Source organism: Schistocerca piceifrons, chromosome 10 (genome assembly GCF_021461385.2).
Source record: "Schistocerca piceifrons isolate TAMUIC-IGC-003096 chromosome 10, iqSchPice1.1, whole genome shotgun sequence".
Classification (NCBI taxonomy): domain Eukaryota; kingdom Metazoa; phylum Arthropoda; class Insecta; order Orthoptera; family Acrididae; genus Schistocerca; species Schistocerca piceifrons.
In genome coordinates this window covers 46,187,485-46,475,842 of record NC_060147.1, presented here as the reverse complement: position 1 = coordinate 46,475,842, position 288,358 = coordinate 46,187,485, and the positions used below count along the sequence as shown (strand labels likewise).

General features: G+C 43.9%; 1 protein-coding gene across 2 annotated transcripts; it reads left to right on the top strand.

Moving 5' to 3' along the window:
* Positions 1–50,273: 50,273 nt before the first annotated feature.
* On the top strand, positions 50,274–269,708 carry LOC124719124 (nascent polypeptide-associated complex subunit alpha, muscle-specific form-like). Of its 2 annotated transcripts, XM_047244819.1 has the most exons (8): positions 50,274–53,768; positions 56,169–56,801; positions 60,214–60,257; positions 80,592–80,757; positions 83,782–83,990; positions 102,546–102,731; positions 238,405–238,575; positions 268,470–269,708. In XM_047244819.1, the coding sequence occupies exons 1-8, from the start codon at positions 50,279–50,281 to the stop codon at positions 268,524–268,526; spliced, it is 4,956 nt and encodes a 1,651-aa protein (XP_047100775.1). In that variant the 5' UTR covers positions 50,274–50,278; the 3' UTR covers positions 268,527–269,708. The 2 variants fall into 2 exon arrangements, with proteins under 2 accessions (XP_047100775.1, XP_047100776.1); XM_047244820.1 differs by lacking the exons at positions 238,405–238,575; positions 268,470–269,708 and adding an exon at positions 146,850–151,225.
* The last annotated feature ends 18,650 nt before the right edge of the window (positions 269,709–288,358 follow it).

The window sequence follows — 288,358 nt, the reverse complement described above, 5'->3', positions numbered from 1 at the left end:
GCATGATACATGAATTGGAATGGCAACCATTAAAACAAAGGCGTTTTTCGTTGCGACGGGATCTTCTCATGAAATTTCAATCACCAGTTTTCTCCTCCGATTGCGAAAACATTCTGTTGGAACCCACCTACATAGGGAGAAATGATCATCACGACAAAATAAGAAAAACCAGGGCTCGCACAGAAAAATTTGAGTGCTTGTTTTTCCCGCGAGTCGTTCGAGAGTGGAACGGTAGAGAGACAGCATGAATGTGGTTCATTGAACCCTCTGCCAGGCACTTTATTGTGAAAAGCAGAGTAAGCACGTAGATGTAGATGTAAATGAAATTCATAGAGTTTTCCCAGCATGTGGAAAATCGTTTAAAGTGTGAACTTTTCGTGAATCCGCTGTAATTTCGTAACATAACTTCAACTCTGAGGAAGATATCAATGACATAATTCTCAGATGACATTGGTATCCTGACTGAAAGTGAAGAAGAACTACATGATCTGCTGAATGGAATGAACAGGCCAATGAGTATAGAATATGGACTGAGAGTAAGAGAAAGTAATGTGGGGTAGCAGAAATGAGAACAGCGAGAAACTTAACCTCACGATTGATGGCCACAGAGTACATGAAGTTAAGGAATTCTGCTACTCAGCTAGCGAAATAAAGAGAGATGGACGGAGCAAAGAGGACATCAAAAGCAGACTAGAACTGGCAATAAGAGCATTCCTGGCCAAGGGAAGTCTACTAGTATCAAATATAGGCCATAAGTTCAGGAACACATTTCTGAGAATGTACGTTTGGAGCACAACATAGTACGGTAGTGAAAGACGGACTGTGGGAAAACCGGAACAGAATAGAATCGAACCATTTCAGAGGACATCAAAAGCAGACTAGAACTGGCAATAAGAGCATTCCTGGCCAAGGGAAGTCTACTAGTATCAAATATAGGCCATAAGTTCAGGAACACATTTCTGAGAATGTACGTTTGGAGCACAACATAGTACGGTAGTGAAAGACGGACTGTGGGAAAACCGGAACAGAATAGAATCGAACCATTTCAGATGTGGTGCTGCAGACGACTGTGGAAAATTAGGTGCAGTGATTAGGTGAGGAACGAGGGGGTTCTGTGGAGAATGTGAGAGGAAAGAAATATGTGGAAACAGTGACATGGAGAAGGGACAGCATGATAGGACATCTGTTAACAGATGAGGGAATCACTTCCATGGTACTAGATGGAGCTGTAGAGGGCAGAAACTGTAGAGGAAGACAGAGATTGGAATACATCCAGCAAATGATTGAGGACGTAAGTTGCAAGTACTACTTGTGTATAACATCGGAAGTTCACTGAGGCTTTTTTCGGATGATGCTGTAGTGTATCGAGAGGTTGTAACAATGGAAAATTGTATTTAAATGCAGGAGGATCTGCAACGAATTGACGCATGGTACAGGGAATTGCAATTGAATCTCAATGTAGACAAGTGTAATGTGCTGCGAATACATAGAAAGAAAGGTCCTTTATCATTTATCTACAATATAGCAGGTCAGCGACTGGAAGCAGTTAATTCCATAAATTATCAGGGTGTAGGCATTAGGAGTGATCTAAAATGGAATGACCACGTAAAATTAATCGTCGGTAGAGCAGATGCCAGACTGACATTCATTGGAAGAATCCTAAGGAAATGCAGTCCGAAAACAAAGGAAGTAGGTTACAGTACACTTGTTCGCCCACTGCTTGAATACTGCCCACTGGTGTGGGATCCGTACCAGATGGGGTTGATAGAGGAAATAGAGAAGATCCAACGGAGAGCAGCGCGCTTCGTTACAGGATCATTTAGCAATCGCGAAAGCGTTACGGAGATGATAGACAAACTCCAGTTGAAGACTCTGCAGGAGAGGCGCTCAGTAGCTCGGTACGGGCTTTTGTTGAGGTTTCGAGAACATACCTTCACCGAAGAGTCAAGCAGTATATTGCTCCCTCCTACGTATATCTCGCGAAGAGACCATGAGGATAAAATCTGAGAGATTAGAGCCCACACAGAGGCATACCGACAATCTTTCTTTCCACGGACAAATACGAGACTGGAATAGAAGGGAGAACCGATACAGGTACTCAAGGTACCCTCCGCCACACATCGTCAGGTGGCTTGCGGAGTATGGATGTAGATGTAGATGTAGAACTCTACCATCTAGTGAGCAAGTGCTACTCTTGCTACTCTGAGATGAAGAGGTTTTCACAGGAGGGGAACTCGTGGCGGGCCGCGTCAAAGTAATCAGAAGACTGATGACAGAAAAAAATCTTTACTTCTGTCAAATTCGGTGTTAGAGTGTTATTTGTTTTTGTAACTGCTGCCAAGTTGCCCATTTTCTTTTCTTATCATTTGTTATGTATGTGTTTATGTAAAGAGCTAAAGAGCTTCTCTCTGTGTGTGTGTGTGTGTGTGTGTGTATAAGTCATCTTGTAAAGTTTGGGAAAAGAATGAAAATTTCAGAAAGAAGAAACAGAAAGCTCGGGCTTTCCCATTGTCACTTTAATTCTGTCAGAGACAAAAAAGGCAGTTGAATGGAGTTTATAATGTCTAAAAAAGTAAAATTAGAGTAATGGTCGAATTAAATGAGATGATGGTGACTGAATTGGATTAGGTTCAAAATGGTTCAAATGGCTCTGAGCAATATGGGACTGAACATCTGAGGTCATCAGTCCCCTAGAACTGATGACCTCAGAACTCGCGCGGCTCCGGACTGAAGCGCCTAGAACCGCCCGGCCACACCGGCCAGCTAATTGGATTAGGTATCGGAGAGTTTTGCTGTCTGGACAAGAAGATAACTATCGATTGACAAAGTGGAGCGAATATAAAATTGGTGCTAGTAGTAAAAAAAAGGATTGCTGGAAAAGGCGGATTTGCTAAACGCGGATATGGGTTAGAGCGTCGTGGCTCACCGTGGAGGGACAGCTCAAATACTTTTTTAACACATTTTGCGAAAATCATTTATCCGTAGCTGTGAATGAAATAAATGGCTGATGTTTCATTTAAAATAATGAAACTTGGTTTATCTTCTCCTAAATATCTCACCTAAACGCTCGTGTGTACAGCGAAGTATCCGAAAGTTTTTCACAGATTGCTTAGAAACTTAGACACAGCCATGCATTCGAATAGACACGTGTATATACAGGGTGTTCCAGAAGTGATAGTCGATATTCAGTGATGTGACAGGAATGATCATTCGACTCAAAAAAGTCTAGTAAATATGAGTTCTAAAACGCATACCTCGACAGCTATGAGCACTTGTTAATATTTTATAGTGGGAAAACAAATCTCTTCTGCTGCAAGCTGTTTGCTTTCCGTATTTTGGTGAGTGGTAGTATGGACTGAAACAAGAAAAAATTGTCCAGTAAACATACGCTCTAAAATATATACCTTAAAAGTTATGAGCACAGCAAAGATGAACAAGTGCTCATACCTTTGAAGGTATACATTTTTAGAGCACATGTTTGCGGGACATTTTTAATTGCTTTGGTGCGTACTAGCACTTACCAAAATACGGAAAACAAAGAGCTTGCGGTAGGTAAGATATGTTTCACAGTATCGAAGATAAGGAATTGGTCGTAGCTCTTAAGATACGCGTTTTGGAGCCCATTTTTGCATGACTTGTTTCGAATGATCATTCCTATCACATCTCTGAATATTTACCATCACTTCTGAAACGCGCTATATATGGCTCTGAGCACTACGGGACTTAACATCTGAGGTCATCAGTCTCCTAGAACTTAGAACTACTTAAACCTAACCAACCAAAGGACATCACACACATCCATGCCCGAGGCAGGATTCGAACCTGCGACCGTAGCGGTCACGCGGTTCCAGACTGAAGCGCCTAGAACCACGCTATATATGAACAGTCGAGTAACATATATAGTCAAGCGCGAAAAAAACTGCTATAGGCATGCGTATTCCAGTACAGACATATGTAAACAGAATATGGCGCTGCTGTCGGCAACTCCTATGTAAGACAACAAGTGTCTGGCGCAGTTGTTAGATCGGTTGCTGCTGCTACAATGGCAGGTTATCAAGATTTAAGTGAGTTGAACGTGGTGTTACAGTCGGTGCACGAGCGATGGGTCACAGCATCTCCGAGGGAGCGATGAAGTGGGGATTTTCCCTACTACCATTTCACGAGTGTACCGTGAATATCAGGAATCAGGTAAAAAATCAGATCTCCAACATCGCTGCGGCCGGAAAAAGATCCTGCAAGAACGGGACCAACGGCGACTGAGGAGAATCGTTCAGCTGTGACAGATGTGCAAACCTTGCGCAAATTGCTGAAGATGTTAATGCTGGGCCATCAACAAGTGTCAGCGTGCGAACTGTTCTACAAAACATCATCGATATGGGATTTCGGAGGCGAAGGCCCACTCGTGTAACCTTGATGACAGCACAACACAAAGCTTTACGCCTTCCCTGGACGGTCAAGACCTACAGTGGACTGTAGATGGCTGGAAAACATGTTGCCTGGTCGGACGAGTCTCGTTTCAAATTGTACCGACCGGATGGACATGTATGGGTATGGAGACAACCTCATGAATTCATGGACCCTGCATGTCAGCGGGGACTGTTCGAGTTGGTGGAGGCTCTGTAACAGTGTGAGGCGTGTGCAGTTGAAGTGATGGGGATCCCTGATAGCCAGCCGGAGTGGCCGAGCGGTTCTAGATGCTTCAGTCTGGAACCGCGCGACTGCTACGCTCGCAGGTTCGAATACTGCCTCGGGCATGGATGTGTGTGATGTCCTTAGGTTAGTTAGGTTTAAGTAGTTCTAAGTCTAGAGGACTGATTACCTCAGATGTTAAGTCACATAGTGCTCAGAGCCATTTTTTTTTATCCCTCATAGTCCAGATTGACAGGTGAAACTTACGCAAGCATCCTGTCTGATCAACTGCGTCCATTCGTGTCCATTGTGCATTCCGACGGATTTGGGCACTTTCAGCAGGACAATGCAACACCCCACAGGTCCAGAATGTCTCTAGGACCACCCTTCTGAGTTTAAACACTTTCGCTGGCCACCAAACTCCCTAGATATCAACGTTATTGAGCGTATCTGGAATGTCTTGTAACGTGTTGTTCAGAAGTGATCTCCACCCCGTTGTATGGACAGCCTTGCTGCATTCATGCTGTCAATTCGCTCCAGCACTCCTTCAGACATTAGTCGGGACCATGCCACGTCGTGCACCGGCACTTCTGCCTGCTCCTGGGGACCGTACACGATATTAGGCAGGTTCTTCAGTGTACGTCTGGTTTTTGTAACTTGCTGACCCTGATAACCCTCCCCAGGGTCGCGCGACCAGTTTATGGCAAGTCGCAGGCGGACCGAGTCTACGCAAAGCCTTCTAGATACAAGGCCTACGCGCAGCAGCCATATTGGCACGTGACGTCACAAACTGTTGGCCATCTTATCTTCAGTCGGCAGTCCTGTTGGCGTGTATGTTGTGTTGAAAGTGTGTGACACGTGAAAGTGACATACATTTCATACTGTATTCGCCTACAGTTCTTCGAAGTATGGGATACCAGTGCTGCGTTCCCTTTTTGCCAGGGAAATTATAAATCCCAAAAAGGCATTAAAGTGCACATGTTTCCCTTTACCCAACGTGTGAAGTTCAGAAATCGCTGGACTGCAGCTATTCCCAAACAGGAATTTGTGTCTATGCATCATCCAAGGGTATGTAAATTGCAAAAAATTTGTAGCGTGTTATTTGTTTCCAATGCACCACATTTACCAATTGTTTTTGAAAGCAGTTATGTATCATGTACCAGTATCATTTGTTTCTAAATTCTGAGCCGGCCGAAGTGGCCGTGCGGTTAAAGGCGCTGCAGTCTGGAACCGCAAGACCGCTACGGTCGCAGGTTCGAATCCTGCCTCGGGCATGGATGTTTGTGATGTCCTTAGGTTAGTTAGGTTTAACTAGTTCTAAGTTCTAGGGGGCTAATAACCTCAGCAGTTGAGTCCCATAGTGCTCAGAGCCATTTGAACCATTTTTTCTAAATTCTGGACCATTACTGCGAGGTTAATACGAAGCTGGCTGTGAAATGTCTCTCATATTTGCAACTAGTGTCACACAGAGTAGTCATATTAATTAGTGTGACTCGAAAATGTTTAGTATTCCTTATCATTCCTACCAGATTATTGAGTTTCCAGTACATTTATTTGGAAGAGCTAAAGAATGATTTTGTTCAGTTTTGCATATACAGCTATTCGGAAATAATTTCAATTTGAGTAAACTACCTTATAAAATTGCTTTAATGAATTCAGCGTTCGACAGATTAAGCAGTATAGAAAGCATAATTTCGAGGTAAGTGCATTATGATTAAATTAACAGCACTACGTGACACAAATTTGAATCAAGGATATAGGAGAAACAATCTTTCCATGTTTAAGGTTCTAAAGTTCTGGAGAAACAGGTAAATAAAATATGTTTACGGTTTTTTGATTTATTAAACATTATGTCAGGAGGTGCTCCACTTCTTCGAATGATTTGAGTTTCGTGTGAGATGAGCAAATTTTGAAGTGGAGAGGAAAATTTAAGAAAATAACCAGGGAAAGAAATTCTTAAATTCTGTAGGAGCTCCAGCTGTTTTATTTAAAAGCGATAACGTCTGCTTGATGTTGCGTATTGCCGATTTTTTTTACTGCAAGAAAGCGTAGCTCCTGAGGTAACAGACATAATTTAAAATTACAATTTGTATTCAAGCCTAGGAACGCGATTTAAGGCAAATCGTCAAAATAATTTTACATAGAGGAGCTTTATTCAGTTACTTTACGCAATGATGTGAATTTCCATACTTCTATTACAAGGACATGTGGGAGAGGAAAGAAGCACGAGTATCTCTATGCGGTCTCAGCTCTGAAACTTGTAAAGTTCGTATAGCTGCAGAGTGCTTAACAGGAGCGTTCCGATACAGACCCGGCCATCAGTATGTGACGTCACAAGTGTGCACGCAGGCCTGTAGTCTAGGTGGTGATGGTCTACGTCGCTGCGCCGGTCGACCTGTGCTGTATCGACGTGTTTACACAGTAGTTCCGGCGCTGGCTGCCCAAGGCCGCGTGCCGCGGTACGGTACGTGTGTGGCGCGCCGCCCGCTGGTTTATTCGCGTCTTATTGCGCTCCGTCCCTCCGGCCATATCTCGGCGTCCCACGGTGCCGGGCTACGCGGCGACGGCGCGACTGCGATGCCATCTCAGGCAGAGGAAAGCGAGGGCGTGCCCACGTGATGGCCCCCTGCTGATAGTCCGGAGATTCCGCGTGCCACCCGCATAGGACTTCAGCACGCCCACGGCCGCGTCCTTATCACTGCAGCGGCAGCGACGATATCCGCTCCCCTTATGTACCGTGCATCGTTTAGCCCATCGACGAGACCCAGAAAATACTAGATACAGGCTCCCCGGTAGATACCATTTTCCTTGAATTCCGGAAGGCGTTCGATACAGTTCCGCACTGTTGCCTGATAAACAAAGTAAGAGCCTACGGAATATCAGACCAGCTGTGTGGTTGGATTTAGGAGTTTTTAGCAAACAGAACACAGCGTGTTGTTCTCAATTGAGAGACGTCTACAGACGTTAAAGTAACCTCTGGCGTGCCACAGGGGAGTGTTATGGGACCATTGCTTTTCTCAAAATACATAAATGAGCTAGTAGATAGTGTCGGAAGTTCCATGCGGCTTTTCGCGGATGATGCTGTAGTATACAGAGAAGTTGCAGCATTAGAAAGTTGCAGCGAAATGCAGGAATATCTGCAGCGGATAGGCACTTGGTGCAGGCAGTGGCAACTGACCCTTAACATGGACAAATGTAATGTATTGCGAATACATAGAGAGAAGGATCCTTTATTGTATGATTATATGATAGCGGAACAAACATTGGATGCAGTCACTTCTGTAAAATATCAGGGAGTATGCGTACGGAACGATTTGAAGTGGAATGATCATATAAAATTAATTGTTGGTAAAGCGCGTCCCAGGTTGAGATTCATTGCGAGAGTCCTTAGAAAATGTAGTCCATCAACAAAGGAGGTCCCTTACAAAACCTTCGTTCGACCTATACTTGAGTATTGCTCATCAGTGTGGGATCCGTACCAGGTAGGGTTGACAGAGGAATTAGAGAAGATCCAAAGAAGAGTGGCACCTTTCGTCACAGGGTTATTTGGTAAGCGTTACGGAGATGTTTAGCAAACTCAAGTGGCAGACTCTGCAAGACAGGCGCTCTGCATCGCGGTGTAGCTTGCTCGCCAGGTTTCGAGAGGGTCCGTTTCTGGATGATGTATCGAATATATTGCTTTGCCCTACTTATACCTCCCGAGGAGATCACGAATGTAAAATTAGAGAGATTCGAGCGTGCATGGAGGCTTTCCGGCAGTGGTTCACGCCGCGGACCATTCGCGACTGGAACAGGAAAGGGAGGTAATGACAGTGGCACGTAAAGTGCCCTCCGCCACACACCGTTGGGTGGCTTGCGGAGTATAAAATTGTAGATGTAGACGTACACGTGACAGATTCAGTAGTAATGGTTGTCACTGGTCGCTTATATCGACCAAATCGTGGCCTACTTTTGAGCACGCTTTTTCAGTAACCCACGACCTCTGAGGGACCGACTAACTACAGGCTTGGGGGGAAGGGGGGGTATATCGAGGTGTGCTACACAGTGGTGCGGCAGCTGACGTCATACTGGGTGACAATTGTTGAAGAGCCAAAGAAACTGGTGTTGTTGTTGTTGCCTTCAGTACAGAGACTGGTTTGATGCAGCTCTCCATGTTAATCTATCCTGTGGAAGCTCCTTCATCTCCCAGTACCTACTGGGACCTACATCCTTATGAATCTGCGTAGTGTATTCATCTCTTGGTCTCCCTCTACGATTTTTACCCTCCACGCTGCCCTCCAACACTAAATTTGTGATCCCTTGATGCCTCAGAACATGTCCTACCAACCGATCCCTTCTTCTAGTCAAGTTGTGTCACAAACTTCTCTTCTCCCCAATCCTATTCAATACCTCCTCATTAGTTACGTGATCTACCCGCCTAATCTTCAACATTCTTCTGTAGCACCACAATTCGAAAGCTTCTATTCTCTTCTTGTCCAAACTCTTTATTGTCCATGTTTCACTTCCATACATGGCTACACTCCATACAAATATTTTCAGAAATGACTTCCTGACACTTAAACCTATACACGATTTTAACAAATTTCAAAGCTTTCCTTGCCATTGCCAATCTACATTTTATATCCTCTCTACTTCGACCATCATCAGTTATGTTGCTCCCCAAATAGCAAAACTCCTTTACTACTTTAAGTGCCTCATTTCCTTTCCCTGAGCATCACCCGACTTAATTCGACTAGATTCCATTATCCTCGTTTTGCTTTTGTTGATGTTCATCTTATATCTTCCTTTCAAGACACTGTCCATTCCGTTCAACTGCTCTTCCAAGTCCTCTGCTGTCTCTGACAGAATTACAATGTCATCAGCGTACCTCAAAATTATTATTTCTTCTCTCTGGATTTTAATACCTACTCCTAATTTTTCTATTGTTTCCTTTACAGCTTGCTCAATATACAGATTGAATAACATCGGGGAGAGGCTACAACCCTGTCTCACTCCCTTCCCAACCACTGCTTCCCTTTCATGCCCCTCGACTCTTATAACTGCCATCTGGTTTCTGTACAAATTGTAAATAGCCTTTCGCTCCCTGTATTTTACCTCTGCCACCTTTGAAAGAGAGTATTCCAGTCAACCTTGGCAAAAGCTTTCTCTAAGTCTACAAATGCTAGAAACGTAGGTTTGCCTTTCCTTAATCTTTCTTCTAAGATAAGTCGTAATGTCAGTATTGCCTCACGTGTTCCAGTATTTCTACGGAATCCAAACTGATCTTCCCCGAGGTCGGCTTCTACCAGATTTTCCATTCGTCTGTAAATAATTCGTGTTAGTATTTTGCAGCTGTGGCTTATTAAACTGATAGTTCGGTAATTTTCACATCTGTCAACACCTGCTTTCTTTGGGATTGGAATTATTACATTCTTCTTGAAGTCTGAGGGTATTTCGCCTGTTTCATACATCTTGCTCACCAGATGGTAGAGTTTTGTCAGGACTGGCTCTCCCAAGGCCGTCAGTAGTTCCAATGGAATGTTGTCTACTCCCGGGGCCTTGTTTCGACTCAGGTCTTTCAGTGCTCTGTCAAACTTTTCAGGCAGTATCGTATCTCCCATTTCATCTTCATCTACATCCTCTTCCATTTCCATAATATTGTCCTCAAGTACATCACCCTTGTATAGACCCTCTATATATTCTTTCCACCTTTCTGCTTTCCCCTCTTTGCTTAGAACTGGGTTTCCATCTGAGCTCTTAATATTCATACAAATTGCTCTCTTTTCTCCAAAGGTTTCTTTAATTTTCCTGTAGGCTGTATCTAACTTACCCCTAGTGAGATAAGCCTCTACATCGTTACATTTGTCCTCTAGCCATCCCTGCTTAGCCATTTTGCACTTCCTGTCAATCTCGTTTTTGAGACGTTTGTATTCCTTTTTGCCTGCTTCATTTACTGCATTTTTATATTTTCTCATTTCATCAATTAAATTCAATATATCTTCTGTTACCGAAGGATTTCTACTATCCCTCGTCTTTTTACCTACTTGATCCTCTGCTGCCTTCACTACTTTATCCCTCAGAGCTACACATTCGTCTTCTACTGTATTTCTTTCCCCCATTCCTGTCAATTGTTCCCTTATGTTGTCCCTGAAACTCTGTACAACCTCTGGTTTAGTCAGTTTATCCAGATCCCATCTCCTTAAATTCCCACCTTTTTGCAATTTCTTCAGTTTTAATGTACAGTTCATAACCAATAGATTGTGGTCAGAGTCCACATCTGCCCCTGGAAATGTCCTACAATATAAAACCCGGTTCCTAAATCTCTGTCTTACCATTATATAATCTATCTGATACCTTTTAGTGTCACCTGGATTCTTCCATGTATATAACCTTCTTTTATGATTCTTGAACCAAGTGCTAGCTATGGTTAAGTTATGCTCTGTGCAAAATTCTACCACGGCTTCCTCTTTCATTTCTTAGCCCCAATCCATATTCACCTACTATGTTTCCTTCTCTCCCTTTGCCTACTGTCGAATTACAGTCACCCATGAATATTAAATTTTCGTCTCCCTTCACTACCTGAATAATTTCTTTTATCTCATCATACATTTCTTCAATTTCTTCGTCATCTGCAGAGCTAGTTGGTATATAAACTTGTGCTACTGTAGTAGGCATGAGCTTCGTGTCTATCTTGGCCACTATAATACGTTCACTATGCTGTTTGTAGTAGCTTACCCGCACTCCTATTTTTATATTCATTATTAAACCTACTCCTGCAATACCCCTATTTGATTTTGTATTTATAATCCTGTATTCACCTGACCAGAAGTCCAGTTCCTCCTGCCACCGAACTTCACTAATTCCCACTATATCTAACTTTAACCTATCCATTTCCCTTTTTAAATTTTCTAACCTACCTGTCCGATTAAGGAATCTGACATTCCACGCTCCGATCCGTAGAACGCCAGTTTTCTCTCTCCTGATAACGACATCCTCCTGAGTAGTCCCCGCCCGGAGATCCGAATGGGGGTCTATTTTACCTCCGGAATATTTTACCCAAGAGGACGCCATCATCATTTAACCATACAGTAAAGTTGCATGCCCTCGGGAAAAATTACGGCTGTAGTTTCCCCTTGCTTTCAGCCGTTCGCAGTACCACAACAGCAAGGCCGTTTTGGTTAGTGTTACAAGGCCAGATCAGTCAATCGTCAAGACTGTTGCCCCTGCAACTACTGAAAAGGCTGCTGCCCCTCTTCAGGAACCACATGTTTGTCTGGCCTCTCAACAGATACCCCTCCGTTGTGGTTGCACCTACGGTACGGCTATCTGTATCGTTGAGGCACGCAAGCCTCCCCACCAACGGCAAGGTGCATGGTTCATGGGGGGAGGAAAAGAAGAAACTGGTACACCTCCGTAATATCGGTTAGCGCCCCTGACAGCACGCCGAAGAACCACAATATGACACGGCATGGACTCGACTAATGTCTGAAGTAGTGCTGGAGGGAATTGGCACCATGAATCCTACAGCGCTGTCCATAAATACGTAAGAGTAAGAGCTGGTGGAGCCCGCCCGGTTAGCCGAGTGGTCTAACGCAGAGCTTTCCGGAGCAGGAAGGAACGCCTGGCCCCCGGCACGAATCCGCCCAGCCCACTTGTGTCGAGGTCCAGTGTGCTGGCCAGTCTGTGGATGGTTTTTAGGCGGTTTTCCATCTGCCTCGGCGAATGCGGGCTGGTTCCCCTTATTCCGCTTCAGCTATACTACGTCAGCGAGTGCTGCTCAAACAAGTTCTCCACGTACGCGTACACCATCGTTACTCTACCACGCAAACATAGGGGTTACACTCGTCTGGTGTGAGACGTTCGCTTGGGGGGGGGGGGGCTTCCACCGGGGGTCGAACTGCACAATAATCCTCGGTTCGATGTGGGGCGGCGGAGGGGTGAAGTGGACTGCGGTAGTCGTCATGGGGTTGTGGACCACTGCGGCTGCGGCGGGAACGGAGCCTCTCCGTCATTTCTATGTCCCCGGTTAACAAAATCTTCAATATTGTGACCGTTACATAGCTTTGGTTACTGATAATAACTTGACACCAGTGCCTATGAGTTTAATTTGTACACCACAGCACTGAAGATAATCAGCATGTGATTAAAAATCGATTTTGCTGTCAATAAACCACCAAAATTACGGCCAACGTTGACCTTCCTTCTAAAATATTCGGAAGAGAAAGATGGTGATTGAAATTTAGTAAATAGATCTCGCCTATAAAATTTCCCTGCAGAACGCCAGAAGTCACTTCTGGTTTACTCGATGACTTCCCGTCAATTACTACCAAGTGTCATCTCTCTGACAGGAAATCACGAATCCAGTCACATGACTGAGACGATATTCCACAAGGACGCAATTTCACTACCAACCGCTTGCGTGGTACAGTGTCAAAAGCCTTCTGCACGCCTAGATATACGGAATCAATTTGAAATCCCTTGTCAATATCAGTCAACACTTCGTGTAAGTAAAGAGTTAGTTGTGTTTCACAAGAACGATAAGCTCAGTTGTACTCTGCATTACTTCCAGAGTCGCGGTTTAATAGAAGCATGCAGTTTGTGTTTCCAGATATGCGGCCTTATCCGAAAAATGCAACTTTCTACGGTGGTGTGTGGCTGTTCCTGAATGTCTGCCTTTTGTTGGGCTTTCTAGCGATGAAGTACAGAACTCACAACAGAGACCTGTTCAAAGCTACCGACGTAAGCGCGAGGAATATGTATAACGAGGAATAAGAAGATACATACCCTAAGGGGATACAGGTATACCAACGAATACGATTTTTATGTCTGTGTCCTATGTATTTCTTCGCAGTAAATTCTTTCATCGCTAGCAAAACGGCACGAAATTAATGGTACAGAAAAAACTGACTGTGTCTTTAAAAACCTTGTGGCAAATGTAAAGAGGACAGCTCATTTCAAATCACAGCATAACGACGAATTCTATTAGAAATTACGAAATTGTCACATCATTACTTTCAAATTTCGAGCCGTAATACCAACGTCGAAAGAATGTTCACTTTCATAAATGTCCGCAGAACAAAGACACCAATAAAGATTTCGAATTCAAGTAACAATAAAGTTCTTTTTAAAGTGGGTCCAAATGAGAAATACTAATACCTAAATACAGATTATTGGTGTTTCTTTATAAGTCTTATTGAGATAATGCAGTCATTCAGTGTCTCTTGGTTTTCTGCCACAGAAAAACAGATGATTGTTCATTTTATTTGACGAAAAACTTTTACTTTATTTTGGCCGAAAATACGCAGGTGACCCTATTTCTGTTTAAATTAGGTAGTGCGGATTTTAGGGCAAAATTTCCATCAAAATATGACGCCGAGTCCTGCTTTGCTATTTTTGGACCTGAAAACCGCAACCGCAATACATTTGACGTCACCGATTGGGAGCGCTACCAATGACTGACTTGTTTAGCGCAAACCGCTAGGCTACTCGGTGATTCGGCGTCAAGCCAATGACACACGAACTATTTCGGCTGCTTCTAGATATTCAAATGTTACCTAAAATTTTGACAAAATGATGTTTCTACATCTACATCTACATCCATACTCCGCAAGCCACCTGACGGTGTGTGGTGGAGGGTACCTTGAGTACCTCTATCGGTTCTCCCTTCTATTCCAGTCTCGTATTGTTCGTGGAGAGAAGGATTGTCGGTATGCTTATGTGTGGGCTCTAATCTCTCTCATTTTATGCTCATGGTCTCTTCGCGAGACATACGTAGGAGAGAGCAATATACTGCTTGACTCTTCGGTGAAGGTATGTTCTCGAAACTTTAACAAAAGCCCGTACCGAGCTACTGAGCGTCTCTCTTGCAGAGTCTTCCACTGGAGTATATCTATCGTCGTAAATCTTTCGCAATTACTAAATGATCCTGTAACGGAAGCGTGCTGCTCTCCGTTGGATCTTCCCTATCTCTTCTATCAATCCTGTCTGGTAAGGATCCCACACTGCTGAGCAGTATTCAAGCAGTGGGCGAACAAGCATACTGTAACCTACTTCCTTTGTTTTCGGATTGCATTTCCTTAGGATTCTTCCAATGAATCTCAGTCTGGCATCTGCTTTACCGACGATCAACTTTATATGATCATTCCATTTTAAATCACTCCTAATGCGTACTCCCAGATAGTTTATGGAATTAACTGCTCCCAGTTGCTGACCTGCTATTTTGTAGCTAAATGATAAGGGATCTATCTTTCTATGTATTCGCAGCACAATACACTTGTCTACATTGAGATTCAATTGCCATTCCCTGCACCATTAGTCAATTCGTTGCAGATCCTCCTGCATTTCAGTACAATTTTCCATTGTTACAACCTCTCGATACACCACTGCATCATCTGCAAAAAGCCTCAGTGAACTTCCGATGTCATCCACAAGGTCATTTATGTATATTGTGAATAGCAACGGTCCTATGACGCTCCTCTGCGGCACACCTGAAATCACTCTTACTTCGGAAGACTTCTCTCCATTGAGAATGACATGCTGCGTTCTGTTATCTAGGAACTCTTCAATCTAATCACACAATTGGTCTGATAGTCCATATGCTCTTACTTTGTTCGTTAAACGACTGTGGGGGACTGTATCGAACGCCTTGCGGAAGTCAAGAAACACGGCATCTACCTGGGAACCCGTTTCTATGGCCCTCTGAGTCTCGTGGACGAATAGCGCGAGCTGGGTTTGACACGATCGTCTTTTTCGAAACCCATGCTGATTCCTACAGAGTAGATTTCTAGTCTCCAGAAAAGTCATTATACTCGAACATAATACGTGTTCCAAAATTCTACAACTGATCGACGTTAGAGATATAGGTTTATAGTTCTGCACATCTGTTCGACGTCCCTTCTTGAAAACGGGGATGACCTGTGCCCTTTTCCAATCCTTTGGAACGCTACGCTCTTCTAGAGACCTAAGGTACACCGCTGCAAGAAGGGGGGCAAGTTCCTTCGCGTACTCTGTATAAAATCGAACTGGTATCCCGTCAGGTCCAGCGGCCTTCCCTCTTTTGAGCGATTTTAATTGCTTCTCTATCCCTCTGTCGTCTATTTCGATGTCTACCATTTTGTCATCTGTGCGACAATCTAGAGAAGGAACTAAAGTGCAGTCTTCCTCTGTGAAACAGCTTTGGAAAAAGACATTTAGTATCTCGGCCTTTAGTTTGTCATCCTCTGTTTCAGTACCATTTTGGTCACAGAGTGTCTGGACATTTTGTTTTGATCCACCTACCGCTTTGACATAAGACCAAAATTTCTTAGGATTTTCTGCCAAGTCAGTACATAGAACTTTACTTTCGAATTCATTGAACGCCTCTCGCATAGCCCTCCTCACACTACATTTCGCTTCGCGTAATTTTTGTTTGTCTGCAAGGCTTTGGCTATGTTTATGTTTGCTGTGAAGTTCCCTTTGCTTCCGCAGCAGTTTTCTAACTCGGTTGTTGTACCACGGTGGCTCTTTTCCATCTCTTACGATCTTCCTTGGCACATACTCATCTAACGCATATTTTACGATGGTTTTGAACTTTGTCCACTGATCCTCAACACTATCTGTACTTGAGACAAAACTTTCGTGTTGAGCCGTCAGGTACTCTGTAATCTGCTTTTTGTAGCTTTTGCTAAACAGAAAAATCTTCCTACCTTTTTTAATATTTCCATTTACGGCTGAAATCATCGATGCAGTGACCGCTTTATGATCGCTGATTCCCTGTTCTGCGTTAACTGTCTGAAATAGTTCGGGTCTGTTTGTCACCAGAAGGTCTAATGTATTATCGCCACGAGTCGGTTCTGTGTTTAACTGCTCAAGGCAGTTTTCAGATAAACCACTTAAAAAAATTTCACTGGATTCTTTGTCCCTGCCACCCGTTATGAACGTTTGAGTCTCCCAGTCTATATCCGGCAAATTAAAATCTCCACCCAGAACTATAACATGGTGGGGAAATCTACTCGAAATATTTTCCAAATTATCATTTAAGTGCTCAGCCACAACAGCTGCTGAGCCAGGGGGCCCATAGAGACATCCAATTACCACGTCTGAGCCTGCTTTAACCGTGACCTTCACCCAAATTACACTCCTGGAAATTGAAATAAGAACACCATGAATTCATTGTCCCAGGAAGGGGAAACTTTATTGACACATTCCTGGGGTCAGATACATCACATGATCACACTGACAGAACCACAGGCACATAGACACAGGCAACAGAGCATGCACAATGTCGGCACTAGTACAGTATATATCCACCTTTCGCAGCAATGCAGGCTGCTATTCTCCCATGGAGACGATCGTATAGATGCTGGATGTAGTCCTGTGGAACGGCTTGCCATGCCATTTCCACCTGGCGCCTCAGTTGGACCAGCGTTCGTGCTGCACGTGCAGACCGCGTGAGACGACGCTTCATCCAGTCCCAAACATGCTCAATGGGGGACAGATCCGGAGATCTTGCTGGCCAGGGTAGTTGACTTACACCTTCTAGAGCACGTTGGGTGGCACGGGATACATGCGGACGTGCATTGTCCTGTTGGAACAGCAAGTTCCCTTGCCGGTCTTGGAATGGTAGAACGATGGGTTCGATGACGGTTTGGATGTACCGTGCACTATTCAGTGTCCCCTCGACGATCACCAGTGGTGTACGGCCAGTGTAGGAGATCGCTCCCCACACCATGATGCCGGGTGTTGGCACTGTGTGCTTCGGTCGTATGCAGTCCTGATTGTGGCGCTCACCTGCACGGCGCCAAACACGCATACGACCATCATTGGCACCAAGGCAGAAGCGACTCTCATCGCTGAAGACGACACGTCTCCATTCGTCCCTCCATTCACGCCTGTCGCGACACCACCGGAGGCGGGCTGCACGATGTTGGGGCGTGAGCGGAAGACGGCCTAACGGTGTGCGGGACCGTAGCCCAGCTTCATGGAGACGGTTGCGAATGGTCCTCACCGATACCCCAGGAGCAACAGTGTCCCTAATTTGCTGGGAAGTGGCGGTGCGGTCCCCTACGGCACTGTGTAGGATCCTACGGTCTTGGCGTGCATCCGTGCGTCGCTGCGGTCCGGTCCCAGGTCGACAGGCACGTGCACCTTCCGCCGACTACTGGCGACAACATCGATGTACTGTGGAGACCTCACGCCCCACGTGTTGAGCAATTCGGCGGTACGTCCACCCGGCCTCCCGCATGCCCACTATACGCCCTCGCTCAATGTCCGTCAACTGCACATACGGTTCACGTCCACGCTGTCGCGGCATGCTACCAGTGTTAAAGACTGCGATGGAGCTCCGTATGCCACGGCAAACTGGCTGACACTGACGGCGGCGGTGCACAAATGCTGCGCAGCTAGCGCCATTCGACGGCCAACACCGCGGTTCCTGGTGTGTCCGCTGTGCCGTGCGTGTGATCATTGCTTGTACAGCCCTCTCGCAGTGTCCGGAGCAAGTATGGTGGGTCTGACACACCGGTGTCAATGTGTTCTTTTTTCCATTTCCAGGAGTGTATTTCACATTTCGGATCTCCGTCAATTTCCTTCGATACTATTGCACTTCTTATCGCTATAAACACGCCTCCCCCTTCACTGTCCAGCCTGTCTCCGCGGTATACATTCCAATCTGAGTTTAGGATTTCATTCATGTTTCGTTTGTATAACACATTAGTGCTTTGTTTCACGAAACTTTATTGCTACATTTTGTAAATACAGCTTTCGGGTTTTAAGCCCTTTTTCAATCCATGCTGATTCCAGAGATGGCAACCGAACATAGTTCTCGGCTAGAATCACATTTTGAAGTAACAGTCGCCATATTTCGTCTCGTGTTTGTTACCCACGGCGATAGCAGTGCACCAAGCGGCCAGCAAGCTAGACTTCTGAACACATCGGATGAGTGCTAATACTAACGTTTATATTGATTTGTAAAATAGTTCTTACAATAGGGAGTCTATGTAGTGCCATAAAAATCGGAATAACTGAAAAATGACATCGCGTTTGTCGTTCTTTCGTTTCCCTGGGACCTTGGAAAGTACGAAAGGGTATATTACAGGACAGTTTATTTACGATTCTCTTGTAACATTCAAATTTTTACTGAATAATGCCATTTTCCTTTAATAATAATAAAAATTTGCCAGTAAAAACCAGAAAACCTGACCATTTGCAGAAAGATGTCGTACATCTACACAACACAGCAGAGTTTTGTCCGCTACACTTTCCGTCAGCCAAATCAGTGAATGTGGAACGTGGCAAACCTATAGGGAATGTAAGACGTACATTATTTGACGTACCAAATACGCCGCCACAACTGTAGCTCAAGAAAAAAAACTAAACAGACGTGATAATTAATCGTCTATAGCAAGAAAACTAGTTCCAAACACAGAAGAAAGCAATTCTACAATTATTGCTAAATCTGAGCCACAAACGGCAACTATTTTGAAAATATCCGCTTTTGAAGCAAACATAATTACGTTTTCAAAAAACACCGTGCATTAGAAAGTTGAGTGAAGTTTAAGAATGGTTGAATCGTTAGACTCTATAAAAAAATTTTAAGTGTTAAGGAAAGTGCCTGTGATAATAACAACTGACAAAAATATAAATATATGCTTCTCATGCGTGAAATATGTGTTCATATTCTCTTGCTTTCAGCACAATAAACTGGAAATATACACATACTCGAAAGTATTTCTTCATGAACAAGTTGTAGCTTATATCCCTGAATCAGTGCGATTCGGCACTTTTTAAATGTATTTCACGATAATTTACTAACGCGTGGAACGCAAAAATATCACAACAATTTTGTGAATGAGGTAGAAAATAGTGAATAACAAACGTCTTTACGACGCTTGTGACTGTCGGCTTTCTCACCGCTTGGAGCGCTAGTTTCGTTCCATCTGTCAAACGGTAACAACTTTCGCACTGTGAGTTGAACTATGAAATTTACCTAAGTTATCTGTCGACTATTTTGTCACAAGTAGACTTGTATTTTACGATCTTATGATATTCATTAGGACAGTGTTTACTCTAATTACAGAGCGTTCGTAAAGTCGCCGTAACCTGGACTACGGACAAATGATGCAGCTTATGTTGGAAACTTGAAATAAAGTTGGCAGAACACAAGTTGGCAGAACTGTTCTTTCGTATATACTCGATTGTTTTTTTAATCCGTTCTACTGTTGTTCAACATTTAACAATTTCCCACAGTTGATTCAAATTACTGAATGCGATGCGTAGTGTTTAGACATGCAGTTTGTTAAAGTTAAGGTGCTTCTAACTGAAAAGCTTATTTTCTCTAGTTGAAAATGTGTTTTCGGTAACGCGGTTCGTTGACTTATTGAGAAATTTCGAGAGACTGGCTCAGTGTTCGATACCGAACGAACTGGAAGACCGCCTAAACTAAACAAACAGAAGTTTGTGGGAATTTGTTGCTCTCTACAACAGAGGCCACTAGAACCATTTCGTAAGTTAGCACAAGAGAAAAATACCGGGTTTGCAACCGCGTATAAAGCGATTCGACGAACATTGAAATTGATTCCCATTTAAAGCGACGGCGAAGTAAGAACTGAATGGCGCGGATCGTGAAAGACGAATCCGTTCTGCAAATTGTTTACGTCTTTTATTGATCGTTCTTTGTTGTTTCCTTTTCTTCCAGTATTCTTTCATCTGTCTTCTGTTTTTCTTCTTTCTAACCTCAGACCATTTTGAACCAATCTTTTTAGCTAACCTGCCTTGGTGGAATCCTTCTAATTTCAATACTTTTTTTTCGAAAGGCTTCTCGGTTGTTTATACTTTCAGTTTTCAGTTTTTATATTGTTTCTTTCTAAATCGTTTTTTACTTCGTTGATCCAACTTGTTGTGGACTACTTACCCCACAAATATTTGAAAATCTTATTAGTTAATTTGCTGTCCTGCATTCTAAATATGTTTCCAAAAACATGAGTCTTCTTTTTCTCATTACGTTTAAAATATTTTCTGTATTTTGGTATATTTCAGTATTACTGCGTAATTACCTTGTGTTGTGTTTTGCGGCCCTAATATTTTCCTTATAATTCGTCTTTCTAGTACTTCTACTTCATATAAATTACAGTTTAATGCCAGGAATTCGATTTCATATAGGCATTCTGGCTTCATATTGTGTTGTAATGCCTTATTTTTGCGTTTTCGGACAGGCACTTTTTATTGTAGAGCTCTTTGGTTTTACCATACGCTCTCCTCATTTTATACAACCTTTCCTCTATTGCATATTTTTCCAAAGCATTTTCTTGTATTGTCTCCCTTAGATATTTGAATTTTTTACCCTCTCTATTTGGTTAATATCTGCTTTCAGAAATTTTTGGAGCATCCTTAACGTTTGTCACAAATTTTGTTTTTTCTGTAGAAATTCTTAAGCCATATCTGCTGGCTATTTCATCCAGCAGATTTACTTGTGTTATGAGACATTTATTTTCTGGAGAATCTGTGAACAGTGAACATTTTTCTTCAGTGCTCCACGATTTCATTGGCCAGCCGAGGCAAGGCGAAACAAACTACTCACGCCTTCGAGAAGACGGCAACTTATGTACACACAGGTGACAACACTGTGCGTGTACTGGAAGAGTTTTCTGGGGAACGTGTCGTCTCGGATACCTTTGGCTTCTCGCTCACCTGACCCTACACCACGAAACTTTTTTTTCTTTGGGGAGCAGCAAAATCTATGATGATGTAATACAGTTGCCCAAGAAGCACCCTTTGTGACTTGAAAACTGAAACTGCCTATTAATATACATAGACAAACGTCCTCGTTGGTGCTTCACCTTTGATGTTTGTTCTGATGGCTGGGAAGTTTCGAACCGTTCTGGCAGATGGCAGAGCCGTAGTACAGCTCAAAATGTCGTCTACATACGACTCACGTTTCAAGCAGCATGCTGTTATTGAATTCTTTTGTGCAGGAAAAGAATCCGTGGTGAACATCCACAAACGTTTGTGTGCAGTGTATGGCAATGCTACAGTTGAGAGGAGTACAGTTGAGTGATGGGTAAAGAAAGTTACAGCCTCAGGAAATGCAAAAACATAGCTCCATGATCAGCCACGCTCGGGACGTCCTGTCACAGCCACTGCTCCAGACGCACTGAATCGTTCGGATGCCATTATTCGTGCCGACCGACGTATCACAATTCGACATTTGGCTCTGCAGTTATCGGTCAGCATTGGAAGTGCGTCTGCAATGATCGATACTCTCGGATATTCAAAGAGGTGCTCACGGTGGGTTCCGCGAATGCTCACAGCGGACCACAAGATCCAAATAAAGGCCATTTTATCTGAATTGTTGTAGCTTTTCGAGATCGACAGAGAGGCCTTTCTGTTACGTATCGTTACGGGTGACGAAAGATTGGTGCACCACTTTGCGCCGGAAACTAAAACGCAGTCCGTGGAGTGGCATCATCCTCATTCACCGCAAAAGAAGGAATTCGAGACAACCCCCTCTGCCAGAAAAGCCACGGTGACGGTCTTCTGGGGTAGTGATTGCGTCATTCTCGTGGATGTCATGCCAAAAGGGTCAACCATCGATTCGGAGGCGTACGTGAAGACTGAATAAACTCAAGAACCTTTTCCTACATGGTCGATCGGATAAGAATCCAGCAGAAATCTTGTTCCAGCACGATAATGCACGCCCACACACAAGTCTGAGAACCCGGGAACACATCGTCAAATTGGATTGGACATCACTGCCTCATCCATCCTAAAGTCCAGACTTGGCACCCTCAAACTTCCATCTCTTTGGGCTGTTTAAAGATTTTATATGGGAACACACTTTGAAGATGGCGAGAGAGTCAGTGATGCAGTGAAAACCTGTCTAGCCCTATAGGACAAGAACTTTTACCAGCAGGCAATATATACTGTTCCACACTGTACAGCCATATAATGTGATGGAGGCTACGTAGAAAAATAGCACATGGACAAGACACGTTGATGTATATAGTCACCAAATGCTGACTCTTAACAATAAACATGTTCTGAGGAAAAATATGTGCTTTACTTTTTGAACTGCCCTCGTATATGCAAAACTAAGAACTGAAATAAATTTGTAGCAGCAGTAGTATGGTATTGTGCCTTATGGCAGGTCTTGTCATGGGTTAAGCCTCTTCCACTTTTCTCTGTCCATAGACAGTCTTTTCACTACTGAATATTTGTCCCCTTTGACATTGTCCAGCATTTGATATCTTCTTTTTCCTTTCCCCTTTCTACCCCCACCATTCCTACTATTCCTTCCTTCAATAAACAGTCCGTCCTCAAACAATGTCCAATCCAGTTCCGTTTTCTCTTCCTGATGACTTTCAGCATGTTTCTTTCTTCTCCAACTCTTCTTAAAACTTCTTCATTCCTTACTCGGCCTTCCCATTTCACTTTTTCCATTCTTCTCCATATCCACATCTCTAGTGCCTCCAGTCTTCTTTCATCTTCCTTCCTCAATGTCCAGGTCTCCGCACCATATAAAGCAACGCTCCAGATGTAACATTTGGCAAGTCTTTTCCTCAGATCTTTGTTTAGTGCTCCACAAAGTAATTTCTGTTTCCTCTTGAATCCTTCTTTTGCCATTGCAATTATTTTCCTAATTTCTGTTGAGCAATAGATATAATTCATTATTACACTTCCCAAGTAATTGAAGTTATTCACTTGCTCTGGTTCCTCTCGCCCTATTTTCATACGGCATTTTGTCCCCTTTCCTCCAGTTACCATGCTTTTCGTTTTCTTCTTGTTAATCTTCATTCCATATACTTCTAATTTTGTGTTTAGAGCATCTAACATTTGCTCCATGTCTGTTGCTCTCTCAGTCATCATAACCATGTCGTCTGCAAATCTTAAACACTCCACTCTCCGACCCCATATACAAACTCCTCTCCTTCCATCAAAACTTTCACTAATAATTTCCTCCAGATATATATTGAACAGTGTTGATGATAAACAACAACCTTGTCTTACACCTCTTCCCAGTTCAATTTCTTCAGTCATCACACCTCCTATTCTTACTCTTGCTCTCTGGCTCAAATATAAATTTCTAATTAGCAGTCTATCCCTCCTTAGGATTCCCATTAGTTTGTCCCATCTGACACAGTCAAAAGCCTTCTCAAGATCAATGAACACAACATATACCTTCCTTTTCTTCTCCATGTGCCTCTCCCCTGTCACTCTCAGTAGCCCAATGGCATATCTCTAGTTCCCACTCCTCGCCTGAAACCAAATTCTTCATCTCCTATTATGCAATTCAGCTGTTCATATAGCCTTCTGTTGAGCATCCTCAGCAAGACTTTGGCTGCATGCGATATCAGGCTCACTGTTCTATGTTCCTCACACTTTTTGCTGTTCTTTTTCTTTTCTATGGGTATTAAGATACTTTCTGTAGAGTCCTTTGGCCATTTTCCTGTCATGTATATTTGATTAGACAATTCAATCAACTCCCTTTTCCCTTCTTTCTCCAGTGACTTTAGCAGTTCACAGGAATCTCATCACTTCCCATTACCTTTCCATTTTTCATCTCCTTCATAGGTTCTTCAATCTCACTAGTTAGTATTGCATTTCCTTTGTCATCATCTGCAACTTTATCTTCTTCTTCTATCCCAAGGTCTTCGCATGTACTATTAAAAAAACACGTTGTAACCAAAAAAACGTCCGCAGCTCGTGGTCTCGCGGTAGCGTTCTCGCTTCCTCAGCACAGGGTCCCGGGTTCGATTCCCGGCGGTGTCAGGGGTTTTTCCTGCCTCGACTGGGTGTTGTTGTGTCGTCTTCATCATCATTCTTCCCCATTACGGTCGGAGTAAGGCAATGGCAAACCACCTCCACTAGGACCTTGCCTAGTAAGCTGGCATGGGACTCCCGCGTCGCTCCCCTACGCTCTGTAAGGAAGTATGGGACTTCATCATCAACAAAAGAACAAGCAAAGATAGTCTTTGTCATAGCCTTCTAGACCCATCTGCAGTTCGTTTCGTTTACCTGAACGAAAAATTAACGCACAAAAAAGTTCCAGCTTAGAGAAGGCGTGGATCACAGGATAGAAGGAGAGGGTGTGGCAGGCGCAGACGACCAAACAGAGTTCTTTAAGACATATTTCTGGCCAGAATTCGATTATGAAACTTAGCGACGTTATTCTTAAGGAATCGATCTAATAAATTACACAATAAAAAGAATAGAATTTTTTCGCGCTTTTGCGCTACATCTGCCCTTAGTGTAAAGACGGGACGAGCTACGCCCCTACGGCGGCCACAGAAGGTGTTTCGTACAACGGTGGGTCGACGTGAAACGCCGGCAGCTGCAACCGTCCGACTCGGGCCTCATACTTTCCCGCCTCGGGGAATCCCCGCATAAATCACGGCGCTCCTTCCAGCGCGCAGTCGATAGGAGAGGGCAGGCCAGGGGGATTAAGAGCTCTCATTTGCGGGCTGCGCTTTCCGTGCCGCGAGCAATTTGCCTCGTCTTCCGTCCACCCCGGCTCCCATCTCCCACCCATCTCCTCTCCCTGATGCTCGCATTCCACCAGAATTAGAAATTAAGTGCCGGTTCGATGGCGCAGCGGGAAGCAGGCACGGCTGCTGGCCCTGAGGGCGGAGCTATGGCAACACTGCGCCAATACGTCTGTGTGTGAAAAAGTCGCTGGCATTGTCCCAGGTAGGTCTTATCTACAATCTTTCTTTCTTTCACTTACGCCATAGTCCCGCAGCGACCGCAGGGTCGGCGTGGTTACAACGGATTTGGCAATGTTAGTGTTAGGGATGGCCGGACGCCGTTGCTGCCGCCACCCCATACCCCCAGGATCGAATCAGTGTACCCCAACTGTCTGCGTCGAGTGTAAATCGTGAAATAGTGCAGACGTGGTTCAAATGTCTGCGACGCGTGTAACTGAGGCGGAACATGGGGACCAGCCCGGTATTTACCTAGCGGGATGTGGAAAACCGCCTAAAAACCACATCCAGGCTGGCCGGCACTCCAGTCCTCGTCGATAATCCGCCGGGCGGATTCGATCTGGGGCCAGGAAACAGTGCATTAGTGCGCTCGGCTACCCTGGCGGGTATAGCTCCTCTCTACAATGTACCTCATAAAATATCTACTGGATCTGGAATTGCCCTTATAAAACAAAAATTGCGTGTAAACGGAAATATAGGATCGAGAAGTGTACAGAGTGCTCTCCATAAGCAATGCGACCAATATTTTTCTGACGCAACAGTTGCATGGGGGCTTAATTATTAAATGCAATAATTTTTAGTAGCTGTATGTCCGGTTACAAAGTCTCATAACCGGTTGGCCCTGAGTAGTATTAGTACGCAATCTGACTGCATAGAATAACAATGAAGAATGAAAGGAAATTTGCGTTAACACAATTGATTATTTAAGTCCCAAGCAACTATAAAAGCTACGAAACAACAAAGCACAAGTGTAACTGTTCTGTGTGTGGAAGTGTGACTCAACGTACACATCTGGCACGGTTCTTCACAATACGACAAGATATTTTAAACACCATTTACAATGAAGTAATTAAAAAAAACAGAAATACTATAACTGCATATAGAAACCAGAATTCCAGTCTAATACATGAACACAAGCCAGATGCTTTGTTGACTGAACCTGTGACCAAGAGGCATTGTTATTTACGAAATTTGAAATAAAAAAAAATTTTTGTTACCTTCATATATATTGACGAAAAATGCACTGTGATCATTGCAACATCCCCAATCAAACAGCATCTGCTGTCTCGTCCAACAGAACAACTGCATACGACATGCCCTCAACTAATACTGCTATCGACATCCTCTCAAAAAGCACTGCCCACGGCAACGTCTGAACTACTACTCCCAAGTGGAGGCGGCAGAATGATACTCTTTGGCGCAATCTCTGGCGCTGTGACTCAGTGTAGCCACCTTTCACCGTACACCATAGTGTGTTGTAGCTGGCTGGGCTAAGTGGAGGGGGGGGGGGTATTAGCTTCAAAACGCTCTTTGTCTCATTCGGCTGCGAGCTGCCGCAGAGTCAGGACGTGCGTTTCCGTCAATCCCGTTTCGAGTTTACGTAACACAGCACAATGGATCATTCTGTAGAGCAACGGTACGCTGTCAAATTTTGCGTTAAACTTGGGAAGTCCGCCACCGAAACGTTTCCATTACTTCGGCATGCCTTTGGGACTGATTGATTGTCCAAATCACAAGTTTCCCGATGGCACGAGTCGTTCACGGAGGGCCGAGAGGAGATCACCGACGAACCTCGCAGTGGACGGCCGTCAACCGCACGAGTCGACGAAAATGTGACGCGTGTGCGCGACTGAACTCTGACAGACGGCTGAGTCTTCAATTGATAGCACAAACTCTAAACATGTCAAAAACAACCGTTTCCGCAATGTGACCAAAGATTTGAACATAAGAGAAAGGTGTGTGCCAGACTCGTCCCAAAAGTGTTGACAGACGAACGCAAGCACACGCGAGTGCTTTGGTGCCGAGAAATGTTGGAAATGTGTGAAAATGATCCTCATTTCTTAAACTCAGTGATCACTGGTGATGAGTCGTGGATTTTTGAGTACAGCCCTGAGACAAAAAGGCAGAGTTCAGAGTGGCGCACCCCACCATCGCCCTATCCCAAGAAGACACGCATGAGCAAGTCCAGGATCAAAAACACGCTCATTGTCTTCTTTGACGTCAGAGGCGTTGTCCACCACGAATTCGTACCTACCAGGACTACAGTGAACTCAGCTTTCTACTTGGAAGTGCTCAAAAGACTGAAAAGGAGGGTCTCGCGCTGCCGAAGGGACATCGACGACACGTGGGAAGTTCACCACGACAATGCGCCGCGTCACAGCGCCTACATTTTCAACGACTTCCTGGCCATGACCAAGACCCCATTGGTTCCCCAGCCTCCCTACAGTCCTGACCTGGCTCCCACTGACGTTTTTTTTTATTTCCTCGTTTAAAAGGAGTCGTGAAAGGAAAACATTGGGACACGATAGAAAGTATCCAGGTGCATGTTACATCTGCTCTAAAGGACATTCGGGAAAAGGCATTCCAGAATGCCTTCCAGGCATGGAAACACCGCCTCCAGAAGTGTATCGACGCAAGAGGGTGCTATTTTGAAAATTTTTGACTATTGTACGAATATATTCAATAAATGATTTTTTATGAATTTGGTTGCATTACTTATGGAACGCACCTTGTATGTCCATGAATTAGCGTGGTTTTAGAAAGCATCGCTGGTTCGGATGTCAGCTTGCCCTTTTCTCACATGATGTACTGAGAACTGTGGATGAAGAGAAACAGGCAGATTTCATATTTCCAGATTTCCGGAAAGCATTCGACATGGTGCCCCATTGCAATGTATTAACGAAGGTACGAGCATATGGAATAAGTTCACAGATACGTGAGTGGCTAGCACTCCATCTTCAGGCCACGAGTGGCCTACCAGGACCATCCTACCGCCGTGTCATCCTTGGTGGAGGTTGCAGATGGGAGGGGCGTGGGGTCAGCACACCGCTCTCCCAGTCGTAAAACGGTATTCTTGACCGAAGCCGCTACAATTCGGTGGAGTAGCTCCTCAATTGGCATCACGAGGCTGAGTGTACCCAGAAAAATGGCACCAGCGCATGGCGGCCAGGATGGTCACCCATCCAAGTACCGACCACGCCCGACAGCGCTTAACTTCGGTGATCTCACAGGAACCGATGTATCCAATGCGGCAAGACCGTTGCCATGAATGGTTAGGAGACTTCTTAAGTTATAGAACGCAGTACGTTGTCTTCAACGGCGAGTTTTCATCAGAGACAAGGGTATAGTCAGGAGTGCCCCAGGGAAGTGTGATAGCACAGCTGTTGTTCTCTGTATACATAAATGATAAGCCGGACGGGGTGGGGAGTAATCTGCAGTTGTTAGCTGTTGACGCCATGGTGTACGGTAAGCTGAGTGATTGCAGGAAAAGATAAGAGGACTTGGACAAAATTTCCAGTTGCTGTGATGAATGGCAGCTAGCCCTAAATGTGGACAAATGTAAGTTAATGCGGATGAGTAGGAAGAGCAAACCTGCAATGTTCTGATACAGTATTACTAGTATCTTGCTTGACACAGTCGAGTCATTTGAATATCTGGGGGTAACTATGCAAAGAAATATCAATTGGAACAAGCATGTGAGAACTGTGGTAGGGAAGGGGAATGGTCGACTTTGGATTATTGGAAGAATTTTGGGAAAGAGTGGTTGACTTGTAAAGGAGACTGCATATAGGACACTGATGCGATCTATTCTTGAGTACTGCTTGAGTGTTTGGGATCCGAAATCAGGTCGGATCGAAGGAAGACATCAAAGCAATTCAGAGGCAGGCTGCTATAGATTTGTTACCGATAGGACCCGACAACACATGGGTTACGGAGTTGCTTTGGGAACTCAAATGAGAATCCCTGTATGGAACGCGACGTTCTCTTCGAGAAACTGTATTGAGAAAATTTAGAGAACCGACATTTGAAGCTGACTGCAGAACGATTCTACAGTCACCAATTTACATTGCGCATAAGGAGCACGAACAGAAGGAGAAATTGGGGCTCTTACGAAGGCATATAGACATTCCTTTTTTCCCTCGCTCTGTTTCCGAGTGAAACAGGATAGAAAATGACAAGTAGTTTTGCAGTGTACCCTCCGCCACGCACTGTATGGTGGCTCATGGGGCACCTATGTAGATGCAGTTGTAGATACTACGAGATGCATTCTGTGGTAGCCTGTTTCTAAGTCTTTCCATTAAACGTCCAGGACTGACAGATGAGCAATAACTTTTGCTGAGACCAGACGTTCACTGATGCTTTTAGCGAACGCTATGCGTCCTTAAGCATCTACCGGCCCTGGGACGAAGTGATTTTACCCAACTAGTAGGGTCTGCTGAGCAGCGATGCTTCATACCACCCAAGCAAGTAAACTGATAGACTGGACTGCTCTTCGACAAGAAAGCGTAATATCGAGGGTCTGTAAGCGAAGAAAGATATTTTAGAAGCACATCAGAAATTTTTGGGGCAGACCCTTTTTTACACGCAGCATATGAGTGGATTATAGGCAACGCAAAAGGCGCGCGCGCGGACACACACACACACTTCATGGCCTGCTGAATGTCGCCGAGAAGCAGCAGCGACGGTTAAGTCTCTAACAAAAGTTGTTCCTGCCATCACGTGATCTACCAACCCTACACATTCAGGGGAAAGACATATACATACTTCCGTGCGATATAATGACACAATAAAGAGTCCATACAATGTAGGCTTCTCAGTAGCCGGGCGACCTCTGAAGATGTCTCCCGCAGCTGGAGACGAAACGTTAGGTGGAAATTTTATACATAGACCACGGCCTCTCAGCCCGGAAATTTCAACTGAAGACGATACAGGGTGTTTCAAAACGGACTTTACAACTTAAAAAATTCATATGAATTTATTGAAAGAAGATATAGAGCTGGGTTTAGTGTTATTCTGTAGGGAAACACATCAAGTTTTTTTACCTTAATCTAAAGACGTTGTACGTGGATTCCTTTTGTTATCCTTTGCACATCCCATCGGAAGTCAATTTCTTCCCAAACTCTCTGTAGCATTGCAGGTGCAACTCAGTCAGTGGCGGCATAAATTCTTGCTGTAAGTTCAGATAGAGAAGCCGGCGCAGGAGGTACAAACACGATAGCCTCGATGAATCCCCATTTTAAAAAAAAGTCGTGTAGTGTCAGGTCTGGGGAACCTGGGGGCCATGCAATTGACGCATCACGTTCAATCCAATGACCTGGAAAGCGGTCACTGAGAAAATCCCAGACGTTACCCAGGTAGTGGGGTGGTGCACCATCTTGAATGAAGTAAATATTTCGTTGTTGGTCATCCTCATCGACATGTGGTACCAAAAATTGTTGTTACGTATCCAGGTAAACTATCCCATTGATGGTTCCCTCACGAAAAAGAGAGACTCTACAATTTTTCTTTCTCAGTGCACGAAAAACGTTCAGTTTAGGGCTATCACGAACATGTTGCAATGTTTAATGTGGGTGCTCATTGCCACAAATCCTACAGTCATGTATGTTATCCTTGCCCCTTAAGTAAAGAGTCGGCTCGTCAGAAAAGATGGATTTGTCCAAAAAATGTTCATCCTCATGTAATCGATTTAACATATTCGCACAGAAGTTCTTGCGAGCAATTTTATCAGTTTCTTGTATTGCTTGTAGGGTCGTCAATATGTATGGTTTGAAATGCAAACGGTTTCTCAACACACGCCAGAGAGTCATATGCGGTATTTGCAGTTCGCGAGATGCGCGCCTGCTCGGTTTCGTAGGGCTGTTGACAAAACGTTGTCGCACTCGCTCAACGACGTCGTCAGATGTGGTTGGACGACCTGAAGATTTCCCATGTCTTACCGAGCAACCTGTTTCTACACAATATTTATACCACTCATAAATTGTAGGTTCTTGGTACGGAAATTACGACGAACTGTTGTCGCCGACTTTCGCTTCTTCAAACCAAAACACACAGCTAGCATGCTCGGGTCCAGTGAAGGCAGCCATCTTTAACACAACTGCCACTAGCGCTCCTTACGGTGCGATTAGGCACTGCTGATGTACGCGAGACAAAACTTGATATATTTCCCTACAAACTGACACTAGAATCACCTCTGTAGGTACTATAAATTAACGTATATGAATTTTCAAAGTTATAAAGTCTTTTTTTAAACACCCTGTACTATTCTTCAAACCAATACACACACAATAGCACACTCGGGTCCAGTGAAGGCAGCAATCTTTAACACAACTGCCACTAGCGCTCCTTACGGTGCGATTAGGCACTAGCGATCTACGCGACACAAAATGTGACGTATTTCCCTAAAAATTGACACTACAACCACTGCAGTAGGTACTAAGAATTAATTTATATGAAATTTCAAAGTTGTAAAGTCCTTTTTGAAACACCCTGTACTATTGCGCAACAACGAATAGTCGTTGCGCAATAGTACAGGGTGTTTCAAAAAGGAGCATATGAGCGCCTCCCCCCCCCCCCCCTCCGAGGCCTAATCCCTGAGTGGTATTTGCATTTCGACGTTTTCAGAATGTGGCATATGGGAGATCCATCTTTTCAGAGGTGACTCGTTACTTTTGGCGTAGGTCAGTGGGACTGGACGGTAGTTTTGTGGGTCAGTCGTATTACGCTTGTCGTAAATAGGTCTGCTGACAGATGGCGGCGGTGGCAGGTTTTCCACTAGCTATCCGAAGACGTCGCAGCGCTGAGGCTGTCTAGCGTACTCCGATTGTGATGTAAATGGGAGCTGCGCCTGTTTTGTCATGCTAATCACTAGTCGGCGAAGCACGCCTCCCCCCCCCCCCTTCCCCCCCCCCGTCCCCCACCCCCGCAGCTGATCTCCAACCGTGGAGTGTCGCTGGGAGTTGGTATGCATATGAGCCATGTAAATGCAGAAGCCGAGATTTCTGCTCGCAGCAGACGATGAGGTTGCTATGCTAATAGGACGTGTGATGTGCTGTGCTGTTTGTCGAAACATAACAGTCTGGAAGCGACGCTGGAGTATCTTGTAACATCCCTGGCCCCTCGCAGTAACAAGCTTTGTACGGTATGAATCAGTTAAAGCTGTCGTGAGAAATTGCGCCAAGTCAATCGTCTTCCGACCTGATTGATTTCAGTAGCAAAAGATGGACGGAATATGCGCAGATATGCTGAAGCGCCAAAGAAACTGCTGTTGGCATGAGTGTCAAGTACGGAGATGTGTAAACAGGCACAATACGGCGCTGCGGTCGGCAACGCCTATATAAGACAACAAGTGTCTGGCGCAGATGTTAGTTGGTTTACTGCTGCTACAGTGGCAGGTTATCAAGATGTGAGTGAGTTTGAACTTCATGTTATAGTCAGTGCACGAGCGATGGGATACAGCATATCCGAGGTACCAATGAAGTGGGGATTTCCCCGTACGACAATTTCACGAGTGTACAGTGAGGACAATATTATGGAAATGGAAGAGGATGTAGATGAAGATGAAATGGGAGATATAATACTGCGTGGTTTGACAGAGCACTGAAAGACCTGAGTCGAAACAAGTCCCTGGGAGTAGACAACATTGCATTAGATCTACTGACGGCCTTGGGAGAGCCAGTCCTGACAAAACTCTACCATCTGGTGAGCAAGATGTATGAGACAGGCGAAATACCCTCAGACTTCAAGAAGAATATAGTAATTCCAATGCCAAAGAAAGCAGGTGTTGACAGATGTGAAAATTACCGAACTATCAGTTTAATAAGTCACGGCTGCAAAATACTAACGGGAATTCTTTACAGAGGAATGGAAAGACTTGTAGAAGCCGACCTCGGGGAAGATCAGTTTAGATTCAGTAGAAATGTTGGAACACGTGAGGCAATACTGACCCTACGACTTATCTTAGAAGTTAGATTAAGGAAAAGCAAACCTACGTTTCTAGCATTTGTGGACTTAGAGAAAGCTTTTGACAATGTTGACTGGAATAATATCATTCAAATTCTGAAGGTGGCAGGGGTAAAATACAGGGAGCGAAAGGCTATTTACAATTTGTACAGAAACCAGATGGCAGTTATAAGAGTCGAGGGACATGAAAGGGAAGCAGTGGTTGGGAAGGGAGTGAGACAGGGTTGTAGCCTCTCCCCGATGTTATTCAATCTGTATATTGAGCAAGCAGTAAAGGAAACGAAAGAGAAATTCGGAGTAGGTATTAAAATCCATGCAGAAGAAATAAAAACTTTAAGGTTCGAGGATGACATTGTAATTCTGTCAGAGACAGCAAAGGACATGGAAGAGCAGTTGAACGGAATGGACAGTGTCTTGAAAGGAGGATATAAGATGAACATCAACAAAAGCAACTCGAAGTAGGGAGTATTTAAAATGTAGACTGGCAATGGAAAGAAAGGTGTTTCTGAAGAAGAGAAATTTGTTAACATCGAGTGTAGATTTACGTCAGGAAGTCCTTTCTGAAAGTATTTTTATGGAGTGTAGCTACGTATGGAAGTGAAACGGATGATAAATAGTTTAGACAAGAAGAGAATAGAAGCTTTCGACAAGTGGTGCTACAGAAGAATGCTGAAGTTTAGATGGGTAGATCACATAACTAATGAGGAGGTATTGAATAGGATTGGGGAGAAGAGAAGTTTGTGGCACAAATTGACTAGAAGATGGGATCGGTTGGTAGGACATGTTCTGAGGCATCAAGGGATCACCAATTTAGTATTGGAGGGCAGCGTGGAGGGTAAAAATCGTAGAGGGAGACCAAGAGACGAAAACACTAAACAGATTCAGAAGGATGTTGGTTGCAGTAAGTACTGGAAGATGAAGAAGCTTGCTCAGGATAGAGTAGCACAGAGAGCTGCATCAAACCAATCTCAGGGCTGAAGACCACAACAACAAGATCACCGTGAATATCAGGAACCCGATAAAACATCAAGTCTCAGACATCGCTGCTTCCGGAAAAAGATCCTGCAAGAACTGGAACGACGACGACTGAAGAGAATCGTTCCGCGCGAAAGAAGTGCAATCCTTCCGCAAATTGGTGCAGATTTCAGTGCTGGGCTATCAACAAGTGTCAGTGTGCGAATCACTCGACCAAACATTATCGATATAGGCTTTCGGAGTTGATGGCCGACTCGTGTATACTTGATGAATGCACGATACAAAGCTTTACGCCTCGTCTCGGCCCGTCATCTCCGACATTGGACTGTTGATGACTGGAAACAGTCTCTTCTCAAATTGTATAGAGCGGATAGACGTGTACGCATGCGGAGCCAACTTCATGAAGCCACGGATCCGCAAGTCAGCAGGGGACTGTTCAAGCTGGTGGAGGCTCTGTAATGGTGTGGGACGGGCGTAGTCGGAGTGATATGAGACCCCTGATACGTCTAGATACGACTCTGCCAGATGGTAACACGTACGAAAGCATACTGTCTGATCACCTGCATCCATTCTTGTCCATCGCCCATTCTGACGGACTTCGGCAGTTCCAGCAGGACAATGCGACACCCCACACGTCCAGAATTGCTACAGAGTGGCTTCAGAAGCACTCTTCTGAGTTTAAATCCGTCCCATGGCCAGCAGACTCCCCAGACACGAGCATTGTCCAGCATATCTGGGATGCCTTGCAACGTGCTGATCAGAAGAGATCTCCAGCCTGTCGTACTCTTACGGATTTATGGACAGCCCTACAGGATTCGCGGCATCAATTCCTTCCAGAACTACACTACACGATATTAGGCAAGTGTACGAGTTTCTTCGACCCTTCAGTGTAGCTTCACTCCAGTGTACGTTTAATTATTTGAGGTGTTCAGAAAGTTGCTGTGCAGTTAGAACGTATGCTGGAAACGATGTCCACGTGCAGCTTTGTAAGTTTGAACCCGCTTAACTGTACTGGAAAACTCTCTCCGCACCTAGGACTGTGATATGTGTTTCACGTACTTTGCCGTCTCCTGGCGTATTTTTGCCTGTGAATATACTTAAAGAAAAGGACTTAATAATTTTCTATAATGTGTGAAAAACATTGACTTATTTCATGGGAAGTGAATCGAGTGAAAGGGACGAAGACAATAAGCATCATTTATTATCTATGTATACAACGACTAAGAAGACAATACATACTGCGTTAATTTTCATTTGTCTAACAGAAGACGTTGTACCTTTTCGAGTTGTGCCGCTGACCTACGGTAGGAAGACGCACTCTTCCTACATTTCATATTAAGAGGCCTGTAATAAGTGTAATAATTGTTAATTTATCTAAATCAGAATACAAAACTTTATTTGTTACTATTGAAACCATCTTTTATTTATAGAATAATTCTGTCCTTTTGTGCAGTTAACAGAAGTTTTATTAGTTATGATCTTATGCTATTGTTGTCTACCATTACGGTCGGTACATCTATTTTTGGCAATCACGGTTCTTCCAGTCCAGATATTATTACGATAACTTATTCAGTTTATGCATTTATGATCGTATTAAAGCATATCCGCCATTAGTATCATTTTCTGGCGCAAATTTTGCCGTACTGGGCCACAAATATCGAATATGTTATTTTTCACATAGGCGCCATTGCAAAGAAAGCGGTAACCAAATACGCTTCATGCAGTTAAAATTAACAAACCAGTGTGCTTCTGATAAATTTACGTACAAACGAAGCATAGGTTTCAACCCCTGAGACGAAAAGAGGTTATGTTCATATATTCTTTTTGCTCCGGTGTGCAATAACTTTATCTGCACGATATCGTAACTTCAATAAAAAGAAATAATTATAATCAATTACTTATCACACGGAAGTGTTGGGTGTAATCAGTCTGTGTTCACATTTTTACAGTTTAAAAGATTATAAAAAGATCTGTGTTAAAAATAATTAACCATTTTTTTAAAAGACAGTTTCATCCAACAAGTTACAATTACGCTGCTCGCAGATCATTCATTCATTCAGATGTACACACACACATAGACGATATACACTCCTGGAAATTGAAATAAGAACACCGTGAATTCATTGTCCCAGGAAGGGGAAACTTTATTGACACATTCCTGGGGTCAGATACATCACATGATCACACTGACAGAACCACAGGCACATAGACACAGGCAACAGAGCATGCACAATGTCGGCACTAGTACAGTGTATATCCACCTTTCGCAGCAATGCAGGCTGCTATTCTCCCATGGAGACGATCGTAGAGATGCTGGATGTAGTCCTGTGGAACGGCTTGCCATGCCATTTCCACCTGGCGCCTCAGTTGGACCAGCGTTCGTGCTGGACGTGCAGACCGCGTGAGACGACGCTTCATCCAGTCCCAAACATGCTCAATGGGGGACAGATCCGGAGATCTTGCTGGCCAGGGTAGTTGACTTACACCTTCTAGAGCACGTTGGGTGGCACGGGATACATGCGGACGTGCATTGTCCTGTTGGAACAGCAAGTTCCCTTGCCGGTCTAGGAATGGTAGAACGATGGGTTCGATGACGGTTTGGATGTACCGTGCACTATTCAGTGTCCCCTCGACGATCACCAGTGGTGTACGGCCAGTGTAGGAGATTGCTCCCCACACCATGATGCCGGGTGTTGGCCCTGTGTGCCTCGGTCGTATGCAGTCCTGATTGTGGCGCTCACCTGCACGGCGCCAAACACGCATACGACCATCATTGGCACCAAGGCAGAAGCGACTCTCATCGCTGAAGACGACACGTCTCCATTCGTCCCTCCATTCACGCCTGTCGCGACACCACTGGAGGCGGGCTGCACGATGTTGGGGCGTGAGCGGAAGACGGCCTAACGGTGTGCGGGACCGTAGCCCAGCTTCATGGAGACGGTTGCGAATGGTCCTCGCCGATACCCCAGGAGCAACAGTGTCCCTAATTTGCTGGGAAGTGGCGATGCGGTCCCCTACGGCACTGCGTAGGGTCCTACGGTCTTGGCGTGCATCCGTGCGTCGCTGCGGTCCGGTCCCAGGTCGACGGGCACGTGCACCTTCCGCCGACCACTGGCGACAACATCGATGTACTGTGGAGATCTCACGCCCCACGTGTTGAGCAATTCGGCGATACGTCCACCCGGCCTCCCGCATGCCCACTATACGCCCTCGCTCAAAGTCTGTCAACTGCACATACGGTTCACGTCCACGCTGTCGCGGCATGCTACCAGTGTTAAAGACTGCGATGGAGCTCCGTATGCCACGGCAAACTGGCTGACACTGACGGCGGCGGTGCACAAATGCTGCGGAGCTAGCGCCATTTGACGGCCAACACCGCGGTTCCTGGTGTGTCAGCTGTGCCGTGCGTGTGATCATTGCTTGTACAGCCCTCTCGCAGTGTCCGGAGCAAGTATGGTGGGTCTGACACACCGGTGTCAATGTGTTCTTTTTTCCATTTCCAGGAGTGTATACACAAGGGTCGTTCAATAAGTAATGACCCACTTTCTTTTTCATAGATCATATTTATTGTTAAGAGTAAGAATTCGGTGACAATATACATCAACATGTCTTGTCCTTTCCAATTTTTCTACGTAGAATCACGTTCCATGGGCGTATGCCAACGTTGTGGAAGAGCATGTATTCCCTGCTGGTAGAAGCTCTTGTCCTGTAGGCGTGGCCATGTTTTCACGGCATGACTGAGTCTCTCGTCATCTTCAAAGTGTGTTCCCCGTAGAGAACCTTTAAGCGGCCCAAAGAGATGGAAGTCCGAAGGTGCATCTTTGAACTGTAGGGTGGATGAGTCAATGATTTACAACACAATTTTCCCAGGACGTCCAAGTGGCGACGTACTTACAATTTCTTCAAGAAGAAATGCTCCGCTTGCTCGAAGATGTTCCAGTTGCTACCCTATTGTAAATGTGTTTTCAACACGACGGCGCACCTCCACTGTTGTGGCGTAGCAAGACAGCCACGCCACTCGGAAGTAGCCGAAAGGCACGCGTTTAACTCACGCAGGCTGGCGTGAGGTCTGAAACAGGATGCGTAATGAATGCTATAAAGAAAAGTACGTAGCTTCTGGAATACTTAACTTTAATCCATCCTTGTGGTACATCGCTCTTGACGAGACAAGTGAGACTCTTTAGATACAAGCTATGTAAGGCTAATGGCGCCTTGCTAGGTCGTAGCCATGGACTTAGCTGATGGCTATTCTATCTGCTCTGCAAATGAGCGAGGCTTCGACAGTGTGCATCGCTAGCTACGTCGTCCGTACAACTGGGGCGAGTGCTAGTCCGTCTCCCGAGACCTGCCGTGTGGTGGCGCTCGGTCTGCGATCACTGACAGTGGCGACACGCGGGTCCGACATGTACTAATGGACCGCGGCCGATTTAAAGCTACCACCTAGCAAGTGAGGTGTCTGGCGGTGACACCACATCCACATTTCACCAACGTTGTTACTACGCATTTGAATGAACATTTTCCTCGGATTGGTGGTGGTGCTACGCCTTTTCCTAATATCAATTTCGATGTCCGAAAACTATCTGTTGGTTTAATTGAGTATAGCCTATAACCGTCTTGGGTATGTCTTCCTCCTAGACTTTTTCCTGATGATCTTTCTCTCTTCTGTTTGGATATCTTCAAGTTGTTTTCTGTTACGGGTTAGTGTATCACTTGCGTAGAGGATTTCTGGTTTTATTACAGTATTGTACTGTCCACTTTTTGCCCACCTGGACACTGATATTTTGTTGTAGAGGTGTTACGTTAATCCTAAACTTTTTTTTAATTTCTTGGAGGCGGTGTTGCTGTGAGATGTTTTCAATATCCGTCGGTTCGATTAGTTCTACAAGGTATTTAAAGTATGGGACTCCGTTAATTTTACCATATTTTGCTTTCAAGCTTGCAGTTTCTGTTTTTGAACAAAAGAATTAAGTTTTCTCAAACGAAATTTGTAAACCTACTTTTTCTGTCCACTCTTTGAGTATTTCCACTATTTATTACTACTATTGTAGTGGACTGACCAGACAGCCAGTCCACTATGACGGGTAGCCGAAAGGCACGCGTTTAAGCTCACGCAGACTGGCGTGAGGTCTGGAACAGGTCAGAGGAATAAGACTAGCAAAACAGAAGGTAACTGGTAGAATACCTAACTTTAATCCATAAGTGGTGTACATCGGTCTGACGGTACAGGCATCACAAGTTAAATATCTATTGATAATGGCGCTTGCTAGGTCGTAGCAATTGACGTAGCTGAAGGCTATGCTAACTATCGTCTCGGCAAATGAGAGCGTAGTTTGTCAGTATAGCATCACTAGCAAAGTCGTCTGTACAATGGGGGCGAGTGCTAGGACGTTTCTCTAGACCTGCCGTGTGGCGGCGCTCGGTCTGCAATCACTGACAGTGGCGACACGCGGGTCCGACGTATACTAATGGACCGCGGCCGATTTAAAGGCTACCACGTAGCAAGTGTGGTGTCTGGCGGTAACACCACAACTATTGTTATTATTATTACTGTGGTGTCACCGCCAGACACCACACTTGCTAGGTGGTAGCCTTTAAATCGGCCGCGGTCCGGTAGTATACTCGCCCCAGTTGTACAGCCGACTTTGCTAGCGATGGTTCACTTTCTACATACTCTCTCATTCGCAGAGACGACAGTTTAGCATAGCCTTCAGCTACGTCATTTGCTACGACCTAGCAAGGCGCCATTATCAATTGGTATTTATCTTGTGATGCATGTACCATCAGACCAATGTTCACCAATTATGGATTAAAGTTAAGTATTCCAACAGCTACGTACTTTATTTGCTAGACTCAACTCCTTTAACTGTTCCAGACCTCACGCCAGCCTGCGTGAGCTTAAACGCGTGCCTTTCGTCTTCACCTCCTAGTGGCTTGGCTGTCTTTCCAAGTCACAACAATTACTATTAGTGGCTGCGACTGTAGTCGTTAACAGCCCGAAGTGGTCCAATTTCTGCCAGTTCAGAAGCAAGGAGTGCAGTAATGAAGCGATTTACGAACTAGCCCGCCTGACAGAAAGGATATTGCGTAGACATGGCTAAGCCACAGCCTGGGGGATGTTTCCAGAATGTGAGCTGTGAGGACGGGGCGTGAGTCGTGCTTGGGTAGCTCAGATGGTAGAGCACCTGCCCGTCAAAGGCAAAGGTCCTGAGTTCGAGTCTCGGTCTGGGACACAGTTTTAATCTGCCAGGAAGTTTCACATCAGCGCAAACTCCGCTGCAGAGTGAAAATCTCATTCTGGAAACATTCCCCAGGCTGTGGCTAAGCCATGTCTCCGCAATATCCTTTCTTTCAGGAGTGATAGTTCTGCAGGGTTCGCAGGAGAGCTTTTGTAAAGTTTGGAAGGTAGGAGACCAGATACTGGCAGAAGTAAAGCTGTGAGGACGGGGCGTCAGTCGTGTTTGGGTAGCTCAGATGGTACAGCACTTGCCCGTGAAAGGCAAAGGTCCCGGGTTCGAGTCTCGGTCCGGCACACAGTTTTAATCTGCCAGGGAGTTCCATATTCCACGATGTCCCACAACAAATACCGCGCTTTTTCAACCGAAATTGGCCGAGAAGAAAAAATGTGTTGCATTAGTTATTGAAAGCTCCTCGCATTTTTGTCCGCAGATTTGAGGGCGGTGCAGGTGAAACGGAACTGATATACTTAATAGGAGGTATTAAAGCGGTCTAGTCGGACAACAGAATCTGCTGAGTGCAAGCAGCATATAATAGGGTGGTGCTGTTACCGCGACACGGCACGAGGCGAGCGTGCGATGTGGCGTGATTGATGGTGCCGCCGTGTAGCTGGCTGGCCGTGTTGCGTGCGAGTAGACAACAGATTCAGTTTCCGACACGTTGTGGGACACGCACTAGGCTGAGAAAGCGCCAACACCAGACGCACATGTCTGCGTAGCCGCGTTACAGGCACGCACACACGTTCTCATACCACCCACAATACCACTCAAATGGCTCAAACGGCTGTAAGCACTATGGGACTTAACATCTCAGGTCATCAGTTCCCTAGACTTAGAACTACCTAAACCTAACTAACGTAAGGACATCACACACATCCAAACCCGAGGCAGGATTCGAACCTGCGACCGTAGCAGCAACGCGGCTCCGGACTGAAGCGCCTAGAACCGCTCGCCCACAGCGGCCGGTCACGATACTACTCTGGAGCGCCAGAGAAACTGGTATCGGAATGCGTATTCAAATACAGAGATATGTAAACAGGAGCGGCCATCGGCAGCGCCTATATAGGATGGTCCGTTGATAGACAGTTTTTTAGTTAGATGTGGTTTGACTTTTAGAATGACTCTATACAGGGTGGTCCATTGATAGTGACCGGGCCAAGTATCTCACAAAGTAAGCGTCAAACGAAAAAACTACAAAGAACGAAACTTGTCTAGCTTGAAGGGGGAAACCAGATGGCGCTATGGTTGGCCCGCTAGATGGCGCTGCCATAGGTCAAACGGATATCAGCTGCGATTTTATAAAATAGGAACCCACATTTTCTATTACATATTCGTGTAGTACGTAAAGAAATATGGGTGCTTTAGTTGGACCACTTGTTTCGCTGTAATAGTCACACACATATGGCTCACAATTTTAGACGAACAGTTGGTAACAGGTAGGTTTTTTAAATTAAAATACAGAACGTAGGTACGTTTGAACATTTAATTTCGGTTGCTCCAATATGATACATGTACGTTTCTGAACTTATCATTTCTGAGAACGGATGTTGTTATAGCGTGATTAACTGTAAATACCACATTAATGCAATAAATTCTCAAAATGATGTCCGTCAACCTCAATGCATTTGTCAATACGTGTAACGACATTCCTCTCAACAGCGAGTAGTTCGCCTTCCGTAATATTCGCACATGCATTGACAATGCGCTAACGCATGCTGTCAGGCGTTGTCGGTGGATCACGATAGCAATTATCCTTCAACCTTCCCTACAGAAAGAAATCCGGGGACGTCAGAACCGGTCAACGTTCGGGCCACGGTATGGTGCTTCGACGACCAATCCACCTGTCATGGAATATGCTATTCAATACCGCTTCAACCGCACGCGACCTATGTGCTGGACATCCATCATGTTGGAAGTACATCGTCATTCTGTCATGCAGTGATACATCTTGTAGTAACATCGGTAGAACATAACGTAGGAAATCAGCATACGTTGCACCATTTAGATTGCCATCAATAACATGGAGGCCAATTATCCTTCCTCCCATATTGCCGCGCCATACATTAACCCGCCAAGGTCGCTGATGTTCCACTTGTCGCAGACGTCGTGGATTTTCCGTTTCCCAATAGTTCATATTACGCCGGTTTACGTTACCACTGTTGGTGAATTATGCTTCATCGCGCCGGCCTCGGTGGTCTTGCGGTTCTAGGCGCGCAGTCCGGAACCGCGCGGCTGCTACGGTCGCAGGTTCGAATCCTGCCTCGGGCACGGATGCGTGTGATGTCCTTAGGTTAGTTAGGTTTAAGTAGTTCTAAGTTCTAGGGGACTGATGATCTCAGCAGTTAAGTCCCATAGTGCTCAGAGCCATTTGAACCATTTTTTTGCTTCATCGCTAAATAGAACGCGTGCAGAAAATCTGTCATGGTCCCGTAATTTCTCTTGTGCCCAGTGGCAGAACTGTACACTACGTTCAAAGTCGTCGCCATGCAGTCCCTGGTGCATAGAAACATGGTACGGCTGCAATCGATGTTGATGTAGCATTCTCAACACCGACGCTTTTGAGATTCCCGATTCTCGCTGCAGGTCGTGGTTGGCGTTTCACATGTGGCTGAACACTTCCTGTTTCCTTAAATAACGTAACTATCCGGCGATCGGTCCGGACACTTGGATGATGTCGTCAGGATACAGAGCAGCATACATAGCACACGCCCCTTGGGCATTTTGATCACAATAACCATACATCAACACGATACCGACCATTTCCGCAAGGCCGGCCCGTGTGGCCGTGCGGTTCTAGGCGCTCCAGTCTGGAACCGCGTGACCGCTACGGTCGCAGGTTCGAATCCTGCCTCGGGCATGGATGTGTGTGATGTCCTTGGGTTAGTTAGGTATAAGAAGCTCTAAGTTCTAGGGGACTGATGACCATAGATGTTAAGTCCCATAGTGCTCAGAGCCAAACCAAACCTTTTCCGCAATTGGTAAGCGGTCCATTTTAACACGGGTAATGTATCACGAAACAAATACCTTCCGCACTGGCGGAATGTTACGTGATACCACGTACTTAAACGTGTGTGACTATTACAGCGCCATCTATCACAAAGCGAAAAAAGTGGTTCAACTAAAAAATTCATATTTCTTTACGAACTACACGAATATGTAATAAAAATTGGGGTTCATATTTTTAAAAAACGCAGTTGATATCCGTTTGACTTATGGCAGCGCCATGTAGCAGGCCAACCAAAGCGCCATCTCGTTTCTCCCTTCAAGCTAGACAAGTTTCGTCCTTTGTCGTTTTTTCGTTTGACGCTTATTTCGTGAGATATTTGGCCCGGTCACTAACAATGGACCACCCCTTTATAAGACCACAAGCGCCTGGCGCGGTTGTTAGATCAGTTACTAATGCTACAATGGCAGGTTATCAAGATTTAAGGTAGTTTGAATGTGGTGTTATAATGGGCGCACGAGCGATGGAACAGAGCAACTCCGAGGTAGCGATGAAGTGCGGATTTTCCCGTACGACCATTTCACGAGGGTACCGAGAATATCAGGAATCCGGTAAAATATCAAATCTCCGACATCGCCGCGGCCAGAAAAAGATCCTGCAAGAACTGGATGAACGACGACTGAAGATAATCGTTCAACAAGACAGAAGTCCAACCCTTCCGCAAACTGCTGCAGATTTCAATGCTGGACCACCAACATGTGTCAGCGTGCGAACCCTCAGCGAAACATCATCGATTTGAGTTTCGGAGCCGAAGGCCCACTTGTTTACCCTTGATGACTGCGCGACACAAAGCTTTATGCCTAGCTTAGGCCTGTCAACACCAACAATGGACTGTTGATGACTGGAAACATATTGCCTGGTTGGACGAGTCTCGTTTCAAATTGTATCGAGCGGATGCACCTTTGTGGGTGTGGAGACAACCTCATAAACCCATGGATCCTGCATGTCAGCAGGTGACTGTTTAAGGTCGTGGAGGCTCTTAAATGGTGTGTGGCGTGTGCAGTTGCAGTGATATGGGACCTCTGATACGTCTAGATACTTGATAGGTGACACGTACGTAAGCATCCTGTCTGGTCATTTGTATCCATTCGTATCCATTGTGCATTGCGACGGACTTGGGGAATTCCAGCAGGACAATGCGACACCCTAGATGCACAGAATCGCTACACAGTAGCTCCAGGAAGACTCTTCTGAGATTAAACACTTCCGCTAGTCACCGAAGTCCCCAGACGTAAACATTATTGAGAATATCTGGGATGCCTTGGGAAGTGCTGTTCGGAAGAGACCTCCACATCATCGTACTCTTTCGGATTTATGGACAGGTTCAAAAATGGTATGGTATGATTATGAATCCTGAATCCTTCCTTGTCATGCCTGAAAACTTTTATGAATTTAAGCCGCCCGGTGTAGCCGAGCGGTTCTAAAAAATTGTTCAAATGGCTCTGAGCACTATGGGACTTACATCTGTGGTCATCAGTCCCCTAGACCTTAGAACTACTTAAACCCAACTAACCTAATGACATCACACACATCCATGCCAGAGGCAGGATTCGAACATGCGACCGTGGTGGTCGAGCGGTTCGAGACTGAAGCCCCTAGAACCGCTCGGCCACAGCGACCGGCTTATGGACAGGCCTGCAGAAATAACGGTGTCAGTTCTCTCCAGCACTACTTCAGACATTAGTCGAGTCTATTCCACGTCGTGTTGTGGCGCTCACGTGCTCGCGGGGGGCCTACACGATATTAGTCTCTTCGGCACTTCAGTGTACGTAAATTTATGAGGAATGAAGGCATGAGCATGAAATACTGTAATCAATAATTTACTCATGACGAGTACTTGAAAACACTCAAAACAACCTAGTATGTGGGGAATTTGCGGGGAAACGGGAATTTTACCTAGATTTTTGGGTGGCCGAGCGGTTCTAGGCGCATCGGTCTGGTACCGCGCTGTTGCTGCGGTCGCAGGTTCGAATCCTGTCTCGGGCATGGACGTGTCTGATGTCCTTAGGTTAGCTAGGTTTAAGTAGTTCTACGTCTACGGGACTGATGACCTCAGATGTTAAGTCCCATAGTACTCAGAGCCATTTGAACCATTTTTGTAGATTTTTGGGGAATTTGGTTCAAATGGTTCAAATGGCTCTGAGCACTATGGGACTTAACTTCTAAGGTCATCAGTCCCCTAGAACTTAGAACTACTGAAACCTAACTAGCCTAAGGACATCACACACATCCATGCCCGAGGCAGGATTCGAACCTGCGACCGTAGTGGTCGCGCGGTTCCATACTGAAGCGCCTAGAACCGGTCGGTCACACCGTCCGGCGGGGAATATGGAATACTGGCGTTGGCAACGTTGAGTGTAACACACGCAGACAAGGTGCCGTAGACAGCCCAATATGTAGAGAATCATTTACCCCTGGCTCAATCTGCGACTGGAATAGGATGGAAATTCGAACGAGGAACCTACCGCCTCGCGTTATTGATGTGTATGTATGTCGATGTACGACAGGAGATTTGACTATATCGGCGTTGGCGGTTTGCAGCTGTAGCACTCGTGCGGCCGTCAAAACATGTCGTTTTCAGTGCTGCGGGTCACGCCAGTGTTTTATGGCGGTGCTTCCAGAGCCACGAGCAAGTTGGTGCTTTTACAGGAGGCGGCGGACCGGCGCTTAAGCCGGGAACTGCGACAATAACTCGACGACTGGGAGACAGGCCATTGTCTTCCATCATTTTCGTCGTCTGTCGCCTGAAGGAGCGCAGAAATCGACTCTAGGCCACGAGCGGGCGACACGCCACACGAAGTGGCTATACAGTACGACGCCATTTCCACATCGACATCTGTATGTATGAGCCAGTGTCGTGATCGGCGCACGTACTTCTTACTAATATCAGCCACTTGCCGTCTTGCTCCACTGGGCTGTGACAACTCACTTACGATTCCTTCACTGTTATTTTGTCGCCTTCAGTGCGAGGACCAGTTTTGATGTGGCTGTCCACGCAACGCTATTCCGCCGTGTACGAGCCTCTTAATTTCTGGCTAACTACTGTAGATTGGAATACAGCTGTTGACAAAATATCGATATGTCGTACTACGTCAAAAAATACCGGGTGATCAAAAAGTCAGTATAAATTTGAAAACTGAATAAATCACGGAATAATGTAGATAGAGAGGTAAAAATTGACACACATGCTTGGAATGACATGGCGTTATATTAGAACAAAAAAAAAAAAAAACACCTCATATTGCCAGACTTGTGAAACATCTCTTGCGCTCGTTCACCTTGCTGCACGGACTAGCAAAGTGCTATGCCCTCCTCAACAGAAACTTCAACCCACATCTGCAGCTTATTTCCCCTCCTTGGATCGTCACTAATGCCGAGGCTATACATCATTGGATTAGCACCCCAGCGTTGGACATTATAAGATCTATAGATCACCTGCATCTGAGGTACAGGGTTGGTGGTGATCAGTTCCTCCTAAGGTCATCGGTCCCTAGACTTACACACTGCTTAATCTAACTTAAACTAACGACAACACACGCACCTATGCCCCAAGGAGGACTCGAACCTTCGACGGGGGAGCCACGCGAACCGTGGCAAGGCGTTTGAGATCAAGCGGCTACCACGCGCGGCGTATAGGATTTCCCCATTATGCTGTGGTGGTGTAATCGCTAGCATTTCTATCTGGTAAGCAAGGAGACCTGGACTGAAGCCCTGGCTGTAGCACAAATTTTAATTTACCAGGTGATCAAAAAGTCAGTACAAATTTGAAAACTGAATAAAACACAGAATAATGTAGGTAGAGAGGTACAAATTGACACACATGCTTGGAATGACATGGGGTTTTATTAGAAAAAAAAAAAAAAAGTTCAAAAAATTTCCGACAGATGGCGCTTCATCTCATCAGAATAGCAATAATTAGCATAACAAAGTAAGACAAAGCTAATATGATGTTCTTTATAGGAAATGCTCGATATGTCCACCATCATTCCTCAACAGTAGCTGTAGTCGAGGAATAATGTTGTGAACAGCACTGTAAAGCATGTCAGGAGTCATGGTGAGGCATTGGCGTCGGATGTTGTCTTCCAGCATCCTTAGAGATGTCGGTCGATCACGATACACTTGCGACTTCAGGTAAACCCAAAGCCAATAATCGCACAGAATGAGGTCCGGGGACCTGGGAGGCCAAGCATGACGAAAGTGGCGGCTGAGCACACGATCATCGCCAAACGACGCGCGCAAGAGATCTTTCACGCGTCTAGCAATATGGGGTGGAGCGCCATCCTGCATAAACATCGTACGTTCCAGCAGGTGTTTATCAGCCAGGCTGGGGATGATGCGATTCTGTAACATATCGGCGTACCTCTCACCCGTCACGGTAGCAGTTACTGACGTTTTGCTGTCCAGCGCCATCTGTCAGACATTTTGTGAACTTTGTTTTTTTTTGTTCTAATAAAACCACATGTAATTCCAAGCAGGTGTGTCAGTTTTTATCTCTCTATCTACATTATTCCGTGGTTTATTAAGTTTTCAAATTTATACTGACTTTTTGATCACTCGGTATGTCGATATGTGTCAACGCAATGTTTCTATCGGCATATCACAATTTGATGTGACGATATTTTTATATTATATTTTTTTCACAATTTACGGTAAAAATAGGAAGCTGTTCTTTTAAAATTGTAGTTGTTTGCAGATGACGCTGTCGTTTATCGACTAATAAAGTCATCAGAAGACCAAAACAAACTGCAAGACGATTTAGAAAAGATATCTGAATGGTGCGAATAGTGGCAGTTGACCCTAAATAAGGAAAAGTGTGAGGTCATCCACATGAGTGGTAAAAGGAACTCGTTAAACTTCGGTTACACGATAAATCAGTCTAATGTAAAAGCCGTAAATTCAACTAATTGCCTAGATATTACAATAAAGAACAACTTAAATTGGAAGTTTCAGGAAGGGTTCAAATGGCTCTGAGCACTATGGGCCTTAACATCTGAGGTCAACAGTCCCCTAGAACTTAGAACTATTTAAACCTAACTAACCGAAGCACATCACACACATCCATGCCCGAAGCAGGATTAGAACCTGCTACTGTAGCGGTCGCGAGGTTCCAGACTGAAGCGCCTAGAACCGCTCGGCCACCCCTTCCGGCAAATTGGAAGGAACACATATATAATGTTGTGGGGAAGGCTAACCAAAGGCTGCGTTTTATTGGCAGGACAGAAAATGTAACAGATCTACTAAGGACACTGCCTACACTACGCTTGTCCGTCCTCTTTCAGAATACTGCTGCGGGGTGTGGAATCCTTACCAGATGGTACTGAGGGAGTACATCGAAAAAGTTCAAAGAAAGGCAGGACGTTTTGTATTATCGCGACCGCTACGGTCGCAGATTCGAATCCTGCCTCGGGCGTGGATGTGTGTGATGTCCTTAGGTTAGTTAGGTTTAAGTAGTTCTAAGTTCTAGGGGACTGACGACCTCAGAAGTTAAGTCCCATAGTGCTCAGAGCCATTTTTTGAACCAAGCATTCAGAGATAGAACTTTGATGGACCTTGACTCTTCTATTCAATCTCCTGATGTACGCTTTAACATTACACCTGCTCTAAAAGCTAGCTCCACTCCAATGGCTACCAGTGTTCTCATTTCAATTGGCTTCATGACTATTTGGCAGGTTCGAGCAGCACCCACCAGAGAGCAGCCGCAGCAGCAACGACAGCAGCCGGCCACTGCCCCAGCCCCGGGGCCACCACATCACTACCAACAGCAGCAGCAACAACACCAACAACAGCCGCAGCAGCCAGTTGCAGTCGCAGCGCCCGCCAGCAGCAGTGCGCCTGGTGGCGGGCCGGCGTACTACGGCGTCCAGCAGGTGCGGCGCATCGTCGTCTCCCAGCAGCAGCAGCAGCAGGGCCAGGGCTACCAGTCAGCGCGGCCCCAGCAGTACCAGGGACAACAACAGTACCAGAGTCAGGCAGCGCCGGGGCAGGCGCCCCGATACGTAGCCCCACCCCAGCAACAACCGGCAAGCCCCAGGCCGCAGCAGCAGCCGCTGCTCAGGAGAATCGACAGCAGGCCACTGCTTCTGCCCCAGCAGCAGCAACAACAACAACAACAACCACAGTACCAGCAACAACAACCACAACAGCAGTACCACTACCCTCAACAACAGCAAGTTTCACATCAGCAACAACAACAACCAACACAACAGTATCAGCAGCAACAACCACAACAAAAATACCAGCAATTGGTGCAACCACCACAACAAAACAAACAGCCACATCAGCAGGGTCAGTTACAACAGCAACAGTACCAACCACAACAGTACCATCAGCCTCAGTTGCACCAGTCACAAACACCACAAGTTCAGCAGCAGCAACAACTACAACAGAATCTTGCCCACCCTCCATCAAACTATCAGACACGACCATTAGGTTTACAACCACAGCAGCAGCAACTGCAACAACAGATTCGGTACATTCCACCACCACCACAACAACAACAACAACAACAGCAGCAGCAGCAGCAGCCACAACAGAGGCTAACAGTCACTACTCCCACACAACCACGTCCTCTCCAGAGACTTCAACAGGTCGTTTATCGACAAGTGATTCAGCAACAGCCTGGAAAACTACAGTTTGCCCAGCAGCAGCAGGTGTACCATCAACAGCCACAAGCAACCCAGCAACAACAGCAGATCACCAGTCCCCAACAACCGGCCCTACAGCCTGCGAGGGATGTTCCTGCGCCGCAGAATGCTGCGCCACCCCTGGTGAATGGTGTAATGGGCGGAGAGCACTCCAGACTCCAGCACAACCAGAGTGGTCTCGGCAAACACAGGAGCTTCAGCGTCAGTGGCACCGCGCCACCTCCCTCTGCAGCTGGCTCCCAGCCTGAGGAGGACAGGAGGAGGTCCATAGCAGTCGTCAGTGGTACCCAGGCTCAGCAGCAGAACCCAGGGTCTGCGAGCCAGGGACCGGGGCTCAAGCGGCAGTCGTCAGTCTTTGGTTTCATCAAACGAGCGAGGGAGCACTCTCAGAGCCGAGCAATGGACCAGCAGCAGCAGCAGCAGCAGCAGCAGCAACAGCAGCAACAGTCGCAGGCACAACATCCCCAGCCTCCAGAACGGGAAGCGACACCCAGTGGTACTGGGGCCGGAATGGCACCGTCGTCATCTCCAGTGCCCCCGAGGGTAGCCAGCCAGCCAGAGGGCGATGGTCAACAACAGTCCAGCTCTCCAGCCAAGACTGTCCAAAATGGACAAGCTACATTAGTGAAAGATGATCAGAAAAAGCCAGACCAGCAGCCAGTAGTATCTCAAGCCAATAATGGAGCCACAACACAGCAGCAGCAAGCGCAAGCAGCAGTTCTGCAAACGTCTGGTGGCTCTAGTGAGAAGGAAAGTTCTGTATCATCAGGAGTAAAAGCTGAAGCGGAGCAGTCTAGCAAGGATATTGCTGCTAAACCAGCTGCCAGTCAGAAACTTCCTGCAGATGAGTCTTTCAAATCTAAAGATGTACTGGTCAATGGTGAAATTGCTGAGTCTCTTTTTCAGCGTCCTGCATCCAGTCTCGAACACGATGACGACAAAGATGTAGTGGTCATGCAGGCTCCACACAACCATGTGAATGGTCAATATGATGGGGCTGGAGAGGCATCTGAAGATGATGATGATAAGGATGTTATCGTTGCTGGAAACAAAAAGGCGGAGGATCGTCCAGCTAGCGCTATGGGAAAGGAGTCTCCAGCAGGTCAAAGTAAGAAGGGGACTCCAGGTGGCCTGGGTGGAAAAGAATCTCCAATATCTCAAGTGCCGAAGGAGTCTGCAGTGGCAACAGTAGGCAAGGAATCAGTGGTATCTTCAGAGGACAAAGAATCACATCTTCCCCCAGTAAGTACGCAGACGCCTCCTCCAGATTCTGGCAAAGACTCACCAGTGCTCGCAGTTGTCAAGGACTCGCCAACACCTCCGGTGCGCAAAGATTCGCCTGAAGGTAAAGTAGGAAAGGAGTCACCTGTACCTCCCGTGGGGAAGGCCTCTCCTGTTCCACCAATGAGCAAGGAGTTGACTGCATCTACAGTGGGAAAAGAGTCGCCTGTGCCTCCTGTAGGAAAAGAATCCCCTGAACCCCCACTGGGTAAGGAATCGCCTGTACCTCCAGTGGGCAAGCAATCACCCTTACCTCCAGCAGTGGGTAAGGAATCACCATTACCTCCAGCAGGCAAGGAATCCCCTTTACCTCCAGCAGGCAAGGAATCACCTTTACCTCTAGCAGGCAAGGATTCACCCTTACCTCCAGCGGGCAAGGATTCACCCTTATCTGCATTGGACAAGGAATCGTCCTTACCTCTGGTGGGTAAGGAGTCGCCCTTACCTCCATCAGGCAAAGAATCGCCTTTACCGCTACCAGGCAAGGAATCCCCTGTTCCCCTGTCAGGCAAGAAATCGCCCTTACTTCCAGCAACCAAGGATTCGCCCTTACCTCCGTCAGGCAAGGATTCGCCCTTACCTTCATCAGGCAATGGTTCACCCTTACCTCCAGCAGGAAAGGATTCACCCTTACCTCCAGCAGGAAAGGATTCACCCTTACCTCCAGCAGGAAAGGATTCACCCTTACCTCCAGCAGGAAAGGATTCGCCCTTACCTCAACCAGGCAAGGATTCGCCCTTACCTCCACCAGGTAAGGAATCCCCTATACCTCCACCAGACAAGGACTCGCCCCTACCTTCGGTAGGAAAGGTTTCACCTTCACCTTCAGCAGGCAAGCAGACACCACAACCCCCAGCAGACAAGGAATCACCAGTGCCTCCATCACACAGAGATTCACCTGATCCTACAGGAGCTACACGAGTCTCAGCAAGTGAAAACTTATCAAGAGGGAATGGCACTGGGCCGGGGGACATCGAGACCTCGGCGGCGCTTGGTGGCAAGATGTCCCCCACTCCTCCAAGTGGGAGCAGGGAGGAGCAAAGAGCTTCACCAGGGCCGCTCTCGATGAGGTCAGGAAGCAGTTCTGGGAAGGTATCTCCAGTCAGCAAGGACACAGAGAAACCAGGAGTTCCAGTACCCACTGCAACAGATCAGAAGATGGAGCCCCATTCTCCGGAAACGAAGAAAGAGGAAGCTCCTCAGACGGCGGCGGCAACGGGGAAAATGGACGAGATCCCGGAGAGACAGATTTCGAATGGAGCTCCTCCAACGCGAGGCATGGGCAGTTTGCAGCGAGAGCCTCCAGAACGAGACGCCGCTCGTTCACCCGAAGAAGCCAAGAGACGACCAGAAGAAGCGGACATTCCTGCATCACCGACTCCACGACCACTGTCAGCCAAATCAGCTGCACTTCCAGCTACCACAGCAGTTTCAACACCTGCTGGTACAGCACCGACACGGGAGGACGACACGGCAGCAGAAGCGACGGAGGAAGAGCGGCAGGAGGTGCTGCAGGACGGTCGTATCGATGCGAAGCTGAAGGACAGGAAGTCCCCGACGACTCCACCTCCTTCGCCAGCGACCACAGTAGACGTCAAGGCCACTCGGGAAGAGGAAGGGGGCGAGAAGAAGGTGCACGAGGACGGCCCGAAGGAGCAACTTTTTTCAAGTCCCACAGCAGGAGTTGCAGCCAGCGGGTCTCCAGAACCAGTCGCCGCCAGACCACCATCTCGACCAGCACCAACTGCGGCGACGGACAGCCCAGAGACGACTCCAGCGTCCCGGGTTTCTCTGGCAACTTGCCCGGCAAAGAGTGAATCTGCCACTAACGTTACTGCAACTAAGCCTCCGTTACTGACAGACGAGACACCTCAGAAAGATGACACGACAAAGGCAAAATCGAAGAGTCCGTCTCCGGACCTGCAAGAGACCTCCCCTCCTCCAGCCTCTTCTTCTCCAGATGTTGGAAAGCCACCTGTCTCCCCAGACATCAGGAAGCTCACCTCGCCAGTGGCGGCGTCCAGCATAGAGGACCTCCCAGAGCGCGAACGCGAGCTCCTGCAGTCGATTGACTCGGTGAACGGGGCCGTGGACTCGCGACCACAGTCGGCTGCCCTTTTGAAGGAGCCCACACCGTCGCCGACAGTCCTGGACGGTAAGTCGAAGTCTCCGTCGCCGACGTCGCCCAAGTCACCGACGCCCACGGCTGCCAAATCCCCACTGCCACCCCCGGGCAAGTCTCCGACGATGAAGACACCGAGCCCGAAATCTGCGTCTCCAAAGCCTTCTTCGCCCGAAGCCAAAGAGGTTGGAGAGAAAGAGCTGCAAGCAGAGACTGAAAAACTCGATAAGGCTGGAACTTCTCCAACGGAGATGAAACAGTCGAGCCCTGTAGACACTAAGAAGCCCCCCACACCACTGGCAGAGGCCAGATCTGCCACACCCAAGAAGGGTAAGGTGTCGCCAGACACAGCCAAATCGCCACCACCAGTGGACAAAAAGATGCCGTCACCGCCTCCTACAGATGGGACAAAGAAGTCTCCATCACCTCCGATCACAACTCAGATGGTCTCACCAGTTCCGGCAACTGCTTCACCAACATCCAGAGGTAACGTAATTATCTTTTTATATTTCTGTTTACAACATGCTATCAACCAGAACTATCATTTACTGATACTGCTCCCACCTAAGATCTTTCTATCTATATGTTATGATAGTTCCACTATTATATTAAACTTTTCATGGTTAACATTTATTTTGCGTGTGTTTAAAAAAAAAAGGTCAAAAACTGTCTCTTTTCTTTGTGCTTTTTGTGTGTACATTTTATCAACTTAATTTCTGTCAAGATATCTATATATGGGGAGTGCCTTTTATGCTTTGACTTCATTTCATGTGACATGACAATTTTATAACGAGTTTTATAACCAACATGATAGTTCGAATATTTTGTATAATCAGCGATATGAATTGTAGCCTCCCCCCCCCCTTATTATGGTTTCCCCTTAGATCTGATGATGGCAGCATGAGATTGTTCAAACTGGTCATGCTGGAACTGTGAAAAGTGTCTACTGTGCGAGTGTGTAAGAAAGTGTGTTCGCCATAACGGATCTCCTCACAGCACTGCATGTGTACCTTACACAATAAATAATACACTTTCACTACCAAGAAAATTTAAGGTGACCGATTTAGGAAATCGGTGAAGAGGGATATGTATCCCATGAAATTAAATGGATCCATGTTTTCACTGAATCTAGGATTTTCAGAGTTAAATTTTTAATTTTAGAATGATTTTCTCAGGTTAAGAAATATGGAGAAAATTGTAACAAATCAGTTCCAAAACACATCATTCTCCTGACAATCTAAAACATGAAGTATTGGACACAAATTTGCAACACTTGAAGATGTCTTTGACATACCATATACCGTTGTTTTCTATATTCCAAGAAGTTTTCTGGAGAGTGTACATAGAAACAACATAGACATTATGTACAAACCAGCAGAAGTACTGAGGTGTGCAGTTATGTTTCAAAACAATGCCTATGGTTTACGAGAAAGCACAATTAGTTATTTCACACGTTCTTGGAATGGAGAAGATGGTGATTTGATCTGATTTTCGTGAAACAGAGGCACTATAAACACAAGACGACCCATTTGATCCCTCACAGTCTTCTTTATATCCATCCCATGGGCCGTAGCATTTTTCTCCAAGTTCCGAAAGCTTCTCGCTACACGCTAGCTCCAGTCAGGTATGAGATGTACACGACCCAACGCCCAAAAGTGGGTACTGCTTCAGTGGGACGTATGTGTCCCATGTACCACAAAAAGGTTAGCAGTTTTGCTAGGTTCATTTCCTAATTCCGCATTAGAGAATGTGGTACACAGACAGCTAAAATAAGATGACATACAGAACAGAGTTTACAAAGTTCGCAGTTGGTCAGTGCTCGCACGTTCCCCCCTTAGGTTACCAGGAAGATTGTAGCCTGAGGAAGGGCATCCATCCACAAAGCTAATTTATGAAAGCAGACTCCGTACTGGACTGGGTAAACGCCAGGGAAAAGAAAGATTTACCATTTATGTACCTATCCTTCATTAACCACGTACCAGCTCATTATTTAGAACGTCTAGCATACTGTCTGATTTTTTCCGTCTTAAAAAGTTTTTGTAGAGTCAGTGATTTTGCAATGCCATGGCTTCACTTCAGCATGTGTTCATTATTTGCAGACACAAACCTCGGTATTCCAGCAAATGATAGGTAGATATGAATGTTCCAAAAGGAAAAATGAACGTTATAAAGTATTAAAAATTCTGCTCAAGGTTCCATGAGGAGTCTCCCATTTGAAAACCTCAACAACAATATTAACAAAAAAATACATTTTATTTATTTTAAATATAGCCTATCACCTAAATGGGCCATTGGTCTTACATTTCTTCCTGAAAGCAATTGTACCTGTAGCATAGCCATTCCCGTCATTAATTCTTGGAGTACTTACTACATATTACAGACACTGTTACTAGAACAGCCCAGCAGACTACGGCTTCCGCAGTGTGCAGTCTCTACACTCGTTTCTTCTTCTAATTAATTATGAGCTGTATTACTAATTTATCCTTTGAAACTATCCTTACAATTACAATAAGAGCAATAAAAACCTGATAATATTAATAAATTAACAAATACAACATCCAGCATGAAATTGGGGGGGGGGGGGGGGGAGGGAAGATGTGATTAAGGATTTGCTCCTTCATTGTGGCCTGTATCCCGTATTACTGTTATATTCTGCATTTCACGATATTCTTCTTCCTCCACCCAAAACACCGCCACTTCATTCCATATCTAGAGATCAAGTGGAGATATCCCAAGTGTTATCTACAATACTTCAACTAACACAGTACCAAAATTCCTGTCAACTGAAGAATTGCTCTGCATTGCATCCTATTAACTCTAAATGCTATTGTTGTTACTTCAAAGTGAGAACTGCATTCGTTCACACACAGCTCATTGCCATTGCAGAGTCGCCGGTACCTGAGAAACGAGCCGAGACGCCAGGCCCCACTGCAGCTCCTGAGGGGGGCCCCACACCGGAGGAAGTGGCCAAAGTGTCCCCGGGAGCCAAATCGCCCTCGCCGACTGGCAAGGCCAGTCCTGCACTGGCCGGCAAAGTCAGCCCCGCACCATCAGACAAAGTCAGCTCTGCATCAGCTGACAAAGCCAGCCCCACACCAGATGATGCTGCCAGTCCCGCACCAGGTGATGCAGTCAGCCCCGCACTGGCTGACAAAGCCAGCCCCACACCAGCTGACAAAGCCAGCCCCACACCCGCTGACAAGGCCAGCCCCACGACGGCCGACAGGGCCGAGTCACCTCCGCCGGCAGAGCCGGACAAGGGCCCCGAGGAGGGCACGGTCCGGCAGGTGCAGGTCGAGATCGAGGACGCGCAGGCACTGGCCAACGGGAAGCTCTCGTCGCCAGAGGAGGAGGACGCGGGGTCCAAGAAGCCCGGGCTGGTGAACGGCGTGGTGAAGCCTACCAAGCTGCAGGTGACCTCCGCCACCTCTGCGGCGACAAAGCCCGCGGCCGGCGACACCAGGCGGCGGCCCCTGCGCCGACGTGCCAAGGACCCCACAAGCGCCAGCGCGAGGAAAGGTGCGCGCACGCACCCCCCGCCACCCGCCTCCGCCAGTTGCTTGAGCCGACCCTCCCAGCACCTGCACCACCACCACCACCAGCGTCCCGCTGCCGCTACCCGCCACAGGCCGCCCAGAGCTGCTTCTCTCTCACGTTTGCTTTGTCTGTTGACAGGTCAGTCCAGTCCCCCAGCCGAACAGTCGGAATGCCCAAATTAAGCCACGCCGCCTGCTCTCTGTGTGCTCCTGCTGGCCGCCTGCGCTCTGCGTGTGTCGTCACTCTGGCGAATAACGCTGGTCTAGGGCAGGGTCTTCCCCAAGACTGCACATGTAACTGAGGCGAATACACAAATGACGATCCCACGGGGAAATGCCGAATGTGGTAGTGGTCTAGTGGAATATACAGCTAAGCTTATATTTATCCTAATCAAAATATCCACGGGTGTACTGCCGGTCTACAGTGTCCAGTGCCCGTTGGACACTGTACACCGGCAGTACACCCGTGGATATTTTGACCATCAAATACGCCGGGAGAAACTCGAGAATCATATATTTATCCTTGCTGTACGGAACTGTCCGCCACAGTTTTATACATTTACAAAATATTTATTAAGACAATGCGTTTGAGAGTAGTAAAGTCAGATGTGCATTAATCTGAAGTAACTGAACGCAGTACGTTGTCCTCGATGGTGAGTGTTCATCGGAGGTGAGGGTATCATCTGGAGTGCCCCAGGGAAGTGTGGTAGGTATGCTGTTGTTTTCTATCTACATAAATGATCTTTTGGATAGGGTGGATAGCAATGTGCGGCTGTTTGCTGATGATGCTGTGGTGTATGGGAAGGTAAATGGAAATGTCGTGTGGCTAGGGCCTCCCGTCGGGTAGACCGTTCGCCTGGTGCAGGTCTTTCGATTTGACGCCACTTCGGCGACCTGCGCGTCGATGGGGATGAAATGATGATGATTAGGACAACACAACACCCAGTCCCTGAGCGGAGAAAATCTCCGACCCAGCCGGGAATCGAACCCGGGCCCTTAGGATTGACAGTCTGTCACGCTGACCACTTACCTACCGGGGCGGACTATGGGAAGGTGTCGTCGTTGAGTGACTCTAGGAGGATACAAGATGACTTGGACAGGATTTGTGATCGGTGTAAAGAATGGCAGCTAACTCTAAATATAGATGTATGTGAATTAATGCAGATGAATAGGAAAAAGAATCCCGTAATGTTTGAATACTCCATTAGTAGTGTAGGGCTTGGCACAGTCACGTTGATTAAATATTTGGGCGTAACATTGCAGAGCGATATCAAGTGGGACAAGCATGTAATGGCAGTTGTGGGGAAGGCAGATAACCGTCTTCGGTTCATTGGTAGAATTTTGGGAAGATGTGGTTCATATGTAAAGGAGACCGCTTATAAAACACTAATACGACCTATTCTTGAGTACTGCTCGAGCGTTTGTGATCCGTATCAGGTCAGATTAAGGCAGGACATAGAAGCAATTCAGAGGCAGGCTGCTAGATTTGTTACTGGTTGGTTTGATCATCACGCGAGTGTTGCGGAAATGCTTCACGAACTCGGGTCGGAGTCTCTAGAGGAAAGGAGTCGTTCTTTTCGTGAATCGCTACTCAGGAAATTTAGAGAACCACCATTTGAGTCTGACTGCAGTACAATTTTACTGCCGCCAACTTACATTTCGCGGAAAGTCCACAAAGAAAAGATAAGAGAGATTAGGGCTCGTACAGAGGCATATAGGCAGTCATTTTTCCCTCGTTCTGTTTGGGAGTGCAACAGGGAGAGAAGATGCTAGTTGTGGTACGAGGTACCCTCCGCCACGCACCGTATGGTGGATTGCGGAGTAGGTATGTAGATGTAGATGTAGAAGTGTGGTGAAAATTATTTTTTGGGTGTGCCATTGAGATTATTTACCGAAATTTAACCATTTTTGCTGCAAATTTATCTGCATCGCACAAAGCTAAACATCAGTCACGATTATTTTCTGCGTGAGCCATTGAGGTTATGTATCGAAATTTAACCATTTTCGCTGCAAATTTATCTGCGTGACACTGAGATAAATATACTTTCACACTGAGACGTTTACATTACATTACATAGGATGGTGCTACAGAAGAAGGCTGAAGATTAGACAGATAGATCACATAGCCAATGAGGAGGAACTAAATAGAATTGGGAGGAAAAGAAGTTTGTGGAACAACTTGAATATAAGAAGGGATCGGTTGATAGGACACTTCCTAAGAGATGAAGAGATCATTAGTTTAGTACTGGAGGAACGTATTGGGGGGGGGGGGGGGGGGAGGGGGGGGGGGGGGTAAACATTGTAGAGGAAGACTGAGAGAGAGTAAAATAAGCAGGTTCAATGGGGTGTAGGTTGTAGTGGTTCAAATGGTTCAAATAGCTCTAAGCACTATGAGACTTAACATCTGAGATCAACAGTCCCCTAGAACTTAGAACTACTTAAACGTAACTAACCTAAGGACATCACACACATCCATGCCCGAGGCAGGATTCGAAGCTGCGACCATAGCAGCAGCGCGGATCGGGACTGAAGTGCCTAGAACCGCTCGGCCACAGCGGCCGGCTTGTAGTGGTTATTCAGTGATGAGACTTGGACAGGACAGAGTAGCATGGTGAACTCTTTCAGACCAGTCTTCAGCCTGAAGGCAACAACAACAATAGTGAATATTGTCTTCCAAGAGGTACGAGCTTTTCAACACTACACCACAGTTTTACAGTCGCTGTGGGGTCATTCCGGACGCATTCGCCTCAGTTGCAAGTGGCCAGCGAGAGGAGATCATTGTCCCTACCTCTGTTATTCCTCTGTGCTATTCACGTTTTTATCTTCCTATGCTGCGTATACATTTTTTCTTACTGTCTCCTACTTCTCGTTTTAATTTTTTATACCTTTGCTCTATTTTTGGTGTGCTACTTTACTATATCTCCTTATATTTGATTTATTCATTTATTTATTTTTGTTTTCAGCTCCTCCAAAAACCCTGTGTGTTGTGCCTGCAACCCTACACCTTCAGCGAACGCTTGACGTCCGAGGCGTAAACAAAGATTGCTATAGCATCCTCCGCCATTCGCTTCAAGCTCCTGCCACCACCGTTCTGCTCTCTCTCTGTGTTCCCCTCGTCCCGTTTCCGTTATTTTGTTGCGATCTTTTGTTTCTGACAGTGTCGCCACAAGCTTCAGCGTCCCTCCTGCGACGTCCACAGTAAGTCTGTACAAAATACTCCGTACGAAAGAGATTTGTTAAAGGTCATGAAAAGGCTTCTTGTACATGTGTAGACTACTCCATGTAAAACTGTAGTTAAGAAGATATTCGGAAATTTCACTTAAGCCGTAGATATGTGTCATTTTCCTCACGCCATTTCCCATACTAATCGGCAATTCTGCTTCCTTCTCTTCCAGAGGGTGATCATGACAGCGGCGTGGACGAGACCACACAGGGAACAGTAAGTACAGCTCACACACGTTTCTCTGACAGTCGAAGACATGTAGAGATTTTTAGTTGGCCAGAAATCACCAATGGCGTTCCATGTAGGGAGATTTTTAGTTGGGCAGAAATCACCAGTGGAGTTCCATGAGGTTCAGTACTGGGTCCACTACCATCAGTGGGTGCACAGCACTGAGTAAAATTGTAAATTACAGAAGCATGCATTTTTTAAAATTTTTGTCAGATGATTTCACAAAAATACGAGGGTGAGTCAAATGAAAACCTAAAAATTTTTTAAAGTATTATTTATTGTGCAGAAGTGGTACAAAACTGTATCACGTTTCAACATAATCTCCCCCGCGCTCAATGCAAGTTCTCCAGCGCTTACAAAGTGCATAAATTCCTTTAGAAAAAGCTATTTTGGTAGTCCGCGCAACCACTCATGCACCGCATGGCGTACCTCTTTATCAGAACGAAACGCCTTTCCTCCCATTGCGTCTTTGAGTGGTCCAAACATATGGAAATCACTTGGGGCAAAGTATGGTGGATGAGGCAGACATTCAAAATGCAGGTCTGTGATTGCTGCAACTGTTGTACGGGCTGTGTGGGGCCTTGCATTGTCATGTTGCAAAAGGACACCTGCTGACAGCAATCCACGTCGCTTTGATTTGATTGCAGGCCGCAGATGATTTTTTAGGAGATCTGTGTATGATGCACTGGTGACAGTGGTCCCTCTAGGCATGTAATGCTCTTCGTTTCCGGTTGGTGGAAGTGAACCCAGGTTTCGTCCCCAGTAACGATTCTTGCAGGGAAGCCATCACTTTCTCGTTGAAAGGGCCGAAGAAGTTCTTCACAAGCATCAACACGTCGTTCTCTCATTTCAGCTGCCGTGGCACCCATCTTGCAGACACTTTGTGAAACTGGAGCACATCGTGCACAATGTGGTGTGCTGAACCATGACTAAACATGCTGCAATGTCATTCAGTGGTTTTCCTTCACTATGGCTTCAACTGCTGCAATGTTCTGTGGAGTCACAACTCATTGTGCCTGACCTGGACGAGGAGCATCTTCCACTGAAGTCACACCATTTGCGAACTTCCTAATCCATTCGTAGACTTGCTGCTGTGGCAAACATGCATCACCGTACTGAACCTTCATTCGTCGATGAATTTCAATAGGATTCACACCTTCACTACGCAAAAACCGAATAACAGAACGCAGATCTTCCCTAGTGCAAGTCGCAAGTGGGGCGGCCATCTTTATACTGATACTGCGACGGTATTTGTGCATCTGCACTATGCTGCCACCTACAGGCCATTCTGCACTCTATTTTCAGCACGCTTGCCAACGTACAGGATAACGGCACGAAATTTCGATGTGTTATTGCAAATTCAAGGTTTTCATTTCACTCACCCTCGTTGATACTCCATCAGAGCTTAGAGTAGCATGTTATAATTTAATTTTCGAACTTTCTCTCTTTTTTTTAATTTGCTCCTAAGATCCTCATTCTTACTGTCCCTCTTCAACACCCAGTAGTTGTCGCCAGGTACTTTCATATATAGGGCGTTCCTGTAAGTGCGTGCAAAAATATGACGTAGAGGGTGCACCACTGAACAATTTGAGGTAGGGAAGCTGGGCTTAGAGAAGCCAGCTGAAGGAGATGTGGAAGTAAACTTGTCTACCAGCTTATTTGCAATTAACATGCGTACAAGTTCACATGTACTGTAATGGTTATTTACAGGGTGATCAAAAAGTCAGTATAGATTTGAAAACTGAATAAATCACGGAATAATGTAGATAGAGAGGTACAAATTGACACACATGCTTGGAATGACATGGGGTTTTATTAGAACAAAAAAAAAAAAAAAATACAAAAGTTCAAAAAATTTCCGACAGATGGCGCTTCATCTGATCAGAATAGCAATAATTAGCATAACAAAGTAAGACAAAGCTAATATGATGTTCTTTACAGGTAATGCTCAATATGTCCACCATCATTCCTCAACAATAGCTGTAGTCGAGGAATAATGTGAACAGCACTGTAAAGCATGTCCGGAGTTATGGTGAGGCAGTGGCGTCGGATGTTGTCTTTCAACATCCCTAGAGATGTCGGTCGATCACGATACACTTGCAACTACAGGTAATCCCAAAGCCAATAATCGCACGGACTGAGGTCTGGGGTCCCGGGAGGCCAAGCATGACGAAAGTGGCGGCTGAGCACACGATCATCACCAAACGACGCGCGCAAGAGATCTTTCACGCGTCTAGCAATATGGGGTGGAGCGCCATCCTGCATAAACATAGTCCGTTCCAGCAGGTCTTTATCAGCCAGGCTGAGGATGATGCGATTCTGTAACATATCGGCGTACCTCTCACTCGTCAAGGTAGCAGTTTCGCTGTCCAGCGCCCTCTGTCGGACATTTTGTGGACGTTGTTTTTTTTGTTCTAATAAAACCCCAGGTTTTTTGAAGAATGTATGTCAATCTTTACCTCTCTATCTACATTATTCAGTGTATTATTAAGTTTTCAAATTTATGCTGACTTTTTGATCACCCGGTATATGCACTACCTTATTTCCTGAGAGGAAGCAAGGAGGACCAGGCTGATTACTAGGAAGTTTACTGACGAGGCCTCATTTGATCATGATGGTATTGCGAACAGCAGGAATATCCATGTGTGGGACGAGTAAAACCCTCGCGCTGTAGCAGAGTCACACTATCAAGTACGTTTTGCTGTGAATATCTGGGCCTGCATTGTAGGCGCAATCTCATTGGACCATACTTCTACCTGGCCTGAATTACCACCTATACTTGAGGCTCGTGTAAGGATTTCTACCTGAGTTGTTGCAAACGTACCTTTGGCTGTTCGTAGGAGGATGTGGATACGACATTGCGGTGCACCGCATCGCTTCATTGTGGAAGTCTGCAACCAGCTCAATGCTGCATTTCCTGGTCGCTGGTTTGGAAGAGGAGGTCCTGTTTCCTGGCCGGCTGAGGTCACTCGATGTGAATCCCCTTGATTATTTCCTATGGGGATGTCTAAAGTGCCGGCCGCTGTGGCCGAGAGGTTCTAGCCGCTTCAGTCCGGAACCGCGCTGCTGCTACGGTCGCAGGTTCGAATCCTGCCTAGGGCATGGATGTGTGTAATGTCCTTAGGTTAGTTAGGTTTAAGTAGTTCTAAGTTCTAGGGCACTGATGACCTCAGATGTTAAGTCCCATAGTGCCCAGAGCCATTTGAACCTGTATCTAAAGTCACTTGTGTATGAGACCCCAGTGGATAGGGCGATGGAATTAGTTGCCAGAATTGTAGCTGCTTGTGATGTTATTCGAAACACCAAAATGGTTCAAATGGCTCTGAGCACTATGAGACTTAACTTCTGAGGTCATCAGTCCCCTAGAACTTAGAACTACTTAAACCTGACTAACCTAAGGACTTCACACACATCCATGCCCGAGGCAGGATTCGAACCTGCTACCGTAGCGGTCGCGCGGTTCCAGACTGTAGCGCCGGCTATTCGAAACACACCAGGGGTATTTGTCAGGGTGCGTCAGAATCTTCATCCTTGCATTGAGTTTGATGGCCGTCAGTTTCGGCACGTTTTGTAAGATACAGTAGAAATGGTACAATCATTGCGTCAATGACGGCATTGTAGTTAACTGTAGCTAATGTAAATAAAAAAAGTACACAGTAATGTGATTTTATTCCTATTCTCTCCTTAAGCTGGCTTCTCCGAACCCGGGTTCCCTACCTCAAATTGTTTAGTGGAGTATCCTCTATGCCCTGGTAAATTTTTGCACGCTTTTACGAAAACACCCTGCATTTTTATAATTATTGCTTTATTTTTAGGCATTGCTGAAACCGCTACAAGCAGTTCTCTTATCAACGTCATGAGGAAGATGTTATATTTAATTTTCAACCATTCTCTTTTTTGATTGCCTGTCAGAAACTTCAACTTTACTGCCCCTCATTAATGTCGAACAGTTTTATTACATTAATATCGTTTCATCTTCTCTGGTACCTTAACGCCCTAGTGGAAGCGTTCTCTCAGATTTTCGAGGAAGTAGTCAATAAGTGAGTGTAGGGGGTGCTACAACCCAGATTCATGAAATTTTCCAATGTACAATTGAAAGAAAAACAGCCCTCGGTCAATATTTTTAACAAATTAACCTGGTTTCAGTACTGCTAGGAGTGTCTTCCCCAGAATTTAAATCAAAGAATGGTCTATATTCTATAACATGGTCACAGAGATTTAAGATAAAGAGTCCGTTTTGCAACCTGCACCACGCAAGTAACGAGCAGCCCTTAGTGGTTCGCCATCCCAGTTTTCTTTATCTTAAATATCTTTGTGACTAATGCCCTTTTGCCATATTTATTATTTTATAAATGAGATATAAGTACTGCCATTCTTTTACGATGATTCCGTACTTGTATCCTATCATACGTTTTTAGTCATAATTCTGTGACCGTATTACAGAATATAGAGCTTTCTTTGATTTAAATTCTGAGGAAGACATTCCTAGCAGTGTTTAAACCAGATTAATTTGTTAAAAATAGTAACCGAGGGCTGTTTTTCTTTCAGTCGTAACTATTCACGGTCTCTAAACGTGCAGCCATGTACAAAATTTTCCAATGTAGTTTTTACAATGTTTTGTTATTTTAATGTTATTCCATAAAACGCTTTATGTTACGGATGTGAAGGTAATCCGTGCATCTTTTTCCCTAGCTACGATAATGAGGGAAGCTAAAGAAATAAATTAAAATTTGTGCCACAGCCAGGGCTTCGGTCCAGGTCTCCTTGCATACTGGGTAGAAATGCTAGCGATTACACCACCACAGCATAATGGGGAAATCCTATACGCCGCGCGAGGTAGCCGCGCGGTCTCAGGCGCCTTGCCACGGTTCGCGCGGCTCCCCCGTCGGAGGTTCGAGTCCTGCTTCGGACTTGGGTGTGTGTGTTGTGCTTAGCGTAAGTTAGTTTAAGATAGGGTAAGTTGTGTCTATGTCTAGGGATTGATGACCTCAGAAGTTTGGTCCCACAGGAACTTATCACCACCAAATCCAGTACCTCACGTGCAGGTGATCCATAGATCTTATAATTATTATGTCCAACATTGGGGTGCTATTCCAGTGCTGGAGAACCTCGGCAGTAGTGACGATCCAAGGAGGGGAAATAAGCTGCAGATGTGAGTTGAAGTTTCTGTTGAGGAGGGCATAGGACTTTGCTAGTCCGTGCAGCAAGGTGAACTATAGCGCTCTTGTGGTATAATGGCTAGCATTTCTGCCTGGTTAGTAAGAAGACCTTTGTTCAAGTCCCAGCTGTAGCACAAACTTTAATTCATTCCTTCAGCTTCCATCATTATCGTAGATAAAGATGAGACTCAAATGTCTCGAGGAAAATTTAATTATAAGATTTTCCCCTAACATTTATTCTATTCGCAAATTCGACACCCCTTGGATTGGATGCCCTCGGGCAGTAGATCAGTGGCGGAGCAGCACTCAGCTGAATGGTTGCCTAAATCTCTGTACAGATACGTTTTGAAAGTGCTCAACAGAGGTGGCAGTGAGGTTGTTGCCGAACTGGGAGGTCATTTTATTCAAACATGTCAATAGCGCACCCCCTCCCAATGCTCTCGATCACATCACAGAAGAGCGCGAAGCAGAATGGCTGAAATAGCATAAAGACCCTTTGCTGTTTCGGATCACGTTCAAATTTTGTCGAATGATTTTGACCGGTCCCTAGGGTTCCACCCTGTGTACCAGAGCAAAAATTGCGGTCGCACTGTACTCAAAAGGGGTCATATCACATTCAGTAGGGTTGCAGACCCGTGTTGTCTTTAGAGTAAGGTTGAATCTCCCAGGGGCTGTCTGCGGTGTAGAAAGTTGTCAAGAAGATCGTGCATTTGCTCATCACACTGCGAGCTGTCATTTTCGACCGCAAGACCACCGCCCCCAGGGGAGGGGCGGTTACACTGACGCCCTTTGTGCCACTCCCTATGGTCTTTTCGTGTCGATTCTGAGCGACGAAAGGCTTTCCTCGTCCATCAATAACAAAACGTATAACCCTACCAATGCTATTATAATTTTGTATGCCTTTACAACATAACAGAAACCCTGTTTCTATGTTGCCACGTATACCCCTCATACTAAAATTTAGTTTAGTTTTCAAATAAGGTAAACGATGGGAGGACAGTCTTGTTAATAGGAAAAGTTAATCAATAGAGTTACCCATTTTACTGTTTGAAGCTCCTCTTTTCGTTCTTCCGAATTTGCGATTTAAAAACTGGGTAGAACAGACAAATGATAAACAAACTGAGCAACAAAATTAAAAAACAAATTAAGAGAGAACAAACCATCTACAATCACCAACCACAACAGAGAACCAAGAACACAAGGTCTAGACACGGGATACCAGGAACACCCTACAAAGAGTACAGCATCGCACACACTAACATAAAGTAACAAAAACGTAGCCGGCCTTTGTGGCTGAGCGGTTCTAGGCACTTCAGTCTGGAACCGCGCGACTGCTACGGTCGCAGGTTCGAATCCTGTCTCAGGCATGGATGTGTGTGATGTCCTTAGGTTAGTTACGTTTAAGTAGTTCCAAGTTCTAGGGGACTGATGACCTCAGACGTTAAGTCCAATAGTGCTCAGAGCCATTTTGAACAAAAACGTACACAGGGTGGGAAACATACTGAAGAAACAAGGGCTACAAATATCATTCCGTACAAATAACAGAGTACAGAAGAATCTAAGTTCGAAGAACACCTCTGCAGACAAATTCTCCAAAGCTGGAATATATCAGCTAACCTGCAGTTCATGCCAAAATTTTTTTAGCTTCCTTGAAGTTATCTACTGGGTTTTTTTCTCCTTTAAAAACGTAATGTATAAGGGTGTAACACAACACACATAAATGTCATACTAATAAATGTAAATCCACCTGATGATAGAGGTTTAAACCTTTGAAACGCGTCGTGGTGATAAATAAACAGTGAGTGGTAACAGAAAACTTGGTGTTTCATTTAATGTCAATAACAGTTACGGTAAAGCCTAACCTAAAATGTTCGCATTTAAAATCCATACTTCTGCTTTTCAAGTACTTCACTGTTTCATTGCCTGGATAGGTTGGCGACCGTTAGTACGTGTTTTAAACCACTAAATGAACTTGGAACTGAGTTGTCCTAGCTCCAATATAATACATTCATACTTCGTCTCGTTCTAATCGCTGGGTAAGATCTTAGGAAAAAAATTGAATAGTCTGACTTACTTATCCATTAGACACAACACACGGTCAAATACCGCAAAAAGGGTAACTCTATTAAAAACTGTGTTGTTTTGGAAGTTAGCCTTACGCAAACACAATTAGTTTATTTTTATATTTCCCCAAACATGTTTCGACACCAATGTGTCATCTTCTGTGGGTTAAATTCTTTATTTCTGTAAAGACCTTTAGAAAAGCACATTCCATAACCGACCAACTTAAATACTCAAATACTTAGATACTAAAGCATACACTTTTTATAGTGAATATTTCACTTCAAGAAAACCTCTGTCTTACTGAAATTTACTTTCAAAAGCTATTATTATTTGAACTATGTATAGTCGTTTAACAGACTCTAATAACTTGGTTTCACACTGATTGACTTTTATGTAAGCAAACTTTTGCTCTAACAATTTGCAATAGTTGAGAAAACTTATAAAACAAGAATACTTTCACTCTATTTCTCTGTAATTTACTGAATCATGGACGTGTTATTACTCTAACTAAAATTCTCATTACGCCTTTCAGTGAAACAACTAAGACAACTTTTTACACAAAAACTATTTAAATGGTGCGTCTTTATATTAACTTGGCATTTCATAACTATATATAAAGCAGAATATTTGGATTCATCAAACACCAGAAAGGAACCCTATATATGTGTATGATTAGAATGAATCAACAGGGCGAGCCAGTTTCTTTAAAGTTAAAGAATGGTTATTTACTAATGAAACCCAGTTTAAATTAATGGTTCACGCTGTACAAAATACCTAAAAAGAATCTTATTTGGTGGCTGTAGGCTTGGGGGTGGCGAACAATTACGACGGCTACACAAACCACAGTACGACCTGCAAGTATCAATTTCTCATCTTAGCGTCGTTCAGTTTTACGTACAGTAGCCCAACAACTCGCACCTATGCTGTAAGCCGTTTGCATCTTCATCCGAGGCATTTTTGTGCAAATTTGCAGGCAACTGCTGCGCAAAGGTGTTGCCTCAGTCACTGCTGCCTACAGACTGTGTGACTCACTTCCCGTGCTCGCTATAGATAGCGCGCCAGTTCACCCTTGCCACCTTTTCCACTCCCCAGAGCCACTTTCGTTCCAAACGAAAGCACACTGGTCTTTATGTAATACTTACTTCTTACATTGTTCCTAAGCGCGACCATGTCTTACAATTGTCAAATTTACATCAACATGAACAGTTAGTACACACAAATATTTTTAAATACAAAAGTCATCAGAAAATTATTTAACGTAATGAATAATTTACATAGTATTTTACATACATCACTCACATACAATTCAAAAACTTCAGCACCCAATATAGCACACTTTCTATGTACAGAAAATATACCACCAATATGCGAAAATTTTAAAGCAAAAACATTACACTACTGGCCATCAAAATTGCTTCACCACGAAGATGACTTGCTACAGACGCGAAATTTAACCGACAGGAAGAAGATGCTGTGATATGCAAATGATTAGCTTTCCAGAGCATTCACACAAGGTTGGCGCCGGTGGCGACACCTGCAACGTGCTGACATGAGGAAAAATTCCAACCGATTTCTCATAAACAAACAGCAGTTGACCGGCGTTGCCTGGTGGAACATTGTTGTGATGCCTCGTGTAAGGAGGAGAAATGCGTACCATCACGTTTCCGACTTTGATAAAGGTCGGATTGTAGCCTATCACGATTGCGGTTTATCGTATCGCGACATTGCTGCTCGCGTTGGTCGCGATCCAATTACTGTTAGCAGAATATGGAATCGGTGGGTTCAGAAGGTAATACGGAACGCCGTGCTGGATCCCAACGGCCTCGTATCACTAACAGTCGAGATGACAGGCATCTTATTCGGACGTCTGTAACTGATCGTGCAGCCACGTCTCGATCCCTGAGTTAACAGATGGGGACGTTTGCAAGACAACAACCATCTGCACGAACAGTTCGACGACGTTTGCAGCAGCATGGACTATCAGCTCGGAGACCATGGCTGCGGTTACCCTTGACGCTGCATCACAGGCAGGAGTGCCTGCGATGGTGTACTCAACGACGAACCTGGGTGTACGAATGGCAAAACGTCATTTTTTCGGATGAATCCAGGTTCTGTTTACAGCATCATGATGGTCGCATCCGTGTTGTCTGGATCACCTCTTGTTCCCATTGACAGCACTTTGAACAATGGACGTAACATTTCAGATGTGTTACGACCCGTGGCTCTACCGTTCATTCGATCGCTGCGAAACCCAACATTTCATCAGGATAATGCACGACCGCAAGTTGCAGGTCCTGTACGGGCCTTTCTGGATACAGAAAATGTTCAACTGCTGCCCTGGCCAGCACATTCTCCAGATCTCTCACCAATTGAAAACGTCTGGTCAATGGTGGCCGAGCAACTGGCTCGTCACAATACGCCAGTCACTACTCTTGATTAACTGTGGTATCGTGTTGAAGCTGCATGGGCAACTGTACCTGTACACGCCATCCAAGCTCTGTTTGACTCAATGCCCAGGCGTATCGAGGCCGTTATTACTTCCAGAGGTGGTTGTTTTGAGTACTGATTCTCAGGATCTATGCACCCAAATTGCGTGCAAACGTAATCACATGTCAGTTCTAGTATAATATATTTGTCCAATGAACACCTGTTTATCATCTGTATTTCTTCTTGGTGTAGGAATTTTAATGGCCAGTAGTGTATAAAAAATTTAGATGAACCATAAACAAATAGTGTTATAAACCGCGTGATTTCAACGCTATGTGTCACTGTTCTGTACTTCATAGCAGGGGCGTGAAAAGAAGGGGTAAAATGTGAATAAGAGCGTGTATGGCGTTGGGCAGAATTTTAGTGATAACTGGTACCAATGTGACCTCATTAACGCATCTTACAGGTCACATGAATTTCGGAGCTGTGTCACGTTTTTCGCACGTTTTATACCTTCCTGTTTGAAGAGCCCAAGGATGACGTCACAGGACCCCACGCTTTTGCACCGCTGCAGAGGAAAGTTCTAAACGCCTTTGAGCCAGATTTCAAAGTTATGCGTCGCAACTGGAGACGGTTAAGTTTATTTTAAAAAATGACCTTTTAATGTTATTGCGCATTTGTTTTGGGCAGTCTAGGCAACCTTTCGTTATCCAGAAGCAATGTACAAAACGCTGGTTTACCTACCAGGAGGACAGTAACCTGCAGGATTGCCTTTCATGCAATGTTGCTCTTAATGACAGCAATATGTCTTTTTTCGAATAGCGCCCTATATTTTTAAGTCAGTAATCCACATCGTCTCCCCAACACATGTTCACCACTCAGGTAAACATGATGTTGTTGAAAATGTAACACCAACCTGACTCTGAATGTCTTCCGTCAGGAGACAGTGCAGGGTCCTGGAGTAACGTAATCGGTCCACTTGCCGGACTATAGTGTTCAATAAAAAAACGCGGTTGCTTTCAAATCTGTGTTGGTACAAAAGTTAAAAGCACTCGCTGTGAAACAAAATTACGTGACCTCTGCTTATTATCAGTGGCCGGAACGAGTTTTTTTTTAAAAAAAAAAAAAAAGCAAGGGCGGTTCACGAAATAATTACGGTGGAAGTTTGAGATGTTCACCCTGGGAATAGGATTAGTGCCACAGCTGATCCCTGATGGACTAACTTCGTGATTTCTCTCCACTCGCTAATGTTACCTCTGGTAACAGCAATGTTTGACTTACTTTCGAGAAAATACTGAGACAGACATGTCGCAAGGGCTCAGAATATGACTCAAACTGTACTGAGAATCTTACATGACTGACAGTTTTGGTGATAGCATATTAGAGGCCTTTTCGCTGCTATTAAGGAATTTTCACACAGAGTAGGAAAATCGGGGTAACAAACAGAGAAATCGTAAGTACATTACTCTGGGCAAGCAGTAGTGGAACAGACTGTGCTTCAGATCAATGAGCCCATTGGTGTTATACAAACAATGGTGTCACTTGGCTTTGGTCCTTATGTACACAAATCATACACATGTGCTCTTAAATTTATGCAAGTGTAATTCGTGACCCTAGTGTAAACTGCTGACTCCCTTATTCAAACTAAATCACTGTTTGATCCTTTGATCTTTATATGGGTGTAACTAAATTCCCATTGCACATGTTGAGGTCTTTTAGTGGAAACCAAGGCGGTTAAGTTTAATGTAGGATCATGTCTGAAACATACCGTCTTCATGCTATATACAGAATACCAAAACAAACTTTCAAATTTGCTACATTTTTTGGTTCCACAGGGTAGGGTATTAAGTAAGCCAATCACCAATTACCTTGTGTCACATCTTGTAATCTTACATTCCCACACATCACCATTAAAGTTCTCATTCTATGCACAGATTTTGAAGACTTCGAGAGGAGTAAGATTACAAAAGAAGAACTTATTTACTTACCTTGATTATCTCCCTGTTGCTGTTGTTGTTGCTGGCTCAAAATTTTATTGTGTCTAGGAGTACATTCTTGGTGCTGAAAATTTTGATTTCACGTTGTAGGTTCTTGTTGAACTAAATAACTGATAAAGATTTGCCTGTTGGTATAAATATCTTTCATTTCTAACCCGTTCTTCTATACCACACAGACTTGAAAATCTCCATTTTGGTCACACTAGCTATTACACTATTAGAGAGAAGTGTAGCAAAATACGTGCCTTTGTATCTGAGGCATGCCCACTACTACTTACATTCTGCCGTACTTCAACAGTTCCCAAAGAGTATACAAAGCAAAAGAGTTCAAAAACTTTCTCGAAAAGAGAATAATCTTTACCAAATTATATCATTATTTCATAAATAAATCCAGAAACAAATTTAATAATACGAATTTTACGTATGCCAGAAATTTTGTAATTTCAATTATTCTTAAAAGAAGAAGAATTTTAACTGTTAATACATATCGATTGTAACACATTAATTTCTTTTTTATGCATTTTAGCCTAAAATATAATACATCGTACACAAAATCATATGAATTCTTTTAACGAAACAGCTGAGATAATTTTAACCTACGCAAGAATCTATAGTATACATGGTATTGGTTATCTCCATAAAAAACGTAATGTTGGAGGAGGATGATTCTTTACAATCTCCAATATAGATTTCTTGACATGGTATTCAGCTGAGTTTGTGATCTACCCATTGAGATTTGTACCTGCTGTTGCGTTTCTGGCCTTCCTTCATACTGATCTGCTGTACAGTAGTAAGCATTGACTACAGCACAGAACACAAGCTGTACATCATTTTCATTGCTTGGCCGCTGACCGTAATGAACTGCACATTTTCTGAATACACTGACAGAATGTTGTTGTATGGCAAACCTCAGTGCAATGGGCAAGTTGCTCTCGTCAACTGCCAGACATCTTCACCTCCCTCTTTGATATGTTGTGCCAGCAGACCTTGGAGACCACCAGCTAGACCAGTTGTGATGCTCCACAGCAGTGCTGAACTCCCGAGTATGAAGAGGCTGAACTGGACGCAGGTGAAGAGGATACACTGACGAATATCACAAACGGAGCAGGCAGACTGAATGTGGATCACCAGACTGTTTGTCTACAGAAACAGCAGCTACATCCATATCAACCCCAGGAGGTAGAAGCAATGCAGCCACAGGATTCTGCGTTATGAGCCCACATCTGCAAGTGTTTCTTGCACTGTTAAGTGGACGAGCCTGACTTTCCATGGAGGATCCTTTCTACAGGTGAAGCCGTTCATCAGGCAAGGTGTTCTCAATTCCCCCAGTGTGGTCATGTAGAGACTGATGAAAACCCGCTTCCTGCCTGCTCCCGTGGGTTTCAGAAATGCATGGGCTGTATACATTTGGGCTGCGTTCCTGGATGGATGTGCAACTGGACTGTACCTTCTTCCACCACATCTCTTGAGTGCCACATACTTGCAGTTTATCGACTACCACACGGCTCTCGGAAGATGTACCACTGCATCTGCATCAAGACGTATGGCTCCAGCATAATGACATACTATCTCATTTTTCATGTGCAGTCTGAGATCATATGGACCAATGAACTGGAGAACAGTGGATAGGTTGTGGTGGCTCAGTTGCTTGGCTTGTATGTTCTGACTTGAACGTGCTAGACTATTACCTGTGGGGTGACTTGAAATTCTTGATTTATAACACACCTGTGGCATCTGAGGAACTCCTGTTGGCACAAATGCAGCTGCAGCAGGTACTGGAGGAACATAGATTGGCGATCGTGTGGATTGAAACATGCTACGAAGGTACTGTACCTGTGTTGATGTCGGTGGTTATCACATCAAGCCGTACTTAGAAGTGGACCCAGACAATAAGCAGCAACAGCCAGGAAGGAAAGTGTGTTGTGATATTTTTCATGCACTCAGAAAATGATACCTTTCTGGACATGAGTTCCTATGCCAAATTTAGCTGTCTTGGTCCCACCCACAAGTCCACAAGACTGTGTAAGGGAATTTGGTTACACACTATATAAACAAACTGGTCACTTGTCTGATCCCATCATATAAACAAGGTGGCCAACAGATGCCGTTATCACTTATTGATTTAAGTCCTGGATATTTATTCGCCTGGCACCTTTCAAGTTCCTGCCTCCCACTTTCTTCCCCACTCTCCCCATCCCCATTTTTCTGTCCCAGTTCAGTGATGCATAAATGGCAAGACAGGCTGAATTTCTACGATTTACGATACAAAAAATTGACATCACCGTGAAATCCAAATGTGCCTTATATTTTTGGTTGAAATAGTATAATTTAATGACATCATGACCGCCATATGATATTTTTTGTAATTGCACCAACATGCGACCACCTTAAATTCCTATTTATAGTTTTGGGGCAATTTGTTATAATTTTTGGGTTATTTACTACAATTTTGCCAATTTTCTCCCTGTATTGCAGATATCCACTTTTCAAGATCGCCATAAAAAGACACATGTAAACATGAGACTTTAAATATCTTAAAAAAAGAAGAAATATACCTGAATTTAGAGTGTACCTCATTGCGGATGCATATCTATACTTTAGCAAATGTACAACACTAAAAAGCTCTCCCCACACTTTGCATCAAAATCAGTGTGTGTAATAGTTCTTTTAGGATTTCCAATAGTATTCTCATTTACAGGTAAGCAAACAGAATTGCGACAATTTTTTTCTCATATCCCCACATTACAGCAAAATTGTGGAAAGCTGTTTTGCTGGCACTAAAACCTTGGTTCAGAAACCTAAGGGAATGTAGTAGAAGAGTGTCTCCCAACATTTATGAGGTTATTACCTGTGAGTGCAGTCAGATATTACCTAGTACCCCTACCAAATGTCATCACCATTAGTGCTTAACTAAATTTTAGAATGAAAAAAAAATCTGTTTGGACACTTTTATTCTTAGAATGGTGGAAGATAGTTTCTGTAGGTGTTGATTATATAATGAACTGATAATTTTACTTATTTCTAACACTCTTGTTTATAGAATGATGAAACACTTAGCAGGTCACTGTGAGTGCTACCTGTAACTCCCCTTCAGAAAAGAAAGCTAACTATCCACATTTAGGATAGTCACTTGTCACAAAATGTGCTTCCTCTGCACAACTCCTCTCCCTAGTGGCTCTTGCTTCATCCACACTATACACCCCCCATTTAAAAGTAAATTATTTCATTGTCAGCTTTCTTACTTCTGAACTGGTATAAATTGGAAGATCTTGAATTACCAAAGCTTTATGTCTGACAACTTCTGTTACTAATAATAATAACTCTGCAAAGGCCCTGCAGCAATTTAGTAACCATTATGTACAGGGTTATTACAAATGATTGAAGCGATTTCACAGCTCTACTATAACTTTATTATTTGAGATATTTTCACAATGCTTTGCACACACATACAAAAACTCAAAAAGTTTTTTTAGGCATTCACAAATGTTCGATATGTGCCCTTATAGTGATTCGGCAGACATCAAGCCGATAATCAAGTTCCTCCCACACTCGGCGCAGCATGTCCCCATCAATGAGTTCGAAAGCATCGTTGATGCGAGCTCGCAGTTCTGGTACGTTTCTTGGTAGAGGAGGTTTAAACACTGAATCTTTCACATAACCCCACAGAAAGAAATCGCATGGGGTTAAGTCGGCAGAGCGTGGTGGCCATGACATGAATTGCTGATCATGATCTCCACCACGACCGATCCATCGGTTTTCCAATCTCCTGTTTAAGAAATGCCGAACATCATGATGGAAGTGCGGCGGAGCACCATACTGTTGAAAAATGAAGTCGGCGCTGTCGGTCTCCAGTTGTGGCATGAGCCAATTTTCCAGCATGTCCAGATACACGTGTCCTGTAACGTTTTTTTCGCAGAAGAAAAAGGGGCCGTAAACTTTAAACCGTGAGATTGCACAAAACACGTTCACTTTTGGTGAACTGCGAATTTGCTGCACGAATGCGTGAGGATTCTCTACCGCCCAGATTCGCACATTGTGTCTGTTCACTTCACCATTAAGAAAAAATGTTGCTTCATCACTGAAAACAAGTTTCGCACTGAACGCATCCTCTTCCATGAGCTGTTGCAACCGCACCGAAATTTCAAAGTGTTTGACTTTGTCATCGGGTGTCAGGGCTTGTAGCAATTGTAAACGGTAAGGCTTCTGCCTTAGCCTTTTCCATAAGATTTTCCAAACTGTTGGCTGTGGTACGTTTAGCTCCCTGCTTGCTTTATTCGTCGACTTCCTCGGGCTACGCTTGAAACTTGCCCGCACGTGTTCAACCGTTTCTTCGCTCACTGCAGGCCGACCCGTTGATTTCCCCTTACAGAGGCATCCAGAAGCTTTAAACTGCGCATACCATCGCCGAATGGAATTAGCAGTGGGTGGATCTTTGTTGAACTTCGTCCTGAAGCGTCGTTGCACTGTTATGACTGACTGATGTGAGTGCATTTCAAGCACGACATACGCTTTCTCGGCTCCTGTAGCCATTTTGTCTCACTGCGCTCTCGAGCGCTCTGGCGGCAGAAACCTGAAGTGCGGCTTCAGCCGAACAAAACTTTATGAGTTTTTCTACGTATCTGTAGTGTGTCGTGACCATATTTCAATGAATGGAGCTACAGTGAATTTATGAAATCGCTTCAATCATTTGTAATAGCCCTGTAGTTAGTGTTGTGTTGCGCCATCAATTAGATGGATTATCTGTTGCCAAATGAATAATGAATCAATTTGTGATCCACTGCAGGAACTACCTACAACTCAAATAAGGCATTTTGATGAGATATTAAAGCACATGTGATGTGTATGTCTCAGTTTTACTGTCATAGTTACATGGCACAAAGTAAAAAGTTTATGTGTAAAAAGTGGACCATGTGGGTAGCAGTTGTATATTCATTCATTTCATAAGCGTTAACCTCAACCCAATTGTGTCACGGGTTAATGCTTATGTTTGAAAAAAAAGCTGAGGACTGGTAAATTAGTAATCAGTATTACAGTCTTACAAATTGTTAATAATATTAATTATCTTTAAAAATAATTTAGTTTTGTAACGGTAACACAATCGAGCGCTTTTGTTTTTGCCCCTTAGAACATTTCATTTTACCTCCAGGTTGAGAACCGCTGTAGTAGAATGATATACACATTGCAAATTACAATTGCATCACTGGATGTTATTCAGAGAGCACATTGCAGAGTTAGAGGCCTGAGTTTTGTAAAAATACGTTAGTATCACCCTCTTTCTTAAAAAAAAATAGAGTAATTAGTGCTTTTATAAGCAATGGAATGGTTGTTTGGATGGCAATGCTCTGTAATTAATAAATCAGAGAATATATTACTTTGCTTCTTGTAGAAGACATTCTACAGCACATATTTTAAATGTGTGCTACATAGTCCAGAACATGAATCTGTGACCCCCAAAACCAACACAGCACGCCTGCACACATAAAATCCGAGTAAGTGCATCACCAAGCACACTTGAGAATTGTAGGGGGACTCTGTACAAGGTAGGAAAGCTGGAACAGGCAACTGACGAATCACTTAAGTGCAGAGGACGAAAAAGTTTTGATAGAACCACCTACGCGTTTATCCTCAAGCGTGTTGTACCCCATTCATGTTCCCAACACGACTTATTAACCAGGGTATGGTGATTGTAGTGTTGACAGCTGCCTGGGTGAGATGTTATGTTCGCTTGTGAGTGATATGTCACACTAAGTAGTCACTGAAGCTGATAATTTAATAAATACGAGGTGTGGCTAGAAAAAAACCGGACTAGTACTGGTGAAACAATAAAACGAATGCAATAAGGCTGAAAGTCGCGTGGCCTGTCACGTGACTCTCGCTCCGCCTACTGCTCGAGTTTCATCTGCCTCCTGCACTCAGTCTGCCCGTGGCGTCTGTTTTAAGTAGTTGACGTTTTGTCTGTGCGTCGGAAAATGTTGAGTGTACAGAAAGAACAGCGAGTTAACATCAAATTTTGTTTCAAACTAGGAAAATGTGCAAGTGAAACGTTTGTAATGTTACAACAAGTGTACGGCGATGATTGTTTATCGCGAACACAAGTGTTTGAGTGGTTTAAACGATTTAAAGATGGCCGCGAAGACACCAGTGATGACACTCGCACTGGCAGACCATTGTCAGCAAAAACTGATGCAAACATTGAAAAAATCGGTAAACTTGTTCGACAAGATCGCCGTTTAACAATCAGAGCAGTGTCTGAGTTAACAGGAGTTGACAAGGAAAGTGTTAGGCAGATTCTTCACGTAAGTTTCAACATGAACAAAGTGTGTTCAAAAATGGTTCCAAAGTGTCTCACAATTGAACAGAAGGAACGCCGAAGAATGATTTGTTCTGACATCCTGGAAAACATTGAAAGTGATCCCACCTTCTTACAAAATGTTATTACTTGCGATGAATCGCGGTTTTTTACTTACGATCCCGAAACTAAACGCCAATCGATGCATTGGAAAACTCCTGGTTCTCCACGACAAAAAAAAGCACGAATGTCAAAATCGGAATTCAAGGCAATGATGATTGTTTTTTTTTTTGACATCAAAGGGATTGTGCACATTGATTGGGTACCAGAGGGACAAACAGTGAATCAGCATTACTACATTAGCGTCCTGGCTACCCTACGTGAGCGAGTACGGAGAAAACGGAACGATTTGTGGAGAAAAAAGTCACGGATCCTTCACCAAGACAATGCCCCAGCTCACAGTGCGTTGTCAGTGAAGACGTTTTTGGCAAAACACAACATTCCCATCTTAGACCATCCACCCTACTCACCTGATTTGGCCCCCTGACTTTTTTCTTTTCCCTAAAGTCAAGTCAGCTTTGAAAGGAACTAGATTTGAGACTGTTGAGGCAGTAAAAGAAAAAGCGACGGAAGTAATGTATGGACTTACCGAAAATGATCTGCAGCATTGCTATGAACAGTGGAAAATTCGTATGGAGCGGTGTAGAGACCGAGGAGGAGAGTACATTGAAGGAGATAACATGAAATTGTAAATAATTGTAAATAAATGTTTTTTCCAGCATCAGTCCGGTTTTTTTCTAGCCGCACCTCGTACACGCCACTATATTTCATTTCTAAGCCAGGTCCGCAGCTTTTGGTCTAGTGCGTAGCGTTGCTGCTTCGGTTCCCGGCCAGTTTCGGGATTTTCTCTGCCCAGGGACTCGGGTGTTTGTGTTGCCCTCATCATTTCATCATCATCATTCGTGATAGTGACTCGATCTGACTGTGTAAAACTTGGACTGTGTAAAAATTGGGACTTCGTACGGACGCTGATGGCGGCGCAGTTGAACGCCCCACAAACCAAAGACAATCATCCCTAAGCAGCCATTTAGAAGGCGTACAATAATGGTGAGCATACAAATTAGACGCAGGTTGATTGTCGTAATACACATGAATGATTACAGATCTCTAATTGTGGTTCACAGTCATCCAAAACTGTACAAAGAGATTGCGGGTTGCAGCGTGTATCGCTTCAGAACATTAGACTTCACAATACGTTCAAATACTGATATTACCGAATTATGATTTGTTCCCACAAACAATGTTATTCCACAAGTCGTAAGAAAAAGAACCAATGTGTCAAATGGATTTAAATCATTCCCTGTTAAAGAAATTTCTTCTTTAAGTGTAACGAAGGTGTTACGTGAATGCAAAAGAAAATTGGAAATGGAACTAAAACTGGAGTATATGACGAAAACAGCTACCATAACAGAAGAATATAAACTGATACTGGAGAAATAGTATATTTCGTGACAGGTGGATTGGTCGTCACAGCACCATACCGTGGACCGCACCTTTACCGGATCTGAGGTCCCCGGATTTCTTTCTGTGGGGAAAGTTGAAGGGTATTTGCTATCGTGATTCACCGACAACGCCTGCCAACATGCGTCAGCGCATTGTCAATGCACGTGCGAACATTACGGAAGGCGAACTACTCGCTTTTGTGAGGAATACCGTTACACGTATTGCCAAACGCATTTAGGTTGACGGACATCATTTTGACCATTTATTGCATTAATGTGGTGTTTACAGGTAATCACGCTGTAACAGCGTGCGTTCTCAGAGATGATAAGTTCACGAAGGTACATGTATCACATTGGAACAACCGAAATAAAATGTTCAAACGTACCTACGTTCTGTATTTTAATTTAAAAAGCCTGCCTCTTACTAACTGTTCGTCTAAAACTGTGAGCCATATGTTTGTGACTATTACAGCGCCATCTATCACAAAACGAAAAAAGTGGTCCAAGTAAAACACTCATATTTCTTTACGTACTACACGAATATATAATAAAAAATGGGTGTTCCTATTTTTAAAAAACGCATTTGATATCCGTTTGGCCTATGGCAGCGCCATCTAGCGGGCCAACCATAGGGCCACCTGGTTTCCCCTTTCAAGTTAGACAAGTTTCGTTCTTTGTAGTTTTTTCGTTTGACGCTTATTTCGAGAGATGTTTGGATCGGTCACGATCAATGGACCACTCTGTATAAGAAATAAAACTGGACCCACAACTGAACCCTGTGGGACTCGGTAAGTGGTTTCTGCCCAGTCGCCAAAATTGGTCTGATATTTATCTCTTTGTGCTCAGCACTACCTTCAGTTTTCATGTTGTTGCCTCTTTTGCAGGAGGGCGCGGCCAACGGCGAGTCGGGCGCGGGCTCCCCCAAGAAGTCCCCGTCTCGCATCCCGGGCCGGCGGGCCGCCTCTTCGCCCACCAAGGCGCCGCGCTCGCCGCTCAAAGCCAAGCTCACTCCCACACAGGCTGAGGCCCCACCAGCGCCAGAGAAGAAGAGTGAGTACCAGCCTGCCATCCTACGCACCAGCACTGCCACTGCTCGCATAGAAACCGCGGCTACCGCGCCCTGAAACGTTACGCTGTTACAGTAAATCAGTCCTATCTACTCTGAAGCGTCAAAGAAACTGCTGTAGGCATGCGTGTTCAAGTACAGAGATGTGTAAACAGGCAGAATACCATGCTGCGGTGGGCAACGCCTACATGAGACAACAAGTGTCTGTTGCAGTTGTTAGATCGGTCACTGCTGCTACAATGGCAGCTTATCAAGATTTAAGTGAGTTTCGAGTGGTGTTGTAGTCGGCGCACGAGCGGTAGCATACAGCATCTCCGAGCTGACGATGTGTAGGCGCCCCGGTGGTCCCGATCCCCTACGGTGGACTGGATGGCCGAGCGGTGACCTCTCCAGTTGTCAGGATGCTAGGAAATGGCTGTAGAATCGTCAGAAACGCCAAAGAAACATTATTAATTCATAACTCCTTTACTCCTGCCGAGTACAATGTGGCTTGGTGATATCAACGACCTTCCCCGAGTCCTAGCTGACTCGTAGCGAAGACACCAGATCCGGGCCGCTCCAGTCTTGCTAGCGCAGCGCCGCGTGCTGTGACGTAGCGGAGGAATGCCCCTACTTCGGCCGAGCGTGGCTGGCAGCGCCCGGCTGGCAGGCCGGCTCGCAGGTGGCTCCGGGTTGGAGTCCTGGCACTATCAGCACGCGAAGCGTTCTCGTAGTGCGGGGTGTACTCTATCCCAGCCCGTCTTCCTCCCTGCTCCTCCTGGTGGCTGGTCCGTGGTGGACGGGCGGAGCGGGCTGCAGTCCCCCAGCGTCGTCGGCTCACCGGGTTGTGACGGCAGATGCACAGGGCCCAGGCCCCGCACGATTTCGACGACGGCTCACCGGTGTGGTCAGCATTGGCGGCGAGCGAGTCTGCCGCGATGCCTGCTAATCCTGGGTTGACGATTGGCAGCGGCAGCAGAGAGGACCAGAGCTGGTACTGTCCGCTCACGTCTGCTGCTGGATGGGCCGCCCTTACTGCAACATCTCCTTAATAAAGATCAACATGTCGATGACCGAGCTGAGCGCTACGCAGCGACCCAGTACACATCTCACTGCAAGTCTAACTGCGAGTGCCTTGTTGCTATCAAAGCTGGCGTATTTAAAGGAAGCACGAGCGACATCCTGACGTCATGCTCGTTTGTAATGATCGCATTCATTCCACTTATATTGCTGATTCATCTGCCATACTCGCCCCTTAGGTGTTCTTGCAACAGAGTTACGTGTTGTTGCGGCAGACTTACGCGAAGTTGTGAAATGCAGTACAGCTGACGCTATACCTCTGTCTTGCACTCTACGGGAGTCTCCGTCTAACTCAAACCCGCGTGCTAAGCAATTCCCTCTCGCCTGTTGTGTGTAGCCAGGCCATTGCCCCTGCGAGGCGACACATTCCGATATATGTGCAATCCTCCTACCTACTGCCTCTGACTCTCGGTATAGGCAACGAAAATTTGACAATATTCCACGTTTCCAACTCTTTACTATGATGCGACACTACAGACGAAGTGGGGATTTTCCCACATAACTATTACACGAGTGTACCATGTATGTCACGAATCTGGTAAAACATCAAATCTCTGACATCGGTGTGGCCGGACAAAGATCCTGTAAGAACGGGACCAACGACGACTGAAGGGAACCATTCAGCGTGACAGAAGCACAACGCTTCCACAAACTCGTGCAGATTTCAATGCTTGGACGTGAACGAGTGTCAGCGTGTGAACCATTGAACGAAACATCATCGATGTGGGCTTTCTGCGCTGAAGGTCCACTCGTGTACCCTCGACGACTGCACGACACAAAGCTTTACGCCTCGCCTAGGCCCGTCAACGCCGACATTGGACTGTTGATGACTGGAAACATGTTCCCTGGTCAGACAAGTCTCGTTCCAAATTGTATCGAGTGGAAAGGCGTGTCTGGGTATGGCGACAACCTCATGAATTCATGCAACCTGCGTCTGAGCAAGAGACTGTTCAAGCCGATGGACACTCTGTGTGGGGCGTGTGCAATTGGAGTGATGTGGGACCCCTGATACGTCTAGATTCGACTCTGACAGGTGACACATACGTAAGCATCCTGTCTGATCACCTCCATCCATTCATGTCCACTGTGCATGCGACGACTATAATATCACGTTCAGACTCATTTCAATCTTGATACCCTGCAATTGGGGCAGCAGTAACCAATCTAACAACTGCTCCAGACACTTGTTAGCTGATATGGGCGTTGCCGACCACAGCGCAGTATTCTGCCTGTTTACGTATCTCCGTATTTGAATATGCATGGCTATACCAGTGTCTTTGGCGGTTCAATGTATAAATGAGTATCTGTCTTGAAACTTCCTAGCAGATTAAAACTGTGAATCGGACCGAGACTCGAACTCGGGACCTTTGCCTTTCACGGGCAAGTGCTCTACCATCTGAGCTACCCAAGCATGACTCACGCCCCGTCCTCGCAGCTTTACTTCTGCCAGTACCTCGTCTCCTACCTTCCAAACTTAACAGAAGCTCTCCTGCGAATCTTGCAGAACTAGCACAGCTGAAAGAAAGGATATTGTGGAGACATGGCTCAGCCACAGCCTGGGGGATGTTTCCAGAATGAGATTTTCACTCGCAGGAGAGCTTCTGTAAAGTTTGTAAGGTAGGAGACGAGATACTGGCAGAAGTAAAGCTGCGAGGACGGGGCGTGAGTCGTGCTTAGGTAGCTCATATGGTAGAGCACTTGCCCGCGAGAGGCAAAGGTCCCGGGTTCGAGTCTCGGTTCGGCACACAGTTTTAATCTGCCAGAGTGAAAATCTCATTCTGGAGTCTCTGTCTTGTTACGTTAAAGCACGATGTCAGGAAGCATTTGTGGCTAGTTGTGTGCTCCACCAACAATCTTGAAGTCATTTTCTTCTTGTACATGCATCGCTTGTGAATCGAGTGTACGGCAGAGCGGACACGTGACGTGGTGAATGTCGTGTCGTGTTGCAGAGGTGCCGATGAACAAGGTCCAAGTGGGATCCGCGCCGTCGCCCAACCTGAAGACGGTGCGCTCCAAGATCGGATCGCTGGACAACGCGAGCTACAAGCCGGGCGGCGGCCAGGTCAAGATAGAGAGTCGAAAACTGGACTTCAGCAAGGCGCAGCCCAAGATCGCCGCCAAGAACGATGCGTACGTGCCGGGCGGCGGCGACAAGAAGGTGAGTTCATGAAAGCTGGCGCTGAGGTGCTCCTCCCCACACTATCCCATCTCACCCCACCCCACCAAGACATTATCTTTGGCGTGTCAGTGATGCTGGGTCTCAGCTGTGCTGGATGCGTCTGATTGTGCAAAAAAAGGCATATCGTAAGTAAGTTGTAGTCTTCTGAAACTTTAGATGCCGCTCCCATAAATTTTCATTTTGTGTAGTATTTTTCCCTATATCTTAGAAACCACTTTAAGACCTGGTGGTAGTCAAGGGTCTTCCGTGTATAGCGATTTTACGACTATGACGAGTGGGGCCTTACGATGGCATCACTGTAATGCTGAAACTGGTAGCACATAGAAGTTCATAAAATAAAATAAAGTTCTACAATACATACAGCTGTTGGTAAATTATTGTATCAAGAAGTTCATGACAGCCGTCGTCCCATGATCCATAATGGATCAACGAATAGGCCTATAAGTGGTCTTGACTAAAATAGGGGCGAGTGATACACGACAGTTGTACAGATGTGTAGATAGTTTCAGTCTATTGTTGTTCCCACTGACTATCAATAGTCCGTATCCCTTTTTTGTCGTATGACTGAAAATCAAAAGATCTTCCAGTTTCTCTACAGCCCAATTAGGTCGTATGTAATTCCACTCAGGTGATAAAGGGGGTTCCGGATCCCTGGGCTGCCCCCCCCCCTCCCCCTTTCCTTCTTTGGCTTCGTCTCCGCAACGTGTGAGACAACATGTCAACTGTACTTTTCTTCATCGCTGTATTTGTTGTGGTAGTTCATCAGTAACTGATATGTTGGGTCCCAGTTCACTAGATCTGAACCCAATTGAACACATCTGGGATGTGATTGAACATGGCGTGAGAGCACTCATCGCCCCCCTCCCTAGAATTTATGGGTATTATATGTAGATGGTACCTGTTCTTTTGGACATGTCCGAAAGGTAAGATTGTCTGCTGCGAGTAATGAGTGTAATGGGCAGGGGCATGTGGACATTAAGTTGGCAGTCAGTTGCAGTCACACTATTCTCTGTGGGTCAGTGGCTCAGATTGATGGAGCGTCTACCATGTAAGCAGGAGATCCTCGGTTTGAGTCCCGATCGGGGCACACATTTTCAACTGTCCCCACTGATGTACATCAACGCCTGTCGACAGTTCAGGGTCTTGATTTACTTATCGTTTCATTATGGGTATTAGGTGACCTGTGTGTGCAGATCAATCAAGCTCTCATTGCACCCATGCACACATTTTCAACTGGTCCCGTTGATGTACATCAACACCTGTCGACAGCTCAGGGTCTTCATTTACTTATCATTTCATTATGGGTATTAGGTGACCTGTGTGTGCAGATCGATCAAGCTCTCATTGCTCCCATGCCACAACGTGTCGCCGCTGTTATCTGTGCCATAGGTGGACATAGTTAGGTATTTGGTCATAACATTCTGGCTGACCAGTGTATGTCGTGTATTTGGCCGGACACGACCTTCAAAAGGCAGACATGCCTGGATAAAGCCGGGCATGTGGCAACCCTTGGTGGGCGGCCAAACAACGTGGCAGCACGTGTGGTGTCTCGCAAATGCCTGCTGTCCGAATATCTCGGGGTCCGCGTTTCTCCAGCATTTGTGTGAACCAGCCTTTACAAGGCAGCTTGATTACGTCATTAAGAAGAGGCCGTGTGCCTCGCTGGACGGGGCAGCAGGCTACAGCCACGGCTGGGCTGTAATAACGCAGAGGCTGCCGCCGGCGGCTCGCAAAGCCTTTGTGACACACACACACACACACACACACCTCAGACAGACAGACAGAGCCCTAACGAACCGCTACCCCCATCCCCCACCCCCAACCCGGGTTCCACGCCACGCCCGTTGCGCCCCATTTGACTCGCTCTGTGTAGCTGGCACGGAGAATGCCGGCTCGTTAACCGCACCCCAGCGCCCATGCCGCTACTACTGCATGCTCTGGCTCACTCCGAGACAAAACCACTTCACTTCTCTGGCAGCGCAGCATCTTCCAAGAACCCTCTCCCCCGAGAGATCGTGCGAACTCACATGAGGAGGCCAGGACGTTTGGGACGCGGATTTACTGCAAACTTCGTACACTCGTAGCACTCCACGAGAACAACAAAATGTGCAAGCAGTAGCGCATACTTCTCAAGCGTTACTGAGAAAATCGCAAGATAATTTCGGTCGTCATATATATATACCTGAGCATGGCCATTTTTACCATGAAGTGGTTAGCGTTCAAGCCCGGTGTTCGCTGGATCGAGGCCCGTTCGTCAGTTTTTTTTTTAATTTTCAACTCAGTCATTTTCTTTACTATTTATATTACAATTGATATAATGGAAAAATACGTGTAATCGGATGGACTTATTAAATTTACAACGTTATCTGGCAGTCTACAAATTTATATTATCAGAAATAATATTCATAACTATCGACTAGTAAACGACCAAATGCATAAAGTGGTACTGAAAATGTATTCTTGTCCGTGATTTGATAAATCCCTTATACCTGGAAGGAGTGCGAAACGACTTGTTACCTGCAAGTTTTGACCGCCACAGATGGCTTTCGAAAGATGTACAATTAATCGTCGCTTTCGACATTACGAGTACAAGTTGCAGGATGCCATTTTCCGTAAAAACATGGAAAAAATAAAGTTAAACGGTACCAGCTGCATTTAATAAATCCTATGTTTCCGCATACACAAGGTCTTTTGAGGTTGTCCGTACAAAAACAAACCTAGCTAACATTTTCAGAAACCTCTCTTTCAGCCGATAATTTGGAATCAAACCATGCATAACGCAGTATTTCTTTAAATATCGGCGCTGGTAATTGGTCATGCAGTATCGAGTGTATTTTAATAGCGTCTTCAAGAAAAGCAATTTCTCATTCTCTTTCCATTAAATACGAACAATTTTGAAGACACGGACAAGAATACATTTTCAGTACCACTTTATGCATTGGGTAGTTTACTAGTCGATAGTTACGAATATTATTTGTGATAATATAAATTTGTAGACTGCCAAATAACATTGTAAATTTAATAAAAGTCCATCCGATTACACGTATTTTTCCATTATATCAATTGTAATATAAATAGTAAAGAAAATGGCTGAGTTGAAAATAAAAAAAGAAACTGACGAACGGGACTCGATCCAGCGAACACCGGGCTTGAACGCTAACCACTTCATGGTAAAAATGGCCACGCACAGGTATATATGTGACGACCGAAATTATTTTGCGATTTTCTCAGTAACGCTTGAGAAGTACGCGCTACTGCTTACACGTTTTGCTGTCCTCATGGAGAACTACGAGTGTACGAAGTTTGCAGTAAATCCGCGCTCCAAACGTCGTGACCTCCCCTTCTCAGTACGCTAGTGGCAGGCGCTGCTCCTGGTTGCCATACTGGGGAAGGCTACGACATCATTTTTCGATCTAAACTAACCTAGACCTCCGGCTGTGCTACAGTTTAGTCTGTCACCGCAGCCAAGATTTCAGTATGTGGTCACGCAGTGTTACACTGCAGCCAAATGTTCACATACTGTGTGTTCTGTCCGTTTCACAATCAACTACAGATAACATCCAAAGCTAACTCCAAGGTAGAATCTACAGGTAGCTTATTTATCCCCCAAAGTCATATTTCCAGACAGTTTGCTACAGCATATCGTACTAAAAAACGTGTTTTGGAGATATCTTTTATGCAGTATAAATTAGCTTCGCTGCACTCTTGATGTTTTTGTTTTGACTCGGTGCCTCACTGCAGACTCCTAACTAAGGTACGAGCATATGGGATTGGTTCCCAAATATGTGAGCGGCTCGAAGACTTCTTAAGTAATAGAACCCAGTACGTTCTAAGTGTTCATCGGAGGTGAGGGTATCATCTGGAGTGCCCCAGGGAAGTGTGGTAGGTCCGCTGTTTTCTGTCTACATAAATGATCTTTTGTATATGGTGGATGGCAATGTGCGGCTGTTTTCTGATGATGCTGTGGTGTACGGGAAGCTGTCGTCGCTGAGTGACTCTAGGAGGATATAAGATGACTTGGACAGGATTTATGACTGGTGTAAAGAATGGCAGCTAACTCTAAATATAGTTAATTGTAAATTATTGCAGATGAATAGGAAAAAGAATCCTGTAATGTTTGAATACTACATTAGTAGCGTAGCGCTTGACACAGTCACATCAGTTAAATATTTGGGCGTAATTTTGCAGAGCGATGTGAAGTGGGACAAGCATGTAATGGCAGTTGTGGGGAAGGCGGATAGTCGCCTTCGGTTCATTGGTAGAATTTTGGGAAGATGTGGTTCATCTGTAAAGGAGACCGCTTATAAAACACTAATACGACCTATTCTTGAGTACTGCTCGAGCGTTTGGGATCCCTATCAGGTTGGATTGAGGGAGGACATCAATTCAGAGGTGGGCTGCTAGATTTGTTACTGGTAGGTTTGATCATCACGCGAGTGTTACCGAAATGCTTCAGGAACTCGGGTGGGAGTCTCTGGAGGAAAGGAGGCGTTCTTTTCGTGAATCGCTCGTACAGAGGCATATAGGTAGTCATTTTTCCCTCGTTCTGTTTGGAAATGGAACAGGGAGAGAAGATGCTAGTTGTGGTACAAGGTACCCCCCGCCACGCACCGTATGGTGGATTGCGGAGTATCTATGTAGATGTAGATGTAGATTTTCATTTATAAACTTCAAATACTTAGCATTATGTGCTCAAACACGGCGGTTCGCATGACGAAACAGAGATGTTTCCATGTCACGGATCTTGTGCTGTGATTGGCTTTGATGAGCAGCCCGGACAACCGTCATGCTAATTTACACACCGCATTTATGCTTGTGTATTACAAAAATATGCATTTTTAAATGATAAAACGCACACAACCGCTCAGCTGCATCGTACATTTCTCTGTTAAAATTGCGTCTGTACCCATGTCCGGATTTACAGAGTTTTTGTTGTTGATTCGTTTTAACACCGGGTCTGGGCACGCCACATTCCAGCACTTTCATCCTAACCGCATGTTCCAAAATTGCACACTGAATTCATATTGTGTAGTTTTCGAACCCGTGGTATGCTGCTGTAATTCGCAAGAACGTAAAACTCACCACACCCATGCACAGTACATTCACAGAAACAAACTTGCTAGTAACGCACATTACCCACAGTCAGCAAGCGGGGAAACTAAAGTAACGGGACGTGTTTGGCTCATGGGGTACATTTCGCGCGCTCTTGCCTTTAAGAATTCATTAAATTCTCGCTAGGTGGTGATACGTACGTTACCGTACTGCAGTGCGATCTGGCGAGACATCTGCAAACTTATCCCAACGGTGAATAGATTAGCCAATGGCGGAAACAAAAAAAAACTGTCTAATACGCTACCAAAACAATAACATTAAACGTCCATGACTGACACAGTCAAGCATAATAGAGATATACAGAGACATGGATTCGACAGCGAAGTTCCAACAACTGGATTCATTCCCACTTGATGTAAGGAGTGGAACGTCAGAATTGTGTGTACGTTGGTAGGACACCCTTAGGCTGAAACACCAGTCTTCGGGACGCCCGTAAGAGCAGTGCTCCCAGGAATCCGCACTGCGAAACTTCTGCTACACAGAAGCGGGATTTCAAGGCACAGCCTGAAGACTAGCTACTACCTGTTCGAAAAACATCACGTGGTATTACATATCAGCAGTTCCGAAAACGTTGACCACCATTAATTAACTGCATGTGGGAAATATGCGCAATGCGTTCTGATAGTTTAAATTCTATAATACGTTACTGAGAATTTTTTTAATATATATTTTGGAGTGGCTCCGCCTCAAGGCGTTTAATTCCAAGCCGCGCCTGGGTAGTGGAGACTCTTAACCCTGCATTGCCACTGTGTCCGCTCGTATCACCTTGCCTATGTTCGGTCTCTTAGACCCAATTTGCTTCTCTCTCCCTTTCGTGACTGGGAATACAAAAAGGCCTGCCACTGATTTGTGTTGTGTATGTATAAAGTAAGCAAACACGTCTGCTATGGATTTTAATACATTTTTGTTTGTAATACTACATAGTTCATAGTCTTCCAGATGTACCAGGGCTAGTTCGTGGATCGTAAACCAGTTGTCCATGGTTACATTTTTTTATGTTTGGCAAATATGATTAGACAACCTTTTCACGACGCCAGCTGCACGGCTACTCCGCATATAAGGTCCCCATTTGGTTGCTATCCTCAATAAACTTCCAAATTTTGAAGTGCAAGTTGTTCTTGCACCAGCTAGACTGAAAACTTCCATTCTATAATTGCCAGGTTTGAGAGGAATGTACATTCTAAAACTACATCGTCCTCGAAATTTTACAAGCATTTCATCTACAGTCACATATTCTCCAAGAAAATAGTGCGCCTTGAAGGTTTTTTGTGAACAAATCAAAGATATTTCATGTTGTTGTTGTGGTCTTCAGTCCTGAGACTAGTTTGATGCAGCTCTCCGTGCTACTCTATCCTGTGCAAGTTTCTTCACCTCCCAGTACCTACTGCAACCTACATCCTTCTGAATCTGCTTGGTGTATTCATCTCTTGGTCTCCCTCTACGATTTTTACCCTCCGCGCTGCCCTCCAATGCTAAATTGGTGATCCCTTGATGCCTCAGAACATGTCCTACCAACCGATCCCTTCTTCTAGTCAAGTTGTGCCACAAACTCCTCTTCTCCTCAATCCTATTCAGTACGTCCTCTTTAGTTATGTGATCTACCCATCTAATCTTCTGCATTCTTCTGTAGCACCACATTTCGAAAGCTTCTATTCTCTTCAGATATTTCATATAGGAGCCAATTTATGCTGTATTCCTCTGTCGGATTTAGCTGACGTATTATCAAATCTTAGACACTATATCAGGAACTTGAACCTCTGTAGAATCATTGCAGGACAGAATATTCCTAATCCCGTACCATCTCTGTCCCAGATTTCTTCTAAATTTACCCTAAGCAGCCTTGTATATGCTACCCAAATACACCAGACCAATAAAGTCTTCAATTTCAACTCCATCTGTCTCATAAAAAAAGGAATGAGAAGAAGACATGACGCATAGGTTAGTTCATGTCACTGCTTCATCCACAATTTCATCATCGAAAAGCATCTATCATATTTCTATTTCTGTCTTTTTATCGTTGGCGATTTCCTCACACCTCAAGAATGTGATAAAATATCATGTGATCTAGCCTTGATACGAGGATTAGGAATGTCTTTCATCCATTTAGCACGCCCGTTCTTACCAAAACAATGTGTATTATTATTTTGATTTCTATCACTCTCATCCTCACTTCCTTAACTTTCTGTATCGTGTTTACTATATAGTTTTTCACTTGATTTCTCACTGGCCGTTTCATTTAGCAATTTATAGATCTTCTTTCTCATCCATCTTAGCCCTCTTCTGAAATAAAGAGGGTCAGTCAGCGTACTGACTGTGTGCTAAATTCGTATTGTCGTACAAAATAAAGATTACAAGTGCTGCTTTGGTTCCCGAACAGTACTTACCTCATTGCTACTGGCAGCAGTCCCTGATATGGTAGCGAGGGGGGATGGGGGGGGGGGGGGAAATGGGGTATCAGAGGGCGCAAAATTCATATTCTTGAAGAAAAAACCTTGTTCCAGAAAAAGCCTAGCACCCAGCGCACGTTGTTCTATCGCTTATTCATATGATTTTGAAAACATTCCAGTTAGTTTTTGGACATTTTTGAACACGTTGATTTCTGAACGAATCATAAGTTGGTGATTGAACGTGTGCGTAGTGTACATGATGTCTCTGCCAGGGGAATCCACGTCGCATCTAGAAATAAAAAACTTTCCAGCAGACGAAAGGGGAGGTTATTCGAGCTGAGGCGTAAAAGTTTTCCATTACTACTTTTCGATCTCATACCTGAGAAACTGGACCGTATGAATGAAATGAGGAACTACTTTCTAACATAAAACTTTTTGCTTGTAGTAGGTTTAATAGGTTTTTGGTATTGGTACTTCGTGGATTATATTCTGTCTTGTTATTTATGTAATTGAGGTACATAGAAATGACCATTTGTGCCACAACAGTATAGCTTATTTGGTGTGTGTTACAACAAATGCAATATTAGAAAGACCTATTTCGTTTTATATACCAGACAGTAACAAAATAGACTTAATGAGATCGAGAAATCACACCAGTTTCCGGTGCTATTCGTATTAACTGCTTTTTCAGTGTTAGATAACGACATTTTGATTTTTCATATAGCAAAACGATTCACGAACGTTGGCGAGATAATAGATTCTTTCGTAGAAAAGAAAGCACGCCGTGAAAAGCATTGAAGAAACGTGTACTGTCTTTGCTTGTCTCTTGTCCTTAATGGTTTTATGTTTTCTATAGTTAATTTTATATCACACAAAAGAGAAAGTTATTAACTAATAGGCGATAAAGAGTGCAAATCTTCTGAAGAGTTCTTATTCTTACAGTTACGAATAATTCCACCCAGTATGAGCGTCCCACGATGGGACACAGCATCTCCGAGATAGCGATGAAGTGGGGATTTCCCCGTACGACTATTTCACAAGTGTACCATGAATATCAGGAATCCAGAAAAAACATCAAATCTCCGACATCGCTGCGGCCGGAAAAACATTGCAAGCACGGGATCAACGACGACTGAAGACAATTGTTCAATGTGACAGAGGTGCAAATCTTCCACAAATTGCTGCAGATTTCAGTGCTGGGCCATCAACAAGTGTCAGCGTGGGAAACATTCAACAAAGCATGAGCGATATGCGCTTTCGGAGCTGAAGACCCACTCGTGTACCCTCGATGACTGCACGAAACAAAGCTTTACGCCTCGTCTGGGGCCGTCAACACCGACATTGGACTGTTGATGACTGGAAACACGTTGCCTGGTCGGGCGAGTCCCATTTAAAAATGTATCGAACGGATGGATGTGTACGGATACGGAGACAAACCTCATGAATCCACGGACTCTGCACGTCAGCAGGGGACTGTTCAAGCTGGTGGAGGCTCTGTAATGGTGTGGGGCGTGTGGAGTTAGAGTGATATGGGACCCCTAATACGTCGACGTACGACTCTGACAGGTGACACGTACGTAAGCATCCTGTCTGATCACCTGCATCCATTCAGGTCCATTGTGCATTCCGACGGACTTGGGCAGCTCCAGCAGGACAATGCGACACCCCACACGTGCAGAATTGTTACAGAGTAGCTCCAGGAACACTCTTCTGAGCTTAAACACTTTCGCTGGCCACCAAACTCACCAAAAATGAACATTATTGACCGTATCTTGGATGCCTTGCAACGTGCTGTTTAAAAGAACCTACATCTTCTCGTACTTTTACGAATTTATGGACAGTCCTGCAGGATTCACGGTGTCAGTTCCCTCCAGCACTGCGTCAGACATTAGTCGAGTCCAAGCCACGTCGCATTGCGACACTTCTGCGTGCTCGCGGGTGCCCTACACGATGCTAGGCAGGTTGACCAGTTTCTTTGGGTCTTCAGTATAACAGTTAACACAATACTTTCAAATAAGCCCTACTAAAAATTGAACTTAGACATCGCACTCAAGTGGTTCTTTGTGAGAACTGTGTGCATTTACTTTTTCATGGACAGAATAAGCGAGTATCAGAAGTACGAGGTGCATTCAAGTTCTAAGGCCTCCGATTTTTTTTCTAATTAACTACTCACCCGAAATCGATGAAACTGGCGTTACTTCTCGCCGTAATCGCCCTGCAGACGTACACATTTTTCCACAACGCTGACGCCATGATTCCATGGCAGCGGCGAAGGCTTCTTTAGGAGTCTGTTTTGACCACTGGAAAATCGCTGAGGCAATAGCAGCACGGCTGGTGAATGTGCGGCCATGGAGAGTGTTTTTCATTGTTGGAAAAAGCTAAAAGTCACTAGGAGCCAGGTCAGGTGAGTAGGGAGCATGAGGAATCACTTCAAAGTTGTTATCACGAAGAAACTGTTGCGTAACGTTAGCTCGATGTGCGGGTGCGTTGTCTCAGTGAAACAGCACACGTGCAGCCCTTCCCGGACGTTTTTGTTGCAGTGCAGGAAGGAATTTGTTCTTCAAAACATTTTCGTAGGATGCACCTGTTACTGTAGTGCCCTTTGGAACGCAATGGGTAAGGATTACGCCCTCGCTGTCCCAGAACATGGACACCATCATTTTTTCAGCACTGGCGGTTACCCGAAATTTTTTTGGTGGCGGTGAATCTGTGTGCTTCCATTGAGCTGACTGGCGCTTTGTTTCCGGATTGAAAATGGCATCCACATCTCATCCATTGTCACAACCGACGAAAAGAAAGTCCCATTCATGCTGTCGTTGCGCGTCAACATTGCTTGGCAACATGCCACATGGGCAGCCGTGTGGTCGTCCGTCAGCATTCGTGGCACCCACCTGGATGACACTTTTCGCATTTTCAGGTCCTCACGCAGGATTGTGTGCACAGAACCCACAGAAATGCCAACTCTGGAGGCGATCTGTTCAACAGTCATTCGGCGATCCCCCAAAACAATTCTCTCGACTTTCTCGATTGTGTCGTCAGACCGGCTTCTGCGAGTCCGAGGTTGTTTCAGTTTGTTGTCACACGATGTTCTGCCTTCATTAAACTGTCGCACCCACGAACGCACTTTCGACACTTTCATAACTCCATCACCACATGTCTCCTTCAACTGTCGATGAATTTCAATTGGTTTCACACCACGCAAATACAGAAAACGAATGATTGCACTCTGTTCAAGTAAGGAAAACGTCGCCATTTTAAGTATTTAAAACAGTTCTCATTCTCGCCGCTGGCGGTAAAATTCCATGTGCCGTACGGTGCTGCCATCTCTGGGACGTATTGACAATGAACGCGGCCTGATTTTAAAACAATGCGCATGTTTCTATCTCTTTCCAGTCCGGAGGAAAAAAATCTGAGGCCTTAGAACTTGAATGCACCTCGTAGGGTAGCCATTCCGGCCGAAACGTGTTGAAGTCTGCTCCCTGCATGTCATTGCTACGCTGTCTGAGAGCGGCCCGTAACGACCACGGTCTCGACGGGCCACTAATCCCCGACATTTCTTCCTCGTTAACCCCTTATATTCCTCCCCTATTTCCAAACACAGTCCGATCCCGGTGTGGCGTTATACCACGTGAAAAATAGCTTCTACACACACAATTTTAACAGCATTTTCACAATGCGAGGTTTTGCCGGCAGAGAATACACGTATTCATTAGGTGTATTTAATCACTCCTTTTGTTTGTCCCCCATACGCGCACCAGCAGGCCGGCAGAATGCAGTGGCGCGTGGTTTTGCGGTACCCGCCCGTATAGTAATCCTTATCCGGACAGAGGCACTGTTAGCAGACAGCTCGTGTCGGCCGGCCATTTAATAACGCACGCATTGCGCATTGCACGTGCAGGGAAGGACAAGGCGAGCAGCGGGGTGGAGGGGAAGGGGCACAAATATATTCGCCCCGTAATCCCAGCAGCTGCGACGAAACCACTATTAGCGCGCAAATGGTAAACCCGGTTCATCCCTGTATCGGCCGCTGTAAATAATCCCAGCGGCTGTGTGCGAAACCAGATAAGGCCGGTGATTCAAAGAATCCGCCTCGCACCGTTTCAAAAGTGTAAAACTGTGCAATCCATAAAACTTAAAAATTTAACACCCTAACACTGCAATATCATTGAGTCACAGACTCTCACAGAGTATATACAGGGTGTTACAAAAGGGTACGGCGAAACTTTCAGGAAACATTCCTCGCAAACAAAGAAAGAAAATATGTTATGTGGACATGTGTCCGGAAACGCTTACTTTCCATGTTAGATCTCATTTTATTACTTCTCTTCAAATCACATTAATCGTGGAATGGAAACACACAGCAACAGAACGTACCAGCGTGACTTCAAACACTTTGTTACAGGAAATGTTCAAAATGTCCTCCATTAGCGAGGATACATGCATCCTCCCTCCGTCGCATGGAATCCCCGATGCGCTGATGCAGCCCTGGAGAATGGCGTATTGTATCACAGCCGTCCACAATACGAGCACGAAGAGTCTCTACATTTGGTACCGGGGTTGCGTAGACATGAACTTTCAAATGCCCCCATAAATGAAAGTCAAGAGGGTTGAGGTCAGGAGAGCGTGGAGGCCATGGAATTGGTCCGCCTCTACCAATCCATCGGTCACCGAACCTGTTGTTGAGAAGCGTACGAGCACTTCGACTGAAATGTGCAGGAGCTCCATCGTGCATGAACCACATGTTGTGTCGTACCTGTAATGGCACATGTTCTAGCAGCACAGGTAGAGTATCGTGATGACGTGCTCCATTGAGCGTAGGTGGACGAAACTAAAATGAGCTCTAACATGGAAATTAAGCGTTTCCGGACACGTGTCCACGTAACATCTTTTCTTTATTTGTGTGTGAGGAATGTTTCCTGAAAGTTTGGCCGTACCCTTTTTGTAACACCCTGTATATTACACAGAGTATTGTAATTTGCCCAGTAACCCCTCCCATCCCTGGTTCTTTATTTCACAGATCCGTCTTGATCACACAAACCTTTACTCTCCACTGTTACCAGTTTCGGCTACTGCCGTCTTCAGAACATAAAATATTCTGATACAGTATCAACATGAAGTAGCTCCTCTTCATTATAGTGCCCTCTGCTAGTCTCAGTGCTTTTTTTTTTTTTTTTTGTATAAATAGCAGACGCATTCTGATCATCACCAGCACGTAAAGTGTATCTACATATTTCGTTTGACGTTGATACTACACCAGAATATTTTATGATCTCAAAATGGTAGCAGCTGTAACCGATAACTGAAGTGTGAAAGTTTGTATTATCAAGACGGACCTGTAAAATAAAGTCCCAAAATATGATCACGGACTCATTTTCAGACATTATGTCTTGAACTGATAGACCTGATTCTTTAACTACTCCAACTCTCATTCATAGAAGAGCTTCAAATTGACATTGTTCATATTTTAAAAAATATCGGTAAACCGATATATCGATATTTAGAAGACGTCAATGTCGGGCGTTCATATATCGAGAATTATATATCGACAGAAAATATATCGACGCGTAGGGTTAGTAATATCGGGTGCACATTGTAAATGTAGTGCAAGTTCTAGAGCTGTGTATTTAAGTACTGATTCATTATTAGAAACTCGGCACACCAACAAGCTAGTACCCTGCCTGTACCACTTCGTGCAAGAATTGAAAGAAAAACTAAGCACTTTCACGCATGGCGATAACTACTTTGCTAACTATGGTAATTGCATGTAAGTGGCACAATAAAAGATATCCGTCCGGAACACTCCATGTCGACTTTCCTCCTTTTTTCGTTTCTGTAAATGCCAGCGCTATAAACAGAAACCGCAACGTTTAGCTTCACCACGCAATTTTGAAACTACAGCGAGTCAAAATTACGTGGTGAAGTCAAAACGTTGCAGTTTCTGTTGGCAGCGCCGAGCGCCGATTACGCCAGTATTTCCCCTCACACGTCTCCGACCCCCGCAAAGACTAGTCTTATCATTCAGATTTTTGTCCTTCGGTCTCAGCAACTGTTTTAAAACATGCCGATGTGAAGAAATAGCATATTAGTTGCGTTAAAAATTATTTTTTAACGCCACCGGTGTGCTATTTCTTCACACCGGAAATCTTGTTATTCCATCCACACTGCCACCCCCCCTCCTTTCCCCAACAGTGCAACGGAACTTATTGTTTGTGCCACGTATACTTCCTTCACAAAGTCAAAGAGAAAGACTGGACGTGATTACAGCTCGCAGCTCTTTCTCACAGTGAAAGTAAAATCATATTCTGCTACAAATTCAAATGAATAACTTCAAATATTTATCCAAGATTCCGAAAAATATAATATAAAATAAAAATATAATATAAAATACAGGGTGTTTCAAAAATGACCGGTATATTTGAAACGGCAATAAAAACTAAACGAGCAGCGATAGAAATACACCGTTTGTTGCAATATGCTTGGGACAACAGTACATTTTCAGGCAGACAAACTTTCGAAATTACAGTAGTTACAATTTTCAACAACAGATGGCGCTGCAAGTGATGTGAAAGATATAGAAGACAACGCAGTCTGTGGGTGCGCCATTCTGTACGTCGTCTTTCTGCTGTAAGCGTGTGCTGTTCACAACGTGCAAGTGTGCTGTAGACAACATGGTTTGTTCCTTAGAACAGAGGATTTTTCTGGTGTTGGAATTCCATCGCCTGGAACACAGTGTTGTTGCAACAAGACGAAGTTTTCAACAGAGGTTTAATGTAACTAAAGGACCGAAAAGCGATACAATAAAGGATCTGTTTGAAAACTTTCAACGGACTGGGAACATGACGGATGAACGTGCTGGAAAGGTAGGGCGACCGCGTACGGCAACCACAGAGGGCAACGCGCAGCTAGTGCAGCAGGTGATCCAACAGCGGCCTCGGGTTTCCGTTCGCCGTGTTGCAGCTGCGGTCCAAATGACGCCAACGTCCACGTATCGTCTCATGCGCCAGAGTTTACACCTCTATCCATACAAAATTCAAACGCGGCAACCCCTCAGCGCCGCTACCATTGCTGCACGAGAGACATTCGCTAACGATATAGTGCACAGGATTGATGACGGCGATATGCATGTGGGCAGCATTTGGTTTACTGACGAAGCTTATTTTTACCTGGACGGCTTCGCCAATAAACAGAACTGGCGCATATGGGGAACCGAAAAGCCCCATGTTGCAGTCCCATCGTCCCTGCATCCTCAAAAAGTACTGGTCTGGGCCGCCATTTCTTCCAAAGGAATCATTGGCCCATTTTTCAGATCCGAAACGATTACTGCTTCACGCTATCTGGACATTCTTCGTGAATTTGTGGCGGTACAAACTGCCTTAGACGACACTGCGAACACCTCGTGGTTCATGCAAGATGGTGCCCGGCCACATCGCACGGCCGACGTCTTTAATTTCCTGAATGAATATTTCGATGATCGTGTGATTGCTTTGGGCTATCCGAAACATACAGGAGGCGGCGTGGATTGGCCTCCCTATTCGCCAGACATGAACCCCTGTGACTTCTTTCTGTGGGGACACTTGAAAGACCAGGTGTACCGCCAGAATCCAGAAACAATTGAACAGCTGAAGCAGTACATCTCATCTGCATGTGAAGCCATTCCGCCAGACACGTTGTCAAAGGTTTCGGGTAATTTCATTCAGAGACTACGCCATATTATTGCTACGCATGGTGGATGTGTGGAAAATATCGTACTATAGAGTTTCCCAGACCGCAGCGCCATCTGTTGTTGAAAATTGTAACTACTGTAATTTCGAAAGTTTGTCTGCCTGAAAATGTACTGTTGTCCCAAGCATATTGCAACAAACGGTGTATTTCTATCGCTGCTCGTTTAGTTTTTATTGCCGTTTCAAATATACCGGTCATTTTTGAAACACCCTGTATATAATATAATACAAATACAAAAAAAAGAAAAACTTTGAAAATTAAATTGTAACATGCTACTCTAAGCCCTGCTAACTGATAATCTACGACGGTGAGTCGAATGAAAACCTTAAATTTGTAATAACACACCGAAATTTCGCGCCGTTATCCTGTACGTTGGTAAGCGTGCTAAAAACAGCCTGCTGAATGGCCTGTAGGTGGCAGCATAGTGCAGATGCACACATACCGTCGCAGTATCAGTATAAAGATGGCCGCCCCTCTTGCGACTTGCACCAGCGAAGAACAGCGTTGTGTTATTCGGTTTTTGCGTAGTGAAGGTGTGAAACCTATTGAAATTCCTCGAAGAATGAAGGTTCAGTGCGGTAATGCATGTTTGTCACAGCAGCAAGAATGGAGTAGGAAATTCGCAAATGGTGTGGCTTCAGTGGAAGATGCTCCTCGTCCAGGTCAGGCACAACGAGTTGTGACTCCACAGAACACTGCACCGGTTGAAGCCATAGTGAAGGAAAACCGCCGAGTGACAATGAATCAAATTGCAGCATGTTTACAGATTATTCATGCGTCAGCACACCACATTCTGCACGATGTGCTCCAGTTTCACAAAGTGTCTGCAAGATGGGTGCCAAGGCAGCTGACTCCTGAAATGAGAGAACGACGTGTTGATGCTTGTGAAGAACTTCCTCAGCGCTTTGAGCGAGAAGGTGATGGCTTCCTTGCAAGAATCGTTACTGGGGACGAAACCTGGGCTCACTTCCACCAACGGGAAACGAAAAGAACGAGCAAGGAATCGCGCCATTCCTCATCACCAAAACCAAAGAAGGGAAGTTTATGCTGACTCTCTTTTGGGACGAAAAAGGCGTCATTTTGGAGCATTACATGCCAAGAGGGACCAATGTCACCAGTGCATCATACACAGATCTCCTATAAAACCATCTGAGGCGTGCAATCAAATCAGAGCGTCGTGGATTGCTGTCAACAGGTATCCTTTGCAACATGACAATGCAAGGCCCCACGCTGCCCCTACAGCAGTTGCAACAATCACAGACCTGCATTTCGAGTGTCTTCCTCATCCACCATACTCACCAGACCTTGCCCCACGTGATTTCCATATGTTTGGAGCACTCAAAGACGTAATGGGAGGAAAGAAGTTCCGTTCTGATGAAGAGGTACGCACGAGTGGTTGCGCACACTACCAAAAGAATTTTTTCTTAAAGAATTTAAGCAAGCGCTGGAGGACTTGCATTGAGCGTGGGGGAGATTATGTTCAAAAGTGATACAGCTTCGTACCACTTCTGCACAATAAGTAATATTTTTAAAAAATATTTAAGGTTTTCATTTGACTCACCCTCGTAATTTCCCCAGACTGTATGATGATGCGTAGAATAAGCAATACGCGTCACATGTGAAGATAAATGGAACCTATCTTGTGCAACCAAGAATGTTTTTTCTGTATGTAAATTGTTTTATTAACGTTCTCAGTTGAAGAGGAGCAATGTACTGGTGACAGTTTGCAACAGAATGAAATAAGAACAAAGGAAAAAAGTGTCACTTACAAGTATGCACATCCTTTGTGTCTCTTTTACACTGACAGTGATCATAATTAACAGAAACTGTTAGTAGATTAAAATTTAAAAAATCACAGACGAGTACAGTTTCAAGCGCTCGAGCTCTGTGCCCTTCAATGTGGCCATGTTGCACTTCATGATGGTGGGCATCTTTATATCAGGGTTTTTCTACTATTTACCTGGGTGAGAACGTACTGAAGAGCCAAAGAAACTGGTACAGCCAGAGAAACTGGTACACCTGCCTAATGTCATTTAGGAACCCCGCGACCACGCAGAAGTGCCACAACACGACGTGGCATGGACTCGACTAATGTCTGAAGTAGTGCTGGAGGGTATTGACGCCATCAATCCTGCAGGGCTCTCCATAAATCCGGAAGAGTACGAGACGATGGAGACCTCCTCTAAACAGCACATTGCAAACCATCCCAGATATGCTCAATAATGCTCATGTCTGGGGAGTTTGGTGGCCAGCGGAAGTGATTAAACTCAGAAGAGTGTTCCTGTAGCGACTCTTAAGAATTCTGGACGTGTGGGGTGTCGTATTATCCTGCTGGAATTGCGCAAGCCCATCGCAATGCACAATGGACATGAATGGAGGCAGGTGATCAGACAGAGTGCTCACGTACGTGTCTCCTTTCAGAGTCGTATCTAGACGTATCAGAGGTCCCACATCACTCCAACTGCACATGACCCACACCATTACAGAGGCTCCACCAGCTTGAAAACTCTTCTGTTCACATGCAGCATCCATGAATTCATGAGGCTGTCTCCATACCCATACACATCCATCCGCTCGATACAATTTGAAACGAGACTCGACCGATCAGGCAACATGTTAACAATTATCAACAGTCCAACGTCGGTATTAACGGGCCCAGGCGAGGCGTAAAGCTTTGTGTCTTGCAGTCGTCAAGGGTACACGAGTGGGCCTTTGGGTCCAAAAGCCCTTATCGATGGCGTTTCGTTGAATGATTCTCACGTTGATACTTGTTGATGGCCCAGCATTGAAATCTACAGCAATTTGCGAAGGTTTGCACTTTTCACGTTGAACGATTCTCTTCAGTCGTCGTTGGTCCCGATTTGGCAGGATCTTTATATGGCCGCAGCGACGTCGGAGATTTGATGTTTTATTGGATTCATGATACACTTGTGAAATGGTTGTTCGGGAAAATCCACACTTCATCGCTACCCCGACAATGCTCTGCCCCATCGCTCGTGCGCCGACTGTAACGCCACATTCATGTTCACTTAACTCTTGATAATCTGTCATTGTAGCAGCAGTAACCGATGTAACAACTGCGTCAGTCGCTTGTTGCCTTATATAGGCAGCGCCGTGTTCTGCCTGTTTACGTATCTCTACATTTGAATTAGCATGCCTATACCAGTTTCTTTGGCGCTTATGTGGATATGACTGGTATCTTAAGCATGTCAGAGATGGGTGATGTGGAGCGTTAAACGGTTCACTCCGTGTACTGAAATTTTTGCTCCTCCGCAGCAGCAGTTTGTACAGTGTTGTGTGTCTACTGTTGCAGATCCAGCAGGTGAAGCTGACCTGGAACGCCAAACCCAAGGTGGGCTCGCTGGAGAACGCGACGCACAAGCCGGGCGGCGGCGACAAGAAGATCGAGACGGTCAAGCTGGACTTCAAGGACCGCGCCAAACCCAAGGTCGGCTCCAAGGACAACGTGAAGCACTCGCCGGGCGGCGGCAACGTCAAGGTAACCCAACACAACACAACTGTACACCACAGTACACTGGCAGCTCCGTGTGTTGTCGCATCGCTTCTCTCACATTGTGTCTTCGCCGTCAGCAACAGCGTGCTCACCTGCTGGATACTCTTCTACATTTGACATGACAGGGGTTCGAGCAGGCTGGTCCAGCTAGAGTACCACTCTACACTGCACGTGACACGTGTTAGTCCAGCTAGAGTACTCCTCTACACTGGACACGACATGAGTTAGATCAGGCTGATCCACCTTGAGTAGTCCTCTATACTGGAGATGACATGGGTTAGAGTAGGCTGGTCCAGCTACAGTACCCCTCTACACTGGACACAACATGGGTTAGAGCAGGCTGGTCCAGCTACAGTACTCCTCTACACTGGGCACAACATAGGTTAGAGTGGGCTGGTCCAGCTAGAATGCCCCTCTACACTGGATACAATATGGGTTAGAGCAGGCTGCTCCAGCTAGAGTACCCCTCTACACTGGAAGCAACATGCATTAGAGAAGGCTGGTCCAGCTAGAGTACCCTCTACACTGGACATGACACGGGTTAGAGCTGGTACATCTAGAGTACCCCTCTACACTGGACACGACATCGGTTAGAGTAGGTGGTCCAGCCAGAGTACCCCCCTACACTGGACATGACATGGGTTAGAGCAGGCTGGTCCAGCTAGAGTAGCCCTCTAAACTGCACGTGACATGGGTTAGAGCAGGCTGGTCCAGTTAGAGTGCCCTCTACATTGGACACAACACAGGTTAGAACAGGCTGGTCCACCTAGAGTAGCCCTCTACACTGTACATGACATGGGTTAGAGCAGCTGGTGCAGCTAGAGTACCCCTCCACACTGGACACAATATGGGTTAGAGCAGGCTGATCCAACTAGAGTAGCCCTCTACACTGGACACGACACAGGTTAGAACAGGCTGGGACAGCTACAGTACCCGTCTACACTGGACAAAATATGCGTTAGAGCAGGCTGATCAAGCTAGAGTACCCCTCTACACTGGGCACAACATCGGTTAGAGCAGGCTGGTCCAGTTCTGTTACAAGCAGACACTTGTGGGCAAGGGAGGGCAAACACCTCAAGGACAAACACTCAGCGAGCCTAGGCCTAACATAAGCGGCCATGCTGGAAGCGCGCCCATGGGCAGTGATGGACAGGTGGCCCCCATGTGTCCAGAACGAGCTGTGAACGTACCGCTAGCCAACATTATATGTAGCTAAGGCCGGTATTAGGCTATCATATTTCTTTGTCAAAGAAATGTGATTAAATATTCGTCATATTTCTTTTAGAAAGATCTTTGTCAGGGTGCCAAAAAGCTGTATTGTGACCATGTCATCTATTCCGGCTCACTGAAAAGCTGCCTGGATGAGTCCAGATGCAGAGGTGGATGGCTGTAGCTGTGATTGTGGATACGAGTCACCTGCATCATATTCCACCCGATTATCAACACACAATTAATAGCATGCACAGTGTCCCTTGCTCACCTCCAACCGTAGTCGAAGCAAGTTCATTAAAAAACAAAAATGTCGAAGGAACGCACAACTTTGAAGACATGTTTAAAAACTACAGAGACGTCAAGTAACTGTAGCGACGCCAGTGCTCCATGCAGTTACTTTTCACGTTGCAGTGAACAGATGAAGAACGACTCATGATCAAATCTACGGTGAGACCTTATATTTGATCATATTTATTTGACGACATGCGAGATTTGACGAAGTGCCCTGTTACACCATCAAATTTATTTGAGAAAGAAATATGATAATGTAATACAAGCCTAACTGTGGGCGAGTTGATGGACATTCGCCAGTGCCGTGTTCTGGAACAGCCTGGGTTAGGGGCCAGCATAGCCTAAGTGTGTAGGCTACTGTACGTATGTCGAAAACTGACATGTTGGACCTCATAGGTGAGCTCTCTTTCATTTCCTTCATAATTATAAGACCTGAAAATGATGTGCCCTTGCGCCAGTTTCCTAAATCAGTGCGACATAATCCTCACAAAAATGGAAAAAATATGTCATGAAAAGCAGAAGATTTCCGAGCACTGTTAATTAGAAAACACTTAGGATCAATTAAGATCAATTAACAGAATCTTCAGCAGCTGAGTTGAAGTATTAACGGCTTGTAATCATAAAGTAGCTGGTTTGAATCTGACTCTTATGAGTTTTTTACTTTTATTTTAATTCCGTGTTTATTAACAAGTATAAATGTTGATTAGCAGACATATAATCAATAGCCCGTGCAGAAATATGAGCCATAGTGCTGTAGAGCTGTAATGGTAGGCATTCCTCTCTAGTAAACAAGAAGACCGAGATTCAAATCCCAGCCATGACACAAATTTTAATTCATTTCTTCAGCTTCCATCATTATCGATATAGATGAGACTTACATGTCTTGAGGAAAATTTAATTATAAGATCTAAAAATAATAGAATCATATTTTTAAAATAAAAATAACAGCTCTTTATGTCTAGTTACTGGATGCACGAAAAAAACTTAAAATTGGTACAGTCATTCAAAACGTCTTCTTGTTACATGAATCAGTATTATGTTTGTCAGTAATAGTTTAATCTGCAGAATCAGGGAAGTATTTTGCTTTCTATTTGACATCTTGCAACTTGCACCAAATTTTTATTTCTTCTCAATGCATACATCCAGTTAGAAATTAAAGATAACAAATTTGTTCTTCTTGTTTAAAAAAATATATAAATATGCGCTAATTCAACATTTATTTGCGTTAATAAATATGGGATTTAAGTTGATGTAAGAAGATCTGCCACTAGTGAGATTTTAACCAGGAACTTCACTATTATCAGACTGTGAAGCTTCGCATATTCATTCTTCTTGTTTCTTTCCAACTGCTTGTCCATTGCTTTTTCATTAGTGGCTGTGAGTGGATGTCGCAAGGCATATGTCAATTGCCATTGATCACAGCTCCAGTCAGTTTCTCCTCTCAAAGATTCAACAACCTCTGACTGAACCTGATGAGCTGCCATTCTGGCTGTATAGCGCCAATGGCTTGTAATCTTAAGTTCTTTGAATTCTGCTAGTATTATTTTTTTTTACTTTTATTTCAGTTCCATAAGCATTAACAATCATAAATGTCAATTAACAAATACAGAATGATATTTTTAAATAAAAATGAAATCTTGTTTATGTAATTAATAAAAATAACATCTTGTTATTTCTAATTAATGGATGTATGAAAGTGACTTAAAATTTGATGTATACATTCAAAACACCTTATTGTTAAATGAATCAATATTACATACATCGATAATACTACTGAGTCTGTAGAAATAGAAAAGTTTTGTATTTTCTATTTCATACCTTGCAAATTTCTTCTTTTTATTTAACAAAAAAAATATGATTCAGCATTTGTTGTTCATTTTGTTAATTAGTAAGGATTTTAAATTAGTGGAAGAAAGTTAACCAGCTACTTCACAATCATCAGAGTATCATGCTACACAGTCAGTTCCCGAAGTCTATCTTAGTAAATTACAAGTGTTCCTTAACGGAAATCTTCTGATTTTCAACAACGATTTTTTTCGTATTTGTTTGAGAATTGTGTCGCCCTACTTTAGGAAATTTGTGTCCAGGCACTGATCAAGAAATCCTAAAATTATGCAGGAAAAAGCGCTCCTGAGACAGCTCAACACCAAACGCACTACTGATTTTTACTGCCCGCATCTCGTGGTCGTGCGGTAGCGTTCTCGCTTCCCACGCCCGGGTTCCCGGGTTCGATTCCCGGCGGGGTCAGGGATTTTCTCTGCCTCGTGATGGCTGGGTGTTGTGTGCTGTCCTTAGGTCAGTTAGGTTTCAGTAGTTCTAAGTTCTAGGGGACTGATGACCTAAGATGTTAAGTCCCATAGTTCTCAGAGACATTTGAACCATTTGAACTAATTCTTACTGATTATTAATCCAATCTACTACTTACTAAACCAATCTATTACTTGCTAATCCAATCTACTACTTACTGATCCAATCTACTACTTACTAATCCCGTCCGTAATCAGCACTGACTGAACTCAGTTTCCTGTTGTCAAGGAACGCTTTCACACACTCTGTAATGGCTGGGATGAAGGGGCCAAAAAGATATTCTATGTCCTGAAAATACAGTGTCAGACGAACAACGCAGCTACACATGCGAGTGTATGGTTCAGAGTATTTAACGACCGTGTGTACCTAGCTGCAGCCATCTATTTTTCTCCTGGGCACTTTACCGCTCTCGTGGGTACTGTCGGAACTATGAACTATGAATCAAGTGCTATAACCGTTTAGTTAACTGCGCATTCAGGAAGCAAATACGTAATACGGACCACAAGCATGTGGTAATGAACCGCGTATATTCCGCCAAAACTGTTTTAACTATGTGATAGTCATAAACGCAATTAGCTCTTCAGCCACAATGATCCGTTTGCAATATCTTGCGACCTATTGTCGCGCTGTTCAAACACAGCGTTCGTTACCGAACACTTCTATTGTTTGAAAGTCACTGCTCGGATATCCAGTTTCGCGGTTGGTAAATTGTTGCAGTTCCTCATAATTGACACTGGTTCGCGGTAACGGTCTTTCACGTGTAACGGTTTTGGCTGACCATCTCGTGACACCACACGCGAACAGGAGTATCTTCACTCGAAAATTGCAATTGCGTACAGTCTACGGCGTCTCTCAAATAGAAAGCTCACCGAATTATTGTAAATTTTCTTCGTTCACTACCCGTCTCGGCGCGGCTGCTTCTTGCCTCAATCACACGACACACGAAAGCGAAAGTACACTCGTTCCTAATTAAAAACTTACAAACACCTTTACTGCAAAAGAGCGCGAAATCCAGGTGATGGAGATGGACAACGTCCATGCACCCTTCTGTACACGGTAGACTGTAGACGCTCAATAAATACGAGGTATTTTTTTTCTGTTTCCCTCTTCCCTTCAGTTGCTTTAAATTCTTTGAGGGATGCACCGTCTATGCAACCAACTGAAGGCAGTTCGTTTGTTGCCATACGCGTTTCGCTTCATTTATTTGGATAGCATCATCAGTGGCCTGTAACACATGTTTCCTCTTTTTATTTTATTTTTTATTTTGAGCCTTTCCACATTACAGAGGCTTATATCCAACATAATAATTTACTCAGAAATTACTATACAATGAATAAAGTTCTTAAACTATATTTTCAAAATATTCCTCCAGGTGTTTCGATCTTGTGTGTCTTCTTCCTCTGCGCCCATTCTCCTCATTGTGTGCTGTACATTTTGGAGCCAGGTGGTCATAGGTTGTCGTCTTCTTCTTCTCCCCTCCGGTTCCCACTCCAGTATCAATTTTGGTATTCTGGTTTTCTCCATTCGTCGTACATGCTCGTACCACGGTAATTGCTTCCTATCCATTACGTCATATATTCTTTTATTTCCATTCTCCTTATTTTTTCGGTGTTCCTTATTTTCTGTCTCCTGGAGATTCTTGCCGATCTTCTTCAGAAGTCCATCCCAAGAGCTTGTAATTTTTTAATGTGCTTCATGTTTATTGTGCAGGTCTCCCTTCCATACAGAACCACACTCTCTAATATGGATTTGTATATTAATTTTTTAGTTCTGCTCATTACATTCCTGCTCCATAAGACTGAGTTAAGCATCCCAATGACCTTCCGTCCGCTACTAATTCTTTTATTGATTTCTGACTATGATTTTCCCTCGATTTCTAAAATGGATCCAAATAACAGAAAGTGTTTATCTTTTCGATTTTCTTTCCTTCAGTGTATAGCTCATCTGTATCATTAGTCAAGTATTCTGTTTTTTGGTAATTAACCTTCGAACCGCAAGTTTTGTATGCTACTGCTAATTGATTGCACATCTTGTGCTACGACTACTTGATCATCAGCAAACAATAAATGATGTAGGTAAACTCCATCTCTTATTTCTAATCCCATACTATTACATTTACGAGACCATGTTCTAAGGCTAATATCTGTATAGGTTTTAAATAATCGTGGTGACATGGGACAGCCCTGTAAAAGGCCTTTGCTTGTTCCTTTTTAGGTACAAACAACCTATTATGTGATAGATATAATTTGCTGCTATATTACAATTTGTCGAGTTTTTCTCTCGTTATCTAGGTTAAAAACAACTGTTTTAGCACAAAGTTCGTAATGTCAACTTTTCGTTCGGTGTTACTTACGATTTCCAGCGCTGTTAAGTCACGTATGTGGTCCTGCAGATGTATTCGTTAGTTTCCATACTCCATATGTCCGATTTCTGGCGTTCTTTCACCCACATTTGTCAGGAAAAGAATTGCGCGCGCACACACACACACACACACACACACACACACACACACACTACAAATGAAAAATATCAAACCATGACACAAACAAAAGAAAGACATACAAACAACAGTTGCCAGCGCTACACACCGAAAACACAGATACTCCTATGTTGATCACAAAATGGAAAGTGGCAAATGTGAGTGAAAGAACGCCAGAAATCAGCTAGAACATGGAAACTAACAAATACCTCTCCAGGACCACACACATGAGTTAACAGCGCTGGGAACAAAAAGTTCACATTACGAACTTTGGGCTAAAAAAGTTGTTTTTAACCTAAAAAACAAGAGAAAAATACGACAAAATGTAATACAGAAGCATATTATATCTACCGCATACTAAGTTTATTGCAAATAAAAACAGGAAACATGTATTACAAGCTACTGATGAAACTTTCTAAATAAATGAAGCGAAATGCGTATGATAAACAAATGGTTGCATAGACGTTACGTAGCTATAAGAACAAAAGGTCCGTTCAACATACTTCGGAACATTCGTAATTTCGCGCCATTGGTGTGTTGGAGCGAAATGCAGTTGGCATCCCCGCGCACGCCTGTGTTTAACGTGTGACTGCCGGAAGTTTCATTGTTGTTGTACGTCTGTTAATTATTGTTCACTGCTGTACTGAGTAGAACGTCGTGTCTCACAGTTTGCGAAATTCGAGATGGCAGAGTTACAGGAGCAACGCGTCTGCCTTACATTTTACGCGAAACTAAAGAAAACGTCTACAGAGACATACTGAATGATGCAGGAAGCCTACGGTGATGTTTGGTTATGCCGTACTCAGTGTTACGAACTGTTAACGCGGTTCACGGAAGTTTAAGACGAGCCTCGTCCAGGACGCCGTTTGATGTCTACCGACGACGCTCGTGTCAGGAACGTCAAAGAAATTGTGGGGGCTATCGAAGACTGACTGTCCGAGGGATTGCAGAACAATGTAACATTTCCGTTGAATCTTATCGTGACATCCTGACACAGCGTTTTGGAATGCATTGTGTTGCCGCCACGGCTCATGAGACAAGACCAGAAAGACCTTCGCCTCCCAGTCTGTGAAGAGCTTTTGCTTCGCGCAAATGAGAACGAGATGTTCCTTAAGAGAATCGTAACTGATTATGAGGCGTGGGTCTACGGTTATGACGTTTTAGACAGGTACGTGCCGAGTAAAACTGTGAGGGACGGGAAAAACCCACCGTGGTACAACAACAAAGTTACGAAACTACTGCGAAAGCAAAGAGAGCTCCACTCCAAGATTAAACGCAGCCAAAACCTCTCAGACAAACAGAAGCTAAACGATGTCAAAGTTAGCGTAAGGAGGGCTATGCGTGAAGCGTTCAGTGAATTCGAAAGCAAAATTCTATGTACCGACTTGACAGAAAATCCTAGGAAGTTCTGGTCTCACGTTAAATCAGTAAGTGGCTCGAAACAGCATATCCAGAAACAGAGAATGACACGCGTAAAGCTGAAATACTAAACACCTTTTTCCAAAGCTGTTTCACAGAGGAGGACCGCACTGCAGTTCCTTCTCTAAATCCTCGCACAAACGAAAAAATGGCTGACATCGAAATAAGTGTCCAAGGAATAGAAAAGCAACTGGAATCACTCAATAGAGGAAAGTCCACTGGACCTGACGGGATACCAATTCGATTCTACACAGAGTACGCGAAAGAACTTGCCCCCCTTCTCACAGCCGTGTACCGCAAGTCTCTAGAGGAACGGAGGGTTCCAAATGATTGGAAAAGAGCACAGATAGTCCCAGTCTTCAAGAAGGGTCGTCGAGCAGATGCGCAAAACTATAGACCTATATCTCTGACGTCGATCTGTTGTAGAATTTTAGAACATGTTTTTTGCTCGAGTATCATGTCGTTTTTGGAAACCCAGAATCTACTATGTAGAAATCAACATGGATTCCGGAAACAGCGATCGTGTGAGACCCAACTCGCTTTATTTGTTCATGAGACCCAGAAAATATTAGATACAGGCTCCCAGGTAGATGCTATTTTTCTTGACTTCCGGAAGGCGTTCGATACAGTTCCGCACTGTCGCCTGATAAACAAAGTAAGAGCCTACGGAATATCAGACCAGCTGTGTGGCTGGATTGAAGAGTTTTTAGCAAACAGAACACAGCATGTTGTTATCAATGGAGAGACGTCTACAGACGTTAAAGTAACCTCTGGCGTGCCACAGGGGAGTGTTATGGGACCATTGCTTTTCACAATACATATAAATGACCTAGTAGATAGTGTCGGAAGTTCCATGCGGCTTTTCGCGGATGATGCTGTAGTATACAGAGAAGTTACAGCATTAGAAAATTGTAGCGAAATGCAGGAAGATCTGCAGCGGATAGGCACTTGGTGCAGGGAGTGGCAACTGACCCTTAACATAGACAAATGTAATGTATTGCGAATAAATAGAAAGAAGGATCCTCTACTGTATGATTATATGATAGCGGAACAAACACTGGTAGCAGTTACTTCTGTAAAATATCTGGGAGTATGCGTGCGGAACGATTTGAAGTGGAATGATCATATAAAATTAATTGTTGGTAAGGCGGGTACCAGGTTGAGATTCATTGGGAGAGTGCTTAGAAAATGTAGTCCATCAACAAAGGAGGTGGCTTACAAAACACTCGTTCAACCTATACTTGAGTATTGCTCATCAGCGTGGGATCCGTACCAGATCGGGTTGACGGAGGAGATAGAGAAGATCCAAAGAAGAGCGGCGCGTTTCGTCACAGGGTTATTTGGTAACCGTGATAGCGTTACGGAGATGTTTAACAAACTCAAGTGGCAGACTCTGCAAGACAAGCGCTCTGCATCGCGGTGTAGCTTGCTCGCCAGGTTTCGAGAGGGTGCGTTTCTGGATGAGGTATCGAATATATTGCTTCCCCCTAATTATACCTCCCGAGGAGATCACGAATGTAAAATTAGAGAGATTAGAGCGCGCACGGAGGCTTTCAGACAGTCGTTCTTCCCCCGAACCATACGCGACTGGAACAGGAAAGGGAGGTAATGACAGTGGCACGTAAAGTGCCCTCCGCCACACACCGTTGGGTGGCTTGCGGAGTATAAATGTAGATGTAGATGTAGATGATCTAGAGACCAAGAGTCAGTTTTCACAGTGGGTCGGGATAGATTCTTCAAGACCAAAAAAAGCTCGTCAGGTAAGGTCAAATGTCAAAGCCGTGCTGGTAGTTTTGTTTAACTTTGAATGATTAGTTCGTCACGAATTCGTACCACTGGGACAAACTGTACTATCGGGACGTGTCGCGACGCCTGCGAGAAAATGTGAGAATGAAACGGCCTGAATTGCGGCGAGACAATTCATGACTCTTGCATCACGATAACGCATCCACACATTCATCCCTGTTGGTGAGGGACTACTGCACAAAAAAGTAAATCACTGTGCTGTCTCGTCCTCGGTACTCTCCAGACCTTGCCCCTGCGGGCTTTTTTCTGTTTCCAAAGTCGAAAACCCTGCTGAAAGGACGAAGATTTGCAACGATAGACGACATAAAACAAAATTCGCAGACGGCGCTTCGTGCGATCAAGCAAGAGGCATACCAAGACTGCTTCCGGAATTGGAAACGGCATTAGGAGCCGTGTATCAATTGTGGAGGAGGGTTTTTCGAAGGAGACCATGCAGAATAAGTAAGAGGCAAGCGTAGAAAAATTTTGTGAATAAAGTTCCGGAATTTTTTGAACAGGCCTCGTATTGATCTCTGGTGAATGTGGTGACAAGCCGGCAGCGGTGGCCGAGCGGTTCTAGGCGCTTCAGTTTGGAACCGCGTGACTGCTACTGTCGCAGGTTCGAATCCTGCCTCGGGCATGGATATGTGTCATGTCCTTAGGTTAGTTAGGTTTAAGTAGTTCTAAGTTCTAGAGGACTGATGACTTCAGATGTTAAGTCCCCTAGCCCTGAGAGCCATTTGAACCATTTTTTGTGGTGACCAGGGCTGACGCAAAAATTTGTCCTGAGGCTCACAAAACCAGTCCTGGACTATACGAGCTGTGTGAACAGGGGTGTTGTCATCTTAGAACACAGGAACACCATTGGGCAAGAAGTACCGTACCATGGAATGAACGTGATGTGCCAAAATGGTCACACAATCACTGAAAGTAATGTAACCGTGCAGGCCCATGGAATACCATGATATGCTGTTGAGAATTCTTCCGGGTTGTATGGCCGTGGTGCATGGAACTCTTCTGTCGCTGACGTTTCGTCCAAAGCTACTTTGGACATCTTCGGAGGTGCTCCTGGTTGTGCTGAGTCTTGCCGACTGACGAGTCGGACGTCGAAGAGCGGCCTAAATACCGTTGAAAGTGGACGCGATCTGGATTTCACGTGAAAGCAGGATAAACCTTGTCAAAGTTAAAATTCTTTAACTATCGATAATAGTAGGTCAAAGATAAAAACTTCTCATCAATTCTGTAGCGCCACAGTCCATATAGGCTGAGTTTCACTGCTTCTTTTTTTCTGTTAAAATTATCCCCATGTTTATATAGTTCGATGGCTTCTCTATATAGCCGTGGATAATTGTTCGTCATAGTACATAAAACTTCAGTTTCCAAAAATTTCACTACGTGATCACATGATTGAAGAGCATGTTCCGCCACAGCTGTCCTAGTCGGCACAGACTTCAATGTTCCTTCAAACGTGTATTCACACTTTTCTTTGTAGTTCCAATGTAGGCCTTGCCACACGCACACAGAATCTTATATACACCACTTGCAGACAGAGGGGGACGTTTATCCTTAAAGGAACGAAGTGCTTGGCCTATTTTCTTAGTTGGTCTGAAAATCGGTTGAACGTCGTGTTTCCTTAGAATCTTGCCGATTTGATCCGTCACTTTTTTTGTAGTGTTGGCAGATTTGCCAACACTGTGTTGCTAGAGGAGGCCGAAAGGCACGCGTTTAAATACACGCAGACCGGCGTGAGGTCTGGAACAGGACAATGTCTTGAGAATTGCAATAAAGTACGAAAATCTTGTAATACTTAACTTTAATCCATAATCGGTGTACATCGCTCTTGTACAGATATAATCTCCATTTCACTATACACTGGTAATGGCGCCTTGCTAGGTCGTAGCCAATGACTTAGCTGAAGGCTATGCTAACTATCGTCTCGGCAAATGAGAGCGTAATTGTCAGTGTAGCATCGCTAGCAAAGTCGGCTGTACAACTGGGGCGAGTGCTAGGACGTCTCTCTAGACCTGCCGTGTGGCGGCGCTCGGTCTGCTATCACTGACAGTGGCGACACGCGGGTCCGACGTATACTAGCGGACCGCGGCCGATTTAAAGGCTACCACCTAGCAAGTGTGGTGTCTGGCGGTGACACCACATTTTTGATGAAGGGTAGAGAAACCGTGTTGTTCCATCTCTGTGTCCTATCGTTGTCCATAGGCCTCCTGTTATTCGGTCGCAAAACTCTATTTATTTCCTTACTACCCATTCTTCTCAAAAGCCTGCTTTAGATGTTTCAACTCGGCTTCCAGGTGTTCCGGCGTACAAATCCTTTTAGCTCTGTCCACTATTAATTACACCTGTTTTCTGTTGTGGATGATGATTGGAATCCTTATGCAAGTATCTGTCGGTATGTGTAACCTTCCGAAATTCTTTATGTTTCAAGCTGCCATCAGTCTGTCTCATGATGAAGACATCCAAAAAGGATATTGCATTATCTTTATTTCCATGGTAAATTGGATTTTTTGATTTACAGTATTTAAATAACAAAAGAATTCCCCTAAAGCTTTTTTGCCATGTGGCCAAACAACAAATGTGTCTTCCACGTATCGATACCATCGACTTGGTTTCTTACTCGCTTTTTCCAGAGCGTTCGAATTTTTCCACGTAAAAATTAGCAGTTGTAGGACTCAATGGGTTACCCATGGCCACACCATCAGCCTGGTCATAAAACTCATTCTACCACTGTAACTGACTAGAGATAAAGCAGTGTATGAATAGACCAGTTAAATCTGCTGGGAAAACACCCAGTAACCTAACGAAAGGTGAGGGAAGGGCTCTCAGAGATTTAAATGCAGACGAAGGGATAGTGGTTCTTTCTTCTGACAGAGGAAATGCTACTGTTGTTATGAATAAAAAGGATTATAGAAGTAAGATTTTGAATCTTTTAACTCCAGGACAATATAATAAACTTAAGAAAGACCCTGCAGCTAGCATATTGAGGAAAACAAATACGCTGATAAAGACATCTACTTCAATTCAAAAGGAAGATAAGAAGGTTTTGTTGAAGAGTGAAGCTATCTGTCCCAGACTTTATGGCATACCTAAAGCTCATGAGATTAACCTTCCTCTGAGACCCATTGTGAGTGCTATTAATTCCCCAACGTACCAAATATCAAGATATCTGGCAACTTGTTTACAACCACATACTGATAAAACTGACTCTTATGTAAAAGAGTCACGTCATTTCATTGAGAAACATGTGGCTGAACGCTTCCTGTTTCCTTAGATAACGTAACTATCCGGACACTTGGATAATGTCGTCCAGGATACCGAGCAGCAGACATAGCACACGCCCGATGGGCATTTTGATCACAATAGGCATACATCAACACCATAACGATCTCTTCCACAATTGGTAAACGGTCTATTTTAACACGCGTAATGTATCACAAAGCAAATACCGTCCGCACTGGCGGAATGTTACGTGATACCACGTACTTATATGTTTGTGACTATTACAGAGCCATCTATCACAAAGCGAAGAAAGTTGCCCAACTAAAACATTCATATTTCTTTACGTACTACGCAAATATGTAATAAAAATGGGGGTTAATATTTAAAAAAAAAAATCGCTGTTGATATCGGTTTCGCCTATGGCAGCGCCATCTAGCGGGCCAACCATGGCGCCATCTGGTTTCCCCCTTCAAGCTAGACGAGTTTCGTTTTTTGTAGTTTTTTCGTTTGATGCTTATTTCAAACGAAAAAACTACAAAAAACGAAACTCGTCTAGCTTGAAGGGGGAAACCAGATGGCGCCATGGTTGGCCCGCTAGCTGGCGCTGCCATAGGCGAAACCGATATCAACAGCGATTTTTTTAAATGCTTTTTTTAATGCTTTCTTTGATGCTTATTTCAAAAGGAATACAAACGTCTCAAAAATGAGATCGACAGGAAGTGCAAAATGGCTAAGCAGGGATGGCTAGAGGACAAATGTAAGTATGTAGAGGCTTGTCTCACTAGGGGTAAGATAGATACTGCCTACAGGAAAATTAAAGAGACTTTTGGAGAGAAGAGAACCACTTGTATGAATATCAAGAGCTCAGATGGCAACCCAGTTCTAAGCAAAGAAGGGAAGGCAGAAAGGTGGAAGGAGTATATAGAGGGTTTATACAAGGGCGATGTACTTGAGGACAATATTATGGAAATGGAAGAGGATGTAGATGATGATGAAATGGGAGATAAGATACTGCGTGAAGAGTTTGACAGAGCACTGAAAGACCTGAGTCGAAACAAGGCCCCGGGAGTAGACAACACTCCATTAGAACTACTGATGGCCTTGGGAGAGCCAGTCATGACAAAACTCTACCATCTGGTGAGCAAGATGTATGAGACAGGCGAAATACCCACAGACTTCAAGAAGAATATAATAATTCCAATCCCAAAGAAAGCAGGTGTTGACAGATGTGAAAATTACCGAACTATCAGTTTAATAAGTCACAGCTGCAAAAGACTAACGCGAATTCTTTACAGACGAATGGAAAAACTGGTAGAAGCGGACCTCGGGGAAGATCAGTTTGGATTCCGTAGAAATGTGGGAACACGTGAGGCAATACTAACCTTACGACTTATCTTAGAAGAAAGATTAAGAAAAGGCAAACCTACGTTTCTAGCATTTGTAGACTTAGAGAAAGCTTTTGACAACGTTAACTGGAATACTCTCTTTCAAATTCTGAAGGTGGCAGGGGTAAAATACAGGGAGCGAAAGGCTATTTACAATTTGTACAGAAACCAGATGGCAGTTATAAGAGTCGAGGGGCATCAAAGGGAAGCAGTGGTTGGGAAAGGAGTGAGACAGGGTTGTAGCCACTCCCCGATGTTATTCAATCTGTATATTGAGCAAGCAGTAAAGGAAACAAAAGAAAAATTCGGAGTAGGTATTAAAATTCATGGAGAAGAAGCAAAAACTTTGAGGTTCGCCGATGACATTGTAATTCTGTCAGAGACAGCAAAGGACTTGGAAGAGCAGTTGAACGGAATGGACAGTGTCTTGAAAGGAGGATATAAGATGAACATCAACAAAAGCAAAACGAGGATAATGGAATGTAGTCAAATTAAATCGGGTGATGCTGAGAGGATTAGATTAGGAAATGAGACACTTAAAGTACTAAAGGAGTTTTGCTGTTTAGGGAGCAAAATAACTGATGATGGTCGAAGTAGAGAGGATATAAAATGTAGACTGGCAATGGCAAGGAAATCGTTTCTGAAGAAGAGAAATTTGTTAACATCGAGTATAGATTTAAGTGTCAGGAAGTCGTTTCTGAAAGTATTTGTATGGAGTGTAGCCATGTATGGAAGTGAAACGTGGACGATAACCAGTTTGGACCAGAAGAGAATAGAAGCTTTCGAAATGTGGTGCTACAGAAGAATGCTGAAGATAAGGTGGGTAGATCACGTAACTAATGAGGAGGTATTGAATAGGATTGGGGAGAAGAGAAGTTTGTGGCACAACTTGACTAGAAGAAGGGATCGGTAGGTAGGACATGTTTTGAGGCATCAAGGGATCACAAATTTAGCATTGGAGGGCAGCGTGGAGGGTAAAAGTCGAAGAGGGAGACCAAGAGATAAATACACTAAGCAGATTCAGAAGGATGTAGGTTGCAGTAGGTACTGGGAGATGAAGAAGCTTGCACAGGATAGAGTAGCATGGAGAGCTGCATCAAACCAGTCTCAGGACTGAAGACCTCAACAACAACAACATGCTTATTTCGTGAAATATTTGGCCCCGTCACTATCAATGGACCACCTTGTATAGGGAGAAACCACCACGATAAAATAAGGGAAATCAGAGCTCCTACGGAAAGATATAGGTGTTCTTTTTTTTTCGTGCGATTTACGAGACTGGAATAATAGAGAATTATGAAGGTGGTTGGAGGAACCCTCTGCCAGGCACGTAAATGTGATTTACAGAGTATCCATGTAGAGGTAGATGGGTGAATCGATAGCCCAACGTGCGCTAGATGCTAGGCGCTTTGCGAAACCAGGTCTTTTTTCGTCAAGAATATGAATTTGGCGCCTCCTGAAATCTGCCGCCCGGGTCAGATACCCCGGTTTGCCCCCCCCCCCCCCCTGCCCCTCCCTAGACTAGGGCCTGTCCGTAGTGGCAGTACAGGGGAGGGTGAACGAGCGATACACAGCAGACGTCACTCATGTGTCGCGGCCGTCATTACGTAAACAGAGCCTGTGAGTGCGTCCACACACTTGGCCGGCTTCGGGCCGCCTAATTCCCTGGTGGCCCCCACGCAGAGAAGCGCTCCGTATGCTCGCAGACTACAGCGGTTGCTGGCACTGCTAGGTTCTCCCCTGTTCTCCGGTAATCGCCGCCTCCACGGTGGCCGATGCACTCTTACGCCGTCAGCACACGGACCGTGCTGTCGAACGTCAACGTTGAGCGTGCCAAGTTCAACGTGCTGCTGAACGCTCAGGAACGATGCTACTCGTGCATACGGTACGTGGGCCCCAACGTGGTATACGCGATCGCAACGCACTCCAGCGGCAGTTTGAGGGATCTTTATAGTTCGTAAATCACACTGTTTACTCAACGGGTGCGAGTAAAATTCCCACGTTAGCTCCATTAAATCGTACATTTCCTTGATCGTCCACGAAAAGGAAAGTACCACGTCCAATCAGTGACACAGGCTTACAAAAGTTCCATTACAAACAGTGCGTTACAAATTTGGAATACTTCTCCGCATAAGATAATCATTATTTCATCATTTCTACATTTTAGTACAACCCCAAGGTCAGTCTTACTCGATCACTGTTCCTACCAAGTAGCAGAATCTTTGCAACATGTGAATTACGAAGCGTAAAAGAAAAAGGAGCAAAATACCTTTATACAAGTAGCACAAGCTGTCCTGTAGATTAGGCCAATCGAACATAGGTACCCCTCAAAAAAAGGTGAACTTATATTTACATAACATCAAATATTACAGTATACACTTATATTTAATTAATAATAAAGCATCAGAACCTAACAAAAACGCGAATTTTAGGAAAAAAAATTTAGAAGTGTCAAGATGCGAACCACAGCCCCAATTAACAATTTAATGCAGGAAAGTTAAGCCGTCGTCCAGTGAAATGTTATGCCACTCTTCGATCAGAACCTCTTCTAATTCCTGTAGCGGCGAGGGAGATGGGAACCTGCTCCGGAGTCTCTAATCCAATACCACCCACAAGGGTTCCATAATGTTAAAGTCCGGGGACTGTGCTGGCCAGGGAAGACGCTGCAGTTCGGTTTCATGCTCCTCATACCACGACTGTACTGTCCTGTCTGTGTGAATGGGTGCGTTATCGTCCTGAAATATGGCATCGTCGGTGGGGAACAACATTTGAATCGTGGGGTGCACCTGATCACCTAAAATATTCACATAATCGTGGCTGTAACACGGCCTTTGAGAGTAATGATGGGACCAGCAGAATACCATGATACGGCTGCCCACACCGTCACACTTCCAACTCCACGCGTAACCGTTGGAATCAAGCAATCAGGATTGTAGGCTTCTCTTGTCGTTCTCCACACCTTACCCAGCCCTGTATTGGAAATAACGAAAACGTTGACTCTTCGGACCATATGACGTGTTTCCACTGATCAGCAGTCCAGGATTTATGCTCCTGACACCACGTTTAACGCTTCTTCGCGCTGGTTGTCGTCACTAGTGGTTTCGGTATAGCAGCTCGTCCACCAATATGCGCTTTACGGAGTTCTCGGCGGATAGTGTCGATAGATTACGGGGTCTCGAAGATGGCTGTTGAGCTCTGCAACCACTTCAGCCGCCATAGTTTTGCGTTGTTTTGACACAGTTCGTGTTAGCGTACGACGATTTGTGTTATTTAGTTTTGATTAAGGCCATCGGCCACTGCGTTGTCCATAGTGAGAAGTAATGCCTGACGTGTGGTATCCTTGGTTTTGTACCCCGCCTGGAAGGCGGCGCGTGCGTTTGCTCCTGTAACTGAAGGGTAGGCCGAATGTAGGAAGCGAGTAGGAGCAGGAAAAGATGAAATGCTTCGGTACCGCGTTTAAAAGTGGTTTTACTATTTTACTGAACTTTGTCTGATAGATGAGCACGTAGAAGTTACAAAGGCAAAATCTGTAGTGGCTCACCCACTATCAAATAGAAAGCAGTGTTGGTTGGTCGTCTGCTCGGCATCAAATGTGCAGAATCCGGAGCGACTTTCGTAGAGCTGCACAGCGCCGGCTAGAACCTAAGTACTTGCACCAACGCCGTGGCATCGTAGCTGTCGATACCACACTTGGCTCGCTCTTGACACTGTGGATCGTGGAAAACGAAGTGTGTTCAAAACATTCCGGAACTTTGTCTACAAAATTTTTCTACGTTTACCTTGTACCTATTGTACATGGCCTCCGAAATACTTTCCTCCGCGATTGACACCCCGCTCGCAACGCCGTTTCCACTTCCGAAGCAGTCTTGGTATAGTCTGTCTGTAAACTCAAGACCGAGCAGCGCTTTTGGTGGGGGAAGTGGCCTTTCCCGTAAGAACGCTGCCACCGGCCTACCGGGGCACCCAAAATCTGTTGCCCGTTATCGGCCTTTTCTTTTTTGGTCATCAGTCTACTGACTGGTTTGACGCGGCCCGCCACGAATTCCTCTCCTGTGCTAACCTCTTCATATCAGAGTAGCACTTGCAACCTACGTCCTCTATTATTTGCTTGGCGTATTCCAATCTCTGTCTTCCTCTACAGTTTTTGCCCTCTACAGCTCCCTCTAGTACCATGGAAGTCATTCCCTCATGTCTTAGCAGATGTCCTATCATCCTGTCCCTTCTCCTTATCAGTGTTTTCCACATATTCCTTTCCTCTCCGATTCTGCATAGAACCTCCTCATTCCTTACCTTATCAGTCCACCTAATTTTCAACATTCGTCTATAGCACCACATCTCAAATGCTTCGATTCTCTTCTGTTCCGGTTTTCCCACAGTCCATGTTTCACTACCATACAATGCTGTACTCCAGACGTACATCCTCCGAAATTTCTTCCTCAGATTAAGGCCGGTATTTGATATTAGTAGACTTCTCTTGGCCAGAAATGCCTTTTTTCCCATAGCGAGTCTGCTTTTGATGTCCTCCTTGCTCCGTCCGTCATTGGTTATTTTACTGCCTAGGTAGCAGAATTCCTTAACTTCATTGACTTCGTGACCATCAATCCTGATGTTAAGTTTCTCGCTGTTCTCATTTCTACTACTTCTCATTACCTTCGTCTTTCTCCGATTTACTCTCAAACCATACTGTGTACTCATTAGACTGTTCATTCCGTTCAGCAGATCATTTAATTCTTCTTCACTTTCACTCAGGATAGCAATGTCACCAGCGAATCGTATCATTGATATCCTTTCACCTTGTATTTTAATTTCACTCCTGAACCTTTCTTTCATTTCCATCATTGCTTCCTCGACGTACAGATTGAACAGTAGGGGCGAAAGGCTACAGCCTTGTCTTACACCCTTCTTAATACGAGCACTTCGTTCTTGATCGTCCACTCTTATTATTCCCTCTTGGTTGTTGTACATATTGTATATGACCCGTCTCTCCCTATAGCTTACCCCTACTTTTTTCAGAATCTCGAACAGCTTGCACCATTTTATATTGTCGAACGCTTTTTCCAGGTCGACAAATCCTATGAAAGTGTCTTGATTTTTCTTTAGCCTTGCTTCCATTATTAGCCGTAACGTCAGAATTGCCCCTCTCGTCCCTTTACTTTTCCTAGAGCCAAACTGATCGTCACCTAGCGCATTCTCAATTTTCTTTTCCATTCTTCTGTATATTATTCTTGTAAGCAGCTTCGATGCATGAGCTGTTAAGCTGATTGTGCGATAATTCTCGCACTTGTCAGCTGTTGCCGCCTTCGGAATTGTGTGGATGATGCTTTTCCGAAAGTCAGATGGTATGTCGCCAGGCTCATATATTCCACACACCAACGTGAATAGTCGTTTTGTTGCCACTTCCCCCAATGATTTTAGAAATTCTGATGGAATGTTATCTATCCCTTCTGCCTTATTTGACCGTAAGTCCTCCAAAGCTCTTTTAAATTTCGATTCTAATACTGGATCCCCTATCTCTTCTAAATCGACTCCTGTTTCTTCTTCTATCACATCAGACAAATCTTCACCCTCATAGAGGCTTTCAATGTATTCTTTCCACCTATCTGCTCTCTCCTCTGCATTTAACAGTGGAATTCCCGTTGCAATCTTAATGTTACCACCGTTGCTTTTAATGTCACCAAAGGTTGTTTTGACTTTCCTGTATGCTGAGTCTGTCCTTCCGACCATCATATCTTTTTCGATGTCTTCACATTTTTCCTGCAGCCATTTCGCCTTAGCTTCCCTGCACTTCCTATTTATTTCATTCTTCAGCCACTTGTACTTCTGTATTCCTGATTTTCCCGGAACATGTTTGTACTTCCTCCTTTCATCAATCAACTGAAGTATTTCTTGTGTTACCCATGGTTTCTTCGCAGCTACCTTCTTTGTACCTATGTTTTCCTTCTTAACTTCTGTGAAGATCGGCTTGCAGTGATATACGTCGTTTCTATTCGCGGGATCTTAGTTGCCAGTGTTAGTGAGTTAACTTTGTATACTTGCTGATGTACTTCGATATCCGGAAGTCATAGATAATCGTCTAGCTTTGCAAGAAAATAGGCAGAATACGAAGAAGTGGAGGTATTTGCGGAGTAGCGAGCGTTCCATTGTCTCTAATGTTATTACAGCGTGTATTAAAGAGGCGGCCCAAAAAGAACTGTTGGCTAATATTAACAGTCCCAATTAAAGGGCTGACATCCATGCAAACGTCAGCCTCACCCAACAGGACACATAAGTAAGGAACGGAAAAATAAGCCGCATGGTTTACTGGAATCGCCGCGAAGGAAAACTTATAATTTTGGGAGGAAACCCATCGTTGCAAACGCACCACAGTGTCCGTCACGAAGTGAACGCGTGCAACGAGCTTGCAGCAACTATAGTCCCATCCACGTAAGATGGCGGTTCGCGCATGTCGAGGCACGGACGGGAATGACATTGTTGACCATTCCAAGCGAGAGCTACGGTACTGTCTGTTAGACTTTCAAAACTCTATAGAAATAACACCACTGGTCAGAATAACGTCTAATATTATGAGAGAAGGGGCATAACATTTCACTGGACACTAAACAATCATTATATGCCAGTAATGCAAGAAGAACTGCAGCTGTATTACGGACAAGGGGGGTCCAGCCCCTTATCAACAAACCAATCCCAAGTAAAGACAGGTGTTCACATTATTTTGCCTACCACCTGTACGTAATACTTCACGGAGTCGCTGCGTGGTCCGCTATCACATTCTGACACCTGTTCTCCTATAATATTGTAGGGGCGCAGAGGACTAATCCGGCCCGGCAGTAAACGTTTCGGAGGCAGAAAGAACGTTGTAAACAGTTTCTGAATCACGTGAAACCTTTGATGCTTATGGAACACTAAATCTGTATCTCGGTCACTATTCACCTGATTCTAAGACATATTGCTTAAAACATGTGCCAAATACCTATTCTAAACACTGCTGAAATTTCCTTCGAAACATGTACACCGATTCACTTCTAAGCAAAAAGCTTCACATTCGAGGTGCTTTCACATATTCATTTTTATTTTTTGGTAAGAACTTTATTTGTTAATCTACGGCAATGTTATTCTCCTCAAAATATTCCCCAATACATGCTATACACTTATACCAGTGGTTTTTCCAGTTCTCGAAACACTTCAGGAGCTGTTTCTTCGGGACAGTTTATACGTCTCTTAACCGTGCATTTTTAATCTCATCCATGCTTGTAAGACCGATGTCCTTTAAGGCCTGCCCTTGGTTTACTCATAACAGGCTCACCAAAAGCAATATTTACCATTTCTAAAAATTTCTTACACTTTGTTCCATTCTTATAACAAAATGTAATACAGATTCTTTAATTTATTTTTATACAAACAAATAATCGTTGATGCTTCCAAAACACATGTAACCTATCTGACAGCTGACAGCAGAGTAAATACCCAATATGCATGACATTGTACACATACTTCTGAGGCATGTTTACAAAGACAGTGATAAAAAAGTAGTGCAAATCGGACTAATACAACACATAAAATTATAAATTTCTGCTTACTCTTTAAACACTCTGCGCGTCCCAAGAATTGTTAAGTTACAATGCAGTCCTTCAAAGAAGACTTCTACCTCTTGGTAGAAACACAAAGTAAGAACAGGCCTTAAATTCTACAGACTGGTTGCACTATATGGGGTTCGTTTCACGAATAGCAATAGAGGAACATACATTCACATGTACAGGCATTCGGTTCTATGTTTGTAGTATAATCCTGACTTCCGTTCTTATGTTAATAATATTTACTCTATAATGTTGTGTTTCGGAAGAAGCTATGGTTTTTTGTATTCCTTCTGGTCTTAATGCATTTGTCTAAAAATGAACGCAGCCGAGACGTATCTGTACACAGCGTCGCCGCAGATTTAAAGCGCACGCCGCGACAGGGCCGGCACTACTTTGTGAAACAGCCTATAGAAGCGCCCTGTGACGTAGCAGGGTAGGCAGGGCAGAGTGGGGACTCGCTCGCTCACTCTTCAGTTTACCGACAGACTATACACCACTTCCTGGATCGCGTGAGCGCCGTCTCCCAGTTTTATCTCGTCTATCGTTGCAAATCTTCCACCGTTCAGTGGGATTTTCAACTCTGGAAATAAGAAAAGGTCCGCCGGGGCCCAGCTCTGGAGAGTGCGGAGGATGAGGCAGCACCGTGATTTCGTTTTGTGTGCAACAGTCACGCACCAACAGCGATGAATGTGCGTGTGAGTTATCTCGATGCAAGAGCCATGAATTGTCTTGCCACATTTCGGGCCTTTCGCTTCCCACATTTTATCGCAGGCGTCGTATGTTCTGAGTAAAAAAATGTATTGCATCACTTATTGGACGACCCTCTTACGCTGTGTACGCGATGGTACCGCCGTCTGCATATGTGAATATCGCTAACCCATGACTTATGCCAGCTTATCGTAAATGCTGGTCATCTCTTGAAGGGATAGAACGAAGAACTCTGAGGCGCAACAGGCCGAAAAAGTAATCCTAGAAGAGTATGATGATGGTGGTGCCTTGAGGTATACCCAAAAGGTGCGGCAGAAGCTTTATCTCCCCCTAGCGTTTCGGCTGTCAGCTGCGCAGTCATCATCAGAGGAGCTCGCGTGGGAGAGCTGTCCGGTGCTGTGGGGCGGTGCGACGCGCTTCGGCTCGCGCCGTCAGGCTTTTATCCGCAGATCGATGTCCGCGTCGCGACATGTGTCGCAGGGCCGGCCGTGTTTGTGTGTGTGTGTGTGTGTGGGTGTGTGTGTGTGTGGGTGGGCGGTGGTGGCTGCAGCCACACTCGCCACAGGTCGACGACCCCGGAGCGGCTGTCGGCGAGATGAGGGACAGCGCGCTGAAAAATGCAGCCACCGGTCAACCTGTCGCGTGCAAGCCACCAGGCCAGTCCTTTATCCCTCCTACGATGTCTGAACAACCATCCGTCACAGCTCTCTCCTTCTACGACGTGTTCCGAGAAATCCCGGTACATCCAGGTCAATAGGGGGAATGTGTACTAAAGTTGTCACCAAACCATGCTTACTAACAGCAGCTTGCTGATTACAGATTTCCAAGATACACTCGTGCTCATAAATTAAGGATAATGCTGATACTTGGTGGCAACGGCCTTGTCGCAGTGGATACAGCGGTTCTCGTGAGACCACCAAAGTTAAGCGCTGTCGGGTGATACGCCAGTATGGCGATGACGAATACACGCTTCCAATGTGCGTCCACCGCGATGTCGCCAAACACGGATGCGACCATCATGATGCTGTAAACAGAACCTGCTTTCATCTGAAAAAATGACGTTTTGTCATTCGTGAACCCAGGTTCGTCGTCGAGTACACCATCGCAGGCGCTCCTGTCTGTGATGCAGCGTCAAGGGTAACTGCAGCCACGGTCTCCGAGGTGATAGTCCATGCTGCTGCAAACGTCGTCGAACAGCGCGTGCAGATGGTTGTTGCCTTGCAAACGTCCCCATCTGTTGACTCAGGGCCGGCCGCAGTGGCCGTGCGGTTCTAGGCGCTACAGTCTGGAACCGAGCGACCGCTACGGTCGCAGGTTCGAATCCTGTCTCGGGCATGGATGTGTGTGATGTCCTTATGTTAGTTAGATTTAATTAGTTCTAAGTTCTAGGCGACTGATGACCTCAGAAGTTAAGTCGCATAGTGCTCAGAGCCATTTGAACCATTTGTTGACTCAGGGATCGAGACGTGGCTGCACGATCCGTTACAGCCATGCGGGTAAGATGCCTGTCATCGCGAATGCTCGTGGTACGAGGCCGTTGGGATCCACCACGGCGTTCCGTATTACCCTCCTGAACCCACCGATTCCATATTGTGCTAGCAGTCATTGGATTTCGTCCAACGCGAGCAGCAATGTCGCGTACGATAAACCGCAATCGCGATAGGCTGCAATCCGACCCTAATCAAAGTCGGAAACGTGATGATACGCATTTCTCCTCCTTACGCGAGGCATCAGAACAACGTTTCACCAGGCAACGCCGGTCAACTACTGTTTGTGTATGAGAAATCGGTTGGAAACTTTCCTCATGTCAGCACGTTGTAGGTGTTGCCATAAGCGCCAACCTTGTGTGAATGCTCTGAAAAGCTAATCATTTGCATACCACATCTTCTTCCTGTCGGTTAAATTTCGCGTCTGTAACTCGTCATCTTCGTGATGTAGCGATTTTAATGGCCAATAGTGTATTTCTATGCCACCAGTGTTTGCTAAAGTTATTGAAAAGGCTGTGTGCGTAAGGATAATTGATCGTCTTATATCACACGATTTGCTATCAAATGTACAGTTCGGCTTTAGTTGCCGTTTAACAACTGAAAACGCCAAATTCTCTTTTCTCTGTGAGGTACTGGAGGGGTTAAACAAAATGTTGCGAACACTACGCATATTTTTTGATTTAACTAAGGCGTTTGATTATGTTGATCTACATCTACATCTACATTTATACTCAGCAAGCCACCCAACGCTGTGTGGCGGAGGGCACTTTACGTGTCACTGTCATTACCTCCCTTTCCTGTTCCAGTCGCGTATGGTTCGCGGGAAGAACGACTGTCTGAAAGCCTCCGTGCACGCTCCAATCTCTCTAACTTTACATTCGTGATCTCCTCGGGAGGTATAAGTAGGGGGAAGCAATATATTCGATACCTCATCCAAAAAGGCACCCTCTCGAATCCCGGACAGCAAGCTACACCGCAATGCAGAGCGCCTTTCTTGCAGAGTCTGCCACTTGAGTTTGCTAAACATCTCTGTAACGCTATCACGCTTTCCAAATAACTCTCTGACGAAACGCGCCGCTCTTCTTTGGATCTTCTCTATCTCCTCTGTCAACCCGCCCTGGTACGGATCCCATACTGATGAGCAATACTCAAGTATAGGTCGAACGAGTGTTTTGTAAGCCACCTCCTTTGTTGATGGACTACATTTTCTAAGGACTCTCCCAATGAATCTCAACCTGGCACCCGCCTTTCCAACAATTAATTTTATATGATCATTCCACTTCAAATCGTTCCGCACACATACTCCCAGATATTTTACAGAAGTAACTGCTACCTGTGTTTCTTCCGCTATCATATGTTGTTGTCTTCAGTCCTCAGACTGGTTTGATGCAGCTCTCCATGCTACTCTATCCTGTGCAAGCTTCTTCATCTCCCAGTACTTACTGCAACCCACATCCTTCTGAATCTGCTTAGTGTATTCATCTCTTGGTCTCCCTCTACGACTTTTAACCTCCACGCTGCCCTCCAATGCTAAATTGTTGATCCCTTCGTGTCCTACCAACCGGTCCCTTCTTCTTGTCAAGTTGTGCCACAAACTCCTCTTCTCGCCAATTCTATTCAAAACCTCCTCATTAGTTATGTGATCTACCCATCTAATCTTCAGCATTCTTCTGTGGCACCACATTTCAAAAGCTTCTATTCTCTTCTTGTCCAAACTATTTATCGTCCATGTTTCACTTCCATACATGGCTACACTCCATACAAATACTTTCAGAAACGAGTTCCTGACACTTAAATCTATACTAGATGTTAACAAATTTTTCTTCTTCAGAAACGCTTTCCTTGCCATTGCCAGTCTATATTTTATATCCTCTCTACTTCGACGATCATCAGTTATTTTGCTCCCCAAATAGCAAAACTCCTTTACTACTTTAAGTGTCTCATTTCCTAATCTAATTCCCTCAGTATCACCCGACTTAATTCGACTACATTCCATTATCCTCGTTTTGCTTTTGTTGACGTTCATCTTATATCCTCGTTTCAAGACACTGTCGATTCCGTTCAACTGCTCTTCCAAGTCATTTGCTGTTTCTGACAGAATTACGATGTCATCGGCGAACCTCAACGTTTTTATTTCTTATCACATAATCATACAATAACGAATCCTTCTTTCTGTGTATTCGCAATACCGCCAGCTGTGCGCCTTCCCGGCACTCTTCCTTTGATCTCACGCACGACGCTTGTGTGGGTGGACCGGCCTTGTGTCTACAGCCCGTTACGGGTCCTTCTGCTTTCCTAGCGCTCGTGGTCCGAGATCCGTCCGCTATTGGCGCCGGAGCGGCAGCTAGCTGCAGGGCGTGTCTGCTGCGTAGAGGCACCACCGGTCAATATATGTGGTCCCTACTCTCCTCTCCTCTCCTCTCCCCTCCTCTCCTAGCCTAGCGTATTCGCCCTGCTCGTAGCCCACGGACTTCGTCTTGGCGCCTCTACGATCTCTGACCCAAGGCTACGTCTATGTTGTTGCTGTGGTCTTCAGTCCTGAGACTGGTTTGATGCAGCTCTCTATGCTACCCTATCCTGTGCAAGCTTCTTCATCTCCTAGTACCTACTGCAACCTACATCCTTCTGAATCTGCTTAATGTATTCATCTCTTGGTCTCCCTCTACGATTTTTACCCTCCACGCTACCCTCCAATACCAAATTCGTGATCCCTTCATGCCTCAGAACATGTCCTACCAACCGATCCCTTCTTCTAGTCACGTTGTGCCACAAACTCCTCCACAATTCTATTCAATACCTCCCCATTACTTATGTGATCTACTCATCTAATCCTCAGCATTCTTCTGTAGCACCACATTTCGAAGGATTCTATTCTCTTCTTGTCTAAACTATTTATCGTTTACGTTTCACTTCCGTACATCCCCACACTCCATACAAATACTTTCAGAAACGACTTCCTGTCTCTTAAATCTATACTCGATGTTAACAAATGTCTCTTCTTCAGAAACTCTTTCCTTGCCATTACCAGTCTACATTTTATATCCTCTCTACTTCGACCTTAAAATGTAGACTGTCAATGGCAAGGAAAGCGTTTCTGAAGAAGAGACCACTTTATATCCTCTCACTTATTTACAATTTGTACAGAAACCAGACGTCTGTTATAAGAGTCGACGGGCATGTAAGGGAATTAGTGGTCGGGATGGGAGTGAGACAGGGTTGTAGCCTCTCCCCGATGTTATTCAATCTGAGTATTGAGCAAGCAGTAAAGGAAACAAAAGAAAAATTCGGAGTAGGTGTTAAAATTCATGGAGAAGAAATAAAAACTGAGGTTCGCCGATGACATTGTAATTCTGTCAGAGACAGCAAAGGACTTGGAAGAGTAGTTGAACGGAATGGTCAGTGTCTTGAAACGAGGATATAAGATGAACATCAACAAAAGCAAAACGAGGATAATGGAATGTAGTCGAATAGGGTCGGGTGATGCTGAGGGAATTAGATTTGGAAATGAGACACTTAAAGTAGTAAAGCATTTTTTCTATTTGGGGAGCAAAATAACTGATGATGGTCGAAGTAGAGAGAATATAAAATGTAGACTGGCAATGGCAAGGAAAGCGTTTCTGAAGAGGAGAAATTTGTTAACATCGAGTATAGATTTAAGTGTCAGGAAGTCGTTTCTGAAAGTATTTGTATGGAGTGTAACCATGGATGGAATTGAAACATGGACGATAAATAGTTTGGACAAGAAGAGAATAGAAGCTTTCGAAATGTGGTGCTGCACAAGAATGCTGAAGATTAGATGGGTAGATCACATAACTAATGAGGTACTGAATAGAATAGGAGAGAAGAGAAATTTGTGGTATAACTTGACTAGAAGAAGGGATCGGTTGGTAGGACATGTTCTGAGGCATCAAGGGATCACAAATTTAGCATTGGAGGGCAGCGTGGAGGGTAAAAATCGTAGAGACCAAGAGATGAATACACTAAACAGATTGAGAAGGATGTAGGTTGCAGCAAGTACTGGGAGATGATGAAGCTTGCACAGGATAGAGTAGCATGGAGAGCTGCATCAAACCAGTCTCTGGACTGAAGACCACAACAACAACTTCTACCATAATCAGTTATTTTGCTCCCCAAATAGCAAAACTCATTTACTACTTTAAGCGTCTCATTTCCAAATCTAATTCCCGCAGCATCACCTGATTTAACTCGACTACTTTCCATTATCCTCGTTTTCCTTTTGTTAATGTTCATCTTATATCCTCCTTTCAAGACACTGTCCATTCCGTTCAGCTGTTCTTCCAAGTTCTTTGCTGTCTCTGACATAGTTACAATGTCTTCGGCGAACTTCAAAGATTTTATTTCTTCTCCATGGATTTTAATTCCTACTCCAAATTTTTCTTTTGTTTCCTTTACTGCTTGCTCAATATACAGATTGAATAACATCGGGGATAGGCTACAACCCTGCCTCACTCCCTTCCCAACCACTGCTTCCCTTTCATGCCCCTCGACTTTTATAACTGCCTTCTGGTTTCTGTACAAATTATAAATAGCCTTCGCTCCATGTATTTTACTCCTACCACCTTCAGAATTTGAAAGAGAGTATTCCAGTCAACATTGTCAAAAGTTTTCTCTAAGTCTACTTTCTCTACGTCTAACCACAGTCTAATTCGCACAGTCGCACCACTGTCTGGCACCAAAGTTGTTCCCGTTTCGCAACTGCGGCGACACTAGCGCCCCAAACGGTGAGACTGTCGTTAGGATTATGTTTCGTTTTAATTACACTGAGTCGTCAAAGAATCTCGCACAGGCATGCATGCGTATTCAAATACTGAGAGGAAGAATACGGTGCAGCGCTCATCAACACCTATACAAGACAACAAGTGTCTGGCGCAGTTGTTAGATCGGTTACTGCTGCTACAATGGCACGTTATCAAAATTTAAGCGAATTTGAAGGTCGTGTTGTAGTCGGCGCACGAGCGATGGGACTAGGGTTGCCATAATCCAAGGGCGAAAATCAAGGACAAAATTCGGTGATTATAAAGATGTGGTTGAAACACGGATTGATATGTTGTGCAAGTGACCATTGGTTTGTATTTCAGTTGAATCTTTATCATTACTTTACAGTGGTAATTAAGAAGATGCGGTTGCAACCTGGATTCACACAATGTCCTTTCACCTTTCTGCACGTCAGCCAAATCTTCACAATTACCGTAATTCAAACAGTAATTCTGTCAGCAAAGAAGTTGTAATTAATATGGAAAATTAATCCAAGCATTAATGGTGTGTATAAAGGAGTGGTCAATGCTGAAGACAATTAATTGCAATTGACATTAAATAACTTTTGAATTAAAGCACTGAACACAAATTAATTACATGAACACAAGCATGCTGCTACAGTTGATACATATCTTTCACTTTATGCTTTAAACCAGTCATATATCCGTGTGCCCTGGACAGAAAAAAGAAACTCGCTCCGATGCTGAATCAGTCTATGAAAAGCTGTGCAATTTGTGTTTTGTTATATTGGATTTGGAGGATTGCATTGACTGATGTTAAAGCTAGCCTGTTTCTTTCTTCTGTCCATTGTGCATTCACTAGGAAAACACTCTCTCCACATTGGCATTATGCCCTGGAATGGAGAAATAGTACTGCACATTAGCAAGCAGTTCTGAATGCTGCTCTTTAGAAACACAATCCTCAAATATGTAACCCACTTTTTATGAGGCATCATCCCCAAATTCTGGTTATATGCCTGTGTAAGAAAACATTTCAGTTTCACTACCTGGTCAAATAGCAGTTTGCAGGAGTTCTGAAACACTTGATCGGTGACCAGTGGCAAAACTTGCGTAAAAAATTTTTTTTTCTTACTAGCCACTTTTTTCGCGGACATTTTCCTCTTCGTCCAGGACACCCGTCTTCAAGCATAAAATCGTGGACTGTCCGCAAAATCCGCGACGTATGGCAACCCTAGATGGGACACAGCATCTCCGAGACAGCGATGAAGTGTCGTGAAGAGGCAAACGCGGGATAGGTACGTCATGTGGGGTTGCGTGAAATCAGGCGAAATCTCTGTGGGCACCAATGCCTGGCGAGAAAGACTATTTTCCAGGCGTCTTTACGCACTCAGAACTGAATACAGCAACGTGACCCGATCGCTGGGCATACTAGAGACACTGCCCAACATCTCTGTGCAAAGCTTCGTCGGATTTTCACTGTGGTTTTCATTTCACAAGCCGTTACAGCTGTTTCGTGTGTGTATAGCGTGATTTTGCGAACATCTCTATGGCAACACCTCTTCATAGGTCTACAGACAGGCGTCAGTTCGGCCTAGAGCCGTTTTGCGCTTCACAGTTGGAAACTGTCAATAGCGCTGCCAGGGGCCAAGGATTTTCACTGTAGGGACGTCTTAGTAGCAAAGAATAAATGGATGATGCGTATTTTTACGACTATTTCACGAGTGTGCCGTGAATAGGAATACGGTGAAACATCAAATCTGCGACATCACTGCGGCGGAAAAAGATCGTGCAAGAAAGGGACCTATGGACTGAAGAGAATCGTTCACGTGACAGGAGTGTAACCCTTCCGCAAATTGCTGTAGGTTTCAATGCTGGGCCATCAACAAGCTTCAACGTGCGAACCATTCCACGAAACACATCGATGGGGGCGTTCCGACACAGAGGTCCAGTCGTGTACCCTTGATGACTGCACGACATAAGCTTTATGCCTGTCAACACTGACACTGGACTGTTGATGACTTGAAACGTGTTGCCTGGTCCGACGATTCTCGTTTCAAATTGTATCAGGCAGATGGACGTGTACTGGTACGGATACAATCTCATGAATCCATGGATCCTGCATGTCAGCAGGGGACTGTTCAAGCTGGTAGAGGCTCTGTAATGATGTGCGGCGTGTGCAGTTGGTGTGATATGGCACGCCTGACACGTTAGTGCCAAAGAAACTGATACATCTGCCTAATATCATGTAGGGGCCCCCGTGAGCACGCACAAGTGCCACAGCACATGGCATGGACTCGACTAATGTCTGAAGTAGTGCTGGAGGGAACTGACACCATGAATCCTGCAGGGCTGTCCATAAATCCGTAAGAGTACGAGGTGGTGGAAATCTCTGGGCGTCTGAGGTGTCACATTGTCCTGCTGGAATTGCTCAAGTCAGTCAGAATGCACAATGGACATGCATGGAAACAGGTTATCAGACACGTTGCTTATGTATGTATCACCTGCCAGAGTCGTATCTAGACGTATTGCTCCAACTGCACACGCCCCACACCATTACTGAGCGTCCACCACCCTGCTGCCATGCAAGGTCCATGGATTTATGAGGTTGTCTCCATGCTCATAGACGTCCATCCGCTCGATACAATTTGAAAAGAGACTCGTCTGACCAGGCAACACGTTTCCAGTCATCAACAGTCCAATGTCAGTGTTGATGGGCTCAGGCAAGTCGTAAAGCTTTGTGTCGTGCAGTTATCAAGGGTATGGGAGTGGACCTTCAGCTCTGAAAGACCATATCGATGATGTTTTGTTGAATTGTTCTCACATTGACAATGGAATCTGCAGCTATTTGCAGAAGGGTTGCACTTCTGTCACGTCGAACGATTCTCTTCAGTCGTCATTGGTCGCTTTCGCGCAGGAACTTTTTTCGGCCGCAGCGATGTCAGAGGTTTGATGTTTTACGGCAGTCCTGATATTCACTGTACACTCGTGAAATACGGGAAAATCCCCACTTCGTCGCTACCTCGGAGATACTGTGTCCCATCGCTCGTGCGCCGATTATGACACCACCTTCAAACTCATTTAAATGTTGATAACTTGCCATTATAGCAGCAGCATTAGCATTAGCATAGAAAATTGCAGCGAAATGCGGGAAGATCTGCAGCGTATAGACACTTGGTGCAGGGAGTGGCAACTGACCCTCAACGTAGATAAATGTAATGTATTGCGAATACATGGAAAAAAGGATCCTTTATTGTATGATTATATGATAGCGGAACAAACACTGGTAGCAGTTACTTCTGTAAAATATCTGGGAGCATGCGTACGGAACGATTTGAAGTGGAATGTATAAAATTAATTGTTGGTAAGGCGGGTGCCACGTTGAGATTCATTGGGAGAGTCCTTAGAAAATGTAGTCCATCAACAAAGGAGGTGGCTTACAAAACACTCGTTCGACCTATACTTGAGTATTGCTCATCAGGGTGGGATCCGTACCGGGTCGGGTTGACAGAGCAGATAGAGCGGCGCGTTTCGTCACAGGGTTGTTTGGTAAGCGTGATAGCGTTACGGAGATGTTTGACAAACTCAAGTGGCAGACTCTGCAAGAGAGGCGCTCTGCATCGCGGTGTAGCTTGCTGCCCAGGTTTCGAGAGGGTGCGTTTCTGGATGAGGTATCGAATATATTGCTTCCCCCTACTTACACCTCCCGAGAAGATCACGAATGTAAAATTAGAGAGATTCGAGCGCGCACGGAGGCTTTCCGGCAGTCGTTCTTCCCGCGAACCATACGCGACTGGAACGGGAAAGGGAGGTAATGACAGTGGCACGTAAAGTGCCCTCCGCCCCACACCGTTGGGTGACTTGCGGAGTATAAATGTAGATGTAGTAATCGATATAACAACCGCGCCAGACAGCTGTTATATAGGCAATGCCGACCGCAGTGCCGTATTCTGCCTATCATATCTCTCTCTTTGAATTCGCATGCCTACACCAGTTTCTTTTGCACTTCAGCATAATTACATACGTGTCACTAAATTGCATCTTCTGCGAAAAGCTCGAGTAGTGTTTGGCTATTGCTGTCTACGAAAAGTTTGGCAGTGGTGAACACTTCGGTTGTGACTTTAAGCGCTCTGATTGGAGGAAATATCCTGCAACGGGTAAAATGTCGGCCAACAAGTAATTTGATCGCCCATTCGTCTCTGTTCGTCTCACACACTTCCGTTACTGCGTCACGGTGACGTCAGCGTTAATGACTTTTCAGTTCATCAGCGTGCTTTTAATGAAAAGTGAATGACCACGGACACTAAAATATGCCGTTGCGGGACAGGGTTCATTTCGCCCCGACGCAGAAGTTACTTCATTTTCCTCATTCTGTGAGAATTCCGCCAGTCTGTAATCTTCGTACAACATCGGAAAGTTTTTCCCAAGGGAAGTGTGTCACCACTGCGGGTATTAGATGTCCACCGTAAGTCACGATACATTACGCCCACCTCCCACTGTGGGAGGCGAGAATCCACAACGGAGTTTCTTTCACGCCGTATCTGAGTAATCTCGTCAGCCACTGGGCGGGATAACTTGGCTGATTATTCGTGGCCACCTGCGACTTAAACCTCATTCCTGTGACGCAGCACAACTTTCCACTGCTCTCCATAGTCTTGCTCACGGCGCGTCTTGCAAATCGATATGCCACATTCTGACACACCATCTCACTCACAATACGACTGGCGACTTGAAAATTCTCCATTGTGCACCAGTTGGCGAGTGGCTTTAAAATGGCGTGGCCATTTTTTACACAGGTTTGATGGACTTTTTCTGGGAATTGCTGCGCAACTTGGTGACAGTTTATGAAGTGAGCTAGCTTACTGCCTAGACACATTCCGAGGATACATGTCCTCAATTGTATTCCACTGTCAGCTTTTTTGTTTTTACCAGAGATTTAATTTTTTATGAATTGCTATCATAGCAGGGTTTCAACCGATGTGGTCCCTCCAAAGCGAGTGCATGACCCACAACAATCGTCAACTTTACATTTTTAATACACAGCTATGCAATTTGCATATGGTTTTGCGGAATCATTCTGAATACACTACTGGCCATTAAAATTGCTACACCAAGAAAAAACGCAGATGATAAACGGGTATTCATTGGATAAATATATTATACTAGAACCGACATGTGATTACATTTTCACGCAATTTGGGTGCATAGATCCTGAGAAATCAGTATCCAGAACAACCACCTCTGGCTGTAATAACGCCCTTGATACGCCTGGGCATTGAGTCACACAGAGCTCGGATGGCGTGTACAGGTACAGCTGCCCATGCAGCTTCAACACGATACCACACTTCATCAAGAGTAGTGACTGGCGTATGGTGAGGAGCCAGTTGCACGGCCACCATTGACCAGTCGTTTTCAATTGGTGAGAGGTCTGGAGAATGTGATGCCCAGGGGAGCAGTCGAACATTTTCTATATCCAGAAAGGCCCGTACAGGACCTGCAACATGCGGTCGTGCATTATCCTGCTGAAATGTAGGGTTTGGCAGGGATCGAATGAAAAGTAGAGTCACGGGTCATAACACATCTGAAATGTAACGTCCACTGTTCAAAGTGCCATCAATGCGAACAAGCGGTGACCGAGACGTGTAACCAATTGGGGAACAAATAGAGTAGTCCGAGGAAGCCAAGTCTGTAGAATAGGGGGGATGTGAAACGAGTTGGAATCGTATTTCCATTAATTTTGCGACCACAACTGCTGAGGTGTGTGCCGGTGCATTGTCATGATGGAAATGGACTTTTCTGTGGTCCAATCGCCGGCTTTTTTTTTATTTATTTCTTTTTATTTTTAGCTCGGTTTTCAAACGGTCCAATAACGATGAACAATGTATACCTGTAATAGTTTTACCCTTTTCCAGATAATCGTCGAGGATTATCCCTTGCGAATCCCAAAAGACAGTCGCCATTTGGTATCCGATTGTTTACAGTGTTGTTTCGTCTGAGGAGTATAGTAATGTAAACATGTTTCATCCACAGTGACGAAACGACGCTTAAAGTCCTGCATATTCTTCCTGAACAGCTGCAAACCATCCTTGCAACACTTCACACGATTTAGTTTTTCAAATGGCTCTGAGGACTGTGGGACTTAACATCTGAGGTCATCAGTCCCCTAGACTTAGAACTTCTTAAACCTAACTAACCCAAGGACATCACAAACATCCAGGATTCGAACCTGCAACCACAGCAGCTGCGCGGTTCAAGACTGAAGCGCCTAGAACAGCTCGGCCCCAACAGCCTGCAATTCCGGTTTTGGTCAAGCATGAGCAATCGCGGAACCCATCTTGCTGATTGCTTTCTAATGTCCAAATGTATATTATGTACCCGTTCATTCAAGATGCCCAAAGCACTAGCAATCTCACGCACCTTAACTCTTCTGCTATCCATCACCATATCATGGATTTTATCAACAATTTTTGGATGGATGGATGGATGGATGAATGGTGAGGGTTGTATGGGCGCACGACGGCAAGGTCTTCAGCGCCCGCTCAATACGGATTGAGACGGGTGTCAAGAAAAGACTCAGAACAATAAGATAAAACAGAACGTAAGACACAGGAAACTAGCTTGTAAAATATGTGCCTACCAACACCGAAGCGTGGGACGAAGCATGCCGCCAACAGTAAAACATGGACAACCCAGGAAGAAAGTGGTAGAAGGAGCTAAAACAATATAGCAGATGGTAGAGGCTGGCTGACCGCAAGGAAAAAGGGAGAAGCCAGCCACTGTGCAATACACTAAAACCTCCAGCCTAAAAGTTTAGGCCAGAGTCCAGACACATCACAAAACTTTAAAACCCAAGACACACACGTCTCATCATTAGCTAAAACACAGGGCAGATTCCCATAAACTTGTGCTTCTGCCCGTGCATCACGGTATCAAATGCAGTCTGTTAAAATGTGCCGGACAGAGATGTGCACACCACGAGCATCACAAATCGGGGGATCGTCCCGCCGTGATAAAAAGCTATGTGTGAGAGGACAGTGCCCGATCCGAAGACGTGTGAGGGTCACTTCCTCCCGCCTGAGCACCCGGCAGGAGGTACACCATGGCTGAGTTGTTGACTTCACCAACTGCAGTTTATTGGCCGTCACCGCCAGCCATTCTTCCTCCCACCACTCCATGCACTTCTTGTGGAGTGCAGAGATGACACACTGCAAGGGGATAGGACACTGGACCACATCCTGCTCTCTGCAGACCTCCTTGGCAGACTGATCGGCCTGTTCATTGCCCCATATTCCTACATGACCAGGCACCCAGCAGAAGCACACCTCCTTACCCCGCCGTTGCAGCAAGTACAGTTGGTCATATATCAGCTGGACCACCTCCTCAGTTGGGTACAGATTCTGCAAATATTGTAAGGCACTAAGAGAATCGAGCAGAGGAGAAATCGATTGCCCCAAACACGATCATTCACAGGGCGTCCAGAAATTTCAGCATCACTTTTGCCCATATGGCCACTCCGAAAATTTTGAAACCACTTGCAACTGTCCTAATCGAAGGTGCACCGTAATGTTTATCAAGCTTCTCCTTAGTCTCCTGAAGCGTTTTGCCTTTCATAAAGTAACGTTTAATCACCACACGAAATCCTTTTTCTTCCAGTTTTTGACAATCACTCGACTTCCTTGATTCACACGAATGTCAAACATTAAGAAATCGTCCAATATGGCTGAAACTTGGTGTGCGTTCTTTCCAAAGATGCTACTAACTAAACATGACCTCGATACGCGCCGGTGGTGCCATCTCTCGGACTTTGCACGGACTTTTCAAACGCCTCTCGTAACTCAAAACTGTGATTTCTCCACTATTTGGAAAGCTAGCCCAGACTCAGTTTTTGGAGGCCAAGACGCTGTATTAACACAAAAGATGGGTCTGGCTTTGCAACAGGCGATGTTAGCGAAGTGCGCTCCTTAAAAGCCCCCCACACCCCTGCTATTGGCATGTGATTTTCCAGATACATTCCAACAGTTTCGTTAGCGATAGAGAAGCCTAGAGAACTTTTCAACTTAGAACGCGTCCCAGAAGCCATCGATTGGCTGAAATAGTGATGTGGTACGCTGGTCCCTGCACACACGATGTTTGGAGGGAAGACAGGGGAATGACAGAAACTTTGTTGCAGGAAGATCATTGGGCAGCCGCTGGTGCAGATTAGGAGAAACTGACGCTATGCTCGATGTGAAAAAAGGCAATTCGTGTTCTGAATTCTTTAGCGAGCAGTTGTATTGTTCAGAGATAGTAGTTTTACTTGTCCGGTAGATCGGACAGGAAAGCGCTGTTTACTGTGATCGCGCATTACTGGTAAATATATGTACTTTGATCAGCTTTGTGTTTTCCGGTTAACGCCTTGCTCCATGTTGCTAGAGCGATAGAGATTGCAACAATTGATTGCCCATTCGCGTCTTCCATGAACGCCACATTACCTAATTTATTCTGATAGTCTTGTGACAGGATACACGTAGAATTTTGTGCAGTACACCTGTAAAGGGAGAGTGCCAGCCGTCACAGAAACTATTTCCAAGTTTACTTGATAGATTTTAACTGTCTTCCTACCGCTTAGGGAAAAAAATTTAACGACAGTCTAATTAATTTGTCCCTGCTGAACTGAATAAATTCAATAACCATTCTGGTACTCACAGCACTTACCTGTTATGAATACCCGTTCCTTGCCTCCAACCGATCATTAATTTTGGAGTATTAAAAAAAAAAAACTTAAAATAATAATCTTATATGAGGAAACTGGTCACACTCAAGTTAGCTGTATAGCAGTTATACTATAGTCATACTAATGTCAGCGTATTATGCAATTAAATATGCTCCTCTCTTCGCTTATTTCTTTGAATTTCGATTCTAAATTGTAATCACTTGCATGGTAAATTGTAATTTTCTTGTGACGACTCGGCGGCCAGATCCTGTCATATGTTTAATCAAGAAAAAAATCACCACTTTAAAACAAGTTCTTAGGTATTCAGTTATTTTATGTTGTTTATTAAACTGACTTACAATGGGCAAATTTAGCTCAGTTCTTTAATTTTTAATTCTACATCGCCTCATAATGAAAAACACTATTTGTTTCAGCCCAAAGTATCCAACTAGCCGGATTGCTAAAGAAATCCGAGACGCAAATATTCATAGATGTTGTATACTTAATAAAAATTTTAAATAAGAAATACATTTATTATGCTGTGCTGTAGCACGTTGAGCGATAAAAATAATTTTATTCACAGTTCTACCTATTTGCTTTTGACTTGTAGCAGTCCTACAAAGTAACACAACAAAAATGATCTGTAATCGAAGTCGCTGCCTTTCGCCTACCAAACAAAATTTTAGTTTTCCACTTCATATGCCATGTGTTTGATATACGTCAGACAACAGACACGTCTCTCAACCTTTAAGTATACCAAAATGGACAACACTTCAACCACTTTACAACAATACGTTTCATTATTACTACACCTTCATCTACATCCACATTTATTCTCCGCAAGCCACCCAACGGTGTATGGCGGAGGGCACTTTACGTGCCACTGTCATTACCTCCCTTTCCTGTTCCAGTCACGTATGGTTCGCAGAAAGAACGACTGCCGGAAAGCCTCCGTGCGTGCTCGGATCTCTCTAATTTTACATTCGTGATCTCCTTGGGAGGTGTAAGTAGAACGCACCCTCTCGAAACCTGGACAGCAAGCTACACCGCGATGCACAGCACCTCTCTTGCAGACTCTGCCACTTGAGTTTGCTAAACATCTCCGTAACGCTGTCATGGTTACCAAATAACCCTGTGACGAAACGCGCCGCTCTTCTTTGGATCTTCTCTATCTCCTCCGTCAACCCGATCTGGTACGGATCCCACACTGATGAGCAATACTCAAGTATAGATCGAACGAGTGTTTTGTAAGCCACCTCCTTTGTTGATGGACTACATTTTCTAAGGACTCTCCCAATGAATCTCAACCTGGCACCCGCCTTACCAACAATTAATTTTATATGATCATTCCACTTCAAATCGTTCCGCACGCATACTCCCAGATATTTTACAGAAGTAACTGCTATCACTGTTTGTTCCGCTATCATGTAATCATACAATAAAGGATCCTTCTTTCTATGTATTCGCAATACATTACATTTGCCTATGTTAAGGGTCAGTTGCCACTCCCTGCACCAAGTGCCTATCCGCTGCAGATCTTCCTGCATATCGCTACAATTTTCTAATTCTGCAACTTCTCTGTATACTACAGCATCATCCGCGAAAAGCCGCACGGAACTTGCGACACTATCTACCAGGTCATTTATATATATTGTGAAAAGCAATGGTCCCATAACACTCCCCTGTGGCACGCCAGAGGTTACTTTAACGTCTGTAGACGTCTCTCCATTGAGAACAACACGCTGTGTTCTGTTTGCTAAAAACTCTTCAATCCAGCCACACAGCTACTCTGATATTCCGTAGGCTCTTACTTTGTTTATCAGGCGACAGTGCGGAACTGTATCGAACGCCTTCCGGAAGTCAAGGAGAATGGCATCTACTTGGGAGCCTGTATCTAATATTTTCTGGGTCTCATGAACAAATAAAGCGAGCTGGGTCTCACACGATCGCTGTTTCTGGAATCCATTTTGATTCCTACAGAGTAGATTCTGGGTTTCCAGAAATGATACGTGAGCAAAAAACATGTTCCAAAATTCTAGAACAGATCGATGTCAGAGATATAGGCCTATAGTTTTGCGCATATGCTCGACGACCCTTCTTGAAAACTGGAACTACCTGTGCTCTTTTCCAATCATTTGGAACCTTCCGTTCCTCTAGAGACTTGCGGTACACGACTGTTAGAAGGAGGGCAAGTTCTTTCGCGTACTCTGTGTATAATCGAATTTTTATCCCGTCAGGTCCAGTGGACTTTCCTATTTTGAGTGATTTCAGTTGCTTTTCTATTCCTTGGACACTTATTTTGATGTCAGCCTCATTCTTATGTCCGTTGTGGCCAAGTTCTTTTATGATGTAGTAAATTTTATGGTGTATCTTCGCCGCTCTCTGGAGTTGCGGTGGCTGTTTAGTTTACTAATCTTTCCACTACAGACTGCTTCATCAAGTTATTGCTCCCACCATTGCCACAGGCTGTCACTCCAAACGCCAATCAAATATGTAACACGTAAAAATAGGTATTATACACACTCAGCCATACTACGAACAACTCTTTGTGTGCACACACTTCTACAAGTACTAATACTGTCACGAACTGCTTAAGCCCCCTGAATGTTTGCCTCCAAAAAGAAGCCGTGTTTAATAAATTGGGCATTAAAACGGCTGCCACACTGCCTGGTCTTACAACTGTACTATTACAGTTTACAAGTATGTCCAGATTGGAATCGTGTAACATCAAAACCCAATGTTGACCATTTGTAGACGTCCTTGAATGCTACTGAAAATTCAGATACAATTTAGAAAAACTGCCACTTTTACACATATGAAAGTTAGTAAACTTAATCAACAAATGAAGTAAACAGAGTTGCAGAGAACTACTCGTCATGAATCCTTCAGCCACTGATAATGTTTTTACGAAACATGTTGGTGAAACAAGTATGGGTAGTTTCAAGTGTATGTCAGACGAACATGCAGAACAAAAATTAGAGTAAAATGCATCATAAAAATTTCGCTCGTATTTCTCAAACCTACCTCGAAGTAGATCATCAAAATCTGCATTTCACCCACAGTTTGCACCCAATAGTCATGGATGCATACCCATGAACAACATTTTTCACAGGCAGATGATAACGATTTTCTTGGTGTTCATGATTTCATTTCGAAGGAACTATTAGTAGTAGTAGTAAATCTTTTATGAAATGATTACATTTTGTATCTGCATGAGATCGGTGTAAAACAAAACTGTCGCAGTTACTGTGGACATGACTTCACTTTAAATGAATAGTGTACAAGACACAACTAGCAACTAATGTAGCTCGCTCAAGGAACATTAGAGTTATGATTCTTTTTTAAATTGCATTTCCTGATGGGGGTTTCATAATGGTACATTATGAATGAACATTTCTTCATGGAATTACTATGAAAGCAACTTTACACAAACTCACTTACAATATTTTCATCACAAAGTTGTACACTGCTCCCATTTTATAACTGTTGATGAATATAATTTCAGTTGGTGCATAACCTGATTGAAGATTGAATGCATACATTTTTTGCATGTATACTTGTCACTGCATCATGCATATTTAGTTATCACAATAGCAAATACTTTCTGCCTTATAAGTTTCTTAAGTCTCTTATTATTGCATAGAAAAATACACAGTAGAAGTGATGAATACTATTACTTTACATAATGATGGATTACTCCTGCATTGGAATACTTCAAAATTTCCTTAAATGTAGTCATTACCTTCATGTACCTAAAACGAAAGCTGAGTTCTTTTTAATATCTAGTAGTTGTGGAATATTATTTGTACTACTTGTTGCCATGTTATTAATTTGTATTTTCAATACCCAGTTGCATCTGGTGTGATTCATTCCTACCATTCAGTATGTCTAATGACTCAGCAATACAGGATATTTTCAGAGCATTTCTCATTGTTACACTACTGGCTTTAAAGAAAAGCTGTTTTGAAAATGAGAACCATTATGTTTCTTCTCTATTTTTTACAAATGGAACTTGTTATCTATTTGTTTAATATTAAGTATACAATATAATTTATGATGTATGTTAATTTAGTCACTTTATAAAAAAGACATTAAATTGCAGCATACAACCAGAGGATCGCCACACCTGAATGAACACTGTTTAACCTCTCCTTTGCTTGAAATGACTATGGCTTAGATACACATCTTTCTTACTTGAGACATTACATTTTCATTTAACCTCACAGTCACTTCATGATGACTCTCAAGTATGATTATACTGCTTTCAAGTACTTTTAGGAAGCCATTCTCCAATATTTACCTTTATAGTTACAAATGTTACTTTCTGTTTTCAAAATGATATGATGCATGTTGATTGAAAACTTTACCCAAGTTAGCCTGGAAGTTCTGACAGATTTTTTTCTATGACACACCTGCACAAACACTAGATTGATCGTCCACATACAGTGATCCTTACCACCAGATTTAATATGAAATTTGTCATTGCTACCATTATTTAAAATTGTATAGATTCATTGATAATATCGGAGCACAAAAATGTCAGATTGTATTTGCATGAAACAAGTTAATCATAAAATCAGTGTTTCAGCCAATTTTTCAAGGTAGTAAGTATGTATGTAACATGATGCATGTTTCTGAAATCTAATGTCTTTGGTATGGACTGCATATGATGTGCAACTTTTACTACTATACTTTGTTTTCTCTATAGACAACTACATAGATAAACACATTTTTTATTTGTATTATGTTCATAGTGAAAGGTTATCATTTTCCCCAACACCATGCAATGTGTAAGGTACCAAAACCCTGATATGTCTTATGTTACTATGAAATTATCGAATACTTACTGTTAATATCAAACACATGTACTGCAATAAAAGTAATAATACTGCCATATTTCACAAGGAACATTTGGACTGGCCCTCTTTGATTTTCTTCATGATTATAGAATTTGAAGGACAGTACATGGACGTAAATTCCCCAAATCAGTATGACCCAATTCTGAACAAACTAGATAAAATGATCTTTATAATCAATTATTCAAAATGACAGTCACAATCACATTATTTATTTTCCCGCCAACTGGTTTCAACCTGTGGTGGGGTCATCTTCAGTGCAATTTACACCATTTGATTGCTCACTGGAGTTGTCACTCTACCTGTGCACGGTCATCTTTGAAAATCAGAACATTTCGAAGAGTTGTTAAGTAAATAATTTTTTTCTCAAGTACCCTGACAGCTGAGTGCGTAATGTATAAGTCTTATAATCACAGAGTGTCTCTACACTTGTTCTTGCTACTAGCAACTTTTGTGTGTTCATTTAGTTATATATTTAGTATCAATTTGATATGTTAATTAAGAAATTTTGAACCATATATTCTTTTTGTTTTTAATTACCAATTACACGATAATAAATTAAAATTTTATACAGATGTGAAATGTCTCATTCTTAAGTCATATATATGTATATATTTACACATACACATCAATACCACTGTTCAGTTGCTAGAAAAAATAAATTATTTGCCATTTGAAGTTTTGCATAACTGTAAAAAATTTTGCAGTTAGTTATTAAAGATTAAAAATTGTGCATCAGTATTAGTCAATTATAATTTCTATTTGATAATAAATATGGAACATAAATACAATTTTTAAAAAGTTGCCACTAGCAATACTGGAAATATGAACCTGATGATTATTCGACTTATAAGCTATGCACTCAGCTACCAGTGACCTTTTTGCTATGTTAGCCAAATCATTTCCTAGCTGAAATGCAGTCAGTTAAAACAATGGCAAATATTGATGCAGAACTTAAATACTGCCAACACACCCTTCAAATTACTTAAGTAAGCAAGGAATTAGGTTAAAAAATAAAATGAACAATCAAGAAAAAAAGGAAGGCAACGTCAGTGGACATTTGTGTTCACAAGAATATAATATTTATTTTGAAAAATAACATGGATTTTGACCTGTTCTTGCAAAACATTTTCCCGAGGGTGCTTGTTGATGTTTAGTGTATTATCTGTACTCCTTTTAGATGTAAATTACAGAAGTTAAAAAGTAGAATTGCAACAGTAGTCACAGAAAATTAATTTTCCCTAAAATAAGAATGTTACATGTATCACAAGAAAGTGAATATGTGGTACTTATGTTAATGATATGAATAATTTGTTCAAGATTGTTCTAGGTGAAAGTTATTTGTGTAAATGTTTGTTAATTTATTAAATTGTAAATATAAAAAGCTTAGGTGTGACATGCAAACCATATCATTCTCTTTGCTTTCTCTGTAAAAAATATGTCAAGATAGTGTAAATTTTTTTAAATCCTGGATATCTTCAACTAGTCAGATGCGGTTTTTCCAGTTTTTTTCTTCTAGAATTGCGTCATACTGTTTTAGGAATGTAATGTATAGGTGCTGAACTTCAGATCCTCTATGTACAAAAGAAAACTGAAGAAGGCCACCCCATAAGATGTCCTTGTCAGTACCATCAGTACATCCAGAAGCCATACCATCATGCTGACCTGTGAGAGAGCATAAGTTTCAGACTGATAACAGTAATACTATGTTCTGCCTCTTTTTGTGAGACCAAGTACTTAGAAATTTCCTCGCACATACTGTCCTTACACAACCAAAAGTGATGCTCTAACAAAAGTAAGATGTGAAACTTAATTAGAATTTTTCCACTCTTTTTTGTAAAGCATTGCTACTTTTTTGTGTGTGTTGTTTTTGTTAGTGCTAGTGAGGGTTTTTTGTGGTTTATGTTTGTGTCTGATGTGTGCTTTACCTTTCTGCCCATTTAGAACACTGCCAGTTCCCTGGATGGGAATTCCAGCGACGTGAGTGTAACGTAGGCACGGAAATGGAAGAGCCAATGGCTGCCCAGCAATGGGCCAGATGATGCCACACCTCCAACGTTTTCTCCTTCTTTTCAAAATAACCACAAACAAACAGTCAAACTAACGAAACTGAATGACATCAAAAATGGCGTTATTAACAACACGGAAACACAAGCCTCACTGCAGATAAACTATTTACTGGCTGACACCTCAGCATAAATTATGTAGATGATGATGGACTTCCATGTGTTAATTTCAAAACTATTTTCCTCAGTAATCATCTAACCATTGATGAAAGAATTTTTTGCAGGTTGGGGTGTGTTAATAGACATTTTCGGGTTTTTGGAACTGAAAATACTGCTGATACTTTTCTTCCAGTAATTTAGATGTGCTTCATCCAATACATGCAAATATTTTATACCAGTCTGCTTGTGAAGTATTTGTAAAACCAGTTAGACCTAATTATTGGCATTAACTTTAGGAATTATTGCAATCAGAATCATCAATGTGCCACCGCTAATAAGAATGTCTCTTAGATAAGCAACACATACAATCGTATCTGGCACACCTTACACCTATTGTACCTTTCATGGATCTTACTTTCTTTATAAACTCGACAGTGGTCTAATATGCCTTGGTAATGTAATTTCATGTTCTCCGGTGACATTATGACAAGTTTTGTAGCATTTAAGGAATGCAGGTGATGGTGAGGAGAGGTCGAAACATACCTTGCAATAAGTACATCATGTATTAACTGAATAGAATATAACTCGGATACTAAATTCATAACTTACACCATTACTCAGTTTTCTGATTATTCCCAAACAAATTCACAGAAAAGGAGAGAAGAAACTAGCTGATGCCTGTCGTGCTGTAGCTAAATAAAGCTAACAGTAGTTTAGTTCCAAAAGACAACTGTTTATTGAACCCCTTTTAAAAGCAGACAACGATGCTACATAGAACAAATATTTGAAGGAAAATTATTGATTAAAAGTGACTTGTATTTCAGTTCATGATACAAAACTCACATTTCATCCTATAATCTTAAGGATATTTGGTGAAGCAGACACACAACCCATGTCAGTCACAAGTTTACTTGCTATAAAAGGGAAAGAACATTAACTGTTTATTAGTCAACTGAGCAGTTATGTAATGTCACATTTGTTTTAAATCTATGAGATCACTAAACATTTTAACCTGGAGATCACTTGAATTAAAACTCAGTTGTGAGCATTATATTCCAAATGTATTCTTACCATAGCTCTAAGAATTTAATCACACACATGAATGTATTTAGATAGTATTTAATATGTTTCACTCTCAGTATGTTATAAATGTTTGTGATGGATGGCATCTAATACAAAAAACTTTGAGTGTGACGCGTTGTAACTGTTCTGTACTAATGCTTTGAGGTTTCCAGATTAACAACCAGTTGTCCATCTCTGGCAGAGTGAAACTAATTCTCGGCAATTAATTGTTTAACAAGTGTAACTGTGTTATCTGTTTAATGTAAGTGCTATGTAAAGTATGTGGTGTTTGTGAAAATACTGTTTTTGTTGGGAAACACTTTGATTATGTAACTAGTGAAACTGTGTTGCATTACAAAAAAATTATCAGTGTTATCCAGGTAGTTATCTATTGCTTATCTGTTTCATATTAAGATGTAGGCTTCCTGAAAAAAGATAAATGTCTCTATTTCGCAAGTTGATGAGTAAAAACATTATGAATGAGTTTTGAATGAACCTCAGTATTCTCTGGGCCGTGCCATCATTGTATTTACAGCAGATTACACACTTGCAGAAGATAAGCTGCAACAGAAAAAAATATACTTATCAAAAACCAATTAGGTGATAGAAGTTTTTTATGGAAATGTAGCTACTAGTAACGAAAACTTATGAGTTGTATGTAAGAGTTAGGCTAACATCAGCTGTTCGCACTTCCCCCCAATGTAGATTTCGTATGTTAGTACCCATACCGCTGTAATGGTAATATGTAATATGAAAATTCCCCTTCTTTGATATGGAGAGCCTCTTTCGATATGTCTCTTCACTTGCGTCGTGTGAAGACCGTTTCTTCCATATAATTGTTTACTGCGTTTCACTGTGAGGATGACTGACAAAAGAAACATTCCTGAAGCAATTACCATACTATGCAGAACAGATAGCCAAGAAATTTGTGTGTAACACACACTAGTGGCAGGTCTCATTCAGTTACGAAAATGTTGTTAGCAAGATTTCCATACAGATTATTCAATTAGAATAGTTATCAATCTGCCCTGAAATGCGTAGATATTTCCTAAAAAGCGATTTTTTGTGTGAAAAAGAAGTCTTCTGTGTCGTCATGGTGTAGAGGAAGATGCTCAATGTCTTTTAATACCCCCATATTTCTCCTTTGCACTGAACCCAATTCATAGATCAGATTTTATCAGCTCTTAATGAGGCCACAATGACCTGTAGTCCATTAAGGAATACAATAATTTGCCATAGTCCCCATAAACTATTACACTTGTTTGTCAAATGCTCTGCTTTCTTTCCGTGGGTTGTAGATGCACAAATCATCTTAAAATCTCACTTTTGGAGCAGTTCTCGTGGTGTGGTGCTTACTGAATCACAGAATATTTTAACAGAGGTGGGAATGACTGTTAGCACTGACAAAGCATTTCTCACATTCACTTTAGCACTATACACAAAGAAAAAGAAAGCAAAATGCTGGTGCAAGGAATAGCGGAAACTGAAAGATAAATATACCCACTAAAATCTACTATAGAAAGTATTATGAGCACAATCTAATAACTACATTAATTTTCTCTGAATGGACAGTGAGACTCTTGTTAGAATTACTTCATTCCCTTGTTGGAAAAGAAGAGACAGGTCAGTAAAAATCTATTCTAGTGGCTCAACGATTATCTATAAGCTTGAGGTATCTTTAAAAATTCCTTTTCACTCAAAATGCACAGAGAAACATCAACTTGTATACAGTTTGCCATTTCTGAGATCTGCCAAGCAAATTGCTTTTGCTTGACGAATGCAAACTTAAATGATTAAACTTTTTGGTCGAATAAAGCATCAGTCCGAATTTCTACCAAACACATCAAAGGTACTTTTTATTTGACAAACACATCGAACAATGCAGCCTATTGCCAAATAATTTGACAAACAGACAGAATTAGCAAATTTGTTTGATCGTTTTTGGGGACCTTCATCAGCAAAGTCGTTTATCTGGAATTAGATGTTAATGGAAGTTGAAAAATGTTGTGTACTATCTTCAGATGACGAAGACTGATCACATTTAATTAACGTAATAGCTGTGATATATGCTCCCTCATGCTTGGGTTACTTACAATTAGTAAGAACTTATCCAGCCCATGCACTCTACTGAAAATGTTTTTTCATTGTTATGATGAATTAAATCACAATTAGTTGGAAAATTATTTGAACAATCTTGCTGACACAAGTACATCAATTCCGTTGGCCCTCTAGGTTTTACCACAATTTTCTCGGCTTTCGGCAACTTCCTATTTCTACCCGAGTTATCAAGCTTTAAGCTTTGTCGGCAGAAATGACAAACGCCACATTTTAAACGCTATTGTACATGTCGGATGCTACTACAAAACCCTTGTAACAGAAAGTAGGATGCGAAATGACTATTCAGTTTTATCAAGTCAGTTTCTTGAAGACATCTCTATGAGGGAACTGTTAATGTGAACAGGTAATCTCGTTACTTGTGAATCCTAAGCCCTGCCTGTCTTTCGGAAATGGCGAGAGTTAAATACTGGAGCTTGTACACACGATTCGTACCTAGATGGGAGCAGTGTAGCTTATGTACTAGCTGACCTCCTTCCTTGCCTGTTTCCCATCCACACCACCCATGATTCACTCTTTGTGATCAACATTCCTGTGCTATTTAAGTAGAAACGACTTAGCTAATTGTTTTTTTCACTTTCATAACAAACTAGGTGATATGTCAGGAAATGCTAAGATACAGGGAAAGCGCATGTGGGATATAGCAGGAATTGGTGATACATTTGTAATTTAAGGAAGCGATTGTGCACTTGGCAACAATGCTAGTTTTTATACATAATGGTAATGGATCTTGCAGTCTGGACTAGCCTGTAAGTAAGAAATACGAGATTGACTATAGGGTTATATATGTACTGTTCATATGTTGCTTTTAATTAGTTAATCAGCTTGATGACCTACTCTGTCTTTGAAATACTTAGCATATGAAATTGGAATGTCGCTTAAGTGATATATTTTTAATCGCAGTGTAAGTACTTTCATGTATATACAATGAGTGTTACTGAGCTGAAAATCTGTCATAATAAACACAGAATAATACAAGACGTGTCTTTTAACAAACTGTGGAAAACTTCCTCAGAATAACCACACATCTTAGATGTTATGTCATCTGCTCAAAACTGTCAGTACAAATGTCACCCATCATCCACGTCATCTGGGTACTTGGCTAACTATTGAGGTAAGAATAATGTTGCAGTAATTAACAGCAGTATATTTCTATGCTATGCTGGTGTGAATAATGTTATGAACTATCCATAACAACAACTGTGTTAGTGTGCCATTTTATGCAGCACGTATATAAATATTGGTTTCATAAATGGAAACACCTTTTTCCTTGCTGCCGTCTATATTTGTCTTCCATAGGTGTTTCGCCTTTTATATTAGTTAGGCAAGTAGAATGCAGTACTGTTTATGGACAAAGAACAATAAATTCACAAACCACAAGAATTCATCTCACAAAATAACACTATAAAATTAAATTAAAATTCAACAAACAGGTTTCAGAGAAAAACACGCCAAAAATTGTAGACAATACACTGGATAACAAGGAGAAAAGAAAATTCATACAGAATAATCTTACTGCACACATCCTCCGAAGGCACCGAAAAATCTGCAACCTGAACATTCCATTCAGAGCCACAGTAATTTGCAGAAATTCCCTCACTTACTAGCCTCAATCCCACACTCTCAAATGTCTTAACATAATATTAACAGTTATATTGTACGGGGTGTTCAAAAAGTCTCTCCTCAGTGTCGTATGATTGTTAGCCGCGCGTTCCGTATGACTGTTCGCGTGCCTGGGTTACTTCCCTTCAAGTGGACTCTCCCAACATTCCATTGTTTCGTTTATCTCAGCCAGCGTTAGTAGTATCGTTGGTGTGTGTCGTTACGTGTCGACGCGAACGTTTAAGTTTTGTTCCTTTCTTCCTTTTTTTCGTTTTTGTCACTGTTGAAATGCTAACCATTGAACAACGTGTGTTTTTAGTCGAACGAGTGTTCAAAGCTGGCGGTAAATACACAGTTTCAGTTCGTCAAACATTTAATTCAGTTTTCCTGGAGACAACACTCCCACATCGTGATACTGTGCTATATTTGACTAACAAATTTCGAAGTACGGGTTCAGTGACAGATGCACCGAGAAGTGGTCGTCCTAGCGTTTTGTCTGAGAATAAACTACTCGATATTTCCGATAAAATGTCCACGAGTCCGAACAAGTCAGCAAGAAAACTCGCCCACGAAATCGATGTTAGTTAGCCCACACAGCTGTAAGGAAAATATTAGAAGTTTTCCCACACAAAGTGACAGCCGTGCAAGAACTGAAAAATACTGATCATGGCAAGAGACTGCATTATTGTCAATGGTTCAAAAATTTCGTTCAACAAAATGGAAGGGATATTCTTAATGAAACGTTTTTCACTGATGAGGCATGGTTTAATTTATCCGGTTTTCGTTTCGAAAAATTCTCGTATGTGGAATACTGCAAATCCATTGTGTATTCGCGAGGAATCGCTTCATTATGTGAAAATAGGAGTTTGGATTGCAATTTCTAAACGTCGGATTGTGGGTCCCATATTTTTCAACGAAACAATAAACGCACAACAATACTGCAGTGATATTCTGTACCCATTCATAGGAGAACTTGTGTTAAGTGAAATACTGAACGGTTATTTTCAACAAGATGGTGCAACCGCGCATACAGCTCGCGTTTCGATGTCACTGCTTGCTGATGTTTTTGGTGATCGCATAAATTCACAGTGACTTTGGCCTCCGCGATCGCCTGACCTAACACCACCTGACGTTTTCTTCTGGGGTGCTGTGAAAGTAGCTCTCTATAAAAACCGTCCAATATCCATCGATCAATTGAAAACTGCAATATCCACTTTCACTGCTTGTGTTACAGAAGAAATGTTACAGCTTGTGTTTGGAAACATGATTAGACAAATTGAATTGTGTATTCAACAACAGGGGTGGGGGGGGGGCACATTCAACATTTAATGCGAAAATTTGCAAGTAAAAATGAAATTCAATAAATTAGTAACTTGGATTTCACTGAGTTTCATTTCGGTATATTCACTGCGGCATACGGCAGACGCGGCTAACAATCATACGGCACTGCGGGAAGTTTTTGAGCACCCCGTATTAAAAAAACCCTGAACATGTGCATGTGCATATCATACATACAGTAACACACAACAGACAGAGAGAGAGAGGCAGAGGGAGAACTCGTGCTCTATTGGCAGCATCTATGTAAAAATTGTCAAAAAAGACGTGAAGTGAACAAACAGTTACAACAGTTCTCATGAAAAAATCTGCAATTCGTTCCAGATAAATAGTAGTGTTCCACAGCAGCTAGTTTATGAAATTTGATATCTACAAAACAAACAGCATGACGTGAAAATAGGTCGCTGTTTAATCAGTGAAGCTAGTGTGTGAACTCCAATCTGTGATTGGATCCAAGGATTCACAGCCAGAGAAAAAAGTGATTCAGTGTGATTATCACCAAGTGTGCAGTACTGTAATTGTGCCAAGGCACTGTGCGTGTTAAGACAGACTGTTACGACAATTATAAATGTTCTACATTTGGTTGGCTCATATGTGGCGAAAATGTATGTTTCATCCATTGATGTACACTGTTTTTCTCCTGTGAAGATGATCGCAATAATCGAGACAGGTAGAGAATAAACAAACAGTTGTATAGCTGATAAATGCAAGCAGGTTTTCTTCAGAAAAAACTATTAGTAATAACTTACTAATGCAACAATTTTATGTAAGCTGTTTTCTAATATATAAATACCACAAATAAAAAGAAAATATTAGTATTCTAGATTAAATGCACTGAAGATGCTTTAATGTAAAAGCCGAAGCACATCAGTAACAAAATAAATATAGACTGCAGCAAGAACAAAAGCATTTAAACGTATAAAACGAATAGCATCACACACTTTCAGGCAATTAGGTTTTTAGAAAATGGATAATGATTTTACAAAAGCGAAAACAGCATTGTAAGTTGCCATGGAACATTTTATAACAAAACTTCACAGTTTTGAAAGCTGATTTCACATACTCCTCATGTCAGCCACTGTTAGTGGTTACTGCAACTTTACACGGAGCTGGTCCATCACAGCTACTCATATCTTGGATTCTTTGGTCACCCTACTGAATATAAGTGCAAGTCTAGAAAGTAGCCGAATTGAAGCTCAGTATTTATCTCATCCATAGCAGCAAGAGGATATACACTGACGTGCCAAAATATTATGACCATCTACTCTGTACTGTCTTGACTCTACCTTTGCAATTCAGTAGAACAGCGATACTGCATCACATGGGTTCGACAAGTCCTTGGCAGGTATCCGGAGGTATGTAACACCACACGTCTATGTACAGGGCACACAAATCCCATAAATTCCAACTCATGGGCTCATCTGGGATGAGGTTCATAGTCCATCTCCCTGATTATGCGCGTTCAAGCTGTTGCAGTCTGCATTTTCCTTCCTCACTTCACCTTATCCCTTCGTACCGTTTACATCCCTCTGGTTTGTGAGAACAGAGCTGGTGCCCAATAACATCCCAAATGTGTTCCATCAGGTAGCTCATCCGTATTTGATGACAAAGATAGGAACAAAAAAATGGTTCAAATGGCTCTGAGCACTATGGGACTTAACATCTATGGTCATCAGTCCGCTAGAACATAGAACTACTTAAACCTAACTAGCCTAAGGACAGCACACAACACCCAGTCATCACGAGGCAGAGAAAATCCCTGACCCCGAGATAGGAACATCACTATCTTGCTCCTCGAGCGCTGAAGTACGATTCTGGTCTTGTACCCTGGCTACTTATCCTTCTAGATAACGCCATTGCTGTTGAGAAATGCATCAAACGTGGATGGGTGCACATAGTCCGCAACAAAGTTCACAAAGTCCGAAGACGTTATGGTGCCTTCGACTACTGTCATTGATCCCGTGGAAGCCTAGGTGAATGTTCTCCATAGCTTAACTTAACACTGGCACCAGTGACGTGCAACTGTGGTACTTGGAATGTTTCAACAAGCCGTTTGCCTGCATTACGAGGTGCATTCAAGTTCTAAGGCCTCTGATTTTTTTTTCTCCAGACTGGAAAGAGATAGAAACATGTGCATTGTTTTAAAATGAGGCCGTGTTCATTGTCAATACGTCCCAGAGATGGCAGCACCGTACGGCAGATGGAATTTTACCGCCAGCGGCGAGAATGAGAACTGTTTTAAATACTTAAAATGGCGACGTTTTCCTTAGTTGAACAGTGTGCAATCATTCGTTTTCTGAATTTGCGTGGTGTGAAACCAATTGAAATTCATCGACAGTTGAAGGAGACATGTGGTGATGGAGTTATGGATGTGTCGAAAGTGCGTTCGTGGGTGCGATAGTTTAATGAAGGTAGAACATCGTGTGACAACAAACCAAAACAACCTCGGGCTCGCATAAGCCGGTCTGACGACATGATCGAGAAAGTGGAGAGAATTGTTTTGGGGGATCGCCGAATGACTGTTGAACAGATCGCCTCCAGAGTTGGCATTTCTGTGGGTTCTGTGCACACAATCCTGCGTGACGACCTGAAAATGCGAAAAGTGTCATCCAGGTGGGTGCCACGAATGCTGACGGACGACCACACGGCTGCCCATGTGGCATGTTGCCAAGCAATGTTGACGCGCAACGACAGCACGAATGGGACTTTCTTTTCGTCGGTTGTGACAATGGATGAGACGTGGATGCCATTTTTCAATCCAGAAACAAAGCGCCAGTCAGCTCAATGGAGGCACACAGATTCACCGCCACAAAAAAAAATTTCAGGTAACCGCCAGTGCTGAAAAAATGATAGTGTCCATGTTCTGGGACAGCGAGGGCGTAATCCTTACCCATTGCGTTCCAAAGGGCACTACGGTAACAGGTGCATCCTACGAAAATGTTTTGAAGAACAAATTCCTTCCTGCACTGCAGCAAAAACGTCCGGGAAAGGCTGCGCGTGTGCTGTTTCACCAAGACAATGTACCCGCACATCGAGCTAATGTTACGCAACAGTTTCTTCTTGATAACAACTTTGAAGTGATTCCTCATGCTCCCTACTCACCTGACCTGGCTCCTAGTGACTTTTGGCTTTTTCCAACAATGAAAGACACTCTCCGTGGCCGCACATTCACCAGCCGTGCTACTATTGCCTCAGCGATTTTCCAGTGGTCAAAACTGACTCCTAAAGAAGCCTTCGCCGCTGCCATGGAATCATGGCGTCAGCGTTGAGAAAAATGTGTACATCTGCAGGGCGATTACGTCGAGAAGTAACGCCAGTTTCATCGATTTCGGGTGAGTAGTTAACTAGAAAAAAAACTTGAATGCACCTCGTATGTTGCATCCAGACTCAACCATCAACCTGGTGTTACAAGAAACGAGGATCTTACGACCAGTCAACACGTTTTAAAGGATCTGTGGCCCAGAGTCGAAAGGCCGGCCGCGGTGGCCGAGCGGTTCTGCGCGCTTCAGCCTGGAACCACTCGGCTGCTGCGGTCACAGATTCGAATCCTGCCTCGGGCATGGATGTGTGTGATTTCCTTAGGTTAGTTAGGTTTAAGTAGTTCTACGTCTAGGGGACTGATGACCCCAGATGTTAAGTCCTATAGTGCTTAGAAGCATTTGAACCATTTTTTGAATCCAATGTCGATAATCCCATGACCTCTACAGTTAATGACGTCACGGGTCAACTCGGGCACATGTATGCGTCATCTACTACGCAGTCCAATATTAGACGTTGTCCGCTGGACAGTGTGTTCCGATCCACTTGTGCCTTCACCCGCATTGCATTCTGTCGTTACATTTACCGCACATCATCACCTATCCTGCTTTTCTGTGACGAGGTGTGAACACCCAACACCATGTTGCTTTTTTCTACGAGGGTGAGTGAAATGAAAACCTTAAATTTGTAATAACAAATCGAAATTTCGCGTCATTATCCTGTAAGTTGGTAAGCGTGCTCCAAACAGCGTGCAGAATGGCCTGTAGGTGGCAGCATAGTGCAGATGCACACATACCGTCGCAGTATCAGTATAAAGATGGCCGCCCCACTTGCGACTTGCAGCAGGGAAGAACAGCGTTCTGTTATTCGGTTTTGCGTAGTAAAGGTGTGAAACCTACTGAAACTCATCGACGAGTGAAGGTTCAGTACGGTGACGCATGTGTGTCACCGTAACAAGTCTACTAATGGAGTAGGAAGTTCGCAAATGGTGCGACTTCAGTGGAAGATGCTCCTCGTCCAGGTCAGGCACAACGAGTTGTGACTCCACAAAACACTGCAGCAGTTGAAGCCACAGTGAAGGAAAACCGCTGAGAGACACTGATTGACATTGCAGCATGTTTACACATTTGTCATGGGACAGCACACCACAAAGTGTCTGCAAGATGGTTGCCACGGCAGCTGACTCCTGAAATGAGAGAACGACTTGTTGATGCTTGTGAAGAACTTCTTCGGCGCTTTGAACGAGAAGGTGACGGCTTCCTTGCAAGAATCGTTACTGGGGACGAAACCTGGGTTCACGTCCACCAACCGGAAACGAAGAGAGCGAGCAAGGAATGGCGCCATTCCTCATCACCAAAACCAAAGAAGTTTCGAACAGAACCATCATCAGGGAAGGTTATGCTGACTGAAATTGGCGTCATTTTGGAACATTACATGCCTAGAGGGACCACTGTCACCAGTGCATCATACACAGATCTCCTAAAAAATCATCTGTGGCCTGCAATCAAATCAGAGCGACGTGGATTGCTGGCCAGCCGAAGTGGCCGTGCGGTTAAAGGCGCTGCAGTCTGGAACCGCAAGAGCGCTATGGTCGCAGGTTCGAATCCTGCCTCGGGCTTGGATGTTTGTGATGTCCTTAGGTTAGTTAGGTTTAACTAGTTCTAAGTTCTAGGGGACTAATGACCTCAGCAGTTGAGTCCCATAGTGCTCAGAGCCTTTTTTTTGGATTGCTGTCAGCAGGTGTCCTTTTGCAACATGACAATGCAAGGCGCCACACTGCCTGTACAACAGTTGCAACAATCACAGACTTGCATTTTGAGTGTCTTCATCCACCATACTCACCAGACTTTGCCCCAAGTGATTTCCATATGTTTGGACCACTCAAAGACGCAATTGGAGGAAAGAAGTTCCGTTCTGATGAAGAGGTACGCCATGCGGTGCGCGAGTGGTTGCGCGGATTTCCAAAAGAATTTTTTGCTAAAGGAATTTATGCACTTTGCAAGCGCTGGATGACTTGCATTGAGCGTGGGGGAGATTACGTTGAAAAGTGATACAGCTTTGTACCACTTCTGCACAATAAATAATATTTAAAGAAGTATTTAAGGTTTTGATTTCACTCACCCTCGTAGATTTGCGCTTGTTCAGTCACTATAAGCGCGAGGGTCGTTCAATTAGTAACGCCGCACATTAAAAAATGCCATTAATGAACATAGTCAAACGTCCTTGTTGGTGCTTCAAATTTGATGTTCGTTGCGCGCGCCGGTGAGGTTACGAACCGTTCTGGCAGATGGCAGAGCTGTAGCACAGCGTCAAAATGGCGTCTACTCACGTTACAAACAGCGTGCTGTTGTTGAATTCTTGTGTGCAGGAAAAGAAACTGTGGTGGACATCCGTAACCGTTTGTGTGCAGTGTGTGGCGCTGCTGCAGTTGCTAGGAGTACTGCTGGGCGATGGGTAAAAAAAAGTCACAGCCTCAGGAAATGCAGAAACAGAGATCCACGATCAGCCACGTTCCGGATGTCCTGTCACAGCCACTGCTCCAGACGTGCTGAATCGTGCGGATGCCATTATTCGTGCCGACCTGGGCACCACAACTCGACAATTGGCTCTACAGTTACCGATCAGCATTGGAGGTGCGTCTGCAATGATCGAGACTCTCCGATATTGAAAGAGGTGCTCACGATGGGTTCCACGAATGCTCACAGCGAACCACAAGATTCAAAGAAAGGCCATTTTATCTGAATTCCTGGACTGTTTTGAGGCCGCCGGAGAGGCCTTTCTGTCACGGATCGTTACGGGGGACGAAAGCTGGGTGCACCACTTTGTGTCTGAAACAAAAAGGCAGTCCACGGAGCGGCATCATCCTTGTTCACTACAAAAGAGGAAATTCGAGACAACCCCCTCTGCCAGAAAAGTCATGGTGACAGTCTTCTGGGATTGTGATGGCGTCATTCTCGTGGTCGTGATGCCAAGAGAGTCAACGATCAATTCTGAGGCGTACGTGAAGACTCTCAATAAACTCACGAACCATTTCCGACGTGTTCGACCGGACATAGAATCCAGCAGAAATCTTGCTCCAACACGATAATGCACGCCCACACACAAGTCTCTCACCCGGGAACACACCGCCAAATTGGGTTGGACATCATTGTCTTATCGACCCTACAGTCCAGACGTGGCACTCTCGTACTTTCATCTCTTTGTGCCAGTTAAAGATTTTCTACGGGGAACGCATCTTGAAGATGACGAGAGTGTCAGTCATGCAGTGAAAACATGGCTACATCAACGGGACAACAGCTTTTACTACGAGGGAATGTAAGCTCTTCCACAACGTCGCCGCACGGCCATAGAACGTGATGGAGACTACGTAGAAAGATAGGACATGGACAAAACATGTTGATGTATATTGTCACCAAATTCTGACTCTTAACAATAAATGTGTTATGAGAAAAAAAGTGGGGCATTAATTATTGAATGATCCTCATCGATGTTCATGACAGTATCACTCAAACCTCCTACCAGCTTCACTGTTCGTGAGATGCTTGTTTCAGTCACAGCATCATAACAGTCTGCCCTTTGTCAATCTCGCTTATGTCAATGTATTTTTCTATTTACAGACTGCATTATCACTAGAATGACCACACATTTGCCTCTGCTCTGTTTCTATACTTATTGCCTTACATGGCCACAATGCCAGCAAGAGACATTCACAAGGAGAGCACCCGTCGAACGGATTTTCTTTATTTTTAGGGTATCTAAGCTCAATAGGTCAAAACAGAACAGGGTCACTTAATCGCCCGTCCACCTGCTTGTCTGTCTCTCTGGCGGTTGAAAACCCTTTTGCACAGGAACAGGTAGACGTGTCAGGTTGGAATTTATGTCACTCATTAAACCCTATACGGTACTCCTCCTTGACTAGAATTACGAAATTTGGAAACAACAAACATTTCGCACTACCCGTAATGGGAAAACATTAGAAAATTGACCATTTGTAATTACACGGAACTGGTGTAGGCATGCGTATACAAATACAGAGATATGTAAAGAGGCAGAATACGGCGCTGCGGTCGGCAACGCCTGTATAAACACAACAAGTGTCTGGCGCAGTTCTTAGATCGGCTACTGCTGCTGCAATGGCAGGTTATCAAGATGTGAGTTTCAACGTGGCGTTATAGTCGGCACACGAGCGATGGGACACAGCAGTGATGAAGTGGGGATTTTCCCGTACGACCGTTTCACGAGTTTACCGTGAATATCAGGAATCCAATAAAACATCAAACTGCCGACATCGCTGCTGCCGGAAAAAATACTGCAAGAACGGGACCAACGACAGCCGAACGGAATCGTTCAGCGTGACAGAAGCGCAACCCTTCCGCAAATTGCCCCAGGTTTCAATGCTGGGCCATCAACAAATATCAACGTGCGAACCATTCAACATAGGGCCGGCCGCGGTGGCCGAGCGGTTCTAGGCGCATGAGTCCGGAACCGAGCGACTCCTACGGGCGCAGGTTCGAATCCTGCCTCGGGCATGGATGTGTGTGATGTCCTTAGGTTAGTTAGGTTTAAGTAGTTCCAAGTTCTAGGGGACTGGCGACCTCAGATGTTAAGTCCCATAGTGCTCAGAGCCTTTTGAACCATTCAACATAACATCATCGATACGGGCTTTCGGAGCCGAAGTCCCACTCTTGTAGCATTGAAACTGCACGACACAAATCTTTATACGCCTCACCTGCCCCGTCAACACGGATACTGGACTGCTGATGACTGGAAACATGTTGCCTGGTGGGACGAGTCTCGTTTCAAAATGTATCCAGTGGATGGACGTGTACGGGTATGGAGACAAGTTCATGAATCCACGGATCGTGCATCTCAGCAGGGGACTCTTCAAGCTGGTCGATGCTGTGTAATTGTGTATGGCATGTGTAGATGGAGTGATACGGGATCCCTGATACGTCTAGATACGAAACTGATACGTGACACATACGTAAGCAACCTGTCTGATCACCTGCATCTCCGGCCCTCGTACACTTACGGATTTATGGACAGCCCTGCAGGACTCGAGATGTCAGTTCCCGCCAGCACTAGTTCCGACTTTAGTAGAGTCCATCCCACATCGTTTTTGCAGGCAGCGGTGGCCGATCGATTCTAGGCGCTTCAGTCCGGAACCGCGCGACTGCTACGGTCGCAGGTTCGAATCCTGCCTCGGGGATGGATGTGTGTGATGTCCTTAGGTTAGCTAGGTTTAAGTAGTTCTAACAAGGGAACCTCCCCATCGCACCTCCCTCAGATTTAGTTATAAGTTGGCACATTCGATAGGCCTTGAAAAAATAAACACAGATCAATCGATAAAACAGGAAGAAGTTGTGTGGAACTATGAAAAAATAAGCAAAATATACAAACTGAGTAGTTTATGTGCAAGATATGCAACATCAAGGACAGTGTGAGATCAGGAGCGCCGTGGTCCCGTGGTTAGCGCGAGCAGCTGCGGAATGAAAGGTCCTTGGTTCCAGTCTTCCCTCGGCTGAAAAGTTTACTTTCTTTATTTTCGCAAAGTTATGATCTGACCGTTCGTTCATTGACGTCTCTGTTCACTGTAATAAGTTTAGTGTCTGTGTTTTGCGACCGCACCGCAAAACCGTGCGATTAGTAGACGAAAAGACGTGCCTCTCCAATGGGAACCGAAAACATTTGATCGTAAGGTCATAGGTCCACCGATTCCTCCACAGGAAAACACGTCTGATATATTCTATACGACACTGGTGACGGCATGTGCGTCACATGAAAGGAATATGTTGTCGACTCACCTAACTTGTACACTTGCCGAATGGGTAAAAAGATTCTTCTACCTTGCACGATTTAGGTTTTCTTGTGGATGTGATAATCACTCCCAAAAAAGTGATGAAAACATAAGCGTTTGTCACATAAACTGAAAATAAAAAGTTAAACTTTCCACCCGAGGGAAGGCTTGAACCAAGGACCTCTCGTTCCGCAGCTGCTCACGCTAACCACGAGACCACGGCGCTCTTGAGCTGTCACTATCCTTGATGTTGCCTATCTCGCACATAAACTACTCAGTTTGTATCATTTGCTTATTTTTTCATAGTTCCACACAATTTCTTCTTGTTTTCTCGATTGATCTGTGTTCAGTTTTTCAAGGTCTATCCACTGTGCCAACTTATAACTAAATCTGAGGGGGGTGCGATGGGGAGGTTCCCTTGTAAGTTCTAGGGGACTGATGACCTCAGAAGTAAGTCCCCTAGTGCTCAGAGCCATTTGAACCACATCGTGTTTCGGCACTTATGCAATTCCGCGGGTGCTCTACACGATATTAGGCAGGTGTACCAGTTTATTTGGCTCTTCAGTGTATATCACACGACACAGGAAAAAATATTTTTTTGTCATTTGTTAATTGATTTCAATAACCTGAAATTCAAACATTCTCAAAAGTCTTGGAATCCATGGGACCGATGTCTTGCCAGTACCAATGCAGATAACAGGCAAAAATCATCGCAATTCTCAATTCTGTGAATGGGTAAGCTACGTACATAATTAAGTTTGTATGGAAGCCTCAGTGTGAAACTCTTACTATTACCCAGCTAATTTTTATAGCTATGTTTCGTTAAGTTCAGAACTCAAATATCAATCCTCAAAGGCAGTTCAATGTAACTATCAAAAATTATCGAGAAAATCGACTTTGAAAATTTTCGAGGAACTTTAACTGACAAGTTTTCCGGCATGCCAGGTAGCGCACTCGGTTGTGTCGGAGAATGGTAATACGATAAGTAATGGATTGCTGGTTCGTATCCTTTTTTTTTTTTTTTTTGCTTTATTGATCAGTTTGAATACTTACATAGTTTAAATACACAATTAATGAAATAAATGCCATTTACCACATGTCTTATATCCATTTTTGTATGGCAAATGCACTTCTAATTATTTCTAATTGCATAGTGCACCTTTGATAATTTAAATTGTTAATTATCGATATTTTGTAACAGATTGTTATTAAAGATTGTCTAAATTAAAAATTCATTGCAAATTTATTGACAGTCTTTTATAAAATATCGATGTTTAAGAATTCATATTTCCAATGAAAACTGAAATTTTTTGTGTGATATGTAATTAGAAGCAAGGACAATTGCATTTTTATCAATTGAAGACATAAAGTCTGTATATAAGTCCGCGCTCATTTTATTTTTAGCACTTTTATTTTCGCTAGTCCGTCTTGATCACATAGATTTCTTTACACTTCTTTATACTTTATGATCAAGACGGACTTGTGAAAATAAAAGTATTTGCATTTTTCGTAACAAGTGATGATTACATATCTGTTAATTAGCATATATTTGATAAATTTTATATGTAAATTATTCAAGTGTTCGAAACGAAGGTAAAAAATTAGATGAGAAAAGGACAATCACGAGACTCCAACCGTGATTTACTGATTACCCCATTATCGCTTCCTAACACAGCTGAGTCCTCCACACAGCTTGCCATACTAATCACCTACACTTTAGTCGATTTTACAGTGAATTTAAACAGATGGTTCAAATGGCTATGAGCACTATGCGACTTAACTACTAAGGTCATCAATCGCCTAGAACTTAGAACTAATTAAACCTAACTAACCTACGGACATCACACACATCCATGCCCGAGGCAGGATTCGAACCTGCGACCGTAGCAGTCGTTCGGCTCCAGACTGTAGCGCCTAGAACCGCACGGCCACTTCTGCCTGCAATTTAAATAGAGTTGCACCCTACTGCTTTATGTTGAATGAGTTCTGAACTTCATGCACTGTACTTACTCTCCCGGCCCCACGAACCACAATCGATTTCTGTCCTTGTCAGTTGGCCTCCTCCACAGCGTTCTCCCTCCCTGAACCTTCTAGGCCACCTGGTGTCTCCTCCTTATTTTCCATCTGTCTAAAGGTTTCTGCTCTTCTGATATCTTTTTCGGCAGTCCTCTCAATGTCGATCGGTCCTCTCTTCTATTGATATGCCCAGTGCCTTATCATAAATATAAAAAGATCACAAATATCTGATTTGCATGTGCTCTCACAATGGCTCGTCAATGTAGTTAACCAGTTATATTGCCATTAACAGTTGTCAAATCTGTAAACGACAATACGTCTGTTGTTAACAACCGGCCACCGTTGTGTCGACTACTGTGGGAGTCAGTACAGAGACAAACAAGGGAGGAGACAAGTTGAGATGGGCCATGGCAGGAATCCTAAATGACTGTACATCACACTTTTAATATTAATTAATCATTTTATTTCTAAAAAGAAAAGAAACGTAACTTGCTTCTTGTGTCTCCTGTGCAATTACATTACACACTATTACTACTCACAGACAGGGCTGTAACCTCTCTCCTATGTTGTTCAATCTGTATATAGAGCAAGCAGTTAAGGATACAAAAGAAAAATTCGTAGTAGGTATTAAAATCCATGGATAAGAAATAAAAACTTTGATGTTTGCCGATGACATTGTATTTCTGTCAGAGATAACGAAGGACTTGGAAGAGCAGGTGAACGGAATGGACAAGTCTTGAAAGGAGGACATAAGACGAACATCAACAAAAGCAAAACGAGGATAATGAAATGTAATCGAATTAAGTCGGGTGATGCTGAGGGAATTAGATTAGGAAATGAGACGCTTAAAGTAGTAAATGAGGTTTGCTATATGGGGAGCAAGATAACTGATGATGGTCGAAGTAGAGAGGATATAAAATGTAGACTGGCAATGGCTAGGAAAGCGTTTCTGAAGAAGAGTATACATCGAGTATATATTAAAGTGTCAGGAAGTCTTTTCTGAAAGTATTTGTATGGAATGTAGCCATGTATGGATGTGAAACATGGGCGATAAATAGTTTGTACAAGAAGAGAATAGAAGCTTTCGAAATGTGGTGCTACAGAAGAATGCTGAAGATTAGATGGGTAGATCACATAACTATTGAGAAGGTACTGAATAGAATTATGGAGAAGAGGAGTTTGCGGCACAACTTGACTAGAAGAAGGGATCGGTTGGTCGGACACGTATTGAGGCATCAAGGGATCACAAATTTAGTATTGGAGGGCAACGTGGAGGATAAAAATCGTAGAGGGAGGCCAAGAGATGAATACACTAAGCAGATTCAGAAGGATGTAGGTTGCAGTAGGTACTGGGAGATGAAGAAGCTTGCACGGGATAGAGTAGCATGGAGAGCTGCATCAAACCAGTCTCAGGACTGAAGACCACAACAACAACAACTATTCAGAGAATGCAGGCTGCATATCATCTTCCTGTTACTTTGTACCGATGCTCTCGAAGACTGTGACTGACCTCTTCTGACCGGCGATGGGCGGCTGATTAAGTCACCATTGAAAGGGGGCACAGAACTATTGTCTCCCTGGAAGTGTGGCACTGTTCGCTCTTTCCATTGGTGCATGGATCAGCAGCTTCTTGATGTCGTTTCACGGCACTGCACTGGCCGGTGTGTAATCGACGCGTTAGGACTGCACAAACACCTTGCTTACCTTTTGCAGAATGTGATAGGTTAGGCAAGGGCAGAGATACACACCTAATGCTTTTCTGTTGTTCCCTTCCGTTTTTCCGATTACATTATAATTAAAATTTTGCACAATACAGATGCTGTCATACTTAACACGATACCATAAGTTCAAGATTTGCTTCTATGACCAATGAAAGTTGTGTTTAACAAAATGTTACAAATAAAGATCATATCCCAGGCATGGGGTAAACATCATATTTGCACAGGCAAAATTCCACACAAAAAGGAAGTATTATAACAACTAAAGGAAAATTATAGTAATTGCTGGATCCTGCCATTATTGACTTGTATAACATCAAAATCATCAACATCATCTTCGTCATTGTCTCCATCATTGTAATCGTATTCAATATCAAAGCATGCCCTAACGTATCACTAATTTCAGTACAAAACAGTTTAACACAATGAAACACATTGCATTGTTATTTGTCCTTTTCTTGCAACATTTTTCTGCAGTTTTCTCGGTATAGTCTGTGGTCCTGCTTCGTCTTCATTGTGTAGTCGATAAGGCGAAAACTATATTTAGATTGCAAAGTTTCTAAGATGCTGAAGAAAAAGTTCCTTTTGTGGTTTATTGAATCCCATTATCCCCCCGATACTGATCTTCTCAGTTGCCTCATTGGTGAGCGATGAATGAATGTGTTTAGTCTTCTCCTCCCACTTGGGTTTCTTTATTAAACGGGTGGTTAACGCCATTACTTTCGGCAAACTGATATGCTAAATGTCGGAAGTGTTTAAACGAAAGGCACTAGAACATATAATTCAGATTGATCCAATGGTCCGCAACGTGAGTTTCAGTTTTCTCTGCATCAGAAAATACTCTCTTGAAACGCCCCAATGATGCTGCTCCAAAGAATTTTTTAAGCCTTTGACGTAAGGTGGATTCATTGAATACAAGCCTTTTAGATGCATTTCTAATTGGAAATCCATTTGCTATTAACTTCCAAGACTCCTCTAACAACTGTCTCCCATAGTTTCCGTAACATGATGGAGAACTATTCTTATTAATATATAAGAAACTATCAGCCGCGATTGTGGTAATGAAACCAACCTTTACCTAGGTTTCAGCCCAAGTAATTGAGCCTTCTTGATAAGTATACCTGATTCTATAATATGTCTGCGACAGCATGGTCTAAAAATAAAACTAAAACAGTCTGAATAGGCATAGTCACATTTCAAAAAATGCGGTACATAGGTACTAAGTCACCACCAAGACTTAACTCCATGGGGACGAGACGCTCGCGGAACTTAAGTCTTGGTGGTGACTTAGTACCTATGTACCGCATTTTTTGAAATGTGACTATGCCTATTCAGACTGTTTTAGTTTTATTTCTAGACCATGCCCTCGCAGACATATTATAGAATCAGGTATACGTATGAAGACGGCACAATTACTTGGGCTGAAACCTAAGTAAAGATTGGTTTCATTATCGCAATCCAGCCCAATAGTTTCTTACATATTAGATTATCACGATTGCTAACTGGGCTTCAATGTTGAAAGTACTAATATTCTTATTAATACTGAATCAGTTGGTATGAGAGTGAACTATAAATTAAAGTCCATTAAAAAATGTTAAATACATCTACACGTAGAGTATTAAAACCGAAGAAAGAAAAGAAAAACGTTTTGGGGCCAAGGTACGCATGCAGACACTTGCCCTGTTAGTTCGTAGAATGTTTGTCCTGTGGCGCTGATATCTGAACTTCTGGTAACAGCTACTGTAAATGGCAAATTTTTAAACCAACAACTAAACTTAAAGTGTGAGTTAGATTATGTATCTACATTAAATGTACGAGGTGCATTCAAGTTCTAAGGCCTCCGATTTTTTTTCTAATTAACTACTCACCCGAAATCGATAAAACTGGCGTTACTTCTCGACGTAATCGCCCTGCAGACGTACACATTTTTCACAACGCTGACGCCATGATTCCATGGCAGCGGCGACGGCTTCTTTAGGAGTCTGTTTTGACCACTGGAAAATCGCTGAGGCAATAACAGCACGGCTGGTGAATGTGCGGCCACGGAGAGTGTCTTTCATTGTTGGAAAAAGCCAAAAGTCACCAGGAGCCAAGTCAGGCAAATAGGGAGCATGAGGAATCACTTCAAAGTTGTTATCAAGAAGAAACTGTTGCGTAACATTAGCTCGATGTGGGGGTGCATTGTCTTGGTGAAACAGCACACGTGCTGCCCTTCCTGGACGTTTTTGTTGCAGTTCAGGAAGGAATTCGTTCTTCAAAACATTTTCGTAGGATGCACCTGTTACCGTAGTGCCCTTTGGAACGCAATGGGTAAGGATTACTCCCTCGCTGTCCCAGAACATGAACACCATCATTTTTTCAACACTGGCGGTTACCCGAAATTCTTTTGGTGGCGGTGAATCTGTGTGCTTCCATTGAGCTGACTGGTGCTTTGTTTCTGGATTGAAAAATGGCATCCACGTCTCATCCATTGTCACAACCGACGAAAAGAAAGTCCCATTCGTGCTGTCGTTGCACGTCAACATTGCTTGGCAACATGCCACACGGGCAGCCATGTGGTCGTCCGTCAGCATTCGTGGCACCCATCTGGATGACACTTTTCGCATTTTCAGGGCGTCATGCAGGGTTGTGTGCACAGAACCCACAGAAATGCCAACTCTGGAGGCGATCTGTTCAACAGTCATTCGGCGATCCCCCAAAACAATTCTCTCCACTTTCTCGATCTTGTCGTCAGACCGGCTTGTGCGAGCCCGAGGTTGTTTCAGTTTGTTGTCACATGATGTTCTGCCTTCATTAAACTGTGCACCCACGAACGCACTTTCGACACATCCATAACTCCGTCACCACATGTCTCCTTCAAGTGTCGATGAATTTCAATTGGTTTCACACCACGCAAATTCAGAAAACGAATGATTGCATGCTGTTCAAGTAAGGAAAGAGTCGCCACTTTAAGTATTTAAAACAGTTCTCATTCCATCTGCCATACGGTGCTGCCATCTCTGGGACGTATTGACAATGAACGTGGCCTCATTTTAAAACAATGCGCATGTTTCTATCTCTTTCCAGTCCATAGATAAAAAATCGGAGACCTTAGAACTTGAATGCACCTTGTATCGGTAACTCTTTGAGATTTTGTTATCGCAGCCAGCCAACCATCAGTTACACGGTAGGTACCTGGATCCAAAGTTCTAAAAAGCAAAACTCACCTCACATCACGAATACTTGAAAGTGCATACCACTACCAGATCACACCTAACTCTTCCACCATAAAAGCTCACAATTCAAAACGCAGGGCTACCACACTACACTCACAAGTAAGAAAAACACTAGATTCAGATCTTCGCACCATGCGCACCATTACCCCTACTGAAGAAAAATGTTAAAAAACTTATTGCTCGTGTTAACATAAGGTCGCTGAACAAAAAAATTGGTAACCTCACAAAGCGCACATGGGTCACTTTGAAGAGCTGCAGATGGTGCCGAATTGCCGTGGGAGACTAATGTCACGCTTTGTCAATTAGAGGCGGTTTCAAACCAGACAGTAATAGTTCCTGTCAGCAAATACCGTCCCATTTTACCCAATTTCCGAACGAACATGGGGGATACATACGGTGGGCATCTGCTACCAAATACCTCACAAACCCCATTGCCCACGACATTTTTTGGTTATGGTAATGGTGGTAAGTTCCCATGAGACCAAACTGCTGAGGTCATCGGTCCCTAGGCTTACACACTACTTAACCTAACTTAAACTACATCTACATCCATACTCCGCAAGCCACCTGTGGCCTAGGGTACTTTGAGTACCTCTATCGGTTCTCCTTTCTATTCCAGTCTCGTATTGTTCGTGGGAAGAAAGATTGTCAGTATGCCTCTGTGTGGGCTCTAATCTCTCTATCCTCATGGTCTCGTCGCGAGATATACGTAGGAGGGAGCAATATACTGCTTGATCCCTCGGTGAAGGTATGTTCCCGAAACTTCAACAAAAGCCCGTACCGAGCTACTGAGCGTCTCTCCTGCAGTGTCTTCCACTGGAGTTTATCTATCATCTCCGTAACGCTTTCGCGATTACTAAATGATCCAGTAACGAAGCGCGCTGCTCTCTGTTGGATCTTCTCTATCTCTTCTGTCAACCCTATCTGGTACGGATCCCACACTGCTGAGCAGTATTCAGGCAGTGGGCGAACAAGCGTACTGTAACCTACTTCCTTTGTTTTCGGATTGCATTTCCTTAGGATTCTTCCAGTGAAGCTCAGTCTGGCATCTGCTTTACCGACGATCAAATTTATATGATCATTCCATTTTAAATCACTCCTAATGCCTACTCCCAGGTAATTTATGGAATTAACTGCTTGCAGTTGCTGACCTGCTATATTGTAGATAAATGATAAAGGATCTTTCTTTCTATGTATTAGCAGCACATTACACTTGTCTACATTGATATTTAATTACCATTGCCTGCACCATGCGTCAATTCGTTGCAGATCCTCCTGCATTTGAGTACAATTTTCCATTGTTACAACCTCTCGATATACCACAGCATCATCCGCAAAAAGCCTCAGTGAACTTCCGATGTTATGTATATTGTGAATAGCAACGGTCCTACGACACTCCCCTGCGGCACACTTGAAATCACTCTTACTTCGGAAGACTTCTCTCCATTGACATGCTGCGTTCTGTTATCTAGGAACTCTTCAATCCAATCACACAATTGGTCTGATAGTTCATATGCTCTTACTTTGTTCATTAAACGACTGTGGGAAACTGTATCGAACGCCTTGCGGAAGTCAAGAAACACGGCATCTACCCGTGAACCCGTGTCTATGGCCCTCTGAGTCTCGTGGACGAATAGCGCGAGCTGGGTTTCACACGATCGTCTTTTTCGAAACCATGCTGATTCCTACAGAGTAGATTTCTAGTCTCCAGAAAAGTCATTATACTCGAACACAATACGCGTTCCGAAATTCTACAACTGATCGACGTTAGAGATATAGATCTATAGTTCTGCTAAGGACAACACACACACACCCATGCCCAATGAAGGACTCGAACCTCCGACGGGGAAGCCGCGCGAACCGTGGCAAGGTGCTAGCCGCGCGGCGCGACATTTTTTGACCAGGTCAATGATCACATCAGGATACACTAGCACCCAAACGGACAGTTGCTCAAAACGTGCACTGCCTCGTGGATGCGGGTCGGGGGCAACATTGTGCAACGTGCAACATCCACCTGTGCTTCCGTACCATCTGTGCCAGTTATCAAAGGCGTCATGGCAGCTCTCCAGTTCATAAACTCAGACCTTTCCTGCTCTTCCCCATCAGAGATGGCATCTTCCAGCAGGATAACTCTGTGTGTCACAAGGCCGGAATCGTACTACAGTTATTTGAGGGGCATCGTGGTAAAATCATTTTAATTCCTTGGCCAACCAACTCACCTACTCTGGACCAGTCGGTCGCCATCTCCGTGCTGACAATGCATCGGTCCGTAATTTACGTATCTTGGCGTGCATCAGGTGAGACACCTGCTGTAACCTACTGAGGATTTGTCGAATCCACGTTACACCGCACTGATGCTTTATTGCGTCCAAAAGGAAAACCAACTTGTTTCTAAGTAGCTGTTCGGGAGATGTCCATTAATTACGTGAGTATTTTTTTTTTCTCTTTTCTGACACGCGGTGGGACAACCCCCATCCTCCCCTCCCTCGTGCTAGATTTACCCTATAATTTTTAAATAATTAAATTTATTTAATGTGTTCGTATTTTTGCTTCATACCACTAAAGGTACACTATGTGATCAAAAGCATCTGGACACCTGGCTGAAAATGACTTACAAGTTCGTGGCACCCTCCATCGGTAATGCTGGAATTCAATATGGTGCTGGCCCACCCGTAGCCTTAATGACAGCTTCCACTCTCGCAGGCATACGTTCAATCAGGTGCTGGAAGGTTTCTTGGGGAATGGCAGCCCATTCTTCACAGAGTACTGCACTGAGGGGAGCTATCGATGTCGGTCGGTGAGGCCTGGCGTTTTAAAACATCCCAAAGGTGTCAGGACTATGTGCAGGCCAGTCCATCACAGGGATGTTACTGTCGTGTAACCACTTAGTACAGGCGCGCATTCTGAGCAGGTGCTCGATCGTGTTGGAAGATGCAGTCAACATCCCCAAACTGCTCTTCAACAGTGGGAAGGAAGAAGGTGCTTAAAACATCAATGTAGGCCTATGCTGTGACAGCGCGACGCAAAACAACAAGGGGTGAAAGTCCTCTTCATGAAAAAAAAGACCGCCTCCGAATTTTACTGTTGGCACTACACGCGCTGGCAGATGTCGTTCACGTGACATTCGCCATACCCACACCATGCCACCGGATCACCACATTCTGTACTTTGATTCGTCACTCCAAACAACGTTTTTCCACTGTTCAATCGTCCAATGTTTACGCCCCTTCCCTTCCATTAAGCGAGGCGTCGTTTGGCATTTACAGGCGTGGTTTGCGGCTTGTGAGCTACCGCTCGACCACGAAATCTAAGATTTCTCACTTGCCGCCTGCAGTGGATCCTGATGCAGTGTGGAATTCCTGTGTGATGGTCTGTACAGATGTTTGCCTACTACACATTATGACCCTCTTCAACTGTCGGCGGTCTCTGTCAGTCAACAGATGAGGTCGGCCTGTACGCTTTTGTGCTGTACGTGTCCCTTCACGTTTCCACTTCACTATCACATCGGAAACAGTGGACCTAGGGCTGTTTAGGAGCGTGGAAATCTCGTGTACAGACGAATGACACAAGTGACACCCAATTACCTGACCACGCTCTAAGTCTGTGAGTTCCACGGAATGCCCCATTCTGCTCTCTCACAATGTCTAATGACTACTGAGGTCGCTGGTATGGAGTACCTGGCAGTAGATGGCAGCACAATGCACCTAATATGAAAAACGTATGTTTTTGGGGGTGTCCGTCTACTTTTAATCACATCGTGTACCTGTTATCTTGCTTGCAGTTAATTTTATAAATCGCAAAGGTAGTTGCTATAATAATGTATATACTCAGGATGCAGAAGTTGTCGTGAGATTTTGATTACGCACCCTTCTATTGAATGAGAGTTGGTGAGATTTTTCCGGACACGCTTTCCCCCCTCCCGTCTCCCCTCCCCCACACCCGTTTTAAGCTCATGTAATCAGTGGACATACCCTCATAATGTTTTGGCTCAACAGTGTTGTTAAGCTGATGCTACTCTCAGTCTCCATAAAACTGTGCTCCGTTCGCATTTACACGTTTGTTGCCTTGATTGGCGTAACGCCTCCGCAGCATTTGTAAAGAGGTACAACGCTATTTAGCTCGATTAAAGAGCACTGGGATTTACAGCAGCAAAGTTTGGCAAAATGAGAAATAGAAGAACAATAGGGAATCAGCGATCATAAAGCGGTTACGGCATCGATGATTTCAGCCGTAAATAGAAATATTAAAAAGGGTAGGAAGATTTTTCTGTTTAGCAAAAGTGACAAAAAGCAGAATTCAGAGTACCTGACGGCTCAACACGAAAGTTTTGTCTCAAGTACAGATAGTGTTGAGGATCAGTCGACAAAGTTCAAAACCATCGTACATTATGCGTTAGATGAGTATGTGCCAAGCAAGATCGTAAGAGATGGAAAAGAGCCACCGTGGTACAACAACCGAGTTAGAAAACTGCTGCGGAAGCAAAGGGAACTTCACAGCAAACATAAACATAGCCAAAGCCTTGCAGACAAAAATTACGCGAAGCGAAATGTAGTGTGAGGAGGGCTATGCGAGAGGCGTTCAATGAATTCGAAAGTAAAGTTCTATGTACTGACTTGGCAGAAAATCCTAAGATATTTTGGTCTTATGTCAAAGCGGTAGGTGGATCCATACAAAATGTCCAGACACTCTGTGACCAAAATGGTACTGAAACAGAGGATGACAGACTAAAGGCCGAAATAGTAAATGTCTTTTTCCAAAGCTGTTTCACAGAGGAAGACTGCACTGTAGTTCCTTCTCTAGATTATCGCACAGATGACAAAATGGTAGATATCAAAATAGACGACAGAGGGATAGAGAAACAATTAAAATCGCTCAAAAGAGGAAAGGCCGCTGGACCTGACGGGATACCAGTTCGATTTTACCCAGAGTACGCGAAGGAACTTGCAGCGGTGTAGCGTAGGTCTCTAGAAGAGCGTAGCGTTCCAGAGGATTGGAAAAGGGCACATGTCATCCCCGTTTTCAAGAAGGGACGTCGAACAGATGTGCAGAACTATAGACCTATATCTCTAACGTCGATCAGTTGTAGAATTTTGGAACACGTATTATGTTCGAGTATAATGACTTTTCTGGAGACTAGAAATCTACTCAGTAGCAATCAGCATGGGTTTCGAAAAAGACGGTCATGTGAAACCCAGCTCGCGCTATTCGTCCACAAGACTCAGAGGGCCATAGACACGGGTTTCCAGGTAGATGACGTGTTTCTTGACTTCCGCAAGGCGTTCGATACAGTTCCCCACAGTCGTTTAATGAACAAAGTAAGATCATATGGACTGTCAGACTAATTGTGTGATTGGATTGAGGAGTTCCTAGATAACAGAACGCAGCAAGTCATTCTCAATGGAGAAAAGTCTTCCGAAGTAAGAGTGATTTCAGGTGTGCCGCAGGGGAGTGTCATAGGACCGTTGCTATTCACAATATACATAAATGACCTTGTGGATGACATCGGAAGTTCACTGAGGCGTTTTGCAGATGATGCTGTGGTGTATCGAGAGGTTGCAACAATGGAAAATTGTACTGAAATGCAGGAGGATCTGCAGATAATTGACGCATGGTGCAGGGAATGGCAATTGAATCTCAATGTAGACAAGTGTAATGTGCTGCGAATACATAGAAAGATAGATCCCTTATCATTTAGCTACAAATTAGCAAGTCAGCAACTGGAAGCAGTCAATTCCATAAAATATCTGGGAGTACGCATTAGGAGTGATTTAAAATGGAATGATCATATAAAGTTGATCGTCGGTAAAGCAGATGCCAGACTGAGATTCATTGGAAGAATCCCAAGGAAATGCAATCCGAAAACAAAGGAAGTAGGTTACAGTACGCTTGTTCGCCCACTGCTTGAATACTGCTCAGCAGTGTGGGATCCGTACCAGATAGGGTTGACAGAAGAGATAGAGAAGATCCAACGGAGAGCAGCGCGCTTCGTTACAGGATCATTTAGTAATCGCGAAAGCGTTACGGAGATGATAGATAAACTCCAGTGGAAGACTCTGCAGGAGAGACGCTCAGTAGCTCGGTACGGGCTTTTGTTGAAGTTTTGAGAACATACCTTCACCGAAGAGTCAAGCAGTATATTGCCCCCTCCTACGTATATCTCGCGAAGAGACCATCAGGATAAAATCAGAGAGATTAGAGCCCACACAGAAGCATACGGACAATCCTTCTTTCCACGAACAATACGAGACTGGAATAGAAGGGAGAACCGATAGAGGTACTCAGGGTACCCTCCGCCACACACCTTCAGGTGGCTTGCGGCGTATGGATGTAGATGTAGATATCTGAATCGCATGTAAACACTTACAGAGGGTATTCGTGTTACTGAAGACAGCTTTGCAGTCATGTCGTTCCTTGCCAAGAAACAGAAGAACGGTATCTCGATTGAAACTTACTGGCAGATTAAAACTGCGTGCCGGACCGAGACCCGAACTCGGGAACTTTGCCTTTCGCGGGCAAGTGCTATCTCGATTGGTTATAAACACTTTCAGAGCATATATGTACGAGTGTCTTTCAATAAAAGAGAGGAATTTTTTTTAAAGAATCAATTACGATAATGCAATACAACATTTGTCTGTTTTTCAACGTTATTCCCGTCAAGTTCTATGCACTTATGCCAGCGATGGACAATCTTCTCAGTTCCACGTACAAAGAATGCTTGCGGGCATGTGCATAACATGTTATGCACTGCTAACTGGAATTGGAGATGAAGAATGTCGTTACTGCATTACAGCCCGCTATCGTTCACGTTCGTAAAAATGCTCCCAACTGTCGTCTTCCGCTCTAATAGGGTGAAAAATATCCCCCCTTCGCCACTGTACTGTCGCGAAAGCTCCTTGCCACACATCCAGGCACCTTTCTTTCATTTTCGCTGTCACATTTCCTGAAACCACCTCATACACATTTTCTTGGACGTCAGTGCCGGCCCGTGTGGCCGATCGGTTCTAGGCGCTTCAGTATGGAACCGCGCGACCGCTACGGTCACAGGTTCGAATCTTGCCTCGGGCATGGATGTGTGCGATGTCCTTAGGTTAGTTAGGTTTCAGTAGTTCTAAGTCTAGGGGACTGATGACCTCAGATGTTAAGTCCTATAGTGCTTAGAGCCATTTGAACCATTTGAACTTCAGTACGTCAAGATGCGCTGGTCCTACGCTGATGTTCGTCATTACTACAATATCACTCACTGTAATACGCCTGTTTTCCCACATCAAACCGTCAACTCTCGCAATGCTATTCTCTGTGACACACGGCGGATTGTCCTGAGCGTAGCGAATCTTCAACACTTGTTACACTCCATTTGAACTTCTCTCTCTCTCTCTCTCTCTCTCTCTATTCGTTTAGTCGGTTCCGACTCTTCGTGACCCCATGAACCAAATCACGCCACTTTTTCCTGTCTTGCACTTTCTCCCGTAGACCTTCCAGGTTGGAACACATTGCTTCTGTGATGCCATCGATCCATCTCATCCTCTGACGTCCTCTTCTTCTAGTTCCTTCAATCTTCCCCAGCATTAATGTTTTTTCCAGCGAGGCATGCCTTCGCATTGTGTGTCCAAAGTAGGTCAGCGTTTGTTTCAACATTAGACCTTCCAGGGTGAAGTCTGGTTTTATTTGCTCCAATATTGATCTGTTGGTTCTCTTTGCAGTCCATGGAACTCTAAGAAGTTTCCTCCAACACCACAATTCGAAGGAGTCAATTCTTCGCCGTTCAGCCTTTCTAATGGTCCAGGTCTCACATCTATACATCACAACTGGAAAGACCATAGCCCTCACAATACGGATCTTTGTTGCTAGTGTTATATCTCTGGAACTTATAACCTTGTCAAGGTTTGACATCGCCTGTCTACCGAGCAACAGGCGTCTCCGGATTTCATGGCTGCAGTCGCCATCAGCAGAGATCTGAATGTGGTCACTACCTCCATGGTTTCTCCTGCTATATCCCACGAATTGGTTGGTGTAGTTGCCATAATTTTCGTTTTCTTCACATTCAGCATAAGATCGGCCTTTTCACTTTCGTCTTTCACCTTCAGCAAGCGTGTTCTCAATTCTTCTTCACTTTCTGCCAACAGGATCGTATCATCCGCGTACCTGAGGTTGTTTACATTTATTCCAGCTATTTTAATTCCTGTTTCTCCTTCATCTAGCCTCACATTCCTCATAACATGTTCTGCATACAGATTGAATAAGTACGGTGACAGTATGCAGCCTTGCCGGACCCCTTTCTGAATCTTTATCCATTTCGTTTTTCCATACATAGTTCTCACCGTGGCTTCTTGGTCAAGGTATAAACTCCGTATCAGATGAATGAGGTGATCTAGTACACCCATGTTTTTCAGTACGTTCCATAATTTGTTGTGATCGACGCAGTCAAAGGCTTTGGTGTAGTCAATAAAGCAGAGGTACACATATTTCTGGAATTCTCTCGCTTTTTCCATAATCCACAGAATGTTAGCAATTTGATCTCTAGTTCCTCTTCCTTTCCTAAACCCTGCCCACTCGTAAACCTGTGTTCGTCTCAAACAACTTTCAACGTATCGCTCAGCCCTCCGACGGTGAATTTAGATTGCTATCAACCGTTTGGATAACAAAAATTCGCTGCTCCATGTTAGTACAAACCTGCAAGTGTGCCGCCATCTTGTTGCACTGATTCACAGTAATCTGTATGCGAGGCAGGCTTGTCGTGACCATTTGGTAATAGTTCTAGGACACCACCAAAAAATAACAAAGAAGTACAAACTTCGTTGAAGTTTTGTATTTTACACAACGTTTCCCGTTATTTTTTGTATGTTCCTTACATGCCGAAGAGCCAAATAAACTTGTACACGTGTTTAATATCGTGTAGGGCCCCGTGAAAACGTAGAAGTGTCGCAGCACGGCGTGGCATGGACGCGACTAATATCCGTAAAAGTACGAGGGGTGGAGATCTCTTCTGAACAGCACGTTGCAACGCTTAATAATGTTCACGTTTGGGGAATTTGGTGGCCAGCGGAAGTGTTTAAACTAAGAACAGTGTTCCTGGAGCCACTCTGTAGCAATTCAGGACGTGTGGGGTGTCGCACTGTCCTGCTGGAATTCCCCAAGTCCGTAGGACATGAATGGATGAAGGTGATCAGACAGGATGCTTACGTACGTGTCACCTGTCAGAGTCGTATCTAGACGTATCAGGGGTCCCATATCACTTCAGCTACACATCCGCACACCACTACAGAACCTCCGCCAGCTTGAACAGGCAATCGCTGAAATGCAGGGTCCATGGATTCATGAGGTTGTCGACATACATATACGCGTCCATCCGCTCCACACAATTTGAAACGAGACTCGTCCGAACAGTCAACATGTTTCCGGTCATAAACAGTCCACTGTCTTTGTTGACGGGACCCAGGCAAGGCGCAAAGCTTTGTGCTGTCATCAAGGTTACATCTACATCTACATCTACACTCCGCAAGCCACCCAACGGTGTGTGGCGGAGGGCACTTTACGTGCCACTGTCATTACCTCCCTTTTCTGTTCCAGTCGCGTATGGTTGGCGGGAAGAACGACTGTCTGAAAGCCTCCGTGCGCGCTCGAATCTCTCTAATTTTACATTCGTGATCTCCTCGGGAGGTATAAGTAGGGGGAAGCAATATATTCGATACCTCATCCAGAAACGCACCCTCTCGAAACCTGGCGAGCAAGCTACACCGCGATGCAGAGCGCCTCTCTTGCAGAGTCTGCCACTTGAGTTTGCTAAACATCTCCGTAGCGCTATCACGCTTGCCAAATAATCCTGTGACGAAACGCGCCGCTCTATCTGCTCTGTCAACCCGATCTGGTACGGATCCCACACTGATGAGCAATACTCAAGTATAGGTCGAACGAGTGTTTTGTAAGCCACCTCCTTTGTTGATGGACTACATTTTCTAAGGACTCTCCCAATGAATCTCAACCTGGTACCGCCTTACCAACAATTAATTTTATATGATCATTCCACTTCAAATCATTCTGCACGCATACTCCGAGATATTTTACAGAAGTAACTGCTACCAGTGTTTGTTCTGCTATCATGTAATCATACAATAAAGGATCCTTCTTTCTATGTATTCGCAATACATTACATTTGTCTATGTTAAGGGACAGTTGCCACTCCCTGCACCAAGTGCCTGTCCGCTGCAGATCTTCCTGCATTTCGCTACAATTTTCTAATGCTGCAACTTCTGTGTATACTACAGAATCATCCGCGAAAAGCCGCATGGAACTTCCGACACTATCTACTGGGTCATTTATATATATTGTGAAAAGGCCTTCGACCCCGAAAGCCCATATCGATGATGTTTCGTTGAATGGTTCGCACGCTGACACTTGTTGATGGCCCAGCAGTGAAATATGCAGCAATTTGCGGAAGGAACGATCCTGTCGTTGGTCCCATTCTTGCAGGGTCTTTTTCCGTCCGATATGGAGATCTGATGTTTTACCGGATTCCTGATATTCACGATTCACTCGTGAAATGGTGGTACCAGAAAATCCCCACTGCATCGTTACCTCAAGATGCTGTGTCCCATCGCTCGTGCGCCGATTATAACACCACGTTCAAACTCACTTAAATCTTGATAACCTGCCTTTGTAGCTGCAGTAATTGATCTAACAAGTGCTCCAGACACTTGTTGTCTTATATAGGCGTTGCCGACCGCAGTGCCGTATTGTGACTGTTTACATAACTCTGTATTTGAATACGCATGCCTGTACCAGTTTCTTTGGCGCTTGAGTATAGAATGAAAGGCAGCTGTGACTCCATGTTGCCTCTTACCTCGAATTTAACTGTGTATACACCTACCTGAAGACATCTCCACTGACGAAACCGAACCGTCGTGCAAGAGGATTTCAGTGATGGGGCTGCACACTGAAGACACGAGGAGTAACTATCAAAACTGACAACAATTGTAGAAGCATTCCGAGAACAATCTAGAAAAATATTAATATCTGGTTCTTTGCGTGGCGATTGTCCGCTGAAGCTGTTGTAATCAATTAGTATTGATCTTTCTGCCTTGAACTTACTGCAACTTTTACGAGGGTCACCCAATAAGGAGGATGTAAGATGAGCATCAACAAAAGCAAAACGAGGATAATGGAATGTAGTCGAATTAAGTCAGGTGATGCTGAGGGAATTAGATTAGGAAATGAGACACTTAATGTTGTAAAGGAGTTTTGCTATTTGGGGAGCAAAATAACTGATGATGGTCGAAGTAGAGAGGATATAAAATGTAGACTGGCAATGGCAAGGAAAGCGTTTCTGAAGAAGAGAAATTTTGTTGACATCGAGTGTAGATTTAAGTGTCAGGAAGACGTTTCTGAAAGTATTTGTATGGAGTGTAGCCATGTATGGAAGTGAAACATGTACAATAAATAGTTTGGACAAGAAGAGAATAGAAGATTTCGAAATGTGGTGCTACAGAAGAATGTTGAAGATTAGGTGGGTAGATCACGTAACTAATGAGGAGGTATTGAATAGGATTGGGGAGAAGAGAAGTTTGTGGCACAACTTGACTAGAAGAAGGGATCGGTTGGTAGGACATGTCCTGAGACATCAAGGAATCACAAATTTAGTATTGGAGGGCAGCGTGGAGGGAAAAAATCGTAGAGGGAGACCAAGAGATGAATACACTAAGCAGGTTCAGAAGGATGTAGGTTGCAGTAGGTACTGGGAGATGAAGGAGCTTGCACAGGATAGATTAGCATGGAGAGCTGCATCAAGCCAGTCTCAGGACTGAAGACCACAACAACAACAACCCAATAAGTAAGTTTCCCTATTTTAGCTCTCTGCAGAATGAACTGCGCTCGTGACGTGTGAGGGTTGGCATGTTCGGCTGGTTTATCATTTCTGTTCCTACGTAAAATCGCTAAGCGGGTCTAAAGGCTTCCACCACGGCCGCCTGTATTAGAGGCCGGAGTCGTCAAGCCGACAACGTCGTAGCCTGTGACGTCAGTAGGCCGGCTAGCGTGACCAGCTAGGCCGAGACTGAAGTTTAGATTTCGTCGAATGGAGAAGACGTGTCAGATATAAATACGCAATCACTTTTTTTTTGTAGATTTGGTCCCTATAAATAAGACAGTAATCTAGAAAAGCTAATTTCTCGCAGTATTACCCCGACTTTATGTCGGAATTACGCATTTTATTCTCGTTTCCTTGCAACGATGAACTTTTCAATAACTCACATGTTCTTCATATTATGACGTTTCTTACCCGAGATTTGGATATACAAGTTCAGCAAACAATTTTGTGAGTTGCCTACTAACATTATTTGCAGACTTGCAATTATTTCAGTCTGTTATTTGGAATGTATTATCATATTCCTTCCTATATAAATGACAAACATGACAAACACCTTCTTGGAGGCTGCACCTTACTTAAATACGATGGTAACCCAGGGAATATTTTTGGCACAGCTTCTGGTAAAAGCTGGGCTTTGACGAGGAAACTCGTGACAGTTCCCATCAGAATCCTTGTAAATCTCCCCTCTTGATACCCCACTTTCTTCAAAATGTTTAATGCAAACAACACTTCCATTTGATGGAGTCGAGTCCTTTCTGGGGATATTTCTTGTCCATCGTTTTCTGTTTTCCTCTTCAGTTGGGAATCTGAACACTGAGATGTAACTCTCTTCATTGCTGGATTTGTAGTTGCTGTTGCAACCAGGAACACAACATTTTTCTGTCATCTGCAAATAGAATGATGCATTAATTGCTAACATCTTAAATCAAAATACTATTATGTAAAATTAGCAAATGAGAATTTGAGTGCACTGGTTTTTTCTACTGCTTGGACATCACGAAACATAAGTCTACAATAGAATCAAATGTGTAGAAATATTCATAATATTAACAAAAATCACTTAGGAGAAGATTCTGATACTAACCTTATGAGTTCAAAACTTTATTTTCGAAAAGTATCTAGAATATAGTAGAACTTTTGTTGCAATTGTGTAGACGAAAGTCGTTCACGTAGCACACTTGCACACATACATGTAAAAACACTATAAACTTCACAGAATTGTATACTTACATTGTGTTATATCTTCGACTGTAGTCACGACTACTTGCTATAATTTTTGCAGAGTCCAGTATAGCATAATTACACTGTAATGTCGGATAAAACAGACACCGCGAAAGTACGTAAACAACTGCTTCCGTTCGCTACCTTATAGCCACAGCCGCGCGGTAGGCCTTAACGTAACGTTGCCACATTTCAGTCCTCCGGCCTCCAATACAGGCGGCCGTGCTTCCACTCAGTGCCATGCCGACCAGTCTGGTGTGCCAGCTGAAGATAGCAAAACGAGTTTTAAATTTCACGCTCCTGAAATCGTTCACACCGGAGAATCGTACAAACAAACCGTCATTTGACCATCCGTCAGACTCCCATATGGACGACATAGTAATAAGCAACCCTGACGTAGAAAAACAACTGAAGGGTTTGAAAGCAAAAAAATCACCAGGTCGGGATGGAGTCCCAGTTCGATTTTACAAAGAGTACTCTATGGCAGGGGTCTCCAAACTTTTTAGTCCGCGGGCGACATTGACTCATCGACGATGTCATAAGAGCCAAGATCTACCTAGTGGGGTTAAAGCACCCTAGCACTCCACGATCACCGTAATGTAAGGCTAAAGGAAAGATGAAATCGCAAAAATCTAAGGTTGTGGGAATATCCAGCACTGAAACGAACTACGATTTTTATGCTGGCGTAGCTGCGGTAAAGTTCTGACCAGTTTTTTTGAACTCTGAACAATAATTGAAATTTTTTGAACGAAAGGAATCGCCCTCTCTCTGAGTTACTGAACGGTGAGTGGTTATGGAAGCTAGCATTTTATACTGACTTAACTAAACACATCTAAAATTGCAAGGTGAAAACCAGCTTCTGCCTGATTTATACACGTATGTTAAGTCCTTTCGACAAAAGATTGCTTTGTTTCAATCTCAGTTAAACGAAGTATTCTTCACACATTTTAATACATGCCAAACATTCAGTCATAAAACTGACATTCCGTTTCCTGTAACTTTCGCAATTGAAGATTTGGGGATTTGAAAAATTAATTTTGAATCACGTTTTTCAGATATCGATACAAATTCAAACGATATCAAGATATTTCAAAATCCCTTTGACGTCGATATAGAAGCTGTACCCGCAGAACTTCAGTATGTAGCGACTTTTTTAAAGAAAAATATTCGATGTCAACATTACTGGAATTTTATAAGTATCTTCCATCAACACAGTGTCCAAATTTACATAAATTTACCCTTGGCTTTTTTTCCGCTTTTGGCACTACTTATTTGTGTGAAAAAACTTTCTCCAAAATGAAACATTCAAAAAGTATTTACAGATCAAAATTAAGTGATAAGCATTTGAAGTCGCTGATGGTTATCTCTACCAGTAAAATGGATCCACAACTGGAGGTAATTATGAAAGGAAAGTTACAGCTACATGAAAGTCACTAATTATCACTAAGATGTTAAATTTCTTTACGTGAATGCTCTAACACTGAGAGTTTTCAAGATATAAATTAATTACAGTTATTTTTATACGTCAATCATTATGTACACCAGATAATTTATTTTCTTTAAATTGCCTTTAAATAAAAATATTTTATACGATTTACTTGCTATGTGTATTTTACAACGTAATCAAAAGAAAGTGAAACCTCGCTTAAGAAGCATCTTCCATAATGATTGATTACTAAGGCTAGTCTCCGAAGTGGCGTCCTTTTGAAAGACTTGCACCAGACTCGTGAGTAGAATAAAATGCAAAGAATTTTTTTACTTAAAATGTTTTCGCCAAATTATTCTGTTAATCGTCCTTTTTTTCACTATCGCACGGAGAATGGTCTGTCTGTTCATTGTGGATAGCCACAAGTTTAACCATGACGTCTTTTTTTTTTTTCTTTTGGTCATCAGTCTACTGACTGGTTTGATGCGGCCCGCCACGTATTCCTTTCCTGTGCTAACCTCTTCATCTCAGTATAGCACTTGCAATCTACGTCCTCAATTATTCGCTTGACGTATTCCAATCTCTGTCTTCCTCTACAGTTTTTGCCCTCTACAGCTCCCTCTAGTACCATGGAAGTCATTCCCTCATGTCTTAGCAGATGTCCTATCATCCTGTCCCTTCTCCTTATCAGTGTTTTCCACATATTCCTTTCCTCTCCGATTCTGCGTAGAACCTCCTCATTCCTTACCTTATCAGTCCACCTAATTTTCAACATTCGTCTATAGCACCACATCTCAAATGCTTCGATTCTCCTCTGTTCCGATTTTCCCACAGTCCATGTTTCAATACCATACGAGGTGCATTCAAGTTCTAAGGCCTCCGATTTTTTTTCTAATTGATTACTCACCCGAAATCGATGAAACTGGCGTTACTTCTCGACGTAATCGCCCTGCAGACGTACACATTTTTCACAACGCTGACGCCATGATTCCATGGCAGCGGCGAAGGCGTCTTTAGGAGCCTCTTTTGACCACCGGAAAATCGCTGAGGCAATAGCAGCACGGCTGGTGAATGTGCGGCCACGGAGAGTGTCTTTCATTGTTGGAAAAGGCCAAAAGTCACTAGGAGCCAGGTCAGGTGAGTAGGGAGCATGAGGAATCACTTCAAAGTTGTTATCACGAAGAAACTGTTGCGTAACGTTAGTTCGATGTGTGGATGCGTTGTCTCGGTGAAACAGCACACGCGCAGCCTTTCCCGGACGTTTTTGTTGCAGTGCAGGAAGGAATTTGTTCTTCAAAACATTTTCGTAGGATGCACCTGTTACCGTAGTGCCCTTTGGAAAGCAATGGGTAAGGATTACGCCCTCGCTGTCCCAGAATATGGACACCATCATTTTTTTAGCACTGGCGGTTACCCGAAATTTTTTTGGTGGCGGTGAATCTGTGTGCTTCCATTGAGCTGACTGGCGCTTTGTTTCTGGATTGAAAAATGGCATCCACGTCTCATCCATTGTCACAACCGACGAAAAGAAAGTACCATTCGTGCTGTCGTTGCGCGTCAACATTGCTCGGCAACATGCCACACGGGCAGCCGTGTGGTCGTCCGTCAGCATTCGTGGCACCCACCTGGATGACACTTTTCGCATTTTCAGGTCGTCATGCAGGATTGTGTGCACAGAACCCACAGAAATGCCAGCTCTGGAGGCGATCTGTTCAACAGTCATTCGGCGATTCCCCAAAACAATTCTCTCCACTTTCTCGATCGTGTCATCAGACCGGCTTGTGCGAGCCCGAGGTTGTTTCAGTTTGTTGTCACACGATGTTCTGCCTTCATTAAACTGTCGCACCCACGAACGCACTTTCGACACATCCATAACTCCATCACCACATGTCTCCTTCAACTGTCGATGAATTTCAATTGGTTTCACACCACGCAAGTTCAGAAAACGAATGATTGCACACTGTTCAAGTAAGGAAAACGTCGACATTTTAAGTATTTGAAACAGTTCTCATTCTCGCCGTTGGCGGTAAAATTCCATCTGCCGTACGGTGCTGCCATCTCTGGGACGTATTGACAATGAATGCGGCCTCATTTTAAAACAATGCACATGGTTCTACCTCTTTCCAGTCCGGAGAATGCACCTCGTACAATGCTGTACTCCAGACGTACATCCTCAAGATCTTTGTAAAGATAGAGCTCCGACAATGTTGCGGTGTATTGGTCATGATAGGCCTCGAAACTCAATTGTTGGCAGTACAGGCACCACCTCTAATATTTGGCCGGCCGGATACCAGGGATGTCCGGCCTGCTAACGTGGGCCGGTTTGCCGGCCCTCGCGGGCCGTAGTTTGGAGACCCCTGCTCTACGGCATTGGCCGCTTACCTAGCTTCGATTTATCGCGAATCTCTCGCGCAGTACAGAGTCCCAAGCGACTGGAAAAAGGCACAGGTGACTCCAGTGTATTAGAAGGGTAGAAGAAAGGACCCGCGAAATTACAGACCAATATCCACAACTTCTGTTTGCTGCGGAATTTGCTGCGGAGTGCTTGAACATATTCTCAGTTCGAATATAATAAACTTTCTTGAGAGTGAGAAGCTTATGTCCACGAAACAGCATGTTTTTAGAAAGCATCGCTCATGTGAAACTCAGCTTGCCCTTTACTCACATGATTTACTGTGAACTGTGGATGAAGGACGACAGGTAGATGCCATATTTCTAGACATCCGGAAGGCGTGTAGTAAGGTGCAACATTGCGGGCTGTTAAGGGGAGCCGGAGGTGCCTATGCTGCCCATGTTAAAATCACTAAGTTTGAGGAACATTTATGAATAAACTACCAAATAGAAAAATTTGAATTTTTTTTTTTACATATAGAGTGGTTTAGTATTGCAGTTATGACAGAGGGATTTTGGAGTATCTTTTCTAGTTTCCTTCCAATTATTTTTTTTTATTACTGAGCCAAATTTTTTTACAAATAATTGCTTTATAATTAAACTGAAATGAAACTACTGAACATATTGCCAAATGGCTGTGTTACAATATAAGTTTGACCACTAGGAGTGCTGTATAAAAATTTCATCTCTCTAGCTTGAGAGGATTTTGAGAAAATGTTCCTTATATTAGAAAAATTCTAATTTACGGGAAATGGCTATCGAAGTTTCTCAATACATTCCTGCACTATAGGATGGATTATGGGGGTCTTCTTCTTCATCCTCCAACCTCTTCTGTCTTCTTTTATGGCCTGTTGTTCCATCATACTTCATATGCCTTTCTCTTCTTTCTGCTCCTCTTATCCTTTCTCTGTCAATATTTCGTAGTGCTCGTACAGTGTTCACCCCAGCTGTAAATCCTAATGCCTTCGGAACTTCACACTTCACACTGTTCCCTTGGTTGTAGGTTGCTATTGCATCATAAATGCCAAAGTGCAGTGTTTTTATGCTTACAAACACCCTTTTAGGAATCACTTTCCAAATCAAATTGTTTACGCTCTCATTAGGATTCTGCGTCTTTCCGTGTAGACATTTGTGTAACAATTCTGGCTGTGCTAAGTCATGAAAAATTGGTTTTATTGCATTTATCACAGCTGCTGGCAAACCATGTTTGTGATCATAGTCCTTTTTTGCATTATATTTGCACCAGGAATCTTTTGGGCACAGGCTGTGTTGAGGGTATTCATTTGAAGAGGCAGTATGAAGAAACAATGCCCATACTGGTTTTCGCATGTCACTAACATTACTAGTATTTTGCCTTATAGCATACCCATAGTATCTCTGTAGACGTTCAATCACCTCATCAGTAAGCCTGCCTCTCCCTCCTATTGTCTTTCCATCACTGAGCTTACTTGAACCCAGAGTTTGTTTGAGCCTCTTAGCGCTTCATTTGTCACAGAAAACAACGTAGCGAACCCTTGCACACTCGCTGTATGCGTACCATAAGGCGCTGTATGCGTAACAGGCCGAGAAAATCCCAAGCAGTTCGCCAGGAAGTCACGAGAGGGTGTTAGATGCATTCAGCGGTTGCCCATTTCCTCTGCAGGCGTGGGGGAAAATGGTAATAACTCCACTTCTAGGGCGAGTAGAACAATAATTCAAAGTTTACATTAAAGAGGAATGTTCCAATTAATTTTCGGTAGCAAAAAAAATCGTAATTTTTTGAATTTGACCACCTCCGGCTCCCCTTAACGAAGGTACGAGCATATGGAATATGTTCACAGATATGTGACTGGCTCGAAGACTTTTTAAATAACAGAAGGCAATATGTTGTCCTCGACGGCGAGTGTTTATTAGAGACTATGCTATCGTCAGGAGATCCCCAGGGAAGTGTGATAGGACGGCTGTTGTTCTGTATATACATAAATGACATGACAGGCGGGGTGGGGAGTAATCTGCGATTGTTTGCTGATGACGCCGTGGTGTACGGTAGGTTGAGTGGCTGTAGGAAGAGATAAGTGGACGTAGACAAAATTTCCAGTTGGTGTGATGAATGGCAGGTAGCTCTAAATGCGGAAAAATGTAAGTTAATGCGGATGTGTAGGGAGAAGCAACCTGCAATGTTCGGATACATTATTACTAGTGTCCAGTTTGACACAGTCAAGTCATTTAAGTATCTGGACGTAACGTTGCAAAACGATGCGAGGTGGAATGAGCATGTGGGAACTGTCCTAGGGAATGTGTATGGTCGACTACGGTTTATTGGGAGAATTTTTGGAAAGAGTGGTTCATCTGTAAATCCGACCGCATATAGGACGCTGGTGCGACCTACTCTTCAGTACTGCTCGAGAGTTTGGGATCCGTACCAAGTCGGATTGAACAAAGACACCGATGCAACTCACAAGGGAACCTCCCCATCGCACCCCCCTCAGATTTAGTTATAAGTTGGCACAGTGGATAGGCGTTGATAAACTGAACACAGATCAATTGAGAAAACAGGAAGAAGTTGTGTGGAACTGTGAAAAAATAAGCAGAATATACAAACTGAGTAGTCCATGGGCCACATAAGCATCATAATGGACAATATGAGCTTAGGAGCGCCGTGGTCCCGTGGTAGCGTGAGCAGCTGCAGAACGAGAGGTCCGAGCTTCAAGTCTTCCCTCGACTGAAAATTTTACTTTCTTTATTTTTGTATAGTTATTATCTGTCCGTTCGTTCATTGACATCTCTGTTCACTGTAATAAGTTTAGTGTCTGTGTTTTGCGACCGCATCGCAAAACCGTGCGATTAGTAGACGAAAGGACGTGCCTCTCCAATGGGAACAGAAAACATTTGATCGCAAGGTCATAGGTCAGCCGATTCCTCCACAGGAAAACACATCTGATATATTCTATACGACACTGGTGACGGCATGTGCGTCACATGACAGGAATATGTTGTCGACCCACCTAACTTGTACACTTGGCGAATGGGTTAAAAAGATTCTTCTACCTTGCCCGATTTAGGTTTTCTTGTGGATGTGGTAATCACTCCCAAAAAAGTGACGAAAACATAAGAGTTTGTCACATAAACTGAAAATAACAAATTAAACTTTTCACTCGATGGAAGATTTGCACCAAGGACCTTTCGTTCCGCAGCTGCTCACGTTACCACGAGACCACCGCACTCCTGCGTTCCCATCGTCCTCAATGTTGCCTATCTTCCGTTGAACTACTCAGTCTGTATATTTTGCTTATTTTTTCACAGCTCCACACAACTTCTTCCTGTTTTCGCAATTGATATGTGTTCAGATTTTCAAGGCCTATCCACTGTGCCAACTTATAACTAAATCTGAGGGGGGTGCGATGGGGAGGTTCCCTTGTCAGATGCAGGCTGCCAGATTTGTTACTGGTAGGTTTGAGCAAGACGTAAGTGTTACGGGTATGCTTTGGAAACTCAGTTGGGAATCTCCGGAGGGAAGGCGACACTATTGAGAAAATTTAGAGAATTGCCATTTGAAGCTGACTGTCGAACGATTCTACAGCCGCCAACATACATTGCGTGTAAGAAACGCGAAGATAAGACACGACAAAATAGGGCTGATACGGAGGCATATAGATAGTCCTTCTCCCCTCGCTCTATTTGCGAGTGGAACGGGAGATGACCAGCACTCGTACAGGATACCATCCATACGTTGGCTTGCGGAGTGTCTATGTTGATGTAGATGAACACTAATTGATCAAAAGTATCCGGACACCTGGCTGAAAATGACTTACAAGTTCGTGGCGCCCTCCATCGGTAGTGCTGGAATTCAGTGTGGTGTTGGCCCTTGATTACAGCTTCCACTCTCGCAGCATTCGTTCAATCAGGTGCTGCAACGTTTCTTGGTGAATGGTAGCCCATTCTTCATGGAGCGCTCCACTGAAGAGATGTATTGATGGCAGTCAGTGAGGCCTGGCACGAAGTCGGAGATCCAAAACATCTCAAAGATCCAGAATGAGATTTTCACTCTGCAGCGGAGTGTGCGCTGATATGAAACTTCCTGGCAGATTAAAACTGTGTGCCCGACCGAGACTCGACCTCGGGACCTAGAGCACTTGCCCGCGAAAGGCAAAGGTCCCGAGTTCGAGTCTCGGTCGGGCACACAGTTTTAATCTGCCAGGAAGTTTCATCTCAAAGATGTTCTACAGTATTCAGGTCACGACTCTGTGCAGGCCAGTCCATTACAGGGATGTTTTGTTGTGTAACCACTCTGCCACAGGCCATGCATTATGAACAGGTGCTCTATCATGTTCAAAGATGCAATCGCCATCCTCAAATTGCTCTTCAAAAGTGGACTACAACATGATCAAACCATCAGTGTAGGCCTGTGCTGTGATAGTGCCACGCAAAACAATAAGGAGTGCAAGCCCCATCCGTGAAAAAGACGACCACACCATAACACGACCGCCACCGAATTTTACTGTTGGCACTACACACGCCAGCAGATGGCGTTCACCGGGCATTCGCCATACCCACACCCTACCATCGGATCGCCACATTGTGTGCCGTGATTCATCACTCCGCACAACGTTTTTCCACCGTTCAATGTTTACGCTGCTTACATAAAGCGAGGCGTCGTTTGGCATTTACCGGCGTGATGTGTGGCTTAGGAGCAGCCGCTTGATGATGAAATCCAAACTTTCCCACCTCCCGCTTAACTGTCATAGCACTTGCAGTGGATCCTGATGCAGTTTGAAATTCCTGTGTGATGGTCTGGATAGATGTCTGCCTATTACACATTGTGACCGTCTTCAACTGTCGGCGGTCTCTGTCAGTCAAAGTTTGGTCCCATAAGACCTTACCAAAAAAAAATCCTGTCAGTCAACAGACGAGGTCGGCCTGAACGCTTTTGTGCTGTACGTGTCCCTTCACGTTTCCATTACACTATCACATCGGAAGCAGTGGACCCAGTGATGTTTAGGAGTGAGGAAAACTCGCTTACAGACGTACGACACAAGTGATACCCAATCACCTGACCACGCTCTAATTCCGTGAGTTCCAAGGAGCGCTGCATTCTGCTCTCTCCCGATGTCTACGAGGTGCATTCAGGTTCTGAGGCCTCTGATTTTTTTCTCCGGACTGGAAAGAGATAGAAACATGCGCATTGTTTTAAAATGAGGCCGCGTTCATTGTCAATACGTCCCAACACCGTACGGCAGATGGAATTTTACCGCCAGCGGCGAGAATGAGAACTGTTTTACATACTTAAAATGGCGACGTTTTCCTTACTTGAACAGCGTGCAATCATTCGTTTTCTGAATTTGCGTGGTGTGAAACCAATTGAAATTCATCGACAGTTGAAGGAGACATGTGGTGATGGAGTTATGGATGTGTCGAAAGTGCGTTCGAGGGTGCGACAGTTTAATGAAGGCAGAACATCGTGTGACAACAAACGGAAACAACCTCGGGCTCGCACAAGCCAGTCTGATGACACGATCGAGAAAGTGGAGAGAATTGTTTTGGGGGATCGCCGAATGACTGTTGAACAAAACGCCTCCAGAGTTGGCATTTCTGTGGGTTCTGTGCACACAATCCTGCATGACGGCCTGAAAATGCGAAAAGTGTCATTCAGGTGAGTGCCACGAATGCTGACGGACGACCACACGGCTGTCCGTGTGGCATGTTGCTGAGCAATGTTGACACGCAACAACAGCACGAATGGGACTTTCTTTTCGTCGGTTGTGACAATGGATAAGACGTGGATGCCATTTTTCAATCCAGAAACAAAGCGCCAGTCAGCTCAATGGAAGCACACAGATTCACCGCCACCAAAAAAATTTCGGGTAGCCGCCAGTGCCGAAAAAATGATGGTGTCCACGTTCTGGGACAGCGAGGACGTAATCCTTACCCATTGCGTTCCAAAGGGCACTACGGTAACAGGTGCATCCTACGAAAATGTTTTGAAGAACAAATTCCTTCCTGCACTGCAACAAAAACGTCCAGGAAAGGCTGCACGTGTGCTGTTTCACCAAGACAACGCACCCGCACGTCGAGCTAACGTTACGCAAAAGTTTCTTCGTGATAACAACTTTGAAGTGATTTCTCATGCTCCCTACTCGCCTGACCTGGCTCCTAGTGACTTTTGGCTTTTTCCAACGATGAAAGACACTCTCCGTGGCCGCACAGTCACCATCCGTGCTGCTATTGCCTCAGCGATTTTCCGGTGGTCAAAACAGACTCCTAAAGAAGCCTTCGCCGCTGCCATGGAATCATGGCGTCAGCATTGTGGAAAATGTGTACGTCTGCAGGGCGATTACGTCGAGAAGTAACGCCAGTTTCATCGATTTCGGGTGAGTAGCTAACTAGAAAAAAAATCGGAGGCCTTAGAACTTGAGTGCACCTTGAAATGACTACTGAGGTCGCTCATGTGGAGTACCTGGCAGTAGATGGCAGCACAGTGCACCTAATATGAAATACATATGTTTCTGGGTGTGTCCGGATACTTTTGATCACATAGTGTAGATACCGCTGTATCTTGCCAGTATGGTACCAGCTAGTATTGAGTTAGCACTACAAAGTGTGTCCGCTTCTGAGCAAAACAACCATACATTGAGGAAGGCTGTATGAGCATTCAAATGGTTCGACGTTGGCGTGTACAGGTTATGGAACAGTGCCAAGATGAGGAAGTTGAGGAACGCGCAGGCGTCCCACTACGGTAGTATGTGATCATGCAGCTATTGTAGGTCGCAATACGAGGTGCATTCAAGTTCTAAGGCCTCCGATTTTTTTTCTAATTAACTACTCACCCGAAATCGATGAAACGCGTTACTTCTCGACGTAATCGCCCTGCAGACGTACACATTTTTCACAACGCTGACGCCATGATTCCATGGCAGCGGCGAAGGCTTCTTTAGGAGTCTGTTTTGACCACTGGAATATCGCTGAGGCAATAGGAGCACGGCTGGTGAATGTGCGGCCATGGAGAGTGTCTTTCATTGTTGGAAAAAGCCAAAAGTCACTAGGAGCCAGGTCAGGTGAGTAGGGAGCATGAGGAATCACTTCAAAGTTGTTATCACGAAGAAACTGTTGTGTAACGTTAGCTCGACGTGCGGGTGCGTTGTCTTGGTGAAACAGCACACGCGCAGCCCTTCTCGGACGTTTTTGTTGCAGTGCAGGAAGGAATTTGTTCTTCAAAACATTTTCGTAGGATGCACCTGTTACCGTAGTGCCCTTTGGAACGCAACGGGTAAGGATTACGCAGTCGCTGTCCCAGAACATGGACACCATCATTTTTTCAGCACTGGCGGTTCCCCGAAATTTTTTTGGTGGTGGTGAATCTGTGTGCGTCCATTGAGCTGACTGGCGCTTTGTTTCTGGATTGAAAAATGGCATCCTCGTCTCATCCATTGTCACAACCGACGAAAAGAAAGTCCCATTCCTGCTGTCGTTGTGCGTCAACATTGCTCGGCAACATGCCACACGGGCAGCCACGTGGTCGTCCGTCAGCATTCGTGGCACCCACCTGGATTACACTTTTCGCATTTTCAGGTCGTCAGGCAGGATTGGGTGCACAGAACCCACAGAAAAGCCAACTCTGGAGGCGATCTGTTCAACAGTCATTCGGCGATCCCCCAAAATAGTTCTCTCCACTTTCTCGATCGTGTCGTCAGACCGGCTTGTGCGAGCCCGAGGTTGTTTCGGTTTGTTGTCACACGATGTTCTGCCTTCATTAAACCGTCGCACCCACGAACGCACTTTCGACACATCCATAACTCCATCACCACATGTCTCCTTCAACTGTCGATGAATTTCAATTGGTTTCACACCACGCAAATTCAGAAAACGAATGATTGCACGCTGTTCAAGTAAGGAAAACGTCGCCATTTTAAGTATTTAAAACAGTTCTCATTCTCACCGCTGGCGGTAAAATTCCATCTGCCGTACGGTGTTGGGACGTATTGACAATGAACGCGGCCTCATTTTAAAACAATGCGCATGTTTCTATCTCTTTCCAGTCCGGAGAAAAAAAATCGGAGGCCTTGGAACTTGAATGCACCTCGTATTGTGGAGGAAGATTGTCGCCCCACCTTTAGGGGGCATCCTCCTTGGGCTGCAATTGGTCACTCATCCATGGCAGAGGAGCTCGCAGACCACCTTCACTACCGCAAAGTCTGTGCAAGGTGGGTCCTACGTTTCTCGAGTGATGTCCACAAGCAGCTACAGATGGATTCGGGCAAAATTTCTCTGAAAATTCCTCAGACAGAAGTGGAGATATGCTCTAACGGCTTGTCAGTGGAGATGGGACGTGGGTCCACCAGTCCACTGCAGAGACAAAACGTCATGACATCGTCATGCTGCCGAAAGTTCCGCCAAAAAAGGAAAAGTCACGCATGGAGCAGCGAAAGTTATGACATCATCTATTGGGGCTCTCAGGCCATTTTGCTCCTTCGCAACACCACAGTAAATGCAGAGAGCTACTGTAGTGTTCACGGAGGATCTGTGTGCCTTCTGTAGAAATGTTGGAATGCGTGAGGCAATACTGACTGAACGGCTTATCTTAGGAGATAGGTTAAGGAAAGGCAAACCTACGTTTCTAGCATTTGTAGGACTTAGAGAAAGCTTTTGACAATGTTGACTGGAATACTCTCTTTGAGATTGTGAAGGTGCCAGGCGTAAAACACAGGTTTGCAATTTGTAGAGAGACCAGATGTCAGTTATAAGAGTCGAGGGGCACGAAAGGGAAGCAGTGGTTGAGAAGGGCGTGAGACGGGTGTAACCTCCCAACAGTATAAATATATATATCATTCACATTTAGTATAACCTACCAACAGAAAAAATATAATTAAATCTCATTAGTGTACCCTCCCAGCAGATAAATTCCTTAACTTACCAATAATAGAATGTGACTAATCTCTCAATAGAATTGTGGTTCACTTATATAACCTTTCAGTAATTAACTGACTGTGAATCTAAACTGGTAAATTTGGACGTCAGCAGCGCTGCGTCATGGCCCTGAAAGATCATACTGAATAAATTGAAAATTCTTACCTCAGTAAGGTCGCCGGATAACGTGTATATGTATATCTGCTCCTATAGGAAGTTTTTCTGGCACATCCCAGTGCAATGCTGGCCGATAGATTTGTCATGTATAAAAAGAATCAACTGATTTTTCTTTATAATATACGGGATGACCATGGATAGGAGAAATTAGTAAATTCTTTAAATTGAGATAAATGATTGTCAAGAGCTAATTTTTATACGAAAGATTATTATTAAGAGATTTTTAAAAACATTTACATGGGACTTGATATAACAATAGCACACATGCGCGAGACTGCTTTTACCTTATACTCAGGCACTGCTATCGCTCCCCACGACCGACCCAGCCAGCTCGTTACACCAGACTGCCAGCTACAACTTACTCCTACTGCTACACAGTTCCTACTGCTGACAACACTGCTCTCTGGTCTGAGATTCTCTTACAGCTTACATATCGCAGGCAGCGCGTCAGCAATCCATCGAAATTATATCTGCTCGAGTGCGCTAGCAACAAATTCCTTAGTCATGGACTTCTTAGACGGGGCTGTAGCCTATCTCCGTTGTTGTTCAAATGGTTCAAATGGCTCTGAGCACTATGGGACTCAACTGCTGAGGTCATTAGTCCCCTAGAACTTAGAACTAGTTAAACCTAACTAACCTAAGGACATCACAAACATCCATGCCCGAGGCAGGATTCGAACCTGTGACCGTAGCGGTCTTGCGGTTCCAGACTGCAGCGCCTTTAACCGCACGGCCACTTCGGCCGGCCGTTGTTGTTCAATCTGTATATTAAGCAAGCAGTAAAGGAAACAAAAGAAAAATTTGTAGTAGGAAATAAAATCCTAAGGAGAAGAAATAAAAACCTTGAGGTTCGCCGATGACATTGCAATTCTGTCAGAGACAGAAAAGGACCTGGAAGAGCAGCTGAGCAGAATGGACAGTGTCTTGAAAGGAGGATATAAGATGAACATCAACAAAAGCAAAACGATGATAACGTATTGTACTCGTATAAAATCAGGTGATGCTGAGAGAATTAGATTAGGAAATGAGAGACTTAAAATAGAAGATAAGTTTTCCTATTTGGGCAGCAAAATAACTGTAGAGTGGAAATTAATAACCTGACAAGAAAACCACCACATTTAGAAAACCAGAACAGAGGGAAAACAATTCACAAACGAAGAGACCAGACGGTCAAACCACATACTTTTTAAATCAATACGAGGACATTCTGGAAAGTAAAATCTCAGAATTTTTTGTGTGAAAACACAGCTATTTAAATAAAATGAGACTTTATTAACATTCTACATTTTTATTCTTTCTGCCCGCCTATTTATTCTCAACGTAGCGACCCTGGCGACGAACAGGTTTTTTTCTAACATGTGACCAGTTTGTTGACGCTGCACCTGTAGAACGTTTGACTTTGTTGACGGAGCCACAACCTGACCACTGCTTGTACCGCTTCATCAACGTGAACTCCTCGAAGCCGTTCTTTAAGTTTTTCAAGCTCATGAAAATCACATGGGCCAAGTCGGTGCTGTATGGAGGATGACTGACGATACTGAACTCGAGGCGTCGTATTGTTGCAGCTGTCGCAGCGTTCGTGTGTGGTCTGGCATTGTCGTGCCGAGGGAGGAGGGTGCTAGATGTGTGGACGAACTCTTAGAATTCGTGGTTTCAGTTTTCTGAAGTGTTTCTCACGCACCGACGTAGTTACGTTACACACCGCCATGTTACACGCTATAGTTCGGGGTCGCCTAGCAGCAGAGGTTTGCAACTTTCGTCAGAGATGCGGGAAAGTCGATCCAGTAATACGCATTGATATTAAGAACAGAATAAAAAATTCGGAGACATATCAGCAAGCCCTCGAATAGCATTTTTTATAACATTAACTGCGGAGAGATGACATCCCCTCCACCTATCTCACCCACTCACAACCATTATTCCCCTTCGCCCACTCACTTCCCATTCACTACATGTTACATCTCCTCTTCGCTGCTCTAACTACTCAAATCATAAAATTTTTTGCATCTCCTCGGTTCCGTGAGTTTCGAAATAAAGATCAACATAAACATCATTTCCGCCCTTTTTATTGGTCATGAAAACCGCACATTGCATGTTGTACCACCATACAGCGAGACCTTCAGAGGTGGTGGTCCAGATTGCTGTACACACCGGTACCTCTAATACCCAGTAGCACGTCCTTTCGCGTTGATGCATGCCTCTATTCATCGTGGCGTGCTATCCACAAGTTCATCAAGGCACTGTTGGTCCACACTGTCCCACTCCTCAACGGAGATTCGGCGTAGATCACTAAGAGTGGTTGGTGGGTCACGTCGTCCGTAAACAGCCCTTTTCAATCTATCCCAGGCATGTTCGATAGGCATGTTATGGAGAACATGCTGGCCACTCTAGTTGAGCGATGTAGTTATCCTAAAGCAAGCCATTCACAAGATGTGCACGATGGGGGCGCGAATTGTCGTCCATGAAGACGAATGAATCGCCAATATGCTGCCTATATGGTTGCACTATCGGACGGAGGATGGCATTCGCGTATCGTACAGCCATTGCGGCGCCTTCCGTGACCACCAGCGGCGTACGTCGGCCCCACATAATGCCATCCCAAAACAGCAGGGAACCTCCACCTTGCTGTACTCGCTGGACAGTGTGTCTAAGGCGTTCAGCCCGACCGGGTTTCTTCCAGACACGTCTCCGACGAATCTCTGGTTAAAAACATATGCGACACTCACCGGTGAAGAGAACGTGATGTCAATCCTGAGCGGTCCATTCGGCATGTTGTTGGACCCATCTTTACCGCGCTGCCTGGTGTCGTGGTTGCAAAGATGCACCTCGCCACGGACGTAGGGGGTGAAGTTGCGCATCATGCAGCCTATTGCGCACAGTTTGAGTCATAACACGACGCTCTGTGGCTGCACGAAAAGCATTGTTCAACATGGTGGCGTTGCTGTCAGGGTTCCTCCAAGCCATAATCCATAGATAGCGGTCATCCACTGAAGTAGTAGCCCTTGAGCGGCCTGAATGAGGCATGTAATCGACAGTTCCTGTCTCTCTGTATCTCCTCCACGTCCGAACAACATCGCTCCACATCCGAGACACATGGACACTTCCCTTGTTGAGAGCCCTTCCTTACACAAAGTAACAATGCGGATGCGATCGGACCGCAGTATTGACCGTCTAGGCAACTACAGACAACACGAGCCGTGTACCTCCTTCCTGATGGAATGACTGGAATTTATCGGCTGTCGGATCCCCGTAACAGGCGATGCTCGTACATGGTTGTTTATATCTTTGGCTGGGTTTAGTGACCTCTCTGAACAGTTAGAGGGACTGTGTCTGTAATACAGTATCCACAGTCAACGGTTATCTTCAGGAGTTCTGAGAACCAGGGTGATGCAAAACGTTTTCTGATGTGTGTATAATCAGTGTTTCCCTCCCTCTCCCCCCCCCCCCCACACACTGAACTCCAACGACCACGCTCGAATGCACCGCCCCCCCTTCCCTCCCCTCCCCCTCATTCCATTCCATATTCCATACACGTGTCAGCTGAACATCTACGAAACACAAGATTGCACTCACAAAGTTGGCAACACCCACAATCTACACAGAAAACAAATGAGTATAAACGAACACTGTACTGAAGCTAAGAAGAGCGGTTTCGTGAAAGGCTAAAACTTACGAAAAGTGCATGTTGCAACGATGCTTTTTTTTCGATTTCGACCTATTCTAACAACGAAAGACAAAGCTCAAGACGCAACGGCGTGTAATAAGAGACAAAAACACTATAAGTAAAGGAAAATCCTTTATAGGGCCGCTTTGTTTTCCGTCTACCTTTTCGACTGTTAAGAACCCTTTTTCACAGAAACGAGTAGACGTATCAAGTTCAAATCTAGTTTACCTGCTAAGGTCTCTTCGTCCTTAGCGGTGTAAAAATTTTAAGCTTCTAAGTGAGGTCAGTCAAAAGATAGGGCCGTTTTGGGCACATATTTTGATACTCAAAAACTCACTCATCAAAACCTAAAGGGTACTACTTACTGTCGACCTAAAATCATAAAATTTGGCAAGAAGAAAGGTTTCACAATACAAATAAAGGGAAAAAAATTCAAATTTATATCACATACTAGGCCTCTTTTCCCTTAGCGGTGTATAAATTTTAAGCTTCTACGTCAGCTCAATCAAAAGATACTGCCTTTATGCACGTATTCTGATACTCGAAAAGTCACTGATCAAAACCTATAGCGTACTTTCCATTGACCTAGAATAGTGAAATCTGGCACGATTCGAGGTTTCTAGGTTCACTTTCTTTAATGGTTGGTCATGGTTTATGCTCTTCCGGGTTATTTTGTTTACTTAATATTACTCATGAGCGGTAAGGTAGACGACAATTATTAATTAACAAGGGTATAATTAATCTAAGCGGACCTGGGCGTGAACGGGCTGCATTTTTATACCTCGCTCTCAGTGGACATTACTCTTGATCTACAATGCGCAGGAAGTTTTGGTTTTTTACCAACAATGAATGACATTAACTCATGCCGTAAAAGGAAATTTATTGAAATATCTGTTATAGTCTAAGAATTACAGTATTTTGCCTAACAGATGTTTCTATAATACACGTTCCCATTCTGGTACCATTTTCTGTTCCACCATCAGTCTAATAGCATTCAAGCTGTGCCAGGCTGCTGTCAACAGTCATAGCAGCACATTATGCCACTCGTTTTGTAGTTTGGAGTGTATGTGAGGAAATAGAAAAAATCCTTATTATACCACATTAATGTTCTCTCTAAAAAATACCGCTAAAATTATATACAGAATGACAAACATAGATAATTTCTGCGCTGTATTAGGCATAATACAAAGATACTATCCCATTCTTCACTTGAGAGAAATTTGTTGAACATGGATAAAACCGTTGTGAAGTTATATGTTCTGAAAATGTACGAGGGCCGTTCAGAAAGTAACCTCCGGTTGATTTAAAAAAATATTTTAATATATACATCATACAACTACATCTTTGAACTATTTTTCTACATAGTCTCTATAGCGATTGAGGCACTTATCGTATCTCTTCACAAGCTTTGAAATTCCTTCTGCATAAAAATCACCCGCTTGTGCCTGGAGCCAGCCTGTGACCGCATCTTTGAGCTCTTCGTCGTCATCAAACCGCTGTGACCCGAGCCATTTCTTCAAATGCATGAAGAGGTGATAATCACTTGGCGCCAGGTCTGGGCTGTAAGGTGGATGGTTGATAACGTCCCACTTGAAGGACTCAAGAAGGGCCGTTGTTCTGCGAGCAGAGTGAGGACGGGCGTTATCGTGCAAAAAAACGATACCGGAAGTCAGCATACCACGGCGTTTGTTCTGTATAGCCCGTCGTAACTTTTTTATTGTTTCACAGTACACGTCTTGATTAATGGTCGTACCACGTTCCATGAATTCAACCAACAACACCCCTTTGGCATCCCAAAACACCGTTGCCATCAGTTTTCTGGCAGAAAAATCTTGCGAGGCTTTTCTTGGTTTGGTAGGCGAATTTGAATGTGCCCACATCTTTGATTGTTCTTTTGTCTCAGGGTTCACGTACTTAATCCAGGATTCGTCACCGGTCACGATTCTGTTTAACAATGGTTCTCCTTCGTCCTCATAACGTGACAGAAAGTCTAATGCAGAGGCCATTCTTTGAGTTTTGTGGTGGTCGGTAAGAATTTTGGGCACCCATCGTGCACAGAACTTACGGTAACCCAATCTTGCTGTCACTATCTCGTACAAGAGAGTCTTAGAAATCTGTGGAAAACCAGTAGACAACTCCGACATTGAGAAACGTCGATTTTCACGAACTTTTGCATCAACTGTCTGAACGAGTTCGTCAGTCACCAATGATGGTCTACCACTCCTCTCTTCATCATGAACGTTTTCTCGTCCACTTTTAAATAAACGTACCCATTCACGGACAACTCCTTCACTCATAACTCTTGGTCCGTACACGGCACAAAGCTCACGATGAATAGCTGCTGCAGAATATCCTTTGGCTGTAAAAAACCTTATGACAGCACGCACTTCACATTTGGCGGGGTTTTCTATTGCAGCAACAATTTCAAACTGCCACAAAAACTAAACTAGCGCAGGTACGACGTTCACTCGACCACGGCTTGATGCCGACTGACCTGTTGAGTGCGTGAACGCACAGATGGCGTCGCTACTCCCCCCACAACCTGCACTGTGACCAATCGGAGGTTACTTTCTGAACCGCACTCGTAGTTTCGAGAAAATGAGAAAAGAATGTTCACAGTGTTTTTGACTCACTGTATGCCTCTTTCAGAACATTCCAGCACCATAATCTTTCTGGCCAGCTGCTTCTTTACCCTCTGTAGACATCTTCAGGAGCCTTTTCCTTACTCCGGACTCTTTAGTGGTGGCTTCCACAGCCCTTTCCGCTTCAACCAGTCGCTGACAATCCATGGCAGTCAGAGCAGCTATCATATTATTTCCTGTCCGGATGCCTAATTTGTCCATTACTTTTGTCCTGCTGATTACACCATCATGATAGCATCCATCACACCCATTTCGAGTACTGTCCATCCAACAAACACTGTTTTTGGTACTCGTTGCCACACGCAGCTGCTGAAACTCTCATTAGGGTTTTGTGTACGTCCGTGTAGACATTTGCTAAGTAATTTTTCGTCTGCAAGGTCCCTGTATGTTGGCTTTGTTTCCATGACTGTGGCAGGCATGGCGTGTTTACTGTGATATTGCTTGCCTGAAGCCAATGTGCAGAAATTTGTTCAACGAGCATTTAAGACTATAATTACAATTTAAAAAGTTAATAAACCATACATTTTTGGAAACGGGATAAATTTGTGTTTCAGATGACAGCAAAAAATTTTACTTCAGTTTTTCAGTCATTTTCACTTCCAGGTCCCCTTAATACCTAGAATGGCTTTGTGGTGATTCCTTTTGAGATCATCAAACACGGCTGCTCCTCCATCATTAAATTTGGTAGGGGACAGTACAAGTAAAGGGAAAAACCTGAAATTATTGATCTGTAATTGTGTAATACGAAAAATATATTTTGTCATTTTTTTATCCGTCTGTTAAGACTCGTTTTCTGTGGAAGAATTTGGTGTATCAAGTTCAAATTGATGTCACATACCAGGCGTCTTGTCTCTTGGCGGTGTAAAAATTTGAAGCTTCCAAGTCAGTTCAGCCAAAAGATACGGCCTTTATGTCACGTACTTTTATACTCGAGAACTCTCTCATCAAGACCTATGCGGTACTTACCGTCAACGTAGAATCATGAAATCTGGCGCTAATCAAGGTTTCACAGTACAAGTAAAGGGAAAAAACCCGAAATAGTTGATTTATAACCAATCGATAGTTTGCCAGTCTGTCTGTTGTTGTTGTGGTCTTCAGCCCTGAGACTGGTTTGATGCAGCTCCCCATGCTACTCTATCCTGTGCAAGCTTCTTCATCTCCCAGTACCTACTGCAACCTACATCCTTCTGAATCAGATCAGTGTATTCATCTCTTCGTCTCCCTCTACGATTTTTACCCCCCATGCTGCCCTCCAATACTAAATTGGTGATCCCTTGATGCCTCAGAATATGTCCTACCAACCTTTCACTTCTAGTCAAGTTGTGCCACAAATTTCTCTTCTCCCCAATTCTGTTCAGTACCTCCTCATTAGTTATATAATCTACCCATCTAATCTTCAGCATTCTTCTGTAGCACCACGTTTCGGAAGCTTCTATTCTCTTCTTGTCTAAACTATTTATCGTCCATGTTTCACTTCCATACATGGCTACACTCCATACAAATACTTTCAGAAACGACTTCCTGACACTTAAATCTATACTCGATCTTAACAAATTTTTCTTCTTCAGAAACTCTTTCCTTGCCATTGCCAGTCTACATTTTATATCCTTTCTACTTCGACCATCATCAGTTATTTTGCTCCCCAAATAGCAAAACCCATTTACTACTTTAAGCGCCTCATTTCCTAATCTAATTCCCGCAGCATCACCCGACTTAATTCGACTACATTCCATTATCCTCGTTTTCCTTTTGTTAATGTTCATCTTATATCGTCCTTTCAAGACACTGTCCATTCCGTTCAACTGCTCTTCCAGGTCCTTTGCTGTCTCTGGCAGAATTAATATGCCATCGGCGAACCTCAAAGTTTTTATTTCTTTTTCATGGATTTTAATACCTACTCTGAATTTTTCATTTGTTTCCTTCACTGCTTGCTCAATATACAGATTGAATAGCATCGGGGAGAGGCTACAACACTGTCTCACTCCCTTCCCAACCACTGCTTCCCTTTCATGCCCCTTGACTCTTATAACCGCCATCTGCTTTGTGTACAAATTGTAAATAACCTTTCGCTCCTTGTATTTTACCCCTGCCACCTTCAGAATTTGAAAGAGTATTCCAGTCAACATTGTCAAAAGCTTTCTCTAAGTCTACAAATGCTAGAAACGTAGGTTTGCCTTTCCTTAATCTTTATTCTAAGATAAGTCGTAGGGTCAGTATTGCCTCACGTGTTCCAACATTTCTACGGAATCCAAACTGATCTTTCCCGAGATCGGCTTCTACCATTTTTTCCATTCGTCTGTAAAGAATTCGTGTTAGTCTTTTGCAACCGTGGCTTATTAAACCGATAGTTCGGTACTTTTCACATCTGTCAACACTTGCTTTCTTTGGGATTGGAATTATTATGTCTACAACAGGCAAAAATCATCCATATCCTCTGATTACCGGAATGGGTAAACTGTCTCTATACATGACTAATTTTGTACGCAATCCTCAGCAAGGTTTTCTTTCTTTCTTTCCTCGATACACCCCGTAGACAAATATGGGGAAGTAAATACATGTGTACATACGCAGACTAGACACGAAAAGAATCAATCCTTGAAATACCCGATAGCTACAAAGGAGCAGCGTCAAACCGGCGCTCTGGAGTTCTACGGCGTACTGCCCCTGGCACGAAGCAATATCGCTGACATATTTTTGTAGCCTGTGCGACTTCCCACAGAGGGGAATCCCAGCGACCTGGCCGCAGCGGCAAACGGTAATCTCTGGAAGGTAAGCCATTGCATGAGCATCTCTGAATCGCATGCCTCGCGGACATCTTTCCTCTAATTTAATTAGTAGACGTCTGCACTGCATGCTCCGTACACAACAGCTTCAAGTTCGCCTGCGTGCTTGTAACCTTGGAAGTATTCCGCTGCTGACATTGTACTGCACGTATTTGTGTTAAACTAATGCTTTTTCCCACCGATTTGTTCCGTACTAAATAGCTGTTCACCAAAGTTTGGGCATGCACTAGTCAAGAGCAGAAAAGCAATAAATGCACATCTGAGGCAAAGAAAAGACCAAATAAACCTGACACTGGTACAAATGTGATTAGAATTCCCGGAGTTGTAAATTAGCTGCTTTCTGGGCTGATGTTAAACGCTAGTTGTATTTTCTCATTATGAGAGCATTGAAGGGCGATCTGTTTTAATTGCTAAAAACCGTACAAAAGCTGAGATCGCACAAAATATATTTTTATTCAAGACAAGCCGTTTCAATACTCATAGCTGTCATCTTCAGCACTTAGACAGTTTTCCTTTTATGCTGACGTCATGCACAAGATGTGAAGTGCCGAGTTTACCCATTTGACATCTTGTAATGAGGTCACCATAAAAAGATGATGTTTTATTACAAAAAAATTGTTTAAATCTTGAAGATGACAGCTGTGACTGTTGAAACCGGTTGTCTTGAATAAAACATATTTTGTGCGATCTTGGCTTTCGAATGGTTTTTCACAATTAAACGCCTGTGTTGTAATGGCGCCCAATCTTACCGTAAGTACTGCTGCTTTCTGGGCTGATGTTAAATGCTAGTGTTGGGTTGGAGCTTAAAACCTTTTATAAGTAAATGTTCATCAAAGGTCTTTTATAACGTGTTCTGAGCTCAAGTGTGATCTCCTTCAAGCTTACCATCATTCCCCCAGAAAACAATTGTCATGTGAAATTATACTCCCACTTTTGCTACATGGCTCTCTGGAAGCTACAGATCAAGCCCATCAGGCGGATGCAGTATTTCTTGATTTCCCGAGAGCATTTGACTCAGTACCACATCAACGCTTATCATTAAAAGTACGATCATATGGGGCATCAAATGAAATATGTGACTGGACTGAGGATTTCTTGGCAGACAGGATGCAGCATATTGTCCTGGATGGAGAGGCATCGATAGATGTAGAAGCAGCTTCGGGTGTGCACAATGGAAGTGTGTTGGGACCCTTGCTTTTCATGTTTTATATTAAGAACGTTCCAGACAAAATCATTAGTAACCTCAGACCTTTTACAGGTACAACAAACTACTATCTCAAGAACTATGTACAAACACTGGGTCTGGTCTTGGTAACGAATGAAACAACAAGTTTACTGCTACCAGTCACCGTTCATTTAGATCAACAATTCGTTTCGAAGGTTGAAGTCTCCATCATCGGGTGGATTTACATGTGTTAGTAGGACACGTGTGTGTTGTGTTACGTCTTTAGGGTAACCTGTGACACTGTGTAGTGGAGAAATAAAGCACTGTTTCAGAACATGGTTTTCGGGAGGATTTTGACTAAAAACTAAACGCAAATGAAAATGTGAAGATAAAACAACTAAAATACACACATCAAAATGTTTTTGCACCACCTTGGTTCCCACAACTCCTGAAGATAGACGTTGACTGTGGATATTACAGACACAGTCCCTTTGACTGTTCAGAGATATCATGAAACCCGCCTAAAGATGCATGAGCACCGTCTATTAGACGGAGGGGGTCCGACAGCCGATCAGTTCCAGACATTCCACCAGGAAGGAGGTACACGGCTCGTGTTGTCTGTAGTTCATCCATGTCTAGACAGTCAATACCGCAGTTAGATCATGTCCGCATCGTTACTTTGTGCCAGGAAGGGCTCCCAACAAGGGAAGTGTCTAGGCGTCTCGAGTGAACCAAAGCGATGTTGTTCGGACATGGAGGACATACAGAGAGACAGGAACTGTCGATGAACGCTTAGGATTGGCGTGACGTTCTCTTCACCGATGAGTGTCGCATATGTCTTCAACCAGACAATGGTCTGAGACTTGTTTGGAGAAAACACAGTCAGGCTGAATGCCTTAGACATACTGTCCAGCGAGTGCAGCAAGGTGTAGGTTCCCTGCTTTTTTGGGGTGGCATTATGTGGGGTCGACGTACGCCGCTGGTGGTCATGGAAGGTGCCATAACGGCTGTACGATACGCGAATGCCATCCTTCGACCCATATTGCAACCATATCGGCAGCATATTGGCGAGGCATTTATCTTCAAGGACGACAATTCGCGCCCCCATCGTGCACATCTTGTGAATGACTTCCTTCAGGATAACGAGATCGCGCGACTACAGTGGCCAGCACGTTCTCCAGACATGAACCCTATCGCAAATGCCTGGGATAGATTGAAAAGGGCTGTTTATGGACGACGTGACCCACCAACCACTCTGAGGGATCTGTGCCGAATCACCGTTGAGGAGTGGGACAATTTGGACCAACAGTTCCTTGATGAACTTGTGGATAGTATGCCACGACGAGTACAGGCATGCATCAATGCAGGAGGACGTGCTACTGGGTATTAGAGGCACCGAGGTCTACAGCAATCTGGACCACCACTTCTGAAGGTGTCGCTAGCCTAACCTAACCTCACCCAACCTATGGTGGTAAAACATGCAATGTGTAGTTTTCATGAGCAATTAAAAGGGTGGAAATGATGTTTATGTTGATCTCCACTCCAATTTTCTGTACAGGGTCCGAAACTCTCTTGATGCGTGTACAATAGCTTCTGTGGACTCAGGCTTGTTTCTCTGTTGTAATACATCACATATAGAGTGTTACACTTTGTAAAGAAAGATAGTGTCTAGAAACTATTAGCTGCAAAGAACATATAGAAAAAACAGATACATTACTTCGAAACACAAAGAACATGTAGCAAAAGAACACCATTATTTCAGAGAAAGTTTTAAAGCATTGTGGAGATCTTTGCTTTGTGATAGAGTAAATATTTCAAGTGGTATATAAGACCTTTTCTGTTGAGTTTATATAGCTTAACTTTTGCCCTCGTTTATCTAATCAGGTGACATACTATAAATCTTAAGTGAAATAATTATGGATTACAGCAGTTTCGACAGCAAAACATTTATTTCGATGGTAATCGGGTTCGCTTCGTACACTCCTGGAAATTGAAATAAGAACACCGTGAATTCATTGTCCCAGGAAGGGGAAACTTTATTGACACATTCCTGGGGTCAGATACATCACATGATCACACTGACAGAACCACAGGCACATAGACATAGGCAACAGAGCATGCACAATGTCGGCACTAGTACAGTGTATATCCACCTTTCGCAGCAATGCAGGCTGCTATTCTCCCATGGAGACGATCGTAGAGATGCTGGATGTAGTCCTGTGGAACGGCTTGCCATGCCATTTCCACCTGGCGCCTCAGTTCGACCAGCGTTCGTGCTGGACGTGCAGACCGCGTGAGACGACGCTTCATCCAGTCCCAAACATGCTCAATGGCGGACAGATCCGGAGATCTTGCTGGCCAGGGTAGTTGACTTACACCTTCTAGAGCACGTTGGGTGGCACGGGATACATGCGGACGTGTATTGTCCTGTTGGAACAGCAAGTTCCCTTGCCGGTCTAGGAATGGTAGAACGATGGGTTCGATGACGGTTTGGATGTACCGTGCACTATTCAGTGTCCCCTCGACGATCACCAGTGGTGTACGCCCAGTGTAGGAGAACGCTCCCCACTCCATGATGCCGGGTGTTGGCCCTGTGTGCCTCAGTCGTATGCAGTCCTGATTGTGGCGCTCACCTGCACTGCGCCAGACACGCATACGACCATCATTGGCACCAAGGCAGAAGCGACTCTCATCGCTGAAGACGACACGTCTCCATTCGTCCCTCCATTCACGCCTGTCGCGACACCACTGGAGGTGGGCTGCACGATGTTGGGGCGTGAGCGGAAGACGGCCTAACGGTGTGCGGGACCGTAGCCCAGCTTCATGGAGACTGTTGCGAATGGTCCTCGCCGATACCCCAGGAGCAACAGTGTCCCTAATTTGCTGGGAAGTGGCGGTGCGGTCCCCTACGGCACTGCGTAGGATCCTACGGTCTTGGCGTGCATCCGTGCGTCGCTGCGGTCCGGACCCAGGTCGACGGGCACGTGCACCTTCCGCCGACCACTGGCAACAACATCGATGTACTGTGGAGACCTCACGCCCCACGTGTTGAGCAATTCGGCGGTACGTCCACCCGGCCTCCCGCATGCCCACTATACGCCCTGGCTCAAAGTCCGTCAACTGCACATACGGTTCACGTCCACGCTGTCGCGGCATGCTACCAGTGTTAAAGACTGCGATGGAGCTCCATATGCCACGGCAAACTGGCTGACACTGACGGCGGCGGTGCACAAATGCTGCGCAGCTAGCGCCATTCGACGGCCAACACCGCGGTTCCTGGTGTGTCCGCTGTGCCGTGCGTGTGATCATTGCTTGTACAGCCCTCTCGCAGTGTCCGGAGCAAGTATGGTGGGTCTGACACACCGGTGTCAATGTGTTCTTTTTTCCATTTCCAGGAGTGTATTTGACCATCTGCGGACCGCCATACTATGATGGTAGGCGGTAGCGGTGAATGCAGTGGGTGCTGTTAACTGCACGAGCAGTTGAGTTACAACAGCCGCTCCATTCACCGCCACCGTCTGCCATCATAGTATGACGGTCTGAAGAGGGTCAAATACTGACCTAAACTTGTTACCATAGAAATAAACATTCTTGGGGTCGAGACTGTTGTAATCCGTTTTTAAAGAACTTTTAGCCAGACCGCTGTTTCTAGACGAGATATGTTGTCAAAAATTACTAAAATAATTATGTTGCGAACTAGGACTAAAAGTTAAACTTTATAAATTTGACAGATAAGGACTTGTATACGACTTGAAATATTTACTCTAACGTATGTATTAATCAAGTTAACCAAAGATCTCCACAATGGCTTAACAATTCCTCTGAAATAATTAGGCCCACACAACCGCACGAGTGGTCCACTGTGAAGAGCGGACAAATTGAATAGCTGGCCGGCGGCCATTAGAGTGGTAAACTGACGCGCGGAGTTCGAATGTTTATACATCGCTTTTGGTTATAAAATGCCTTCCCTCGAGTTAGGTCACAAACAATGCCTCATTTAAATACGTTACTACAATATACTTTTTAATTTATGAACAAACAGCAACTAGTCACTGTTTATGAATTTATCTTACGTACTACATGGAATCTGCCGCAGCTAAAAAAAAAATGGTTCTGAGCACTATGCGACTTAACTTCTGAGGTCATCAGTCGCCTAGAACTTAGAACTAATTAAACCTAACTAACCTAAGGACATCACACACATCCATGCCCGAGGCAGGATTCGAACCTGCGACCGTAGCCGTCACGCGGTTCCAGACTGAAGCGCCTTTAACCGCACGGCCACACCGGCCGGCGCCGTAGCTAAAACTTACGTACTGGACCCCTAGCATTTTTCGTAGTTCATTTACGACAGATGTACGCAAAATGCATCACAATACTCGAAGATTTGCCCACTGTATTAATAGATATTTTCTGACTCTACCTTGCTTTAGATTTTATGACGAGAAGTGCGTTATATATGGCATAGTGCTTTGGCAACTCACGACCAAATTATCAAGTTTCAACCTAACCTAGACCATGAAAACACTACAGATCAGCCAACTTTCTTCAAAATGATCAGAACATATAAAACGGTATTCTGTCGGTCGGAAATGTTGCCTCCTGACAGCGTGTAACCATTTTTGTAACAGCCATGGTTTTGAGAAAGGAAACCTGCAAATAGATGCACAGACATTATACTAATATCGTGTTACAAAAACATTTATTAAGCAAGTGCACTGACATACAAAACAACTTAAAATATTCACTTACCTGTGAAATGTAATATTCGTTCCTTTCTCGAATTTAATGGTACAATTAATCGCTGCACGACTCTTCACCATTGTACTTCTTTTGATTGGAACGTACAGACAGTAGAATTACGAGTAACAAATACTGTATGTACGTCCCAACAAATATACAACGTTGAATCAGGGTCTTCATAAACAACAGTACTACACAACACATCAGATTACAACCACTATAATGGCGTCCAGCCGAAGGTTCAAATTATCCCGCGACTGCAGCGCCATCAGTGAGTCTAGTTATTTTTTACAAGGTCTTTGGAAATAATAATGTTGTTTTGCTATATGTTCTTTGTGCTTTGGAACAGTGTCTGTGTTTTGCTACTGTTCTTTGCACCTAGTAGTTCCCGAACACCATCTTTGTTTATAGAGTGTGAAAGTTTATTTACGATATAATACGACAGAGAAACGATTTTGCCATACACAGTATACTTTAAGCATGGGCGACACGCGAACAGTTTACAAATTCAGACGTTTCGAAAAAGATTTCACCCTTTGGCCCGAAAGCCAATGACCATGCCCTTTTGGACGTGAGATAAAATACTCCGCTTCCGCATTACAACGACTGCACTTTCTTCCGCGTCCAACAGGCACGCTTTATATACCCTCCACTGCCCACTGCTGCCACCTGGCTGTGAGTGGTTATTGTTCGTTCACGTGTAACACTAACGTGACTGGACCGTCTATAGTATTTTACGAATATGGTTTCGGAACTTTTCACTTCACACACTACTAAATGAGAAATCACTGTAGTTGTCTTTTATGGACAGTCGAATGTCGTTTCATATTTCCACTCTCTGATGTCATACGGAATAATATTCTGGGGCAACTCAACGCTTAGGCAAACGGTATTCACTGCTCAAAAGAAAGTAGTTAGAATAATGTGTGGGGTTCATAGTCGCACTTCTTGTAGGCATCTCTTTAAAAGGTTAGGAATTCTTACAACTGCTTCACAGTACATTTACTCAGTAATGAAATTTTTTCTCGACAACATGGACCAGTTTAAAATCAACAGCGACGTTCATGATTACAGTACCAGAAAAAAGAAAGACCTACACTATCCTTTTCTCAACCCATCAAAAATGGTTCAAATGGTTCTGAGCACTATGGGACTCAACTTCTGAGGTCATTAGTCCCCTAGAACTTAGAACTAGTTAAACCTAACTAACCTAAGGACATCACATACATCCATGCCCGAGCCAGGATTCGAACCTGCGACCGTGGCAGTCGCGCGGTTCCGGACTGAGCGCCTAGAACCGCTAGACCACCGCGGCCGGCCTCAACCCGTCTTTGGCACAGAAAGGGGTAAAATATGCTGCTATAAAACTTTTTGATAAATTACCAGATGAAATAAAATGTCTGAGAGGCAGCAGTAATAGTTTCAAAAACAACTTGAAATCATATCTCCTTGACAATTCCTTCTATACTACAGATGAATTCTTGAATATGAGTAAATAAATCTGGAGATATAATATATGCATTTTGTGCCATTTAAGGGGAATGGGATACATAATAGAAATATTTAGGTGTAACACTATAATGGAAAAAAAACTTGTTTCCTGTGCGCATTTCTTGTGGATTTGACACGTTCCACTTCACAACGGTTTTTCCGTGCTATTGATCAATGGAACACGTAACTAACTAACTAGAAACAGAGCACAGCGCTATTTAAAGGATCCTTAGGTTGCAGGAAAATCGTGACAAATGGAGTTCAAATACTCGCTCATCAATTGCGGATAACTTATTTCAGTGTCCAAAAGCCTTTATGAAACCTTAGAATTAAATTTTCCTCCAGACATTTCTCATCTTTACAATAATGATGGAAGCTGAGTAAATGGTTTAAAATTTGTGCCACGGACGGGACGTGAACCCGGGTCTCCTCGCTTATTAGGCAGGAATGCTGACCGGTGTGGGGAGGGCATTGGCCTTAGGTAGTTCGTGCACGAATGTTAGCCATAGTGCTGCGGTGGTGTAATGGCAAGCATTTCTGCCTAGTAAGGAGGGACAAATTTTAATTCATTTAGTCTGCTTCCAACCTTACCTTTATGAAATGTCACAGACGCTCAGCAAAGAAGGATTTCCTATGTGTACAGAAACGTAACGAGTATAAATCCGTTCGCAGAAAAGCAAAAATACGACTCACTGACTGTTACATTTTGTCAATTATTAGAAGATTTTGCAACGAACTATTGGTGCGTGGTATGAAGTTTTCACTAGAAATCAGTTTATTAGTAACTAGTTGCGATGCATTTCGGCCTTGAAGCTCAATGACCAAATGAGGCACAATTCCATGCACCGGTTTTGCTTCTTCCCCGCATCTCAAGGAGTGTCTCCATGTCAAATGTTATTCTAGCGATCATTCAAGAGAAACATAACGGGGCGAAGGAGAATGTGGATCATCTGAAGCTGAATTCTATACTTATGACTTATAGTTGTGTCATACTTACTACGAAACTTTTTAATAATCAGAGCCCATACTTCACTTTTACTGCCTAGGTTAAGGCTGTTAATAAGGGTATTTATAGTTTGTGCCGTCTCTTCATTCAGTGTCACCGCACTACACAGTTCCACACCTGTTGAGCTACGGTCGACAATAATACTGCGACTAAACCGTAGTAGAAGCAGCAGCAGCAAATGGTTGTGGCGAAACAACACCACTAACAACAATAACGCACCACCGGCACTAGAGGAAGCGACTGTAATAGTGATGCAAGCACCTCATAAGGCACCATAGACAGTGTGGCACAAAAACCACCACACGTGGCATCTCCGTTAATTACAGTGTTCCAGTGTACTTGTGTGTAAACCTTTACACCTTTGTCTCTAAAATTTCATGTACGGTCCTTATGTTTGCAGGAGCTGGCGGTGTAGCTTAGCGACACGGGAAGATGTGACACTCACGCAACATTTTTTCCTGTTTGGTCGAGAAGCTTCTAGTCCATGGCAGCTTCGACAGGTGGAGATCGTTCTAGAGGTCTGTAGCCGACCATAACCATTTCCAGTCAATGATCGGTTGAGTTGGACCAGCTGAGCCAGTCCATTCCTTGTAAACACAGCCCTCACCACTTTGGAGCCGCCACCAGTTTGCACAGAGCACTGTTGACAACTTGGGTCCCTGGTTTCGTGGGGTCTGCGTCACATTCGAACACCTACCGTCAGCTCTTACCAACTGAAATCTAGACTCATCTGACCAGGTCACGGTTTCCCAGTCGTCTAGGGTCCAACCGATGTGGTCACGAGCCCAGGAGAAGCGCTGCAGGCGATGTCTTGCTGTTAGCAAAGGCACCGGCGTCGGTCGTCTGTTGCCACAGCCCATTAATACCCAATTTCGCCGCACTGTCCTAACGGATACGTTCGTCGTGCGTCCCACATTGATTATCGCGATTGTTTCAAGCAGTGTTGCTTGGAACCTCGAATTCCCTAACAATTTCTGAAATGGAATGTTCCAGACGTCTAGTTCCAAACACCATTCCGCGTTTAAAGTCTGTTCATTCTCGTCATGCAGCTATAATCATGTTGGAAGCCTTTTCACATGAATCACCTGAGTAAAAATGACAGCTCCGCCAATGAACTGTCCTTTTATACCTTGTGTACATGATGCTACTGTGGTGTCACCGCCAGACATCACACCTGCTAGGTGGTAGCATTTAAATCGGCCGCGGTCCGTTAGTATACGTCGGAACGGCGTGTCGCCACTATCAGTGATTGCAGACCGAGCGCCGCCACACAGCAGGTCTAGCGAGACTTCCTAGTATTCGCCCCAGTTGTACAGCCGACTTTGCTAGCGATGGTTCACTGACAAAACACGCTCTCATTTGCCGAGACGATAGTTAGCATAGCCTTCAGCTACGTCATTTGCTACGACCTAGCAAGGCGCCATTACCAGTTACTATTGATACTGTGAATAATGTACCGTGAAGAGCGATGTTCACCATTAATGGATTAAAGTTAAGTATTCCACCAGCTACGTCCGTTTTTTTCTAAAGTCTCATTTCCTTGTCCTGTTCCAGACCTCACGCCAGCCTGCGTGAGCTAAAACGCGTGCCTTTCGGCCTCCTCTAGTAACCCAGTGTTGGCTCTCCTGCCAACCCACAACAACTACCACCATCCCTTGACTTTTGTCACACCAGTCTATAGGGTGCTTCAAAAATACTCTTACATACCTTCGGGACAGCTTCCTTACACGACAACAAGGAAAAAAAGCTCATATAAACAAATGTCCGAAAACCCTTCGTTTTCGAGTTATTAATGAAACGACAAATTACGCAATTAAAGCTCATCAAGACCAACTCATAATAAATCTACGACAATGATGTAAGCTCAGGAAATAAATTAAAATTTGTACCATGGTCAGGCCCTGAAGCCAGGTGTCCTTGCTTACTTGGCAGGTATGCTAGACATTACACCACTACAGCATCACACTAACGTAGGTGCAGTCCACAGCTAATGGTCTAGTGGCTAGCGTTGCTGCCACTGGATCACGGAGTCCTGACCTCGATTCCCGGCCGGGTTGGAGATTTTCTCTGCCCGGGGACTGGGTGTTTGTGTTGTCCTCATCATGTCATCATCATCGTCATCATCATCATTCGTGACTGTGGCTAGATTGGACTGTGTTAAAAGTGGACCTGTGAAAAAATTGGGACTTTGTACGGGCGCTGGTGACCGTACTGTTGAGTGCCCCACGAACCAAACATTGGCCTGTGAAAAAATTGGGACCTTGTACGGGCGCTGGTGACCATACTGTTCAGTGCCCCAAAAACCAAACATTGGGCTGTGAATAAATTGGGACTTTGTACAGGCACTGATGACTGCCTTGCCCCACAAACCAAACATTGGACTGTGTAAAAATTGGGACTTTGTATGGGCGCTGGTGACTGCATTGTTGAGTGCCCCACAAACCAACCATTGGACTGTGTAAAAATTGGGACTTTGTACGGGCTCTGATGACCACACTGTTGACTGCCCCAAAAACCAAACATTGGGCTGTGAATAAACTGGGACTTTGTACGGGCGCTGATGACTGCGTTGTTGAGTGCCCCACAAACCAAACATTGGCCTGCGAAAAAATTGGGACTTTGTACGGGCTCTGATGACTGCGCTCTTGAGTGCCCCATGAACCAAACATTGGCCTGTGAAAAAATTGGGACTTTGTATGGGCGCTGGTGACCGTACTGTTGAGTGCTCCAAAAACCAATCATTGGGCTGTGAATAAATTGGGACTTTGTACGGGCGCTGATGACTGCGTTGTTGAGTGCCCCACAAACCAAACATTGGACTGCGTAAATATTGGGACTTTGTATGAGCGCTGGTGACTGCGTTGTCGAGTGCCCCACAAACCAAACATTGGATTGTGTAAAAATTGGGACTTTGTATGGGCTCTGATGACCACACTGTTGAGTGCCCCAAAAACCAAACATTGTTGTTGTTGTTGTGGTCTTCAGTCCTGAGACTGGTTTGATGCAGCTCTCCATGCTACTCTATCCTGTGCAAGCTTTTTCATCTCCCAGTACCTACTGCAACCTACAACCTTCTGAATCTGCTTAGTGTATTCATCTCTTGGTCTCCCTCTACGATTTTTACCCTCCACGCTGCACTCCAATACTAAATTGGTGATCCCTTGATGCCTCAGAACATGTCCTACCAACCGATCCCTTCTTCTGGTCAAATTGTGCCACAAACTTCTCTTCTCCCCAATCCTATTCAATACTTCCTCATTAGTTATGTGTTCTACCCATCTAATCTTCAGCATTCTTCTGTAGCACCACATTTCGAAAGCTTCTATTCTCTTCTTGTCCAAACTATTTATCGTCCATGTTTCACTTCCATACATGGCTACACTCCATACAAACACTTTCAGAAAGGACTTCCTGACACTTAAATCTATACTCGATGTTAACAAATTTCTCTTCTTCAGAAACGCTTTCCTTGCCATTGCCAGTCTACATTTTATATCCTCTCTACTTCGACCATCATCAGTTATTTTGCTCCCCAAATAGCAAAACTCCTTTACTACTTTAAGTGTCTCATTTCCTAATCTAATTCCCTCAGCATCACCCGACTTAATTAGACTACATTCCATTATCCTTGTTTTGCTTTTGTTGATGTTCATCTTATATCCTCCTTTCAAGACACTGTCCACTCCATTCAACTGCTCTTCCAAGTCCTTTGCTGTCTCTGACAGAATTACAATGTCATCGGCGAACCTCAAAGTTTTTATTTCTTCTCCATGAATTTTAATACCTACTCCGAATTTTTCTTTTGTTTCCTTTACTGCTTGCTCAATATACAGATTGAACAACATCGGGGAGAGGCTACAACCCTGTCTTACTCCCTTCCCAACCACTGCTTCCCTTTCATGTCCCTCGACTCTTATAACTGCCATCTGGTTTCTGTACAAATTGTAAATAGCCTTTTGCTCTCTGTATTTTACCCCTGCCACCTTTAGAGTTTGAAAGAGAGTATTCCAGTCAACATTGTCCAAAGCTTTCTCTAAGTCTACAAATGCTAGAAACGTAGGTTTGCCTTTCCTTAATCTTTCTTCTAAGATAAGTCGTAAGGTCAGTATTGCCTCACGTGTTCCAGTGTTTCTACGGAATCCAAACTGATCTTCCCCGAGGTTGGCTTCTACTAGTTTTTCCATTCGTCTGTAAAGAATTCGTGTTAGTATTTTGCAGCTGTGACTTATTAAACTGATAGTTCGGTAATTTTCACATCTGTCAACACCTGCTTTCTTTGGGATTGGAATTATTATATTCTTCTTGAAGTCTGAGGGTATTTCGCCTGTTTCATACATCTTGCTCACCAGATGGTAGAGTTTTGCCAGGACTGGCTCTCCCACGGCCGTCAGTAGTTCCAATGGAATATTGTCTACTCCGGGGGCCTTGTTTCGACTCAGGTCTTTCAGTGCTCTGTCAAACTCTTCACGCAGTATCATATCTCCCATTTCATCTTCATCTACATCCTCTTCCATTTCCATAATATTGTCCTCAAGTACATCGCCCTTGTATAGACCCTCTATATACTCCTTCCACCTTTCTGCTTTCCCTTCTTTGCTTAGAACCGGGTTTCCATCTGAGCTCTTGATATTCATACAAGTCGTTCTCTTATCTCCAAAGGTCTCTTTAATTTTCTTGTAGGCGGTATCTATCTTACCTCTAGTGAGATAGGCCTCTACATCCTTACATTTGTCCTCTAGCCATCCCTGCTTAGCCATTTTGCACTTCCTGTCGATCTCATTTTTGAGACGTTTGTATTCCTTTTTGCCTGTTTCACTTACTGCATTTTTATATTTTCTCCTTTCATCAATTAAATTCAATATTTCTTCTGTTACCCAAGGATTTCTACTAGCCCTCGTCTTTTTACCTACTTGATCCTCTGCTGCCTTCACTACTTCATCCCTCAAAGCTACCCATTCTTCTTCTACTGTATTTATTTCCCCCATTCCTGTCAATTGCTCCCTTATGCTCTCCCTGAATCTCTGTACAACCTCTGGTTCTTTTAGTTTGTCCAGGTCCCATCTCCTTAAATTCCCACCTTTTTGCAGTTTCTTCAGTTTTAATCTACAGGTCATAACCAATAGATTGTGGTCAGAGTCCACATCTGCCCCTGGAAATGTCTTACAATTTAAAACCTGGTTCCTAAATCTCTGTCTTACCATTATATAATCTATCTGATACCTTTTAGTATCTCCAGGGTTCTTCCATGTATACAACCTTCTTTCATGATTCTTAAACCAAGTGTTAGTTATGATTATGTTGTGCTCTGTGCAAAATTCTACCAGGCGGCTTCCTCTTTCATTTCTGTCCCCCAATCCATATTCACCTACTATGTTTCCTTCTCTCCCTTTTCTTATACTCGAATTCCAGTCACCCATGACTATTAAATTTTCGTCTCCCTTCACAATCTGAATAATTTCTTTTATTTCATCATACATTTCTTCAATTTCTTCGTCATCTGCAGAGCTAGTTGGCATATAAACTTGTACTACTGTAGTAGGTGTGGGCTTCGTATCCATCTTGGCCACAATAATGCGTTCACTATGCTGTTTGTAGTAGCTTACCCGCATTCCTATTTTCCTATTCATTATTAAACCTACTCCTGCATTACCCCTATTTGATTTTGTGTTTATAACCCTGTAGTCACCTGACCAGAAGTCTTGTTCCTCCTGCCACCGAACTTCACTAATTCCCACTATATCTAACTTCAACCTATCCATTTCCCTTTTTAAATTTTCTAACCTACCTGCCCGATTAAGGGATCTGACATTCCACGCTCCGATCCGTAGAACGCCAGTTTTCTTTCTCCTGATAACGACATCCTCTTGAGTAGTCCCCGCCCGGAGATCCGAATGGGGGACTATTTTACCTCCGGAATATTTTACCCAAGAGGACGCCATCATCATGTAATCATACAGTAAAGCTGCATGCCCTCGGGAAAAATTACGGCTGTAGTTTCCCCTTGCTTTCAGCCGTTCGCAGTACCAGCACAGCAAGGCCGTTTTGGTTATTGTTACAAGGCCAGATCAGTCAATCATCCAGACTGTTGCCCTTGCAACTACTGAAAAGGCTGCTGCCCCTCTTCAGGAACCACACGTTTGTCTGGCCTCTCAACAGATACCCCTCCGTTGTGGTTGCACCTACGGTACGGCTATCTGTATCGCTGAGGCACGCAAGCCTCCCCACCAACGGCAAGGTCCATGGTTCATGGGGGGGGGAACCAAACATTGGGCTGTGAATAAACTGGGACTTTGTATGGGCGCTGATGACTGCGTTGTTGAGTGCCCCACAAACCAAACATTGGCCTGCGAAAAAATTGGGACTTTGTACAGGCGCTGATGACCGCGCAGTTGAGCACCCCATAAACCAAACATCATCATCAACATTGGTGTACAGACTACTCTAGTCCAATGCCCTCCCCAACACAAATTTCAATTCATATCTTCAGCTTATTTTCCCCTTCTTAGGTCGTCACTATTGCCGAGCCTCTCCGGTATTGGAATAGCAACCCAATGTTGGGTGTTATGGCCTTGGCAATAATTTTAATTCATTTCTTAAGCTTCCATCATTGTCGTAGATAAAGATGGAGACTCAAATGCCTTGAGGAAAATTTAATTATATCATAATAAATGCTCGAAATCTCTTCCTTCTAAAAATTCATACATTTGTCAAATCATGGGATGTCGCACCCTCTCAAATACTTCCAGACTGTTTCGAATGATTTCAGAGGCTTCCATGGCATGTCGATGAAGAATTTCTACATCCAGGTGATCTTCTGCATAGACCAATCGTTTACGGTGCCCCTTAGATAATAATCCAAAGGACAGAGGTCGGCGAAGTGAGGAGGCCTTTGAACTGGCTTTCCTATCTATCTGTCATAGTAGATACCAGCCACTGCATCTCGAACACTAATGTGCTGGAATTTCGACATGCATAAACCAGATATTTCTACTAATTTGCAGGGACGCATCTTCTATTAGGTCTTGCAGGGTGTTTGAACCGTGAATTTACTTTCAGAATCTTTTCTTAAAGAATTTACTTTATTTACTAGCGATTCATCAAGAACATTAACACATTTAATCACACTATGTGAGCGTGGAAGTAGTTGCCGGGGAGTAACTGATGAAAATGAAATTACCTTTAACAAATGGGAATTTTATTGATAAAATCGTTTTCAAAAACAGATTTAAAATTTATAAGCAGAAAAGCACCCTCGAAATATCACGTTACAATTTTATTTAGAGGCCGAAAGAACAATATTGACAGTACGAGCCTTCGGCCTGAGAAGCTTGCCTCTCCCTTTCAACACGGCCGTAGTCACGACTGCTCACAACAACCTCTGAAAGACTACACTGGTGCAAATCCGCAACACACCAGTTTACTTTAAACTAAAAATTTTAACAACTCACACAAACACATTAACTATGCATCCCGTAAGAGGGATTGAAATGGTACAGACACTCACACTAAGAAATTATTTGCCACCGAAAGTGCAATTTGTTTTTGAAAGGACTCTTACGGTGGAAGGGTGGCAATTTTATAAAAATGACTATTTAAATAAAACCCATGAAATGCAGACTTACATAAAATGTACAACATTCTCTACATTACACATATACCGCCTCGCAAGATGATAGGCAAGATAAAAACATATTTCAGGAATTCGGCCTTTACACCTTAATTCTGTAAATTCGTTAACACTGAATCCGTCAAACATGACAGAGGCAGCTATTAACCTATGGCAAATTGACAGGGGGATTACTGAACAACCCGAACCACAGATTGCTCTAACCCTCCCCAACTCCACAGCGGAAAAACGGACCACCCAATTCACAAATAACCACCTTCCCGCGGGTGGGCAAACGGACAAGAATGGTGGGAAGACCCCAAAACAAAGCGCCTGGTGACCTCACCAAGGAAACAAGTAGAATTTAGCAAGTAAATGAAACAACAAATCTCCAATTACTTAACTTTTAATAAAATGCGATTTCTGGCGAAGACCTGACGCAGCACCCCCAAATCGCTCTCCCGAACCGTCCGCTGCCAGCCGCTTCGACGGACGCAGGAAGGCGCGCCGATCTCCCGTCTCACGGTGTCGCAGCTCGCACCGGCCAGACCGGTGTCGTGGGTTGACTCCTGTTGCTCCCGTGTCGACCGCGAAGCCACTACCCCTTTCTATTCGGCGCGGCCCACTGGACTAACGTGGGGACCTCACATGCGCCGACGCTCAAGACGGACAGGTCATCTCGTGTCTCAGTGCGCGACCGACCAACCGACCGATCCAACCGCCAATAACTGTAGCCCGAACAACTCGAGCAGACTGGCGGCCTAACGCGCAGACTCAGATGCAGGAACTCAGCCCCGACCGGGCGACCACTCGCTGAGTCCTCTTACTGGCAGAGTGGAAAGATTCTCATTTTCTGGCTTAAAGTTTGATCCAAACGACAGACAGACACTAACTGCCGCACAAATGTGAACGAGAGACAGACCAGCAACTGGTGACGCGAGACTGACGTAGCCTCACCCCCACTGACCAACTGCCGAGCTGATAGCGCCCCTTAAATGCACGTGAACAGGCAACCTTTCCCCTTTCCCACCAGAGGGAGACACCAAAGCTGCGATTGCCACAGCGGCGCCACCGCCAGAAACGGAGGGCGACTGCTTCACACAACGCGCTGCGGCGCAATTTTTTTTTACCACGGCTCAGTGTTCTAAATAAAGTCCCCATGAACATCACCTGTAAGATGTTCTGGGAGAACTTGTGGCACTAGCATACAGTCACTTATAACTCCAGCCCGCGAATTAATCATAAACTGATGCTGTTTTCTAACTTGTGCTGTAGCATGAGGATTTCGATCGGCCCACATGTGTTGGTTGTGGAAATTTATTATTCCATTTCCTCCAAACGTAGTCTCGTATGTGAACAAAACTGAGGAGACTAACAACGGAGTGGCAGAATGAGATTTTCACTCTGCAGCGGAGTGTGCGCTGATATGAAACTTCCTGGCAGATTAAAACTGTGTGCCGGACCGAGACTCGAACTCGGGACCTTTGCCTTTCGCGGGCAAGTGCTCTGCCAACCGAGCTACCCGTGCACGACTCACGCCCCGTCCTCACAGCTTTAATTCCGCCGGTATCTCGTCTCTTACCTTCCAAACTTTACAGAAGCTCTCCTGCGAACCTCGCAGAACTAGCACTCCTCAAAGAGCGGATGTCGCGGAGACATGGCTTAGCCACAGCCTGGGGGATGTTTCCAGTATGAGATTTTTCACTCTGCAGGAGAGCTTCTGTAGAGTTTGGAAGGTAGGAGACGAGGTACTGGCGGAATTAAAGCTGTGAGGACGGGGCGTGAGTCGTGCACGGGTAGCTCAGTTGGTAGAGCACTTTCCCGCGAAAGGCAAAGGTCCCGAGTTCGAGTCTCTGTCCGGCACACAGTTTTAATTTGCCAGAAAGTTTCAACGGAGTGGCAGTTTGTGCAACAAATCATCCTGTGCAGCAAATCACCCTGTGGTGGGTGATCGGCAGATGTAAGACACTGCGCCACAATCTGAAGATGGTACGGATACACGAGTTGCTCGTGAAGCGTCCTTGGTGCTGAACTTGAAGGTCTGCCATGTGCGAGGATCACCTGTCTTGCACCTGTCGCACGTGCTCTACCTGGGCAGGCACACGAACAATGTGTGGTCTTTCGCGGTCAGCAGTCCGTGGGGCCACGGATCATGCCTCAACATTACGAGGTTTGTTAAAAAAAACACGGGACTGTATATAAAAAATTTTTCTACACTTATCTTCTACTCATGCTCTCCTTCGAAGTACTCTCCTCCACAATTGATACACCGCTCCCAACGCCGTTTGCACTTCTGCCTCTTGCTGGATCGCGCGAAGCACCTTTTGCGAATTTTTTTTTTTCATCTAGTCTATCGTTGCAAATCTTCGTCCATTAAACGTGGTTTTCGGCTTTGGAAATAAATCAAAAAATCCTCCAGTGCCAGGTCTGGAGAGCAAGGTAGCACAGTGATTTCGCTTTTTGTGCAATAGTCTCGTGCCAACAAGGATGAATGTGCAGATGCGTTATTCTGAAACAGTGGTTTATTAAGTTTATTAAGTGAGGAACTGAGGGAAAGTAATGTCAGCATCTTATGGAAGAGCAGACTCTTGGTATAAAATATAAATTAATGACTTCACTTATGTTGTTTCAAAACCCATAGCATATCTCGTTTCACCAGCTTTCGATGGCCATTAAAAATTACATTCTTCCATCAGAAAAGTCTGTAGTTCAATAAATAGCACGCCAGATAATGAAGTTTCGCTTAATAACTGTACAGCAAAATACTCTCCTCTTTGTGTGCTATCACTCCGTCTTCAGGCCGCAAGTGACCTATAGGGGCTATCCGACCGCCGTGTCATCCTCATGAAGATTCGGAGAGGAGGGGCGTGTGGTCACCACACCGCACTCCCGGCCGCCATGATGGTTTTGTATGACCGGAGCCGCTACTATTCGGTCGAGTAGCTCCTCAGTTGGCATCACGAGGCTGAGTGCACCCGAAAAATGGCAACAGCGCATGACGGCCCGGATGGTCACCCATCCAAGCGCTGGCCACGCCCGAGAGCGCTCAACTTCGCTGATGTGACGGGAACCGTTGTATTCACTGTGGCAAGGCCGTTGCCTCTTTGTGTGTTATCATTTGCCAAAATCTCATTTCGATATATCAAACCTTCATGAAATATAAGGAATGTTGCGGATGTTTCACTCTGGCTTTATAGCTGGCGCAGAGCGGTCGCAAATGTGTGCACTACGGCAGATCAATTTTGTCGAGGTGGGTGACAGATAGAGACCTCCAACCAAGTCTAAAGAAAAATTCAATATGTTAACTAGATTTCATACGCAGCAACATATTATGTAACACGCACCAGACGCAAACTTTTTCGAAATTTTCGCACAGTGTTTAACTTCCACGTAAATATCCAATAACTATGAGCAGTAACGAAATGATGAGCATGTCATGATGAACCTGACATATAAAGCTACAAGTAAAGTGAAGATAACTTTTTTTCGCACAGTTTCTGTAAATTCGTTTCTGAAAGACGGCAGTGCATGCGCCTCGATTCTGTTGTCGCCAGCCTGCCGAAAGATGGAAAACGCTTGTCGGCCTCCACTTCTGAACAAACGAATTCATCCGACATCTTCAACTTTTATAGTCCTGTCTTCCTCAGTTGCGTGTAATATTACGGTATATTAATAATTTTTACTTATGGACAGTCTGACAGCAACTGAATAAAACACAATTTTAGTGCCATACGCGTTTCGCCTTTATTTTCTGCAAGGCATCATCAGTGGCCTGGAATATGTACATATGTTAGCTATTTTATTTACATTTTTGTCATTGTGCCTATAGGTTATAAACAGTTCTGGTGGTTGGTATTTCCTATTAAGTAGTAATGTTTTGAACTGTACTTACAGGTTGCGTGGACAATTTCCTACATATTACGCTCCTGTTGCATTTTTGGTGTTGTTGTTCTTCTTATGAACGCCATTTTGCGATTTTTTTCCCCATTCCACAACACTATGCACTGAACGCTTGTTTTAAAGCAATGTTTTGGTTTCTGTTGCCGACTGTCAAATGTTTTTGCCAAAGATCGAATGTTATTGCCAAACTTATGAGTGTAACTATTGAAGTATCTGTAGTCTGTTTGTGTATGCATTTGTGTGTGCGTTTGCGTGTGTGTGTGTGTGTGTGTGTGTGTGTGTGTGTGTGTGTGTGTGTGTGTGTGTGTGTGCCTCCAGATGATGTGGGGAAGAGAGCCAAGTGAAAAAATAGATGAATTCAATTCAGAAATAAACAAAGCTCATGAGAACATAAAATTCAAACTTGAAAAAGAAAAAGAAAATCAAATAAATTTTCTTGACATTACAATTAAAAAAGAAAATGGTAAACATACATTTAACATCTTTAGAAAACCAACAGCCACAGACACAATAATACATTCCACCTCCAACCACCCCCACAGCCAGAAACTTGCAGCACTAAGACACATGTTACATAGATTAAACAGAATCCCACACAGCAAGAGAAACTATGAACAAGAAATGAGTACAATCATACAAATAGCTAGGAACAACGGGTATGACACACATGTGGTACACAAGCTCAATCAAAAAATAAAAACACAAATAAAAAACAAACACAACAGTTCCACAATACAAAATAACTCACAAGCTGAAAACTTACAAACACACTCAACAAACACACACAATGACAACACCACACAGAAAAGAACCAGATGGTACACAATGACCTACATACATAAACTAACACACAGAGTAGCAAACATCCTAAAGAGACAGGGCTTCAAAATAGCATATAAGCCTGGGCAAACCCTTCAATCACACCTAAGCCAGCCAGCTACCAAGAGAGACAAATTCCAACAATCGGGAATATATAAACTTGAATGTCAAAGTTGTGATGCAGTATACATAGGCATGACATGCAGGAATTTTCAAACAAGATACAAAGAACATATCAGATGTTGGAAGTATGAAACAAACCATTCCACATTTGCAGAGCATTTAAAACACTACAACCATCATCCTACAAACATGGAACAAGAAATGAAAATAATGAGAATAAGCAACCATGACAAACATCTTATACAAACGCAAGAAAACTTCCACATCCAGAAAGCCATAGCAGAAAACAGACATGTGATAAACGAACAAACACACATCAGCACAGGCTCCCTACTACACTTAGTAAAGGAAATGATAACATAAAACAAAAAATAATAATAAAAAAAGGAAAACTCTTCCCCACATCATCTGGAGACACACACACACACACACACACACACACACACACAAATGCATACACAAACAGACTACAGATACTTCAATAGTTACACTCATAAGTTTGGCAATAACATTCGATCTGTGGCAAAAACATTTGACAGTCGGCAACAGAAACCAAAACATTGCTTTAAAACAAGCGTTCAGTGCATAGTGTTGTGGAATGGGGAAAAAAACCGCAAAATGGCGTTCATAAGAAGAACAACAACACCAAAAATGCAACAAGAGCGTAATATGTAGGAAATTGTCTACGCAACCTGTAAGTACAGTTCAAAACATTACTACTTAATAGGAAATACCAACCACCAGAACTGTTTATAACCTATAGGCACAATGACAAAAATGTAAATAAAATAGCTAACATATGTACATATTCCAGGCCACTGATGATGCCTTGCAGAAAATAAAGGAGAAACGCGTATGGCACTAAAATTGTGTTTTATTCAGTTGCTGTCAGACTGTCCATAAGTAAAAATTATTAATATACCGTAATTCTTCCGACAGTTTGGACGAAAACTCGCCACTGCGCATCGGCCACCGTATCCTGTCTGGCCTACACATGGCTTGGCATTGATTAATAGAGTTGTTGCATGTCCTCCTGATGGGATGGGTATCTGCCGAATTCTGTCGAACTGGCGCGTTAGAAAGTCAAAATCCCGAGATGGTTTGAAAGATCCTATAGGACCAAAGTCCTGAGCTCACCGCTCCCTCAGCTTACACACTACTTAACTAACTCAAACTTACTTGCGCTAAGGACAACACAGACACCCGTGCCTGAGGGAGAACTCGAACCTCTGACAGGAGAAGCCGCGTAGACCATGACAAGGCGCCCTAGAGTTTCTACCGCTTGTCTTCGTGCTGTGCTTGCCGGGTCCCTCCCTAACTGAGAAGGTTTGGACCATTAAGGGCAGAGCCCTCAAACTAACTCGGGTATCTGACAATCTAACGCACGAATTGGACAGAATTTGACAGCAAATACCTCGGAAGGACATTCAACAACTCTGTCGATCAATTCTAAGCAGAATAACTACTTGCATAAGCGTAGAGGTTGACCAGCGCGTTATTTACTTGCTCAACTTGTGGCCTTTCTCTTGAATGAATCATCCAATTTTTCTGAAATTGTAACTGAAGTGTTGGCAGAAGAGCCAACACTGTGTTGCTAGAGGAGGCCAAAATGCACGCGTTTAGTTACACGCTGACTGGCGTGAGGTCTGGAACAGTTAAGGGAATTAATAGTAGCAAATAAAGTACGTAGTTGATATAATACTTAACTTTAATCCACAATTGGTGAACATCTCTCGTTACTGTACATGCTTCATTAGATACATAGCAAAGAATAATGGCGCCTTGCTAGGTCGTAGCAAATGACGTAGCTGAAGGCTATGCTAACTATCGTCTCGGCAAATGAGAGCGTAATTGTCAGTGAACCATTGCTATTAACGTCGGCTGTACAACTGGGCGAGTGCTAGTAAGTCTCTCTAGACCTGTCGTGTGGTGGCGCTCGGTCTGCAATCACTGACAGTGGCGACACGCGGGTCCGACGTATACTAACGGACCGCGGCCGATTTAAAGGCTACCACCTAGTAAGTGTGGTGTCTGGCGGTGACACCACAGTAACCATTTGTTTGTCTATGCATGTGCGTGGCATGTACCGATTTCTGTCCCATTCGGATAATCGCTTCGTGGTATGTCATTTTTTTTGTCAGAGTGTGTATTATCAAGATGTGGGATCCGTACCAGATAGGGTTGATAGAAGATATAGAGAAGATCCAACGGAGAGCAGCGCGCTTCGTTACAGGATAATTTAGTAATCGCGAAAGCGTTACGGAGATGATAGATAAACTCCAGTGGAAGACTCTGCAGGAGAGACGCTCAGTAGCTCGGTACGGGCTTTTGTCAAAGTTTCGAGAACATACCTTCACCGAAGAGTCAAGCAGTATATTGCTCCCTCCTACGTATATCTCGCGAAGAGACCATGAGGATAAAAAGAGAGATTAGAGCCCACACAGAGGCATACCGACTATCCTTCTTTCCACGAACAATATGAGACTGGAATAGAAGGGAGAACCGATAGAGGTACTCAAGGTACCCTCCGCCACACACCGTCAGGTGGCTTGCGGAGTATGGATGTAGATGTAGATGTAGATGATAACGTGAAAACTGCGAAATACGGCTCAAATCGTGAACACCACATGCCCCTCAGCGCCTCCGAGTACTCCAAGCTGTCCCGGGTACCCCGATATAGTTTTTTCTTGTTTGAGAGCTACTGCGAGCAACTCTCGAGAGATGGAGGCTACCGTCTACATGAGAGGTCCGAACTCGCTGAAAGCGGACTACCTGAGGTCTTACCCCATTCTCGTACACCGCCAGCGCTGTTTACACGACATGTCGTGCTTACACGGCATGACTCACTCGCACGAGCTCTCCGAGAGTGGGAAACAGTCACGTGCATATCTAGCTTAAGAATGAATAACTTTGAAGCTGACATTTTAACGAACGACCATCCAGATCTAACAATACCACCACTTGCAAAGTAGGTTAGAAATCAGATTAATAATGTTGCTCACGCAACATATATTCGCTTTATTGGGCAACAACAAAGTTATTGACTGTGGATGGTATCGTCAGAATGGAAATAATGTAGTCACTGTAAAAAAGTCATTAATTTTGGCACTTATCTTGAGTGGATTCCCACGTAGATTCCGTCGAAGTTGTTATGGCTCATCTTGTTGATCCTAGAGTGACTCAACTTTGACTGCTAGAAGGTCCAGATCTGTATTTTAGCAATATTTGAAGACCTAACAAATGCGTTTTTCAGGAAATTCTTAATGATCAAACAATCCCAGATCAGAACAAAGGTATGGTAGAAATAATTTTTTTGATTTGGTGTTCACGATCACATTTTTATTAAACTTCTTGTAAATTCACATATACTTCTTCTTAATTGTCACATCATCAAGAAAACAGTTTTGTATCAATCTTCATATATTTAATTTCCCTTTTAACCAAACACAAGACTTCACTGTTCTTTTACAAAGCGAAATAACAACTTAACTTCTGCAAAGTGAAACAAATACTGCCCTGTGCTCATTCGCGGCAAAACGGTTACAAGTAAGTCAAAGATTATGACAGTCTCACAGAAATGAATACGCACAAGAACCATATCACTGTAATATATCGATACATCGGAGTACCTGTTGTTGTTGTGGTCTTCAGTCCTGAGACTGGTTTGATGCAGCTCTCCATACTACTCTATCCTGTGCAAGCTTCTTCATCTCCCAGTACCTACTACAACCTACATCCTTCTGAATCTGTTTAGTGCATTCATCTCTTGGTCTCCCTCTGCGATTTTTACCCTCCACGCTGCCCTCCAATACTAAATTGATGATCCGTTGATGCCTCAGAACATGTCCTACCAACCGATCCTTTCTTCTAGTCAAGTTGTGCCACAAACTTCTCTTCTCCCCAATCCTATGCAATACCTCCTCATTAGTTATATGATCTACCCATCTAATCTTCATCATTCTTCTGTAGCACGACATTTCGATAGCTTCTATTGTCTTCTTGTCCAAACTAGTTATCGTCCATGTTTCACTTCCATACATGGCTACGCTCCATACAAATACTTCCAGAAACGACTTCCTGACACTTAAATCTATACTCGATGTTTTCTCTCCTGATAACGACGTCCTCCTGAGTAGTCACCGCCCGGAGATCCGAATGGGGGGCTATTTTACCTCCGGCTTATTTTACCCAAGAGGACGCCATCATCATTTAACCATACAGTGAAGCTGCAGACCCTCGGGAAAAATTACGGCTTAAGTTTCCCCTTGCTTTAGGCCATTCGCAGTACCAGCACAGCAGTGTTACAAGGCCAGATCAATCAATCGTCCAGACTGTTGCCCCTGCAACTACTGAAAAGGCTGCTGCCCCTCTTCAGGAACCACACGTTTGTCTGGCCTCTCAACAGATACCCCTCCGTTGTGGTTGCACCTACAGTACGGCTATCTGTATCGTTGAGGCACGCAAGCCTCCCCACCAACGGTAAGGTCCATGGTTCAGGGGGGGGGGGGGGGGGGGACCTATACATTAACAAAACCAAATGTGAATAATGATAGTTCCTGGCAGATTAAAACTGTGTGCTGGACAAAGACTCGAACTCGGGAAGTTTGCAAGGTAGGAGACGAGGTACTAGCAGAAGTAAAGGTGTGAGGACGGGGCGTGAGTCGTGCTTGGGTAGCTCAGTTGGTAGAGCACTTGCCCACAAAAGGCAAAGGTCGCGAGTTCGAGTCCCGGTCCGGCACACAGTTTTAATCTGCCAGGAAGTTTCATATCAGCGCACACTCCGCTGCAGAGTGAAAATCTCATTCTGGAATAATGTCACAAAAATATCTTACTTCGCAAAAAGGTAGTACGATATTACTGGTATCGAGAACTGGGGTTGGAGTGCCGTAATGGTCACGTAAATAAAGAACCATTACACAGGCACACTATTACATGTTTCCGTCCCCTGGCACTCGTCAAAAACAGGAATGCCCTGTGTCTTTTCCAGCCGCTTGGATCGCTAGATCGACGATAAACAGCCGTTACAAGGAGAGCAACTTCGTTCGCCTAATGTGCTCAGAATCGTACAGGTATCTGATCGCGCCCTTTACTTGTAGCTCTTAGCTGCTCTTCTGATCATGGCTGCAGGAGTTGCGTCTATCCCTAATGGACTGCCGCTAAACGCCTATAAATAAGACGACCGGCGCCTCGAATTATGCCTATGAGCTTAACGAGCTGCCGATAAGCGTCAAATAATCCAGCGAAGTGGCTGTGGCAACTCATTAGAAGGGATGGAGGTAGGCGGAGGAAGGGCGCGCCCTGTTTGCCTAATCGCTGAGAGTACCGCCCGCGACGTTACAGGCCTATTGTCTGACACACGGCGGTACAGCTGGAGTTTTCTTTTTTTTTTTCTTTTATTGAATTTCGATTCCCCCCGAAGGGGGCGGGCTGGCAGCAGCTCATTACGCTGCTCTGCAGCCTACAGACTTTTTAAAACGTAAGAAGAAGACAAGAAACAATAAAAGCAGGCGATAAAACGGTGACTTGAATCGTAAAACGGCGGAAAATGATGGAAAGTTAAAACATAAAGCAAAGGGTTGGCAAAGCTAATAAAATACACAAGAAGCAGACAGGTAACATAGTAGATAGGCAATTAAAAAAAAACATGGTGACAGTCTGGTTTCTGTTCGCAAGAGATATAAAAAGCACACCCAGCGACAGTATGATGTCCGTTCGCAACACTTTGGAAAAGACACACAACACTGTACACTCACTGTAAACACTGCACTAAAATGTCAACACAAAGATAACACACCATAGCCAAGGGCAGATGGGTGTGGGGGAGGGGAAACAAGGAGGGAGGAGAGGAAAAACGAAAGGGGGGGAACCAAAGGAGGGAGAGGACTCATAAGGGGGGGGGGCAGGGCAGATGCGAGGGAAATGGGAAAAGGCAGAGGAGGGAAATGCAAAAGGACTCAGGGGAGAGAAAGGGGGCAGAGAGAGGGTAGGCAGGGAAAAAAGAGGATGGAAGGGAGGAGAGGGAGCCCAGGAAAAGGACAGAGGAAAGGATGGGGGTGAGGATCAGAGTTGATAGGAGGGATAAATGGAGGGAGAGAGGGCATCATCCGGGAGGGAGAGTTGATGGATGCCACCTTGGGAAAGGAGATGAAAGGTGTAGAGGTGGCGGGTAGGGGGGAGACAACAGTGAACAGCTGGAGCAGTGCCTCTCGCTTATCTGGCTGCTAACTCATTAACCAGCTACGAGTAGGCGTAAGACTTCATAAAACTGTCCTGGAACTTGTGAACAACGATGTGCTTTACAATATCCTCATACTATAATCCACGAATATGAACATTGCTCGTACTCTCCCCATGCTGAATATACGCCACAACACATGGCTGGCTACATACGAGGGTGAGTCAAATGAAAACCTTAAATATTTTATAACAAATCTAAATTTCGCGCCGTTATCCTGTAAGTTGGTAAGCGTGCTACAAATAGCGTGCAGAATGGCCCGTAGGTGGCAGCATAGTGCAGATGCACACATACCGTCGCAGTATCAGTATAAAGATGGCTGCCCCACTTCCGACTTGCACCAGAGAAGAACAGCGTCCTTTTATTCGGTTTTTGCGTAGTGAAGGCGTGAATCCTATTCAAACTCATCGACGAATGAAGGTTCAGTACGGTGATGCATGTTTGCCACAGCAGCAAGTCTACGAATGGAGTAGGAAGTTCGCAAATGGTGTGACTTCAGTGGAAGATGCTCCTCGTCCAGGTCAGGCACAACGAGTTGTGACTCCACAGAACATTGCAGCAGTTGAAGCCATAGTGAGGGAAAACCGTGAGAGACACTGACTGACATTGCAGCATGTTTACAGATTAGTCATGGGCCAGCACATCACATTGTGCACGATGTGCTCCAGTTTCACAAAGTGTCTGCAACATGGGTGCCATGGCAGCTGACTCCTGAAATGAGAGAACGACGTGTTCACGCTTGTGAAGAACTTCTTCGGCACTTTAAACGAGAAGGTGATGGCTTCCTTGCAAGAATCGTTACTGGTGATGAAACCTGGGTTCACTTCCACCAACCGGAAACGAAGGGAGCGAGCAAGGAATGGTGCCATTCCTCATCGCCAAAACCAAAGAAGTTTCGAACACAACCATCAGTAGGGAAGGTTATGCTGACTCTCTTTTGGGACGAAAAAGGCGTCATTTTGGAGCATTACATGCCTAGAGGGACCACTGTCACCAGTGCATCATAAACAGGTCTCCTAAAAAATCATCTGCGGCCTGAAATCATATCTAAGCGACGTGCATTGCTGTCAGCAGGTGTCCTTTTGCAACATGACAATGCAAGGCCCCACACTGCCCCTACAACAGTTGCAACAATCACAGACCTGCATTCTGAGTGTCTTCCTCTTCCACCATACTCACCAGACCTTGCCCCAAGTGATTTCCATGTGTTTGGACCACTCAAAGACGCAATGGGAGGAATGAAGTTCCGTTCTGATGGAGGGGTATGCCACGCGGTTCAGGAGTGGTTGCGCAGACTACCAAAAGAATTTTTTTCTAAAGGAATTTATGCACTTTGTAAGCGCTGGAGGACTTGCATTGAGCGTGGGGGAGATTATGTTGAAAAGTGATACAGCTTTGTACCACTTCTGCACAATGAATAATAGTTAAAAAAATATTTAAGGTTTTCATTTGACTCACCCTCGTATTACTTGAGACGCTACGCCTGTTCTGTCAAAATCAAGTACGTGCAGAAACCTCCAAGCCTGATTGAATGTACAGATGCAATATCTGGTCGCTTGATTTCCCCCTTACACCTGATTGAAGTGATCCGTGCGACACTCCGACACTACCCCACACACGTACAACCAATGCATACAATGAAATATGAAGACTGATCAGCCACAACACTATAACCACCTACCAAACAGCCGGTGTATCCACCTTTGGCACGGATAACAGCGGCGACGCGTCTTAACATGGAAACAGTGAGGCTGGAGGGAGTTGTCACCACATCTGCACACACAAGTCACCTAATTCCAGTGAACTCCGGGGAGGCGAGCGTTCAATCACATCCGTTGTCTTCGATCGCACTCAGATCTGGCGAGTTGGGGGTCGAGCACGTCAAATGAGACTCGCCACTCTGTTCCTCGAACCACTCCACCGCATTCCTAGACTTGTGACATGACGCATTATCTTGCTGAAAAATGACTCTGCCGTCATGATCGTCATGAGGGGTGTTCGTGGTCTGCAACAGTGCTTGTTACCCCTCGGCCGTGACAGTGCCTTGCAAGAGCTTCACTGCACACACTGATGCCCACATGAATGTTCTCCAGAGCACAATGGAGCCGCCGCCAACTTGTCTCCGTCCCACAGTACAGGTGTCAAGTAACTGTTCCCCTGGAAAATGACGGATTCGCGCTCCCTTCGGCATGATGAAGACATTGGGATGCATCAGACCACGTAACACTCTGCCACTGCGTCAACGTCCAGTGCCAATGGTCGTGGCCACTTCAGTCGTAGGTGTCGACATTGTGCACTGGTTATCGGCTGTGGAGGCCCATCGTTTGGAGTCTTCGGTGCGCTGTGTGTTCAGACACACTTTGCCCACCATTAAAGTCTGATGTTAGTTCCACTACAATCCACCGCCTGTCCTGTTTTGCCAGTCTGCCCCGCCTATGAGGTCCCATATACACTACTGGCCATTACAATTCCTACACCAAGAAGAAATGCAGATGATAAACGGGTATTCATTGGACAAATATATTATACTAGAGCTGATATGTGATTACATTTTCACGCTATTTGGGTGCATAGATCCTGAGAAATCAGTAACCAGAACAACCACCTCCGGCCGTAATAACGGCCTCGATATGCCTGGGCATTGAGTCAAAGAGAGCTTGGATGGCGTGTACAGGTACAGCTGCCCATGCAGCTTCAACACGATACCACAGTTCACCAAGAGTAGTGACTGGCGTATTGTGACGAGCTAGCTGCTCGGCCATCATTGACCAGACGTTTTCAACTGGTGAGAGATCTGAAGAATGTGCTGGCCAGGGCAGCAGTCGAACATTTTCAGCATCCAGAAAGGCCCATACAGTACCTGCAACATGCGGTCGTGCATTATCCTGCCGAAATGTAGGGAGCCGGCCGGATTGGCTGTGCGGTTCTAGGCGCTACAGTCTGGAACCGAGCGACAGCTACAGTCGCAGGTTCGAATCCTGCCTCGGGCATGGATGTGTGTGGTGTCCTTAGGTTAGTTAGGTTTAATTAGTTCTAAGTTCTAGGCGACCGATAACCCCAGAAGTTAAGTCGCATAGTGCTCAGAGCCATTTGAACATTTTTGAAATGTAGGGTTTCGCAGGGATCGAATGAACGGTAGAGGTACGGGTCGTAACACATCTGAAATGTAACGTCCACTGTTCAAAGTGCCGTCAATACGAACAAGAGGTGACCGAGAGGTGTAACCAATGGCACCCGACACCATCACGCCGAGTGATACACCAGTATGACGATGACGCATTCACTCTTCCAATGTGCGTTCACCGTGATGCCGCCAAACACGGATGTGGCCATCATGATGCTGTAAACAGAACCTGGATTCATCCGAAAAAATGACGTTTTGCCATTCGTACACCCAGGTTCGTCGTCGAGTACACCATCGTAGGCACTCCTGTCTGTGATGCAGCGTCAAGGGTAACCGCAGCCGTGGGCTCCGAGCTGATAGTCCATGCTGCTGCAAACGTCGTCGAACTGTTCGTGCAGATGGTTGTTGTCTTGCAAACGCCCCCTTCTGTTGACTCAGAGATCGAGACGTGGCTGCACGATCCGTTACAGCCATGCGGATAAGATGCCTGTCGTCTCGACTGCTAGTGATACGAGGCCGTTGGGTCCTGCACGGCGTTCCGTATTACCCTCCTGAACCCACCGGTTCCATATTGTGCTAACAGTCACTGGATCTCGACCAACGCGGGCAGCAATGTCGCGATACGATAAACCGCAATCGCGATAGGTTTCAATCCGACCTTTATCAAAGTCGGAAACGTGATGACACGCATTTCTCCTCCTTACACGAGGCATCACAATAACGTTTCACCAGGCAACGCCGGTCAACTGCTGTATGTGTATGAGAACTCGGTTGGAAACTTTCCTCATGTCAGCACGTTGTAGGTGTCGCCACTGGCGCCAACCTTGTGTGAATGCTCTCAAAAGATAATCATTTGCATATCACAGCATCTTGTTCCTGTCGGTTAAATTTCGAGCCTGTAGCACGTCATCTTCGTGGTGTAGCAATTTTAGTGGCCAGTAGTGCATGTAATGAAGGGTGGTCGCCCAACCCCACGACATGTGAACTTTGGTTTCGCCACATGTTGAAGACACTCGCCACAGCACTCCTCGAATATGCGGCAAGTCGTGCAGTTCCCCAAATGCTCGTGCGAGCGTCCGGGTCATCGCAATCTGCCCTCGGTCAAACTAAGATAGATCGCACACCTTCCCGGTTCTACACACGGACTGTACACTCACTGATAGCACATGCACGGTGCGTGTGTCTTATTGGCAGTCATTCCTCGCCAGGTGGCGCCGCTATCGCCTGGACGGATTTATATCGATAGTAAATCCGTGGTCATAATGGCCTGGCCTATCACTGTATAACACAAAGTAGAGACGTCAGAAGAAATTTGCATCCTCGTCGATCACACCAAAAAGAGGTGTGATTGAAACCTTGGTGGACAGGGTGCACAAAATTTGTGAACCGACTTGTTTAAAAGATGGGCTTTAACACCTACGGTCGACATTCAAGAAGAATGGTTGTTCTAACGAGGAGACTGATACAGCACTTCGATCTAGTGAGAGGATCGACGGATAATGATTGCCGTCCAATGGGAAAGTTTTCCTGCCGTTCAGCAATACGATTACAGATTGCATGGGAAAGTGTTGAGAAAGTATGGTGTACAAAATACCTTCAGACTCGTGAGGAAGATAAAAGAAAGTTTAAGGTCGGCAAAAGATATACGACATCCTTTCGCTACTCTGGGTCTATATAGAAATTCTTGTAGTTGTGATCTGGTTTATATAGGCACCACAAAAAGAAATGGTAACACGAGTCTGGTTAGGCACAAGAAGAATAGTCGCCTAGAACGTCCGCATAAATCGGTCGTAGCGGAACATCTTTACCAAGAGGGTGATCATGAAATGAAATTCACGGAGCGAGTGTCATATCTAAAACGTCACATTATCATGCCCACACGTATAGAGAGACTATTGAGATTTATAAACACTGTAATAATTTTAACATAAAAGAAGAAGTTGTTAAATTAGATAAAATCTGGATGTCAACATCGCAACGAAAAAATGACGATCGATTACTTTCAGTCGAGAATGTTGCCACTACCAGAGATAATCTCGTAGCCGACGTAACATGATGCGCCCTCTCTCTACATTGCCCACATATTCGGCGCTGTTCTGCTCGCAGTTCGCCACTTTACCCATGAAGATGTGTCCCATAGTCGGAGACGAAACGTTAGGAGAAAGTTTTATACACTGACCACGGCCTGCCAGCCCGGAATTGTGAGTGATGTCAGCTTACACTGTGTAAAAAAAATCACCAATATTCTTAGTGATTCTAATTTTTTGAAATGCTGCTCAAACATCACGTTGTGATCAGGGATCAGACAACTATTTTGGTCTTAACAATAGGCAGTGCTAAAGAGTGAAAACTGAGGCTGAAAAACTATATTTTTCGTGTTTATTTGTCCGTTTTCAAGGGCTACACTCAGATAAAGGCAAATATTGTAGACACAGGCAGCAGATCGGCTAATGTGTTTGTACTGTACACTATGAATGAACTGTTGTTAAGTTTTTAATTTGTTACTGTTAGCTTAAATTCCTTCCTCTTTCATTATTTCATAGAAATGGCAGACAATTCTTTAATCTATTAAAGCAGATGAAACATTGTACTTCACTGCTACGTCGCTTTGTAAAAATATTTCCAGACTAGGCTTGGTGCCATTCTGCAAGTCATCAGATGTCTAGAGACAGCGAGAAGCTGCCGTATAGACCGGAAGTAGGGGAGGGGGGGAGGGGGGTGGGGGAAGGCTAGCTGCCTTCGACACTGTATTCTTACGTCATGTGGCCATATGTTGCTCGTTTCTATCGGCGTTGTTAATAAATTACCACTGATCGCTTTTCCCAGTGTCTGTAATATATTTTGAATCAGTGCAAATTTTACGAATAAAAATTGCTCCTTAGTTTCAAAATGTTTATTTAAAAACAAACAAATCTAGCACTGCCGCTGTGGCCAAATGGCATTTCGGTTTTTTAACTCAGTTATTAGTAAAAAATAACAAAAACAGCTGTTACAACTGAGACAATACAAATGTGGAAAAATGCCATATATTTAAAGCTGAGATACCAGTATCGGTTTTAACTTTTCAGTTTTTCCCATCCCTAAGTATTACAACGCACAGTGTATATCTTCTGCAGTCCAAGATGCAGAAGCTCTTCCGCTGTAATATCATACTATTTGAAATCAGTGCAAATTTTATGAATGAAAGTTGCTCCTTTGTTTAAAAATGTGGACTTAAAATCGAAAAATTGTAGCACTGCTGCTGTGGCCAAATGACATTTCGGTTTTTTAACGCAGTAATTAGTAAAAAATAAAGAAATCACCTGTTAGACCATACAAATGCCAAGAAATACCGGTTATTCAGAACTAAAATACCGGTATCGGTTTTAACCCATAGGTTTTTCCCATCTCTAGGCATTATAATGCACGGTGTACATCATCCACAGCCCAAGATCGAGACGCTCTACCATGTCCAGAAGTTCGAGATGGGTCAAGTAGACCTGGTGGTGCCCGCCATGTGGTGGAGCTGGTGTGCTATAGTCGGATTCACGAACGATGGCGGTCGAGTTTAGGCTTGTTCTGCGCACTTACGTCACGCATTCTCCGACAGCCAATGAGCTTTCAGCATACTCTGAGCGCTCTGCTGTGAATGCTGTAGCTAATGCGAGCATTACACGTGTTCGTGGCGAGTTGCTTAGTGAATTTCGGTTCCACTTGTTGCGAGTTGTCATCGCTGATTGTGGTGGTATGTGATATAATTCTGCATAAGCAAGCGTGAGACACAGTTTGTGGGATATTTGCTTTTTTGGAGTGGGGAGCACGCGCATGCGCGTACCGCATCTGTCGCTTGGAATCGTCAACAGTGGAGTCCCTGCCTGTGCCCTGACGTGCGCTAACCGCCATCGTTCTTTGTTCAGACTATAGCAGGTTAGGCCGCGCTGCCCACTGTCTAACCCTTGCCGTCTGTCTTCCTGCCCACAGATCGAGAGCCACAAGCTGGAGGTGAAGGCGGAAAGCAAGGTGGGCTCGCTGGCCAACGTGACGCACAAGCCGGGCGGCGGTGACGTCAGGATCTTCGACGACAAGGACTACCTGCGCCAGCGCTCACTCAGCAGCAGGGCGTCCTCGGAGGGCAGAGCCTCGGGCGCACAGGTAAACAACAACAACAACAACAACAATAACTTAACCCTCTAGTACAGTGTCGGTACATTTGTGCGGAGTGACACTTTTGCAGCCAGACATAACTACAGAGCTTAGGGCTTTCGCTGGGATAACTGGCCTTACGCAGCGGCGTTTAGTGACAGACTGATCTGTAGCTACACCCAAGATTTGTGGTGCATTTTCTTACAGACATGTCCGAAAGGAGAAACACCACCCAGAATCTGCAGGTAGGAACATCTTTCGTAAAGGTGGAGAGGGAGAAAGAAAAGGAAAGACAAGGAACTATTGATGCATGGGGCATTTATGTGGAACCAGTAGCGACGAATTAGCCAACGGCCTTGCCGGAGTGGTAACACCGGTTCCCATCAGATCACTGAAGTTAGGCGCTATCGGGCTGGGCTACCACTTGCATGGGTGACTGTCCAGTCTGCTGAGTGCTGTTGGCAAGTGGGGTGCACCCAGCCCTTGTGAGGCAAATTGAGGCGCTACTTGACAGAAGTAGCGGCTCCGGTCACGAAAACTGACAACGGCCAGGAGAGCGGTGTGCTGACTACATGGCCCTTCGTATCCGCATCCAGTGATGGCCCTGGGGTGAGAGGATGACACGGCGTCCGGTCGGTAACGGTTGGGTCTTGCAAGGCCTGTTTGGACTGGGTTTAGTTTTTCTTTTTTAGTAGCGACGAATTAAAATGCATGTCATACTGGGATTTGAACCTGGGATCTCCGCTTAGTATGCAGCTGCATTAACAACTGCACCATCTGGACACAGTATTTTTCAAGAATGTTCGGACTATCTCGGTACGCCTTCTATCTAAACCACAATCACACGTAGCACTACCTATGCCCAGTAGCCATCGGTGCTGTCCTTGCTCAGTTATTTTAGCTTCCCACGGGAGGTTGAACCTAACTGTGCATCCACACTCAAAGTGCTGGATTCATCGCCCACCAAGATGAGACAAGTACAAAAAAGAAGACACCATGCATACTAATTGATTCAAATCGATGGGCAATGAATCCACAACCTCCAGTGTGGATACAGCTTTACATTCGACCTCCAGCAGGAATCTATAGTTAGCAGGAATGAAGGAACATAGATGGGGCTGCTAATCGGTGGTGCTGGGTGTGAACTTGGGTTTCATAGGAGGCATGCCGAGATAGTCCACACAGTTGCGGTCAACAATGTTTCCAGATGGTTCTGTGGCTAATGCAGAGACACTGGCTGTGGCTAATGTAGAGATCCTGGGTTCGAATCCTGGTCCGGTACACATTTTCACTCATCACCACTGATACCGCATGAAGTACCCCATCTGGATGGGGTTAGTTTTTCTTTTTTAGTAGCGACGAATTAAAATGCGTGCCAGACTGGGAGTCGAACCTGGGATCTCCGCTTAGCGTGCAGCTGTGTTAACCACTGCACCATCTGGACACAGTATCTTTCACAAATGTGCAGACCATCTCGGCATGCCCTCTACCCAAACCACATTCACACCAAGCACTACCTACGCCCAGTCGCCATCGGTGTTCTCCTTGATTGCTTATTTTAGTTTCCCGCGGGAGGTCGAACCTAACTGTGCATCCACACTGAAAGTGGTGGATTCATTGCCTACCGAAATGACAAGTACCAAAAAAAAGGTACCATGCATACATATAATTGATTATCAAAACTAGACATGATTGTCTCAATGGGAATTCCGCGATCGTTCATTAAATAAAATATGGCGTTTCAGTCTTCTATCGCTATTCTTTATTTTCAATTACCGGTTTCGGGCTAGCTGCCCATCTTCAGATCATATGTTGTAGTTACAGAGTAACTTGTCCATACAGAACACTCGGTTCGCTAGCCTGAAACCTGTAATTGAAAATAAAGAATAGCGATTGAAGACTGAAACGCCATATTTTATATAATTGATTCACATCGATGGGCAATGAACCCACGACCTCCAGTGTGGATGCACATTTACATTCGACCTCCAGCAGGAATCTACAGTCAGCAGGAATGAAAGACGTAGATGGGGCAGCGAATCGGTGGTGCTGGGTGTGAACTTGGGTCGCGTAGGAGGCATGCCGAGACAGTCCTCACAGCTGTGGTCAACTCTGTGTCCAGATGGTGCTGTGGCTAAGCAAAGGTCCTAGGTTCGAATCCCAGTCCGGTACACATTTTCACTCATCACCACTGGTATCGCATAAAGTCCCAATGCAGCTGACATCAATAGTTCCATCTCTTTCTTTTCTTTTCTCCCCCTTCCACCTTTACATCGTTTGGAATGTGACAGGTTCGTTGTGGGTTAGGTAAAGGAGCGAATGTGAAAGCTCTCTCGCTACACAAGCGTCACTCTGGCACAAGTGTCTCAAACAGCCCTAGTACTAGTCTGGCAGCCTGCTAATCCCCTTGTTACATTTGTTGTTCTTTTAATGGCTCCTCTGGTTTGCTGCGACCCACTACGACTTCCCCTCATGTGATAGCTTCCTCATCTCAGACTACCATGTTATTCAACCTGTACATTGAACATGCAGTAAAGGAGACCAAAGAAAAATTGGATAAGGAATTAAAGTCCAGAGAGGAGAAAGAAAATCTTTGAGGTTTGCAGATGACATCGTAATTGTGTCAGAGTGACCAAAACGCTTGGAAGAGCGATAGAGCATAATCACCAGCGTTTTAAAAGGGGGGCATAAGATGACCATCAACAAAAGCAAAACAATGGTAATTGAATAGACTAAAATTAAATTGGGCAATGCTGAGGGGATTAGATTAGGAAACGAGACAGTCAAAAGAAATCAGTTTAGCCCACCCGGTTGGCCGTGCGGTCTAACGCGCGGCTTTCCGGGCGAGACGGAGCGCCTGGTGCCCAGCACGAATCCGCCCGGCGGACTTGTGTCGAGGTCCGGTGAGCTGGCCAGTCTGTGGATGGATTTTAGGCGGTTTTCATCAGCCTCGGCAAATGCGGGCTGGTTCCCCTTATTCCGCAAACAAGTTCTCCACGTACGCGTACACCATAATTACACTACCACGCAAACATTTGGGGTTACACTCGTCTGGTGTGAGACGTTCCCTGGGGGGGTCCACCGGGGGCCGAACCGGACAATAACCCTGGGTTACGTGTGGGGCGGCGGAGGGGTGAAGTGGACTGCGGTAGTCGTCGTGGGGTTGTGGACCACTGCGGCTGCGGCGGGGACGGAGCCTCTCCGTCGTTTCTAGGTCCCCAGTTAACATACAATACAATACATACAATAGTTCAGTTTTGTTATTTGGGCAGTAAAATAACTGATGATGGGCGAAGTAGAGAAGATATAAAACGTAGACTGTCAATGGCAAGGAAAGCATTTCGAAAGAAGAGAAATTTGTTAACATCCAATATACAGGGAGATTCACAAAGATATATGAATGTTTTAATACGTTATTCTACAAGTAACCCTAAAGAAAAAAGTTCATATAAACATAGGTCCGCAAATGTTTACCTACAGAGTTACGGCTAGTAAAAGATTTTACCTGAAGTTTAGCAACTTCGCTAATAAGAAGCCATCGCAAAACTGAACGAGGTTAAGGTAAAGCACGATTTCCATTTATTTTGTTGTTATTGGTCTGGTGAATCTAATAAAACATATCCCAGACGTGTATCTGCAGTAGTTTTCCAGAACATCCAGGGAAGCAAAGATTATTACACAAGTAAATTTGTTTACTTTCCATTAAGAATGTAGAAACGTTTGTCATTGTTGGCATCCGTTAGTGAGTTGTTTCAGGCGTTTCCTAACCTTCAAACGAGTTAGTTTTCTGTAGTGTTCATTGAAAGAGCATAATAACAACAGTGTATTTAAGTGAAACTATGTAGTAACTGTTGTAGTCTGTAGATCATTGAAAAAACATTATAACAACATTGTATTTAAGTGAAACTATGTAGTAACTGTTGTAGTTTGTAGATTATTTATGTTCTTTCACTGAAAACACAGAAAAATAACTCGTTTCAAGGTTACGATTATGTTCTGTTGAATGATTCACATGCTGACATCTGTTGATGGCCCGTCATTGAAATCTGCAGCAATTTGCGGAAGAGTTGCACTTCTGTCACGTTGAACGATTCTATTCAGTCGTCTTTGTTCCCAATCTTACAGGATCGTTTCCTGGCCGCAGCGATTTTGGAGATTTGATATTTTACCGGATTCCTGACATGCACTGTACACTCGTGAAATGGGCGTACGGTAAAATCCGCATTTCATCGCTTCATCGGAGATGCTGTGTCCCATCGCTCGAGCGCCGACTATAACACCACCCGAAACGCACCTAAATCTTGATGGCTTGCCATTGTAGTGGGAGTAACCGATCTAATAATTGCGCTACACACTTGTCTTATGTAGCCGTTACCGACTGCAGCACTGTATTCTGCCAGTTCGCATACCTCTGTATTTTAATTTCCATGCCTATACCAGTTTCTTTGGCCATCAGTGCAAATACACCTTATTCAATGAACATTAGTTTCTCCTTTCAGGGAAAAATCGTGGGCGATAATATGAAAGCCAGAACACGATTTCAGAGATAGCTTTAGATGGAACTGAAGATGGTATGAGAGTGAGAACCGCTTCTAAAGAATTCCGAATCTGTCGACAAACTTTATGCGGTCACATTCAGAGTGGTTTCTGCAGATCCGCCACACGAAGTTCCGAACACGGTTCAAATGGCACTGGGCAGTATGCGACTTAACTTCTGAGGTCATCAGTCCCCCAGAACTTAGAACTGCTTAAACCTAACTAACCTAAGGACATCACACACATCCATGCCCGAGGCAGGATTCGAACCTGCGCAGTTCCAGACTGTAGCGCCTAGAGCAGCTCGGCCACTCCAGCCAGCGTTGAGAACATTAAAAGGAACCTTGTGACAGAATATTTAGACAGGCTGACATACAAGTTGTAGCCATAAATATGGGAACACCAGAAATGCAACACATTAGCATGCCTGATACAGTGTGTGAAAACTGTTGGCATTCAAAACACCTTCCAGTCCTCTCCGAATGAATAGATATTGTGCTGGCATAAGCTGTTGCCCTGACACCGGTCGGCAAAGATGAAGTGCAAAGATCGATTAGTAGGTGCTGGATCAAGTGCACCATCACGAGAGAGGCCAGAGACACACCCACAAGCAATACGCCGCCAACGCCCTCTCGACAACATGTATTTAGGCCGCCGCTGCTGACCAGAGGTCCTCACTCACTGACTCACTCATCCAGTTGGGCATCTGTCAGTTTACTTGCAGAGTGGATTAGGTCATCACAGGCTACAACAGTACATATTGACCAGATTAGTGACTATTACTGATGAGCTTGTACTACAACACACGGACTCTCAAGTTAAGTAAAACTGCCAATACATGTAAATAAAGAACCGTACTAACTCATGTGTGAATTTGTGTTTTAGAAGAGGATACGGGCCACCCATAACAACATCCTCTCCCTTGCGGTACAAGACTCTACAAATACAGATCCTGTATGGTTTCCAAGGGAATCTTACACCATTCTTCCTGCAAAGTAGTGGCAACTTCAAATAACAAAGTATGGACCTGACCAGACGAAAAATCCGTCATCGTGGAAAATCCGTCATTTTTCACTCTTGTGAGTTAAACTCGGCCATATGTTGCGAACAGTGAGAAACAAGACTCATCCAGCAAAATGACATTCTTTCATTGCCCCATTGTCCACATTTAGGGCCTGGTAAAACATCCGGTAAAACATCAAATCTCCAACATCGCTGCGGCCAGGAAACGATCCTGTAAGATTGGGAACAAAGACTACTGAATAGAATCGTTCAACGTGACAGAAGCGCAACTCTTCCGCAAGTTGCTGCAGATTTCAATGATGGGCCATCAACAGATGTCAGCATGTGAATCATTCAACAAAACATCATCAATATGCGGTTTCAGAGCTGAAGGCACCCCCGTGTACCTTTGATGACTACACGACACAAAGCTTTACGCCTCGACTGGACCGATGAACACTGACATTGGACCATTGATGACTGGAAACATGTTGCCTGATCGGACGTGTCTTGTTTCAAATTGTATCGAGCGGATGGACGTGTATGGGTATGGAGACAACCTCATGAATCCATGGACACTGCATGTCAGCTGGAGACTGTTCAGGCTGGCGAAGGCTCTTTAATGGTGTGGGGAATCTGCAGTTGGAGTGAAATGCGACCCCTGATACGTCTAGATACATCTCTGACAGGTGGCACGTACGTAAGCATCCTATCTGATCATCTGCATCCATTCATGTCCATTGTGCATTCCGACGGACTCTGGTGGTTCCAGCAGGATTGCGCGAAAGCACACTCGTCCAGAATTGTTACAGAGTGGCTACAGGAACACTCTTCTGACTTTAAACACTTCCCCTGCCCACCAAACTCCCCAGACATGAACCTTATTGAGCATGTCTGGGATTACTTGCAAGGTGCTATTCAGAAGAGATCTCCACTCCCTCGTACTCTTTCGGATATACGGACAGCCTTGCACGATTCATGGTGTCAGTTCCCTCAAGCACTGCTTCAGACATTAGTCGAGTGCATGCCACGTTGTGTTGTGGCACTTCTGCTTGCTCTCTGGGGTCCTACACGTATATGTACCAGTTTCTTTGGCTCTTCAATGTATTTTACGAACATAAAATTGTCAACGCATCATAATAGCCTCCTCGTCAGTTGGCATGTCTCACGTACCCCACAATAGTGGAGAGGCAATGCCAAACGTTCTAAATGCCATTTTAGTCACCCACTGGGCGAGTTTGTGGTTCAAATGGCTCTGAGCACTATGCGACTTAACTTCTGAGGTCATCAGTCGCCTAGAACTTAGAACTAATTAAACCTAACTAACCTAAGGACATCACTCACAGCCATGCCCGAGGCAGGATTCGAACCTGCGACCGTAGCGGTCGCTCAGTTCCAGACTGCAGCGCCTAGAGCCGCACGGCCACTCCGGCCGGCGGCGAGTTTGTGGCATGGCATGACAATGTCCCCTCAGGCCTTACTAGGAGCCTCCTACTTCATTGTCAATAACTTCAATACCACTAATAATTTCCAAATATGTTAATGTAGCTATAACGATGAAAAAACAAGCTTCCCAGGCATATACACTACTGGCCATTAAAATTGCTACACCACGAAGATGACGCGCTACAGACGCGAAATTTAACCGACAGGAAGAAGATGCTGTGATATGCAAATGATTAGCTTTTCAGAGCATTCACACAAGGTTGGCGCCGGTGGCGACACCTCAAACGTGCTGACATGAGGAAAGTTTCCAACCGATTTCTCATACATAAACAGTAGTTGACCGGCGTTGCCTGGTGAAACGTTGTTGTGATGCCTCGTGTAAGGAGGAGAAATGCGTACCGTCACGTTTCCGACTTTGATAAAGGTCGGATTGTAGCCTATCGTGATTGCGGTTTATCGTATCGCGACATTGCTGCTCGCGTTGGTCGAGATCCAGTGACTGTTAGCAGAATATGGAATTGGTGGGTTCAGGAGGGTAATACGGAACGCCGTGCTGCATCCCAACGGCCTCGTATCACTAGCATTCGAGATGACAGGCATCTTACCGAGCAATGTGGCGCAGTGGTTAGCACACTGGACTCGCATTCGGGAGGACGACGGTTCAATCCCGCGTCCGGCCATCCTGATTTAGGTTTTCCGTGATTTCCCTAAATCGCTCCAGGCACATGTCGGGATGGTTCCTCTGAAAGGGCACGGCCGACTTCCTTCCCTGTCCTTCCCTAATCCGATGAGACCGATGACCTCGCTGTTTGGTCTCTTCCCCCAAAACCAACCAACAGGCATCTTATCCACACGGCTGTAATGGATCGTGCAGCCACATCTCGATCCCTGAGACAACAGATGGGGATGTTTGCAAGACAACAACCATCTGCACGAACATTTCGACGACGTTTGCAGTAGCATGGACTATCAGCTCGGAGACCGTGGCTGCGGTTACCCTTGACGCTGCATCACAGACCGGAGCGCCTGCGATGGTGTATTCAACAAAGAACCTGGGTGCACGAATGCAAAACGTCATTTTTTCGGACGAATCCAGGTTCTGTTTACAGCATCATGATGGTCGCATCCGTGTTTGGCGACGTCGCGGTGAACGCATATTGGAAACGTGTATTCGTCATCTCCATACTGACGTATCACCCGACGTAATGGTATGGGGTGCCATTGGTTAAACGTTTCGGTCACCTCTTATTCGCATTGACGGCACTTTGACCAGTGGACGTTACATTTCAGATGTGTTACGACCCGTGGCTCTACCCTTCATTCGACCCCTGCGAAACCCTACATTTCAGCAGGATAATGCACGACTGCATGTTGCAGGTCCTGTACGGGCGTTTCTGGATACAGAAAATGTTCGACTGCTGCCCTGGCCAGCACATTCTCCAGATCTCTCACCAACTGGAAACGTCTGGTCAATGGTGGCCGAGCTACTGCCTCGTCACAATACGCCAGTCACTACTCTTGATGAACTGTGGTATCGTGTTCAAGCTGCATGGGCAACTGTACATGTACACGCCATCCAAGCTCTGTTTGAGTCAATGACCAGACGTATCAAGGGCGTTATTATGGCTAGAGGTTGTTGGTCTGCGTACTGATTTCTCAGGATTTATGCACCAAAATTGCGTGAAAATGTAATCACATGTCAGTTCTAGTATAATATATTTGTCAATGAATACCCGTTTATCATCTGCATTTCTTCTTGGTGTAGCAATTTTAACGGCCAGTAGTGTATAGATACACTGTCCATAACTTAAAAATTGTCTAGCATATTTGAAGTCACACTCTCTGAAGCACGTCAAAGGAAGCAGTCAATAGTATCAACACAAAATGTATGTGAAAGAGACGCAACTGAAATACGTTATCGGCGCCGTCAAATGTTAGTTTCATGTCATTTGCGCAAGTAATAACAATTACACATTCATATTTATATTTGGCTATATGGAAATCATCTACATTTCTTTGCTAGAGTTGGGAGTTAATAATTCGGATCCACCACCGTTACAAAACTAAAAATTCTTCTATATAGTAGAAGGAGTTGTCAAGGAGAAACTTTGTCAGTTTGTTTTAAAGTTTCTCTTTGCCGTTGGTAGACATTTTATGTCACTGTGTAAGTGATCAAAAAATTTGGTGCCAGCATTTCGGACACCTTTCTGTGATAAAAACAATTATAATATCGAATAACGTACGTTATTTTTCTTTCTGGTATTGCAAATTATGTACACCTTAGCTCCTTCTGAACTACAGTGGATTAATTACAACAAAATTCACAAGGGAATAAATATACTGTGATGCAGTAATCAAAGTGTCCAACTCTCTAAACCGTTGTCTATAAGACCATCGTGGAAGAGCTCCACATATTATTCTTACAGCACGTTTAAATGTGAGGTACCCCAGAATATTATTCCATATCACGTTACTGAATCAAAATATGCCAGCATACTCATTTGCCTTTCCCCAAGATTTACAATGATTCTTCATAGAAATGTTGATGAACTAAGTTGTTTTAAGAGTTCCAAAATGGGTTTTTTTCCAGTTTAAATTTTCATCAATATGGGTACCTTAAAATTTTGATGTTTCTCCCCTCCCCCCCCCCCACCCACCCAGGTATCATTTCCTCAAAGTGTGTTACACTTATCTTTGGTGTAGTACCCATAGGTACGCAAAACTGAATCTGTTGTATCTTTTCTAAATGGAGAGTGAGACCATTCACAAAAAACCACTCAATAATACACTGTGGAGTCACATTAATGTGAACGCCGCCTCTGTTGGATGCCAACTACTCACAGATGGCAGATGGCAGAACTAGCAGTAGAGGGTACATACGAAGGGTACCCAAAGAAAAAAACAGAAATTTTTAAAAGCTCTGTATTTTAAATTGTTTACAAAAAAACTTTATCCCCTTCAAAATACCTTCCATTGCAAGTAACACATTTTCCCCGCCCGTACTTCCACCGTTTGAAATCTTTTCTGTAGCCATCTTTAAAAATTTCTGACAGGTCCTCCCTCGATTTTTGCTTAACTTCTTCAGTGTTGTCGATTCGGTGTCCTTTCATGCCCCTTTTTATGTAGCTGGTAATTAGAAAAGTCGCACATAGTCAGATCAAGCGAGTAAGATGTGGGAGGCAGCTCAACAGTACCATTTTTAGCCAATAACTGTCTAACAGAGATGGTTGTGTGTGCAGTGTGCATTGTCGTGGTGGAAGATCCAGTCTTCTGTCTGCCACAAAACGACTCTTTTTTTTATGAACACTGTTGTGCAATCTTCTTAAAACTTCCAAATAACATAAAAGGTCTGATTGACGGTCTGACCTGGGGGAACAAGCTGTGAAGAAACTACGCCCTGGGTGTCAAACAAGCAAATCAGCATTGTTTTGATGTTTGATTTGACTTGAAGACAATTTTTTGGACAGTGTGACGATGACTCTTCCACTGGCTTGACTGTTGTCTTGTTTCTGGGTCTTAACCACAGGACCACGGCTTATCACCAGCAATGACCTTTGACAGAAAATCTGGGTTCGTTTCAGGCTGTTGTTTCAAAGCACGACATGTTTCAACTCGATGGTCGTTTCGATTGTCAGTCAGAACCAGAGGGACGCACCTGACAGCAATCCTTTTCGTTCCCAAATCTTCCGTTAAAATTCGCTGAACCAAGCTCCAAGATAACGCACTAATCTCTGACCGTTGATAATTTGTCTTTTGGTGGTCTGTCAGCACAAGCTCTCGATTTTTTAAATATTTTCATCGATTCGGGGAGTTGATGGACGTGCAGAACGAGGTTTGTCATCAATCGACACGTCGTCATTTTCAAATTAAGCAAACCGCTCGTACGCTTGAGTTTTCCCATATCGTCACCTTGGTATGCTGTTCTCAACATTAAAACAGTTTCAGCACCATTTTTGGCGAGTAGAAAAAAATTTCACAGCTGCATATTGTTCACTTACACTTGCCATTATAAAAAACGAAACAAGAATAAAACAGCTCTAGCAAAAACAATCACTGCAGATGAACAGAACAGCACTGAACTGGCAGTGAGTTGCGCTACACGCGCCTAGCGGCAGAAATGCGTACTACACACGCTCCGCCCATGGCGATGTTATTCTGTTTTTTTTCAGGGGGGTGGGGTACCCACTGGTAATGGATGTTGGGTGTACACAGAAAACAGTCTTTGTCGTGATACGATAATGGAGTAACTTACTTGATGTCCAAAAGACCAGGATCAGATGTTCAGATGTGTGTGAATTGCTAAGGGAACAAACTGCCGAGGTCATCGGTCCCTAGACTTACACACTACTTAAACTAACTTAAGCTAACTTATGTTAAGAACAACAGACGCGCCCATGCCTGAGGGAGGACTTGAACCTCCGGCAGGAGAGGCCGTGCGACCAGTGACATGGTAGCACAAACCACGCGGCCACTCCGTGTGGCTAGGCCAGGACCATTCGCTTTCGGGTCAAGGGTGGAATCATTTCTGAAACGACTAAGTCTGTAAACTGTTCGAAGTGGCTAAGGTACACTGTGCATGGCAAAATGGTGCTGTCCAAACCTGGCGCAAGGCCACTGTGGTGAAACACAGGCCATAGAAAACAGGGGTAAACGACTGCTGTGGAAATGTGTACTGGCGAATATGCGAGCAACTGTTGAGCAACTGACCACCCAGATGAACTGAGGAGCTAGCAACAGTGTCTCTTCAATAACTGTTCAGCTAATGCTTATGCACTAATGCTGACTGCTATGCATCGGCAACAAAGGCTGGAATTTGCACTTCTTCTTCTTCAGTAGCGCTACAGCCCTTGGTGAGCCTTGGCTTCTTCAACAATCTTCCACTACACTTATCGGTTATTTGCTGCTCTTTTCCACCCCTGGACTCCATCTTCTTCTAGGTCTCCCTTTTCGCCTAACTTAATGGATCATACCTTTCATCATTTTCTTTGGAATTCTATCCTCTGCCATTCTCTCCTAGTGTCCTAGCCATCGTATTCGCTGTCATTTCACAAATTTTACTATGTCCCTGCCTTGTATTAACTCTTGTAATTCGGCATTGTAGCGTATTCTCCAGCCTTCTTCCTCCCTTATTAGTCCATAGATTTTGCGTAGTATTTTCCCCCCAGTGCTTCTTAGTGCATTTTTATCGTGTTCTGTCAACGTCCATACCTCTGGAATTTGCACTCCTATATCTTAACTGGACATCCACGGAGTGGTGACAGGTGGCCTTTTCAGATGCATCGCGTTTTATGCTCCATTGGACACATTGCCATAGAACGTGAGGGAGACTACATAGAAAAATAGGACATGGACAAGATATGTTGATGTATGTTGTCAACAAATTCTGACTCTTAACAATAAATAAACAGGAGAGATTCTTCCGACTAGGGGAACATCACTTATGGCGGTCCATAAGGCTCGATCTCAGGTCCTCATGTAGTTAAACAACATTCTATCTGCAGCGTCTGAAACGTCTCAAACACACTCCAACCAGGAGGGAGCATTATGGTCTAGAAAATATTTCCATGACGTTTTCTGGGTGGAGGCACAGTGGATCAACACAAGCATGCATTCATCCTTGCTTACCGTGTCCAAACCTAGGTACAGTTTGACACAATGGCATCTACCAGCAGGACAATGCAACGTGTCACACAGCTTGCAGTGTACATGCGTGGTTCAAAGAGAACCAGAATGAGTTTATCGTTCTCCCCTGCCCACCAGACTACACATTAAACCCAATCGAGAATATGTACAACCACCTCGAATGGGCTGTTACATAGTTTAATTCTTAATTTCTTTGCGTTTTTTTGGTACTTGCATTGTTTAATTCATAAATTTCGGGCGTATTATAGTATTTGAGTGTAGCATCGCGTTTTAATACCTGAATAGTGTAATTTCGCTTAGTCTCCTTCCGCCGCCGAGCAGTGTCAGCAGTGCGCAATTAGCAGCATTACTGCATTTACTAGGCAATCTTGTATTTTAATAACCGTTTAAATTTTGTCTATTTGTTTGCGCTCTCTGTAGATTAGTTCAGACGTTCTTTGCAAAACAGTTTTTAGCATGGATAGGGACTGCAACTGCTGTGTTCGATGCAGGCTGAGTTGGCATCCCTTCGCTCCCAGCTTCAGGCAGTGTTGGCTTCGGTCACACAGCTTGAGGCTGTTGCCAATGGGCATCACTGTGGGGGTCCGGATGGGGGTTTGTCGGCGACGGCCAGCTCGTCCCACGCATCCCCTGATCGGACTACGACTGTGGTTGCCCGGGATACTGCCCGCATTGAGGCTGATCCCTCACCTGTGGTAGAGTGGGAGGTCGTTTCAAGGTGTGGCAGGGGGCGAAAGACATTCCGGAGGGCTGAACGGAAAGCCTCTCCAGTTTGTCTGACGAACCGGTTTCAGGCTCTGTCTCAGGCTGATACTGATCTTCGGCCTGACATGGCTGCTTGTCCCGTTCCAGAGGTTGCCCCTCAGTCTGCAAGATCCGGGCAGTTGCAGAGGGTGGGCTTACTGGTAGTTGGGAGCTCCAACGTCAGGCGCGTAATGGGGCCCCTTAGGGAAATGGCAGCAAGAGAGGGGAAGAAAACCAATGTGCACTCCGTGTGCATACCAGGGGGAGTCATTCCAGATGTGGAAAGGGTCCTTCCGGATGCCATGAAGGGTACAGGGTGAACCCATCTGCAGGTGGTCGCTCATGTCGGCACCAATGATGTGTGTCGCTATGGATCGGAGGAAATCCTCTCTGGCTTCCGGCGGCTATCTGATTTGGTGAAGACTGCCAGTCTCGCTAGCGGGATGAAAGCAGAGCTCACCATCTGCAGCATCGTCGACAGGACTGACTGCGGACCTTTGGTACAGAGCCGAGTGGAGGGTCTGAATCAGAGGCTAAGACGGTTCTGCGACCGTGTGGGCTGCAGATTCCTCGACTTGCGCCATAGGGTGGTGGGGTTTCGGGTTCCGCTGGATAGGTCAGGAGTCCACTACACGCAACATGCGGCTACACGGGTAGCAGGGGTTGTGTGGCGTGGGCAGGGCGGTTTTTTAGGTTAGATGGCCTTGGGCAAGTACAGAAAGGGCAACAGCCTCAACGGGTGCGGGGCAAAGTCAGGACATGCGGGGCCAAGCAGCAATCGGTATTGTAATTGTCAACTGTCGAAGCTGCGTTGGTAAAGTACCGGAACTTCAAGCGCTGATAGAAAGCACCGAAGCTGAAATCGTTATAGGTACAGAAAGCTGGCTTAAGCCAGAGATAAATTCTGCCGAAATTTTTACAAAGGTACAGACGGTGTTTAGAAAGGATAGATTGCATGCAACCGGTGGTGGAGTGTTCGTCGCTGTTAGTAGTAGTTTACCCTGTAGTGAAGTAGAAGTGGATAGTTCCTGTGAATTATTATGGGTGGAGGTTACACTAAACAACCGAACTAGGTTAATAATTGGCTCCTTTTACCGACCTCCCGACTCAGCAGCATTAGTGGCAGAACAACTGAGAGAAAATTTGGAATACATTTCACATAAATTTTCTCTTAGGTGGAGATTTCAATTTACCAGATATAGACTGGGACACTCAGATGTTTAGGACGGGTGGTAGGGACAGAGCATCGAGTGACATTATACTGAGTGCACTATCCGAAAATTACCTCGAGCAATTAAACAGAGAACCGACTCGTGGAGATAACATCTTGGACCTACTGATAACAAACAGACCCGAACTTTTCGACTCTGTATGTACAGAACAGGGAATCAGTGATCATAAGGCCGTTGCAGCATCCCTGAATATGGAAGTTAATAGGAATATAAAAAAAGGGAAGAAGGTTTATCTGTTTAGCAAGAGTAATAGAAGGCAGATTTCAGACTACCTAACAGATCAAAACGAAAATTTCTGTTCCGACACTGACAATGTTGAGTGTTTATGGAAAAAGTTCAAGGCAATCGTAAAATGCGTTTTAGACAGGTACGTGCCGAGTAAAACTGTGAGGGACGGGAAAAACCCACCGTGGTACAACAACAAAGTTAGGAAACTACTGCGAAAGCAAAGAGAGCTCCATTCCAAGTTTAAACGCAGCCAAAACCTCTCAGACAAACAGAAGCTAAACGATGTCAAAGTTAGCGTAAGGAGGGCTATGCGTGAAGCGTTCATTGAATTCGAAAGTGAAATTCTATGTACCGACTTGACAGAAAATCCTAGGAAGTTCTGGTCTTACGTTAAATCAGTAAGTGGCTCAAAACTGCATATCCAGACACTACGGGGTGATGATGGCATTGAAACAGAGGATGACACGCGTAAAGCTGAAATACTAAACACCTTTTTCCAAAGCTGTTTCACAGAGGAAGACCGCACTGCAGTTCCTTCTCTAAATCCTCGCACAAACGAAAAAATGGCTGACATCGAAATAAGTGTCCAAGGAATAGAAAAGCAACTGGAATCACACAATAGAGGAAAGTCCACTGGACCTGACGGGATACCAATTCGATTCTACACAGAGTACGCGAAAGAACTTGCCCCCCTTCTAACAGCCGTGTACCGCAAGTCTCTAGAGGAACGGAGGGTTCCAAATGATTGGAAAAGAGCACAGATAGTCCCAGTCTTCAAGAAGGGTCGTCGAGCAGATGCGCAAAACTATAGACCTATATCTCTTACGTCGGTCTCTTGTAGAATTTTAGAACATGTTTTTTGCTCGCGTATCATGTCATTTCTGGAAACCCAGAATCTACTATGTAGGAATCAACATGGATTCCGAAAACAGCGATCGTGTGAGACCCAACTCGCCTTATTTGTTCATGAGACCCAGAAAGTATTAGATACAGGCTCCCAGGTAGATGCTATTTTTCTTGACTTCCGGAAGGCGTTCGATACAGTTCCGCACTGTTGCCTGATAAACAAAGTAAGAGCCTGCGGAATATCAGACCAGCTGTGTGGCTGGATTGAAGAGTTTTTAGCAAACAGAACACAGCATGTTGTTATCAATGGAGAGACGTCTACAGACGTTAAAGTAACCTCTGGCGTGCCACAGGGGAGTGTTATGGGACCATTGCTTTTCACAATATACAGTATATAAATGACTTAGTAGATAGTGTCGGAAGTTCCATGCGGCTTTTCGCGGATGATGCTGTAGTATACAGAGAAGTTGCATCATTAGAAAATTGTAGCGAAATGCAGGAAGATCTGCAGCGGATAGGCACTTGGTGCAGGGAGTGGCAACTGACCCTTAACATAGACAAATGTAATGTATTGCGAATGCATAGAAAGAAGGATCCTTTATTGTATGATTATATGATAGCGGAACAAACATTGGTAGCAGTTACTTCTGTAAAACATCTGAGAGTATGCGTGCGGAACGATTTGAAGTGGAATGATCATATAAAATTAATTGTTGGTAAGGCGGGTACCAGGTTGAGATTCATTGAGAGAGTGCTTAGAAAATGTAGTCCATCAACAAAGGAGGTGGCTTACAAAACACTCGTTCGACCTATACTTGAGTATTGCTCATCAGTGTGGGATCCGTACCAGATCGGTCTGACGGAGGAGATAGAGAAGATCCAAAGAAGAGCGGCGCGTTTCGTCACAGGGTTATTTGGTAACCGTGATAGCGTTACGGAGATGTTTAATAAACTCAAGTGGCAGACTCTGCAAGAGAGGCGCTCTGCATCGCGGTGTAGCTTGCTCTCCAGGTTTCGAGAGGGCGCGTTTCTGGATGAGGTATCGAATATATTGCTTCCCCCTACTTATACCTCCCGAGGAGATCACGAATGTAAAATTAGAGAGATTAGAGCGCGCACGGAGGCTTTCAGACAGTCGTTCTTCCCGCGAACCATACGCGACTGGAACAGGAAAGGGAGGTAATGACAGTGGCACGTAAAGTGCCCTCCGCCACACACCGTTGGGTGGCTTGCGGAGAATCAATGTAGATGTAGTAGAATGTAGATGTAGAACACGGATCCTCAACGGAGGATGCTAGCGTACCTGGCCACAGCCCTGAAGCCGGCACGACTCCACATCACTGTCAGTACCTTCCAGAACCTTACTGACAGTCTACCACATGTAAGATTGGGTCCCCACTGTAGAAGGTGGTAATTAAGGCCTTTGACAGGTACTCACATTAATGTGACTTGGCAGTGATGTTTTAATAACATTATTTACTGTTGCTTCTGTTGCTGTACATATGATTGGATTGATTACAACACTCGTGTCATCTGGAAAAAAACTAATTCTGCTTGTTATGTGTTAGATAGAATGTTGTTTAACTACATGAGGACCTGAGATTGAGCCTTATCGACCGCCATAAGTGATGTTCCCCTAGTCAGAAGAATCTCTCCTGTTTATTTATTGTTAAGAGTCAGAATATGGTGACAACATACATCAACATATCTTGTCCATGTCCTATTTTTCTATGTAGTCTCCCTCACGTTCTATGGCAAACAACTTTATCCCCTTCAAAATACTTCCCATTACAACTAATACATTTTGCGCCAGTGCTTCCACCGTTTGAAAATTTTTTTGTAGCCATCTTTTTTGCTTAACTTCTTCAATGTTGTCAATCCGGTGATCTTTCATACCTCTTTTTATGTGGCTGGAAATTAGAAAAATCGCACATAGTCAGATCAAGCGAGTAAGATGTTGGACGCAGCTCAACAGCGTCAATTTTAGCCAAAAACTGTCTAACAGAGATGGTTGTGTGCGCAGGTGCAATGTCATCGTGGAATAACCAGCCTCCTGTCTGCCACAAACAGACATTTTTTTGATGAATGCTGTTGCGCAATCTTCTTAAAACTTCCAAAGAAAAGGTTTACTTGACGGCCTGACCTGGGGGAACAAGCTGTGAATGAACTACGCCCTGGGTGTCAAAAAACCAAATCAGCATTGTTTTGATGTTTGATCTAACTCGAAGACATTTTTTTGGACAGTGTGATGATGACTCTTCCACATTGTGGAGTATCACGTATTCTCTGCTGATAATAGCTCCTGTCCTATGCGCGTAGCATCTTCAAAGTGGGTTCCCCATAGAGAATCTTTAAGTGGTCCAAAGAGATGGAAGCCCAAGGGTGCCAGGTCTGGACTGTAGGATGGATGAACCAATATTGTCCAACCCAATTTGGCGATGTGTTCTCGGTTTCTCAGACTATATGATGGGTTCTTCTCCAATCGAACACGTCGGAGTTTATTCAGAGTATTCACGTATGCCTCTGAATTGATGGTTTACCCTCTCGGCATCACATCCACGTGAATGACGCCATCACAATCCCAGTAGACTGTCACCATGACTTTTCTGCCATAGGTGGTTGTCTTGAATTTCTTCTTTTGTGGTGAATGAGGATGATGCCACTCTGAGGACTGCCTTTTAGTTTCCGGCGCAAAGTGGTGCATCCAGCTTGAGTCCCCCATAACGATCCGTGACAGAAAGGCCACTCCATCGGTCTCAGAAAACTGCAACAATTCAGATGGAATGGCCTTTCTTTGAATCTTGTGGTCCGCTGTGAGCATTCGTGGAATGAGTATCCTAGAGTCTCGATTATTGCAGACGCACTTCCAATGCTGACCGACAACTGCAGGGCCAATTGTCGAGTTGTGACGCACCGGTCAGAAGCAGTGGCTGTGACAGGACGTCCCGAGCGTGGCTGATCGTAGAGCTCTGTTTCTGCATTTCCTCAGGCTGTAACTTTCTTTACCCATCGCCAAACTGTACTCCTATCAACTGCAGCATCGCCATACACTGCACACAAACGTTTATGGATGTCCACCGCGGTTTCTATTTCTTCATACAGGAGTTCAATAACAGTACGCTGCTTGTAATGTGAGTCGCATGTAGACGCCATTTTGACGCTTTACTGCGACTCTGCAACTGCCAGAACGGTTCGAAACTTCGCCAGCGCACAGAACAAACAACAATCGTGAAGCACCAACGAGGACGTTAGACTATGTATATTAATGGCCTTTAAAAAAAATGTGTGCCATTACTTATTGACTGACCCTCATACAATAGTCAAGGTCTGCTATACTATCAGTTCCATAAAACATCTGTTTATCCAGGGGAACATTGTGACTTACGCAGTCCTATGACTTAGATAGCAGGTTGGCCAGTTTTGTTATTTACTGCTTGTAAAGTTGGATGAGTGTATGTGTAACGGCATACTCAATTGAGCAACCCTTCAGCAATCCAAACTGATGATATTATTGTTGCTTCGATGGGGTCCTATTGTAGAGTACATGACCTTGTCAAAAATTTTGGAAAATAATGTCAGAAGTGAAACGGGTCGGTAGTGATTGACATCTCTCTTATCAACTTTCTTGTACAGGGTTTTAATAGTGACATATATCAACCTCCCTGAAGGGACGTTCAGAGTCAGTGTGTTTACTGCCAGAAGTTTCAGGAAGTGCTCCCTCCTTCCAGGCCTCGATCATAGACTACTTTGAAAATTACGAGCAGTGGATCTTGTTTAAAACTGGGACTTATTTGGTACACCTACCTTATATCGTTTTCGTGTGCTATTAGGAACTGTAGGTTGTAAGGCAATGTTCCTGACTGGTACAAATTGTTGGGGATCACATTTCAGCAGAGTAAGGGCCAACGATTTGATGATGATGATGATGATGTTTGGTTTGTGGGGCGCTCAACTGCATGGTCATCAGCCCCATTCAGAGTCCTAATTTTTACAAAGGTCAGTTTTTTTACACAGTCCAATGTAGCCACTGTCACGAATTATGATGATGATGAAATGATGAGGACAACACAAACACCCAATCCCCAGGCAGAGGAAATCCCCAGTCTGGCCGGAAATCGAACCTGGGATCCCGTGATACAGAGGCAGCAACGCAAGCCACTAGACCACGAGCTGCAGCCGGTAGTGATTTCAAAACAGGTTAGGATACAATGGAGAGGCAGCCACTGGATGACTCAGTGCATCAAACAACATGCGGATGTCACTAGTTAACCTCCAAGGATGCAAGATGAGATTGGATATTGAAAAAGTGTCTCCAAAACAAGCTCAGAAATCATAAAGTAGGCCCAGTTAGCTACCCAGTAGCTGCTTGGTCTCTTGTTTCCTGTGTCTAGCCAGAATAAGCACCTACCAGCATCGCCCTTCCCAATGTCAGAGCTTGGGGCTTGTCATCGTGAATACATTAACTCTAGGAATACAACCCATTTTCCATAACAGGCATGTCCAACGAGGGGAAGGTTGACTTCATGCCAACCCTAAAAAATTAAAAAAATACTCGTTAAGTACTGATGACTTACAATATGTTTTTTGAAGAGATACTGATATACTGGTGTATAAGTAATGTCCAGAACCTGTGGTATCTTATAGCACACTCTTAGCAATGGCGCCACACTTTCACTAACGTGTACCAGCAATGGTGACGGTGGGGGGTATTCCATTAACACCACAAAAACTTTTTAAAAACGAAAATTTTTAGAGAAAGACTGATGTGCAAGTCAAGTCCCGAACCTGAAAATATTGAATATGACATTCACTGGGAAAAGTGGCATTGATTATGGTATTAAGGCTTAACTGTTTTGGTTAAGTTTATGCAATTACAATATTTTCAAAAAGTGGGCATAAAGTACCCCCCTTGCCAATGGTACTGTGAGGGTTAAGAATAGCTCTGACTGTGTAGGCACGAAGATAGTTTAGTAAATAATGCACCACAAATTTTTTGTCCAAACTTTTTTAGACTTAGGAGCTAGGATTTGACGACGTATTAGTCAACATTTTTTTACATGTACTATTTCTGTACGTAATTTCCTCTGTGTCCTATGGCCTTAAACCTGGATTGTCTAAGAACGTGTATTCCCCGACAGAACAAGCTCTTCTCTTACGCTCATTATTATTTTTTATAGCATGAATTAAAGTCTAATCGTCTTCAAATTGGCCCAAACGGATGATAGTCGGAGGTTAGGCTGTGATATGCGACACAATTTTGCGATGTGTTCCTGAATTCTGAGACTTGTGCGCATTGTCCAGTTGGAGCAAGGTTTCTTTTAGATTCTTGTCAGACCAAATAGTTTGTTCAGAGACTTCACATATGCCTCTGAATTGATGGTTGGCCTATTTCTCAACACATCCACGAGAATGACGCAATCACTATCTCAGAAAACTGTCACCATGACTTTTCCAGCAGAGGTAGCTGCTGTGAATTTCTCCTTTTTCGGTGATAGCGGGTGATGCCTCTCCAGTGACCGCCGTGTTGCTTCCAGCTCAAAAATTACACATACTGGTTTCATCATCTGTAGCAATGTGTGACAGTAAGACCTTTCCACAGGCCTCAAAATGGTCCAACGTTCCAGATGAGTAACCTTTTAGTCAGTTGTGAGCATTCGTTGAACACATCTGGAGCACAAATAATGGCAATAGTGCCATTCATCATGTCGGGAGCAGTTGTTGTCGCATGATGTTCGAACATGGATGATCAGTTTGTGCTCTACCTGACGCTTCAAATCTTTCTACGCATCGCCCGACAGTACTCCTAAAAACGGCATGATGGCAATCCACAGCACACAAACACTTACACATGTTCACCGTTGTTCCTTTTTCTGCAACCAAAGTATCACGAACGATTGCAACCTTTTCCAAACGGTCTGTACTCCACATGGCGCGGCTTAGTGATAGTTGCATCGGTCAGAAACCTTTGTGGTGCTTGAACAGGTATTCTGCGTGTTTCGCAGTTTGGCCACCTGTAGCGCTGGTTGACACCTTTGCTCTCGTTTCTGATTTAAATAATGAAACACTGCACTTAGCATGTGTTTTTTCCCGCTTAGCATAACGCGTTCCGAGAATTTATTCTCATTGTCAAAGGTAAATATATACATAAGTTCTGCATGTGATGTTTGTATGTGTGATGTGTCCCTCTTGCACTTTACTGTCGTCTTTTTGAGGTTATAGGATACTGTGCCTCCTCAGTTATGTAGAGAAACACACAGACAGTGTGAAATTTCAGAAACAGTGATGGTTTGCGTGTGTGTATCTTATAACATCAAAAAGACTACAGTTAAGTGCAAGAGGGGCACAACACACTTATAAATATCACGTACAATACATATATAAATATTTACATTTGACAGTGAGAATAAATTCCCAAAATACGTAGTGCTAAGCATGGTGCAGAGTTTCATTATTTCAATGATGAATAAAGGAGTTGCAGACTTTCCAAAGACGTCGATTATGATGAATGAAATTGAATCAAACTTTTCTGCTTCCCACTCACGATCGGCATGTCTTGGAGGAGCAGTAATACGAATAGTTAATTGAAGAAGTTCTAAATTACTTCTACACCACTTTCCTCATCAAGATCCTGTTTTCTTTAAGATTCTGCAATTATATTCATATGCTGACAGATTTGATAAAATTGTTTCATTATTTTGGCACGACAATTTTTGTTAATTTACTTAAATTTAATAAATACCAGAACACTACAAACTGGAGATTAATTTGAAGAAAACTTATCGCTGGTTTAGTTGGCAGAGAGTGGTTGCAATGTGTCCAGTGGTTATGAGCCTTGTATGCAGGTTAATTTCAGTAATATGTGTGTAACATATTTCTACCTGTCACCTCCCCTCTAAAGAGAGCGATGTTAATGTGTGCATGTCAATCATAGCAAGGAGTGTAGTAGAATTTGACTCACAGTTATTGGTTCCTGTGATCCGATCCTTGTATGGTAGAGGAAAAAATTATTCTTTTTGAAAGAGAAGTTAACAGATGATTTTTATACCCCAGGATTGATATATACAAAACATTTCTGCAAAAAAAATCACTCAAGGGAATATAATTTACAGTAAGATGTATTAAATTTTCACAGGGTTGAGATGTGGCATCCCTTTAAAAGGTTAGCTGGGACTAGTGAGTAACAATAACAAAACATAACAGTCAATAACCATTCAAATCAACATGAGAAGTAAAACAATTAAGAAGTCAAGAATGATGAAATGTTTCAAAAGCTGCGTAGCTATAGGGAGCTGCTTTATTCGCAGGTGCCGGATTCACGTCAATACAGGTGGGTCTTCAGATTTATAGTGGTGATATTTCTGTAGTGGAGATGGGCAAATATGGAGTCTCTGCTTTTGGGAAGTTATCCAGGTTAGGAGTCAAACCACATTAATGGGTTGTCATAATGAAACTGAATACATCTAAAAGAAGTCTGTCAAAATGCACATGATTGCTGAATGAGCCAGGCCAGATAACACCAAGGATGGTATATTGTAAGATGTGGTATGAAGCAGCTATATAAAACCAATGAAATGAAACATGAAATCCCTTCCTACAGCTACACAGCTTTCGGAACTTCTCATCATTCTTGACTTCTTAATTGTAATAATTTTGACGATAATATGAATGGTTATTGAGTGTCTAGTGATTGTATTGTTATGCACAATGTTCTCTGCAGAATGTTATTTGAACTTAGTACTTATTTCCCTCAGCGAGAAGGCTGTGAGATCGAACACAAAACGCAATGTGCATATGTGGGCTTATCTCTTTGGAGCAAGGTTAGGAACTGCTTTGGAGGGAGCAGAAGAAATCTTTCTGGCCAGTTGAAGCTATTGTAGCAACAGCCACTTGGTAGTTGAAACCACCACTCGAACAGCTTTTGCCCAGTCACAAACCAGGCAGGTGGAAGAATACCTGTGTCGAACGCGTTCATGTTATTCCACTGTTGCAACCATTACTCGAAAGAAACAATTGCTTGTGACGTGTCTCTTGCATAGATGCCAATTTGATACGTCACTATGGCTCTGCCGTATGTCAGTTTTGTTCGAAACTTTGCACACATGCAGAAGAATGTTTGAAGGACATCTTCCCATACATATTAAATGCTGTGAAGAAAATTGGGGGCAGTATACAGAGTGATTTACGAAGATATGCAAATATTTTAATATGTTATTCTACAAGTAAAGCTAAAGAAAAAAGCGCATGTAAATATGGGTCCGCAAATGTTTAGTTACGGAGTTACGGCTAATAAAAGATTTGGCCTGAAATTTAGCAACTTTGCTAACGTGAAGCCATTGCTAAACTGTGTGAGGTTAAAGTATACCACAATTTCCATTTACTTTGTTGTTATTGATATGGTGAAGTATCTGTAGTAGGTTTCCCAAACATCCAGAGACGAAAAGAAATAATTTCGTAAAATTTTTAATTTATTGACTACGTGGCCCTATTTGTTTTTTTTTTTTTTTTTTTTTTTAATTCCAGACAATTGCACAAAGTTTTCAACAGAAGTTGCAGAGAATTTAATTCAAGATAAATGATGGTAATAACGTTAACTGAAACTGTATGAATGTGTCAGATAATTTATTAATACCATAGCACACGTGAATTCATGTAAAACTGGAAAAAACAAAGCTCAGTGTTAAGGATGTTGTACAGTGTACATACCATTCCACAATACATTCACAATTGTTCATGCATTTGGAGTCCTCTGAGTTGGATAGCGTACGTGATATTCATTAACTGCAGCTGTAGTATTACCATCACATTTGCCATAAATAAACACCATATCGGTGTATTCGTCTGTCGTAAATTTGCGAATTTCATGAAGAATCTACAAGCTATAACAGTTACTATGTGGTTTCACTTAAATACACTGTTTTTATTATGTTATTTCACTTAACAAAACAGAAAACTAACTCGTTTCTAGGTTAGGAAACGACTGAAACAAATCAATAACGGCTGCCAACAATGACATAAACGTTTCTAAGTTCTTAATGGAAAGTAAACAGATTTACTTGTATAATAATCTTCGCTTCTCCGGATGTTCTGGAAAATTACTGCAGATACACGTCTGGGACATGTTTTATTAGATTCACCAGACTAATAACAACAAAATAAATAGAAATTCTGCTTTACTTTAGCCTCGTACAGTTTTGCGATGGCTTCATATTAGTGAAGCTGCTAAATTTCAGGCAAAATCTTATTAACTGTAACTCCGTAACCAAACATATGCGGACCTGTGTTTATATGAACTTTTTTCTTTAGTTTTACTTGTAGGGTAACGTATTAAAATATTTGCATATCTTCTTGAATCGCCATGTATATCGAACTGTCATCATATATTGTTTTCATTTCCATACTGGAGCTCCTCAATACATGCTGCTGTCGTTGTGGCATTTGAGTTAAAAGTGATGAGATATAAATGTTCCCAACTAGACCTAGAATAGTCACAATTTTCTACCAGTGCACAAAAGGAATGAATTTAGGACAAATATGGTGATGCGAACAGTTTGCAGTTCTCCATCTGTACTCTTCCTCAAGCCTGTTTCGTGTTTCTTGTCCAGGTGAGGTCTGTGAGCCTCCAGCACTTCTGACAAACCTCACCGCAAGTCCAGGTAAACCCACTACAGCTTTCAGTTACTTGCTGGCTTCATAGCGGCTTTTGTCAGCGCAAAGGCACAACGACCACACTGTTACAAGCATTCAGCTGCTACAAGACGTGCGTTTCTCAACACGAGCACAAGAAATGCATGGCCTCATGTTTGTCGTACAGGATTTTTATGAAGATATTTAAACCCTGAACTTATAAGGCATAGTGTGCCGAATGGTTATTAATTAAACTTTCCCTATTTAACACGTTTGTAACACGAAAACTACTTGCTATGTGAGTACCAAAGTTGGTAGCGTTACTGTCAATGACATGGGGAAAAGAAATAATGGGGAATCATTTCAGTTGAAACACTTTTAATGTGCTGCTATGGTACATCATACCGTTACATACCTGCACCATTACTCCTACAAAAGAGACTCAATATGGTGCCCATCAGCGTCCAGAAGAGTCTGAATACGCAGGGTTGCATTCCGCACAGTAGAACGAAGCATGTCTGTAGGTGTGCTGGCTACCTCTCTTGATATGCTTGCGCTTCAGATCAGCACATGTTCCCCTGGTTAACTCTGTCCTTCAGGTAGCCCCCCAACCAGAAATCACAGGGAATGAGATCAGATGATTGAGCCGGCAACGCATTTGGTAACGGTCGGCTGATAATTCGATCTTTCCCAAATGTGTTTCGAAGAAGCTGGTGAACTTCACGGGTGATGTGCGGTGAGGCCCCATCTTTCATGAAAACTGTTGAGTTCAATGTGTCTCTCTCCCGTAGGGCGCATATGACATGCTGGCGAAGCATATAGCAGTAACACTGGCCAGTCACACTGCATGTCATTGGTCTTTGAGCGCCAAACTGTCCAAAAAAAAAGGGCCAATGATGAATGTAACTGTGAAGCCAAACCATAGGGTAACACGTTCATCATACAAAGGAACTTCATGCACAGTGACAGCAGGTGAAGACCCCACACTCGCCAATTGTGTGTGGACACATCTTCCGTATAATGAACCAGGGGATGTTCAAATGTCGTGATACATCACGCACACTGCCTGACGATTGAGAATTGCGAGTAGCGTCATCTGCCATAGCAACATCTACTTCGTCAACCACTTGTGGTGCAACTAGTCATCGGCCTCTTGACGGAGCGTCGCCCAGTTCTCTAGTTGATTCAATCTTCTTCGTCATGGTGAGCACAGCAGGTGGAGAAAGAGGACGCTTCCGTAATCCGTTCAGCTGGCGATATTCTCGAATTGCAGGTGCGGCATTACTGTTGTTTGGATAACAGAGCTCCACCAATAATGCCCTGCTCCTTTTGTCCAAGCTCATGTTGACACGTCAACAAATGCACTGTAACTGGTCAGGTGTTTGAGACTATGAATCACGATGACTGATCACAGCACCTGGTGGCCATAGTTGGAACTGGATGGTGGCGCTGTGACACATGGAAATCATGCTTCCCATATTATGGACATTAATGCTACCAAGTTTGGTACTGGTAAAGTAATTTGTTTCTGTGCTAAATAGGGAAAGTGTAATTATAGCCACCCAGTATCTTAAAAATCATTATACTTTTATATCCACATACAAAAAGTACCTCTGCAAAAGAAAGAATTTCGTTGCAGAAATGCAATTCAGCATTCGATGATACTAATGAAATGTTTCATTTTCAAGATTTAGTAATTCATAGCCAGAGCCACAGACATTAGTATTAATAAGGCTATGTATTGTATAGATAGTGTATCAATAATAATCAATGAGATACTATTTGTAATGCAATAGTCATTTTACCTGAGGCTAATTACGCACCAAAATTTGAGTCATTTAACCATATCTCAGTACCAGATTTATCACATCTTGATTGTCAAGTGTTGAGGATTGCAAGTTGAGCTGTTACCTACTGATCTGATTTAGATGAAAACGCAAATTACGATCATAGTAAAGAAGTAACAAAAATCTATGAAACAAAATTACCAACAGCTAAAGACCAATGTAGAGCAACAAGCAACTGCAGCAAAGGGGCTGCTTTAGAAAGTAAGTCAAACAATGAATACTCATTGGTGGTGCATTAAAACAAATGAGGGAAGATTTAGCATCACTTCTTCTTTCCAAGTGTCCTAATCAGATAAACAGAAGCTATGATTAGCATCTGCGTTCAAAATATTTTTTTATGATCCATGTTCACGGTTTAATAGACCATGAAAGCTTCCCAGGAGGTTGAAAACTGCCTCTGGCTAGTCTACACGGTTTTTTGCTGGTTTATTACAGACTAATTATGAGGATTTTCACATGTTCATAGCACAATGTTTCAACCAAAATCTGAGTAATACTGTACGATACTATCCCTATTTTTTACTCAGTATTTGTCATATAAAATTTGGTTTACATCTGTAGCTTACTACACTAGCAGTTAATGTAGGAGCTCTGCAATGCGAACTGATACTAATAATCAAACTTCTAGTAGGCATTTTCAAACAGTAACAACATTACCCCGAAGAAATATATATACTCTTCTTTCTATAATATTCAGAATAACAAAAGCCCTATTGTTTTAATAATGCTTTCATTCAGAACTAGTATTTCTCTGGAAGACTGCACTTTCCTCATTGGACATCCTGTACCACAATGCAGATTACAGTATCGCTTTACTTGTGCTGTCACTCACTGCATTGCTCATAGTTTTCTATAAAATGATCATGTTAAATATAAAAAGACTTATAAAAGTACTCTTTAAATTCTGTGTCTTATTTTAAAATGCTTACATTAACTGAGACTTTATAAAGGTCATCAATGATTTTTGTCTATTAAAATTTCTGATTTTTAGAATGTGTGAAGCTAAATGTTGGACACAGTAGCAGATGCTTAAGATTTGATTTATTTTTCTATTTGTTATTTAAGTTACTTGAGTTGGCTGTTTGAAAATTTATCATATGTGCATGCTTCTTCTCTCTGTATTTATGAATTATTTTATCAAAATCACTGGAGTGCATCAGTCTTCTTATTCCCAACTGTGCCTTATCTCAATTTATTTAGTGTCTGAACATAAACAGAGTATTAATTATTCTATCTATTTAACTTTTGTTTGCTTCTTGAACCTATGCAGCAGTGTATTTTCGACAGATGCAGCTCACCAGTACTTGAATAAAGAACGCTGATGTAGTTAACTGTTTTATCAGTCGACTTTAGTGACAAGAGACTTTTGCAACACATCAAATGCCGTTCATTTAATGATGATGGGCCTTTAATTTAACCATTCACTATGTAAATTTTCATTTATAAACTGTAAACTTCAATCGAAGATTTTTTAGATGTTTCAATGAATGTAACTCACACAAATTGCAGAATGTTCATTTCACTATTACTTGCTGCCATTTAGTTAGTGGTGTATATGATATGTTTCTCTTGGCGAAGACCTTTCATAAATTGATGAATGTCAAGTGACTGAATGCCTCCTTTAAAAATATTACATATTTGAGTTCCTTCCCTGTCCTTGTCCTATCCAAATATTCGCTCTTCTTCTAAGAACATTGCCATTAACACAGCATTACACTGTAATCTTTCTTTGACGTTTCATACAAGAGATCAAGTTGTCCTAGTCAACACCTGAAGTACAATTTCTCCACTATGTTTATGTGAAGGTAAACACTGCAGTGTGAAACAACATAATTTTCATCCTTCTATATAGCTCACTTGTTGAAAATTCTTGTTTACAGTGATTGTTTCTATTTTGTAACTGGTTTATTCGTAATAAATTATCTTCAGATATTTTCTACTGCATCTACAACTGCAATATATCAGTTTCCTTCTGCGAACTGTGTAATTGTGTATGGCAGTACAATTCAAAAGTGACTGCTACTTTCTCCATTAGACACAATGTAGACCTTCAGATACCTCTCTTCTCTCCCACTGCAATGCCACCAGTGTATTTCCTGATGTTGTTACATATGTTACCTTGAGTGATTTTCCAGGCATTTGCATCACACTGAATTGCTTCACGGTCATTTTTAACCAACATTAACCATTCTTTTATTTCCAGTAGTCCACCACTGAATGACATCTCTTCTCACACAACTCAAAGTGGCACCTTTCATGCATAGAAGAAGTATTTAATCACGTACACCATATTCACTGAATCTCATTCCTCCTACATCTTAACAACTCATACTACTCAAAAATGGCAAGGTGATGACTCTGCTCCATGTCCCATTATTTCCTCAGATCTCATGTTAATACCCTTAACAGTTCCTCTGTGCCACTAGATGCTGTCTACATATCAACAGTTTCTGCTAGGCTAAACCTTCACATTTACACTTAGAAATCACTTGACTTCAATTGACTACGGTAATAAATAAGATAGTATAATACCTTATCATTAGTTTACAAGTGCTGAATCATTGCACAGTTTGTTGTTGCTAATTGGTGGTGTACGTATATCTAAATGGTACCTGCTCCTGAATTACATTGTGTGGTATGCAGTAAAATTGAGAACCATTCTTCTACAATACAGTTTCCGTTAAACTGTTTATGATTCGCCATTGAAGGACCACCTGTTGGAATTCTCACTTTTTCACATATTTCTTTCTCGCAGAGTCCAATGATCTCGGCGTCTCCCAGCAGAGCCCTGTCGGAGATTGGCGACTGTTAGGATATTCAATCACCACAGCTGCTTACAGTGGATGCTACCAATGTGGTATACTTTTCAGCTGTCTGACGATTGCTAACCAAGCAGTCGACTATGTTTTCCTTGTATGACATGTATGAAATGGACTGTGGTAGTGATTTAAACAGTAAGCTGTTTTACAATAAGTTTGTATACATACTGAGCATTTTATTGTTATATGTAAACATTGTTTTCAATAGGACTTTCTAACAGTTTTCATCTAACAGCAATATTGATGTAACACACCATGGTATTCCAATCAAAAGGATGTATGTTACTAACTGCTGTAATATATTTCAGTAAAGTGAAAAGAGACTTGAATATTAAAGATGGAATCACAACGATTCCTGGTTTCTATAATGTGATTCTCGTCTACTAATAGTTTTGCAGTCTACTTTGAAAGCAAGCAATATCTACTAACATGGTTTGGAGGACAAAGATATGGTATCATGTTTGTTCAACAGGTTAACAAATTATGTGCTCTAATTTCTTTGTATGTAAATGAAAATTTGGTGAATAACTGATACTGAGGATGCATCTAGAATAAATGCAATGAACAAAATAAACTAAAATAGTCTACCATTGATATTATTTGTATTAATAGATAAAGTAATATCACAATTAAGTAAGAAATGAACATATATAGCTTCCATTAATTTAATCAACAACAAAGATTGACAATGTTCAAGAAGTACCTCCAATTTCAGCAATAAAAAATAGCATGTAATCAACTGGACTGTCTTGTTAATATAAAAAACCTATTTTCTGATAATATTGTGACAGATGCATGAGAATGAAAATTATGGATGATGATAACCATCAGAAGGCAAAACACATACTTGCATCTAGCACAATTACCTACTCAATTATCAAACGATTTTTCAGCATACTATGATAGAATTTAATGATTTTCATACTTTCTTCAATATGTGGTTGATATTTGATTTGATACTACTGTAACTCTACTAATTCTGATGTTCCAAGCTGCTAAATATAATTTTAAGTTACAAAGAATTTATATCAAACACACAGATTTTTTGGTTATGACTGCTCCCTTTCACATCCCCAATTTTGGTGAACACAGTACTCATAAATTTGGTAATAACATTTTATATTGTCAAATATGCCATTTAAGCAAACAAAAGTATTAAAAATTGTTCATTTAACTTTTATCTTTTTCTTTTCCCACAGCTCCACTTATTTATCTGTTCCATTGACTTCAAAGCACATTTTCAATTCAGTGCAATAACACTATTACAAAACAAAAAATATCCATAAGAAAAATAATCAATAGCTCAACAATACAATACAAGAAAAGTTACTCATTAGACACTTATCAAAAATAATTGTATTGGTTACTGTATCCAATAACGAATACCAAAAATTACTTAAAACTACATATTGCTACGGCTTACAAGGAACATCTGAGTCAGAATTGAATAAGAAACTATTAGGACAAGTGTTCTGTACTACCAAATGGCTGTATGTGATTCTCATGCTTACTATAATTACGTGGCTTCATTGCAAAACCAGTTTTACACAACATGAACTATCTCTCAACTAGCCACTTCATAATAATCTATCACCTACATATTTGTTCTTCCAATTCAAAAGTGTAACGACAAAAGATCAAGAATATTTCTGTTATTTTTTATTATAGTGAAATGAGTAGTTGAAATATAAATAAAGGGCCCACTGACACATTAGCATAAATTCCTCTATATCCTTAATGTACAACCAATGCTCCAGCACACTATATCTCAAATTACTTGTAGAAAACTGGAATTTTTTGGCATTTCTAGTAGCACTGTGTGATACATACTGTAATGAAATAGAGTTATATGATAAGTATGCATTCGTAATGTAAAATGGTGCTATGAAGTCTCTTAATTCTTTGTGGAAATGTTATATTTGATAAAACTGCTAATATGACATGCAAATTTTTCAGACACTTAGTGTAATTCTTCACTTTGAACATCAAACAAAGTTGATAATAAAAGCCAACAATAAATTATTTCACATTTGTGATTTAGTAATAACACAATTTAGTATACCCACTCACTCCTAACAGTTGCCTCATTTGAACAATGTTTGCTATATAGCACTCTTCTATCTCTTTATTTCACTGTACATGCACTTTGTTCAACTACATGTACTTTCGCTACACTGCCACATTGAAACAGTAAATTATATTTCTCATTACTGCACAAAGAAGCATGTATAGTCAAAGATTTTAACAAAATATTTCATGTACTACTTAAACTCTAGGATATTAAAAGAATTTTAATTATTGTCGATAAAATATTGCAAAAATACTTCAGATTAATAGTATCAATTTTGACTTCCTCTTTAAACTAAACCTTAAAAGAAGAACAAGTTGTGTAAAATTCCTCTCTTGTTATTAGCTAGCTTTTACTTCAACGCTGTACAGCTGGCCTATGATAAAATACCACATTTTCCATCCAGAACAAGCCAACAATGAATGTAATAATTTTTAACTCACACTACAGCACATGCAGTGAGGTCTTCCAGTTTTTGTGGGAAATATTAGCAACAATGCTTTGTGTAAAAGATATCTTTGTGAGAAAAAAGTTTAGGGACTTTTCAAACATATGCCATGCGGTGGGTTTCACTATGAAAACTGAAAGTAATATTTTATGTCCCATTGGTAATATTTTTGTCTATCACTTAGTACATCTTTCATGTGAAAATTTACACGTTGTGCCATCGCTTAGTATCATTAAACTGTAGGTTTGTGTACAACTGCAATATAGTTCAAAGCTTAAAGGAAAGGAAGAGCGTAGGATAATGCAGTGTAAAGTATTGTAGTGTCTCAACCCACCGTTGGGTGCAGGTGGTCTTTAATTTTATCAAACTTTTCAATAATAGTGAAACAGTAATGACATTGTGACAAACGAATAATGTATGAATATGGAAATAATCGACTGAGTCATTCATTATACTACTGAGCAAGACATCACTTCATAATTACACTCTCTTATAAAAAGTACTTGGACACTTATTAGTGGATTTTAATATCGGCATGTACAACATTTCCCTTTATGACAACTTGAAAAAACTATGCTGCGGATGCTTTCTGTAAGTTTCTGATTGTTGGGGAATGCCAGCCCATTATTCTTCAAGACCCGAAAGCAGAGAATATAGTGATGCTGGAGGCAGGACCTGGAGCGAATTTGACATTCTAAATCATTCCAAGAGATCTGGAGCAAAGTTGACATTTTACCTCATTCTGAGAGGTCTGGAGTAAAGTTGATGTTCTAACTCATTCTGAGGTTTTCTGGAGCAGAGTTGATGTTCTACCTCAGTCTGAGGGATTTGGAGCAAGGTTGACGTTCTAACTCATCCTGAGGTGTCTGGAGTGAAGTTTATGTTCTACCTCATTCTGAGGGGTCAGGACCAATGTTGACATTCTAACTCAACCTGAGGGGTCAGGAGCAAAGTTGACATTCTAACTCATTCTGAAGGGTCTGGACCAAAGTTGATGTTCTACCTCATTCCGAAGGCCCTGGAGTGAAGTTGCCATTCTAACTCATTCTGAGGGGTCTGGAGTGAAGTTGATGTTCTACCTCATTGTGATAGGTTTGGAGTGAAGTAGATGTTCAACCTCATTCTGAGGGGTCTGAAGCGAAGTTGACATTCTAATTCATTCCGAGGGATGTGGAGTGAAGTTGATGTACTACCCCATTTGGAGGGGTCTGGGGTGAAGTTGACAATCTAACTCATTCTGAAGGATCTGGAGCGAAGTTGATGTTCTCATTCTGAGGGGTCAGGAGCAAAGTTGATGTTCTACCTCTTTCTGAAGGGTCTGGAGCAAAGTTGACATTCTAACTCATTCCAAGGGGCCTGGAGCTAAGTTGAGATTCTAGCTCATTCCGAGGGAGCTTGAGCAAAGCTGATGGTACTACTTCATTTTGAGGGGTCTTGAATGAAGTGGACATTCTAGCTCATTCTGAAGGGTCTGGAGCGAAGTTGATGTACTAACTCATTCTGAGGGGTCAGGAGCAAAGTTGATGTTCTAACTCATTGAGAAGGGTCTTGAGCGAAATACCAATTCGATTCTACACAGAGTACGCGAAAGAACTTGCCCCCCCCCCCTTCTAACAGCCGTGTACCGCAAGTCTCTAGAGGAGCGGAGGGTTCCAAATGATTGGAAAAGAGCACAGGTAGTCCCAGTCTTCAAGAAGGGTCGTCGAGCAGTTGCGCAAAACTATAGACCTATATCTCTGACGTTGATCTGTTGTAGAATTTTAGAACATGTTTTTTGCTCGAGTATCATGTCGTTTCTGGAAACCCAGAATCTACTATGTAGGAATCAACACGGATTCCGGAAACAGCGATTGTGTGAGACCCAACTCGCTTTATTTGTTCATGAGACCCAGAAAATATTAGATACAGGCTCCCAGGTAGATGCTATTTTTCTTGACTTCCAGAAGTCGTTCGATACAGTTCCGCACTGTCGCCTGATAAACAAAGTAAGAGCCTATGGAATATCAGACCAGCTGTGCGGCTGGATTGAAGAGTTTTTAGCAAACAGAACACAGCATGTTGTTATCAATGGAGAGACGTCTACAGACGTTAAAGTAACCTCTGGTGTGCCACAGGGGAGTGTTATGGGACCATTGCTTTTCACAATATATATAAATGACCTAGTAGATAGTGTCGGAAGTTCCATGCAGCTTTTCGCGGATGATGCTGTAGTATACAGAGAAGTTGCAGCACTAGAAAATTGTAGCGAAATGCAGGAAGATCTGCAGCGGATAGGCACTTGGTGCAGGGAGTGGCAACTGTCCCTTAACATAGACAAATGTAATGTATTGCGAATACATAGAAAGAAGGAGCCTTTATTTTATGATTATATGGTAGCGGAACAAACACTGGTAGCAGTTACTTCTGTAAAATATCTGGGAGTATGCGTGCGGAACTATTTGAAGTGGAATGATCATATAAAATTAATTGTTGGTAAGGCGGGTACCAGGTTGAGATTCATTGGGAGAGTGCTTAGAAAATGTAGTCCATCAACAAAGGAGGTGGCTTACAAAACTCTCGTTCGACCTACACTTGAGTATTGCTCATCAGTGTGGGATCCGTACCAGATCGGTTTGACGGAGGAGATAGAGAAGATCCAAAGAAGAGCGGCGCGTTTCGTCACAGGGTTATTTGGTAACCGTGATAGCGTTACGGAGATGTTTAATAAACTCAAGTGGCAGACTCTGCAAGAGAGGCGCTCTGCATTGCGGTGTAGATTGCTCGCCAGGTTTCGAGAGGGTGCGTTTCTGGATGAGGTATCGAATATATTGCTTCCCCCTACTTATACCTCCCGAGCAGATCACGAATGTAAAATTAGAGAGATTAGAGCGCGCACGGAAGCTTTCAGACAGTCGTTCTTCCCGCGAACCATACGCGACTGGAACAGGAAAGGGAGGTAATGACAGTGGCACGTAAAATGCCCTCCGCCACACACCTTTGGGTGGCTTGCGGAGTATAAATGTAAATGTAAATGTTCTGCCTCATTCTGAAGGGTCTGGAGCGAAGTTCGAAATATGTTCTACCTCATTCTGAAGGGTCTGGAGCGAAGTTAACATTCAACTTCCATCTGAGGGGTCTGGAGCGAAGTTGACATTCTAATCCATTCTGAGGGGTCTGGAGCGAAGTTGACATTCTACCTCATTCTGAGGGGTCTGGAGAGAAGTTGATGTTCTAACTCATTCCGAAGGCATTGTATTGCTTTCCGGTCAGGACTGTGGGTGGGCCAATCCTTCTTAGGAATGTTATTGTCTGCATACCATTATGTCACAGATGCACTTTATGCTGGGTGCATTGTCAGGCTGATATAATCATCCCATCTGAACTGTTCCTCTGCTCCATGATTACACAACATTGTAATGTGTTCATATCCTTCTGGATTTAGCGCTTGTTTTACGTGCATAAGAATGCTGAAGGTTAGATGGGTAGATCACATAACTAATGAGGAGGTATTGAATAAGATTGGGGAGAAGAGAAGTTTGTGGCACATCTTGACCACAAGAAGGGATCGGTTGGTAGGACATGTTCTGAGGCATCAAGGGATCACCAATTTAGTATTGGAGGGCAGCATGGAGGGTAAAAATCGTAGAGGGAGACCAAGAGATGAATACACTAAGCAGATTCAGAAGGATGTAGGTTGCAATAGGTACTGGGAGATGAAGAAGCTTGCACAGGATAGAGTAGCATGGAGAGCTGCATCAAACCAGTCTCAGGACTGAAGACCACAACAACAACAACTAGGGGACCACACTCTGACCACGAAAAATACTATCACACTGTACCACCACCTCCTCTGTAATTCACTTGATGACAGATAACGTTTTCAAACATTCACCAAACCCAAACCCTCCCACTGGGTAGCCACAGGGAATAGAATGCTTGAGGACTTCAGACTATTTGATTCCAGCCATGCATTGTCCAGTGGCTTCAGTAGCTCAAGTGTAACTTCTGGCTTACGAGAAGCCACTCGATAATTGTACCCCATTCTTTTTAACTCCCTACGCACAATCGTTGTGCTAGTGATTCCTTCACCTGAATTCATGCAATTTTGTACAATCTCCCTTTACAATTCGCAATGGCCCCTGTTGAGCTGTGTTTGTTCAGTCGTGTTACCACTTCACAATCATATCTATCTGCATCTACAAGGGTCTTTCAATAAGTAATGCCCCAAGTTTTTTTTTTCTTTTTCAGAACACATTTCCTGTTAAGAGTCAGAATTTGGTGACAATATACATCAACATGTCTTGTCCATGTCCTATTTTTCTACGTAGCATCCATCACATTCTATGGTTGTACGCCAATGTTGTGGAAGAGCGTGTATTTCCTGCTGGTAAAAGCTCTTGTCCTGTACATGTAGTCATATTTTTACAGCACGATTGGCATCTTCAAAGTGCATTCCTCGTACAGAATCTTTAAGTGGCCCGTAGAGCTGGAAGGCTGAGGGTGCCAAGTCTGGACTGCAGGGGGGATGTGGCAATGATGTCCAACCCAACTTGGCGTTGTGTTCCCAGGTTTTCAGACTTGTATGTGGGTGTGCATTATCATGATGGAGCAAGATTTATGTTGGATTCTTGTCCTATCGAATGCATCGGAAGTGGTTCTTGAGTTTATTCAGAATGTTCACATACGCCTCTGAATTGATGGTTGACCCCTCTTGCCATCACATTGTAACGGAACATATTAAAAGCTTTACTTTACCGAAGTATGTGATTCCCTCCAAATTCAACCAGTTTAACGAGTATTTATGATTATAGAAAAGTTATTGTGTATGTTAACAATGATTGCATAACATGTGTCCATAAACAGTCAACCCATTAAATTATATTGAATAACTGATCCACCCAAAAGTTAATATCACTTGATCACTGATACAGCAAATGTCATCATGTAAAAACACTAAGTTCATCTTAAATAATTTGTATGAAGTACGAAAAATAGTGGCCAACTTAGATATTTTGGATCTCCTTAAATAAAAATCACCCAGTGAAACCTATTTGTTCACTAGGAGCGTTTTCACTCAGTATTCAAGTAATCAATCCAATTTTAGACGAAAACCAATGTAATTCTTAATAATTCATGTTATTTACTTATTTATGCAAATTAGAGAAGTCAATTGACAAACTTCTATAAAACGGCCTTTTTGTAACAAAGAATTATTCTGGCAAGTCAACAAATCTGTCTGTCATTTTAATAACATGTTAAATTATGTCACTCGATGCAAATTAACAACTTTCCTGCACAAATTATGATAACAGATGTACATGTGACTTATAAACTATATCTCTTTTTAGTAGTTCTTTGACAATGTTATAAATACAAGCAGCAAGAAGGGTCGGGGAGCAGTCGGAATGTCACTTTGGTAAAGTGTGTTTGTGTGTTATTGTTTGAGGTGGATAAACAATGCAAAGAACATGTAAAGGAAGTACTACTTTGTGTTGTGTCATGGTCTTTGGTGGACAGTGGAATTAAGATCGCCACCAGAGTAATAAATATTTGATGTTTACATATTTGTTGGTTTCGCTCGTTCTTTATCATCAACAGCACATAAAAAACACGGGACCTCATGTTTTTAACCCTAGAAAACCAGATTTAGAGCCAGCATCAGCATTGAGACACAGCATCGATCCAGCAAGCAGCAGCGATTACCACAATGCATTTTAATGGTGCCAACCTAACATCAAGTGCTAGCAAGCTCCGTAAATGGGAGTGAAATAGTGCGATTATAGCAATTAGCAATATCTACGACTAGGCGACCATTACAACATCGATGAGATAGACGCCATCACAATCCCAGAAGGTTGTCACCTTGATTTTTCTGGCAGAGGGGGTTGTCTTGAATTTCTTCTTTTGTGGTAAATGAGAATGATGCGGCTCCATGGACTGCCATTTTGTTTCCGCTGTAAAGTCGCGCACCCACCTTTCATCCCCCGTAACGAAACTCCAACAATTCAGATGAAATGGCCATTCTTTAAACCTTGTGGTCCGCTGTGAACATTCGTGAAACCCATCGTGAGCACCTATGAATATCCGAGAGTCTCGATTATTGCAGACGCACTTCCAATGCTGACCGACAACTGTAGAACCGACTGTAAATTTGTGAAGCGCCGGTCGGCACGAAAAATGGCATCCGCACGATTCAGCATGTCTGGAGCAGTGGCTGTGACAGGACGTCCCGAGCGTGGCTGATCATAGAGCTCTGTTTCTGCATTTCCTGAGTCTGTAACTTTCTTTACCCATCGCCCAACTGTTCTCCTGTCAACTGCAGCATCGCCATACACTGCACACAAACGTTTTCGGATGTTCACCGCGGTTTCTTTTCCTGCACACAATAATTCAATAACAGCGTGCTGCTTCTACCGTGAGTCGTATGTAGACGCCATTTTGACGCTGTACTACTGCTCTGCCATCTGCCAGAACGGTTCGAAACTTTACCGGCGCACAGAACAAACATCAAATGTGAAGCGCCAACGTTTGTCTATATATATTAATGGCTTTTAAAACAATACGGGGCATTAGTTATTGAACGACCCTCGTACATCTACATGGATACCCCGCAAGCGACTGTACGGTGCGTGGCGGCGGGTACCCTGTTTCACTGACAAATAGATCAAGCGAAGAACATCTATCTATATGCGTCTGTATGAGCCCTAATTTCTCGGGCCTTACCTTTGTGGTACTTACACGCAATGAATGTTGGTGGCAGTAGAATTGTTCGGCAATGAGCTAATAGTGTTTATCGAAAAAAATATCGCCTTCCCTTCAGGGCTTCCCAATTGAGTTGCTGAAGCATCTCTGTAACACTTACGTATTGTGTGAAACTGCCAGTAACAAATCTAGCAGCCCGCCTATGAATTGCTTCGATGACTTCCTTCAGTCCGACCTGCTACGGACCACAAACACTCGATCAGTACTCAAGAATAGGTCGCATAAGCGTCTAAAATGCGGTCTCCTTTACAGCTGAACCGCTCATTCCTCAAATTTTTCCAATAAACCGAGGTCGACCATTCTCCTTCCCTACCACAGTTCTTCAGAATGGTTCACATGGCTCTAAGCACTTTGGGACTCAACATCTGAGGTCATCAGTCCCCTAGATTTAGAACTAATTAAACCTAACTAACCAAAGGACGTCACACACAACCATGCCCGAGGCAGGATTCGAACCTGTGACTGCAGCAGCAGTGCGGTTCCGGACTGAGGCGCCTAGAACTGCTCGGCCACAGCGGCTGGCATCACAGTTCTCACATGCTCTTTCCACCTCATATCGCTTTGCAACATTACGCCCAGATACTTAAACGGCTTAATTGTGTCAAGCAGGACATTAGTAATACTGTGTCCCGACATTACAGGTTATTTCTTTCCACTCACACACATTAACTTATACACTACTGGCCATTAAAATTGCTACACCAAGAAGAAATGCAGATCATGAACGGTTTTCATTGGACAAATATATTATACTATAACTGACAAGTGATTACATTTTCACGCAATTTGGGTGCATAGATCCTGAGAATTCAGTACCCAGAACAGCCACCTCTGGCCGTAATAAGGGCCTTGATACGCCTGGGCATTAAGTCAAACAGAGCTTGGATGGCATGTACAGGTACAGCTACCCATGCAGCTTCAACACAGTTCATCCAGAGTAGTGACTGGCGTATTGTGACGAGCCAGTTGCTCGTCCACCATTGACCAGACGTTTACAGTTGGTGAGAGATCTGGAGAATGTGCTGGCCAGGGCAGCAGTCGAACATTTTCTGTATCCAGAAAGGCCTGTACAGGACCTGCAACATGCGGTCGTGCATTATCCGGCTGAAATGTAGGGTTTTGCAGAGATCGAATGAAGGGTAGAGCCACGGGTCGTAACATATCTGAAATGTAACGTCCACTGGTCAAAGTGCCGTCAATGCGAACAAGAGGTGACCGAGACGTGTGACCAATGGCACCCCATACACCGGGTGATACACCAGTATGGCAATGACGAATAAACGCTTTCAATGTGCGTTCACCGCGATGTCGCCAAACACGGATGCGACCATCATGATGCTGTAAACAGAACCTGGATTCATCCGAAAAAATGACGTTTTGCCATTCGTGCACCCGGGTTCGTCGTTGAGTACACCATCGCAGGCGCTCCTGTCTGTGATGCAGCGTCAAGGGTAACCGCAGCCATGGTCTCCAAGCTGATAGTCCATGCTCTTACAAACGTCGTCGAACTGTTTGTGCAGATGGTTGTTGTCTTGCAAACGTCCCCATCTGTTGACTCAGGAATCGAGACGTGACTGCACGATATGTTACAGCCGTGTGGATAAGATGCCTGTCATCTTGACTGCTAGTGATACGAGGCCATTGGGATCCAGCACGGTGTTCCGTATTACCCTCCTGAAACCACTGATTCCATATTCTGGTAACAGTCATTGTATCTCGACCAACGCGAGCAGCAATGTCGCGATACGATAAACTGCAACCGCGATAGGCTACGAAGTCAAAACGTGATGGTACGCATTTCTCCTCCTTACACGAGGCATCGCCGCGCGGGATTAGCCGAGCGGTCTGGGGCGCTGCAGTCGTGGACTGTGCGGCTGGTCCCGGCGGAGGTTCGAGTCCTCCCTCGGGCATGGGTGTGTGTGTTTGTCCTTAGGATAATTTAGGTTAAGTAGCGTGTAAGCTTAGGGACTGATGACCTTAGCAGTTAAGTCCCATAAGATTTCACACACATTTGAACATTTCAGCACGAGGCATCACAACATCGTTTCACCAGGCAACGCCGGTCAACTGCCGTTTGTGTATGAGAAATCGGTTGGAAATTTCCCTCGTGTCAGCACGTTGTAGGTGTCGCCACAGGCGCCAACCTCATATGAATGCTCTGAAAAGCTTATCATTTGCATATCACAGCATCTTCTTCCCGTCGGTTAAATTTCGCGTCTGTAGCACGTCATCTTCGTGGTGTAGCCATGTTAATGGCCAGTAGTGTATTTTTGCACATTTAGAGTAGCTGCCATTCATCACATCAACTGGAATATTTGTGTAAGTCATCTTCTATCTTCCTAGATATAGAGAACAACAGTGGTCCTATAACACTTTGCTGGGGCACTCCTCACCATACCCTTGTCTCTGATGAACACTCGCCGTCGAGATAACATACTGGATTCTATTATTTAAGAAGTCTTTCGAGCCACTCACATATCTCTGAGTTTATTCCGTATGCTCGTAACTTCGTTAACAGCTTTCAACGGGGCACCGTGTCAAATGCTTTCCGGAAATCTAGAATTATGGAATCTGCGTGTTGTCCTTCATCTGTAGTTCCTAGTATATCATGTGAGAAAAGGGCAACCTGAGTTTCACACGAGCGATGCTTTGTAGAACCATGCTGATTCGACAGCATAAGCTTCTCCGGTCTCAAGAAAGTTTATTGTACGAGAGCAGTTCAATAAGTAATGCAACACATTTTTTTTCTCGGCCAATTTTGGTTGAAAAAACCGGAAATTTCTTGTGGAATGTTTTCAGACATTCCCGCTTCGTCTCGTATAGTTTCATTGACTTCCGACAGGTGGCAGCGCTGTACGGAGCTGTTAAAATGGCGTCTGTAACGGATGTGCGTTGCAAACAATGGGCAGTGATCGAGTTTCTTTTGGCGGAAAACCAGGGCATCTCAGATATTCATAGGCGCTTGCAGAATGTCTACGGTGATCTGGCAGTGGACAAAAGCACGGTGAGTCGTTGGGCAAAGCGTGTGACATCATCGCCGCAAGGTCAAGCAAGACTGTCTGATCTCCCGCGTGTGGGCCGGCCGTGCACAGCTGTGACTCCTGCAATGGCAGAGCGTGCGAACACACTCGTTCGAGATGATCGACGGATCACCATCAAACAACTCAGTGCTCAACTTGACATCTCTGTTGGTAGTGCTGTCACAATTTTTCACCAGTTGGGATATTCAAAGGTTTGTTCCCGCTGGGTCCCTCGTTGTCTAACCGAACACCATAAAGAGCAAAGGAGAACCATCTGTGCGGAATTGCTTGCTCGTCATGTGGCTGAGGGTGACAATTTCTTGTCAAAGATTGTTACAGGCGATGAAACATGGGTTCATCACTTCGAACCTGAAACAAAACGGCAATCAATGGAGTGGCGCCACACCCACTCCCCTACCAAGAAAAAGTTTAAAGCCATACCCTCAGCCGGTAAAGTCATGGTTACAGTCTTCTGGGACGCTGAAGGGGCTATTCTGTTCGATGTCCTTCCCCATGGTCAAACGATCAACTCTGAAGTGTATTGTGCTACTCTTCACAAAGTGAAGAAACGACTTCAGCGTGTTCGTAGGCACAAAAATCTGAACGAACTTCTCCTTCTTCATGACAATGCAAGACCTCACACAAGTCTTCGCACCCGAGAGGAGCTCACAAAACTTCAGTGGACTTTTCTTCCACATGCACTCTACAGCCCCGATCTCGCACCGTCGGATTTCCATATGTTTGGCCCAATGAAGGACGCAATCCGTGGGAGGCACTATGCGGATGATGAAGAAGTTATTGATGCAGTACGACGTTGGCTCCGACATCGACCAGTGGAATGGTACCGTGCAGGCATACAGGCCCTCATTTCAAGGTGGCGTAAGGCCGTAGCATTGAATGGAGATTACGTTGAAAAATAGTGTTGTGTAGCTAAAAGATTGAGGAATAACCTGGTGTATTTCAATGCTGAATAAAACAACCCCTGTTTCAGAAAAAAATGTGTTGCATTACTTATTGAACTGCCCTCGTATTCGAACTAAGAATATCTTCAAGGATTCTGCAGCAAACAGAAGTTAGAGATATTGGCTTGTAATTTTGCGGATGTGTTCTTTTACCTTTCTTATATACTCGAGTCACCTGCGCTTTTTTCCAGTCGCTTCGGACTTTTTGCTGGGCGAGAGATTCACGATAAATGCAAGCGAGGTAAGCGGAGAGTGCCGTAGAGTACCCTTTGGAAAATCGAACTGGGATTCCATCCGAACCTGTTGATTTATTTGCTTACAAATCTTTCAATTGTTTCTCTACGTTTCTGGTTATTACGAGGGTGAGTCGAATGAAAACCTTAAATCTCTAATAACAAATCGAAATTTCGCACCGTTATGCTGTAAGTTGGTAAGCGTGCTACAAAAGGCCTGCAGAATGGCGTGTAGGTGGCAGCATAGTGCAGATACACACACACAGTCGCAGTATCAGTACAAAGATGGCCGCCCCACTTGCGACTTGCACCACGGAAGCACAGCTTTCTGTCATTCGGTTTCTGCATAGTGAAGATGTGAAACCTATTGAAATTCATCGACGAATGAAGATTCAGTACGGCGATGCACGTTTATCACAGCAGCAAGTCTACGAATGGAGTAGGAAGTTCGCAAATGGTGTGACTTCAGTGGAAGATGCTCCTCGTCCAGGTCAGGCACAACGAGTTGTGACTCCACAGAACATTGCAGCAGTTGAAGCCATAGTGAAGGAAAACCGCCGAGTGACACTGAATGACATTGCAGCATGTTTACAGATTAGTCACGGGTCAGCACACCACATTGTGCATGATCTGCTGCAGTTTCACAAAGTGTCTGCAAGATGGGTGCCACGGCAGATGACTCCTGAAATGAGAGAACGACGTGTTGATGCATGTGAAGAACTTCTTCAGCGCTTTGAACGAGAAGGTGATGGCTTCCTTGCAAGAATCGTTACTGGTGATGAAACCCGGGTTCACTTCCACCAACCGGAAACGAAGGGAGCGAGCAAGGAATGGTGCCATTCCTCATCACCAAAACCAAAGAAGTTTCGAACAGAACCATCAGCAGGGAAGGTTATGCTTACTCTCTTTTGGGACGAAAAAGGCGTCATTCTGGAGCATTACATGCCTAGAGGGACCACTGTCACCAGTGCATCATAAACAGATCTCCTAAACAATCACCTGCAGCCTGCAAACAAATCAAAGCGACGTGGATTGCTGTCCGCAGGTGTCCTTTTGCAACATGATAACGGAAGGCCCCACACTGCCCTTACAACAGTTGCAAGAATCACAGACCTGCATTTTGAGTGTCTTCCTCATCCACCATACTCACCAGACCTTGCCCCAAGTGATTTCCATATGTTTGGACCACTCAAAGACGCAATGGGAAGAAAGAAGTTCTGATGAAGAGGTACGCCGCGCAGTGATTGCGCGCACCACCACATGAATTTTTTTCTAAAGGAATTTATGCACTTTGTAAGCGCTGGAGGACTTGCATTTAGCGTGGGGGAGATTATGTTGAAAAGTGATACAGCTTTGTACGACTTCTGCACAATAAATAATATTTAGAAAAAATATTTAAGGTTTTCATTTGAGTCACCCTCGTACTATGTCGTCCATACGGGAGTCTGTCTGATGGTCAAACGACGATATGCTTATACCATTCTCCGGTGTGAACCATTTCTTAAATATGGAATTTAAAACTTCGGCTTTCGCTTTACTGTCTTCAACTGCCACATCAGACTGGTTGACAGGGGACTGAATGGTAGACTTAGAGACGCTTAGGTCAAGAGTTTTCTTCGGCTCTCTGGCAGATCTTTTGCTAAGGTGTGACGGTGGTAGCTGATGGGTGCTTCGCGCGCAGATGCACGAATCTCTTCTAACCTTCGCTTGTCGCCATTTGCGCGTTCCTTTTTAAACCGAGAGTTCAAAGCCTCTGCTTCCTCAGCATCCGCCGAATTTCGTTATTAAACGGTGGTGGGTATTTTCCATCCCTTGTCTACTTACTAGGGGCATAGCTCTGCAGACCACGATTTACAATTTGATTAAACTTTGCCCATAATTCCTGTACACCCATCTTACTGGAACCAAGTGATGCCAATTCCCTGTCTAAGTGTGATGTTCATAACTGCTTCTCTGCTCTATCTAGCAGAAACACTCTCCTAGCCTTCTTGACTCATTTGTTAACTTTCGTGATCATAGTTACTATAATGACATCACGATCGCTAATCCCAGATTCTGTACTGATACTGTTAATAAAATCCGGCCTACTTGTGGCTCCAAAGCCTAAGATATTCCATCGAGTGTGGGCTGCCGATCTACATGACTGGCCATTAAAATTGCATGCAAATGATTAGCTTTTCAGGGCATTCACACAAGGTTGGCGCCGGTGGCGACACCTACAACGTGCTGACATGAGCAAAGTTTCCAACCGATTTCTCATACACAAACAGTAGTTGACCGGCGCTGCCTGGTGAAACGTTGTTGTGATGCCTCGCGTAAGGAGGAGAAATGCGTACCGTCACGTTTCCGACTTTGATAAAGGTCGGATTGTAGCCTATCGCGATTGCGGTTTATCGTATCGCGACATTGCTGCTCGCGTTGGTCGAGATCCAATGACTGTTAGCACAATATGGAATCTGTGGGTTCAGGAGGTTAATACGGAACGCCGTGCTGTATCCCAACGGCCTCGTATCAATAGCAGTCGAGATGACAGACATCTTATCCGCAGGGCTGTAACGGATCGTGCAGCCATGTCTCGATCCCTGTGTCAAGAGATGGAGACGTTTGCAAGACAACAACCATCCGCACGAACAGTTCGACGACGTTTGCAGCAGCATGGACTATCAGCTCGGAGATCACGGCTGCGGTTACCCTTGACGCTGCATCACAGACAGGAGCGCCTGCGCTGGGGTACTCGGCTACGAACTGGGTGCACGAATGGCAAAACGTCATTTTTTCGGATGAATCCAGGTTCTGTTTACAGCATCATGATGGTCGCATCCGTGTTTGGCGACATCGCGGTGAACGCACATTGGAAGCGTGTATTCGTCATCGCCATACTGGCGTATCACTCGGCGCGATGGTATGGGGTGCCATTGGTTACACGTCTCGGTCACCTCTTGTTCGCACTGACGGCACTTTGAACAGTGGACGTTACATTTCAGATGTGTTACGACCCGTGGCTCTACCCTTCATTTGATCCCTGCGAAACGCTACATTTCAGCAGGATAATGCAGGACCGCATGTTGCAGGTCCTGTACGGGCCTTTCTGGATACAGAAAATGTTGGACTGCTGTCCTGGCCAGCACATTCTCCAGATCTCTCACCAATTGAAAACGTCTGGTCAATGGTGACCGGGAAACTGGCTCGTAGCAATATGCCAGTCACTACTCTTGATGAACTGTGGCACCGTGTTGAAGCTGCATGGGCTGCTGTACCTGTAAACGCCATCCAAGCTCTGTTTGACTCAGTGCCCAGGCGTATCAAGGCCGTTATTACGGCCAGAGGTGGTAGTTCTGGGTACAGATTTCTCAGGATCTATGCACCCAAATTGCGTGAAAATGTAATCATATGTCAGTTCTAGTATAATATATTTGTCCAATGAATACCCGTTCATCATCTACATTTCTTCTTGGTGTAGCAATTTTAATGTAGTGTAGCTCCTCCAGGGATATAGCAGGAGAAACCATGGAGGAAAGTACAAGACAGGAAAAAGTGGCGTGATTTGGTTCATGGGGTCACGAAGAGTTGGAACCGACTAAACGAATAGAGAGAGAGAGAGAGAGAGAGCTCCTCCAGATAATTTTGAGAAATCGTGTTCAAAAAAGTACTTCAAATGACTGTCTGTCTGTGCCCTGTCAGGCTGTCTGGCGCTTCAATGTGTATCACAGAAACAGATAGTAAACATGTTTGTTATCTCAAAGACCATAATTGTTAGTAATGAAATGAACGTGAATATTAGGAACAAAATATTTAAAATGCCATGGTTCTAAAAAAGAGGAAATTTCTTTGTATTTGGCAGCTACTTTCTAATGGTTTTTTAGTTGACTGCCGGGTAGTTTGTTCGATTTGCTCTAATAGCTTGTTAATTGCAATCAATTAATGATTGTGTGTGCACCAAAATATCAATATGACTAAAGAACATTTCAAGGCTACGATTTTAAATCGTCATTAATTCTTAAACAACGCGAAGATTGACTTAGAAATGTATTTGGCGAACAAGCCCCTTCTAAAACACCAATTTATAACTGATACAGAAAATTCAAAAGTGTTTGGTATTTTATTAGTGATGAATTTCCTTAAGGATGCCCACGAACTGCTTTTACTGATTCTGCTGTTCAAGAAGCGCGTGAAGAAGATCGAATCTCATGAATTTATTGGGTCAACAATGGGCATTTGTGTGAGTCAAATTCAAAACATTTTGCATCAGCAGTTGTGCGTGAAAAGACTTTGTTGATGATGAATTCTACATGAACTGACTCGTGCTCAAAAACAACAAAGCACTGATTGATGCAGATAAACACTGGAAAAACCCCAAGATGGCGCTTCAGATTTGGTCTGGAATGTCGTTACCGGTGATGAATCTTCGATTAATTGTTATGATCCTGAAAATAAAAATCAATTGGCTCAGTAGGTGTATCGAACAGAACCTTAGTTACGAAACTCCGACGAATTTCAAGTAGTGGTAAGAAGACACTTGCTAGTTTTTTTCCTTAAAATGATTTATTTTGTTACTTTGGCATTAGAAGACAGATGTAGCGTTACTGCCGACTGGTATGCAAATGTTTGCTTACCGCAAACTTTTCGAAAAGTTCGCGAAAAAAGAAATTGTGTCCTAAAGACCAGCCACCATACAGCCCTGACCTAGCACCCTATACTTTCTCTGTATTTCCCAAAACTAAGATAAAATGTGAATGCAAAAATGAATATGCTGAGAAACATGAAAATCCTCGAAATTTTTAAGCCCCTCCTTGTTTGATTTTCTAAAAGTTTTCAGTGTCGCCCTCGTAAAAGAACACCCTACCACAAGAAAACGACCTCCTTTAAGATTATTCCAATACTTTACAAAATAAAAATAGATGACAGTATTCTCTCGAACACCGGTTTACATAAACCTATGTAGTATGCTTTAAGAAGTTTTCTGGTGTTCCCTACAGCTACAGATGCCCTGCTGGACTTTTTACCACTTCTTGTGAAGTAGTTCTGGACATTCTCATTACGGGCCCGAATCAAGAAATGTAAAATATACTTGAAGTAGATATGAGCTGAACAAAGCATCTAGTTTTATAAGACTCTCTGTCTTGTGTATGTTAAGCACTTATTTTAAATTAGTACACAACACAAGATCTAAGCTCACAAAGTATAGTTTCAAATTAGACGGTCACTTAACTTTCATAAGTATGTGCCAAACTTTTGTCTGTTACAGGTTAACAAAATAATGATTATTGACCTTCGAGAGCTACTTGTTATTAGCGGATGTCAGTTCACTACACATTCACTTGTTTGATATTTGTGTGCTACAGCTCAGTCTCTGCAATATTTTGAACTAAAAATGTTTGCTCTCACACACAGGAAGACTTTTACTCGCAAGCTATGGAGCGTCTAAGGAAAATGTACATTACACCATACGTAAAAAAATCGGTTTCGCTCGGCCACCTCACACCGGGATATAAATTGTCTAAGCCAAGAAGCAGTTTATTCAACAAACTATCTGCCTCTTCAAACAGCATTAGCAGCAGCTTAACAAATGGTCAGTCCAAACAGAAGCTGGATGAAGAGCCCGAAGACCAGCAGCAGACCTGGAACAACACCAACAATGTACAGTCTGAGAAACCAGATGGTGCTTCGAGTAGGAATCTGGGAGACGCCAATGTTACAAAATCTCAAACTCACCTCCACACCCAACGCCGAGAACGAACCCATAGACAGAGTCAGTCGCAGCACGTAACAGAAGACCCTGCAGTTGGACCGCAGGCTGGACCTCCAGCAACTGACAACCTGACTATAGAGATCACAATAAACGAAGGCGCCCACCACAAGGCCGACGTAACGGTTCGCGGCTCTGGTAGGCTGCCGACAATAGAAGCTTGTACCAAAGTCCGGGACGGCCTGGGTTCATGTCCAGAGGGCCAAAAGTCAAAAATTTTGAAGAGGCAGCAACAGCAGTCCAGCGAGGGCACCCCACGGGTCGTGCGGGCAAATGGAGAACTGCCTGAAATAACGCGGAGGCCACGATGGGTGTGAAATTTTTTCCAATATGTACTAAATTCATTTAAGAATCAAATAAAAGTACTAAAATAAAGTTTGTTGTTGCCCAGTCAGCTTAATTGAATATAAATCCACACCTAATTTCCTTACTCCTCTACTAATTTTACAGGTGATAGTCATCCACAGTGTTCCGATCTACAGAGCTGCAAACTATAAAACCTTGGTTCAAAATAATCGTTAGTTTTCAATTAATTTCTGGTCCAGTGCTCGAAGAAAAACGAAACGGTTTTCACATAGACAGGTAATGTATTTTACATCCTTCACTC

Excerpts from the sequence above, each read along its gene's own strand:
- LOC124719124 (XM_047244819.1), top strand. The coding sequence starts at position 50,279 with ATGGACCAGCAGCAGCAGCAGCAGCAGCAGCAGCAACAGCAGCAACAG. Across the intron at positions 60,258-80,591 it reads ACGAGACCACACAGGGAACA|GAGGGCGCGGCCAACGGCGA; the intron begins GTAAGTACAGCT and ends CCTCTTTTGCAG. Across the intron at positions 83,991-102,545 it reads CGGGCGGCGGCGACAAGAAG|ATCCAGCAGGTGAAGCTGAC; the intron begins GTGAGTTCATGA and ends CTACTGTTGCAG.